Source organism: Scardinius erythrophthalmus (genome assembly GCF_964197995.2).
Source record: "Scardinius erythrophthalmus genome assembly, chromosome: 19".
NCBI classification, from domain to species: Eukaryota; Metazoa; Chordata; class Actinopteri; order Cypriniformes; family Leuciscidae; genus Scardinius; species Scardinius erythrophthalmus.
This window is the reverse complement of record NC_138239.1, coordinates 15,152,609-15,379,608: the sequence shown is the minus strand read 5'-3', so window position 1 is coordinate 15,379,608 and position 227,000 is coordinate 15,152,609. Positions and strand designations below refer to the sequence as shown.

Genomic DNA, 227,000 nt, shown 5'->3' with positions numbered 1-227,000 from the left:
AGTCTATAACACACCTTGATTTAGACACCCACACTAAACACAACTTCTTAACTTCATTTTTTATCATAGACATTATGGGGCCATGCAAATGACTTTATCACAGTTGAGTTGCTCTACACACACTCACTTCACACTCTCACCTCCAGACTTAAAATGTATCTTCTCTTTTAAAGTCACTTTGTCTTGTCATATGTGGGTGGCTGTCTGTCTTTAAACCCCCTCCAGCACGAAAGCGTTAGCAAATAACTCTGTCCTGTTTCATTATGAAAGAATGCATGAACGTTAGCGATTACAGCAGCAATGACAAAAAAAAAAAAAAAAAGTAGGTATAGCTACTCCATTTCGCTCTATTTTTGGCCTTTCCATTTTTCTCCGGAAGTAGGTTTTTCTGGCGATACCTGATTTTTTTTTTTTTTTTTTTTTTTTTTACTTTTGCGATGGAATGAAGGTTCGTTAGAGGGTTGTGGTAAGGCAGGCTTTTCCTAAAACTTCCACAGGTTTAGACTTGCCTTGGTACGCACTCAGAGGTATTTAAACATTGATCCAAAAGACAACAATGACAATGACACCTCAGTCCAAATGTGAGCGCAGCCATGAGGGAGAAATGAAGCATAGCGCGGCTGTGACTCGTTTAATCAGAATGACAGCCATTAGACGATAATAGGGTGTAACCATACCTTCATCATGTGTCATAACATTTGCCTTAGAAAGACTTAATTAAAATGTTCTCATTGCAAGAATGTAAAAAAAAGCCTTATGTCGACAAATAATTAGGTGATGTATACACAAATACAGTGTTGAAACTGAGACTGAGAGCAGCCTGACTGTGATCCATTCGTTGATGGGCAGCACAATGCAGCACTTTACAATCAGTTCACAGTTTATTTTGGTATAGATGAATGCTGCATGCCAAAGCAAATATCTAATGTAACAGCGTCTGCTGAAACAAAATGTGCATAGTGATTGATTCCCCTATTGTGTCATATGGGCCTAAAATGGCCGTCATTACGACTAATGCATGGTATTCTGCTAAAAACTGTGAGGTATAATGGCTTTTCTTATATTTCAAATTGTTAAGGATGTTTTTCATTGTCCGAATACTCATGAATGATACTGTGATACTCTTGCTTGTTTATGACCTGCAGTATTTTGGGTCACAAACCTTAAAATGAAATTATTTATGATGGCTAAATTTGTAATGGTTAAATTTAAACAAATAATATAATCTTCTGCATCATTCATTTGTGCATATAAAATAATATATATGTGTACAGATTAATATTGTATTTGTATAATATATATATATATATATATATATATATATATATATATATATATATATATATATATATATATTGATTGTATTTTTATTATTTTTATTTATTTTATATAAGAAAAATAGATATGTCCTATAGATCTCCATATAGATAAATGGCCAAAAAAAAAAAAAAAATGTAAGAGACTATTCTGCATTTAATTTTTTCAGCATCTCACAAAGGACTGAAAAAACCAGTTTGAACTTCATGCATGGATTTAATCTTTACATCTATAATTACATGTCATATATGTGTAAAAGTGTGTTTGTGTGCATGATTTCTAGCAGGTTCAATTAGACGCATGATTTCACAAATATTGAAATGCAGTTTTTAAAAATAAAGTATAACATGGGATAAACTATATAATGTATTATATAAATTAATATATTAAAATATTATAACTTTTCAAATTATATATAACTATATATATATATATATATATATAATGCAATATGTAACTTATAATTTATATATAGAATATAACTTTTTTCGAAAGTTTTCTTTTTGGGGTAGAATTTAGGTTAGAATAGGCCGTAATTGACGTCTATGGGATGTCCTAATTGTGAATAGCTAAGCAAACGTGTGTCTTTGACGACTTGCGAACTGTCACTTGTCTAGGTCAGTGTTAATGCAATAATGGTTTGTTTGTGCAGACTTGTGCTAACCGTCTTCTCTGTGTGGTGAAGAGATGGACATATAGACAGACACACAGGCGCAGGGGAATAGGAGCTCTCCACGATGAGCCCTGACTTTTCAAAAGCCATCACGTCGGAACAAAAGGCCCCGTTTCATTTTCTTTCTGTTTGTTTGTCTCTTCCTTCATTTTTTCAGCACCTTGTAATCATAGCCTTTGTTAGCATTCGGTTCAGGTTGAACCTGTTGTGTTACTGTGGGCACCTCCTCTGCTTTATGCACGTTTGCCCCTTTCTCTCCTTTACCCCATCCTTTCATTTGCAGGCGTGTTTAACAGTTTAATAGAGCCGTAATGACATAGCATTTGTCTTAGCCGAGTCCCTTCTCTGCTCTTCAGCAGGTGTCTGCTGTTAAAGCTGAGCAGGTGCATTCTGCATTCTTTCACTCCATGACTCAACTTCACTGGTTAATCCACAAATCTTCTCTAGACACTCTCAGAAAAAAAGGTACAAAAGCTGTCGCTGGGACAGTACCCTTCAAAAGGGTACTAATATGTACCATTTAGGTACTAATATGTACACTTTTGGTACCAATATGTACCTTTGAGGGACTTAAATGCACTCTTTAGGTACAAAAGTGTACCTTTTGAAAAGATGCCGCCACAGTGACAGCTTTTGTACCTTTTTTTCTGAGAGTGGATTATAATCTTCTTCCTAACCCATTATTCCTTGGGATTAAATACAATAATATACAGAGGAAGTCATTCATTATGATGTATTAAAAGAAACAGTTAAAAAAAATGCCTAAAGCTTTAGGCGGTCCTAATCTAATTTATAAGAATGAATATAAAGTTTGAGGATTTTGAGAAATAAGAAATATTTAAGATTTTGCACTAGCCTATAGGTCACTGATCAAGTAAGTAAATCTGTTACCTTGATCATGTGAAGTCAAAGTAAAAAGAAGAATACCACATACTAAGATAAAACTAAATTCGCATGATTTCACTCAAATGGTTATGATGACAATTTGAAATAAATTACATATTATAATGATATCTTTTTTATTTATTTATTTATAAATAAATAAAATGACTCCACTGTGTATAAAACTGTATTTACAGGAAATATAAAGGATAGGGCTTATATATAAAGGATCTATTGAAAAATATTTAACATAACATATAACATTTGTCCTCATGGGTTGTTGTCAGCTTGTTAAATTACATAACATGTGTCATCCAAATCAACAAATTCTCTTGTTTGATTTATTTTAAATGTGAAAAAACCCTTTCCTTGTTGACTCAAAATTGCACAAAATGTAAAAATGTTAACATGCAAACACAAACTATTATGGTAATATTTCTACATAATTTTTTTTAAAACAGTTTTTAATTAAAATGCTTCAAATGAAATAGGCAAATTGTTTATTTTTAATTTTATTAACAAAATGAATACATGTACAAAATGTGAACTCACTCTTTGTAGTGTTATTTTAGTATCAATGAGATAATTATTTAAATATTTTGAAATAGCTTAATTTGAAAATATATATATATATTAATTTTAAAGTTTTAGTACTTTTGTTGTGTTTTTGTCATTTGTATTGTGTTTTTTTTTTTTAAAGATCGTTTTTATAAAAATTATCTTTTATCTGTTTTTTTGTTGTTATCAAGTTAAACTGAAAATGAGAAATGTTGCTTGGGCAACTAGCTGAAATAAAATAAAAAAATGGATCATTTTTTTTATTTAAAGTAAATTTATTAACAAAAAGATTATTAATAGTTAATATTATTTGATTAATTATTATTTTATTTCATTAACATTTATTTTAGTGACAGACATTTTTTTGAAGTTTTAGTTCATTTTAATAATAACCCTGCTTTGTACTTAACATTTTACATTGGTTTAATTTGTAGTAGATAATAGTGTTAAAATTATATCATATTTTATTTGACTTGATTTTTTATTTGTCATCTTTACAAGAACATTTAATAACATCTAATGTAAGTAATGTAGTAATCTCAGCTATACAACTTAATTCTGTTTTAATGAGCACATTAATGCAAATAGAGTAGAGAATCTCTTCATCTCACTTTCTCTCTCTCCTGAGTGTCTCTCATTCTCTTCAACAAGACAGGACTTGTAGAGTGAAACTGGGTGAGAGAGATTTTGTGTTGCACACATGAGAGGTGTGTGTGCTTTCTGAAGTTAGAACAAAAGCACTTGCAAATTTTATCTGAGCAGTAGGAAGTGGTGAGGGGATTATTTTTCAGTGTGGGTAGATTTTAAGGACGCCGTGTGTGTGTGTGTGTTTGGAAGAGGGGCACATGTGCGTGTTGCAGAGGTGTGGAAGGGTAACAGGGTGATGGTTTGGACATGTTTCCAAGGTTATTTACAATAAGCATGTGTGCAGCGTTTGCATGCGGGGTCTTGACATGTTTAGTTTCTATTGCTGCTCACAATGTGGTAACGAATCCTGGAAAGCACAGAAACCTCACAATCCCACGGGAACATCTTAACTCATCCAGGGAAAAGTAAAAGAGAGAGAGAGGCAGATGCCTATCACGCAGGGGAACAGTGAACGTCTCTCTGCCTCCCTCTTTTATTGGTGTAATGATGGATTGTTTCGCATTCGGTTTTGCTGCCAGTTCCCAGTGAGAATCCCACAGACCATCACAAGAGCTTAGTGACTGTCAGGATTTCTATTACTCACCACCAGATCTGCTGACAGAAATCAAACACTGACATAGCACAAACTTTACATGAGGCAAGAATCTGACGGAAGAACAGCTTGCGTGTGTGTCTGTGGTCCTGGTATATCCTAAGTTATGGGGACAAAATGCCCCCACAAAGATGGCAATATCCAAAATCCTTGTCCTTTTTTGTACAGTATAAAAATCCGTATGTCTATGGAATGTCTCCATAAATCATGAAAACCCAATGTGTGTGTGTGTGTGTGTGTGTGTGTGTGTGTGTGCTGCTGCTACACTCTGTGACTCTTTAAATCTTTTATTTTTCAAAAGATTTAGTTTCAAGAAATGACAAGATGATGAAGACTGAGTCAGATTTGGACTGATTTATTTCATCTTAATCTGTTAAAAAAATCACATTTCATGGTATAAAGGTTTGTTCATGGCCTTGGCTAATCTAAAAGTGAATTTTGTTGTAATGTATGAGCGTTTATTTTGACATATTTTTAGCATGTCAATTAACAATGAATTTAGAAAATGTTTTCTGTGGCAGTTTGGTGTAATAAAGCTAATTTAATCTAAATTAATGCCATTCTGAAAACTGTTTTGTGAATTGTTCTGTAAAATGCTTGGCATGACGTTGGGAACAATGATTATTATTATTTTATTTTTTTTACTTCAGATTGTACACTTTCATGACAGTTAACTGAAAAATACATCCCCTGATGTTAAACGAATAACTTATAAATGAATTGGATAGCCCAAAATAGAGAAATTCTGTCAGAGTTTAGCATTTCAACATTTAAAAACTAGAAAATAATCCCTAATACAGAGTGTAAGGCTATGATAATATGTTCTCTAAGAATGATTACCTTAAAAAAAAGCAAAGCCCCTTATTTTTTTCTTTATTTAAAATCATCCTAAACATTCCCCTATTGAATAATCACATTATTACAGATTTATTAATACCATTTTCACAATATTAACCAGACTGATAAACTAATTATTTTACATAAAGGTACAAATCCGCTTTTCATTTCATCTTTGTCAGTTCAAGAAACTGCTATTGACACGGTGTGTCACATTTCTGTTCTTCTGTTACAATCCCAAAGGAAATATGAGACAATTGTATCTGTGCAGGTTTTAATACTCCGCATCCTTCAGTTACAACAGTCACAGTGTAGCCTGAGGAGAAACGTGAAGAAGATTGTAGTGTGACTGTAAGAAACTTCCGATTGTGTGATTGTGTGTGTGTGTGTGTGTGTGTGTGTGTGTGTGTGTGTGTGTGTGTGTATGTGGTCCCAAACCCTATACTTTATGAGAACAAAATGTCCCCACAAAGATGGCAATATCCGTAATCCTTGTCCTTGTGGGGGCATTTTTGAACATGTAAAAATAGAGAAAGTTTTCTGTGATAGGTTTAGGGCTAGGGGATAGAATATACAGTTTGTACAGAATAAAAAACATTATTTCTATGGAATAAAACCCCATGAAAACCCAACGTGTGTGTGTGTGTGTGTGTGTGTGAATGAAACTAGGATTACATCTGACTGATAGATATTACAGGCCACACCTCTTTTTTTACCATTACAATATGTGTGTGTGTGTGTGTCCTGATCCCTCATGAATGATGCAGAGTGATCTGAGGTTTTGACCCTATAAGGCATACATTTTCAGCACATCTTGGGCAACATCTGGCAGTTTCATTGGGTCATATTTGAATTTAGACTAAGAGGAACTTTAAATGTGCAATCACAATTGAGCTGAATCTTTCAGATCATAAAATCATTTCTCCTCTCAAACAAATCTCAACTGGCATTTCATGTTGAACATTTTAGATTAAATTGAAGACCTTTTTCACCAAACAAGGAACTTAAGAGCATTTTAAACAATATTTAAATTAAAAATTATTTTCTTTTTTTTTTCTTTCAAAATTACATTACAAATGAGAATAGTGCTACGGTACCAAATTTCCATAGAGTAAATGCGTTTATAAATATAAACATGAAAAGTGTTTTTTTAGATTGTGGTGGATTCTGCTGTTTGGACTACATATATTGTTATTCTACTCATTTAATAGGTAAAACAAGCCATATTAGTTTATATAATGCTAGTGCAGATCAGCGTGTGATGATAGATATGTGATGCATGAACAGTGCACATAATCCTGTTCTCACAGATTTAAACTGATTTCACCCTGTGAATACACTGCAACACCGTTTGCAAACCACAAACTGATGTACATTTGATTTTGATTATACATTTAGCTCAGGTGATGAACAGATCATGTGAAAAATGAAGATGAAATATAATAGAATCATACATAATGTGATATTGATCATGTGACTGTACAGTCAGTCAGATGTTTTTTGGATAATTTTAAGTCATGCTGGAGGACAAGATAATCATATAATGGTATTGGAGAATGTATATAATTACAAGGATGCAAAGTAGAAGCATTGAGCCCCACTTTATATTTTATTTGATCAATAGTAAGCTACTCTAAGGGTTTTGACACATTCCAGATCCAGAGAAATCAGAATACTCAGAACTATTATGTAAATAGTGATGGTTCATGTTCATTCATACATTGATTTAAAGCTGTTTCACTTTAGGATTGAGGAAAATGGAGTGATTGCTATTTTTGTCACACCTTGAGAGAATCACAATAGAAACCATGTAAAGACAGGAGAGTGTGATAGTGACCCTCTCGTGGACTCTTAGGCCCTGTTTACAGCTGGTATTAAGATGCGTTTTGGTGGATCGGATCACAAGTAGACGAGGAAAACACATACCCGTTTACACCTGGCGTATCTTTTGTCCACTTCCGACCACTTCTGTCCTGATTTCTTCGAGGGTCTATGGGCGGGTGCATGTTTTGTTTTTTGTTTTTTTCAAGATCTTTCCATTTAATGGACAAAATAAGTTTGTGCAATTTACATGAACGCACCCGGAGATGACAGAAATGACTATTAAGACTACCTTTAAAAGTTCTTAAAAAGCGCAAAACTTTTTAGACCCCGTTTATACCCGTGTTTAGTGTCGTCCACTTGTGATCCGATCGACCAAAAGACATCTTAATACCAGGTGAAAACAGGGCCTTCGATCCGAGGATACTTCTTATATTAATTTCCCTTCTTTTTCTTTCTCTATCTCCAGCTTTCTCTTACAAATGTCTCAGTGATGGAGCATTTACTCAGGTTTCTGGTTTTTTTTTTTTTTTTTTTTTTGCATGGTTTCTAGGTGTGAAATGATCCCTTTAGAAACGCTTCTCAATCTAAGGGCTCGTTCCCTTTACATTGACACTTCCAGCAGAACACAACGCATCTCAACGTGGCTGTTCACACCTGTTGCTTTAAGTATAGGAATATAGGAATCAGGATGGCAAAGTTTTCACTTAAATCTTTAAAAACACAATTGTGAACAAGATGGAATTTGACATAGGATTCTTGCTATTAGTGAGAAACCGTCAATTAACATACATAACATATGCAATATTTTAATAATAATCTGGTATATACAGTATGTGATATGCACTGTATTTGCATAGTTAGTTTTCAAATGCAAATGGCAAGTTACTACACCATATAGTCACACCTTTTTAAGGTATATGAAAATTGCATGTGTGTCCAGGAACTAACTCGCAGTCATTTACTGTAAACCACAAAAGAGTTATCAGCATTCTTGACTTCTTCCTTACATCTTATAATCTATTTCTTCTGTACATTTTTTTTGGTTCAACTTCGAGATGCCTGAGGGGTCTGATGTGTGTGCGTGTGTGAAACTGTGCGTGTGTGAAGGCAGACCGCAGAGCACGCACCCTGTGTGACACAATGCCAGATACCTTCAGGTCTTAAAACTAAGATTAATAGACAAACATAAATGCAAACATGGCTGCAGTTTATTTATGCATAAAGATAATATGCAAAGACTGAAAATATTGTGCACCTGCTTATTAACCTTAAATTAAAAAAAAAAAAATTGTCTAGTGTATAAAATATACCAAAACTATCATTTATCCAATTAAGACAAATTCAAAAGGTTTCATATAAACCATACGCAAAATAAAAGTGTTAGAGATTTTAAAAGGTGCATATGCAGTCCTTTATCTGTTTGCACCAGTTCCCGCTGAGATGCAGAGGCATATTTGACATCATTCTGACATGCCAGAATTCGCAAATCATGCATTAAGACCTTGTAGTAAATGTTTTGAAGGAAAAAAATATTTCATTTGCAACTTGCATTAGAAATAAATGATCAAGAATGAAGCATGATACACATAATCATAATTGTTTTGGGAAAGTATGGTGTGTAATGAGAGAGTAATTAAATGCACGTAAATAATTAGGACTTCATTATGACTACATTATGACCATGTAAAAAGAATACAGTAGAATATCAAATAAAGCAAAATAAAAAAATAATTTCAATTAATTGAAAAAGGCCATAAAAACCATGCAGCCAAAACCTCCCTCTTTCATTCTATTGGAGATTGAGAGAATGACACAACCTTTAATTTGCATGTTAAAACCATGTTCTTTCACCTGTGCCTTTGGTTTCTGATCCCAAATAAGATGCATTTCACACCTGTAGCTGCAGACTCTCAGTCTTTTATATGAGGTGTTAATGAGTTACCCCCCCCCCCCACCCCCACCCACTCACACCCACTCACACCCACTCACACATGCTGAAGTTTCTCTCCAGCACTGAGAGAGTTAAGGGAGGATACACCTGTCCTATCACACACCTGTCTCAGCCTGGCAGCCAATCAGAGCAAAGAAGGCAACCTGCTATAAATGGAGAGACGATGTGGATACAAATCAAACCACCTCATTTATCAGGATATAAACACATAGACACACATTCAACCAGACGTACAAACACATCTGGGAGAAGAGGCAAGATAACAAGCTAAGGATTTTATCACCATCGTCTGTCAGAGGAGTCATGACCAAGGAGATTGAGTAAGTCATTATTTGTATAAATTATTTCCATTAAATTTTACAAAGGTATTTTTTTCTTTCTTTTGTTTTTGTTTTGTTGGTTGGCTGTGTTGAACACATTCCATTTTTTTTATATAAAAATGAATTGCTATAATTGCTTTGCAAAAATCCTATTTGTTTATTAAGGGTATATATACATATAAATATTATAAAATATATTGTATTTAATATATTATCAGCAACTGTCTAGACATTCTCAAATGAGCTGTTAATGCAGGACTAAAAAATGCATTTAGTTTCATATGATTCATCTGATTTCTTTGTGGGTTGCGCTATAGTTTGCAGTTTCACCGCTCTGAGCTGTCTCTTCCTCTTGAGTAACGTCTTTCTCCTCTTCTCCCACTCTCCCTCTGCTCGAGAGTAAACGGGCCCCCACATGAATGAGCACATGAAGATAATTTCTGCTGAAAATTGACACCAGGACCCAAACACACATTCTCGGTCTCTTACGCTGACAGACAGCCTAGTGTAACTGTCCTAAGGTGCCGAGTGCACAAAAACACATCAGTCTTGTGCTAATGTGTTGCGGGTTGGGGTCTATGTAAACATGCAGGTGCCTAGAATTAGTCGATAGGGGAACTTAACAAGGATTTAAATTCTATGCAGGTTTTTCTTTTTTCCAGTGTTTTTTTTTTTTTTTTTTAAGAAATAAACCAAAAATGCTCATTCATTAAGTGTGAGCACAGGTGCCTAAACAGTTCTGTTTGCATTTTAGCTTATAAAGCAGACCACCTCATTGCTAATCCTAGTAGTTCGGGAAACAAACAAATCTAACTGTTTGAGGAGTTCTTCAAATCCTTGTCTTTTGTTTGTGGTGCTCGTGTTAAGTTAAAATTAACTTCTTTGCTTCTGACCGTTGATCCGTTTCAAGAGTTTTTGCCCTTCAGAGTATATGAGAAGAGAAAGGTAGATGTGTGCCACCATTTTTCTTCACATTTAGCCATTTCTTTTCTTTTTTTGCCTGAAATGATGTGATTGGGGAGGTTTTCCTGAGCATTATATTGGCTTGAAGTCTGAAGGCTTCACTTCAATTTTGTGGTTTTATCACTGAGCATCGTATGTGCACCAGAGGCACATTTTTGTGGCCTTTAAAGCTGTTATTAAATCATTTTGCCATACATCAATTTGCAAAATAACACGTTGCAGTTCTTGGGAATGCTTGATGTTTTATCTGTGCTAATATCTCATTCGACTTTCCCCTAGGGCTCTCATGGTACAGCAGAACGAGAGTTTCAACTACTTGCGCTATTCAGACAATTACATGATGGACTCCTGGCCTTACGAGGACGACATCAGCAAGACTAAACCCAGACTTCAGTCAGATGAAGACCTGGCTATTGACATCTTCTATGATAACTGCAAGGTAATTTTTTTAAATATATATATATATCATTATTCAATTTGTATTATAAACAAAAGTTATATTATAAATATTTTTTTCAGACTTCAAAAGAGCCGATGACGGCATGTACCCGTGGTAGCAGCATGTACAAACCCAGAGAGGAGAGGTAAGTTTGACCATAAAGTTTTATGATTTATGAATCAAAATGCTTACAATACTAAGCATACAGTAAAGAAGTACTGTCAGTTTGTAGTATCAGACAGAAGGCAAGATGAACATATGTCACAACAGTAAGTCATCCAGATTTAAATGTCACATTTTCTCCATCCGGTACTATATTGCTAGGTTGAGTAATTTAGCCAAAGATTATCTGAGGTCAGAGCTGGTTCAGCTGTTAATCCTTTTCTTCAACCCATCCCAAAAACGACTGAGTCACTACACAGCACCCTTTTGTGCTAGTGAAAAATAGCTGCCTATAGAGCTTGTTGTTGGTCTCCCCGATGTCAAACCCAGCCGAGAAACTCAAACAGTGAAAAAAAAATCAGCGTTAGGTAGCAAACAGCTCCCGCCCAGAGTGTTTGGCTTTCCTTTTCATGAAAAGAAAGCTCCATAAACAATGCAGAGATTGAGCAAAGCTTTTATTGACTTTAACACTTTTTTGTCATCATTGTTTAGATAGGTAACAGATGCCCTTGTGGAAATAGCATTAAGGATTGAGTACCATTATAAAAAATTCAATGTGCAACTAGAAGGTTCCTAATATGTATTGGCATTTCTCCCTTAGGACACCGAACAGCTCTTCCCCTGAGCTGGCCACACTGGAGAACGCTCAGATCATGAAAATTCTTTCTGACAATATTCCCTTCAGCCACGTTAAGCAACCATTAGGGAGCACTGAAAGCTACCCAGTCAACATCAACAACATCTTGGAGTCGCTCCTCCCCCCACAGTCACAGAAATCATGGCAATCTCACCCAACCTTTCTCGAGGTCACCCCTGAGGTTTGCAAAGCACATTTAAAATGATTTTTTATTTTAAATTAGTTTATATATTATTTTTATTTAAATAATAATCTTATATATTAACAATAGTATGCATTTTTGTTGTTGTTTCTGAGCCATTACAACAAATACAACAAAAAAAATATGCCATGAATGCCTAAAACAGGTGCTTTGTCAAATATAATTACCATCAATTTATGACACAAGTGTTTGTTTTCTTCAAAAAACAGCCTCTAAGCAACCGCAATGCGTTTGTGGGACAGACAAGCCCTGTATACTCCTACCCCAACTCTTCTCCAGAAAGATACAGGTGAGACAGGCTGCCTGAGCCTTTAAAAATCAGTCAGAGTTTTTTCTTTCTCATTCTTTTGCCTCTATGAAAAATCACTGTGTCATTTGGTTACTTTATACAAGCTATAAAAAGTAATAGATATTAGTACGCTATGTAAAAAACTGAGCAATGCTGTTGCATAGAAATGTTTTAATTTGACTGTTTTTCGCAGGAATGACTTCCAATTCGTTCTTGGCTCCCCACAAGCGTCCCAGCACAAAACTACAGAAATACCCATGGTGTACCTCAACAAGGGGCAGTTTTACCCCATCACGCTGCAGGGAGTGGACAGCACTGCTGGGGTGGCATGCAGCAAAGTAAAAGTAAGTTATACTTTCAAAAACTCACATTGGGAATTTCTAAAATAGCACAGAATTCAGGTCAGAATTCATGCTCAGCATATAACAGATTTTTTCCCTCAAGTAATCTGCTCCAAAGCGAAAGAGTTACAAGATAATTTAGCATCTTTTAAAGTACCGTATTTTGACATTTTGTGGCTCAGTAACCTTGACGTGACACTGCAAAGAAGATTCAGGGCAAGTTTCCTTGACTCGTCCAAATACTAGTCCAAACTCATATGCCTTTGCATACTGTAAGACTATAAACTCAGGTGATGGAGAAGAAGGTGTGACAGATTGGCTCTTTTGTTTAAAGCACACACTGCTATGGTCAGTGACAAAGCAGAGAGAAAGGGGTATTAGTGTGGTGACATCACTTGGTAAACAGCAAAACGCCAAGTATTGTCCTACAGGGAGTCACCACTCTCTAAAAAAACAGTAACAGGTTGTAATAATGCTTTCTTTTCCTTCCTTTATCTCTTTCAGACGGTGATCATGGCTGTGTTTGAGAATGACAAGAGTCCTGAGATGCAGCTAAAGTACTGGAACCACTGGCACGCTCGACAGCCTACCGTCAAACAAAGAGTCATTGATATCGGTGCGTAATATCACTCTACCTAAAGAACACTGCAAAAACAATACTTAATATTTATTGATTTCCAGTCAAAATATCTTTTTGATAGATACATTACATAATATAAGATATAGTTATTTAAAGATTTTTAAAGATATGTTGAAATTACAATATTTTCGTTTACCTCATTGGCGTATCATTTTTATTAATTTTATTTTGAAAAAAAAAACAATACTGATTTACTACTTTAAAGTCAGATGTCATTTAAGGTGGAAGGTTTTGATTGATGTGTTGAATTTAATCCAATATATATTAATACATTCTTCTATATTGACTCTTAGCTGACTACAAGGAAGTTTTCAGTGGAGTGAGTAATTTGGAAGAGGTTGCTTTCAACGCGCTGTCCTTTATCTGGAACACCAATGAAGAAGCAAAGGTGAACACCACACACACACACACACACGCACAGATCCACCTGTCACTTGTTTTTGTGAAGTGATGGGTTGAAAGGAGGATCATTTAGAGGAGTGTCAGAGAGCAGTGGTATCTACGGTATGCAGCCTCCTTAGGCACTTGTCATCATAGGGAATAAAAAAGAAAGAGGGAGGGAAGGAAGCAAGCAGGAAAGAAGAGAAAGAGAAATAGGGCACATTTCAGCATGCCCCTAGGGTAGTGATGGGTGGGACAACGAAACTCACAGCAGGTGGAGCAGAGACAGAAAGAAAGAATACAATCACTGTAACGCACTTTTATTGACTTAATAAAAGCACAACTACAGCAAATGATAAAAGTCATTTTAAGATTTATAGCTTTAGCTAATAATTGGAACAATTGAATACACAATTCTTCTGTCAAATATCATAATTCATTAGTCTAATGTTAGAATGTTTATAGTTGCCAAGCAATATGGCAACAGCCCTTTTTTACAATCAGAATTAAATGTTAATCTGAAAACTCGGACATCGGCACCTGTTCATTAATTTATTCCTTCAGTTTATGATCATCATCATATTATTTAGATGATTGTTTTTGATTGTTTTGCCTCCGGTTCTAACATGTTGGATCTCGCCATGTTGTTCTCCATATGGACACTCCTTTTCTTTTGAAATGAATTGGAATTATTGAACAACCACTCACGCCATATTTGCATATGACACATCTAATGTGTCTTATCCCTGACCCTTCCTTTTGTCAAAGCATAGGGTTTTTTTTGACAGGCCTGTGCATGAACTAAACAATGCATGTTCATTTACTCTGCATTTTTATTTTTCTATATGAACTGTCATGTCGTTGAGTAACAAATCTAGCTTCCTAATTAAACAATGCTTTCTTGAGATTTCATGTATCTGATGTGTTTCACAGGTTCACATTGGCATCAACTCTCTGAGCACTGACTTCTCCTCACAGAAGGGGGTCAAAGGTCTTCCTCTGAATCTTCAGATCGACACGTATGATTTCAGCTCAGGGAACAACCGTCTTATTCACAGAGCTGTTTGTCAGGTCAAGATCTTCTGCGATAAGGTGAGCCAGTGCCCAATTATGTGTTACATTTATTTTTTAGAAAAAAACGTATATAAAAAAAATATAAAATGTTTAACTTTTATGAAATATATTTAGATTTTATTAATATATTTATAAAAATATAATTATATTATTAAATTATAAATATAAGAAGCAAAACCAAAAGAGAATCTTATAACAGTGTGAAAAGATGCACGCATACATTTCAAGGCTTCATGAAAACTAAAACACTTATCAGGGTGTGCATTGGATTTCTGTAGCTTGTTTGGCTCATCTTGGACTGCGTCATAAACTCTAGAACAAAACATTGTCCTGACTCATGACCTACTAAGTTATTTACTCATAAAACGGTCTATGTCTGACCTCGGATCTCTTACTGGCACATTTTCAGTTATGCGATAACTGTTTTCACTGAAGCAGAAAAACAGACAAATTTGTGAATTTTTCGTTTTCACTCTTTCGATGTCACTCACCCTTACTCTATCTGATTCCTATTGATCTCTTTTGTTGAGCTGATCAGATAAATGACAGCACACTGCTCTATCTCCCTCATCTCCTTAAAGCTCGTTTGAGCGTTCCACGGCAGCCATAGTTATTAGCTGATTGGCTGTGTGGGGGAAATGCATGATTGGAAGGTCAGATTTAACACACGTCTGACTGGTTTAGCAGCAAAAGGTGAACAGAGTGCATTTACTGCATTGCTGTGGTTTCTCTAGCTGGATCAAATGCATATCTACTACACAGCTGGCACCTAAACTAGACATGAACTCGGAGTTGTTTATAAGAGGGGTTTCATATATATATATTTCACAATAAATATTATTATGAAGTATGGAAGGAGAGTTAAAAAAAATGTATTGTGAATTATTGGTTTTACAAGCTGTCCTGAAATGCCAGATACATTTTTATTTGCTCAGATTCTAAATGTTTTATTGCTCTTAAATGCTTGCAGGGTGCTGAGAGGAAGATGAGAGACGAGGAGAGGAAGAGAAGCAAGAGGAGGACCAAGAATGTTGCAGACTCCAGCAACAATGGTGAGTGCCGTCAGTCACATAATTACAGCCTGAGACTCTCAGGGAACACCCATTACCACCCTACCAAAATCATAAAGAGAATACAGAGCAAATTTTCCCCATTTGGTGTCCATGTTGTGACTAATGATGTGTAAAAGAGGGCTCACAAGCTTAAATTACCTGCGCGGGCTACTAGCCAAGCAGTGTTTTCCACCAGGGTCTAATTTTCGTTAATTACGCCTTTATGAAACATTTTCATTTATTACTCTGAGAGTTATGTTAAAACGTTTTTTTCTTCTTCTCAGGTTGCAAACAGTCCCTAGTCTCAAGCTCTGTTGGAAAGGACTCTACCTACTTTAAAACTCTAGATGATCATGTCACACAACCTGTTTTATTCATCCCAGAGATGCACTTCAGCACTATGCAGCGCTGTGGCCTGGTACGTCTGTCTTTCACACATATACACACACATGCTCTTCCCTACATCCTAGGATATGCGGCTTACCGCAGCATTGTTGAGTCATGTTCACCAACACCCCGAGGGGTGAGAGTCTGGGAGCGAGAGAGGGAAAAGTGTGGGAAAAAATGTGGTGGGAAAGAAGTGGGCTTGGAAAAGAAAGAGAGAAAGTGATCTCGAGATCAGACATGCTAACTGGTGCGCTCCAGAGTTTACATGACAGCGAGCGAAACTCACCTGAGATGGGGACGGCCATGCTGACTGACACAGGGATTAACCCGTGGGAGCTCAAACACACGCGCACACACACACACACTTCTTCTGAGGGTGTTGAAGAGATGCTTTTCAGCTGTGTTTACACAGGCTAAGAGAGGAGGGATGGAGACTGTTCCGACAGGCCTTTTTCCCACAGTCCATATTTCAAAATCGTCGTTTGGTCTTTTTACATGAAGAAAGAGCCCATATTAGCGTCTTTAGCATATTAGCAAAGGATTAGGAAATCATGAGACCACCCTACATTTTGTTCTGCATTGTCACTGTGATAATATTGTTATCATTATCATCAGCATGCGACATTTTAACAACTTTGATTTTATCTCTTTGTTATTGTCCAGGTGCCCCCTGTTAGCCTGGAAGAAATGGACAAGACATCACGGAAACGTAACAGCAGCTACGCAGATGTCGGCGACCAGAGCAGCTCCCCTCCAAGCAAACAGGCCCGCCGAGACGAGCAACAGAGAGGTACAGTAGACTCAAGATCATTTTAGTAAAGCAGTAACCTGAGAACATAACAAAACAATCTCAGTCTCACTTTGTTTCGCGATAAAAATCACAGTCCCACAGTGTTTTGATAGTAGATTCTTTATTTTTTCTTCAGTTTTACTCTACGTCAGACGAGAGACTGAGGAAGTATTCGATGCCCTCATGTTGAACACGCCAACCCTCAAGGGCCTGAGAGAAGCGGTGAGTTTTTCAACCTCTCTTTCCGTTACACAGTTTAGCGAAGATCTCACTTCGAACCTTGAGAGGAATTGTACCTAAGACATGACTCATTTCTTCCTTCTCAGATTTCAGAAAAGTACGGTATGCAAGAAGACACCATTGGGAAAATCTTCAAGAAGTGCAAAAGAGGGTGAGTGAGATAAAGCTAAACGTCACTGGGCGAAATCGTTTGGGGACTGTTGCAAGCTGTGATGAAGTCACGGATACAGATAGAGGGATGTCGAAACGCTCTTTCATAGAGATGAACGACTGTTAAACCCATTTCTTATAATCTGAGCTCCATCTCAACAAGCTGCCAGGAAGCAAAGTCGACAGACCGGGTTGACAGGAGATCTATAGTGTTCGGAATGTGATGATTGCTGCTCCCCTTTAAAAAGACGGTGAATTAAAAGCAAAAGAAAAGGAGGAAGACAAGATGATTTCAACATAGGTAGTCATCTGACTGCGTTGTATGTTTTTTTGTGGTTTATGAAGCTCAGAGAGAAACAGTAGAGATGAGGGCTCTGATAGGAAGGCGGCGCTGGTGTCTGGTTGTGTAAGAGACAGTACGTGCGAACTACTGAGAGCACCATTTATCTCTTTAGTTGGTGATCACCCATGACACCATGTAGATATTTGCGCTTACCTGTTCACTCATCCATTGAAGAACATGTGTGGGAATAACTCACCTCAGTGCATCATAAAGTATAAGGCGTTAAAATAAAGCATATAATTACATGGCTGTATACTTCACATGCCTGCTGAAGCGTTCAAGGAGCGTTTGACCTAGGTAGGTCAAAGAAACATGTCCAGGACTTTCAAAAAAAGCATTTGTCTTAATCAACCTAGCCTAGAGCTGTGTAACTTGGAGCTTAACTTTCCTCAGGCCGTTAGCTGATGATATGGCTGAGGGATAGAGACAGGTCGAGCAGCATTCTCGGTCGTTCTTTCGCTCCAATCTTCAATCAGACTCCCTCCACCCTCAGGGCTGGGAGAACTGGCACAGCCTCGCTCTTAGTCTGTCATACACCCGAACATCGTATACATGTTGGCCGGTGGAGACGACTGTTGTGCCAAATAATGGATTGCGTAAGTCGTGAGATAAAGATTTGTGTTTTTAAGGATCTAAATCAGGGTCTGCCCTTAGAGAAGGAATGATGAATGCTTTAGAAGATTGAACATGAATACTTGAGGTTTCTTTCAGCAGTCGTTAGGGCACAGTTCATCTGTTCGTCAGTCAGTGTCACTCAACAGCTCAACACAGACATAATGACTAAAATAAATAATGTGCAGTGATGTGCAAATGTTAATGACCGGGTGTCAGAATTATAGCGCTATGGCTTTTGTGCCGAGGAGAAGCAACTTTTGGTCTAAAATATCACTGTAAAAAGGTATCAGTTGACTTAACTTAAAAAAAGTGAGGAAACCTTCATGCGTATTGAAAAAAATGAAAGTTATAAAAATGTTACAAAAATAACATTGTTATGTGAAAAAGTCCTAATCACTTTTTACAGTGATGTAGTTTGTGTGTGTTTGGTTCTAAAAATACACAATGGTACCAACATGTATCTGTTATCACCTATCACTATTATTACAGTATTATAGTTTTTTAACGTATAGGTACATAAAATATGCTGTTTTTACATTTAGATTACTTTGTTGTCATATTGCACTCGCTTATATTTATTCTTTAAAAACACAATGTTAAATGTAATCTTTAGAAAATCTCAAAGTGAATATCCATTTTTCATACTGTGCATTATCATGTCGTGATGCCTAATTTCACTTGTAGCATTTAAAATGCCTCTTTAATTTATTAAAATAGTTTCGAATTTTAATATCGCCAATATATTGGTTATCAGCACAGCATGAAAATTATAGGGCAGAATTTTAACAAGAATTCTAGAACTTATTTTCTCTCTCTTTCTTTCTATCCACAGGATTTTTGTGAACATGGATGACAACATCATCGAGCATTACAGCAACCACTCTGCCTTCCTCATTGAGATCACTGAAATTATGATCAGCCACTTCCAGATCACACTAATGGAGTTATAAATGACACCACCAACTAGACACACCGCACATGGTTCTGCTGACAGCTTCTCTCTGCCCTCTCGATCGAAAAGCAGGACTGTGAGACAGATTCTGCAGTGCCAGAACTGTTGCTATGGAAACAAAAGAGCTCACCTGCCAGTTATATCATGATCAGTTTCAACAGACATATCATTTTTGACCAGTGTAAATATAAGTTACCTCTTTTGTACCTTTTGTATTTTATCTACAACTATTTTATAACATGAGCAATTATGATCAACAAGGTACATTGTAAATATTAATTGTAAATAGACATAATTATCATAATATTGTGTGTTGACATGATTTTTTAAAAAGTTATATGTTATTATTTCAATGATAAACTTGCCTTTTTAATGCTGCCTCTTTGCTGCTTATGATAGGCCTATCATTTCTAGGACAGGATGTGAGGCGTTTGTATCGCTTTATGGTTTGCATGTTTATTAATCTTTCCGCGTGTTACTTAAGCATACTTCCAGTCAGGGTGCTGTAGCTATCAGTCTTAGTTTCACATCTGAAACGCTCCACAAACACACACAAGTGTCTTAGACCTTTAAGTCACACATTTCCCCCCTCAAAGAGCCGTGTATCTGTCAGTATTTAAGATCATCACATTTTGAAAACTGACTCCACACATTTCGAATCTGTGTGGCTGTAACGGTTGTCAGGACAACCGGACATTTTGTCCTCCGACATTTAACAAGTAAGTTCGGACGAACCACTGCAATATCGAACTTGCCCAAACATCAGATTAAATAATGCTGACTTAATTTTGTGGCTTTTGTTTCACAAAACTTACATTTCAAATGCTTTGTATTTCTGTCAAACAATTTTGTTATACTAAAGCTGTGTTTCCTTTTTTACTGCCTTTGCTTTTGTAAGGAAAATAAAATCCAAATCAAAAATCCATAACAAACTCAAGTGTGTTGTCATTTGATTTCCTTGCATAAATCATCAATTCATTAAGTCGCGCAAACTGTGATTGATGGTGAAGTCAGGAATATGAAAAATATTGTGTAAGAACTCAAACTAAAGTTCACAGGTTTCCATAATTTGCACTCAGCCTATTTTACAGTTGTGTCGCAGATAACAATGTTTCCCGCCTTGCTTTTCAGCGGCGGATCGCTGCAACGCGCGGTTCCCATGAAAACAAACACCATAACCTTCTGATTCACGACGCACTAATGACTCATGAATCGTTGCTTTATTATAATTGCCCCAAAGTGCCACAAACTCTGAAGTTGCTGGTTTGAATCGAATCCTGCCACCGAATCCAGCTAATTGCCTTCACATTATTTTTCAACACGGAAGATGTTTTCTGTGAATGTGCGAGACTTCCGATTTATTAGCCGGTATATATCAAATAATATATATAATTAAGAAATAGGCCAACCAGTTTGCAATATTAAGCACAATAACAAGCTGTTTATGCTAAAAATAACTGGAAGCAAATGACACCAGAAATGTTCCTACTTAACCACTTCTGAAGTTGTCATTATGAACTCGGCGCATTTAAGTTCTTGGAACAGGAATCATGGAGGACACCATTATTATTATTACATATTTATTGGAAAATCTTATTAAAAATTATATTTAGCCTAGCGTCCCATTATTAACTAATTAAAATTCGCTGTGCTATCTGTTAACTTGCTGACAATTCAAGAATTTCAGTCAAATACATATTTTCACTGTGTATGAAACATAGTCTACAATACGCTTCAAATTATAAGGCTACTCATATAGCCTACTACAAGGCGATGTAGGCCTAGCTGTTGTGGAAATTAGTAAAGAATTCATAGCAATCCTCTCCCCTCCGCCATGTTTAAAGTTTACTATATGGCCTAGAGTTGGGGTACTCGAACTTGGACTCGGTCAATTTAAAATCATTTAAATCTTTGTGGACTCGGCCGGACTCGACTCGGAATCGGATGTTAAGGACTCGGACTCAAGTCCGACTCTGCCCTCTTTGGACTCGGACTTGGACTCGGACTCGATTGTTAAGGACTTGGACTCAACTCGGACTCTACAAAGGTGGACTCGGTTTCGGACCCAACACTACCATGGTCCGCCCAACTTGAGAACTTGGGTATCAAAATGATCTTTGAGCTTCCCAGTGGTAAATACGACTTGAAGTTGAGAGGGTATTCATGTCAAATATTTTACTAGGAAACTCCTATTTATGTTATTTCAAATAGCAGGTGAAGGTATGACTCACAAATAAGCATGACTCACCAATCTGTAGGCCTAAGTTCTATGCAATGCGTCTTAAGAAGGCAAATATAGTCAATATTCAATGTTTTTATGTAGGGTAAGGTGGGATAATATGTCCACCCAGGACTGTGACAAGACTGCACAAAATCCAAATACATTTAATGATATGGCTATGGCTTATTTTGTGTCTCTGGAAAACAGTGATTTGTAACATTGTATTATGCTGAATATCAAATGTTTTTGTGTCTATTTTTTAATGAGGGAATTGTGGACACAATGTTTTTAGATTTAAGGAGTAAAGTACAAAGGTAAAATTAGACCCTTTTGGGTAAGATGAATTTTTAACAGATATGATAAGACTGAATTTTAAATTAATATTTGTTTTCTATCCATATATCCATTTCTCTTTTTCTTTCATCAGATCATCTGGTTTAGCAGGCAGTCTGCATTTTGCAGTCAGCACACGTCAGACATGCTGTTTTTTTCTGTTCTGTTTTGTGTGTGTGTGTGTGTGTGTGTGTCATCCAAAGAAGGATGGGGGTGTATGGAAAGCCTCATATATAAAACTAGAGAGAATATGAGAGTGAGGGAGAGAGAAATGACAGAAAGCAGAAGGATTCATCTCAGAATTAACAAAAAGAGCAGCTGAATGATCATTCATTCTTCTCCAGAGAGGTAAGTGGATGACATCTCTGCTATGTGTGATTCCAATAGAGAAGCAGATGACCATAACATCTCCGGCAAACGCAAAACAAAAACTTATCTTGCATCTTTGCTTTCTATTTGTATTGTCTGCTGTGAGTAGTTTGCAAAAGCCTCATCCTGTTGATCCTTGTCATGATGGAATGATCTTACAATTTTTTTCTACAGAAAAATCAAAGCTCGAGTACAGTGTCTCTGATCACACTGTTATGTTGTTTTTCCAGATATTCAATAACTAGTGCGGTTTGAAGACAGGCGTCAAAGGTGTCAGGTGCTTTCACAATGTGAGTAGCCTCATTTTGTTGATGTGGCAGATTCTGTTGTTTTTTCATTACCGTATGGGTGCCAGTGCACCATTTTAAATGTTTGTTTCTGGGTTGCCATGCAACAAAGGTGACTGAAACAGGAAATTAATGTGATGATAGATAGTACTGTACTCTAAGCGCATTAAGTGATTGACCAAACTGTTGAAACGTACATCCACACCCCTTCCGCAGACACCTTTGAAGGTGATATTGTCAAGACGTCGGTTAACAACCGATTAGATGATGAAAATACACCGCTCTTGTCAAACAATATTGGGTGTCAACAGGTTCATGTATTAAAAATAACATCAAGTCAATTGCAGGTTCCCTTTTGTCCTTGTCTTCTGTGAATGTGTGTGTGGAACAGATATCAGCACGCTCTCTCAGCTCCCAGATGTCTGGCATGTCTGTAAGCCTGTTTCAAAATGTGTCCAGTTCACAATATCAACATCGATGACAACACAACCACACATTTACGTCAGAAGACACTAGCACCTGTGGCCGTGTACAGAACTGTTTCAGATATACCGTAGGATCGTCCAGGTTACTGTCTCTTAGCAACAGCAGGCCATGCACCTCCACTGTGCTGGTTGCCAGGAGTGACGATGTTTCTTAGAGCTCAAAGGAGAGTCAACGGCTAACAAGATGTGCATATACGCACTCTTTCTCTTTTAGATCTAACAGACGGCAAAACCAGGAGTGTATTTCTGCCAATGGACATCAGATTTAAATAAAAGCATCTTCTAGAATCTGCGAGTAGAATGAGTTTATCTGAAATGTGATTCTTTTCACCAGGTCTTTGCCGGTGGTTTCTTAGCATCGTCCTGAAGAGCTGAACATCTACAAAGACATGATGCAAACTCCAGCGTCCATGCTGATGGGAGTGGTGTTCGCTCCCTTGGGCCTTGTGCTGATGTTCACTGCGGCGATCACCCCGCAGTGGAGGGAGGGTCATGCGCGGCTTGGTGTGGCAGGGCGGGGCGGAGCAACAGAGCTCCTCCTACTCCGCTCAGACGGCCTATGGGAGAGCTGCCTGCAGGTGGTGCACTCGGAGGTCAAAGAGTGCTGGCCCGTGTCGGGGTCCTATCAGCGGGATCCTCGGGTTCGAATGGTCCAGGGGATGGTGCTGTCGTCTCTCTTCCTGTGCGGCGCGGGGATCCTGCTCGCCAGCGTGGGGGTCCGCTGCTGGACTGATATCCCGCTCAGGAGTGTAGCGGCAGCCGGTGGCCTGTTGGTTGCACTGGCAGGCGTGCTCAGTTTGTCTGCGTTAGGAGTGTATACTCGGCATCTTTCGAAGCTGGGGATCGAGGTGGATTCAACCGTATCAGAGACGCAAGGACTCAACATACACAAGCCACCCTGGCTAACGCTACACCCGGCCGGGTCGCTCTACTTTGGCTGGGTGGGAGCTTGGGTACAGGTGCTGGGAGGGGTCGCACTACTTTTTGGGTTCAAAAGCATGAAGTGTTCATTCTGCCATAAGCAGAGACTCAAAGACAGTGTTGAGATGTATGAGGTGAACTGTTAGATGGACCGACCATTTGTGAGAGATGAAGAGACTCTTATGGTGTTCAAACACATTGAGATGGGATGAATAAGGCTATGTTCAGACTGCAGGCAAATGTGGCATTTTTGCTCATATGTGACTCACATCTTTTTTTTCATGACAGTGTGAACAGCACAAACCACATCGAATCTGATTTCTGTCAGGACCACTACCGTCAAATACGACTGACAGTTAGCATAGGATTGGCGGTATGGTTCCGTTCTGGGCGAGAACTCCCATGCGCATCCATGCAGCCTAGCATGGATAAGAGCAGGGAGAGCAGTAATAACCCCCCTTGGGGTAAACAGAACAGAACCAACATGAATGTTTGCAAATATATTTAATTCAAGATTTTAAAGTATTCAAAGTATTCTGATTCAAGGGGAATCAGAATTCCAAATACTGAGTGCACGAGAGGAGGAGCTGGGGATGGAGGAGGGTAATTAGCTCCTGAGAAACGCGATAGCTGCTGATAATACTGAAGGAGCTTATATATGTACACGGTGATAGGCGTCGTATTCCTATAGGTAGACGTGGATCAGCTGAGAGTCAGCTGATGCGAGCTTGACTAACGTGACCTGCCAGAACTAACGCTACACTTGTTCTTTTCAATTCCGATTTGTGCCACTTCCATATGTTGAATTAAATCCAATACAGGTCAGATGTTTTGCAATGCGACCTCACTGAACAGTCAAATTGGAATTCATGCAACTTTTGCATCACTCTAGAGCAGGGGTGACCAAACTTGGTCAAGGAGGGCCACTGTCCAGCAGAGTTTTGCTCCAACTTGCCTCAACACACCTTCCTGGAAGCCTTTAGTTTAGCTAGTAAGACCTTTATTAGCTGGTTCAGGTGTGGTTCATTGGGGTTGGAGCTGAACTCTGCAGGACAGTGACCCTCCTGGAGCAGGACTGGACACTCCTGCTCTAGAACAACATTCGTCTCAATTCTGCACTCAAGGGAGATTTTACCAAACCGAAGTTATCAAGACAGTTGCGAAAGGTAGTCAGTAATGGACATTCATGTGTCAGAACTCATAAGTATTACAGTGACAGCTAATTGTGATACAACCACAAATACAGATGATACAGATTTGTGATACAAGCAAAACACAAATCATAAATGTTTAAAAACTCTAATGCAGGGTTGCCAACTCTCACGCATCTGGCGTGACAGTCACGCATTCAGCCTCAATCTCACGCTCTCACGCTTAACAAAGAAATCTCACGCTAAATTAGACATTCTTCTGTGCTGTATTTTTTTTCACTCGTGTGCACTAAATTTCAGAATTACTATAAACAATTCAGGCTCTTAACTACTGGATGGACCACTATTTATGGCGCAAATTAGTTAAAATCTCCCGGAATCTAGAGCGAGCACGCATGCGAGACAGAAACTGTAGCGCACGCACGGCGTACGGCAGCGTTGAGCATTGTAGCCAATCACTGACATGTCTGTTGAACGCATTGGCCAATCAGAGGCGTTTAAATGAGTCGCTGTCCTGAAGATGTGTTTTGCGCGAGCTCACCGAGTTCTACACTTTCGCAAACCAGTCATTATTATTGCCTATAAACTTAAGATGCAAATAAAAGATTCACTGCAATGTATTTGATATTCTTGATGCTGTTCTGATGCGCTCCATTACGCACCGCTCTGTTTGGTGTTAGGATGACTAAAAGTTCAGCGGTCTAGCTCTTCAATGTCAGAATGATTAAAGAAGTGAACGAATGCCTGGCAAAATGTAAGTGGAAAACATTTAATATTTGACTGTTTTACAATAGAAATGTTCAACTACCGACAGTATCCGGTGACGCGAATTACTCAAATTTTTATTTATTTACGTTACTAAATTTAGCCTTTTTGAATTGAAAATATGCTATACTTTCTTTGATGTTATTTGCAAATAGTTACAATTATTTCACTAATACAATAAGCTTTTTTTTCTTTATTCCCTTAAATCGCTTTTATAATTAATTCCTTTAAATAAAAATACCCCAAAAAAATTGGGTTGGAATACCCCCCCCCCCCCCCCCCCCATTGAAATATATCCCCCCCCCCCCCCCCGTTGGAGAAGTGTCACTCCGAGCTAAACTCAAAAGTTGGCAACCCTGCTAATGTTTTTTCGACTTTGTGGCAGATCACACTAAATAAACGCATTATCACTTACTTTAATGTTCTCTGTGTTTACTTCCCTATGACAGCGTGCTGCGTGACGTCTTTTATCGTTCTTTTGCGCATGCGGGTCAGTTCAGGACCATGATCGGTTCACACTGAAATATGATATTGGTCACATTTAAAACAATGTGAACAACTATACACAAAAATCTGATCTCTTCGGATTTGAGCACTAAGGCTTTCATTGTGAATGTAAGAAATGTGAAACAGTACATGTGATGTTTCTAAAGAGAACCATATTAAAATGTTAAAATCAGTTACCAGAAGGCCCGTTCACACCAAGACCGCTAATTATAAATATAATGATAACTATTAAACTAACATTGTTTATTATAAGCATATAAGTTTTTATCGTTTATCAGTTAGCGTAAAGTAGCCTAGTTCTGAAAGTGATTCCATTGATATATTTCTTCAGTGTCGTTAATTAGAATGACTAACGAACTTTATAGTTATCATTTTTGGTTGAGAGCGAGCCTTCAGGGCCGGTTCACACAATGCGTTTTTGCATTACACTTCACTGTAGCCTAATTGTTTTTCTATGTAAACATACGTTAGACAGACATCTTTGACCATTGCACTGCATTTTGCTGCTTTTTTCAGCGTTTTGCACATGGGCTCCGTGATTTAAAATGCCTTGTCAAGTTTTGTAGACTTCTTTTCCGATCTTCTGCGATATGCCTTGCATTTGTTCCTTAGTTGCTAATACATTAATGATTGCATGCGGCGTCTCTCTGTATTTGTCTCATTTCGAAGGCTGCGCCCTCTGGAGGTCGCATTTGTCAGCCACATATGCCAGTGAGGCTGCCTCATTTTAGAAAATTACATTCACAAGTAAAACAGAAATTATAATAATTTACGCCAGTTTATGTTATTTTTTTAATGGTTACTTTTATGAAATGAAACATCCCCTATGACAGTCGGCAAATGTGACAGAGGGAACAGCCTTCAAAATGACAACTTTTATTTCGTGGCAGACTTTACTGTTCATCATGACAGTACTGTATTGTTCTTTCCAAAGCTGTCCTGAAATGTAAGAAATGTAGGCTACTAGTGTCACAAGGCTGTAGGCAATTTAGGCTTTTCCCACTTGTGCGTGAGACTTGTCGTGTCAATTCGCTAAAGCCTTATGACTGATACACATTTTTGATATTTGGACAAACAGTATTAATCTGTAATATATTGATCGTGTTACTAATTACTAACTGTACTTGTAAATATTTATGTTCTAAAATATGTTATTGACTGTATGTGTAAGGCTACTGATTAAATGTTTCAAAGCATTTTTTCCTCCTCATGTTATGTGAAAAGTCAGACTGCTTGAAATATTTCAGTCATCACATCTGCTCAAACGATCTGTTGGTTTGTCTTTGTCATGCTAACTAATGCTTTTACACTAAACGTCTTGTTTTGACAAATACATAGTCTGACCTGTACATTCCCACATTATCAGATCACGTCAGCAGTTAAAATCAAATATAAAAAAAAAAAACAAAAAAAAAACAGGCCTTGCATATGCAACCTGTGCATATGTTTTAGATTGAAATTAAAAATAAGGCACATTGCAAGGCATATTTAATGCATTAAAAATACTTTTATAATGCATTATATATAAAGGCTTTAAGTAAAGTGTTCCAGAATGAACAAATTAGTTGTTTTTTCTGCCAAAAAAAAAAACATTTAATGAGCATTTAAACCAATTTAAGAGGAACAGATGCAGTGAGATTTGCTCTAAATAAACACAGTAATTGTACACTTTTTATTAACATAAGGCAAATGACAAAGCTCAAATTTCTATTTCTTTTTACATTTTTTATCTCTGTTTATAGATGTATGAAAAAAAATTAAAACAGCAACATGAAATAAATTATTAGAACATTTTGCGATTCCAATTTGTCTACAAGAGCATGACACACAAGTCGTTTAACACTCTTTCCTTTGATCAACTGAAAAAAAAAAAAAAAAAAATCAAGCTATTTGGCCGGTGATATTTTAAAATAAAATAAAAAGACTAAAAGAGAAGCTTCAGATAAAACAACATATATAGACATGCAGCCATTATACACATGCACAGTGTTGTAATGAAAACACTGAAAGACTAAAAGGAACAGGTGGCATATGTTACACCTCGTGACCAAAACACAGGGCGCCACTGTGTGGCAATTCTGGGAAATTGACCAACGCTGGGCATTTAATACAAACGCATTGCGAGGTTGAGGTAATCATTTTTTTTTCCTCAGGAAATATAGTTTTTGAGCCTGCTAAACTTGTTTTCAGGATCTGCAATGTCAGAAATTATCTACAAAATAAAAAGGATAAATTCTTATAAAAGAAATACTTTCTTGTCTATCGTGTCTGAACATACCGAAAACATTCATAAAACATTTTTTGACATATTTAAGCAAACCTTACACACACACCTAAAGTAAAAACAAATCTGCATAACAATAATATAATTAATCTAAAATATATATTTTTTTAAAATTACATACATCAGTATAATCAACATCCTTTAGCAAGTGTCTTAAAGTTAAATTTGTTCTTTTGCTAGCATGTTGTAGTTCATCATACATTCAGTGACAGTTTATAGTGAATGTACAGTAGAAGTACAAAGTAGTACTGAAGTAGCTGAAAAGCTCCAGATAACAGATCTTTCTTCTTGTGAACCGACCATCGCTCTGTGCCGGCTGGCTGCAATTCGGCTCCACACATCTGTCCCAGTGTTGCACTTTTGTTTCTCTATCTATTTGTTTTAATACAGTACAGGAGGAAAGTGGCTGCGTTTGGACATTCTGTACCCGTGTCATATGTAAAAGAAGCTCTCTGTAGGTGTTTCGCCTGTGACTGGTGTGTGCGTTTGCATCAGCACCTGTGCATCTGTAGGAGTGAAGCATTCGTCATCATGTGTCTCTGCATCTACCAACTGTTCTCCGTCGCTCAGGGACAATCCGCTTGCCTCGTCGTTGGCCCTGGACGCTGTGTCTATGCTTGGCGACTCTGCCTGTTTGTACAGTTTCTCAATGTCCTGCAGCAGCTCTTCATTGCACTGCTTCCACTGACGGAACTTCTGCGATGAGAACTCAGAATCCTCTAGGATCTTGTTAATCAGGTGAAGCTCCGCCTCCTTCGCCTAAGAAACACAGGCAGCCAATGACAAAGGTTGAGACCACCGTGTGCCTGACCTCCTCTACCTGGGTAATTATGTAGTAATGCATACTGTCCATCTATTATCGTTGACGTGAGTAGGAAATAATCCTAATAACAGTTCATGTTTGTGTGTGTGTGTGTGTGTGTGTACTTGTACAACTATCTTTGTGAGGACCAGTTTGAGTTTTAGACCATTGGAGTGAGGACAAAGAGAGTAAGTGAGGACATTTTGGCTGGTCCTCACTTTCTGAGACCCCTTTAAAGGCCTGTTTGAGGGTCAAGACTTGGTTTTAGGGATAAGGTTATAATTAGGTTAAGGGTAAGGGTTCGGGTTAGGCACTTAGTTGTGATGGGTAAGGTTAGGGTAAGCGGCTAGAGATTGCATTGTGTCAATGAATGTCCTCATAAAGATAGATGTACAAGAATGTGTGTGTGTGTGTGTGTGTGTGTGTGTGTGTGTGTGTGTGTGTGTGTGTATCATGTCTGACCTTGAGTGTGCTCTGGAGGGCACGGAGTGTGTGTATCTTCTCATTGATAACAGGGTTTTTGTTGCGTTTAATGAAGGATTTACGAAGCTGGTCGTGAGTCGTCGGCTGATTCTGACCAATCAGAGACACTCCTCCTTTCTTCAGGCTATGGAACATTTCATCCATCTCATCTAATTTTCCTGAGACATAGAGAGAATTTGTTTGTTTATCTTGACAAAGTTTCCAAAGATATTAAAAAGCTGATAGGCTGATACAGTTTATGCTGATCCTTTACCTGCGATTTTACTGCCCCCTGCTTGTGAAATGGTTAATGGCTCTGACATCCTGTTCTGCTTACCCTTTGTTCGAGGAAGTGTGTTTGATTGAGTTTGGGTTTTCTGTCACAAAATAAAGAGGAAAATAAATCTGTAAAGCATTTTAATTTCCAAGGAAAAGTATACAGCACACAGTATTGTTCAAGTTTGGATATTGGAAAAATTTACTTATTTCCATTGACAATAACAAGAAATGTTTCCATCTCCGAACCAGTAAATTATTGTAATAAGAAATGTTTTCTGATCCCCAATCATATCAATGATTTCTGAAGGATCATGTGACACTGAAGACTGGAGTCTAAATATATTTAAACAGAAAAGTTATATTAAATTGTAATTGTTTTTACTGTATTTTTGTAAATATCGAATAATTTTTTCCATACAAAAAATAAAATCATGCCGGTTTTGAACAACATGAGGTTGAGTAAATGGAATATTCCTTTAATTGTAGGTTTTATTTTATTCTTATTTGTTTTGTGTATGTATGTGAGGACTGCACGTACATGTCGATGTGTATTCGTGAGTGGGTGTGTCTATGTGTATTCGTGAGTGGGTGTGTCTATGTTTATTCTCACCGTATTGAGTTTCTTCCGATGAGAAAGAGGTGAACGTGATGTTTCCTCCTCAGATTCGGTTTCACTGTAACAGTCTGACAACAGAAACATCATTCATGAATCCAGCACTGACAGAATTTTTTTTATAGAACACAACATAACAGAGAAAGGTTACAAATGCACTTGAAAGACAAGTAAAAAGTTGCAAATACACTTGAGGAATATGGAAACATTTTTTTTTTATAGAAAGAACATTAGAATAAGTTACATAAGGTGATGAATGCATCAAGTTTGGACTTTACAAATTCTATGCCAGAATTAAATCAAAATCCTCAATGACTGTAAATTGAAAATATTGCATAGAAACAGCAAAAGTATTGGCATATATACTATGAAAAATGCGTTAACACATAATTGCCTACCTTCCTCACTGTCTGGCTGACTTTGGACATTTTTCTTGTTTTTCTGAATGGCTGCAATTAGGCAATTAATCCATCTTTTTAGAGAGAGAGAGAGAGAGAGAGAGAGAGAACAAAAGCAGTCAAAAACACTGATTTATCAGTGATAAATTATCACCAATCCACATGTCTCACCATCACCAGTTTCCAATTTGCACTACAAGTGATTTGTATCATGTTGTATTAGGCAATGAACAGTAGGGGGCATAGGTGACATGTCAGAGATCCTGCATGCGTAAAAACAAATGATTATGTGTGTGTGCTGTAGAAAAGAGCAATAATAGGCAGGTAAACATGAGGTGGGAGTGTTTAATAGGTTAAAGGCGTTGGCATTCACATTGTCTCCAGTGCCGCAGACCAAGACTGTTGCTCTCTGTATCTGACTCACTGCTTTACTGCAGCTCCTCAAGTGTTGCTCAAGAGGTCAAAGTCATTAAGAGTCATTTTAGAGTTCAAAGCTTTTCATACTGAAGCTCAGCTCAACCACTGCAACTTGGCAACAGAATATCTGTACAGTCGTGCCCGTAAATAATGGACATAAATGGCATAAATCTCTTCAGATGAGACCAAGTCAGCTGATTGGTCTAATATTATCATCTGGCAAATGAGTGGGGGAATGATACATGATAGTTAACATAACTGCCCAAGGTTCTCTCCAGAACATCATATCATCAGCTCTATTATTAGAGGTATGAAGCACCTGAGTTTGACTGGTCATTGGACAAAACCATGCAGTGTAAAAGAGAGCACCAATCTGTAGTGCTATTACATAAGATGCTCAACCCTGAATTTATGCAGAGGTGCCATGCAGTGGCTGTTGAATTATCTGATCAATGCTATCAACTAAACTAAAAAGTTATTTTCACAAAACATGTTTTTAAAGAACAAATACAAGCCTTTCCAGCTTATTTACTGTATTATATTAAATTATATTAATGGTGAAATTTCTGGTTTCCAAGCAGGTTTCCCAAAAAAATCCTGCTGTCCCCTTCACCCTGTTCAAAATGCAAAATTCTATCTCAAGAAAATTGAAATTTATTAGCGTTATGCTAAGCTAGTAGACTAAGACGTTTGCTTGTTACCCAAATGTTGTACCATTTTTTAGCCTCAGTAATATAAAGTAATATGTGACATGCAATTAAAGGTATTATTTTCATGATTAAGATCAAGTCTGCTAGATTGTGACAGTCAACTGCACACAAGATCAGGTTACACAATTGTGTAAATTGCACTAAGCACAGATTTGTGAGCGTGTTTCATCATAACCTGATCTGCATTTTTTTTTTTTTTAATAAATAAAACACATTGATTTGAGTGTACAAATCAATTCGGCTGTCAGTATATGCAATTTGTTCTGAATTCCCCACAGTGTTTACACTTTTTTTTAAGTCAACCCGTGAATCACTTATTATACTTGGCTATGTGCATTAAACTTTAAAAAATTATTTTCACATCACAGTGTTACACTCCACCTTTAAAAATACAATGTCATTTCATCTAACACATCTATTTAAATTCACAGATCAAAGCGCAGTCATTTGCACATGAAGATACTGCAGGTGCACAGCGAGATCTAATCATTGTGACATTTCGCAACTCAATTATTTTTACAAAATGCTCTCTAAGACCTAACTGTCGTTTAGAGAAAATGCTTGTTTATATGCAGCCAGACTCACTTGCTCATGTCGTTTACATTTTCAGCAGCGAAGAAAAAATTCTGGAATCGCTGGTGGCGCATTTTAAAAACACTAGGAGAAAAGGAGAAAGAGATCAGATGATAATAACCATTAATCTTAGGGCAGAAGCTTTAGCAGCTTAATGAAAACTCATTTGTCATCATGGTGGCAGGTTGTGCTGTACAGTGTGTGGACTGCGGGGGAAGATCTGAGGAATGTAAAGTGTAATTCTGTTATTCACACATCTCCAGCTAACTGCCCTCCTGTGCCAGATACTCTCACTCTCACAGCCAAACACAAACACAGAGTCCGAGGAGCAGGGCGACTTCTGTTTCTTTATGATAGTGTGAACACAAACAATCACGCTTAATGTTGTTCAGTCAATAGATAAGCTTTCTTTAAATTTGATACAGCAGCAAATAATGAGTGGGTAAACCACTGCCAGCATGTTTTGTATAGTGTAGAAGATACTCACAACTTCCTCTTGTGTTCTCCCGCGCTCTCTATATTGTAGCTTCCGATCTTGATTAAGCCCTCCGCCTTCTCCTCCTGCACAAACAAAAGGGTTCAATAATTGTTTTAAGTACATCTAATTTAACTGATTTTGTACAAAATAGAGGAACAAAGATATTAAAATTCTGTCAGATACCGACAAACTGATAACTAGTGTCATTTAGTTATGACACTTAGTGCCATTAAAGGGATAGATAATTCCCCAAAAATGAAAATGAATTTACTCACTCGCATGTCCTTGCAAACCTGTATGCATTTCTTTCTTCTACAGAACAAAAAAGTAGATCTTTTGAAGCATGCTGGTAAACTGTTTTGCTTCCCACTGGTGACTTCCATTGTGTGTGTGTGTGTGTGTGTGTGTGTGTGTGTGTGTGGGGCAGGGAGAATACAATGGAAGTCAATGGGAACCAAAACTGTTTTTTGTTTTTTTATACCAATATTCTTCAAATTATCTTCTTTCATGTTCCATAGAAGAAAGAAGGTCATACAGTTTTAGAATGATATGAGGGGTGAGTAAACGACAGCATTCTCATTTTTCCCTTAAAAAACAAAACTGTTAAAAATAAATTTAAATTTTTTAAATGCAACAAGTTGGCATCACAACATTATAATGTACAGTAGGAAGAATGAATATTCAGATATTTAACACTGTTATTAAAGACTGTTACAACATCCAATATTGTCTAAATTAAAAAAAAAAAACTCTAATATCGTCAAATATTGTAAAGATAAATTGTGCATCCCTTGTAAAGATGAAAACACTTTCAAGGAGAGTTTAGTTTTACAAAAACTTTTTAATATAATATGTTACTTGTGTTTATAAAGTGCTAATCTGTGCATCCACTTATAAGTTTACTTGTAATTCAACCACTTTACAAGTAAACTCGTACTAACCTGTTGGCTGTTATACCAATACAGCGTAGGACCTTTCAGGACGAACCAAAATCTCTGCCATTTCTGAGTCATGAAGACATTTGCTTCTTTTCTTTTCTTCCAGAGCCAACCGTCACAGTCTGGCCGGCCAAGTTCACGACAGGACACCCTCCTGCGGCTCATCGCTGTCCGTGTTCCTTAAGTATACATACGAATCAGGTTAGATTCATTATTTTGCAATAGATGAAATTAGGTGTTCTAGAATTTAGTGAATGAACAAATCCATGCCTGACCTTTAGTAGAGCTCTTCTTGTTCTCCTTTTCTTCCTATGGTTAGAAGAAACTTATCATTACTCTGAGATCACATGGTTCAAAGAACATCAACTTCTGCTGATGTCATCACAGTTGCCGCATTAAAACACTTTCTTGTGAGATGCATCAGCAGATGCTTCTCAATGACTCACGATGCACTCGAGTGTACCATACGCAAGGGCACATGGGTGACAAATCATTATAGTATCTCTCCAAAATGCATCTTGCTCTTTAACAAGGAGAAAGAACAAAGTGTACTGAATTGGATGTCACACCAAATGAATGTATTTTTAGTGTTCTTACTCTTAGTCCTGCCATGTCAGGACAGGAGCTGGTGCTGGCTCGTTTGAGCTCCTGGTCTTGTGGGGACGGACTTCTTACTGCAGATGAACTGACTTCCAAACTGTTTCGACTCGCACGCTGAGAGTCTATAAGTGTGAAGACAGAATTATATTTATCTTATAGAGCTTATAAGCTGCAGATGCAGCTTTAAATGTATAGTCTATAAACTAAGAAACAATTATACGTGCTCAGCAACACAGAACCAATGAAACTATGGCTGTTGTAAAGACTACCTTTAAGTAACATGAATTATAGAGCTGTTTCAACCTAGCTTATGCTGTTTACCGGTAGTTTAGCTGGTAGAGCCGTGCTGTTAACTAGACAAATATAGCTGATGAACAATATTTGGGACAATTTTCTATTTTATATAGAGGTTCTGTATCTGGAACCATTTCTAATAACTATGTTTTTTATTATCTCTGATACCTAAAAAGATTAACTTTTTAGATATCATTTAAAAAGTAAATGATCATGTTAAATCAAAGCTACCGAAAGTTTTCCAGTTGAATATATTTTAAAATGTAATTTATTCCTGTGATGTTAAGCTGAATTTTCAGCATCATCACTCCACTCTTTAGTGTCACATGATCCTTCAGAAATCATTCTAAAATGCTGATTTGGTGCTCAAGAAACATGCAGTCACTTTTGATCAATTTAATGAGTCCTTGCTAAATGATAGTATTTAAAAAAAAATAATGTACAGCAGCCAGACTTTTGATCGACATATTATGATATGATATGATATGTACATATTATGAATTGTGATGTTTGTGAAAATTTGTATTTATTACTTCTGGGTGGACAAAATGTAAAAAATCTGCATACATTATGCATACATAATGGGGGCTGATGTCTTCAGTGTTTTTTGTTCAATCTGCAGTGACTTTTACCTGCCCCTGGCTGGTGGCGTTTTAAGGTGATTGACTGATGTTCACCAGAGCTTTGATCACTAGAGAGCGCTGATTTCTCCCGTTTGAAATGTGTGCCGTCTGATGCTGATCTATGGTACATAGAAGGTCATAAAGAAGGTCATATTGCATATGACAACAACAAAAAAATAAAAAAGTGGCCCTTTGCAATACTATTATACAGATGCAGCTTTAATGCTATGAAAGCTGACCCACACGCACACATACTATAGTTTAGCCATGCTGTACACACACACACACAGAGACCTGAGATAGCGGAGTACTCGTATGTCCTCACTGTAGCTTACAGAAAAGAGTTATGAAACAAGAATTTAGTATATGAAACACACAGGCAGAGGAATGGAGACTTTCACTTCTTATACAATTAACTGAATACATGACATTAACTAACCACACATGTATTATCTTATAGCTGTATATTACTGCTGTATGGAAACACTCATCTCTGGCTGATAACAGAAAACTTCTTAAATTGTAACACTGTAGCATTTTCTGTAAAGCTGCTTTCGAAACAATCCCCCAGTTTCACAGACAAGGCTTAAGTCTAGTCCCAGACTAAAACATAGATTAACATAATATGTCAATGTCATTGTTTTGTCTCAAGATGCACACCAGTGATGTTTCTTTCTAAGGCACGTTTATAAAAACTACTTAAATGTCCTAATTGAACTAAGGCCTAATCCTGGCTTAATCAAAACCCTGTCTGTGAAACCAGGACAATATGTATTGTGAAAAGCGCTTTACAAATAAACTTGAATTGAATTGAATTAAATTGAATACACAGTAAGTTTACTGTAAAATAGAAAAATGATGGAAAACACAGAATCCGTGGTAAGCATCATGGGTTATCTAAGAAAAGCAGACAAAACTATCCTATTACAGTATGTCCTACCACATTGTAAAACCTATAGCTACTATAATTTATTCTCCTCAATGCTTGAACAACAAACATCATATGGGAGACTTGAAATGGTTGTATAGACCCTGAAATCATGCAAATTTAGTATCAGAAACAGCAGCATAGTAATTATAGGAACGTCAGAGGAAATTCAGCATCAGAAACAGCAGCATATATAGTGATAATAGGAGCGTCAGGGGAAATTCAGCATCAGAAACAACAGCATATATAGTGATAGTGATTATAGGAGCGTCAGAGGAAATTCAGCATCAGAAACAGCAGCATATAGTGATTATGGGAGCGTCAGAGGAAATTCAGCATCAGAAACAGCAGCATATAGTGATTATAAGAGCATCAGGGGAAATTCAGCATCAGAAACAGCAGCATAGTGATTATAGGAGCGTCAGAGGAAATTCAGCATCAGAAACAGCAGCATATATTGATTATAGGAGCGTCAGAGGAAGCATCAGAAACAGCAGCATATAGTGATTATAGGAGCGTCAGAGGAAATTCAGCATCAGAAACAGCAGCATATAGTGATTATAGGAGCGTCAGGGGAAATTCAGCATCAGAAACAGCAGCATATAGTGATTATAGGAGTCAGGGGAAATTCAGCATCAGAAACAGCAGCATATAGTGATTATAGGAGCATCAGGGGAAATTCAGCATCAGAAACAGCAGCATATAGTGATTATAAGAGCGTCAGGGGAAATTCAGCATCAGAAACAGCAGCATAGTGATTATAGGAGCGTCAGAGGAAATTCAGCATCAGAAACAGCAGCATATAGTGATTATAGGAGCGTCAGAGGAAGCATCAGAAACAGCAGCATATAGTGATTATAGGAGCCTCAGAGGAAATTCAGCATCAGAAACAGCAGCATATAGTGATTATAGGAGCGTCAGGGGAAATTCAGCATCAGAAACAGCAGCATATAGTGATTATAGGAGCGTCAAGGGAAATTCAGCATCAGAAACAGCAGCATATAGTGATTATAGGAGTCAGGGAAAATTCAGCATCAGAAACAGCAGCATATAGTTATTATAGGAGCGTCAGGGGAAATTCAGCATCAGAAACAGCAGCATATAGTGATTATAGGAGCGTCAGAGGAAATTCAGCATCAGAAACAGCAGCTTATAGTGATTATAGGAGGGTCAGGGGAAATTCAGCATCAGAAACAGCAGCATATAGTGATTATAGGAGCGTCAGAGGAAATTCAGCATCAGAAACAGCAGCATATAGTGATTATAGGAGTCAGGGGAAATTCAGCATCAGAAACAGCAGCATATAGTGATTATAGGAGCGTCAGGGGAAATTCAGCATCAGAAACAGCAGCATATAGTGATTATAGGAGCGTCAGAGGAAATTCAGCATCAGAAACAGCAGCATATAGTGATTATAGGAGCGTCAGGGGAAATTCAGCATCAGAAACAGCAGCATATAGTGATTATAGGAGCGTCAGGGGAAATTCAGCATCAGAAACAGCAGCATATAGTGATTATAGGAGCGTCAGGGGAAATTCAGCATCAGAAACAGCAGCATATAGTGATTATAGGAGCGTCAGAGGAAATTCAGCTGAAAAGGCCAAACTCACCTGAAGGACAGAGAACGGACTGAAGCTGCCACCCTCCCCAAAAGAGAATGTCTGTTTTTCTCTTCCTCTTCTTCCTCTTCCTCTTCCTCCGCTCTCTGAAAGTAAAGAATCGATGAGATTGATGTTTGGAAAAACCCAATGTCACCTCAGAGAGTGACACCTCTCATGTGGCAAGTGTTTTTTTTTTGTGGCGAGACATGAAGATGTGTGACAATGAGGTCATGTGTATGTTCATGTCTTGTGAATGACCATGGTTAGTTTGTGGCATGCATTAGTACATTTATATGTCCATTTCCAGTTAGACTGTGCTAGTGCCTGTGTTTGTGTGTGGGTTTATAAAGCAATACTTTGGGGACAAAATTGTTCCAAGAAATCATTATTATTATTTTAATTCTAAAAATGCAAAAGCTTACTTTTAGCTTTAGGCTTCATAAAAACAATAGATGTCTATGTGTCCTTATTTAAAAGTCTAAGTGTTGGGGTTATTATTGTTAACTAGAACAAAAAGTAAAACCATAAAAAAGTATTACTTGTAATAAAAGAAACATTAACAGAAATATAATAAATTATAAAAAAATAATTGTTGTCAAGGCAACATTTCTATTTTTGTTTAGGCTGAGTACTAAAATAACTAAAACTAAATCTAAAACATAATAAAAAAGAGACATATTTAAGTCTGAGCTCTTTGCACAACCCTGAGGATCAGTCCCTCAGGGTAACCAACAGACCCAATCATTGTAAAAGCCACATGACTGCTACATCACACACTGCTTCAGAAAATTTACTTTTTTAATTTTACTGGAAATACACACATACTAGATCAAACAGCAAGGAGAACAGTCTCTCTCTCTCTCTCTCTCTCTCTCTCTCTCTCTCTCTCTCTCTCTCTCTATATATATATATATATATATATATATATATATATATTATATACAGTATATATATTTATAGAATGTTCAAAAGAACAGCATTTATTTGAAATCAAAATCTTTTGTAACATTAAAAAAGTTTTTAGTCACTTTTCTATCGATTTAATGCATCCTTGCTATAATAAAAGTATTAAATTGTTTTGTTTTTTTATCTTACTGACCCCAACTTTTGATCGGAAGTGTATAATAGTCATCCAACCTGTATGAGTGTGTATATGTGCATGTGTGTGTGTGTGTGTGTGTAATATCAGGAGGGTAGGAAGTCACTGTTGTCATGACGATGCACTCAATAAACAAGTTCAAATTAAAATACGATTGTTTCTTTCATTTGAAAACGTTTATTGTAAATGTGTATGTGTGAGAGAATGTGTATTCATCGCAGTGTCACAAAGAGGAAATGTACTCATCGAACAAACACAACCACGTGTGACGTGTGAACATGTGATGTCAATAAAACTGTTGCAAAGCAACCACTAAAAGAATCAACAGTGTAAAACGCTGGCAGCACCTCATATGAGACTCATGTGTTCATTTCAAGCTTATTATTAACACTGTCAAAACACATTCAGCTTTTTTCTAGACAAACAGCAATACCAAATGAATGGAATACAACCCCCCAAAAAAATGTTTATAAGCCCGATCCAAATCACATTCGTAACTGGTTTGAAATCTGTTTGTTTTTTAAAGTATTTTGTCGTTAAAACTACCTGAATGCCAGTCAGGTTTTTTTATCTCATCATTTCACTTTTTATGTCATAATGTTTTTTTGTTGTTGTTTTTTTTACTACTTTTTATGTCATAATTATGATTTGGTTTCAGTCCTAAAGATTGGATTTGATAACCAAATCAAATATGAGTCCAGTGTGAACAAAGCTGAAACCCTAAAGGATTTAAAAAACTGATTCCAGAGTCATTGAGATAAACTGCCTAATTAGTATTATAAAGTATGTATGTATGATATGTATAGTAAAAGGATGAGCCTTTAGTACCTCAGAATTTGCTCGGCTCTCTTTGCGTTTCAGGAAACCTGGAAGCCTCCTCAAAACCAGATTTACTCCATTTGGATTCTCCTCTAGTTTTTTAACAAGGTTTGTCCTGCTCCAGCCAACCTGGAATTGGATTTATAATTTACATTGTGTTAAATAAATGTATATTTGCATCCAAAATGGAGGTTCTTTTGAATGCTTGATGCGTCACCTTTCTATGAGTTATTTTCAGAAAACTGTGCTAGATTTATTTATTCATTTCGTTTGAAAAAGTTAGAAAAAAAACTGAAAAAAACAGAGTACATTTCTTTTTCAAAACATTTTGCCAAACCTGTTACATTCAAAATGTTTCAGTGTTTAACATCAAGAAGCATCAACGTTTGTCTTTCTTCTAGTGTGCCTATCAGTAATAATAGGGCATTGGGCCACAAAATAACAATAATCCAATTTAGTGGACAAAAGACATCTGCTCAAATCCAGCGGGCAGGTCATCAAATGGACGGACGAGTCTCACTGTGCTAACCCAGGGTTCAGCCCCTCTCATTAAAACCCTGTCAAATTTCCTTCCTTACAGAAGTCTTTATGTAAATAACCTTTTACTATTATTTAGTACAGTTATCATTAGCATTGAACAGTTCCTACTTACTACTATCTGTCCGTTGACCTGAATGACCTCATCTCCCGCTAAAATCTTCTCAGAGATCTCTGTAGGAAACTGTAAGACAGGATTTATGATTATGTACAACAGAAGATGTTCAACTGAGTATATCAGTACCAAAAATTGCAATGGCGTAGAAGGAACCACCCACAAACAGAAGCATCATGCCCATTCAAACTGACAAGTGCCGCTTTTGAAACCAAGTGCATTTAGTATGCAAAATCAACATCTTTAAGGTTGGATAACTAATTATTTTAAATAACAGTGTAGGTTAAAAGGTGAAGAGGTGTAGGTGAGTGAGTGATTAAATGTGCCTCTTTTCTGAATCCAATATATTTAAATGAAACTAAAGGAAATGACATAACTCCCCTCCTCCCCCATTTCTGACCATAAGGCATTTTACTTTGAAGCATAGTTTTCTCTTTTTATATAGGAAAGAAAAATTAGCAAAAAAAATTCAAACTCAAGATTCTCATTTTAAGACACCTTTTAAAATGGCCCACTTTTTTACAAGGAGGAAGTTAAGATTTCGGTCACACTGTTCTGAGAGTCAAGTTTGACTGACATTCTGTATGTGTCGATTAATTTATGGGATCATTGACAGCAGACTGGGTGATTTAAATTTGTATATGCAAGAAAAACACGAATTTTCTACCTAAACAAATGAAATTATACTTCTCCATCTTCCAAAATATAAGAAGCGCTGGGGTACCATCAACCTGTCCTACCTCAGCTGCTGTTCCAGTGACAAAATGATTTCTGGATCCTGTGGTGGTGATCTCAATTCCCTATGTGAAAGAAATAATTTGCATATCAAGCCAAGATAATCTTAGACCTCAGCTAAACTAGAATTCAATGGCTTATATAAAAGAGATGAAAATCCGGGCTGCTAATTGGTGAACCCTGCAGATTCGGCTGTAATATTTAGCCTTCCTGCCATCTAGATCAGCAAGCATTATGGAAAGAAATTCAAAGGGAGAACTGAGGGAGAATGTTCAAACCGGCATTGGTCAATAAATCGACTGCAGTATCAGATGTTAGACAAAGTTCGATCGAAATAGTATTGATTCTGCTGAAAATGTACTGTAAGTACAGAGACCTCCTGCTAAAGAGACAATGAATCAGGGTGGGATCAATAATAATCAATCATGTCCAATTATTATATTCTCTGACTCTTGTTCTTGCAACAATATCGCTCCTGGAAACAGCAGAGGCGGGTCTTTCTTGGCAAGAATCACAAGACAGATATACCTTTGATATTAAAGTATAATGTACTAAACAGTGTAAAAAAAAATGTGTTATTAGATTTCCTCAAATGGTTTGTGGATGACTGCCAATGTAATCATGCATGTTGCATTGCGTGTTTGTGAAGACACGCACAACATAAATGCCCCAAATTAAATTCAAATTTGTCAAACATGACAAAAGACTATGTAAGCCTTTATAACTAATCAAGTTTCTCAGAGTATGGCTGTTCTTAATTGAACTGCATGGGCAAATTTAAACTAATTATACTATGGGTTTAATAGGTTTAAATTTAAATTAAAAACAGGCACCTCACAGAAAAGCTTCTTTTTTTGTGGAGCTGCATAGTGTTGTTAAGGTACAGAAAGGAGGAGCTTTACATGATTAAACAACATATTAGCAACATATTAGCTGAATATAATACAAAGTGCAAGGACTGTCTGGGTAGAAAGAAATGATTTATTAACACTGTTTAATGAAAGAGATAAAACAGACAGAGTGCAGATTCAGAAACTCCATCTGTACCTCTATACTAGGCATGGTTAGTTCTTTAACATTTGCCAAACTAAGGAGTAAATTTAACAGCACCATAGTATCTATTCTAAATAAATACTTTTACTGCTGAAAGCCAGAGAAAAACAGGGAAGCGAACTGGACAACATAGAGGATGAAACAGAGAAAGAATGAATTACTGTAAATAATTTGAGTTATGAATGATAAGATGCATTACCACGTGATCTCCTGGTGAGGCAGGGACCAGTTCAACACTCTCCAGCTGTGCAGTATGGGTAAGAAGAGTAAATGGACTAACGGTCAAAATCTCATCACACACTGCTACAAACTGACGACACTAGACAGAAAGACAGAAAAAGAAAAACACATGTCAGTTTAACTGAAGATGGATCATCTCTTCTAAAGTAATGAATATAGTCGTACATATAATTGGATTTTAGTGAGTTATATTTTCATGTACAATTTACACTAACGTCCAAAAGTTCGGGGTCAGCAATTAATACTTTTATTCAGCAAGGACACATTAAATTGATCAACAGTGACAGACATTTATAATGTTACAAAAGATTTCTATTTCAAATAAATGCTGTTTCATTTAAACCTTTTACAGTATTCAAAGAATCCTAAAATAATATATCATGGCTTCCTTGGTGAGCATAAGAGACTTTCAAAAACATTAAAATACATCACATATTTTTAATATTTAATAAAGTGCTGTAACAAAAATACAAGATGCACATTTGCTCTTTCATTGTACACTTATTACACTAAACTATTTTTGTGAGTGAAAATTACTTTCTGTGGTAAATGAAAGCATATCACAGAATCAGAAGTGTGTCATTTCTGTGCCATGAAAATAGTTATCATGTGTCTGTGTCACATGAGAACTATGATATGCATTACATTTGTAAACAAACAAAAATTTAAAGAATGTTTATTTACAGTAGGGCTGTCAAAATGATTAATCGCATCTAACATAAAAGCTTGTGTTTACAGACACAAACACACACATATATGTATGTGTGTGTGTATATACACTCACCTAAAGGATTATTAGGAACACCATACTAATACTGTGTTTGACCCCCTTTCGCCTTCAGAACTGCCTTAAAGGGATAGTTCACTTTGAAATTAATTTTTGATATGTTTTAGCTTACCTCAAGGGCATCCAAGATGTAGGTGTCTTTGTTTCCGCAGTAGTTTCAATTTTGATATTTTTAGGTCAAACCGTTCTTGTCTGTCAGTCATATAATGCAGGTCGATGGTCACTGTATCAAAACACAAGCACAGAGTCCAAATTAAAACAATTCCCCATCGTCCAAATTAAACAATTCCCCATCGTAAGTACACATTGATGGCCTAAGACACGAAACGAGCGGTTTGTGTGAGAAAATGAACAGTATTTATATCGTTGTTATCTCTTGAAAACAGCACACGTCTAAATGATCTGACGGCGCGAGCGGGTATAGATGTATACACTAGATGTCGCCTTTGCTACTGCAGTTCATTGGAACGAAACCGTAGCCAAGGCAACATCTATGTATACATCTATACCCGCCCGCGCCGTCAGATCATTTGCACGTGTGCTGTGTTACAAGAGGTAAAAACGATACAAATACTGTTCATTTTCTCACACAAACCGCTCGTTTCGTGTCTTAGGCCATCAATGTGTACTTACGATGGGGAATTGTTTAATTTGGACGATGGGGAATTGTTTTAATTTGGACTCTGTGCTTGTGTTTTGATACAGTGACCATCGACCTGCATTATATGACTGACAGACAAGAACGGTTTGACCTAAAAATATCCAAATTGAAACTACTGCGGAAAAAAAGACACCTACATCTTGGATGCCCTTGAGGTAAGCTAAAACATACCAAAATTTATTTTCAAAGTGAACTATCCCTTTAATTCTACGTGCCATTGATTCTAAAGGATTATTAGGAACACCATACTAATACTGTGTTTGACCCCCTTTCGCCTTCAGAACTGCCTTAATTCTAAGTGGCATTGATTCAACAAGGTGCTGAAAGCATTCTTTAGAAATGTTGGCCCACATTGATAGGATAGCATCTTGCAGTTGATGGAGATTTGTGGGATGCACATCCAGGGCACGAAGCTCCCGTTCCACCACATCCCAAAGATGCTCTATTGGGTTGAGATCTGGTGACTGTGGGGGCCATTTTAGTACAGTGAACTCATTGTCATGTTCAAGAAACCAATTTGAAATGATTCGAGCTTTGTGACATGGTGCATTATCCTGCTGGAAGTAGCCATCAGAGGATGGGTACATGGTGGTCATAAAGGGATGGACATGGTCAGAAACAATGCTCAGGTAGGCCGTAGCATTTAAACGATGCCCAATTGGCACTAAGGGGCCTAAAGTGTGCCAAGAAAACATCCCCCACACCATTACACCACCACCACCATGATGGATCCATGTTCTCATTCTGTTTACGCCAAATTCTGACTCTACCATCTGAATGTCTCAACAGAAATCGAGACTCATCAGACCAGGCAACATTTTTCCAGTCTTCAACTGTCCAATTTTGGTGAGCTCGTGCAAATTGTAGCCTCTTTTTCCTATTTGTAGTGGAGATGAGTGGTACCCGGTGGGGTCTTCTGCTGTTGTAGCCCATCCGCCTCAAGGTTGTGCGTGTTGTGGCTTCACAAATGCTTTGCTGCATACCTCGGTTGTAACGAGTGGTTATTTCAGTCAAAGTTGCTCTTCTATCAGCTTGAATCAGTCGGCCCATTCTCCTCTGACCTCTAGCATCAACAAGGCATTTTCGCCCACAGGACTGCCGCATACTGGATGTTTTTCCTTTTTTAACACCATTCTTTGTAAACCCTAGAAATGGTTGTGCGTGAAAATCCCAGTAAATGAGCAGATTGTGAAATACTCAGACCGGCCCGTCTGGCACCAACAACCATGCCACGCTCAAAATTGCTTAAATCACCTTTCTTTCCCATTCTGACATTCAGTTTGGAGTTCAGGAGATTGTCTTGACCAGGACCACACCCCTAAATGCATTGAAGCAACTGCCATGTGATTGGTTGATTAGATAATTGCATTAATGAGAAATTGAACAGGTGTTCCTAATAATCCTTTAGGTGAGTATATATATATATATATATATATATATATATATATATATATATATATATATATATATATATATATATATATATATATATATATATATATATATATATATATATATATATATATATATATATATATATATATATATATATATATATATATATATATATATACACACATACATATATATATATATATATATACATACATATACATATATACATACGCACATATATATATATATACATATATATACACATATACGTGTATATATATATATATATATATATATATATATATATATATATATATATATATATATATACACACACATATATGTATGTGTATATATATATATGTATGTGTGTGTGTGCGCGTGTATATTATTACACATATATTATATAAACAAACTTTGATGTTAGATGTGATTAATCGATTTGACAGCATTAAAATAAAGAAAACCTTCATATTCATAAGGGTCAACAGACATGCGGAAAGTAAGAGTGAAAACAGAAGACCCATGATCTCTTACTATAGAGATGATGTCCTTCTCCTTTTCAAACACAGCGGTTTCCTACAGGGAAGAGAGAGAGAAAATAGAGAACATTTACTAAAAATGCAAGTGCTTCCACCCACCGAGGAGTATGATGCACAATCCAGAGATCTACAAACACTGAGTTCATCTAACCCACTCACTCCTTGGCTGATTCAGCTCGTTCAGCCCTCTCAATGAAACACTTCCTTAAAAAGAGTGACGCTACACACAGTTAACAGCCCTCAGACCATTGAATCCACAAGCTGAAGTAAGAACAAGATTACATACACTCAAACACACTCTCATGCGTAATACCTGGAACATGTAGATCATAGTCTAATTAAAGGATTATGGTGGCCGCTTAGGATCAGTGGCAACCAGACATACTGATGCGCCAAATCTTATGTAACATCCCTAAAGATAAACATTGAATCCCAGACCACTAACAGATTCACTTCAGCCAATATACAACTCACCCAGCCATGAAGTTCAGTACAAATAAAAACAAAACAAATAAGGGCTCATATCCAACCTCAGATCTGTTTGAATTGGCTGAATGTTTTCAGTTAGTCCATCTGAGGCATAAAAGTATGTACTTACTGGACTCAGGTGTGTGAGAGAGAGGATATGACAAGGCACGCAGCTGAATAATTTTGAAGGAAGGGATGCGTGTGTGACAACGATCGCTCACTTCTCGTTATTTTAAACAAGTGTGTCACTTCCCCTCCTGACAGAGTGACATAATGTAAAAAAACAGCAGGTGGAAATACATATTCAGAGAAATAAAAAAAGGTGATTGGATGGATGGATAGATAGATGGATAGATGAATGGATGGATAGATAGATAGATGGATATGTGGATGGATAGAGGGATAGATCCTCTATGAACACATCAGTTTTGAGTAAAACAATGAGATCTGACAGAGTTGGCGTTTTAACAGCACTGGCTGCAGGGATTTCACTTCAAATGAGAGCAATTATCTGCTTTGTTTAAGGTTTTGGATAAGGATACAGTTGTGTTTCCAAGCAGGTTTTATGCAGAAGAGCTTGAAAGTAAGATGTGCCGTTGTCACAGAAACATATGTAAATGTGAAATAAATAGAATGAGGATGTGTAAGGTCAAACAGGACACACATACACACACTGGTCATGTCATTTAGTATAATATCTTCAATATTCACACCCTGCCAAAGAAAACTACCAAAGTGTCTTTTTATAGGTCATTATGGTGCAGTTCAAGCACAGGTCATTATACAGCCGTGCAGAGGAGACCAACGGCCAAGGTCAAGAATTTCATTAAATACTACATTAAATTTCGGTTTGTTTTCAATAAACTCTATCGGATACCCCCAAAATATCTGGCACGTGTCTCATGGGATCATTCTGTGATACCTTTACATCTTTAAAAAAAAAGCTTGATACTGGTTGCCATTTACTGGCATTACTGCCATTTAATGAAGTATATGGAATTAGAACAACACCAGGGTGAGTAAATGATAACTTAATTTTCATTTTAAGGTGAACTACCCCTCTAAAACCTTTTGTATAATCAAGTGCAAGCTCACATTTAGATCTGCCTCCGTTTTTGAGTGCAACTCCCACATTTCAAAATCCAATCAACAACCAATAGGTAGTACCCGCCCTTCATTTTTTTCTTTCCTGATAATACATTACACCTAGATGTACATCACAATATGGAAGACAAGAGCTGTCGCTACTTCTGCTTCTGCATCGCTACTTTAATTGAGATAAGGAGGAGAGATTACATGTCTTCTTGCCCTTGCTTAATTTAATTTCTTTTCTTTTCGCCTTTCTCTAAATTTAATTGTATTGTATTAAGTTATTCATATTTCTTTTTTAATCACTATAGATATTTTGGCTTTTGATATTTTCTGAGCAAATGTAATACTGAAAACTAAATTTGAAAACTCAGAAAAGGAGTGAAAATGAGAGACATCTTTGAGACACACCTGATATTCACTGTCTCCCCAGTAGCTTTCCTTTCCTAGCTCTATTGAGGCTGACACAAAGGAGCTTCATTCAGCTCAAAAGCTTTTACCTTGTTTTCTTCTAGTTCTCAACAAAGCTCCTCATTTCAAATTGATAATGATCATTAACTCTATTTTAACACTGCAGAAAGAGAGAGAGAGAACTTCCTTCAGTGATAAAACACAGGTCAGCTATGGTTTACTGGCGTGACAAATAACTGCATTTGCAGCTGGAAAAAAAATGGAGCAGACCAAAGTATATAAATGCTTCTGTCTCAAGGCAGAGACCAAGAGCTAAATCGAATGCTCTAGTAAGGGGTCACAGTCTCCAGGCCAGCAGACCTGGAGATACTAAAAAAAGCTCTGCCTCACATCCTGCATGGATTCGTTTACACCTCTCCAAGGCATAAACAACACACATGCTTGTTTTCCCATCATGGTGGGAACGTTCTATTGAGCTGATGAGATTCTATGCCCCTATAACCAAAACCTAACTCTTACAGAAACCTTAATACATTTTAACATTGTCAATAAGGCATTTTGGAATGTTTCTTAAGCTTACATTCCATACTGTAATACCTTCTAAAACTCTACAGAAGAGACGACTTCTAAAATTCCATGACACAGACTGTTTATTAAATGAAACAACCATTTCCTCTCAACACAAACCGGCAAATATTATGCTAAATATTTCTGAGGCAACTTCAGACATGTGAATGTTGAGGGAAAAGTGTATTTAGGGTAAAAAAGACAAAACAAGCACACACGGTACCTAACGGACGTGACCTTTTCTTAATCCACTGATGTGTTATTTCAGTACGGTGTGTGTGTGTGTGTGTGTGCGAATCTCCTTTTACACCCTCTGTCTAACTCCCCGCCTCTTATCTCTCTTTTAATTAATCTATCTTTCACTCCTTCACCTCTCCTTCGTTTTAAGTTCATTACTCCTCTCTCTCTTTCTCGATAAAGTCATCAGCTGATTGCTAATTATTCCACTCCCCGGGGAAGCGCTGCCAATACAGACAAACACACCAAAACTTGCACAGATGCAATTATATCTCTGATAAAAAGAGCTTCCCTTCATATCTGGGTTATCCCTGGAGTCACTGAATATTTGTTCATCTGTTCATCAAAAAACACCACTCACCACCAGTGAGCAAGACACAGTCATCCATGTATGACACACACACTAGTATCACCAGAAAGTTTTGCTTGACATGGTGACCTTTGGCTTCAGGTGACGTGGTTTCTATGAAGATCAGAAGCCCACCTGTCCTCTAACACCTGTTCTAACACTCACCTTCTTGGTTTAAATGTCACAAACTTATTAAAATCTAAGTAGAATGAACACTCTATTCCCAGAAACCTTTATCCAACTGTAATTATTAATAGAAACTGGAGTGGTCTGGCCTCAGTCAGATGTGATCTGTTTTGATTTAGGAGTTCATATGGGATTTCATATATACACACAAACCGAGAGCTGTTCTGCATAAGTTGATCCTTATGCAATCAAACATAAATCGGGTCATGTATATTGCATTTTCTACAACTTACATTGCATATATAATGAAATATATGAAAGTATTATTTATGTATGCACTACCGTTCAAACTTTTGAACGGAAGTACCGGTATATCAAATTTGTATTTTCACAGGTGGTGTCAAAACATTTGACACCACTGAATGTGAGAATGATCATGTAAGGATCAGTGACCCAGAACAGCCCTCAGTTTGTACATTAACTCTTCTTTTACTGCTACCTTTCTTACATTCAAAAGTTACTGATTGCTGCACAAAAAGGCATTTGCTCATATAATAAACACAGAATTTGGTTTGTAGCGTAAACAGGAAGTATACAAACAATGCACTTAAATTAGAAACGATACCATCAGCTTTATGAAAACGAACTCAGCGACAAAACATCGCGGGAGAGAAAACAACTACCTAGTGATTTACACTGTGTGTACGTGTGTTTGCTACAGCTGACAGAAAGTAGTTGATAGCATCAAGTGTCAACATACTTAGTGTGCACATTGCACATTGTTTCTCCATACACACACACTTAGCTTCTTTCTCATTTCCACACTTTCCTTCCCCTCTTTAGAAATTCTGTTAGCTTTCAGAGTAGAAGACTGAGTCACATCATCAATGATTCAAACCCTTTTCTGTTATTTTCCTCTGTGATTACACAAACAGCACCGAAAAGTCCTTGAAACTTAAAAGCGAACAAGAAAGCTGCAGGAAACATGGAGCAAATGGTTCAGATGCCTTTCGAATGACAAATCTTGAAATAGATGCTATCTGATTTCCAACGACACTGTGAGTAAGTCAACATGTTTTATCATTAGTATATCTGTGCGTGTGGCTCTGTGTGCACCTAAGTAAACTATAAGACTGTTAAACTTGTGAAACTTTCTAGGTAAAAGTATATGAGATGGATGAATGGCAGAAAATGAGAAAGAAAATAAGCAATCAAAACCTACTGAAGTATAAAATTGTCGATATACAACAAACCTGTTATTCCATGTCCAGATGAAAGATACTCTTCTGGTGGAGTGAATATCATGTGACCTCTTCTTCTGTACGCTCACCACAGGTGAATAACACACGACCAAAAGATCTTTCAGTTCTCATAGTCTGTCTATGAATGCCCCTCCCCCCTCCCTCCCTCCATCTCTCTCTCCCTCCCTCTCTCTCTCTCCAGTGAATACACATAATGAAAAACATATGTTTGTCAGCATTTTTCTGAATATCAGTCATGAAGCAAACAAGCAAAGCAATCATTGGACAACATGTAAAATGCATCTCCAAAAATATTTAGGTTAGCAAGCTGCACAAATAGTACCACAAATAGGCGATATGGACAGACTTAAAAATGACCAGAACCTCTATTTGACTTTAATCACTTCAGACTGATTTTTAAGTCAGTATTGCCTGAGCGCACATTCAGATATTTTCAATTAATAACAATAATAATTAATAATATCTAAATTTCAGTATGTTACTTGCAAAAAGTTATTGAATGCTTTCAGAAGACTTGGAATATAGCACACAAGTCATATGGACCAATTTTATGGCCTTTCCCCCCTCTTTTTTTTTGGAGCTTGACAGCTACCGCCCCACTCACTACCATTGTATGGAAAAAGCAATGTTTCATTGCTTGTGTCAAGAAGGAATGTCATACAGGTTTGTAACAACATTAAGGGGGAGCAACCAATGGCACAATTTTAATTTTCGGGTGAAAACTCCCTTTAAAGCACTGTAATATGATCACACTCACCTTATGCACTGTGGTATCCAGATCTTTACACAAAGTGGTGACTTTCTCATTTGCTGTGTATCCGGTCTGCTGTGCAAACTGATACCTGTAAAGACATACGCATTATGACTGAGAATGAACAAAATATCACAACACTACTCCATGCTCGAACTCATGGTCTAAATACGAACACGGTAAACATCGGATTCTCACCTGCTGAGCATAGATGCAAGTCCATTGGATGCTGTGATCACGTCCACCACCGCCTGCAGTACCTGATGTGGGAGCTTGGTGGCGCTCTGTCCGTCAATGGTATTGACACGCCAGCGCCCCTGTATGCTCATCTGCAGAGTGTGAGCCACTGCACGCAGCTTCTCCGTCAAACTGCGCAGACTGTCACCCCCAACACTGTATGTCTGTGCAGACATGGGAAACATGTTAGGTGCCATTCACATCGTGTTCAGAAAGTGTTTTTTTGCGTTTAAAGTGGAATAAAAAAAAAAAAACAGGGTCTTGAGATCCGTTTTTAAAAGCTGAACTTTTTTAACATCATTCTTATGGTGCGTTTCATTCCAAGTTGGGAAGTTGTAATTATGACGTCAGATGCATTCAAGTTACTTTGTTTGGAGCAAATTTTACTTCAACAATATGATGAATAAAGAATGCGCATCAGGTGTGTTTTTGTTTTTTTTATTCAAATTATGAAGGTGCTGTGTTATATATTCCAGTGGTTTTCAATCCTGGTCCCCAGTCCCCACACTGCTCTGCACATTTTATATGGCAGCGTCCAAATCATATACTCTTTTAAGTAGGTACTCATTTTGACATTGCAAGCACTAAAAAAAGTGTTCTACAGTTGTGGTCAGAATTATTGGCACCCCTGGTAAATATGATCAAAGATGGCTGTAAAAATCAATCTGCATTGTTTATCCTTTTGGTCTTTCATTTAAAAAACTGAAGTAAAATAATTGAAAGTGTGTGTGTGTGTGTGTGTGTGTGTGTGGGTGTGTGTGTGTGTGTGTGGGGGGGGTAATCACATTGTGAAATAAATGTTTATTCTCCAAAAACATGTTGGCCACAATTATTGGCACCCTTTTATTAAATACTTTTTGCAACCTCCTTTTGCCAAGATAACAGCTTTGAGTCTTCTCCTATAATGCCTGATGAGTTTGGAGAACACCTGACAAGAGATCAGAGACCGTTCCTCCATACAGAATCTCTCCAGATCCTTCAGATTCCCAGCTCCATGTTGGTGCTTCTTCTCTTCAGTTCACCCCACTCATTTTCTATTGGGTTCAGGTCAGTGAACTTGGACATCCATTACAGAAGCTTGATTTTGTGTTCAGTGAGACATTTTTGTGTTGATTTTGATGTTTGTTTTGGATCGTTGTCCTGATGGAAGTTTCAACCACTGTCCATTGTAAGATTTCTAGCAGAAGCGGTCATGTTTTGATCTGTTGGTATTTTTCTAGAATCCATGATACCATAACTAGTCTGGAGGCCAGGACCTCAGGCAGAAAAATAGGTCCACAACATTAAAGATCCAGCAGTATATTTAACCGTGGGCACGGGGTACCTTTTATCTCTATTTGCACCAAACCCATCTGGTGGGTTTGTTGCCAAAAATCTCTTTTTTTAGTTTCATCTGACCACAGAACCAAGATCCAGTATTGTCCGACAATTGAATATGCAGGAGTTTGTTTTTGGATGAGAGAGGAGGATTTAGTAGGGGTTGTTCTAATTTTTTTTTATTTTTAGGCTTTCTGACCCCAAGACTCAAATAAACACTGCAATTTTCCATCTGTGATCCTTGGAGATTCTTTGGCCACTCAAACTTTCCTCCTCACCGTGCATTAGGACGATATAGACACACGTCCTCTTCCAGGCAGATTCGTAATATCTGTAGCTGATTGGAACTTTTTAATTATTGCCCTGATGGTGGAAATGTGAATTTTCAAAGTTTTAGCTATTTTCTTACAGCCACTTTCTCTTTTGCGAAGCTCAACAATCTTTTTCTGCACATCAGAACTGGTTTTAGTCATTGTGATGGATGATTAAGGCAATTTGGCCTTTGTGAAACAAGGAATTTATATTCCTGTGAAACAAGACGTTATAGCTAGACAATTTCATCTTCCTAGTCACCCTGGTGTGCTAAAAAAATGTAATATTAATGGGAATATATTTTAGAGATATTTTACTCATAAAAAATTCTAGGGGTTGTTTCATAATGTGATTCCCCCACTTTCAATTATTTTACTTCAATGAAAGGAAAGATTTTTTGCGAGTTTTTTTTAAAGAAAGATCAATGCAGATTTATTTTTACAGCCATCTTTGATCATATTTATCAGGGGTGCCAATAATTCTGACCACAACTGTTTATAGTATGAAAGTAATCTGGACGTCCTACATTTGCCATGTTGTCATTATCATGTGACCTACAACGTCAGTTACGTCGCTTCACTGCCATTCACATATCCTCTCCCATGGGCTGCATCCGAAATTGCATACTTCCCTACTATATAGTAGGTAAAAAAAAAAAACAGTATGACAAAAAAAGTATGTCTGAATTCATATGACTCATAAAACTGTAGGCAAAAAGTACCCAGATGACCTGAAGTGATTCTGAAGTGTGCATACGATGGACATTTTACTATCCCATTAAGCCACGGGAGAGGATTTATGAATCGCACTGCTGCTGAGATTTGAGGTTTGCTAACTTACATCTGGAAAATACAGTTCCTGTTATTCTCCAGCTATTCTCTCTATAGCAAAGCAGGAGCAGTTGAGCCTGACGTTTACTGTTACGACACACGCAGGGAGTCCTGGCACCATCAGGTCCACATTAATCCTCCCAGCAGGCAAAACATTTAAGCACATGGAGCATATCCACTGTCAGCTTCAGTCAGCGAGCTAGCAATAAACACATTTGTGACCCTGGACCACAAAACCAGTCACAAGTCGCACGGGTATATTTGTGGCAATAGCCAACAATACATTATATTGCTCAAAATTATTGATTTTTCTTTCATGCCAAAAATCATTAGGATATTAATCAAAAATCATGTTCCATGAAGATATTTAGTAAATTTCCTACCGTAAATGTATAGGCTAACAAATTTATTTTTGCGAGTGGATGCAGCAGAATCGCGAACATAAATGGACAACTTTAACAGTGATTTTCTCAATGTTTAGAGTTTTTTGCACCCTCAGATTCCAGATTTTCAGTTAGTTGTATCTCGGCCAAATATTGTCCTATCCTAACAAACCATACATCAATGAAAAGCTTATTTAATCAGCTTTGAGATGGTGTATAAATCTAAATTTCTCATTTTTGTGACTGGTTTTGTGGTCCAGGGTCACATTTTTGCTCTGAAAATGAATGTCCTCTGTCAGCTCTGACAAATGAATGTCTAAAGTCAGCAGGGTGAGCAACTCTCACAGATGTAATGAAATTAACAGACAGCGAGAGAGGGGGGGGGGGGTAGAGAGAGAGAGAGAATGAATGAGAGATATTGTATACAGAGCAGTTCAGTCTCAGACTAATGTTATAACTGTTTAAAAAATGATAGTGACTCATTGAAGAGCTACAGCATTCTTCCCCTCCATAACAAAGGCTCTAAATTGGGCAGCGCACGCACGTTAACTAACACATACACTACCAAAAACTCATACAGAAATACTTAAAATCAGATGAAATAACAAAAGGATTATTACAATACAATTACACCCATTCACAAACCTTACACTAAAATCCAAACTTTATCGTCTTTATACTCCATTCACATCCTTTGTTCTAAACAAAGGGCTAATAATAAATAGACTAAATTTAGCACTAAAAGCATTCTGAAGTGTGAATTAAGGTATTATTTAGTCCAGGAGCATTTTTAGATGTTTTCACAAAGATTAATGTGATCCACACACACACACACACACACACACACACACACACACACACACACACACACACACACACACACACACACACACACACACACACACACACACACCCACACACACACACACACACACAATCCTACCAAAGCACAGAGTTTTTCCACAGCCTCTAGTATTAGCTCCTGATGTCCGATTTTATGCACTCCGAGTTTCTCCAGCCTGGAAGAGGAAAGTTGCAGCAGATCTGAGCCAGAGAGCTGCCACTCAGAGAATGAGTACTGCTGCAGAGGAGCATCCAGACCTAACAGACACACAGACATATCACAATTCAAGTCCATCAATAGTTCAAGTTAGAATTGAAGTTCATCACAGTACCAAATGTTACTGGATACAAATGTAATAACAAAAAATATTATATATACTACCAGTACAAAGTCTAGGGTCAGTATGATTTATATATATATATACACATATACATATATATATATATATATATATATATATATATATATATATATATATATATATATATATATATATATATATATGTATGAAGAGTTCAGATGCAAAAGCCTCTAAATGCCATCTGAACTTTTCTTCTAGAATGATAATTTTTATCAAGCTCGTATATATAAATTCAATCATTTCACTTAAATGGCAATGAAGATTACCTATTAATTGTCATTTAAGTGAAATTACTGAACTTAAATATACAAGCTTGATAAAAATGATCATTCTATAAGAAAATTTCAGATGGCACTTAGAGGCTTTTGCATCTGAACTCTTCATATATATATATATATATATATATATATATATATATATATATATATATATATATATATATATATATATTCAGCAAGGATGTATTAAATTGATCAGTGACAGCAAAGACTTTCCATTTCAACTAAATGCTGAAAAGATTTCACAATTTCCACAAAAAAATATTAAGCAGCAAAACTTACAACAAAAACTTTAACATAGATAATAATAATAATAATAATAAACCTTATTTACAAGTAACAAAAACGCATATTAAAATAATTTGTGTAACTGAAAACTGGAGTAATGGCTGGTGAAAAGTTTTTGAATAAAGCTTTGTCATATAAGGAATAAATTACATTTTATAATATATTAAAATAGAAAAGTTATTTTAAATTTGTATTAATATTTCACAATATTACGTTTTTTACTGGGGGGGGGGGGGTTAACAAATAAATGCAGCCTTGGTGAGCAGACTAAGAGACTTCTTTAAAAAAAAAAAAAAAAAAAAACTTAAAAAACAATCTTACCAACACCAAACTTCTGAATGCATCTAAAAATTAAAATCATCTTCTTAAAATATATATAAAGTTAAAAAGAAAATATATAATCGTCACTATTACAATGGAGAAATCCAAATAAAAATATTGAAAGAAAAACGAGTAGTGAGTAGAAAGAGTGTGAGATGCCAACACATTATGAATGAAAGGAAATGGCTACATCATGAGAATCTCAAGTACCTCCCACTGAACAATCCACATATACACATATGAAAACAATTCCATGTAACTGTTGCAATGGAAGGAAATGAGGATGAAGAAGGTGCCCAGGAGGCATGTGGGTCATACACACTAAAGCTGTGCAGCCAGCTGTTGTAGTCATTATAAAACACACACACCTGCTGTGTTTACTTTAGGGAAAAGCACTTTAGAAGTTTCTATTGTTAACTAGCTTGGAATGATCAAGGTGAAGATCCAGCTGAAGTTACTAGATGGATTCTTGTCTGCACATGCTTTACTCCTGTAAACTCATACACATGATGTGTATCACTCAAAACATTCAAGGTTTAAGCTTTTTTCTCTAAGCTGGTGAAACACAAAGATTTTAGGCCCTGAAGGAAATTCCTTTGCGTAAGATTTTTACGCAACTACATCCACAGCCAAAAGATTTTATAACCATATGAGACTATTCTCTAATCTAGATTCATAACACATGTAAAGTATTTTACCATGATTTGTTTTAAAAAAATCTAATGAAATGCCATATAAAATGCAATCTAACCACAGTGAATATAAGGCTTTGTTATCATATTTGGTTTGATATATTTATTCAGCCTTTAGAGATCCCATAGCTCCAAAACAGGATCTAAATGATCAAAAGATACAACCTAATGTCCAACATTTGTCAAACACTTAGACAAACAAACAAGTTAGAGAATGGACTCTATGCTTCTGTTACAGTCTAATAGGTTATAAGGGCTTCAATAGCATCTACACAAACACACAACTAGACAACATTAGTAAAGTGCACATTAGAATACTTGTATTTTACATAGTTTTACTAATATTGTTTCAAACTCAAAAGGCCGATTTGTTTACAACATTTTATTTTAGGAAAAAAGCAAGGAAAATTGATATTATGCATGTGTGAAACAACTGGTGAATTACAAAAATAGGGTGAAGATCTTATTTGAAGATAAGATAGAGATTCAAGAAACCAAGTTAGTGGGTGAAACTGTTGCAAGCATATAGAAGAGATAAGGCCTAGTTAGGAAGTCAAAAGGCCTAGCCTACATCTCAATATGCTGCTGTCAATCACCCGGCCTGTTCAAAAACCCCTTAAATTAAAATCATTATTGTTAATTATGCCCTTCAAACTAAAATGTTTACAGTATTTACAGGCTGTGTTTCATACTTATTATTCAAATTTTGCTGAAAGGCCTATAATAGCCAGTTTAATGCCTGGACTAATTGTGACAACATTTGGCATCATATGTGTTCAATATCTTTTCTTCTGTGCAATACTGGTCAAACCGTTCAGTTGCCAAATACTTTAAGGTATGTGCCTATACTAAAATTGAATTTCAGAAACATTCATTGAAGTATTAGGCTTAGGTTTTCCTAATTCATATTATTAATCCACTGTAAACACAATAACTCAATAGAAATATAAAGCAAAAACGAAATAAAGAGTAAAAGGCCAGCAGTGCATAATCAATGTTATACTTTACACTTCATAGTTGGATTATACATAATGAATACATAATATTTACAACCAACTGCTGCACAAAATAACCATAATGGTTCATTAGTATTACGCAATAGCCTACTACAGTATAGTAGCCAACACTATAATACTAATATAAATATATTTTAAACACACAGCGACACAAACACTATTGTGAAGTATAAAAGAAAGGACATTGTATAGAGTTCGAGTATTAAAGTGAAACCCCAGAACATCAGAACTGAGCGACAGTGATAGAGACATGCGCATATAGAACGATGTGGGCCAGTCTGGACACGCACAGAGAATGACAGCAGCAGATTTTATCGCTTTGCATATTATAATCGACGTATCAGTACTATAGCATAGTGTTTTTGAAGTTTGTTAAATCGCCATTGAATTCACCAGCTGAGTTATCAACAAACTAAAAAGCGCTTCCTCATTCCACCAACACCTTCCGTTCCTTGGGGATTTGTGTCGTTCCTGTTTTATTCGGCCATATCTTTCTGTCGACCTACATGAAACTAACTGTCGGTCTCTAAAAACACAAAGACACAGACATAAACAAAAACACACCCGGTTACCTTTGAGCCACTCGGTGACTCTCTCGGTGCTCCAAGACGCTACGGGCTCCATGATCTTAGGAGCATGAATTCAAATCCCTGAAGTGGATCAGAGCAAAGAAAAGTTCATCCTGGTGTCTGTCTGGTTGGCACACCTTCCTACAGGTAAAGCTGCTCTCTTGGCCAATGGTGTTCTGCGAACACTGCGCCTGTCTCCGTTTGCTGGGCGGGGTTCATGAAACTGTCATAGAGGCTGTTCAATGTCCCGAGAGCAAATCTGTTTTTTCTTTTTTTCTTTTTTTTTTTTTTTGGTTTGCCAAATTGCAGACTCTCTCCTTGCAAACTTGAAAATGTTTTGATCAGCTTTCCGCTAGCATTAGTAAGTAAAACTATTTTAAATCCAATTTCCCCTCTTAAAGGGATAGTTCACCCAAAAATATATTCTAAAGAATGTTGGTAATCAAAAAAAAAAAAAAAACTATGGAAGTCAATGGGGACCAGAAATAAAAATGATGTTTCAAAATATCTTCTTTTGTGTTCAACAGAACAAAGAAACTTATTCAGGTTTAAAACAACATGAGGGTGAGTAAATGATGACAAAATTTTGGGGTGAACTATCCCTTTAAGTTGAAATTTACATGTTATATATTGTTTCTTACAAATGTTTTTTGAAAAATATGTGAACATATCCATCTCTTGCAAATTACAGTTGGCTAGTTATGGTGTGAATGCAGCATAAGCTACTTTTTTGGTTCGGGAGGAACTGTATAAGGGGGCTGCTGTTTGTTTGCGGTGCTCTGTGACTGATGTCTGTCTAACTCTGCATAGCACGAAACGCACTGATGGCTTGTGATGTCTGCGCGAGCAGGGTGGAGGTGTAGGCAGGTAGAACATCGTACCATCGAATGCGATGATTGGACGAACATTTCATGGTCCTACACCTTCCACAGACAATATATAGTCTATACATAAAATACATTTAGACCACTTAACATAGTGATTGCTATCAGGATGTGAAGAGACTTTCAAAAAATGTGTCTGGAATAAATTGCCTTCCCTGCCTTTAAAATAGTTTACCGTTAGGAAATTGTGAAGAAAAACGGAATCCAAGACTTTTGACTGGAAGCTTCATTCACCAAGTAGGTTACAAACGCAAATTGCATTTTAAGGTGGTATCTGCACATTTTTATGTATAAATAAATATATTTTATGTAACTTTTTTTTCTTCAAATATGTCCATAATATCTAAAATACCCCTTCGATCATTATCTAATTAATCCAGTGTACAATCCAGCCTAAGATGGTTAGTGGTTTTAGGTTTTCTCAGTCAGATCTAATTTGATACTTTAAGATGGGGTTTGGGGAGTTTTGGAGACCACCATAAACCAGCAAAAACTAACAAACCATTATGCTGGTTTAAGTGTTTTTTGTTGTTGTTGTTTTTTTTCGTTTTTTTTTTTCATTAGGGCATTGGACTGCACTCTAGCGCCTCCTACTGTCTGTGTGATAGATGCATTGTTTAGGTGATGTGTGTGTGTGAATGCAGAATATATATTTTAAAATAGTTGACTTAATGTACAAACCTGATAAGACGTGTTTCAAAAGCACCATGCAGTCTTGGCTCCATATATAATTAATTTCTCCTATTCAGATCCAGCATGTTGTAAACAGAGTGCATCTCAGTATGCATGTCCAATAAGGCAATAACGCAGAGACGATATATGATTCAGAACATATGGCTATGGAGTAGATGATAGTGCTACATAAAAGAGCAGTCGCTTCAAAAGCAAAGCAAGTGCATGATTTGATTTGCATTCTATTGTAGAGCATAGAGGCGGCCGAGCAGTGAGTGGCCTTATGAAATATATCCTTGAAGCTCTTGAACTCCTGACAATAGTTTTACTGAGTTATAGCGGCATTGTGTCCAGAGAGATGACCTGACCTGGTATACATAATTTAAAATCCTTTGTTCTCGACTCTACTCAAGATTCATGAGCAACACAATATTACAAAGGTCTAAACTTGCATTTTGTTGCAATCTATGCATAGACGTTCATTATTCCAATGCTATGGAAATGGGTGAATAATATACATATTTATTCCAGTGAAATAATTTGGCTGTGTATATATAATGTTTTAATTCAATGTTTATTTTGCATCATATTCATTTGAAATTGACCCTTGACCTAGTTTCAGACTGTGTATTGGTTCTCAAAATCTCAGCAGTATAAATATAACAGAGAGTCCCTGAGGCTTTCGTCCTCCCAATTTAAGCTACAAGAAAATAACCAAATACCGTTCAGTCTTTTGCATGTCTGAACACATCAGGTTCTTCATTTTGACAATGTAAAATGTAAGAGATGAGAATCGCTGTTTTGCCAGCACACTTGCCAAATCTAGATCCAGATAAATCTCAGAACGCCAAGAATTCTACACCACTTTCCCTATAAAACAAACAACAATATGACAATTACAGGCCTTTTCTGGCGTTAATTTGTCAGTGCTGGTTAGTAACTGATTACATGTAATCTGGATTAGTTAATCAGATTAGTTAATCAGATTCCAAAGATTAAGTACTTGTAAAAAAAAAAAAAGATTATATTACATTTTAAAATATTTGTAATCAGACTACAGTTACTTTTTCATTGATCAATTGCATGTTATTCTCCCAATAACAGTAAATTATTCATAATTAATTTATTCTACTTATTTTTTATATTTAAAGTCTACTTTCTATAAGAGTCTACTGCTTATATACGTTCACAAGGTCTTGTAGGTTTGTGGAATGTCAACAATGATAACAAATAATATTAAAATGAAGTTCACGGTTCTCTGTCTGTTAATGTCACATGACATGCATGTAAACAAATACTTTTTACATTTTTTAATAAATGTTTTATTTAGATTTTTTTATTTTAATTTTTATTATTATTATTTATTTTTTAATTTTGATGATTTAATTACTTAGTATCTTTTCATTAAACTCATGCAGTTCCATCACACACCCCAGTCTGTGAAACCCTGACGTATTGTAACGCTTAATGCACTTCATGTTGCTGAAAACAAATAATGGAATATATTTGCTTTCCCCTTTTCATATCAATGTTACAGGATTATCCTATTCAAATCAATGTGATTACCGAGTTAGGTCAAAAGTAATCTAAAAAGTATTCAAAAAGTAGTCCGAATACATTACCTAAAATGCAATCTAGATTACAGTACTAACTACAATTTTTGTCATGCAGTTTGGAATTTGGAAAATGTCTGATTATAATTAACCAGTTTTATTGCGATCCTCTGGAACACTTCCTCGTCGCTCTACTTCTCTTGAGTAAACAACTTTATTGATGCATGCGTTCATTTGGCTGTTGACATCTAACAGGGCATGATCCAATCTGTTTTTTTTTTTGTTTGTTTTTTCAAGTGTTTGCTGGTTATTTTTCTCAAGATGGCTGCTAAGAAAAGACAAATTATGCAACGCAGATGCAAATGAATTCACACCTGGCATACAGACAGAGTGAGGACACTGAAAAACTTCCTGATGGCACAAGAAATGCATATTTGCGCTCACAATCTTACTCTCTAAGAGAAACTGTGCTGTTTCATTTTAATCTACGTTAATGTATTCAAATGGGCTGTAAGGTACTTTGCCAGTTCTAGTTTTGCATAATATTTAAAGGCAGCTGTATTGTGGGTTTTGCATACAAAATTTATTTAATGCACAAGATGGCTCAAAATGTTGGAGGATATTTTTGATTTAGGAAACTCATTACTTTTCCAAACCTACATTCTGCCTCCTAACTAAGGCCTCTCTAGCTGAAATAACATATTCAGAAAGGCATGTTATGTTTGAAGGGTTTTATACTGTGCAGAGTACTGTATGTGCATGGATTGTCCAACTATATTTGCTGAAATGTGCAGCATACAAACCCACCACGCACTGAATACTGAATCCCACAATGCAATGTGCTCAGCTTGACGTTATATTTCCAGAATGAAAAAAGAACTGTAAACTCACCATTACATAATAGCTAGTGAGCGCAGTGTCTCCTAAGAATTCTTCTTCTTATTATTATTTTTTTCAACAGGGGAGCCTGGAACACAAAATGAAACTGACATAACTGAAACATCACCTCATGGGGGTGAGGGAACATTTGGCAACAGCTGGAGTGCTCGCCATCGGATTCTGTTTTTTTAACCATATTTTATTTATTATTTAGCACTAAAATGATTGTATTGTTATTGCTACACTTCTTATGCCAATAAATATTTTTAATTGAAATTGAAATAGAGAAAAACATGCACTCGCGCGCGCGCACACACACACACACACACACACACACACACACACACACACACACACACACACACACACACACACACACACACACGAGGTTCGAAGAATCAAATTGATTTAGTCTCATTTTACATACTAAGCACAATCACCAAAGCCCTTCAAAGCTTCACATCTATCATTTGATCAGTGTGCTGTATTTGTTTGTGCGTTTGCATGCAGCCCTCTGGAACAAATGAACAGAAAGAGTGTTACCATTGTAATTTGGTACGTGGTTGTGTTATCCCATCACAATCAATTCAGATTGAAAGCTCACAAATTGGGTAAAGTATTCTTTCACCATGACACTGTAGATTCAAGCAAGGAGATGCTGACTGAGTAACAATGCACATGCGTGAGATCTTCTAGGAAGGGAGAGGAAGGGGTGCGTTTCTGCAGAATAATTTTTAACTTTTACAGCTGCCTTATTTTCTGGTCAATAACGAGAGAAGTATTAAAAAAGTATTCTCACAACATTTTATAAAGTAAACTAATCTGATTATAGGTCCTTAAAAAAACTAAACAAGGTTCAAATAGCCTACTGTTACAACCCAACCATGTTCATGACTTGTTATTTGATTGGATTTTTTTTTTACAAGATTGGATCCAAAATGCAAAATAGTCACATTTACTGTACACTGTAAAAAGTGAATAGTTGGATCAACTTAAAACAATTACTTCAATTGGTAACACCTAAATAAATTAAGTTTTCTCAACTTAAATTATCACGTTTTTCACGATAATTTAAGTTGAGAAAACTTAATTTATTTAGGTGTTACCAATTGAAGTAATTTTTTTAAGTTGATCCAACTATTCACTTTTTACAGTGTCAGGATTGATAACTTGATAATGCAACAGTAAGGTCATGAGACAACACTATTCTCATAGGCTATATTGTGCAGTATGCAATATACAGGTACTCTCCTGTCAAAACATTCAAAATTATAGATAATAATACATTTTATACTGCCTATATAGTATATTGCCTACTACACCCATTACGGACTAATTTGTCAGTTGGCTACACTTTTCTTATTGCAACTTGAGGAGTGTCTCAGTACACAAGGAATGCTCACAATGGCGATAGCTCATAAATCTGCAGTGTTTGAACCATATGCTGCATATTAGACTATACTGTATGCTGCCTGCTACAACAAACAAGAGACCCACTGCATTGTGAGAAAGACTATGCTAGCTAATGATCTCTATATATTGGGTATTTATGCATATGGAATATTATCAATACTACTAACATAACACACCACATGCAAAATTTCTTTCAAATGAAGCAGCATAAATTAGTGTGTGCATGTTCAACTGGCATTATATGTCATTCAGAACTGTCATTAAGATTTTCCTGCAGTCCAGTGGTTATTCTGCCCACAGCCACTCCATGGCTCCTGCAGTCTGCTGCTTGTTTCACACCCACACACACCTCCTACTGATTGTCCAACACATGCACGCATGGGTGTGTGTGATGTAGTGTGGGTGGGAGGCGGGCGGACATTCCTCTTGAATAGTCTCTGTGTGTGAGAAGATCGGGAGGGAGGCACATTGTCGGTTACTCAAGAAATAACAAAGTGAGCATATAAGCCATATTGTATGTATTTGTGCGTGTATACGGGTGCTGGGTTTTAATTGTGGCATGTCTTAATGTAATGTGCACCTCTGCGATGTAATGTGTTAGTATGAGTCATCTTCCCATGATGCTTGAGCGTGATCCAGACAGGGACTCCCATGGGGTCTTTCAGGGTGAAGTGATTCAGCTCTTCAGCTTGAAATCAGATCACAGCACCAAGCATACACACACTTACCCACGGAGGAAGTGCAGGTTATTCCTAGGCAGGCTTTTTAAGGTCAAATAATTGCTATACATAACAGCAGTGTGTCACGGTCACGTTCTTCAGCCTTCATCTGTGTGTGCACTTCATTCCCCAGAATCCTCCATGGCGCACACCTGCACTCACTCACCCAATCACCAATCATCATCACCTGCACTCCCTCATTAACCACCCTTTATATTCAGCACTCTCCCTTCACTCCTTGTCTGGTCTCGTCGATGTTCACCTTAACATGACCCACAGACTTCCGAACACTTACCTGGATTCCTACCTGTCATTTCATCCTCTCCAATCCGTCCTGCCTGCCATCCTGTTCTGCCTTCAGCCTGACATCATCTGCAAAGAGAAAGAAAGACAAGGACATTACCAACCAGCTAAGCATCCACTGTTATTCTGTGTTTCTGTTACTCACCATCTGTCTGCATCTCCACACTCCCTGAAAATAAACTATTAACCTTACCATCTTGTCTGCATCCTCTGTAAAACCCTGACAGAAGACCAGACCCCACGAAGCATGGAAGTTGCTCACTTCACCCTAACCCCAGCTGATCATCTGATTCATTGTTTTCAAGATGGGTGCTCAATCGAGGAATATGTCGCCGGCTTTCTGGAGCTTTCTGTTGGGGTAAGCTGGACAGATGATGTCCTAAAAACAGTATTTTGGGGCGGACTGGATAACCATCTGTACCAGCAAGCTCCAGCGGAGGCAATCCCAGGCTCATTTGCCCAGTATCTAGATCATGTGTTGTGGTTGAGTGGCTCAAGGTTCACCGTAGGTGAGGTTGAGGACATCGCCACTCAACCACCATCTCCAGCCATCATCATCCGGAATTCAGTCACCAGCACTAGCGGGCCCGCGCTTCGCGCCGGTCCAGCCGAGCCCGCACTTCACGCCAGAGCTGCCGAGACCAAGGCAGTAGGCTTCGTGCCCGCCGCCCCTGAGTCTATGAGCGCCTGCCCGCCAGAGCCAGAGCCAGTCGCCTGCCCGCCAGAGCCAGAGCCAGTCGCCTGCCCGCCAGAGCCAGAGCCAGTCGCCTGCCCGCCAGAGCCAGAGCCAGTCGCCTGCCCGCCAGAGCCAGAGCCAGTCGCCTGCCCGCCAGAGCCAGAGCCAGTCGCCTGCCCGCCAGAGCCAGAGCCAGTCGCCTGCCCGCCAGAGCCAGAGCCAGTCGCCTGCCCGCCAGAGCCAGAGCCAGTCGCCTGCCCGCCAGAGCCAGAGCCAGTCGCCTGCCCGCCAGAGCCAGAGCCAGTCGCCTGCCCGCCAGAGCCAGTCGCCTGCCCGCCAGAGCCAGGGCCAGTCGCCTGCCCGCCAGGGCCAGTCGCCTGCCCGCCAGAGCCTGTGAGCGTCATTCTCCCCGAGCCAGAGCCAGAGTTTTCAAATCCCTCTTCATCGCTGGTTCCGTCCAGCTCAAATCCCTCTTCATCGCTGGTCCCGTCCAGCTCAAAGCCCTCATCGCTGGTCCCGTCCAGCTCAAAGCCCTCATCGCTGGTTCCGTCCAGCTCAAAGCCCTCATCGCTGGTTCCGTCCAGCTCAAAGCCCTCATCGCTGGTTCCGTCCAGCTCAAAGCCCTCATCGCTGGTTCCGTCCAGCTCAAAGCCCTCATCGCTGGTCCCGTCCAGCTCAAAGCCCTCATCATCGCTGGTCCCGTCCAGCTCAAAGCCCTCATCGCTGGTCCCGTCCAGCTCAAAGCCCTCATCGCTGGTCCCGTCCAGCTCAAAGCCCTCATCGCTGGTCCCGTCCAGCTCAAAGCCCTCATCGCTGGTCCCGTCCAGCTCAAAGCCCTCATCGCTGGTCCCGTCCAGCTCAAAGCCCTCATCGCTGGTCCCGTCCAGCACAGAGCCCTCGCCGCTGGTCCCGTCCAGCACAGAGCCCTCTTCGCCGCTGGTCCCGTCCAGCACAGAGCCCTCTTCGCCGCTGGTCCCGTCCAGCACAGAGCCCTCTTCGCCGCTGGTCCCGTCCAGCACAGAGCCCTCTTCGCCGCTGGTCCCGTCCAGCACAGAGCCCTCTTCGCCGCTGGTCCCGTCCAGCACAGAGCCCTCTTCGCCGCTGGTCCCGTCCAGCACAGAGCCCTCTTCGCCGCTGGTCCCGTCCAGCACAGAGCCTTCTTCGCCGCTGGTCCAGTCCAGCACTGAGCCCTCTTCGCCGCTGGTCCTGCCCAGCCCAAAGTCTACACCGCTGGTCCTGCCCAGCACCAAGCCTTCACTGCTGGTCCTGCCCTGCACAGAGCCTTCACTGTTGGTCCCATTCAGCTCAACGCCCTCTTCACAGCTGGTCCTGTCCAGCTCAACGCCCTCCTCACAGCTGGTCCAGTCCAGCTCAATGCCCTCCTCACAGCTGGTCCTGCCCAGCACAGAGCCCTCATCGCTGCCCAGCACAGAGCCCTCATCGCTGCCCAGCACAGAGCCCTCATCGCTGCCCAGCACAGAGCCCTCATCGCTGCCCAGCACAGAGCCCTCATCGCTGCCCAGCACAGAGCCCTCATCGCTGCCCAGCACAGAGCCCTCATCGCTGCCCAGCACAGAGCCCTCATCGCTGCCCAGCACAGAGCCCTCATCGCTGCCCAGCACAGAGCCCTCATCGCTGCCCAGCACAGAGCCCTCATCGCTGCCCAGCACAGAGCCCTCATCGCTGCCCAGCACAGAGCCCTCATCGCTGCCCAGCACAGAGCCCTCATCGCTGCCCAGCACAGAGCCCTCATCGCTGCCCAGCACAGAGCCCTCATCGCTGCCCAGCACAGAGCCCTCATCGCTGCCCAGCACAGAGCCCTCATCGCTGCCCAGCACAGAGCCCTCATCGCTGCCCAGCACAGAGCCCTCATCGCTGCCCAGCACAGAGCCCTCATCGCTGCCCAGCTCACGGCCCTCATCGCTGCCCAGCTCACGGCCCTCATCGCTGCCCAGCTCACGGCCCTCATCGCTGCCCAGCTCACGGCCCTCATCGCTGCCCAGCTCACGGCCCTCATCGCTGCCCAGCTCACGGCCCTCATCGCTGCCCAGCTCACGGCCCTCATCGCTGCCCAGCTCACGGCCCTCATCGCTGCCCAGCTCACAGCCCTCATCGCTGCCCAGCTCACAGCCCTCATCGCTGCCCAGCTCACAGCCCTCATCGCTGCCCAGCTCACAGCCCTCATCGCTGCCCAGCTCACAGCCCTCATCGCTGCCCAGCTCACAGCCCTCATCGCTGCCCAGCTCACAGCCCTCATCGCTGCCCAGCTCACAGCCCTCATCGCTGCCCAGCTCACAGCCCTCTTCGCCGCTGGTTCCGCCCAGCTCACAGCCCTCTTCGCCGCTGGTTTCGTTCAGCTCACAGCCCTCTTCGCCGCTGGTTCCGCCCAGCTCACAGCCCTCTTCGCCGCTGGTCCAGTCCAGCTCAGAGTCCTCTTCGCCGCTGGTCCTGTCCAGTCCAGAGCCGCCTTCATCACTGGTCCTGTCCAGCCCAGAGCCGCTTTCGCCCCCTGCCTCTTCCAGTCCAGTGTTAAAGCCTGATATTTCCCCAAAGGAATTTTGGGGGGGGGGCTATCAGTCTTCTCCGCCATGGCCACCCGAAGGGTCTTCTCCACCATGGCCACCTGAAGGGTCCTCACCGCCGTGGCCACCCGAAGGGTCTTCTCCGCCATGGCCACCCGAAGGGTCTTCTCCGCCATGGCCACCTGAAGGGTCCTCACCGCCGTGGCCACCCGAAGGGTCCTCTCCGCCGTGGCCACCCGAAGGGTCCTCTCCGCCATGGCCACCCGAAGGGTCCTCTCCGCCATGGCCACCCGAAGGGTCCGCACCGCCATGGCCACCCGAAAGGTCCTTACCGCCATGGTCCCCTGCTCAGCCTGTATCACCATGGTCCCCTGATCAGTCTGCTTCACCTTGGTTCCCTGCTCAGTCTGCACCGTCCTGATCACCTCCTCTGTCTGTCCTGCCACCATCCTGGAGTCCGTACTCCTGAACCTGCTCCACCTTCCCGTCACGGACTCCAGGATGCCCACCCTCCCTCCCGTATGCTGCCTTCTTCGGCGCGGGACACGCCTTACGGGAGGGGGGAGTAATGTCACGGTCACGTTCTTCAGCCTTCATCTGTGTGTGCACTTCATTCCCCAGAATCCTCCATGGCGCACACCTGCACTCACTCACCCAATCACCAATCATCATCACCTGCACTCCCTCATTAACCACCCTTTATATTCAGCACTCTCCCTTCACTCCTTGTCTGGTCTCGTCGATGTTCACCTTAACATGACCCACAGACTTCCGAACACTTACCTGGATTCCTACCTGTCATTTCATCCTCTCCAATCCGTCCTGCCTGCCATCCTGTTCTGCCTTCAGCCTGACATCATCTGCAAAGAGAAAGAAAGACAAGGACATTACCAACCAGCTAAGCATCCACTGTTATTCTGTGTTTCTGTTACTCACCATCTGTCTGCATCTCCACACTCCCTGAAAATAAACTATTAACCTTACCATCTTGTCTGCATCCTCTGTAAAACCCTGACACAGTGCAGGATGTAAAATCACTGCACCAAATAGTATCAAAGCTTTTGCTTAAGCATTGAGGACACAAATATATAATGTTAAAAGGGGTCATGAGATGGATTTTTTTCATTATATTATTGTTCCTTGTTTTTAAAATATAAAATATATATAGTTGCTATTACACGTGAGTGGTGTAGGTATTTAAAAATGTAACATTATCCATTTACAGGCAAAGCATCATGAAATCATTTACTTGCGGTTTATATGCTTTTATTCTGCTGTCAGATCCAGTAGAGTTGGCTGCTTCTTGATGTTCCCAACAAACATATAATCACCGGATGTGATCCGGGATCCCTTGTTTCCGATGCTGGGTCAGTACAGAGACACAAACGAGCTGTTTAAACAGGCTGTGTCAACGCAAACATTCGTTCACTCATCTATTTGTCCCGTTGTAGACAGACTCAAGTGCGTGGATTATATCAGAAACTGAACGTGCATCTGTATACTGTATCCAGTGTAGACAGCGTCAGTGATTATAATGGTTTCTATTTGCTTTTGACACAACGCCACGCTCACATCCAGTGCAGGCAAATGTCAGCTGTTAAGCACCTGAATGCCAGTGGGCAAGGGATACGCAGTGATGTATATATATATATATATATATATATATATATATATATATATATATATATATATATATATATATTCGTCGATGTCTAGCTCAGAGGTAGTCATATGCAAAGGTATTTGTCCATGTGACATAACAAATCCCACAATATCTAAACAAGCTGTTTTTGGAGCTTGATTAAAGGGGTCATATAATGCCACTTTTGTAGAAGCTAATATGATTCTTTAGGGTCTAAATTAAAAGTTTGTAATATACTTTAATTAAAAATTCTCATTAGTATTGTAAGAAAACACTCATTTGGTCAAAAACAGCTCTGTTTTCAGCACGCAGTTTAAGTCCATGTGTCTTTAAATGATAATGAGCTTTGCTCACCCCGCCCCTCTGCTCTGTGCGTACACCGTTTGTAACACAATAACACAATAACCATAACAGCTTTGTTCATTATAAACGTGGGATTATGAATTATATTGAGAACGTCGTACATAGAAAACGTGAAGCGTAAAATAATCGTGAAGCGTGCTAGCGATTTGCAAAGATTAATATAAATATTAATATAAATGTTACTAAAACGTTACACTCAGTTCTTCTGGAGGTGCAGCAGGAACACGAATAGTTGGTGCCGATCCTTTTTTCAGGAGCAGCTTCTTAGCAAAACCAGCTTTATAACTTACTGACCCTCGTCTGTAAAGCAGTCCTGTGTGAGAAATGATTCGCGCAAACATGAAAGCATTGACGTTGATCGTGGGGAATATTCCCTTCGAAAACAAAACTCAGCTACTGCGTCTTCAGCGGTTCGGATTTAGGAACATCAATATGACTGCTGTGTTCATTATTACACCCAAGAACAGAACACCACAATCGCTTAGACGCCATTCTGCTCATAGACAGTGCTCCAGCGTATCAACAATGACGTGCGGACTATGATTGACAGCTCGCTCACGAGCAAGGGCGGGTCTGTGTTGAAACGCTGCTGTCAATCAACAATCGTGGGAGGGGCGTCCGACCGTGTGACGTCACACGGTCGAACGGCTTGATTTGAGACAGGGGAAAACATATAAGGAGATTAAAAAAAAAACACTGGATGGATTTTTATCATTTTATGATGGTTGTGTACAGGCACTGCCAACACACATTTCAGTACAATCAACTTGTAAAAGTGCATGTACCATTATATGACCCCTTTAAAAAAATGCTTTGTTTATAATGAAGAGGATGTTTTGAGAGTTGAAACTTGCAAGATGTTTTAATAGTGCAAGGGACCCCAAGGAACGGCTAGGGGGTCCGTGGAAATGTTTAAAGAAAAGAAAAAAAATAGAAAAAAAAATATATTTTTTTTATTAATATAAATAATTAATTAATATTAGATTAAAATAAATAAACTAATAAAAGAATTATAAAAAACAAGATGAGTAATTAATTAAATAAATAAATAAAATAACAGTTTAGAACTATAATGGAGGGAAAAGATGAATATAACTTAATAGAAACTTAATATTTTCTACTTAACTTAGACAGGATTGACAGTTGGATAAGTATTTATTTCTATTTAAAAAGCTGATCTGAATTTCAGATTGCTTTTAGCTTCATAATTGATTTGATACATTTCAGAGCCACAAATGTGATTATTTAAGCGAGTAATAAAACCAACAATCATCTAGACTAGGATTCTGGCTGGCCATGATTTTTTGCAAGGCTTTGCATCAACATCAATTGCACACCAGACCAAATAAGCTATGCTATACTAAAGATCTGGAGTGTGTGATAGCCTATATCACCGGCCTCTAGGTAGCATTATTGAGCACTAATCCACTAATACCATTAGTAATAAAAACCCCACAGAGATATGGAGCTGAAAAACCTTTTTGTTCTTAATGTTCAATTTTCATACAAACTCTCTCACATTTCTTCTTATGATTTTTTTTCAATATGGAAATTTTATATGTTTATATAAATGTTATGTAATGTACAACATTTTGTATAAGTGTATTATAAAAAAATCTGCCTCAGTCTGAATTGATTCAGCTCCTACTGTCTGTATGCGTCTAGTATTTCAGTAATGCTCAGAATTTATTTCAATCTTTCTTTCCTGCACTTCATTCTGTTTTCAAGGTCAAACAGGATTTTCAAAAGACTTGACGTTGTAAAACACAGGTAGTCTATCCGCTTTAGTAAGGAACTTGGAATCCCAATAAAACCAAATAAAAAGTACATCCTGCATTACCAATGTCACAGATTAGCCTGACATAGTCCAACATTATCATTAGTGTATTTGAGTGCCATTAAAAACATTTTGTGCTTTGTGCCAGCATTTGACTCAATGAAACATGGTCCTCTGCCATGCACACTCCATATCCACCCACTACCATCTCATAAAGACAACCATTCATACTCTGTTTTACTCTGGCAACAGATTCACGGCACGCTGACAGATGGTCTGTGGTTGCCAGTGGTAACCACTCTCAGCGAGAAGCAACAGTTGCTCTTCTCTGCTCCCTTTGAGAGAATAAAAAGTCAAGAGGTATTGGCATATCACTGCCTTCCCACAAAATGGGCAAGCCTACAAGACAATTATGGGAAAGGAAATTGTGCCAGGGAAATACTTTGTCACATCGATCTCTACTTTTCTTGATTGTATTTTAGTAAAAAAAACAAAAAAACTCTATACTGATTATTGCCAGTAAAATGCAACTGAATGCACAAACATAGAACATATGTATTGTGTCAGTGTTGGACAGTAGAGGTTGGTACAGCAAAGCTAGGTGGAAGTGCCATTTTTTAAGAAGCAAAACTGTTTTATTGATGGAAAAACACTATATGTTACCATTTCCCAGACATATACACTGTAAAAACTAAAGGAGCCTCAAGTATCCTGTTGGATACTCAAGGAACTTCAAAATGTAATTTTGGTGCCTCAAAGCTCTTTTTCCTATAGTAGGGTTACTGGAGGACCATTGACAATCTTTGAGGTTCTTGCTGGAACTTATGGGATCCTTTAAGCACTTTGTATTTACTTCAGAGGTTCTGGAGTCACCTTTTCATTACCATGAGACCTCGAAGTGCTTTGGGGGAAAATAGAGGAACTTAAATGCGATAAAAGGGTTATTGGAAGATCTTTTAACATTTAAGTGGTTCCTGGAAGATCTCTTATGTTAAAGCCAGCATCTAGAGGAACCCAATGGTTCAGTGAGGCCCGAATTAGATTATTATTCTATTATTATTATTATTATCCTATTATTATTATTATTATTATTATTATTATTATTATTATTATTATAGGCTACTTAAGTTTGATTCAGAATACATACCCTCGTGAAAAAGACGTACTATTAAATGTATTAAAAATGTACTTGAGTGTGTTTTTAGTAGACCTACAATACAAATATAGCCTACTTTAATGCATTTTTATTATTATTATTATTATAGGCAAGTTTGATTCAGTATACATACCCAGGTGAAAAAGATGTACTATTAAATGTATTAAAAATGTACTTGAGTGTGTTTTTAGTAGACCTACAATACAAATATACTTTAATGCATTTTTAATACATTTAACAGTAACTATAGTCTTTTTCACTTGGGTAGCTTACATATATTTAGTATAGGCCTATTTTATTAAGTCATTTAAACCTTAAACAACAACACTAAATAATAATAATATTATATGAAGAAGAAGAAGCAGGAGGAGAAAAGTATTATTCTGTCACGAAACTGCTGCTAGCCTATTCCTCTGCTGTCGTCGCTTCAGTGATGCTCGCGCTGCTCGCGCGCAACAAAGCTCAGCTGATCGTCATCAGGAAAGTAACGGCTCTCCTCATCAAAGCTTCCGCCGTTTATTCGGCTCTCCATTACAAGGTTTGTAAACTCGCCAAATAAATATAAATACAGAGTCTACTCACTATATATTTAAACACACATATATCTAAACTAAATTTATTATACATTACTACGTTTTTACAGTGTTTACCACTCGTTTATTGCACAGTATCTGGTATGAAGGTTTTAGCCGCGATGCTAACTAACGTTACGTTGATCTAATGAACAAATGGAAATGATTGACTTATTGTCTTAGATTGATTTAGTCATTCAATTCAACATATTTTGTACAACTGTGTCTTCAAATTGCTGATATAGCCTAACTAATTTAGAAAATTCTCTGATTCTTGGCGTTTGTTATGAATAACAAAAACAGGTTATAGTTTGCTCTGTTTTTGTTTAGCCTAACTTTACTACAGGTGCCCTCATTCTCTCAAATACCATTTTAAAGCCATTTACTGGTCAATAAATATTATGTTGTGAATAATCAGCTTTGTTCTTTTGTTTCCCCAGAACAACCATTACATTTCTAAAATAATCTGAACATTTCAGTGGCAACATTGAATTACAGTAAGTTACCTGCATCACATGCAAGTACTTTATTACTATGAACTTTCTCTGTGTGAAAGTGTATTGTTTGACTGTGTACTTGTGTTTTTTAATCAGTTACTCTCTGAAAATCTTTTCTCATGATCTCAAATCTCATTCATGTTACTCAGAAAAATAATATCACAGGTTTGATTCACAAAAAATGCTATAGACATTTTAACTCTGAATTATAACTTCAAGTTTAGTCTTTTTCAACAAAAAAATAAATAAATAGGAAAAAGCAATTAGGCTTCAGAAGACTTGCAACACAACCCATAACACATGAGTTGTGAACTCATTGATTATTTTTAGGATCTTTTCTGGGACATTTTTGGAGCTTAACCATTTTTACATAAATTGTTGCATTGAATTGAACTAGACAAGTGTGCATAAGAATGGTTTCATGAATGATTTACACAATTGTTTTCTGCTTGTGTTTCATGCAGTGTCAGCGATCGGTGACTGGGGTTGCATTATGCCTGAGATCTGCTTTTGGGTTCCACAGACAGAAAGTCAAACAGGTTTGGAACGTCACAAGGCTGAGGAAATTATTTAAATTTCACAACTATCACTTTAATAACATTACTAACAGTAAATTTTGTACTTTGCAGGGATCTCGGTAAGCTGAAATACAAGTTTGATCAAGAATAAAAATCCTCCTGTAGACCTGAAAATCATCGAAGTGCCTGGACCATCCACCAGAAAAGAGGAAAAACACGGAAAACGATGCTGTACCTTTTCACTTTTCTAACTCGTTAAGTACCTCACACCAACTTGGTCCCATAGTGACATTTATGACCACAAACGAAATTGCTGATCGTGTGAATTCATATTGAAATGACTGAATTCACCAGTGAACATTCACAGAACAACAGATAATTTTACTGCACCTTAACTCTGTTTCGGGTCGAAGCCTCTACTACTTCCTCTATCTTGTTTCATGAGAATACTCAACAACCATTTATGAATACTGTTGATTCAAGTCACACATTTAAGCTTTTCAAAAGCCATAGTGTACATTACAGTCTCCAGTCTAACGGCATCCCAGACTTAAACATTTTATGATTCAAAATAGCTGAATAACTAACCATCAGAGATTTCAGTATAGAGATAAAGGTTACAGCACAATGAGTGTATATTAGCACTGTTGTTTGTTTTTGGCATCTGATAGAGCTTTTGGACTTGGAAACAGTGATGTCAGACTAACCATCGGACTGAAACACAAATGTTTTAAAGTTAAGTATGATGGACATTTTTAATTAGTTCAAATGTAGTTTTTTTACATTGATTTATTTCGTGGAACATTATGTGTTTCCATGCATTTTGTTGAGATGTCTTTTCTTGTTTATCTATTGTATATACATGGTTGATTATTCATGTTGCTTATGTATTATACTATTTTTTTGTGTAGTCATTAATATTAATCTGTAGTTAGCTTTTTTCCCCATGTGCATGGAAGTGTATGTATAAACATGAATATCAAATATGTAATAAACAATTCTTATTTTGTATTTGGTTCAATTTGTTTATTATAATAGAAGTCAAAGGTAACCATAGTAACAACATGAAATTAAATATTAAAAAAAAAATGAAATTTGGTTCCTGGAGGCACCCAAAGTGGTTCCACACAGTGCCTAATATAAGAGTTCCTCAGGAAACCTGTGTGGTTCCTCAGAGAACTGCCCCTTTTTAAAGGGTGCCTAGAGGATCTACAGACGGTTCCGCCGGTGTGGCGAAGTGAAGAACCCCAAAAGGTTCCTCCAGGCACCTTTTATTTTTACAGTGTATGAAGCAATCAAACTGTCGGCTGTTTTTAGAACCAGCGATATTCAATTCATTATTAGGTCTGTTAAAAAGTACATTCTACATGTGTGTAGTATGAAAGTTTCTGAAGATTGAGAAAGTATGTAGCCCATTACGTATTTGCAGAATGAAAGGCGAGGAAAAAGAGAAGAAGCAGCTTAAGAAGAAGCCCTGAGTCATCTGAAATTTAAACATTTTGTATGCTGTGACCACACAGGAAGGGACTAGGGGAAGTACCTATTTAAATTCTTTTTACTTCTCTTGCAACCATTTAATGATGCACTCAGGATAAAATATACCTTGAAAGGTCTTATTAGGTCATCATGTTCCTTGTAAGGCACACGGAATAAGCTAATGAGCAATTGTGGTTTTAACACCTTTAAGACCTTTACAAGAATATCGCAGATCTTGCATTATCTCATGTATGAGAGATGGAAACATATTTTGATACCAAAGTACATTACGTAATTAATTCTGAAGGAAAATATCCACTCGATCTTACAGAACAGAAGAGACAAAATATCTTACATTTGAAAATGATCAAACATATCAGATATAGTAGAATATATGTAAAAAAGTACATTTTTCACACACATATTTTTTAACCTACGTTAGGGAAGTATGCATATTTGATTTGAATGCAGCCTAACAGTAATCGAAATCCCTTGAACTACCAAACGCACAACTGCATTGGACCATGTATTTTGGAAATTAACTTTGGTATTCATTGAAGTACCATGTAAATACCATTTTACATGAATATGGTATAGCTATACTGTATACTATACCAGGTATTATGATGTGTCAATGTTAATACCATCACTCAGGCTACTTTTTTGAAAGGTTGAAGACAGGCCTGGTTTCACAGGGCTTAGATTAAGCCAGGATTAGAGATTTGATCAGTTAGGACATTTAAGTAGCTTTTGAAAATGTAGGCTACCTTTGAAAAAAACAAACATTGCTGGTGTCCATTTTGAGACAAAACAATGGTACTGACATATTTTTAAGATATGTCAGAGCAAGTTGCTTTCAGTTAAACAGCTCAAACAACCATTTCGTCTAGCTTAAGCTTCGTCTGTGAAACCGGGGGATATTGTCATGTATTTGGGTAAAGTAAAGGCATGGTTTAGAAGATGTATTTTTCTTTGCACCTTTTCAGTAATAACATTTTGTTGTTGGTATTAAAAAAAAAAGTTACATAAGCTTTAAATGTAGCAAAATACGTTTCACTGACCCTGTGTCAAGATATCCATACATCTGAAAGCTTGCAGTATTAGTAAGTGTCCAGAGAGGGGCGTCAGTAGAGGAGTAGTAGGAGAAAGGGGCTGGACGAGAACTGTCTTGATCGGCTGAAGCTCGTGCGCTTTTACACTGTGGATCCCGTTCAGAGCGGAACACACTGACAGCATCGGCTCCTCTTTCTGCGTCTGTGTGCACACCGACAGTCAGTGTCAGCAGACACTTTCCACCGCATTGCAAAAACATATTTAATCTCATTTCTTCGGAGGAGACGCGTTCCATCGCTGCAGACGCACAGCGCATGTCCCTCTAAACCCGAGTCCACCTGTGTGTATGTGTGAGGGGGAGAGATTTCATTTCCAGGAACGGGTCTGTGCAAGTCTTCCTCCTCACAGGACCGCGAGGAGAATCCGTCCAAGTCATATAAGGGAATAACGGCTTTGGTTTTTCGACGGAGTGATTATTATGCGCGTCCTGTGCGGATTGTAAGAGAGGAACTTAGTCGCACGTTTGCTCCAAATCCAAAGAGACCTGTCTGCTCGTTCCAGCAGGGAATACACGGGTTCGGAAGAAATTCCCGTATTTGAGTACTTGGGGAAAGACAGAAGAAGCGCAAAATGCCACTTGCTCAACTGGCAGAACCATGGCCCAAAATGGAGCTGGTGCAGTTGGAGACGGAGGTGAGAGGTGGTGAAATCACAGCACTAAAATTAACTGATTTAATGTGTCCCCAAGGTTCCTCTATCCGTGCCAGAGGTCCACGTGTTTGTGGAGTTCACGAGAATCACTGCAATCGTATAAAAATGTGAAACTTTATAATGAAATATAAAAATAATCACTAAACACTGTTTCAGACAGAGTTCTGCAGGTATTCGCAGACTTGACTCTGTTCTTTTGGAGCGCGAGCATGACGCGACGCGCCGCGCTGAAGTAGCGCTGGTGAGATGTTTTGTAACGCTGAAGGGTCATTCCACGAAAAGGTGTCTAGATCAATGTTTTTAACAATAAAAAGCTGTCACTAACTTTTACTATAACTTATAATAGACATTTTTCAATAGACAATCCATTATTTATGGATGCATGTTTTGGCCTGTCCCTAGCACTGTTTGCAACTTCTGCTTGCTTAATGCATACATATGCATATTTAAAATATAAAGAATATATTAAGAAATTAAAAGCTCTTTTTAGCTTTGACAAAGTTATGCAGCAGCCATGTTATCATCATAACTGTCATTAAAATTACAATTCAATTAAAAACGTAATTCTTTCAAGATTCAAGGACAAGTGTCTCTGTATTTTGTTTATCACTTTACTTTAATATTTTGTTTGATTGGATGATTTTATGTAATCAACCCTTTAACAATGAGTTTGCGCAGTGAACCACATAATATGTACAGAAATATCAACATTAAAGAGATAGTTCACTTAAAAATGAAAATTCTGTCATCATTTACTAACCCTCAAGTTGTTTCAAGTCTTCTGCTGAACACAAAAGAAGATTTTATGAAGAATGTCAGTAACTAAACAGTTGATGGACCCCATTGACTTCCATAGTATTTTTTTTTCCTACCATGGAAGTCAATGGGGTCCACCAACTGTCTGGTTACCGACATTCTTCAAAATATTTTCCTTTATGTTCAGCAGAAGAAAGAAATTCATACAGGTTTAAAACAACTTGAGGGTGTGTAGGCCTAAATGATGACATAATTTTCATTTTTAAGTGCACTATTCCTTTAAATTCTCTTCTAATGACCATCTTGTAGTGTCTTGACCTTGGTCAATAGGCTAGAAATGGATACATTAATTGTCAAGCCTATCAACCCTCTTATTATAACCCCTGGTTTCACAGACAAGGCTTTAGCCAATCCCAGACTAGAATGCATGTTTGAGCTGTTTTAACTGAAAGCAACTTGCACTGACATCAGTGCAATATGTCAGTATGTCAGTGCTATTGTTTTGCCTCAAGATGCACACCTGTAATGTCTTTTTCTATGCCACGTTTATAAAAACTTCTTAAGCTTCTTAATTAAACTAAGGCCTAGTCTTGGCTTAATCTAAACCCTGTCTGTGAAACCGGGCCTATGGGTCATAGCTTTAAAACACGCATGCATTTTATAAAGTTGGTTGGAGGTTATATAATGAAATTGATTAACTCTTAAAGATTTTTTTTTAAATCAGAAAATTATATAAAAATCTTGCTGCCTTTTCAAAATGGAATAGGCTCCAGTTTCATGGAATGACTCTGCAGCTTACCTTTAAACTCTAGCGGAAAAACTTTGGATTTCTTATGTTCATCTCATTCTGTTTCCCTCTGTTTCTTGCTGTGCCATTTGTGTTCTCTGGGGTGTATGTGAAATGTCAAAAATCTAATAAATAATACAGCAGTCTAACATCATTAGAAACACTAGGAAATAGTCATATTTGAATTATCAAGCACTCTTGAAATTGTGTAGCCAGACTGTTTAACTGTGGCGTATGGGACAAAATTGTTGATTTATTTGCATTTATTTTTTTGCTTTAAAGTACATCATAGTGAATCCCAATAACAGTTACATGTTTGTAATAATCCACTGGTGTCTGTAGGATAAGCTGATCTCCTGTTTTGCTTAGCTTTCAAACAGTGAGCTATTTTCATTTCCTTTTTGTTTGCACGTTACATTCAGATACGTTGGTTTGTGGGATCATATCTTTTGATCATAGACCACAGTGTGCTAAAAACCCCTAGTTAATGTCAGAGTTGTACTACAGTAGACTTTCAGGCCTTTGCATTGTACAGCACTGGAATTTGCTCCACCAGCTTTGGCTGGAGACCAGTCTTATAACTACAGGGCAAGCAGAGACAATATAGTCTGCGAAGTGCATGATTAATGAGAATGGAAGGAAGATTTCGTTTCTTATCTTGCTCTCAGACTAATGCTGATTCCTTTTGAGAATAGCAATATGAGACGTGTTATTTAGTCTTTTGTTCCTGTCATTGTAATCTGTGCAATTTAGAGCTTAAATTAACTTTCTTTTTTCCTTGCCTTCTGGTCGCTCACCACTGTAATGGATTCACCAATCAGGCGACAGCCGGTTCGCTGCAGAAACATTCTCAATTCTTCTCAGTACTTTGAATGAAATTCTTTCTGCAGATGAAAAAGAGAGGAGAAATAAATCTAAATTTTTGCAGATTAGAATCTTACAGCGTATCAGCAAGTACCACAAAACATTAAAGTGCTTCCTGATGCAGACTAGACCAAAAAATGCACAGGATGTCAAACCAGTCATTTTCAACCTAATGCTTCATCCTTGACTGTTTTCACTGGCAGTTTTTACATGCTTGCAGTGATTAAAGTCAAAAGCCTCCAAACATGCATTGTGTGGAGATACAAGATGCCGGATAAATGTGCAGGCAGAGTCCAAATGTAACTTTTGCACACCAGCCATGTAAATGTTTTTTGCATTATTTAAAATGAATAAATAAATAAACAGAATCATCAGCAAGTATCAGATTATCATTGTTACAGTTCATTTTAAAGATGGTCTTTCAGTAAAACTTTTGTCTCTTTTTTGAATTCTGTGCTACCTGACTAGAGAAAACTGTCTGCCCCTTTTGTTACATATAATATTCTTTCTCAGTCCTGAAATTCAAACCATTTTCCCATGCCACCCCCAGACAGTAGCTATATATATTTAAGTAGCCTTATTAAATTAATATCATAATCGTGCGACTAGCTGACTAGTGCTTAAATGAAAAATCTTTTGTCGGGGCTGTCCTAATATTTTGTTGAGGTTTTGCTCAGAGCACCTGCTGTTCACGTCTTTGATGGCTGTGTGCTCTCTGGGTTTCAGCAGTGATGTGTGTTTGTAATCATACCTACTGCATAATGATTGATTATTATTTCAAAACCCTGCAGCTATGGAACCTGGAGCCTGTTCAACAAGGACTTCCTCCAAAGTTTGGAGGTTAGATGGTGGAGAACAACGGAAAATATTTGAGGCTGTATACTTCCATTAAAGGACAGGCGTTCTGTGAGCTCCAGGAGTCACGAGTTCTGTTCTCACTCCATCACCGGAAATTTATTCCTGTGAACCCGGTAGCCTCCCAGATTTGCTGGAAGCTGTTTGACGGTATATCACAGTGTATGAGGCCCTATCTGTCCCACAGGGAGGGTTTAGGTTTCACTTGGAAGAGCCAGTTTGACTGTGTTTTACGAGGTTATCTTTGAGCTGAGACGGATCCACAACAAAATTCAAACATTCGTGTTGCTGGATTCACGTACATTGATCAGATGTTCTCTGCTCTAGATGCTCTCACTTTCAGTTCTGAAAGAATATTCTAGTAGAATATGAATTAAATTCAGTCAGATTTCTTCCACTTGCTTTCTTGTTCTTGCATCTTCTTTGTAAAGACCACACACACAACGCTACATGCTTTCAGCATATGTTCCGTCGGGAATATCAGATGTTTAAGTTGTGTGTTTCCGGTCTGGGCTGTCAGTGTGTGCAGCGGTCTGAAACGTGAGAAGGCATAGCAGCGCATGATGGCTGGGAATATGGAGATGATGTGATCCGGAACTTCGAATTTCTTCCTGTCATCTATTTTTTTTTTTTTAAATCCCACTCTTCAAAATCTCACTCTTTGAAAGTATTGAACGTTTATTTTTAATTCATCAGAGAGCTTTAATGATTGATTTGTGATTTCTTTGTCTTCCTTTCCACTTATATCTCTCTGTCTAACTTCTTTTATCCCCATCGCTCCTGCTTTCTCTTTCCTTTCTTTTAACCGGGCCACACGCATTCTGTCAGACCTCCATCTTTGTGCCACATCCATTGTCTTTCAGTCTTGTATAACTGCTTACAATGCAGTCTCGCACGCCTGTCAGGTTTGACACTGAATTAGACACAAATGTTTTGTGTGTCAAATGCCTAAATCATCTGCATGTTGACAATTCTGACTCAATTTATTTATTTACAGTGCTTTATTTTCTTCCTTGTATTTATAATTTTCCTTAATTTTTTGCCTTCCTTTACTTGCCCTATATTACTTGCTTTCTATTTAATTTCTTTCCCCAACTTGGCATATCCAAACAGCATCACCTGATCTGTAGGTTAAAGTTGAGACTACATAATGGTCTATAGTTGCATTTCAATGTCCTTTCTCTAAAAATAATGTGACCTACCGACCCTCTACACACACCCTGGCAATATTATCGCCACTGGCGATTATATTGATTATACTGATTATACTAAACGATCTGTCTGGCGAGTAACCAAAACAATTTACTAGCCAATAACGATGGTGTGCGTACTCCAACCACTAAATTGTGCGTACACCAACTTTATCCGCCAACCAATAAAACGGCTCCTTTGAACGCCCCCACTCCCGCCCCCATTTCTCTCTCGCCGCCACTAAGTTTCAAGTGCACAATTTAGTTTTGCACCTAATGTATCGCGAAAAGAGTAGCAAAAGTCAAGGCACGAAATTTGAAATTGCATTGACATATTTGAGAAGTTGCAAGTGCCCAATTGAGGTTGTACTGCGAATGTGAATGTAAGAATAAATGCAAATATATATTACAAGTTTGTGACTGTCATTTGTATATCTGTGAATGGCATTTTACACATTTTTAACTTCTTGTCTGCAGCTTCAAATTCAGAATACAGGTTTGTGACTATTGTCTGCAAGTGCAAATTTCAACATTCAACTTCAGATTTTTATTTTACAGGTTTTCACATTGGAGCTGTGTGTAAATGTTCACGTACAAGTATGAATATTTATTGTACAAGTTCTCAAATTCACATCTACGTCCTCTCGAGTTTTGCTACTCTTTTACCTTCATAGTCAGTGTTCAGCAAGTGAAAATATATCTATGCTAAACTTCTACTTGGCATCTAACGCACACACTGGCGAGTAAAATATAAGAATTTATTAGCCAATGGCTAATGACAGACATTATTTAGTCGCCCAGAGTAAAATTCACTCGCATGTGTGAGTGATTTTCTAGCATTGTAGAGGGTGGCCTACTCGGGGACTTTAGAAAGATCTAGAAATCTTCAACTCCCACTTTCACCTGTCAGTCACATTTGTGAGGAAGTCAGTCACACGTAAAGACAGGTCTGGCTTTTGATATTGGTTGTTCCTTCAGGGCATGAAGAAATACGATTTGTCTCTTCACTCCAGATGAGTTTTCTTCAGTCTAGGGGTGCTAGAGAGTTGATATTTGACTGGACTAGTATTATACTATAGTGAGAAATCCAGCATTTCTTGTGCAAATACAGGAAGTATGTGATTTATTCAGGCATTTTCTAGTTAGTGGTTCTGTAAGTAACTCCTTCCCTGTCAGTGTTTACTAAAAGTTGCCAGCCAGCATTTTTGATGATATTCACAAAACTTTGTTTTGAATAAATGTTTGATGATCACATCAGCTTACTTCTGGCGACCCAACTGACAAAGGTAAAAAAAAAAAAAAGAGTCTTTAAAATCAAACATTGAAATGCATTAATAGTACCCCAAACCATTAACATGACAGACTGAATAGGAAAATTGCCATTTCTAAAGGTCTCTTGAAAGCCAGTAATTAACCCACAAAACACATTGTGCTCAACAAAAAACATATTTATCCTTTCAAGGGAACTTTTCACTTTTATTCAGTGAATTTCCATGTTAGCATCTGTCTGTTTTGACTAGCTTCTTCCAAGTGGCTGATGAATTTGCAGTAAAATAGTATTAGAGTTTGGTTGGACATTCAATTTTTGATCTCAACAACAAAAGGCATTTCCCTTTCCTTTTTTTTCTTTTTTCTTTTCTTTTTCTTTTTCAACTGTCTGTTCTCTCCTGTCATGCACTTGTTTTATGAATGCCTAGTCACTCGAAATTCAAGCCTTTTAATTCCTTTCACTCTTTCAGACCCTTTTTACTCACTCACTCACTCACTCTCACACACACACACACACACACACACACACACACACACGCGCACGTGTTGTGTTTTCATGTTTTATGGAGACATTCCATAGACATAATGATTTTTATACAACAAATGATTTTAATTCTATCCCCTAAACCTACCCATCACAGAAAACCTTTGGCATTTTTACGTTTTCAAATTTCTTATTATAATATTAAAGCTGTTTTCCTCATGTGGACCAAAAAATGCCCCCACAAGGATTTTGGATATTGCCATCTTTGTGGGGACATTTTGTCCCCATAGCATAGGGTATATCAGAAACACACACACACACACACACACACACACACACACACACACACACACACACACACACACACACACACACACACACACACAAACACTTACTTCCTCTCACCTCTCCGAGGAACAGTTTGGTCCCAATTACTCACATACTATTTCTGTAACAGGGTCACATTATGAGAGAGATGATGTTAATTTTTTGCATACAGCTCTTTTATCACTTCCATTTGCATCGTGTTTTCAGGAAAAGAGTTTCAGGGTCATGTGTGATCAGCGGCCCTGATCAAGAGGCTGTTATGTTGTGTTTTTACTTTAGTGCATTTTACATACACTCAAACTCCTTGCTCTCTGTGTGTGTGTTTTATTGTTTATTATGTTAATAATAGTTTGTATTTCTAGAAAACCAGAAGTCACGCTGAAACTTTATTCCGTTTGTCCTTTTAACCTCATGAGACAATATCCTGAAAGGAAAAAACATAGGCTACTTTAGACATGCTTAGCTGAGATTTTATGTTTCCGTTTCGAGATATGAAAGGTCAGAGAGATGGACAAAAAAGTAAAACAAATTGATAAGTAAATTAGGTACGAATTTCTCTTTCATTCTCTTTGTATTGTATAAAGATTTCAATGAGCTGGATTGAACAAAATGTTGAATGCGTTAAATGTGTGCTTTAATTAAGCACAGCTCATATCATATTCCCTTATCAGTTTCATTAGTACCTGGTGTTCACAGATCACTTTGACACAGTCCGTTAATGATTTACGTAAGCAACATATCAGTTATTATGAACCGAGTTATATAAGCAGACACGTGTTATTTCTGTGCTGCTAGCATAATGAAACAAAATTGCAAAGATAATGGCTGTCTTTAAACTCGTCTTCTATTGTTTGGTAGATAGCCTCAGCCCAGACTCACGTCACGCCATTGGTCAAGGTGCTCAGTGTTTTGATAAGGCCACGTTTTTAAACTTTACTCCTGAGTAAACCTTAAGCACTGATTATTTATATTGTTTTTGCATTTAAGCTCAAGTACTTTAGCATAATCTTTAAAGGGATAGCTCACTCAAAAATGAAAATTCTGTCATCATTTACTCACCCTAAAGTTGTTCCAAGCCTGTATGAATTTCTTTCTTCTGTTGAACACAAAAGAAGATATTTTGAAGAATGTTGGTAACCAAACAGTTGATACGCCCATTGACTTCCACAGTATTTACATTTTTTCGTACTATGGAAGTCAATAGGGACCATCAACTGTTTGGTTACCCATATTCTTCAAAATATATTTTGTGTTCAGTAGAAGAAAGAAATGACATTTGACGGTAAACTGGAGTTTTTCTAAGACGAGTCGCCTTAACGTCCAGAGCACTTGAGTGAATCGATCTGAAGTCAGCATAAATAAACTAATCTCCGACTTTGCATGTGACGACTGCTTGATCTTTGTCTGTTTTTCTCTGAGCAGGCAGAATTGTTTTCTTCCTTCCTCCAATTCTTTTATTTTTTATTTTTGTCTCTTTCATTTCCTTCTCTTCTCGCTCAAGGTTCTGTATTGAATGAAATTGAAAGCAATCGCCTGTGCAAGATGTGATTGTGTTTTTCTGATGGTTCTTGAGAGAATTCAACGTTAGGACTGCAGAAATCAGTTGGCATGCTGGTAATTCTGCCGAAAATGAATAAACATGACACACATTCTCTCTTTGTCTTTACATATATAAATAGTTTGTTTGTGAGGTAGAGACTTGCAGGATTCCATTGTGCTTTAATGAATGAAGAAACTGTTGATGTTTAGTCGAGATCAACTATAGTCAGGTAAATTCTTCTCCTAGGAGGGAAATGAAGGGGATATTCCCACGAGGAAGGCTTGTCTACATGTTTTACAGTATTTGTATGTATTTTACATGTGTTTGGATTCTTAGTGGGTTGTGGTTTGCTCTCATCTCATCTGAATTTTTATTATTGGGCCTCAATGTTGGTCGTCTAACATTAGATACAGTTCCCAGATTTAGACATGTACTCAGTCTTTTTCCTGGTCCTCTGTAAGCCTTTTTACACTGTTCTTAACTCTGGACCTCTTTAAACCCTTGGTTAAAGCCTGTTTTAGTCCTGCCATAAATTGTGCAGTTCAAAATATGCAATGCAAGATTTGTACTGCATGTTGTTTATAATCAGTCAACCAATCTGAATAAATGTAAATGTCCTTTATTAATGTTGTACAGTGAAATTATAGAATTACATCTGAAGATTCAGCTTGTGGGCAGAACAGATGCTCAAGCACATTGACAGAAAGAGAGTGTGTTTGGGAGTCTTTATAAGCAGCCAAGCCTGTATAAATGCCCCGGGAGCCATTGATTATGTCATCTAGACATAACATGCATTTATGATTTTGACATTACAGCTGTGAGCCTTCAAGTACATGCATGCACACATGCGCACACTCGTGTTTTGATAGCTAGTGCTATTATTCTAATATAAGCAAAGTATTAAAAGAAGAGTTAATAAATCTCTTTCTGTTTCTCTTTTAGAATGGACAGAGCACCACTGAGGATGGAGTCACCGCAGATGTTAAGGTAGGACCCAGCTGACCAAGTACACAAATGCAGTTGATCCGGACAGTAATAACACTTATTCTTTTCCTCAAAAACATCTAGAAGAACTTCATGTTCTCCAGCAATTCCAAAATCGGTTTCAGATGCTACTCTTGTTTATCCATCTTTAATTTCTTGGCTTAACAATAGATACTATTTTTTTCTCTGCCAGTCGAGTCGGTAGTTCAGATTTTTACTTGCTCTACCAGCAATATCTTCAGCTGCACTTGTACTTTCTTTTATCATATTTAACATATTTTATGTATGGCATAAAAAAATATAAATAAATAAATAAATTGTCTGTCATTTGAACAGCCACATCTGAGGCACTAAGTGCATTGCATTTCATTTTCATAAACTTAACAGGTTATAAAGTTTATACCTATGTGGAAGCTATTTGGCCAAAATCTCATGGTACAAAAAATGAAGTGCCACTGGCTATGACTTTGACTCTGACAAATGAATCAAATCAGAAAGAGCCTTATTGCCAAGTGTGCTTGCACACACAAGGAATAGACTAGACTAAATGCTAGACCAAAGGCCCCGATATATACTTACGACGAAGTTCTTTTTGTCCACCAAAAGATTGTATGAGAAGTGGGATTCTGTTAGTGAACATCCTTATGTTGGTCATGCTGTGATGATTTGATGAATATGTAAATATGTGCTGTGCACTTTCCTTTCAATAACAAAATAAACACAACAAAAATTACAGTGGTGAGAAAACTTGTAGTCAGTGTCTCTTTCAATTAGAATTACAAAGTTCTACTATAAAGCGACTTTCCAGTGTGTTCATGTTTTTACTTACTAAACAAGAAATGAACCAGAGAAAATGTCCATGTTAAAGAAGGCGGAGCCTCAGAGCACATTTACCTATTACGTCATCGCCACTAATGGTCATTTGAAGGCGTTTATTGGCAAGCTGTTTCGAACTCCAGAAATGAACACCAAACGATTTTTGCTTTGGCCTGGTTTTGTTTGAAATGACGTTACACAAGTTTATTCTTTTATTTCGCTTGAAGTATATTGGGGCCTTAAGACTCTTCTCCGCTTCTCAAATACATAAAACGTTAGCCTTGTATATTATAGTGTTTCTTGACCAAAGAAAACACTGTACTTATTCAAACAACCAGTTCTTTATTTACCCTTGCACTGCAAACAAGCAGAGACAGTCCAAAACGTGAGCAGCACTTCATTCGCTATTGAGGCACGGTGGAGTTAGGAGGTTTTACAGACAGTTTGATGATCCAACGGAGTTACAAGCTTTAGTCACAAGCTTTTTTTAAATGCGTTTCATTGGTTAAATATTTGCAAAATCCACAGACATATGTAAAGCGTAACCAATAGTAATGAGAAAAAAAATTGACATGAAATGAAAAATGAGATTCGAGGTTTCTGCCCGACAGTGACAATTTTTATAAAAATCACTTTTTCACAAATCAATTTGTCTCTTGTTCTGATGAAATGAGGACATTTGTAGGTAAAAATAGATTTGATTTGTGATCTCATGTTTCAGCCAATTGTAGATTGCCATGTTTAAGAGACCTCAGAGCCACTTCTGTCTCACAGGAGAGTCTAGGGTATATTGGCAGCTTTCTGAATCAATCAATGGAACAAGTGCTAAAAGAATTCAGTCTGGAGTTCTGGCTCAGAGACTCAGAGGCCTCTTTGTGTGACTTAAGGGATTGAATTACTCATAGCCTATCTGTTCCAGGGTCCATCTTGACTTTTTGCAGCCTGTCTGTCTTACTGCATGGGAAAAGCCTTTCTCTCTCCCTCATGAATCCCTGCATTTGTTGTGTTTTTATGTGTAACATGAGCCTGATGTGATGGACAGAGAAGACAGTCTGTCTCCTCCTTCAGAATTTGCTTTTCTTCCTCACCTCATAACTGAAGTGAAACCCAGTCAAGGTCCTGTAATGCTTTAGACCCCAGAGACTGCAGCCAGATATTTTTGGGCCTTTAATTTAGCCTGTCCAAAGACAAAATTACCTCACTTGAGCAATTAGTTTTACTAGTCTCTGAGACTTTATCTGCGAATGATAAAATATTAATGTGAATGTTATTATCAATACTATGCATAGCATCTAATTAGTCAAGACTATTGCCAATCAGCTACTGGTTAATTATTGATTATGAGAATAGTCAATCAGCATTTGCTTGAATGTGACTAATTCTTTAAGTGTTTGTATTTCCTGATGTTTCTTGACCATGATTGCATAATCATAATTTATGTTTGTTGGATTATCATGTCTTGGGGATCTTTCCAAAATTTCATATCACGATCTTATAACGAACAATCACGATCTGAATCGCGGACATAAAAGATCACAATCTCTACGATTCGCTGGGAAAAGTTGATCGTGGACGTCTTCCAGATCGATCACGATATAAATTGTCAGATCGCCCACCCTTATTTAGCATAAAATGTATCAAATTTTTGGACCATTAAGATTTTTTTTACTAAGCACTGGTAAATTCTTATTACGTGTCCTGGCATTTGCTTTTGAGTATCTATTTAGTAATTCTCATTATTGTTAGTGGTGATTGGCATTAGATTTTCATGACTGTAATACACTGAATTAAAATATCAGTTTTAATAAAAACTGAAATAAAATATTTATAAATATATAAAAAAAATTACCATGATGTGTTATCACTGTACAAAGTTAACTGCCTGCCACAACTGCAAATGGCTGGTGAACTAAATATAAGGATATTTCTTATTTGCCATTTTTTATTAAAGTATTTAATTAAAATATACATACTTTGTTGTTCCATCATTTATTTGATCATTTTCACATTACAGTAATGATGGTCATGAGAATTTGGGGTTGTCTATAAATATTTTCACAGTTTAATGTTCAAAATATGTCTTATTTCTTCTGATTTAGGGGTGACATTTGACCTGGACATGTTTTCAAATGCTGAAACATATTAACAGAACTAGCGCGGCACATAGCAGACACAGTGATAACAGGCTGAGCCCGTGATTCATGAGGCCATTACTGCTGGCTGATCCACCAGCTCACGATCTGTCACTGGTCCCTTTGATACATGCTGATTGGTTGTTGTTGTGGGAATACTTAACATAAATCACACAAGTTTTTATTTTATTTTATGTCAGCAAGGAGTCGTTGGTGAGGGTCGTTTAACTGGTGATGAACTTAGATGTGATCTATGGTCATCATAAATACAGAGAAGTCAATCTGTTTGGAAGGACATAGTTGGCAAAACAATCCAGCTATGGATTGCAGCTAATCTGAAGCAAAACAAGGCCACACACACACAAAAGCAGACATTTTATGACAGATTTACTGTGAATACTTCAAAACCCCTTTGGCTAATATCACTTCTCACTGTTTTGCTAATTGTGAGTTAAGATGTGTGGATAAATGGATGGATTTCTTTAGTCTCTCTATGCAGATATTTCGAAGCATCCTTTCCATCTTTGTTAAAGGAACATCATGTCTATTAGAATGGTTGATGCGTGGGAACGAGTGTCCCCAGTGCTTTGATATTATTTGGCCTTGTTAAACCTGAGGTGTTAAAATACTTTCTCCTCCTTTCCCAGTTTAAAATGTGTAGACATATATCAAACAATAAAAACGGTTGATCTGTTTGTTTGAGCTTCAAGACCAGCCTGACACGGCAACAGTGGCTCAACCAGTAGTATGTGTTTGGGGACGGGGCTATCTGGAGTGTTTGGGGACACCAGTTTGGAAACATCATTGTGTTTTGAGGATGGTAGTGGTGCAAACATAATGCACTTCTGCCTTTAAATGTTCATTTCTCAATATAAAATTATAAAAAGCAGTTTAATCATTGTAATTTATAATAAATATGTTCAGACAGAGTTTTTCAAGAGGCCCATCTTGACACGGATCTAGACTAGAGCCCTATTTTGTCTTCAGCTGTACGACCCAGGCTTAAGGATCAATATTGTGCATGAACACTGCTAATAATACTCCTCCCCGGAGAGAGCAGGCAGGAATAAATAGCTGCTCGTCCAGGAATCTCTGTCAGCCTGGGTCTTTAGTTGAGCAGAGTCAAGAAGAGTAACATGTCAAGAGACAGTCTTGGGTGATAAGAACAGAGAAATTAATGAGACCTTATCATCTCTATTTCATGTAATTTTTCAACTTCTCACTTTCATCCCACTTTCTTGCCTACTGTAGCTTCTCATCATCTCTTGCTTCCTCTCTTTTTAAATGTCCATCTTTTTGTTCATATTTTCAAACAGTGTCAGAAGTTAAGATGCACATCCTGGCTTATATGGCAGTCATCTTGGACGTTTAAAAATGTTGTTATAGATCCTTATTTTTAATACTTTTTTAATGAGAGAAACATTACTTGAGTGCACCTGTAACTTTTTTTATTTAGTGGCATCGTTTGGCATCAATAGTTTGGCAGAGCAATAGTTTATTTTTTTTTATTTTTTTTTTATGATGATTTTTTCCCTAACAATATAAAAACTGAATCAGTTAACTGAAATCATAGTTTACGTTCAGAACAATAATGACTGTTATGCATAAAATCAAACCAACATCAAATACAAGTAGTTTATATACAATGCACAAGATATAATAAAGTCATAAAAGCTTTTTCTGAAATATTTAAATATTTTCCAATCCATTTATGCAGTTTTTAGGAACTCTACAACACTCATCATAATATATCTCCTAATAATATATTTGTATATAATAACTTGAAACATAAATAATAAATCATTTAAAGCTTAGCTTAGCTTCATACAGAGTCTTTAATGTTATAATTTAATGTGTGTATTATATTTTTTATTTATAAAGTTGTCTTTTTTGTTAGCCCAAGTTCATTTCTGACCCTGGTTTGCCATTTTGTGAAACATACATCAGATATAAAAAACAAATTGGTCTTTTCAAAAAAACTCTTTTCCTTTGAACCAAGTGCACATGGAGCTTGAAATCTTGCATCAGTTTCCAGTGTGAGCCTTGGTATAAATTGTCTGTGGTGACTGTCAGAACAAAGTTAAAGTTAGGCAATTCCTGAAATTACATCTAACAGAATTTGCAATAGTTTTATGAGTTTTACTCAAGCCATTTGATTTAGTAATTTCTATTGCCAAATCTTATTTGTGTAAAAGCAATTTTATTACTCTAAGTATTTCTATTATATAAGTTAGTAATTTTACTAACAGAATGAAAAGCCTTGACCTAAAGTGTAAAATATCTGATCTGAGAATATATAACAAAATGAAACACTACGATAAACAGTTTAAAAGATTGATTCAGGCTGACAAAAAAAATCTGTCCATGTAAACAGATGAGTCATTTCAATAAATTATTTAAGGATATGACACCTGCGTCATTTCCCCAAGCACATGCTGTACATATTGGCTCCATTAAATCGTCATTCTGAAGTAAAGTGGAAGATTATGGTCATCTTCCATTAGTTTGAAAGTGGACAGACAATTAATGGCAATGACTCTGACTGTTGCTGTGTATACAATTGTGATCATTTGAGCAGAAGGTTTATATATAGGATTTTAAAATCAGCTAATCTGACGAATCTTTAACTCATTTCTTGTAATTAGTGAATTATGCTGGGAGTGCTGAATATTTTCCATTATTTGTGCCCTCGCCCTGTAGTCAAAACATGGTCCAACTTCTGTGATCATTTTGTTTAAGGGTGTTTCCTCGTGCCTGGATTAATTTGATCATGTCCTCCCCCGTTTCTCTCTTTTTCTGGCCCAATATAATCAGGCTGATAGCACCAAATATCTAGCATAGTTTTTGGTCAATACCGTCTTATCAGAATAATTTACCAGGATTCGTTTAAAGGGATAGTTCACCCAAAAATGAAAATTCTGTCAGTAATTACTCACCCTCATGTTGTTCCAACCTCGTAAGACCTTCGTTCATCTTCGGAACACAAATAAAGATATTTTTGATTAAATCTGAGCGCTGTTTCACTCCTCCATAGACTTCTAAGGGACTGAAACTTGCTGGCCCAGAAAAGTTATTAAAGAGATCGTTAATATAGTCCAAGTGACTACAGTGGCTTAATCTTAAGTTTATCAAGCGACGAGAAAACTTTTTGCGCTATAAACAAAACAAAAATAACGATTTTATTCCACTATTCATTTCCTTCTCTCTGGGCCTAGAGTGAGTTAACGTAGTGTTTTTGCGCAGCGCGTCACACACATGACCAGCGTCGGCCAATAGTGAGCCTACGTGGTGACGTGCAACACTGACGCGCTGCGCAAAAACACTACGTTAACTCTCTTGAGGCCCAGAGAGAAGGAAATGAATAGTGGAATAAAGTCGTTATTTTCGTTTTTTTTTAGCGCACAAAAAGTATTCTGGTCGCTTGATAAACTTAAGATTAAGCCACTGTAGTCACTTGGACTATATTAACGATCTCTTTAATAACTTTTCTGGGCCAGCAAGTTTCAGTAGAAGTCTATGGAGGAGTGAGACAGCTCTCAGATTTAATCAAAAATATCTTAATTTGTGTTCCGAAGATGAACAAAGGTCTTACGGGGTTGAAACAACATGAGGGTGAGTAATTACTGACAGAATTTTCATTTTTGGGTGAACTATCCCTTTAACAAGGTGCAAAGCAGGGCTTCACAATAAGGACTGCCCAGTGGTCCAGGGCCAGCGTGAATGACTCTCGGGCCAATTGACGGAAATGTCAATTGCCCGATCGGACCAGTGCTGCATCGTCACAAAAGTTTATCATTTGCACGTTTTTAAGGTTTGCCAGTTAAAATATTCAAGCGTAAGAAGACATGAGAGAGAACTCAACACACATCTGAAGCGCGTGCCAAGAAAACCGCTTCTCAGACAGCACCCAAATGCTGAATTGAGTTCTCTTTCTCGTTGTCTTTACCTTTAAAGGGGTGATGAACTGAGAAATCAAATTTTCCTTGAGCTTTTGACATATAAGAGGTCATCATACTATAAGAATATCCTGTAAGTTTCAGAACTGAAAACTACCTGGTTAGTCCAATAAAAGCTTTAATTGACACCAGGCACAGCGAACGACAGGTTTTTCAAAGTGGGGATCTATGATGTCAAAGGGTATCAAACGCCTACTTCAACACTGCCTGTTTAGCCCCTCCCACCGATTCGCGCATTACATGAAACTCATTATAATATGCAAAACTGTTATCCAATCATAGCAGTGGGCGTTTACTTCCAAGTCTTCAATGCGGCACGCCCTTAAAAGCCGAGCGTTTCAGGAGCTAGGCTCAAAACCAGGGTAGAAAATAGCCTATTACTTATTCATTTTGATGTTTTTGAATGTAAAAACCAAGCGAACGTCATAAGTTGACCTCAGACAACAATATACATTTTTTTTAAAAGCCAGTTCATGACCCCTTTAATGGACAAATTAACACAGAATTATGTCAAAATGGCCGTCTTGGCGAGCATGTCTTAAGTGAACGTAAACAGTTACGAAAGAAATCTCACGTGTAACTACATTTGGTCATTAAAGTGACAGCAGCCTAATATTCCTGCATAAATAAATTACTCACTGCTCTTGACTGAAGAATTTATGTAACTATAATAAGGATTAATCTATTTATTATATATACAATTTATAGTGAAGAAGACTATGCAGTGTTATTTTACATTTGATTCCTTTATTCAATTTCTGTACCTTATAGACCTATCTGAAAATCCCGACCAGGTCAGTCTGAAAAATCTGTAGCGTAGAGCCCTGCAAAGTATCTCATTTTTTCTGTTTTCATCTTCACTTCTCCGGTGATGAAAGATAGACCTCTTCTCAGTCATCACTCCGATTTCTGCCAGTGACTTTGGCCAATTTAAGGAGTCATTTACAAAGCCATTGCAGAGATTGGAACAAAATCAAAGGCTTGTGTGAAAATGAAAGCGAGAAATTGGTCCTGGACGAGACAGTTCAGCTCTAGAGAGCAGCAGAAGTACTAAACTATGAGTCAATTCCATATCATGGATGTATCTGGCCTTGTGGTACAGTTCAGTCCTCTTGGCTCCACTTTCTGTGAGTGTATTTGCTGAAGATCCAAGCTGTTCTGTCTTCTGTTCTGTTTCTCTCAGAGCTGAGGTTTCCAAGTGCAGGAACACCCCTCTGGGAGAAGTCGAATCATTTCTTCTGTTTATAATGTGCTGTCAGAACTTCTGCTCATTCTTTAGAGAGCCAGGAGAAAACTAATATAAACTATGATTATAAACTAATTATAACACAGATGTGGTTTGACGCATAAAAGCTGGAAATTGGAATATATCCGAAATATAATTTTGAAAGAACTTTTTTTCAGATCTGTTCCATCATGATGATCAAATTGTTGTAAAATCTCTTTAAGTAATTCGGGAATTAAGTGAGAAATGTCACCTGTTGTCTTTGCTTCGATGTAATGCAAAGTTTACATCTATTCTTTTGTTGACCAGCCTGCAGGGACTTTTAAATTGAGCTGAGAACGTTATGTAATTATTGGAAAACACATTTGCCAATTTGTTTAACTATAGTAAAATATGAGTGTTAATAATAATAATAATAATAATAATAATAATAAAAGATTATGCCAACCTACTTATCAGCCAACAATTTCATTATTTTAATGTGGCTTTTTTCTGTATGATGATGATATCGTTTGTATCAACCTGGCATTTTTAACTTTATACCCTTAAAAAAATATTTAAATTAATTTTAATTAAAAATGTAAAAACAAGCAATTGTTTGTGTAACTGGATTTTTTATTTATTTATTTTTTTGAAAAAAAAGTACATCATTGGTCCACATAGTAATTGTCTATTTAGACTCTTGTTAATTCCTGCTCAAATTCCTACACATATAGCCCTACTTCTGCTATTTCACTGGATTTTAAAATCCCTCGACACATTCATGCGGTTGTTTGCTTCCTCCATAATTGATGTTCAAATGATGTGTTGTCCTGTTTGTTAGAAAATGTTGTTAAATTGATGAATGTTGCCCCTGTTGTGTTTTTGCTGTGTGCCGCTTTGCTGACTATATTGACCTTGTTGTCATGGTGTTTTGTAATCGGCATGGCAACTGCATGAGGTTTTCGATGCATTAAAAAGAGATGGAGAGAGAAACAAGCATGATGAAATATTGTGGTTCATTGTCAGTTGTCAGAGTTAGAGTAAAAGGTTTTTAATGAACGCTTGTTCATAAATACTGACTATTGGCACTAATGAGCAAATGGAGTCTTGCCATAAAAAATGTTGTGAGAGAGAGGTGTTTGTGTTAACGTGAGAGAGGTTGATGGATGTAGAAGCGCTCTGTTGAAATAAACATGCACAATGTGCACCATAATATCAACAATCCTTTACAGTATAATCGTTTTCAAACTCTTACAATATGTTTGCCAGCTAAAGGCAAGAAATCCAATGTCATGCAATGCAGCCTCAGTGAAGTGAAATGTGGCTGTTGACAGACTTGTTCTTGTGTTTGTTGAAAATATATGTGGTGTGGTTTATGTTTTTCTGCCGAACCTCGCCTAAACTCTGTGCCTTTTTGAAGACTCTTTAATATTTGATCGAAGCTCTTTTGCTTACACCGCGGAAGAGACTTTGGGCTCTTAATTACGCACCACTAACTGTCACCTACACTTACTCTAAGCAAATCTTAAGTCACTGTCAATACATTCATTATTTATTTGTCCATGTTTATTTGTGCATAAACTCAAAAGTTTAGTTTTGGTATTACATTTTTGAAAGAAGTCTCCTGCTCACCAATGCTGCATTTATTTGATGATAAATTCAGTAAAAACAGTAATATGGTGAAATATTACAGTTTAAATTATTAATGTGATGGTAAAGCTGAATATTCAGGAGCCATTACTCCAGTCCTCAGTGTCACGTGATCCTTCAGAAATCATTTTAATACGCTCAAGAAACATTTATTATCAATACTAAACAAGTTACTGAATATTTGTGTGGAAACCATGACCAATTTTTTTCAGGTTTTTTTTTTCTTCTTCAGATTTTAATTAAATGGCGTCATGAAAAGTCTTAACTGCGGAGAGGAATATTCTCAATGAATAATGACTTGAATTAAATGTTTTAATGTTGCTTGTTTCATCATTTTTAGAGATTTACACCCACTGTCTAATTTCTTTGTATTCTTTGTATATAAGCAAGTTGGACTTCTGCCAAACAACCCGTTTTGCATTCAACTGAAGAAAGTCATGTGGGTTTGAGACAACATGACTTTGAGGAAATTATGCCAGAATATTAATTTTTGGGGCGAACTATCTCCTAGCGTTGTGAAATTTCTAATGTAGGTGGGATTTAACTTGGGACCTTTTAAATGCAACACTACTGTGTGAAAAGAGGGGAGAAGGGAGGAGGGAGGAGGGAGGAGGGAGGGGGAGGGGGATTTTAGTCTGAAACTGAGTCTGTGTGTGTGTGTGTGTTAGTGTATTCCCAATGGAAAAGGGAGGGTTGGGTAATAATGTCTTTTCCATTGGTGTGAATTTGATTAGTATGCACTCTTATGTTAGATAATGGCCTTTTAGGTTCGATCAGCACAGCTGGGGTGCCTTACCATAGCATGAGTGTGTATGTGTCTGTGTTTAAGTCTTGCACACATTGAGTTAGTGTTAAGGCCCGTACACACCGGGACGAATATCGGCGTGCGTTATTCGCCAGCGTTTTTCAACGCGTTTTTTGTGTTCACACCCAAGCGATTTTCGCTGACGATGAGCCGAGTGAACATGCAAATTTATTCCCTGATATTAGATGGTGCTTAATACCACTCCATAATAGTTCTCCTTTATCATGATTTTTGTAGTCGCTGTCGCATTTGTCATAGTTCTTTGTTCCGACACCAACGAGACCAGCAGCTCTACAATCATCTTGCCTTGCATCTTCCTCGTCTTATTTCTTCCCGGCAGTGTTTAGACCTTCTTATGCTGTCTATGGTTTAGACCAGATGCTACTCGGCGTATATCTTCTTCGCCGTAACGTATGTGTGCTCGGCAAGACCGTTTTGTGTTTGAGCGCCCCCAAGTTGTGTTTTACTGTAACTTCAGAAGCTCCAGACACGTGAGCTAAAGCGCCAATCTCATTAGTCGGATAGTTTTTGACGCGGCGCGTCAAACCAGAAAAACGAACCCGAGGCGTTTTTTAAAAAATTACGCTTTTACGCGTGGCGTTTTTCGCGTAGGTGTGCACACTCACATTGGCGCCCTTTGTTTAGTCACGAGGCGTTAAACGTCGGCGAATATCGCTCGCGAAATTCGTCCCGGTGTGAACAGGCCTTTAGAAGTCTGTGTGTTTTTGAAAACTGTGTGTGTGTTTAAACTAAAGAGAGGTTTTGATATCACTTTCAGCATCTGAGTGAAATCTCTTTGAGGTCATCCTCCCTGAAGAGGAACTCTTGTGCTTGCTCATCAATTTTTCAGCAGTCTCGGCCGCTTTGTGGCGCTCCCCGGCACTGATGTTATCTGATGCCCTTAGCCTGAAGCGTGTTTGAACCCTGGTCTGTGGATGAGAGTGTGTTTCTCGGGATCTGTCTAATTTCTTGCAAATCACAGACTTAAAGGGTTAGTTCTCCCAAAAATGAAAAATCTGCCATTAATTACTCACCCAGTCACCCTCATGTCATTCCAAACCTAAGACCTTCGTTCATCTTCGGAACACAAATGAAGATATTTTTGATGAAATCCTAGAGCTTTCTGAACCAGCCATAGACTGCAACTTTATTACCACTTTCAAGGCCCAGAAAGGTAGTAAAGACATCGTTAAAATAGTCCATGTGACTACTAGTTCAACCTTAATGTTATGAAGCGACAAGAATACTTTTTGTGTGCAAAAAACCCCAAAATAACGACAATTTATTCAACAATTTTTTTCTAAAAATGTTTTTAAAATATAGTGCACTATTAAAAAAGTGTATTTTTTAAATAAAATATTTGATCAGGATCAGGTACAGGTAAACAAACAGGTGACAAAATATAGTATGTAAAATAATTTTGAAAAGCCTTTTTTTCAGGCTTCTAATTGGCCAACATGGCTTTACGGTTAGGGTTATATCAGAGAAAGTCAAATGAGGGGAGAAGTGCCACTCAATAACTCAAATACGCAAATGCAGGCTCTGACAAACACACATAACAGCAAATTATACTTCTGCATAATGTTTCTCTTTTTACTACAAAAATGTGAATTCTGCCGGTATTCAGACTACGGTCTACAATCGCCTACGTAGTTTGTTTGACATTTCTAATCGTAAACACAGCCATGTTGAAGCCTGCAGTGATGTTTTTCATTGATGTTATGGCAGTCCACTCTGCTTATTGTTTTTCGAGAATGTTGCACTCCTGTTTGTCATTGTGCACAAAACTTATAATAAATCATCAGGAATATTGCTGACTTGTGCGCGTCTCAAGCGCCCTCTTTACGTTCGTCCTAAATGCTTGTTAGTTGTTTGTGGATTTGCCTATATTTGGCGTTTAAAATGGAAACGTCTTTAGACATGGAAAATCGATTTTACAATCGATTCAACGAACACTTATGTCTCAAAAATCGAACAGGATTTTTTCACAAAAGTGACACCTACTGCGCATACAGTGAAGTTTTGTTAGTTGTAATGCACATGTAAACAATTATATGAATTGGCCTGCAACATTTAGGCTTAATATAGTCCGATCTTATGGAATCTAAAGTCGGTTTGAATTTATTTCGATTGATGTAAATTATAGTGCATGTAAACACTCTACAAGAAACTTAGGTGAACTGACACATCTTTTGTTTTCTGTTGATACCGTACAAGTAAAGGCACACAAGCACCTGTGGTAACTGCCTCCACTTAAAGTTTAGTGAGTGTATTTGTGAGATTACTCTATGATTTAACAACCCCACATGTTCTGTGGATTGAGATGTCTTTATGGCATATTAGGGGGAAAATCGGTTATTTCTTGAACTAAGGTTAGCCTACTCTATAAACACTCCCCTCAGGTGAAACAAAGTGCAGAGTACGGATTCTACAAACATGTTAGTCTGAGTAGCTAAGAAACAGAAACACACAGGATTTCAAACATCCATATATAATATGATCTGCATGACCGATGTCAGAGGGCTTTGCCAGGAATTTCAGGTTTCACCCCATCTAACACGATGAGCATTTTGTCTGTCCTGACTGAAAGCAAGTATTAAATGTGATGCAACATCACAGCCAAGTATCTTTGAAGGTACTTTCTTCTTAACTTCCTTGGCCCTGTCCACACGAACTCAGGTATTTTTTGGCCGTTCGTCCACGCGCAAACGTAGTATCTGGTCGCTGAAACCAAACTTTTTTGAAAACTCCTGTCAGGGTGAAGATTTTTAGAAACTGGATGTAGTTGTTGTTGTGTAGATAATGAAACTGCAGATTTTGGCTTATGACGTCGGAGTGCGCGCTATTATCTCCTTTGCTTGACGTCAGACTGTGCGCCGTTATCTCCTTTGTTTACATGAGGCGAGTCTGTGCAATGTGGTGGACGTAGCCAAAATATTGCTTAAATAACCATGCTAACAGTGCTTATAATATGTATACAGATAAATGCACAGTTCACCCATTATATTGGTGAACAGAGGTGTCAGAATGCAATACTACAAAGATCACTGCTTATGACAACGTTGTTAGCCTAGTACCAGAACCGATAATAACGTTTTTTTTCAGGCTTCTGATTGGCCAACATGGCTTTACGGTTAGGGTTATATCAGAGAAAGTCTAATGAGGGGAGAAGTGCCACTCAATAAACTTCCGGTTGCAGTTCCACTCTTGTTCCATATGAGGGCGCTCACATGACGAGTGCAGAATGAATGGAGGTCTATGGAGCTATACCGCTCAAAATCCACTTTTCTTAGGATATAATTTTTTGTCTAGTAATTTGAATGTTGTTTTCGAAAGGTGATGCAAAGAAATTACACATTGCTTGGTGTTAGATTTTTTAGAGTCACTTATTTGCTTTAAAAAGTCTTTCAAATGTAAATGACGTCAGAATGCTGAAGTCATTAGCAGAATGCTAGCTTGTTATGGGCAACAACAACTCAACCTGTAAGAAATCGAAAAGAAATAAGTACTCGTTCATTCAACTTTCGATCTATAACCCATGTTGAACTTGCAAAACCTACAATCAAATCTGAGATTTCTCAACGGCAATCGGGTGAGGGAAACAAATTTAGCCGTCTAGCCCCAATGACTCCCATTCATTTTGCGCTCATGGCGAGCGCCCCCAGTGGAACTCTGATTGGAACTACAACCAATAGGACTTAATAGGGCGTTGGAGTGAACAGGCTTTCCGTAGACGGGCTTTGGTTATATCGACACCTGTTGGTTTGGCATGCTCTTGACAGTGCTTCATAGTGTGTTTTTGCGTTTTCATGTGGACGGGCATTTTTTTTTTACTGCACTTGTGTGGACATGATTTTTATTTTATTTTTCTTAAAATGAAGGAGGAAAAACTGTACGTGTGGACTAGGAGGGGGGTTCAAACTGGAGTTCAAGGAGCCCAGGGAGGTATTTGGGGATAAAAAAGTTCTCAGACAACTTAATTTTCACTTTTAACCTAAACGTTAGGTTCTGCATTAAAGGTACAGTAAGCAATTTTTGAAAAATGCAAAATACTCAAGTCTCAAAATCTCAAATACTCAAGAGGACAGGAACATTACAGAGCAATAGACTCTATATATTAGAGTCAAGCTGGTTTGTAAGCAGAGCATTTTATGTATTTGTGGTTTGGATCTGACACGATGTATGTATATGTTGTGTAAGCATGGTGATGTGTAACCATGGTGACAAGGCAGGCAAGCCGGGGTTCAGTAGAGTAAGTTAATGCTCTGTGTGTGTTTGAATGTTCACTGTGAGCACAGGTCACACTTGCTCACTCAGTCTTAGTAATCGCTCTCTTGAAAATGACAAATCGCCTGCCATCCTAACAACAGAGCGTGTGTGTCTGTGTGTGCAAGTGTGTGTGTGTGTTCCTGCTGCAATTATGATCCACTTTGAAAAGACCTCCAAGCAGTCTGTGTTCATATCCTGAGCTGTGACTCCAGGACAGTCTGTGTGTGTACTGTATGTGATCATGCTCTGTTTAACGGAATCTGAGCGTGTATCCTGCTCGGACTTGCCTTTGGGAGGAGATATTTTACATTCCAGCATCATCAGTTGCCTCCAAGGACAGCGAACACACAGGTCTCACTCCAAAAGACAATTTGAGACAAGGAAAGACATGAACAGAACTGTATTTGGTCTTTAATGGGACTTAAAGATGAAAATAAAGGATTTGAACAGTAGAGAGATGTCATCAGGTACAGATTTCCAGCTTTTAGACAGGGCGGTAACCTCTATTAACCAGTCGAGTTTAAGTAGGTTTTTTCATGTTTTATTTCTACCTTCTAATCTATGGACAACTAAAATGTAACTGTGTGTCTAATGTCATCTTTACCCTGACACATCAAATTTACTCAGACCTCTTAATGTTGCACGAGGTGGCATATGAATTTAGATGCTAATTACTGCTATTAATTAACTAGGCTATTATGCAATTATTAATCATTTTTAATGTTTTTGAAAGAAGTGTATGTTCACCAAGGCTGCATTTATATTCAAAAATACAGTGAAAACTATTAGGCCTATATTGTGAAATATTATTTTTAATTTATTCATTTGATTTAAAGCAGAATTTTCAGCGGCCTTTAATCCAGTCTTCAGTGTCACATGATTGTCACATGACTTAGCAAGCTAAGCTTTGAAAGCATAAGATCCCACCCTCCCTTCAGAGCGCTTTCCAAAGCCACGCCTCCTTCAAAACACATGAACACACACACAGCAGAGTGTAGAAATGTTTACTTGAACTTAAAATTGCACCAAGTACACAGGTCTAAAAGGGACTGTAGTTGAGGAAATACCCATCTAGTATATACTTGCACTAGCTTGTTTTCTTGCCTTGTGTGGCTTGGCTCGGTGTCCATTCATATTGTTGCTGATCCAGGACGCCAGAAGTGCTGTGCTGACACCTGCACATGTGAGTCATTTCAGACATGTTTCGGCACAAGAGACTTCTGTGGTCTTACTCAGCATTGCAAACACAGGGAAAATATGACCTGCTCTTTACTCTTATGTATGTTTTTTTCCTGTTCTTTCTCAGTCTGTCAGGTTATTTGAACCATCCGTGTCTCACTCTTTGGAGTTGGTTCTTTTAATAGACTGGCATCTTTTCCCCTCTTGTGCACTGCAGCAAATTGCTGGCACATTTTGCCCATGTCGTCAGCGTGGAGCGAGGATTTCTCCCTTTCTCCCAGCAGGATGACATCATCTTGTGTGACATCACGCCAGTGTGTTCTGTGCTGCGTGAGCTTCAGTTAATGTGTCTGACTGCAGTGCAGAATACTTGAGTGAACTAAGCCGATGCCTGTTCAAACAGATTTCTTACTCTTGCTATCATTAACACTTTTTTTCTCATTTTAGCACATTTTCTTCGTGTTTTTTTTAACAGTTGATATCGAGAGGGAAGGAGTTGGAGACAGATAGCTAGAGGGAAAATGAGCTACATCTAGTTTGTGGCATATTATGTTACAGTAATCTGGTTGTTTATGGTGGTATGTGATTGTGTATGAATGTTTTATGTGTAATGTTAACCTTTTGTTTGTGAACACAAATTTTTTTCTTATATATATATATATATATATATATATATATATATATATATTATTTTTGAAAGAAGTCTCCTATGCTCGCAGAGGCTGCATTTATTTGATCAAAAGTAAAGTAAAAACAGCAATATTGTGAAATATAATATTTCTAATTTCCATTCATATATTTTAAAATGTAGTTTATTCCTGTGATGCAAAGCTGAATTACTCCAATCTTCAGTCACATGATTCTTCAGAAATATTCTAATGTGTTGATTTGCTGATAAGAAACATTTCTTATTATTATCAGTGTTGAAATCAGTGCTTCTTAATATTTTTTGCGGATACCATAATACATTTTTTCCAAGATACTTTGAAGATGAATTTCAAACGAACAGCATTTATTTGTAATCAAGGTGGTTTTTGGTAACAGTGTAAAGTGTTTAAAAAAAACTGTTACTTTTGTTGAATTGGATGTATTCTTGCTGAATAGAAGTATTAATTTTGTTAAAAAAAAAAATTTGTCTGACCCCAAACTTTTGAAGTTTAAATCACTGTAGATAAAACAGCTGTCTACTGAATACATATCAAAGAAACCTTGCAGGTGTCTGCTTTTAATGCTTTGAGTACTCATTCTTTAGACGTTCAACATCACTTGCATGAAGATCACTAACAGGAAACATCTAGTGTTCAATGCTTCATTCACCAGCATCTCATAATAAATTATTTTTCTACATTTGAATAAAAATGGGGGTAATACAATCTCTTTCAAATGTGTGAAGGAGAGAAAAGTGTTTGTGTGTACCTTTTTGCAGTGACTATTGTTCACCATTTGTGGTGATTCACAGTAAAATAAAGAGAATCTTCCAGCTATTGATGTCCACATACAGTAGCAAAAGAAAGTCCACCCCCCTCCCCCACCCTGCGCTCTCTCTCCAGTAGCCTAGTTATATTTTTTCCCTCACACAGCCTCTTGCACTGTTTAAATATTCTCTTTAAGGTTTTTTCTGTGTTGTTAGTTTTACATGACTCAGTGTCACAGCTGTGGATATATATTCTTGATAAAATATTAATTTGTTTATGCTAAGATTTTTTGTATAAATTTGTCTTCAGCTGGACTACTGCTGGGGGAGAAACACTTGCAGCCTCATCAGCTTATGATGGCTCAGCTTGCAGTGGTTTTAAACTAATAGACCTTAAATAGATTTCATGTTGATTATCCATTTAATCTGTCTGATCTACCATAACTGCTGATGGTCTGGTCAAGTTTGCAGGCCAGGGATTGAAACCATCTGGTCATGATCTATGACTCCCGTTAAAAGAGCAGTTTCGCAGCTTCAGCCAGAAATAATGAAGTAAATACTGTATATGTGCTACTGGTTTCAGAGTGAAGCTTGTCATTTACACGTGTATTTTTTAATACAGTATTTCAGGGTCTCCGAATCAAGCCGTTCCAGATGCTGTGTACATACAGTACAGTGCCTTCACTCTGATACCGCAGTGCATTTATTTATTTGCCAGCAACACTTCAAAATAAAAGCCTAATGGGATAGTGTTTGAAAATGAAGATTATGTAAATATTGATGATGATGATCTATCCATTCAGTCGTATCCGAGCCCAACCCTCGCCGACCTTATGGACAAGCATTCTCGATGCCATCCTGTTGAGTACTGCTTCTTTCAACTGTTTGATGTTCATATTGGTATCCATTTTGATGGTGTGGCGTCAGTGAGTTATTTGCCATGCCCTTCTTCTGATTCCACTGACCATTCCCAAAATTACTGACTTCTCTAGTGAGTTTTCACGCATAACATGGCCAGAATAAGTCAGCTGTAGTCTAGTGATTCCAGCTTCTAGTGACATCCCTGGTTGTATTCGATCCAGTACTTCTCTATTTGTTTTCCTGGCTATATCCATGGTGTTTATAACGGTTTCTGCCAGCACCACATTTCGAATGCATACATTTTCCTTCTATCTAGCTTTCTTAATGTCTAACGCAACGTCGTGGGAAATGTAATGGTTCTGACTAATTTGCTTTTGGTAGTTGGAGTGATATCTTTGCTCTTCCAGATATTATTCATATGAACCACTGCAGTATGGCCCAATGAGACCCTGCGTTTGATTTCAGCTGTGGATTTTCCATCTCTGTCAATTTTTGATCCAAGGAAGATGAAATCCTGAACTGGTGCAATTTCTTCGCCATTGATTTAAAATTTAACTTCTCCACTTGCTGTCGAATGATCTCTGTTTTTTTATAGGTACAGCCCCATTTTTTAACTTTCTTGATTTTCAAGATTAAATGTATCAGGTTCTCTTCCCTTTCATCCAGCAAGGTTGTATCGTCCGCAAGTCTCAGATTTTTGGTGGTTCTTTCCCCTATCCTCACACCACGCCCTTGACGATCCTGAACCAATCTGTTTCACCATGAAGTGTGTCCGCACCGTTGCTTCCTGATTGGTGTACAGCAATCTAATTAACTTGATCAGATGAATTGGGCTGCCAAGGTCAAGCAGAGCCACCCAGAGCTTGTCATTTTCAACACAGTCAAAAGCTTTGCTGTAGCCAATAAAACACACATACAGATCTTTCTGGTATTCACGGGTCTTTTAATTGATTCATCTGATATTGGCAAGCACTTTGAAAACTTGCCGTAAGGTATTCTGGTATTTTTAAAATATTTTTAACAGAGTAGTTCACCATTGCTTTCCCCAACCCTCTCCATTTATCCGTGCTTGGTACCGGCATTTAGCTGACGAATCAACTATGGCTGAGTTATTATGTAGATATTACATAACTATTAGCATTGTAATTTTACAGTAAAATAACTTTCATTTTTCTTCTTCATTGAATTTGAGTCCTGAGTAGCGTTGCCACCCGTCCCGGTTTTCAAGGGATTGTTCTCTTTTTTTGAGCGACAGTCCCGGAAAATTTCCCGGGACACAATTTTTTTTGTGAAAATGTAGCTCAACTTATCGCCTATCGCCTAGCAACTGTCTGTGCTGTTACTCGGTTGCACACATACACACACATCCAGGATAAAACAGTGTGAGTTCAGTTGCTGCTATAGCTAGCTTTTTTTTTTACTTTCTATTTACTCAGTTTTGTGAAATGGGGGGAGAGACGGATGAGGAGGATAAAACAACAAAATCGGATGAGCCACCAGTGTCATAGAAAAAAAGATTTACAACACAGACTGGGCGAAAAGAGAAAACTTTTCTGAATGGGTAAGGACTCACCCAAGGAGACCCGTTCTCCGCTACCTGTGTTTTGTGTCCTGCCAAAATTTCAGTTAAATATGGAGGAAAAACAGCGCTGGAAAATCATGCAAAAACAAAGAAGCACCAGAGTTTTGCATTAAGCAAATGCAAAAATTTAGCCAAAAATGACCCCCCCCCCAAAAAAAAAAAAACTAAACAAAAACAAATTTCATCTGAGTGTCCCGGTTTTTCACAAATCAAAGGTGGCAACCCTAGTCCTGAGGCCAGATTTATAAAACATTCTTAAGAATAAAACTTTTCTTAACTTCTATTTACTTCTTATTTTCTAACTTAAGAAATGTTTTTGGAAATATTCTTGACTTTACTTTAAGTGTTTTATAATTATTTCTTCAGATGGACAAAACTTTTGAATTTAAATTCCTAAAAAAAGAATGATGTTAAAAACTATTGTAAATTACTTTTTAGTTAAGGTTAGATTAAGTCAAGATTTAAGTTAGTAGAACCTCCAACGTGTCTTAAATCTTTAAAAGTAAGATGTTTAATGAATTTAGTGGTTTGAATTTATTGGTTGAATCTATTGTTTGATTAGTTATTCTGTTATAATCCCAATTGGCTCATCACATGGCTTTGTTAGCAACTGTCATTGTTTTGTTTTCTACTCTGTAGAAAATAAACATGCAGATTTTTAATGCGAGAGGCTTGTTTTGTTCATTAGGTTGTGCTGTTAGATATTAGATGACTGTTTATATCTCTTTTTGGCTGCAGCGCTCCATGATCAGAAGATTCATGCGGGACAGATGGTGTGTGGAGGCAGAAATAGATTCAGACATCTGTAGGAGTTGAAGCTATATTTTTTTTTCCACAGCTGTCTGGCCCGAAGGTTGAACTTTCTTGTGACCCTGCTGTCATTATTGGACAAAAACAGCAAACCGATCTCTACTCAGAGGCTTAAGGATTCCTGCTGTGCATCTTGAGCTCATAGAGGTTCAGTTCAGTCAACAGAATGCTGTATGGAAATGTTTATTTTTGAGATATTGTTTCGTGGGACACGTTAGGGTCGTTTGATGCTGTTCGTGGTTACTGCGAGTATCCAGGTCATTTTCAATGGGAGAGAGGGCAGAGGTAGAACACTCATGCAGAAAAATCCTACACTGCGTCTGAAATCGAATACTTCCCTACTATATAGTATGCAAAAAACAGTATGCCAAAAGAGTAATATGTCTGAATACATAGTATTTGATAAAAAATGCCTTTTGATTCATTAATTTTGTTCGTTATTTTAGCTATTCCTTATGCAACATTAAATATAACGCTGTGACAATGTGTCTGGTATTACAGGATATACCAATTTACTTGAACTATCAAAATCTTTTTTTTTTAATACATTGAAATTTACTGACATTCACTCAGGTGGCACAATCAAATGCTACATGGAGTTCATCATAAGTGGCCTGTCCATAAAACATATTCTCATTCAGACACACAGATAAAACACCATAAGGGTGTAACCAAACACATGACATACAATAAAATATTGCAATAAACATTAACTAAATAACAGAAAATGTAACGCAAAACCCCCTAATGGACAAATGACAGGTTTTTATTGTAGCATTTTTTTCTGAATATTTCTGTTGTGAAGAAAGTATTGTTGCACTTCACCATGCACTTCTAGTATTTATAGAAAATGGCGTTACAAATGCAAGGTCTCACAAAATGTCCATTTGCGTCAACAACGACCCATGTCAATCCAAACCTGTATGACTTTCTTTCTTCTGTGAAACACAAAACGACTTGAGGCTTGAGTAAATGATGACATTTAATTTTTGGGTGAACTGTTCCTTTAAGATTTCCTCTCAGGCTCTACCGCTCACTGTTTACTTGTCATTTTAAAGTGACAAACACACTGTACTGCGGCAGTGTTTTAAATTACACACAACTCTGTTCCATTTATCATCAGCCTTGGAGAAATTACAGAAGTCAGTCAGGCTTGAAGGTGCCCTTCTGTAGTTCACATCCATCAGTTGTTTAACTGCTCAAGACGCCGCTGCTCCTGGCTGACCTTCAGACACTCATTTCAGGTGTGAGCATGGAGCAGTTTAACTCTACCTGAGCTCTTATACTACTGCCCTTTTCGTGAACAGAACACTGTGCCTCTGCTTTGCGATGTCTTATTCAGCTCCCCTTCCCCTTTCAGTTTTCTACACTCAGATTACCCTGGTCATAGCTGAAGATTTTGAGTGGATTAATCATTACCCTTTATTGCTGCTATCTGTGCTGAGGTGTGTTCCACATGCTGAGAGTGTAATCACACCAGATATTGTTTGAATTATTGGTGATTACTTTAAGGTTGTGCCTAGGTTAACAATGACTTGCTGTGCTAGCTGTGTTGATTCAACTAGAGTCAATAGCAGTGAGTCACAGAATCAACACTGATCTGTCTGTATGCCATCACACACATGCGTAAATCTCATACACTCATAAAAGTTTGAAATGACTTGAGGGTTAAGTAAATGATGACAGAATGTCCATCCTTTTAAGCAGTGTTTCTCAACCTTTTTGATTTTGACTCCAAGGCTTCCGTTATCCACAACAGTATTCGAAGCTCTAGTTTTGCGATTTGAAACCATGGACACTCCTATAGTAGCTTCTGTAAATGAAAAAAAAAAGTACCTCAAATAATTATTACTACAATTAAATTCATTACATTTCATGATTCCAGTGGTTTCAGGGATCCCACTGGGATGGTATAGGGTTACATTTCAAGCTATTTTAAGGCATGAAGAATTTTCTTTTCACAAGAAAAAACGTTTAAATATGTCATTTTGGTGATCAAATATGAGTTTTAAGGGATAAAATGATTGACTACAGGGGGACTTTTTATGTTTAAGATTGGGCTGTCGATTCATTAGATAAGCCGTTTTCCCACAAGAGCAGTTTATTCAGTGAAGCCTCTCCTCCATTGACATCCATTTAAAATAAAAGTCCATGGTCTCCTTCCCTGTGTACCACAGGGTTCATGATTCATGAGCCCTGGTCTTCTTTTATTGTTTAATTGTCCAGCCAGCTGGAGCAGACAGTTATTTGGTGCCCTGAAGAAAAACATGTAACTGTATAAAGGAGGGAGTGACACGTGGTGTAAGGTGTCCTGGGTTGAACAGGCCTCCACAGAACATGCTTTATGAATTAATCAACTGTGCTCTTGCGCTGATAGACATCAATAATCTCAGTGTGTGTGCGTGTTTATCATTTTTTTTCTGGGTTTTGTATGCACATAAAACATGTCACATCTTCAAACATGTGTCCAGAGTCAGTGTGTGACGCAAGTATTAAGGTCATCTGGTTTTTCCTTTTGCGCAGGTGTATGGACACCAGTTACATGTATTCTTACAACCAAGTCTAACCAGCTTTACTAAGTCCAGCTTGTTCTGGTTCTATGTGTTCTGTTGGAAACAGACTGAATGTGTACGTGTGTAATTCATGTAAATTACTATACATCCATATCGTTATATAGAGCCTTCTGATGCTCCCATGGCTCTTGTCTTCAAACCGGTCTTCATCCTGACAGCAGTTTCCATGGTTACTCTGCTTGTCCTCATCTCTACGATGACTCCCATTATTCTCTGACACCCCCCACAACCATAATCTTCCATTCACACCTGACCGTGTGTAACTTATTCACAAATCTCAGACACTAGACTCTACAAATGGGCTTCTGTCATTGCCAGCAGTGGTGCAATACTGATTCACTAATTAAACTGATTGAAACCCTTTGCACCTCCTCTCAATCAAATGAACCATGTCTCAAAGAGAAAATGAAAAATGATTCTGGACTTTGTTGCTTGAAGAAAAATTTCTGTTTTCCCATATTGTCCTTTTCTTTCAGTCTCTGTTCTTCAAGTACTTGAAATGAGTCTAAAGGGTGTGTCACCTTAAATATCTAGATACTAATATTAAAATGTGATGTACATTATACTAGCCATCATTTAGTGCACATTATTCCAATGATTCATATTGAAACTAAAAGATTATTATATTGTATTAAATACGTGAAATATTGGAAGAAATATATAAATACGGTATTGAATTTGTGGTGGGGATTTATATGTATATCTCTTATAGACCCCCTCCCCCCTTTTCGCATAGACATGAAAATCACTATCCAAACTTAAATGGTTGTAATTCATGAATGCTTTGGAACATAGACTTATGGCTGTTCTTGTTTTAAAGAAGACATTTGCTAGAAGTGAAATAAATTATGAAAGTGAAACAGAAAATTTTTGAGTTTATGAAATGTACAATGTAAAAATATAATTATTTTTATAAATATATATTACAAAATATATTTTACTCTAAAACTGCAAGAAAAGTAAAGCCACAAATCTAAAGTTTTTAGGTTTTAGGTTGATGTTTCAAAAAATGAGTTTTCGGTAAAATTTTATTTGGGTGTAGTACCAAACTTTTTCACTAGATGGACAGCCAAGCTTCCTTACTGACCATTTAAGGGCATATGAGACATAGGCCGATTAACCATGTGGGCAATTGGGCAAGGGATGCCCCACGCAAATATTTTTTTCATATTTCAATATTCATTCTCAAACGTATTTCTCGCCCTAGGCCTATATACCCTTTCATCAGAACGGTCTAAATTCACTGAATGTTTTGTTGAAAGTTTATTATTTTCATTATATTATATTATTAATTATTATTTATTATTTTTTTTATTTTTTTTGTGGAAGCGTGATCTACTGCCAGACACTGTGTCCTAATCAGAAGTAGAGAGGAGATTCCTCAATTAGGCTATGATAAATATTTCAATAAATATTTCATTGGTTGATCATTGGTTGACCAATATGATAATTCAATGGCAAATTCAGCCTCCATCCAATCTTGAATATTTGCAACTTCTTTAGGTACACAGTTCATAAAAAGCAAAAACAATATTTGGAGGAAGATAACCTAATTGAGGAATCTCCTCTCTACTTCTGTTAGAAACAGCATATATTTAGCCCCTCCAGACTTGCCATGACTCACTCCAAACTCTCTGAATTTATTTGCATTTTAACAGCCTATTATGTTTCAGTTTCTGTGTCAGACAAGCCTGTTCACTTAAGAGGTTGGCTTCATCCAAGTACTTGGAGTTAAAGGGATGACTTACGGTGTTAATGTTTGCATTGTTACCTTTTTAAGGCTTCTGAAATCAGTGTGCTTGTGTTATCTGTGTTTGGTCTGGTTTTGCATCGTGGTGCTGTGACATTTCTGAGGTAATTCAAAAAATGCTTCTTAAAAAAGAGCTGCTGTAAAAAAAAAAAAAATGTGTTAATGTATGACTCCTACGTATTAAACATGTTGAAACATTTACAAATGATGCTTAAATTACACAGCCTTTTGAAATTAATCGAACAGATCCGCGCTGCCCTCTAGCGGCCAGTAACCGCACTGCAGCATTCGCTCGTTCAATAGAGAGACACGACTAGAACAATGCGTGCCTCTCAGAGACTCTTAAACTATGAAGTGCTCGGCCACTTACCACTGACTCAACCAGACTATTAGAAGCTCATGTTTATTCGCTCAGTTAATGAGTGTGGCATACATATTCATAAACACCTTTCACTTATCAAAGAGGCACAAACAGTCCCACTTCATGTCTGCCAATTATTTTTTTTAAGCCTCTCCGAGCCCTTTTGCCAGATTTATTGGCGTGACCAGTGCGTCTCATTTCCGCTCACACACACCAGCTGCACGCGCGTCTTTTTGTTAGAAATGAGCAGTTCTGTAAATCCAGTGCAACAGGTGGCCAGCCACACAAAGAGACGAGACGAGTCGCGCGCGGCTCTCGAGCAGAGACTCCGCAGCGCTCGCTGCTTAGCAACACTCGGAGCTGTGACTGTTGCATTCAGGTGGTTTTGATTGAAGAGTCGGTTGTCAAGTTTGTCCGGGCGTGTTGTTGGGCAGTGCGGACAGCTTGAGCTTGGGCGTTATTTTGTTTTTGTTTTTTAAACTTGCGGGTGAGTAGGGAAGGTGTATACGTGTGGTGGTTGGGAGGTCACGTTATTCTCAGTTTGCCGGAATATTAATTAGGTTGAGAGCATCTTTTTGTAAATATAAATATAATTTGAACTGCTTATTCATCGAAGAAACCTGAAATAAACTGTTTTCACAATTTCTAAGCAGTACGACCACTTTCAGCTGTGATAAGAAATATTTATATAGCCTATAATATGAGCAGCATATTATCAACATATTATAATGATTTTTGAAGGATCATGTGACTGAAGACTGGAGTAGGCTAATGATGCTTACGTTTAAAGGTCCCGTTCTTCGTGATCCCATGTTTCAAACTTTAGTTAGTGTGTAATGTTGTTGTTAGAGTAGGCCTATAAATAATATCTGTAAAATTATAAAGCTCAAAGTTCAATGCCAAGCGAGATATTTTATTTAACAGAAGTTGACTACATCGAACGGCCTGTTTGGACTAACGTTACGTCCCTCTACTTCCTTCTTTAATGACGTCACTTGAACCGTTTTTGACTAACCTCCGAGGCTCCGCCCACAGGAATGCTCCCTCGACTCTACCGAAATTCGTTTATGTACTTGCGCACTTCTAATAATTTACTGTGTTTACTCAGCTCTTACGGTGATTTTCTGAAGTAAAACTGACGCTTCATCTTTTGTGTGATGTACAATAAACTTTATTAAACTCATCAGTATATGTTTGATCATCATTCAGACAGCAGACTTGTAGGCTATTAATAAATAATGGATACATACAAGCAGATGACAAATACGTTATAATAACCGTAATTAAACTACTAAACTATACCTGTTTCATCTCTATACAGCACTCTGACTCTGTAGGCATTATTGTCCGACTCGAACTGAACACCGTTACTAAGAGTTTCTGATATTATCATCATTCCGAGATGAAATTGTCCTGACAGACTGAGCGTGAGCTCGTGAGGCTCCGCCCCCTGTGCCTTCCAGCAGCAGCTTATTTGCATTTAAAGGGCACACACTAAAACAGCACGTTTTTCTGAGCCCCAAAAAATGACAATTTGAACATGCTGTAAAAAATGATTTGTTGGGTATTTTGAGCTGAAACTTTTCAGACACACTCTGGGGACATCAGAGACTTATTTTACATCTTGTGAAAAGGGGCATAATATGGGACCTTTAATTGGCTAGGTATATATATTAGTAAAATAGAAAACAGTTATTTTAGATTGTAATAATATTTCACAATAGTTTTACTTTCAAAAACATAAAAAAATCTTACTTTGCCTAAACTTTTTAATACTTTAAAAAAAACGTTTTTTAAAACGTTTTAATAATGTCATCATCTGTAGAAAGTAAAAAAAAACTTTTCCATTTTTAGAAAGTCGTTGTCATGTAAACGTACCTTCAGAAATGAAATGAAAACCCTTCAACAATTGGAGATGCTCGAAATTGTACAAGTGGTGTGGACAGTATTGGTCATGGCAAAAGTTGGTGGGGATATGCCCGACTCCTTCCTCAGCTAAAGCCGTCGAGGGTGGAAACATGTCTGTGTCAATACGAAGAAAGGAATTGAGTGAGGTTGACGTGTCTAAATACACATGACCCTTGCGTTTTTTGACATTTCCCCATTTCTCAAGACTCAAGAGGTCTGTGTGTGAGAGCGAGCGAGAGAGAGAGACAGAGAGCTTTGTGACGGACAGCCTCTGTCCTCCGTGACATGGGTCAGGGTGGAGATGTGGAGGCATATTTTTCGCACCAAGCCACGCATGCAACAGGCAAGTGTACTCTTCATTTACCTGAGGGGATTGAGAGATGTAGAGTAGAGAGGTTTGTTTGACATGAGATGAGAGGGACAGGAAACATAATCTCGCCTGCTGTTACCCGCTCCTTTCAGATGTGGTTGGGAGCGTGAGAGGGTCTGTTGTGTTTGTGTTGACTGCAGCTTGAAGTTTTCTTGTTTAAAATTCTACAGGTGTTTTTTTTAACAGGTTTTTTTTTCTTTGTGGGCGCATCCCTCATTTGTAAGCTGTTTCAGTATAACTTTTCTGTGTGACCAAACTTTGGTTTGAAAATTTCTGCAACAGGAAACGTCTGGTTTACGAAGCAAAAAGCTGCAGCCTGAAGCCTCGTGGGTTGTTCAGTGACGCGAGAAATATATTGGGTGTTAAATCCTGTGTGGTTTCTCTTTAATATTAATCGTTTAGTTAAAAAATCTTGTCGAAAACATGAATCTTGTTTAGCACGCACTGGAGAGCTTACAGAGATGGATGTGCTCACTGCTATTGCAAAATAAGATGTTGGTCTAATGACCGCAGCGGAAGTGCTATTTGTGCATCTGTTTTCCCTTTTGCCATTTGTGTTGTGGTACTGGTCATTTTGAAGCAGAGTGAAAGTAAAGTGAAGGATCTAATGCGTTTCAGAGTGCATAGCGCTTAAAGGTGTTAAAGGTCATTGTTGACTATAGAAAAAGATTATTAGAGAAGTTTCTCTCTCTTTCTCTCAACCTCTGCTGAAACAGGAAGTTTCGACTGATACAATTTGTTTCAACACTGAACGACCATATTCAGTTCTGCACTACAGGATTTTTAAGAGGTAGTTAACACAAAAATTCATATTTGGCCATTTATTTAACGTTAAGTTGTTCCAAATCTGTTTTGACTGACTTTTTTCTATTAGGTCCATAAGACTCCCTCTTCATTCTCATTTGCTATATTACTATATGTAAGTCTTCTGAAGTCATATGATAGCTTTATTGGGCTGTTTACACCTGGCCACTTCATGCGTATTCTGTGATCGGATAGCTATCCGATTGTGAAAAGACCAGGTGTAAATGTCCTCCGAAACGCATTCGAGACTGATTTGAATCCGATCGCTCAAACCACATCAGGAGGAGGTCTGGGCCGCATTCCAGACGAAACTGGACAAGTGTAAATGCATCTGGTTGTTGAAACCACAAACGTGTGAGAGCGTGTTATAGGCTATACTGTATGTAATGTTGTAGCCAGATTTGAGGTGCTACTGCAACACGCATCACCGCAGATGAAAAGCTGAGCATCTATTCATTAAGCCAACGTGCAAAATATCGCAAATCAAAGCGAAAGTAAGTCACAGACACTGAACACACAATCATCATAAGTAAAGAAACTAAATGATCTTACCAGGGCTGTTGCCGCTCTCTCCTATTGCGGTCTTTGATTTTGAAATTTTAGCTGATGATCAATAAAATGCAGCTTATATCTGTTGCTTTCGGTGACGTGCACTCCGTTAAATCTGCATATAGCGCTGGAATTGAAGATCGGATTTAAATCCGTTGTGCAAAAACACATTTATGTGACCAGGTGTAAATGGAATCGTTTTGATAAATCAGATAGCTACCCGATCTGAGAAAACTCATGAAGTGGCCAGGTGTAAACAGCCCCCATGTGAGAAACAGGCCGAATTGAAATCTAAACGAATCTTTCTTTTTATTGTGAACTTTTCAATCAATCCATTTCACAAACTGGTCTGAACAATTCATTTGCTAACCTGACTGATCTAGTTCTCGAGTTCAACTCACCGACACTCTTAAACCCACTGGTGCGGAAGGTAAATTTGACAATCTTTCTTTTCGTGTCACAGAAAGCTTTCGTATGACATGGTCCCTTAGGGTCCACTATCAAAACTTTGGTGGAGAGATGTGTCTTGAATGTTTAGCTGGTTCATCAGTGCACAGGAGTGTAAAGAAAAGTTCTGTTCACTTACTGTTCACTTCTTCCTCCCAACACCACACACAGTTCAAGTCACAGATCACCTGGGTAGAGAGAGAGTTTGCTGATATTAGCACGAAGGTAAGATCCCTGATTTTTCTGCTGCCACCTGCTTTCCTCTGAGCTCTACTATCCCTGTCTGTCTGCTGGGATCTAACTGGATTTACAGTGAAGGAAGAGGAGCGCTGGGGCCTGCCACAAACTCTGCGCTGTCCGCCACTCGGTTGTTGTTTCTTCTGATTATAACTTCCTCTTTTATATCAGCCTGAAGTGTTCAGGGTCAGAGGAAGAACCTGCGTGTTTTAAAGCACCACTGTATTTTTAGCTCAGTTGATGGTGAGGGAGGAGAACACTGAGAGGGGAAATCAGCAAAGCATAATGGGACAGGATGAGCATTTAAGTGTCCACCCGACGGAAACAGACATTCCTTTTCTGGCTCTGTGTAGTTTTTTGTGTGTGTTCTTTTTCTCATTTGTTTGTTCTTTTTTTAGGAGTCCAGTATTGTATTTGCAACCTTATTGTATTTGTTGCGGTTTTCATATTATTATTATTATATTTTCTTAGTAGAGACACCAAACTTGGTGGGATGGTCTGAAATCCTTTCCTAATCCTTTCCAAACTTCTCCTATTGGCTGTTCTTCTGATCTTCACCAAACTTTGTACAAAGCAGCTATAGACTATGCTGGCAAAAAGTTTCCATTCGTAGATGCCTTGTAAAGTTAAGAGTGTTTTTGCGTAAAAGACAGTTTGAAATCCGATTCGAGCAGCCAGAGCGTTCAGACTGAGCTGTAAAAATCTGATTGGAATTGCGTTTCAAACCTCCTCCATATGTGGTTTGAATCAGATTTTAAAAAAATCAGATTTCATGTGTTTTTTTGCTGTCCAGACTTTCAAAAACTCATCTGGATAAAATCTGGATATGCTAAAAATCAGATTTTTGCTGCCTTTCTGAATATTGCCAGACAGCATGAGGACACGTGCCAAATGACGGCAAATTCTACCCATAGTGGGTACGACTAACTCGGAACTCTGAAGCTGTACAATCAATTAAGATGAAAATGGGTATGGGTATATTTAATTTATTCCTTTTTCTTTTTTCAATCGTCGGCAGAACGGGCAGAAGCTCTTGTTAGAGAAAAACATATACAGAATAGAGTATCAGGAGAAGGTTTTAACGTAGTCCCAGACAGGTGTTTTTTCTTTTTTAAAATTGTGAATTCTTTTTGTGAATTTATAAAAAAAAAAAAAAAAAATCATTTTTCTTTAATACACGTACACAAAGATAAAATGAAAATGTTAGTTAGGTAAATAATATAACTTCTGAATGATGAAATATAATTGTTAAAAAAATTTAATAATAAAAAGGGTTAAATATTTTCTTTCCTCTATCTATCTTTGGCATTTACCGCTTCTGACACACATTACTTTGTCACATCCTCTCTCTCTCTCTCTCTCTCTCTCTCTCTCTCTCTCTCTCTCTCTCTCTCTCTCTCTCTCTCTCTCTCTCTCTCTCTCTCTCTCTCTCTCTCTCTCTCTCTCTCTCTCTCTCCATCTCTATCTCTCTCCATCTCTATCTCTCTCTCGCTCTGTTTTTTTCTCTCACCAGTTCTGTTTTCAGGTCTCTGTGTCTTCCTCTTCCTGCCTACTTCACTTTAGTTGTTGAGCAGGGCAGAGCACACACCCTCAGTCCCATACACACATTCACACACACACACGGCCAGACCCTGCTCGCTCCCTCTCTGGGAGTTTTGTTGTCTATGGCTGCCCCGACTTCAGGCGGATGGGGGTAACGGTGGAATGCCCTGGCTAGAGGAGGGATGAAGAGATGGAGAAAGAAAAGAGGAAGTTTAAAGTCAGTCAGTTATTGACTCTCTACCTGTTCAAGCGGCAGCACAGTAAGACTTTAGAGAATGCCACTCAGCCTAGAGAGGAGACGAACAGCACCACGAACTCGACTCCGTCTAGTGCAGCTTTAACCGATGAACATACAACATGGATGCCGGTCAGTGTGCACACACAGTATTATAATCACATCGCTTTGTAGAGGAGTTGTGGTTTGTTTTTGTTGTTGTATTTGTTGTTGTTAGGGTGGTTTCTTGTTGAGAGGAAATGTTACTTTTGTTTTGTTGAATTGGGCCACACTGGTTGTCAGATAAACACAAGTTTATGTAATCATACTCTTCTGAAATCAATTGCTTATAATATCATTTAACACAGTTAGAAGTCAAATACTCAGCTGTTAGACAAGCTTCGTGACACTTGGCTGTTCTCACTCTCTCTCTCTCTCTCTCTCTCTCTCTCTCTCTCTCTCTCTCTCTCTCTCTCTCTCTCTCTCTCTCTCTCTCTCTCTCTCTCTCTCTCTCTCTCTCTCTCTCTCTCTCTTTTCATGTTGCAAGTGTCAGCAACACCCTAAAACCTATCAAAGGCAAAATTCCTCATTTGACTCTTTTTTTTTTTTTCTTCTTTTTTACAAATTATTGAGAATAATAACAATAATGTGATAGTACTTCATACCACAAAGAAATGAACAAATGAATCTGACTGAACCAGGACTAGCTCAGGGCCTTGTTGATTCATGTACCTAAACTGAATTCCTAGCATCCACCTGGACTAGCATTTATTACATGCTGTAGACTTACATTTTGTCTGGTTGTCTTCAGATAAATATTAATTTAGCTTAATATTTAGAGATAATGTGTATATAAACCATACAACTGTACATATCAAGCATATCATCTGCTGTATCTGGCACAAGGATAAAGGGACAGGTCACACAAAAATGAAAATTGTCATCATTTACTTGTCCTCATGTTGTTCCAAAACTTTATGACTTACTTTCTTCTGTGGAACAAAAATATGATGTTTTGAAGAATGTTAACCAAACCATTTGGATGACCATTGACTTCCATTGTAACAAAACAATGAGACATTTTGTTAAATATCTTCTTTTGTATTCCACAAAAGAAAGTGTCATACAGGTTTAGAATGACATGATGGTGAGTAAATTATGAATTTTAATATTTGGTTGAACTATTCTTTTAAATGATTTATACATTGATTCCATTCCAGTGATTTTAACAGTGAATTAGTTAGCATTGTGGGTTGTGTACAATCAGCTGTTTTTCTGATATAAGTCTAATTAGGTTTGATGCTACTGTTTGTGTGCTTTTAATTGTACCAGGTTCTCAGAATGCAGTTAAATTTGATTTCATCCATTAACCATTTCCTCTTAAACATGTTCCCCCCTTTCTCTTTCTCTCTTGTCACGGGGGAAATGTGACATACAGCACTCTATTTCCAGCAGAGCCTACATTTCTATCATATACTAACTTTAAGAATAATAAACTGACTACACATTCTGATCTAAGTGTTTTTCTTTGTGGCTTTAAATTGCTTGAGCTTCTCACCTGCATCCCTGCTGCTGAAACGTGCAAAATATGTATTGAATAAAAAGTGGTGTTGATACCTTAATGTTCTTGGATGATAACACAAAAGTTGCAGTTTCAATTCAAAGTATGTACAACTGATCCCTGAAATAAAAATTATATCTACATTTTTAATACACTTTATCTCCTATCGGGGGCGCTTTGTGGAAAGTGGAATCCCCCTCTGAGCCTCACTCAGATCTCATAATGTTGTTTTGGCCACTGGAGATATTTGTCATTAATAATGGTATTGATGAAGTGTTGAAATAGCGTGCATTGCTCTGTGACATATACATGATAATCCACTCAAGCAGTTGCTGTGAAACGATTAAAGCAAATTGCTCATCGTTCAGTGTCCTCCTGCATGGGATATTATGTCCACTTAACCCAGCTTTAAGCTTTAATAATCAAGCTTGTCTTCCTGACCAGTCGGATGGTCTGATATCATGGCCTTGAAATTGCACATTTTACTTCCCTGATATTTCAGTGGTTGATATCCATTTCTGTCTCTTGTGTTGTAGGACGATGGTGACATCAAGGAGATCAACATCACACATGTGGTTAAGGAGGGGGCAGAGAAAGCAGACCCCTCGCAGTTTGAGCTGCTCAAAGTGCTGGGGCAGGGCTCCTTTGGAAAGGTAAAGATACTCTCATATGCACAAACTTCTATACTGCATCTGTTCATATATGTCATGTGTTTTAGCTTTGATGTGTGTTCCTGTTATTTAGCTTATGAGATGCTGCTAAAACATTGATCGTACTTTCCAGAAGCAAAGACAAGTTAATGGTGATTTTGTAAAGATGTTTAGAGGGTTGACCATGGTTTCACTGCTGTAGACCAGAGCATCATATTATTTAATTTAAAAAAAAAGAAACTTAACTTTCATTTTATGAGCCAAGAACGAATAATTTCTCAAAGCGCTCCAATTGATCTGGAAAGATATTCCAACTTGTGGTCATCGTTAGCCAGCTGTACTCGCAAATTCCATCATAACAACAAACATTATGACGTGGATTCGAATAGATCATGCGTTTTAGCAAAATAAGCAATCTAACATGCAGTACAATCTATAGGCCTATTTTTCATTCCATATGTTCAAAATTCATTTTGTCTTTTAGTTTGTCAAGACAAGAGAATGCCATTTTTTAAGACTGCGTATTTACTCTAGTACCCCGAGCCAAACAAAAATAGCGATGTAGCCCTCTGATGCCAATCATGCCATTCTTATTATTTAAAGCAATAATCTGACATTAATTTGATCTCAAACTAATTAACCGTTAAATTGACTAGTTAGGTCATTTCTTCAAAGATGCATCGTACTATGGTAGTAACAAGTTATGTAATTGTAATGGTACTCAAATCTCAATGATAAGACATTTAAGGACCTTTTTGATAATTAAATGTAACAACATCTAGCAATGACTTGTTGAATATGTAAATAATTACATTTACCTAGGTTGATTGTTCATTAAATATCACTTCCTGTCATTCAATTCAAATTCAACTTCCTATGGGAAGTTTTTTAACTCGTGAATTAGAAAAGATAGTTTTTTTGGGTGTTATTAGCAACACTGTTACTAAGTGAAAACATGTTTTTTTGTGTGTGCACAGGTGTTTTTGGTACGGAAGGTAACCCCTCCTGACAGTAACCAACTGTATGCCATGAAGGTCCTGAGAAAGGCTACGCTCAAAGGTACAGCATCAGTGTAAACACACACACCACAAACCACAAAAGCTTCCTTTGCTAACATAAACAATGCTTCACCAAAGCTACTTTCATTTTGCATTATTCTCCCGGGCTCCTAGTTTCTGTGTAACCACAGTTACAAACACCAACCATGCGTTTAATGGTTCTCAGTAGTGACAATTCTTCTTGAATTTACTAGTTTTATATCTACTCTGTCAAACCTATCAGACAGTATTTGCAATATCTGTATACACAATATTTTGGCATATTCCCTCAACTGCAAACTTGAATTCATGCTACTCTGGGTGAGGTTGCAGGTTAACAGTAACTCTTCTGTGGGTACACTCACTTCCTGTTTTTTTTCTGTGTACCCCAATGACAGAAAATCCCACCATACAGTACTCACAAACCAGAAGTTTTAGATTCAGATATCTGTTCACTGAAATCTCGGTTGTGCCCTCTTTCTTTCTCCCAAGTATGAGAATTGGGACGCACCTTATGTTTTCATGAGAGCTGATAACATCACTTCCTACAAACAAATGCTATCTGCTAAACTTCTGCTTCAGACATCCGTTAAGCTGAATCTGCTGATTCATTGGTCACTTAAGAGGTTAAAGTAGAAAATGATTTCATGCTTGGCTTTTATTATCATTCTTGAATATATGATTTGCATAGTTGTAATTTGCTAAGTTGTTTTACTGATGTGTTGGCCAATATTACAATCCATGAAGTAAAACTACTCAATGAAGTTTGACTTCATGTTGGTTGTGGCCAGATATTTCACCTCAAAACCTGTGTAAAATTGTTCTTGTCACAGTGAGAGATCGTGTGAGGACTAAAATGGAGAGAGACATCCTGGCAGACGTCAACCATCCATTTGTCGTTAAACTCCATTATGGTAAATAAGTGTGATGTTTGTTTCACGGTACATTGTAATATTTTGTCATTCCATTTCCACTCCTTTAAAGAAAAAGTTTACCCCAAAATTGTAATTATATCTTTTTTTCAATGTCATTTCATTCCAAATCCATATGACTCAATGGAACACAAAAGGAGAGATTCTGAGGGCTGAACTTGTCCATTGTTTCCCATGTAATTTCAATGAATTTGGACTGCAGAAGCACCATTAAAGAATCCCAAAAGCAGCCCATTCCAAGACTCTAGAAGTCACACTATAGCTTTGTGTGGCGAGCACAACAAAAAATAAATTATTCACTAAAAACCTTGCCATCCACCCTTACTCTCCTTGGCAAGTTTATGAAAGAATTAGTGAAGTCTGATTAAGCTGGATCATTTTACTTAATTCAGTCAAAAATCATACTATGATTACTTACTGACTCAAGAATTTGGTTGCAGTAGTTAACAGCTCACTGAATGAGAAGACAGTTAGTGAATAACAACTTAAAGTTTGGTCTTTTGGATTTTGCATCCTTTTTGAAGCTTTAATGACTTGATGGTGAGTAAATTATGACAAGATTATCATTTTTAGATGAACTGTCCCTTTAAATGTTGCAAAAGGAACTTTGAGTGAAAGTGGAAGTCATTGATACAGATGGTTGTTGAATTGCTGCTCTGTATGTGATTTTGTTTAGCAGGAAATATTAAATGACTTCACTTCAGTGTTCCTGTATGATTCTGATCCCCTAATTCATTTGAAGAGTAACGTTGTTTTTACAGTTCAGAGGTTATTACATTCGTATGGAGTAATTTAACATTGCAATCATGTTATCTATCTGCTTGATGAAGGCTTTATATTGCACAGGAAGCTGTGGGAGGTTATCATTAATGACTAACAGATCAGATAAACTTAAATGTTAATACATTGGTCATAAAGCGCACTCTGTTTGTATATGTGTTCAGCCTTTCAGACAGAGGGTAAACTCTATCTGATTCTGGACTTCCTCAGAGGGGGCGATCTATTCACCAGGCTGTCAAAAGAGGTATATAATACTCAATAACTCAATAGCTCAATAACAATGAGCGCAATATCCTCTCCTTTTACTCCTTTGTATTCACTCAGTCTCTTTGGTCTTCAGGTGATGTTCACAGAAGAAGATGTAAAGTTTTATCTGGCTGAGCTGGCACTGGGTCTAGATCATCTACACGGTCTCGGCATTATCTACAGAGATCTCAAACCTGAGAAGTACTTAATACACACACACACACAGACACATTCAGCGTAAACTCACTGAGGAGATACTTGACCTTAAGGCCGGGACACATCAAGCCGATGGTCGGCCGTCGGACCATTTTTGTTTCAGATGCCCATCGGGTTTTTTGTTAAATCAGTGTCAAACCATCTGTGAGAAAAAGAGCTCTGGCTGTTCAGCTTAGCGAATGAGTCAGTGCATGAGAATAAAAGCGAAAGTGATGAAAGCGAGCAAAAAGTCAAGACGGTACAGACAGAAGGCTGTTGATATAGATATTACTTGCACGCAGATGCAGAATGCACATTCTAGTTGACAGTCGCCTTTAGACAGTCGCCTTTTTGGCCGAGACGCAGCCAACGAGAGGCGACAACAGTCTGCTTTTATCGCAGATAGTTCTTTGACGTCGACTTGTTGTGTCCCTGTCTTAACAAACACATGTACACACCATGAACTCTGTAATCTGTACTGGATTAGACCTCAGTTACTGTTGAGTATGAGTGTGATATTGTTTGGAACGTTTTAACATGATTTTCAACTGACATAACAAATACATTTCTATGTTCTAGCATCCTCCTGGATGAAGAGGGCCATATCAAACTCACAGGTACAATAAAGGCACTGTGGTTTACCAAAGAATAGAGATTGAAACGTTTGATTTAATTGATGTAATTGGTCTTGTTATTTCCCTCAGATTTTGGACTGTGTAAGGAAGCTATCGATAATGAGAAGAAGGCTTACTCCTTCTGCGGGACGGTGGAGTACATGGCTCCAGAGGTGGTTAACCGGCAGGGACACACCCACAGCGCTGACTGGTGGTCATTTGGGGTACTGATGGTACGTCCAGATTCACATAGAAATTGAGAAAATCTGCTTTGATGTCACTTAGATTGTCTGTCTGATTTATTTGGCTTTAACATTTGCTTTCTGCTTCTCTTTCGTACAGTTTGAAATGCTTACCGGGTCACTGCCATTCCAGGGAAAAGACAGAAAAGAAACAATGAATCTCATCCTGAAGTGAGAATCCACTGAGTTTAGGATCTTTTTATAGAAATGAAGCCTAGTCTTAAACTAAATAATATTGTGAAATTGTTATTTTAAATGAAGCATTTAGGATAAATGTGTTATACGTTACGATTGGACTTGTTTTTTGTTCTAGGAAATAGTTCAGTTAATCAGACACTTTCCATTTCACTGGTTTGCTTCATTTGCGACTAGAAAGCTGTTAAAAGAACAGCAATTTATACTGTTAAACAACAATTATGTATTATTGTTGATTTTGCCTACACTAAATTAACTTTTATTCAGCAAGGATGCATTAAATTGATCAAAAGTGGGAGTAAAGACATTTGCAATGTTACAAAAATGTATATTTCAAATAACTTTCTATTTTTCAAATAAAACGGATGCATCACAGATTCCACACAAATATTAAGCAGAAAACAACATCGTGTCAAGATTGATAATAATAAGAAATGTATCTTGAACATCAAATCAGCATATTAGAATGATTTCTGAAGGATTATGTTAGACTAATGGCAAATGAAAATTCAGCTTTGCCATCACAGGAATAAATGATATTTTAAAATGTATTAAAACAGAAAACAGGTACTTTAAATTGTAATCATATTTCACAAAATTACTTAATAGAAAGTCTTATTCACTCCAAACTTGTGAATGGTAGTATATGTGTTGTGAGCATTATTCAGTGTCTGAGTCGTGATCATTGTTTGGTTATCTCTTTAGAGCAAGGCTGGGGATGCCTCAGTTCCTGAGCACTGAAGCTCAGAGTTTACTGAGAGCTCTGTTCAAGAGGAACCCCACTAACAGACTGGGTAATGTATACACAGGCAGATGTTTTATACATTCTTTGTGACCTCTTCAAACAGCATTAATAGCCTGTTAATCTTATGTTAATCTCAAATTAAGTCAATTATATTGATGTATTTCACATTAGATTAAAGTCATTGAAAGGAACATTTTATTTAAATGTGCTATATTTTCATAGTAAGGAGTGTTTTATTTATACTTTAACTGTTACCAGCATCTGGATCAGATGGAGCTGAGGAAATCAAACGCCATTCGTTCTTCATGACAATTGATTGGAATGTAAGATCATACTTCAAATTACTGCAAATCTAAAGAAGTTATCCATTACAGACTCGTCCTCCCCACCAGTAAAAGCTGAATGTAACAAAAAAAACTGTATAATCATTTTCAGAAACTCTTCAGGCGAGAGATAAAACCCCCATTCCAGCCAGCAGTGGCCAGACCTGATGACACCTTTTACTTTGACTCGGAGTTCACTTCTCGTACCCCTAAAGGTGAGAGGTCATATCTATGATCTGTGAACAGTCTCAGTAGGTCTTGTGGTCAGTTTTCTTTTTGGACCATGGCGAGAGTAGTTTGAGCACTCAAACTGGCATTTAAAACAAACCATAGGGGAATTTTAAATGGGTAGTTCATCTTAGGGATAGTTTACTTCTGTAAAAGACAAAAGGAGTAGTTAAGAAGAATGTTCGGCATAAAGTTGCTCTTTTACATAATACATGTGGATGTTGACTAGGGCCTGTCAAACTCCAAAAATGACCAAAAACAAATATCATAACAGTATTAGAAGCTATTCTTCTGAATCTGTACAATAGCTCTGAGTATGGGACTAAATAATTATTCACAAATAGTCCTGCAAGATTTTTATACAGTAAAAAATGTTCTAATTAGACATGCTCCCCATTCACTTACATTTTATGAAAAAGAGCAGAACGAAGATTCTTACACTTGACACATTTGTACTGGATGACAGAAGGATAACTGTTTTCATTTTTGGGTGAACTGTCCTTTTTATAGTTTCCATGGTCTTTTCATGAATAAGCTAGTCATAGAACATATGTCTGTGTTCTCTTTCTGATCTTCAAGCTGAGCTCACTGCCGTAGATTTGGAGCTTTGGGTGGATTTTTCAAATGTCATCAGCAGCTAAAATGGAAAATGAGTGTGGGCTTCAAGGTTTCTCTGTTCTTGTCCTTTCTCAGATTCCCCAGGCGTTCCTCCCAGCGCAGGGGCTCATCAGCTCTTCCGGGGCTTCAGCTTTGTTGCCACAGCAATGCTAGAGGAGGAGGGCAAACAGGAGCCCTCTCAACCCCCTCCACACCCTGTGGTACAGGTAAAACAACTCTTTGTATTTCGCTGTGGTGGTAAATTGGACATTCATCTTTTAGATGCTATATGACAATATTAAAGGGTTAAAAGTTAGGCTTGAGTTAATCCCTGGCATGCTGTCAATTACCACAGAAAATAATAAAAAAATTGTACCAATAAATACTATAACTTTCATGTGATGCTCATAAAGATAACAGAAAAGAGATGTGACATTATATGCAAGGACTGTTTACATCCTATGAGTTATGATTTAGTGAATTTATCTGACCACTAGATCGCAGTATTTCTACTATTTTCCAATTGATTTATGCAAGAGTGAGTAATAGTGTTTAATGGAGATGATAACTGGGTTGCGGGAAGATGTTTTAGGTTGGGGGTGCTGTGTGCAAATCACATTTGAATAAGAAACAATATCGAGTCTATAAAACACGTAAAAACTTGTGAACATGAAGTCATGAAAACAGGAAGCACAACTAATGTATTGGTGAGAACATTCGTTTAAACAGCAAACACACCAGGACATTTTAGACATTTATTTTTGACAATGTTTGACAGCTGTTTACACTGTCATATTAAAAAAGTCTATACGGTGACAGGAAATAAAAATGAACACTAAAAACCAGCCTGCCTTTCACAACACCGAAGGTGGACTTGCCCTCAGGAGTAGAGCAGACAAATTCTTTCTACACACACTGCAACGGTGCGACTTCTGGGAAATTATTTCTAAATTAAGTGCAGTGTAGTAGTTCTGTAAAAAGTAAATGGCTTTATTCCGTTTTAGTGATATCATTCTGTGTTGTCCAGCATTCTCTGTACTGAGTTCAATCTAATAATGAGACTCTGTTGTTAGTGTCTGTGTGTGAAAGAATGTAATTATTGTGTCTTCTTTGTAATTATTAGATTTTACTATCGGTGCAGTTTGTGTGTGTGCGCATGCATTTGTATTGCTGTTCTAATATTCTCTTCTCTGTTGTGTACCTGTCTCCAAGCAGCAGCTTCACGGTAAGAACATCTTGTTCAGTGACGGTTACATGCTGAAAGAGGACATTGGCATGGGATCTTTCTCCGTCTGCAAACGCTGCATACACAAAGCAACCAACACAGAGTATGCAGTGAAGGTTAGAGCCTCACTCCCTTAACTTGTCCTAATATTGTACTCAAGCCATACAAGTATCTTTGAATTATCATTTCTTTCTTTGACATTAGCATTTTTGGTTAGGTTAGATTAGGTAACCTAACCATTTGTGACTTAGTTTTTGAGGATACTGCATTTTACGGTCAATTCCTTTGGTTTTTCCAAATATATTCAGATGCTTTGTGTAAAATAATTGATTAATCTGAAGATCTGTATTTCAGATAATATAAATCCATATTTCGTTTTTTAATGCTTTTTAACTAAATGTCATTTAAAAAGATGGTTACGTTCACTAAAAGGGTTTTTAGATGCATGTTGTCCTCGGGTGACTAATACATAATTTACTGTATAATGTTGATAGGTGATTGATAAAACAAGCACCGACCCATCCGAAGAGATTGAGATCCTGCTCAGATACGGCCAGCACCCCAACATCATCACTCTCAAAGATGTAAGTACAAAAAAATAAAAATCACAATTAACTAGGGGTGTAACGGTACACAAACATGACGGTTCGGTACGTTCCTCGGTATTGAAATCCTGGTTCGGTACAGGTTCGACACAGCAGGGGGGAATAAATTAAACACAAAATTACTTCTAATTTTATTAAACTGTTTTAGTTCGGGACAAATACATGTACCGTTACACCCCTACAATTAACTAATCTGCAGGAATCATCTGCATTATTAAAATTTGATAAATCTACAATACACAGAGCAATTTAATTTAATGAAATAAAACTGCTGTATTGCAGGTCTATGATAACGGGAAGCAGGTGTACCTGGTCACTGAGCTGATGCGAGGAGGTGAGCTGCTGGACAGAATCCTTAAGCAGAAGTTTTTCTCTGAGAGAGAGGCTAGTGCTGTGCTGCACACTATCACAAAGACCGTGGAATACCTGCACTCTCAAGGGGTGAGAAAACATGCATGGACAAACTTAATCACATTTATCTTGTAGCTAAAAACTTGCCACTAACACAGAATCTGTCATTATGATTCATAGCTTGTGACAGAGCCTAGCTTTCCCCGTCCTCTAAGGGTGTTCCCCAAGGCTCTTCCTTTGGCCCTCTTCTGTTCCACTCTTCTCCTCTGTTGTCAACATTTAATAGTTTTTATGTTGATGTCTTGCCCAGAAGAACCACAATAGATAGTGTTCTTAGGACTAATATTATAGTGTAGCTTTTTAAAGCATGCAATATAGCAGCGCATGAAGACTGAGAATGAACAAATTGACTCAAATAAATTCAGTTAAACCACTCTTCCTTAAAATCTTACCCCAGTATAATAGAAATAGGAAATTGGGGACAATTGTAACACTAAATGTCTTTTATCACAGTATTTCATAAAATTATAATATAGATTCCACATAGTTTAAACACATTGCCAACAGCTAAAAGATTTAGTACCATATAAACTGAGTAATATTAAAACAATATTATTACTTTAAATGTGATATTATAATGTAGACTTCTCATAACTACTGTACTATTAATAGTACAGTTACTATTTGGTGCATATAAATGCATTTTGCACCTAAAGATGGCAGGTAGATTTGTAGTTGTCTGCGAGTTATGCAGTAAAATGTAAGTATTTTATCCCCTGTGTTTTCTGGTTTTCCTACAGGTTGTGCACAGAGACCTGAAGCCCAGTAATATTCTGTATGTCGATGAGTCTGGAAATCCAGAATCTCTGCGCATCTGTGATTTCGGCTTTGCCAAGCAGCTAAGGGCAGACAACGGTCTCCTCATGACACCCTGCTATACTGCCAACTTTGTAGCACCTGAGGTGAGTGGTTGTACTTGCAACAGAATGGGGAATGCTGTATAGACCAATAAACAGTAAACTTTACCTGGTTCTTTGAAATTTCTCTCACACACACACACACACACACCTACTCCTAAGGGAATACAGAATCCCCACTGGTCATGCCCCTCAAACTTCATCAGCCAATCACCTCCCTTTACTACTTAAGTCTGCCCAATGTTTTGAACTTCAGTGTTATTGAAAAACATTGAATTGAACAATGTGAGCTTCGGAAGTATTGGTAGCAAACGGCAGTTTGTAATATGTGATTTTAAATGATCTGGGATCAGTGCAATGTCTTTTTAATATTTTTTCTCAATAACTGTTCTGACATTGTTTTGTGTTACAGGTACTGAAGAGGCAAGGCTATGATGAGGGCTGTGACATTTGGAGTCTTGGAGTATTGCTTTACACTATGCTTGCTGGGTAAGAACACACACACATTATCTTTCATTATTAATAAATATTGCACTCTCAATGTCAACACATAACTGAAAACACACCCACAACAATTTTTCCTTTGATTCTGAATTGTTCCAGTTTTACGCCATTTGCCAACGGACCAGAAGACACTCCAGAAGATATTCTGAGTCGGATAGGGAGTGGCCGCTTTACTCTGACGGGAGGCAACTGGGATGCGGTGTCTGATGCTGCCAAAGTAGGCCATGATCCCACCCTCATCAATACAGTCATTTAAACCTCTGTGACAGGATTTTATTTTCTCACACACATGCTTTTCCATGCAGGACTTGGTCTCTAAGATGCTCCATGTGGACCCTCACCAGCGGCTCACAGCCAAGCAGGTCCTGAAGCATCCGTGGATTGTTCAGAGAGACAAACTTCCCAACAGCCAGCTACAACACCAAGATGCCAAGCTTGTCAAGGTACCGCTGCCATGAGGCTCTTACACTTATTACATATAACATAAATGTTGGTCTATTACTTCACCGACTCTCTCCTCACAGGGGGCGATGGCCGCCACATACTCAGCGCTGAAGAGTTCCCAACCACCCCCTGAGCTGAAGCCCATCGAGTCCTCATTCCTGGCGCAGAGACGGGTGAAAAAGCTCCCTTCCACCTCTCTGTAGAGAACGAGGAGAGGAGAAATGGAGAAGTACTCCTGACTGAATGCAGTTGTGGAAAGGATGGATGGATGGATGAAAGAACCACACTGAAGCTCTACAGACTAAAGACGGTCTCTTGAACCTGCCCATGACATCAGCACTGGAGTGAAGCTGTCAAGCATGCTAGGCAAGGCAGGTGATTGGCTGATGAAATTTGAGGGGCGTGGCCAGTGAGGGTTCTGTACTCCATAAGGAGTTAGGGGGTGTGTGTGTTTGTGTGTGTCTGAGATTTCAAAACCGGGAAAAGGATACTGTTATAAAAAAGATGATATCCCCAGTGCATTTGTGTCTTGGTACTGTAATTCCTAAATATCAACACTTGAGTTTTGGATTTTCTTTTTTATTTCTCAGTTTTTGTTTGTTTTGCCTTTTGTTTATTTTTTATCTTTGTAGTTTAATGAATTTTCATGTTGATTTGTCTGTTCTTGGAAGCTTTTCAGCAGTAGTTTTCTTAGTCCGTCTCTTCCTGAAAGCTCAAAGTGGCCATCAGCAGAAAGCGAGATGTTCCAGTATAATATTTCACCCAGATGAATGAGTAAAGGTTAAATGTATCTTCCATAATGATCCGGTGAGCATGTTCACACGACTATCAACCTAAACACAGTGGCGAATGGAAGTGCTTTCTGCATGGATTTGTACAATGCTGTCTTGTTTGTTTCTTGTTTTCCTCAACTCGGCACTTTGCTTGGTGAACCTGTCAGCACTGTTGAAGACTGTTCAGAAAATGTCTCCTTGTGTTTATTAAACAAAGAAAAGAATGAAAAAGTCTGAATGTGAGATGACATCTGAAGCTTGTGGCATGGAAAAATGTTGCTCTTGTTAGACCCGTGCTTTTTTTCTGGTTATTGACTGCTGTCTCCTGTGTTTGATTTTGTTGTTGATGTTGTTGCTTAAAGAGAAGTTATTTTATAAAGGCACGTTGAGCACAAAATGTATAAATTTGACAGCTGAGAAAACGATTTAACGATTGTGTATTTTTTTTTATCTTGTCTGTCCTATTCCTTGTTCTCTGTGCGTTCAGAAGCAGAGCGTGGTGGAACTATCTACTGTATTGTGCTCAGGCTGTTACTAGCGATGCCTTGCAAATTCCTCAAACTTCGCTCAAGTATTGCACCCTTTACCAATCAAACGTCTTTTCAGTTTTAAGACGTGCTTGCAGTATTGTTTTGCATTGATTCCGAATTTTTGAATTAAGAATTATAAAAATCACATAAAGAATCAGAAAAGGATCTAGTTCCGATTATTCGTTTTACCAGGGATAGTTCACTCCAAAATGAAAATTGGAACATTTACTCACCCTCATGTCTTTCCAAACATGTATGACCTTCTATATTCCACAAAAGAAGAATAGGGACCGGGAATCCACTTTCACCCTATGGAAAAGAAAAGCATGGGCATTCTGCTATAAACATAAAGTGATACCGGTGTGGAATGATACGAGGCTGAATAAAGGCTGACAGAATATTCATTATTGGGTGAATTATTCCTTTAAATCTTTAAAAAGTAAGTGGAACAGAATCTGGAATTGTACCCAAATTGCTTAAAAAACATAGAGGTTGTCTCTCTAAGTGTGCATTCTGTTTCTCCCAAACTTTATTTGCTCTTTGTGTGGTATTTGGGGTTATTCTTGCTTAATCTTTAAAAAAAAAATCAATTGTGATTTATTTGTCTTTACTTGAAGAAAAAAAAAAAAACGCTTAATTTAATGGGAGTCACAGCATTCGGTCGTATGGGGTGGATGGGCTGGGTGCTGTTTGTGGTAAAGGGGGTTCAATTATCACCCTTTGCTTTTACAGTTAAGGGCCTGAATTCTAAAACCTTCATCCTGATGCCTTTCTATTAAAATAAAATAAAAAATAAAAAACCGACTTGCCCTGTCTCTCTTTCCCATCTTTCTTTTTTGTCCTGACTTTTTACTTTTTCAGTGACTTAATCATTGGGACCATGTGCGGTCTCCACCTCATTGTATTTGTCAGTCTTGGCATATTATATATTTTTAATCTGCTCGTTGGATTAATGTAGTACAAGTGAAAGAACATGAAAGCTTTGTAAATCAGAATTTAGGCCATGAAAAGTGGGATTATTTGAGTCTAAATCCACAATGGATGAGTGAATGAATGGCACAGCTCTTGTCACATACAGTATCTCTGTCTGTTCACCTGTCTGTCTGTTTTAATACTGTCCTCGTTCTCTCTCTCTCTCCAACATATTTCTCTCCTCTCCATCTGTTTTCCCTTTTCTCCCCAGTAATCTCTCAAGTCCCTCAAATACACAGACATTATTTGGACAAAATTGAAGGATCTGTGAACCCCTGGAGGAAAGGTATCTATATATATTCCACCTATTTTTGCCTGCTTAAATGTATAGGAGGTTAGTGTCTTGTATATTCATCAATAAATCCAAAACTCCTACCGAGTGATGGCTTTTTTTTAAGGTAAAATTTGCAATCCTGTTACCCATTTTTTTTTTTACCCAGATTCATTTAATTTTGAATACATTGATTCAGGTGGTTTATGTGATGGTTTATGCCTGTTTAGTCTTGTCCCAGATTTTAGTTACAAAAATTACAAATCTCATTTAAAATGAATAAAGTTAAACTAAAATGTTTCATTTACTTGACTTACATGATTTCTATTCCAAGAAAATTTCGTAAAGCAAGACAAGCTTATTCTTTCCAGACCTAAAGCATCATTTTCAATACACGTTCATGCTTTCTCTCTCTTTGTCCTCTCATTGTATGTAATCACTAAAGTAACATCTGTAGCACTTCTCTGAACATTACTGATGGAATGCTTGAAATAAATCCATTATTAATCCAACATTGAGAGCCCCCGTCCCTCCCTCTCCTACCGGTAACTGCTCTAATCTCAGATGGATGGGGCTTTTAAAAAGTTATTTAAAGCACTGCTGAGTGATTCTCACTTTGTACTGTCCCAGCTTATTTTTCACTGGCCAGACCACAAAAGAGGGCTCATCATGTCACTAGCTTATTTATCACAGCTTTTATCCATTCTGCAGACTAGCACATTTTTACAGTATCTCCTGCTCAGATAAAACTAATATCTTTCAGTGATTTTCTCTTGTATTTGAAACAAAGAAGTATGCAAATAAGTTCAAATGCACAATGTCAGTTATTGCTCCTTATAAATCCTTACTTGAATTTTTGAATTATTAATTTACAGTGGTTTTTGAAGCATGTTATTGAGCCGGAGATGTTGGATTTTCCCATTTCCTCTAGTGTCCTTGAGATATGAGCCACCACTGCAGTCTCTTCCCAGCATCACCGTAATGATTTGGGCTGGTTTCACATTAAGCTTGGTTAGAATGATGTGGTGTCAGATTGAGGGTGGTCTGAGGAAATGGATAGAGTTTTTCTGATGAACAGTCTACAAACGTTCGCCTGCCTCTATTTGGTCCGATAGGGATGCGTGATAATCAGGTGTTAATATAGTATTAAGCATCTTTCACACATCAAAATACAGAAACATAACATGGCTATTTACACTGGCTTGGTTCTTAGATAAACTTTTGTCTTTTTGAGACAAATGGCTTAAGTAGAAAATCATGTCATCAGTGTATGTGGCTAGGAATTGCAATTCCACACATGATTTTTATACACTCCAAAAAGTGTTCTGAATATTCCTTTAACATGGCATAACATTTTGTGAGAAGTCCACTGACCTTGTATGCTTTCATTCACATGTAATTTTCATAAAAGATGAATTATGTAAAAAAGAAAATTAAACAAGTATATACATTTTTGGCCTGTAAAATGTCATACTAATGCATGTGCATCAGTAAGTGCACAGGCAACATGTCTCATTTCCTTTGGCATTTGTTTTGATGTTATTCTGCACCATGTATATGTTTAATCAATGCACTTGATTGGACACATACAGTATATGGTTAGATTAAAAGGTGGATAACTTTAATCAATATTACATATTGGAAAAGCTTTTTCCTTTCAGTGATTCTGAGATGCAACTCTGTTAAAGAGTTCCTGCCTAAAAGGGAAAGGAAAGACATAAACAACACAGTGAACCTGTATTTCCACAGTTTGTTTGATTTTATAATGAAGTTACTTTTTTAAAGCACATTAAAGTTTTAGTTCACCCAAAAATGAATATTCTGTCATTAAGGACCCTTTTATCGTTCCAAACCGTAAGACTTTAGTTCATCTTCGGAACACAAATGAAGATATGTTTTATGAAATCTGAGAGATTTCTGTCCCTCCATAGACAGTCTACGCTACTACCACGTTGACGCTTTAAAAGTTCATAAAGAAATTGTAAAACTAATCCATATGAATTGAGCGGTTTAGTTCAAATTTTCTGAAGAAACACGAACGCTTTATGAACAGATTCAATTTAGGCTTTAGCAGAAAATTGTCCCGCTATCTGAAAATATAACTGAAATAGCATGCCTATATCTGACAACTCGGGTCTACACTACACAGTAAAAAAAAAAAAAGAAAGAAAAAAAAATTCAGTTTAGCAGAAAACTTTTCATCAGTTTTCTGCTTTTCTGCTCGTTAGTCATTTTGACTGCTATTCAAAACAGACATATGGAAAGCCGGAAGCGGATGGCGTGATAGATGAACTTGTTGCAGTTTTCATGCGAAATGTTCACGATTTTTCATCTTGGCTTCCACAACAAAAAGGGAAAACAAAAGAAAACAGGCTACGTTACGTTACCAAAAGGAGGAGAGCAAACATCGGTGAAGCTTTTCAATTTTTTTGAACACAGATGCCGAGCTTGCTTTGCTTCTGCTTGACAGTTAGGATACCATGGTTACGCCAAAGCGATGTGGTTGTAGAAATGAATAAATATGGCGGAATCTCTAGGGTAGCTCTAGTGAAGAGAAAAACATTAGCCCCTTTCACATTGCAATCCCGGTAAATTACCGTAAAATTACCAAAACGACTTTTCCAGTAAATAGCCTATAATCCTACACAAATCTGCTGTTTACAGAAGCAACTTTGTTCCGTCTTTTTACCGGTAAGATAGGCTACCATTCGATCAGTATCAAACTAACGTTACCGGTTGACTCTGTGATGTCAATCATCTGAAATTAATTTGATTATTAGTTTTCAAAATTTGAAACATATTTTGATAAGTTTAGCATGCTGTATTTAATGTCTTATATCTCTTGTATATCTCATCTTACCCTAATTAAAAAGAGTCTAATTTTATCTTTTTACTTTAAAATAAAAATGAGGCCTATAACTTTTACTCGACACATCCCAAAACAATTATGTGTCCACAAATTCCTCATTAACAAATAGACACAAACAACTTTGATATACATAATACAAACAATGACATATATCACTATTTTACAGAGACACAAAATTATGTTTCGGCTGACTAAATCTCACAAATGTTGATACAGATGAAATGGCCAAATCAAAAATATCATAGGCATTCATCAGAAGTGCTGAGATGAGATTTTGTGCCATTTATGGTCAAGAGAAAAAAAATTAAGGTAGGGGGGTCATCTTGCCCCAGGCCTGGGGCATCTTCCCCCATGTTACCCAACTAGGTTACCTACTGAAGTTTATATAGGCTACGCAACTGCAGAGCCGCAACGCTGATAAATGGAAAAGTAGGCAGGGTCTCGAGCGGATTCAGCGGAGCCTACCGTAAACAGCTCAGACAGAGCCTTATGTTTGGCACAAAGCAAACGTTCTATCAGAACATTCTGACTTCGAGCTTATGCTGCGTTCATGCCATGTACAGTAGTAACCATAATTATGAGATGGCAACCCGTGACATTCTACCTGGAGCTTTTCACATCCTTTGACTCGGATTTATGCATTTCTATGTCAACATTATCAACGCTGTCAACAGCAGTCAGGTGGCACAACTAGAGCTCTGTAAGTTGTTTACATTCATTATTATTGTAATGTTATGAGTTTTGAGACATGAGGTAATTTAACACCACCTCTCGTCTCGTGATGCTTTGCAGACTCAGTTGTGTGTGTCCATGTGTTTTGAAGGAGGAGTGGCTTTGGAGACTGCTGTGAAGGGAGGGTGGGATCTTATGCTTATCAAAGTTAGCTTGCTATTGCTAGCCTCTCCGAAATTGCCTACTCTACCTTTAAGATGGCATCACATTTTTTAAAATAAATATATACATTTCTGTACCCTAACCCTGTACCCCCTTAAAAAATCAGCAAGGTTTATCATGTTAAAAAGATTTAAAAATGTATATTATTAAAAAGTAATGTGATTTAAATGTACGTGATCACTCCTAGTTTAAAACAAAATCTAAACATCATACTGATTCTTAATGGGAAATGTCAAAGTCATAAGTCTATTATTTAAACTAAAGTAATGAAGTATTTAAACTGAGCAGTATTGTATACATTTTTTAAATAACATTTCCTCTCTGTTTTAGTTTCACCGTAGTAAAGGTAAATAAATCTCTTGAGTGTTTTGCATGCAAAACAACCTCAGTATCAACATGATATTTTTAATCCTAACTGGAGCAGGTGTTTTAGCATTAGCTCGAGCACGTGAGATCTTGTGAATTACTTCCCTCATAAATAACACATTTATTGTGTATTATTTGAAATACATAAAACTCATGGTTCATGAGTGCCAAAATCTGTTGCTTGGCAACAGCAGCTCATGGAATGTTGCATTTGCAAAGGATCTTGCATTTCTGGCTTTTTATGACCTCAGCAGGGGAGGAAAAGTGTGACAGAGATGCAGAAAGATATAGGCCTATTCAAAGAGAACAAGAGAGGGAAATGTGTATGAGTGTGTGTGGGGCAGGCAGTCAATTCTGCTTTCCTGCAAACTATCTGATGGATCAGGCTGTGTTGCTACAGGCAACACACAGAGGGAGGGAACAGGGTATGATTAAGCAGTGATGGTAAAAAAAACAAAAACACTTTGGCTTTTTTTTTGTTCATTGCCTGAGCTGACATAGACATCTGTAGGGACGTCACGACAGAGAGTGAAAAAGAGAGGATGCTGAGTGGGCAGGAATACAGAGGGCGAGCATCCAATCAGCTGCGGCAAAGTCAGCGTGTCTTTGTCCAATAGAGTGTGACGAGGCTCCTCCAGTGTGAGCTAACAGCGCTGGTGGCTGGTGTCTTATTAATGAATGGAGCGTCTCACTGGCAGCAAAACGGTGCTTGAGCTCTCTCTCCCTCGACGGAGAAGGCAGCACAAACAGAATAGTAAGAGCACTTCGCACCTCGACAGAAAACAACTGCAGCAGCCGTGCGCAAATATGAACAAGCACCAGCATGAGGATGAGAACTCTGACAGTGACGCGGAGCAGGATTCTTCTCTACCTTCTGGGATGGATGTCCACTCCTCTTCTTCCTCATCCAACCTCCTCCTGCCCTCATCTTCTCAGCGGAGATCCATCTCCATGGGGGACTTTCGGAGAGTCCCTGCTGGACAGACAGGCTCCGAGCCCCCCTCTGCAAGTGCCACGGCACCCTCGTCCAAGCTGGTTACCCCCAGCTCGAGTATGGAGTTCGAGGCAGCTCGTCGACGCCTCCTGGAGGTGGAGGAGCGCCAGCGTGTCATCAGAGAGATGGAGAGACGACTGGAGGAGCTGAGGGAGGTGTTCGTGCGCTCCGAGCAGGAGGCGGTGGAACACGGGGAGCTGGTGGCGCGCATCACTGCTGCCGCCCAGCAGGGCGAACTATACGTGGCGGAAAACGGACAGCGGCTGAAAAAAGGATTGCGGTTTAAACGGCACAAACCCACCATTGTCTTTTCCTCCATGCTGGGGCTGAGAACGTGCCTCCCTTGGCCTGTCAAACTCAAATAGCGAAACAGCCGCTGCTTACTTGCAAGATGGCCCTTCACTGCTGTCACACAACACAACTCAATCGCTATCTTCAGATCCAAGGATATCCAAGGCTCATTGTCTACTCGCTGTTAGTCAGGAAATGCTGAAACTTCTGCTCTGTCTGTATATATTGTTAACTGGGATCTTAGGTGGTGCTTCATTTGAGCCTATCGAAATGGCGCTGGCCTCATATATGCTGCTTGAACCACCCAAGACGCTGGGGATTTGCTTTAATGTGTGTGAACTTTGCTGATGTTTAGAGCTTTGTGCATGCGTTACACTTCATGTCGCTTGGTGTGCGTGAGAATGTCAGAGAGGAGACACACATTCATCCAGAAGAACTCACTTCATCCGAAAAGAAAAGCATTCTTCCATCTGCAGTAAGGTGAAACAGAGCGTTTAGGCTAAAGGCCTGTTCACACCAAGAACAATACCTACAACAGTAACTACATGTCCACACCAATGGATGTTAAAGGTGCAGTAAGCAATTTCTGAGAAGTGCTGTAGAAAGTGGACCAAGAAACTTGCAGCCAATCAGCAGTAAGGGGTGTATACACTCATTAGGGGGGAGGTGCCTGTGTTGCATAACGTGTTCAGGGATTTGGGGGTGAAGCTATCAAGATAGGGGTGCATCCTTTTGGGTAAGCGTGTGTTTGTTTTGGTGATTTCAAATATCAGCGTTTCACAGAAATCGCTTACTGGCACTTTAACATTCTGTTTATAAGCGCGTATTGCATTTGTCTAACGCTCTGTTGTCAGCAGAATTCACTTTAAATGTTCAAGCTCTTTTAAGTCAGGTGGAATCTGATTAGCTGACAATGTTTTCGAGGAAAACAATTAGGCCTATTAACTGGAAAAAATCACTCTTAAAGTGATTCCAATTAGATTGTTCCTGCGTGATGTTATCATTTTACCTGTGGTGTGGACTTCATTGTTTCCATAGAATTAGAATGATAATTTATTAAAACTTTAGAGTTATTTTTTATCATCCTTGGCGTGAACAGTCCTTAAAGTCCCAAGGGACGGATGAATTGTACGATTTGTGCACAGATGCTGGGGACATGCGCTTTGGTCCTCTAGTGTTTTCGTCTTGTACGTCTAGGGTGCCCATTGGGCTTGTGTGGATGGAGAAGAGGAGCAGCGATTTCTCTCTCTCTTCTCTGTCAGCATTGCATCTGTGGCCTCTCTGGTCCCTTTGTCGCCTAGCAACCAGGACCTGACTTTAATTTCCTTCCGAATGTATTTGACATCAACAGATCATCCAAAACTACAGCTCATGAATGACTGGCATGAGGACATTTTGAGATTTTTGCTGTGTGATTACATTCGCTGCAGATCGCTAGTTCATTTGAGCATACACTACAAAGAATGTGTTCAAATATGTGAGCAGAAAGATTATGGCTGTGTCCGAAATCAGTGACCTCACAGGCAGTGTTTTTTTTATAATGGGACATGCCAAGGGTTTCAGACTGGCTTCTAAAGCATCACGTCATGTGAAATGATCTAGAACAAATTCTTGTGAACTTTTGAGAGATAACCAAACAAATATTTAATGACTACAAATGCTTATTCCTTGCCAGAAAACGCATACGTTATGAATGTACCTTCATACATTATTAACCACTCCATCAGAGACCATTTTCAGTCTTTCCACCAATCCCCGAACCAAACGCGTAGAACAGTGGAATATCATAGGAAGCGAAGACCTTCAAAAACCAACCAGATGAAGGCATCTTATTAGATAGACAGGATGTTATGCTAACATTGGATTCAGATTTGATTTGATGCCTTCCTACCTCCGTATGCTGCGTGCAAATGCTGCTTTTTTCAGGTTTCAGACAGCCAATATCACTCATTTAATAATGAATACAATCTAAAAGCAGTTTCACATGTAGGTTGCTATAATCTCTTTGGTTAGTTATTTGGTGCAGCTGCCCTCATGGAAACTTCCTGTCTCCTTTGCGTTTCATCTCTCTCTCTCTCTCTCTCTCTCTCTCTCTCTCGGAGCAAATGGCTCTTGCTCAGCCTTGTTTGAGTGGAGTGCGTTCAGGGACTTCAGCAAAACACAGGAGACTGCTATTCTTGGCTTGAACCAGTTAAGGCTGGAAGATTCTGGGCTATATAGAGAGAAAAATGATGTGATGCTGGCTAACCTTGTAGGTCTTTAGCGAGTGGAATAACCTTTCTTTCGGCAGAGAGATTTATGCTATACTGCAGGGTAAGCCAGCGGGACTGTACATCACCACTGAGAATGTAGTCTGCACCTGGCATCTTGCCTCATTGTTTAAGCAGACACTCGCTCTACTCGCTGCATTATATCAGGAAAAAAACATGGAATTATTGCATCTTAATATATCATTATATCCTTATTTTTAATAATAATAATAATTAAATAAACATAACAGAAAAGTTATTATTAATCGTGTTCATTAAATATAGTCACAATATTTTACATTAAATTTACTCTGTATTATGAGATTCTGTTCTGCCAAAATCTAAAAGTAAGATTTTAAGCATTTATTTACTCTCATGTAACATTAATTATTCAATTGAAAAGCTGTGATTACAATCATTACATACACATAGAATGTCTTTTAACAGGGTCCCTTTGCAATACACTCTTGTCTTCTATAAATACTGCATGCATGGTGCTTTTTGTCTCTCTGCGTGACCCCTACGCATCTGTGTGTGATGCAGTTCGATTTAGCCTACGTCATTTGACGGGGCAGGATGCCTGCAGTCAGACCTTCAGTTTTCTTTATTCAGTTATATCGATCAGGCGTGAAGCAAACACATTAGAGTTGACTGAATCTCAGTTCAAGGGCTACTTACACTTCTTTAAGGAGAGAACATCTGGGTGTCCTTAATGGTTGCGCTGATCTCCCTCATTTTAGGAGGGAATTGATTTAGGCAGCTGTAGATTATACTAGATTTAGGACACGCGGTTGGCTGCTGTGGATTATGAACATGCATGTAATGTTCTTCAGCGACATATCAACTGCTAACCAAACTAAGTTGTTGTGATGAAAGCCTCTGTTGTGAGGACATGTTATTAGCGATCACTCTTGGAAATATGTTATGAACCCATCTTAATTCTTAAAGTTCTCCTACAAACATTTACCATGGTAACCAGTGTTACTACTTTAAAACCGCAAAAAAAAATTATGGAATCCGTTTTTGAACAGTGTAGTAAGGTTTCAAAAGCTGATATTTTTCATTTATTACAAGGATCTCTGGTATGATTGATTATGATTGGTCAAATGCGGCATTCAGCGGTCTGATATTTCCTTATTTCGAATTTAAAGAGTTTAAGAGTTATAAGCCATAAACAATACCAGCTTATTGAGGTAAATCACAATTTTACAAACTTTAATTTGAAGCAAAAAAAGTATTTGAAATTTTGACAAAAACACAATCGAACAAAACCGTGTAGGCCTACTTAAAGACTTAAAATCCCATAAAGCATTGCGAATTCAATCATTAAATTAAAACCGATGAAGAAATATAAATGATTGACGGTTTTGGCTATTTTATATAGAGAAACAATACATTAGGCTATATGGATCTTAAGCACACAAATTAAGTAGTTTGAAAACATTGGGAAACTGACCATACGTCATTCCAACCCGATCTCATGGAAAAACTTAAGTAGCCTATTTAACGAAGTGGCGATTTGTATGAATTCGTACGATTTGATTTGTACAAAAACGTACGATTTTTAAACGAATCTCATTATGAAGGACCACCCCTAATCTCGCCCCTAAACCTACTGTCACTGGGGTTCAAACAGATCAGGATAAACTTGATAGTGCAGTCAACAATATGTAATATATGAAGGTGTGCCATGCTAGAGCCATATCGTAATTACCATAATGATAATAACCATAATATTCTCGTAGCTCACAGTAGGTCTGTCTGATTGTTCATAATCAATTCCCTTATGAAGAAAATGAATGGGATTTAACTTCCTTAAATCATCTGTTGCACTCTATAATATAACTCTAAATATAACCACTGTCAGATACCCTGGTAAATATTTGTAAGGGTTTCTAGTTTGTAGAAATCCAGCAATGCTACCAGATGACCGGTTGAATGGTTTCTCACGGGTATTCGTGAGTTGTAGGCTGTATGTTCTCAAAATCTATATAGAGTTAAACATTCATCAAATGCCTTATCTAGTTGACTGTACATATTAATTTAATTTCCGCTGTGTGGTTAAAGGACACCTCAGCCGAAGTCTCTCTCACATGCTGATTTTTGCACTGCACCTTTTATGAGTTTTGCTATGACAGATGTTAAAAGAAAAGCTTTCCCAAAGATCTTGACCCACTTGCAGAATGAATGTAAAGTCTGTCCTTGTGTCCATGTCTACGGTTATGATGCCATCCTTATAGGCTTTCATCAGGTAACACTAATCTTTGTAAAAAAAAAAAAAAAAAAAACAGTTTTGTTGAATATCCAGCTTTTGTTGTCAAATCTACTGTACTTATTTAGATAAGCCGATTCATTATTTCTTCTCTCAGCTGTAAAATAACTTAAAGCTAATGTAATCTTAATGCTCACAGGCGGCCTTTGCAATTCAGAGACCCGTTTCAAAGAAACAGTTGGAGGCCCCCCAGTCCCATGAGGAAAAAAAGTTAAAAAATTACTTCATTATCTCATATTTCACACTGAGTAGTCTACTTATAAACGCATTCTATCTACGCATTCTATCTTTTTAACCAGGGTCCGGTTGCACAAACTGCTAAGACTAATCTTACAAGTTAGTCATCCAATTTGTAACTTTTACATTTTTAAGTCAGTTACATAAAAACATAGATTGGAATAATTTGATACTGAAAAGTAAGACTGATTACGCTTAACCAACTGCTAGTTGGTCTTACTAGTTCTCAACGACACAGTCTGAACTCAATGGCTATGTTTATGCAACTGGCCCCAGAATCGCGCAAAATAGCGTTCAATCTTCGTAACTCACAGCCCCTCAGCGAGCACCTTGGTGGACTGCAGGTTTGATTTTATCAGCTGCAGGTGCGCAATATAAATATCGAAAAATTAAATTAAATGTGAAATCTGGTCCACGAGGGGTAATTAGTAACAAAAATGAAACTAAAACCGTCAATAGGTGGCAGCAAATCATTGTCTTACCAAATGAGTCATGGAATCGTTCAGTCAAACAATTCATTCAAAATGGCGGATTCATTCAGAGACAAAGCGACAAAAGTGACTGAATGCGTCCGAAATCGTATCTTCTCTTGAGTAGGAACATTTTGAATAAGTAGCTAATTACTTCATGGCCACAAAAAAAACGTATGTTCTATATAACATGAATGTAATTCTACATTCGCCATGTTGTATTTAGTATGTGACCTACCAGCGTCAGTTACAACGCTTTACTGACATTCATAAATCCTCTCCCGTGGCCTCATGGGATAGTAAAGTGTTCATCGTATGCAACACTTTTTCGAGTTGCGAGGTCAGTTTCAAGTGAAACATAGCAAAGGCCGTTACTATTTACAGTAGCTTTTATGTTTAGTCACAGTTTAAGTGAAGCTTTTCTGGTAAAAGTAGGGTTCACAAATGTAACCTTTGACTGTATTCTTTTGAACACTTTTGAACATTATAAGAATGTTTCACGCTTTGAATTTATGTATTTAATGTGCTTTGCAAAGTTCTATTGCAATCTTTTTAAGATAGCCTATTCTGTAATTACTGTTATTTACTGTTTTATTTCACAGAACAAGTTCCAACATTTCTAAAACCCTTGTCTCTTGTCTAACAGGATAGCCTACTTCTATTGTCACTGTATGCTCATTGGATTTTTGCTGAAAATTTGCTGATTTTTGAAGAAAAAATGAATGGAAATGGAAACTATTCCACATGCTTCTGTACATTTGTTGATAATACATTGAATATTAAAAGATGTTTTTGCTGACTGTTTTAATGAGTCCATTTGCCTATGAAAATGCTGATCTTATGCCATTTTATGCCTGTGTCTATTTTAAAATGCTCAGTCTCTCAGCAGAATTTGATAGGACAACAGTACAGGAAGAAACACTTGATCCAACACAGCTTGGAATGATTTCTGCTGAAATCAGTGCCAACAGCCTCATTTCTTTCCATGAGCCATCTGGCAATCTGACATAGACATATATATGTCTAAAGGTCCAATACTTATTTGGATTAAGATCGATTTTAAATCGATTGCCTCTGTGTAAAAAGCACTTATGATTGTCATGAAATTAGAGGCTTACTGACCCATTAAAAAAACACATTGAGGTTTCATACAGTTTGTCTTTCTCAGTGTGACCAGATTCAGAATCTAAACCCCACACTTCAGATATCTGCAATAATAATTTATAATTTAAAAGTATTCTTATTGTTTTTAAGTAAAATATCTCTAAAACAAGGTCAGTTCAGTTTTCAGTTAAAAAAATTGCATAAGAGATTCTAGAACTTGTATGTTTTATCTGAACATACATTAAGATTAAAGCTCTGAAAAGCAAAAGAGCATCCATTTGTACCTAATTTGCAGTTTATAAAAAGATTAGTAAAGCACTCATATTGTTGCATAACATCAGGCCTTGCATAATGTTTTTAACATCTAATGCCAAAAGCTATGACTTTATAATAGCCCTGATCCAATGGCTGGGTTTAGTTGAATAAAAAGCTTACCCTTGTGATTGTATATACACATACTGAGTGGGGTTGTGCTTTCAGAGATTATAAAATCATGTACCCTAGCCTATCAGTAAAAAAAAAAAAAAAAAAAGGCAAAAAAATCTGCTTTTAGAATATTACTGAATGAATTTTAAGTTAGGTTAAAATTAAAGGTCCCGTATTATGCCCCTTTTCACAAGATGTAAAATAAGTCTCTGATGTCCCCAGAGTGTGTAGGCTATGTGAAGTTTTAGCTCAAAATACCCAACAAATCATTTTTTACAGCATGTTTAAATTGTCATTTTTTGGGGCTCAGAAAAACGCGCTGTTTTAGTGTGTGCCCTTTAAATGCAAATAAGCTGCTGCTGGACGGCACAGGGGGCGGAGCTTCATGAGCTCGAGCTCAGTCTCTCAGGACAATTTCTCGGAATGATGATAAACTACAGGTATAGTTTAGTAGTTTAATTACGGTTATAACGTATTTGTTATCTGCTTGTATGTATCCATTATTAATAGCCTACAAGTCTGCTGTTTCGGACCAGGTCCGAATGATGATCAAACATATACTGATGAGTTTAATAAAGTTTATTGTACATAACACAAAAGATGAAGCGTCAGTTTTACTTCAGAAAATCACCGTAAGAGCTGAGTAAACACAGTAAGTTATAAGAAGTGCGCAAGTAAAAATACGAATTTCGGTAGAGTTGAGGGAGCATTTTCTTTAAAAACAAAATAATTCCACCTCGTCTTCAGCGGCTGCCTCAGATTTCGGGAGTAAATAGAGAGAGCTATGTGGATTAATACAGCCAGCCACACAACACCTACGACGCTTGGGAGACATTATCGTCAGTGCAGCAGCTGTGAACTCGATCAGGGCGGGTCTATGTTGAAATAACGGCAGTGTCTGTCAACACTCGTGGGCGGGGCCTGTGCTTAGTGACGTCACTAAAACAGCATTCTGAAAACAGGTCGTTGGGAGACACTGCTTATGATTTATGGGGATTAATAAAAAAGGAGTGAGTGGATTTTTATCACTATTGGCTGGTTGTGTACACACTGCCAACACACATTTATGTCCAAACAGCATGCAAAAGTGAATTTTGCATAATAGGGGACCTTTAATGTAAATAACAAGCTATATTTTAGTCCTGTAACTGGTCACCACAGTTTGTTTTCCACCATATTTCAAAAAAATATTTTTTTTATTTTAAATAGATTTGTAGTGTGACAAAATATTTTTTAAGGTACAAATAATTATTGAGGTCATACAACCTGCACATGTAATAATGAGCAAAATCATGTTGGCATGTGCTTTCTTAAAGTGAATATATTGTGGAAAGAACAATCCAAATGAATGTAGACCAGAGCAAAGGGCAGATGTGCACAATCTAGATAGGAGCACTAGTCAATAAATGTGATTGAAGGACTGAGAATAGAAATCTTGTGGGATTGAACATCTGCTTCAGGCTGACCTGAAAACTTTCTGCATCACTCCGCACTGACCAGTGACGTAACACCTGTCAATTATGCAACAGTTTAGTCAGATGCTACCTAATGATTTTCAATCTGTAAAGAAGTTGAGTGCTGGCAACAATCCATTAGGCCCATCCAAGATGGACAGCTGACTGTTGAAAAAGTAGAAGGTACTAATATGGATCTACATGCACACACTTAATGTGTCTGCATAATCCTTTTGCAAAAAGATGCCACATTCTTAATCCAGGATTTTTTTTAAAAACGCAGAGGAGTAAGTCTCCATGTGTTTGATGATTATAGAGGGCTTATAAATTCTAGAAAAAGGATATGCCAATGTACTGTATTATATTCTGTAATAAAACACTTCATTCCTATAAACCAACAACAGTCATATCAAAGGTTTTGCAATCCATTGTATGTTTAATGAAAACACGCGTTTACAGTTTGCAAACATTTAATTGTCATTTTCGATCCTTGAAACAGATGCTAAACAACATCTCAGAGAAAAATCTCATTTGTCCTGAAAAGACTGGACGTGACATTTATCAATAAAATACAGTTACAGTGATACAATAACGGTTGAGTTAAACAAGTGTAATTTACACAGCGTTACCTTTTGCTTTCCTAAAACACAAAGTGAGCTGAACCGTTTTGGACCTCCAACATACGTGCGTTCATCTCTGCCTGAAAAATGCTTCACAGAAGTCAATGAGATGGCAGAAGGGAAAACATCTGTTGTGTGCTCTCAGCTTATCAAACATTTATACAGTCTGCCGGTTCGAGACACGTCCCAAATCTGCCATAAACCACCTCGGTATGGAGGGAGATCCCATTAAAATAATAATAACAATAATAATGCTGTTCGATAACAATACAAACACAGAAAAGACATTAAATGTGGGTGACAAGTACAGCTTTTTTTCCTGTTTTGTATAGACAAAGCTAACAGAGCTTGATTTTTGAAAATTAGCATAAAATATGGAAACTCGAAAAGCACAAGGATGATATACAATACACATTTCATGCGTGCTGGGATTGAAAAATAACATTTGTTGTCGTTTAACACTCAGATAACATCCTGATCTTCTATCTGAGGATTCTAAAGGTTTTCAACTGATGTTACCATTTGCTTTATCTCCCAGTGCAGGGCTGGATGTCCGGGAATCAGCAGCAATAGGAGACGTCGGTGCAGAGGAGACAGATGAAACCAAATACATCATCCTTTAACTCGCTGTCTGGTGGACCTGGTGTCTGGGCAAAACTAATGGCATGTCATGACGCCTGATGGTATATATTTATATCCAGAGAGCACCAACCACAGGATGAGCTTCAGCAAATGAGTCCAGTGCCTCCGAGTCTGGGCGACAATCTCTTAGAGACCTCAAACGCCAAGAACACGTTCAATGCCTCAATATCAATTAGAACAAGTGTTGTCGTTAGTTTAAACAACTAAAGCCAAGAGGAGTTTCAAAAGCTGGATGGCTTTCATCCCTTTTCTGCCATTCATTCATGAGTCATGACGTACCTACCAAACCTTCAGTCCAGATAAACAGCTCAGATATGTTATGAGCAGCACTGAAATGATCAGTGGATCATCTTACAGCACTCCACACTAACGCTGTTCTCCAGTCTTTCATCTTCTAAGTGCATTTCAGGCCTCCACAGTCTCTAGGTCTAGCGCTTCTTAAGATAAAAGCAACAGTCTAGACTAGTTCCACATGGCGTGTGAGTGTTCATGGAGGTTCACCTCATTCTCCTAATTTATGTACATAGTTGACTGGAAAGGAGCCACTTCTAGAAGGTTCTCCCTCTATGTGGCCCACCTGGGAGGAAAAGAGTGCAAGATGTTGAGGTCTCGACATCAGTTTGAACCATTTATGGAAAATATATTCAGTTACTGTAAAGCCTGTTAAAAGCAAGCCAGGTAAACACATGGTGTGTGTGTGTCAGTGTGAGAGAGTATGTATACTTACCCACCAGTGTGGGTCATCAGTTGCTGTCACTATGATGATCTCGTTCTTAAAAAAAGCCAGCTGATTAGCACCAACTGATCTGCAGTCAACCAACGCTCTGACCTTCTTGGGTCTCTCCCTTAATGAGATCTAACACACAGAGAAAATCTCAGCATCATACACTTTCTGACTTTGAAAAGGGTTACACAGAAAAACCGGGCATCATATACTACCTGACTTTCAAACTTTACAAAACACAACCATCTCATACAGAAACATACACCTCGTTGCTAGAAGATGCATGACAAAAGACTGGATGGAATCATAGTCTCAAGCTAAAAGAAAAATGGAGTCTGCGCGCTATGCAATTTTCAGTGAAATCAATCAACTCGGGGTGGGGAATCTGGGCAAAAGTCGTGTGGTGTATTCCAGCTTTTACATATACAAATTCATGTTCACAAATGAAGGAATAACAAACAAATACAAGTAAATATAATGTGTAAACATTAAGAAGAAAAATCATTTCTCATTGCTTGACATTTTACCATGGCATTTTTGCGTGAGCGAGGTGGCGGCAGTATGACTGGCACGCTGTTGTTAGCATTAGCATTAGCTGGTGGAGGTGTATGGTTGGGAGCTCCGCCCACTGGACTGCAGTAGAGTTCCTCCTGACTGCCAGCACACCCTGGAGATGGAGCCGAACTCTTCCCTTGACTCCCGCTGCTCGTGCGGCGATACGAGGTCGTCTTCTCTGAGCTGCAGATAAACATTTGAATTATATTTGACAGATAAACAAATACAGATTTTGGATGGATGCTACACTGAATTTAGTAGATGTTCACATGGAAATCATATAAATTCTCCCTGTCATTATATTTCATTAACATTTGATATGACATAATTAATAAAAAAAATTCCAGCAACTACTAACTAGTGTTTAAGATGTAATACAATAATGAGGAAACTTCTGGCCGTGTAAGATAAATGTAGTATAGGATTACAGTTGCTGCGTCCGAAATCGAATACTTCCTTACTATATATTATGCAAAAAACAGTACGCCAAAAGAGTAGTATGTCCAAACTGGTAGGTCACGCGAAAGTAACAACATGGAGGATGTAGTACGTCCAAATTTCATTCATACTACCTGTATTCATTCTATATAGAGCGTACTTTTTTAACAGTCGCATAGTAAATTCAAATTAATATGTAATACATACTTAGACAATATGCGATTTCGGACACAGCGAGTGACTAACCTGACGGGTCCTCTCTGACACTGTGGTGAAGTGGAGTAATTTTTGCCCTCTGCCCCAGAGGAAGATCCCTCCCAGAACACCGTCTGTCTCGCTCCTTTTGACGGTCCAATGGTGTGAGAGCGTGCTGATGTCAGTCCAGAGGACTCGGTCACAGGGGACGGGGTGCTGATTCTCTGAAAGCAGCCAGTGGGGTGGGAACTCTGGCGGTAGGGGGCGTGAGTCTCTGGAATGGAAACCGAGATCTGAGGATCTGAACGACCTGTGGGGACACAATTTATCTTTGACCTTGCTGTGGTTGTCTGGAATAAACTTGCAGGGTTTCTACACATTTCTCATATGCAAAGGAGGCACAATTCAGCTTCTCAGAGAACATCAAATTCCAAAATTCCAGACTTCAGGTTTCAAAAGTCAATTAAAGATAAACACTATCTCACCTCTCTGTATTGCTTTAGCTGGCAGGGGAGGTGGCATGGAGCCACCAGTGGGGGCGCTGTTGTTGGGTGGATTTTCATATAGGAAGTCAATGTTCTCATAGGTCCGGGCTGGACTGCTTTTATTTAAACTCCATGCAGACGAGCAGTGCCCATTGCTGCCAGTAGGAGGCAGCGGAGACCGTGAGCCCTTAGGATGGGGACTCACCTAAACAAAGTTAATGAACATTATTATAAAACACAACGAAGACATCTACTTTAATTTATTATCATCTACTGATTCACTTAATTTTTTTTTTTCATATTGCTGAACCTGAACATGGCTTTTTCATTCAGATTCTGTACATTTTAAAACCAAGAAATATTATGACTTCAATTATTTTATTATTAAATTTGAAAAATGCAAAATAGAAACATTTTCACTAGTTTTTGCAAATTGCTCAGATACCACTGTACAAATTATAGTGAAAAATGCATATTGTATGAAATAGTTAATGTCATTACAGACCCTTTCGTCCAGATCATCTTCACTGTCATACATGTCCTGTGGTGTCTCCCATGGGTACTCAACATGGATCTGAGAGTTAAACTTCCCATTGTGGGCCAATTCCAGCTAAACATACACACAGAGAAAATGTAAGAAATTCCAGAAACTCACTTTTGACAGGACTAATATTTCACACTAGTGTCCTATTAGAGAGAGCAAATCCAAAAATTCAAATACAGCTCTCTATTTATTGTCAGTTTCCTGAACCTGGTTCTTCATTTGCCAACATTGTATTCGCTTTATGTGATGATACTATTATCTGCAGGGAAGGTGAGGGGAAGTTCCTTATGAAAACATTGTCATATGAGACTTCAGGATATTAAACAGGATAAAAATCAACCTAGAGGTAATATCTCTACAAACACATGCTCACATACACAAACACAAAGCAATTCAGCTGTTTTTGTGCAATATATGATACTCACCAGTTCGATACACTGCATGTGCTGCAGTCTCTTGGCGATGTCAAGAGCCGTCTCACCCGCCGAGTTCACTACAGGACATTCAGAACAATGGAAGGGTCCAATCAAATGTCTGTTGGTATCAACCTTTCTATCTGTCTGTTTATCTATCCATCCACCTCCCCAATCCATCTATCCATCATGTTTATAGTTGAGTTTGTGTGTATGTATTATTGTATACCTGTGTGCAAAGCAGCCTTTGCTTTGAGCAGAAGTTTCAAACACTCAGTTTTGTTATATAATGTACAGTAATGAAGAGCTGTGTTTCCTTCTGCAGTCTTCTTTTCCAGACAGCCACTGAGAAACACACACACACACACACACACACACACACACACACAGAGTGGTCAGCTGATGGAAATCCTACTGGGTGCTGACAGATCTGTGACACTAGCAGATTTCTCTCACCAGTTCTGAGCTAGAAAATCCACCAGAGCCAGAGAAGTCTTCTCAGAGATGCGCACAGCTAAGTGAAGACCGGTCTCCTTCAAGTCCTGTGAGACACAGAAGAGAACAAGATAAAGTTACTGGCTGCTGTCAAGCGGCCACCATCTCGGCGAAATGTGCTGTTGGATGAGGAGCGATGGAGAAGATTAATGAATTAGACGGTGAGTTAGTGTACAACAATTTTCGAATTGTGAGTACGTATGTGTGCTGAATTAAAACGCTGGTTATTCAGTCACTGAATCATTCAAGTAAAATTCGCCAAACAAAACACACAAAACAAACTCAAACACAAGTACAGCAGTCATTACACAGCTTGTGTTCACTTCCTGAGTGGGCCGAGGAGAGGGGAAATCTGATTAGAGACGGAAAAGGGAGATGAAATACAGAATTACACAGAGAGAAAGAGAGAGAGTGAATGATGTGTGATTAATGACATCTAACCACACAGATGTCTTGTTTCTGTTTATACAGTTCAACTGATTAAGAAATGAACATCTATTTAACTTAATCACAGGGAGTCTCATATGACAGATGGACTTTTTTGAAAGCTCAAAACATCTTAAGAGCATGTTTCTAAACCTGATGATTTTGTTATCACTGTGGATGCGGTGTATGTGTGTGTATGCTGGGATTGAGTGGTCTCACCTGTCCGTCAGGTGTGGCCACTGGTTTAGACAGGTCCTCTCCCTCTGCATAGAGCTGCAGCAGTGATGTGAGGTCTTTGCTCCTCACAGTGTCATACACATGGTACACTTCAGAGTGTTCTTTTGGGAGGACGTATCGGCGCTCTGCGTACTTCGCTACAATGTACTCCTTCCTCGCTGTCCTGAGATGCACAAACAAAAGCAAAATATGTTTAAGACAAGGCTGAGCTACTGGTAAAGTGACAATGTTTTTGTATGAATATTATGAAGGGTTACACTTTATTTCGATAGTCCACTTTAGACATTCTACTAACTATAAGTAACTTTTCAACTACATGTCAACTAACTCTCATTAGAGTATTAGTAGGCTGTAATAGACAGTCAATAGACTGGTAGGTTAAGTTTAGATGTTAGGATTCGGGTTAGGAGAATAAATTGACTTGTAGTTGCCAAGTAACTTATAGTCAGTAGAATGTCTGTTAGGGGACCAACAAAAAAGAGTGTTAGCAAATATTAAGCAGACAGTCTACTAATACTCTAATGACAGGTAGTTGACATGTAGTTGCAAAGTTACTTATAGTTAGTAGAATGTCTAAAGTGGACTATCGAAATAAAGTGTTACCTTATGAAGCAATATATCTGAACTGCACACTAGGACTCACATGTCACTTTTTGGGAGGGGCTTGATTGCATCATTAGGTAGGTTGACTTCCATGATGTCATTAAACTTGGCATTTCCAATACTCACTGCCAACTGTGAACCAAAGCACAACTAATAAACAGATGTTTGCAGCAAACATACAAAACTAACAAACAGAAATTTGAACATTGCATTCATGCATCCAGCTTGATGTTTGGTAGTTTGCATTATCTGTAATCTAAGTAATTACCTAATAAATAACACTCATGCCATGTGTGCAGAAGCACTTGCATTATTTTGCTTTACTGTCAAAGGTAAAAAGTTCATACTGTACAAATGCGCAGATGAGAACGAGTCACTTGTGAGTAACTGCTGACTCAGTCCCAGAGGATTATGGGTAAAAATGTGATTTTTAGCACAAAAAAAACAACAACAGTAAAAGTGCAGCTAGTAAGTCAATAATGGACTCAGAGAAAACTGAGCTGAATTATCTCTTTCAAATTTATGAAGTTGTATATATATAAATGTGTATATAGATATATGTACGTGTGTGTGTGTGTGTGTGTGTGTGTGTGTGTGTGTGTGTGTGTGTGTGTTTACCAGGAGCTCAGAGGTGCTCAGCACGTCGAGAGTGAGAGACTGAATTCGTGAGTGATGTACTCCGAGCTCCCGATGGATTCCTGAACACTCGATACAGGTCAGGATGCCCAGGTTAGTGGAGAGCCAGGTGGGATCTAAACAGCACATTACACTTTATTCAAAACATTTCTTTGTCGATCTTTAACAAGAGCTCAATCTTTTTCAAGAGCTCTTCATAATGATGATGCAGTCATTCTGATGAAAAAAATTATGCATTGCTTAAATAATTAATTCATCTAATAAATAAATAAAATAAGACATACATATGCAAACATAAATACGGCTTAAATCTCTCTCTCTCTCTCTCTCTCTCTCTGATTTAGAACATAACACATAGGATTTCTATATTTGTAACACTGTAAGTGGCCATACATCTCATGTTTAAATATGTGAGGCACAGGGCAGTGGAATTTAAAAACACAAGGTATAGATTAGAACATATTTTAACTTGAGTGCAACCATGCCCGTCTAGCATGTTTACATAGAAAAACAATGGAAATGCTGCGCAATGGAATGCAAAAACTCGTTTGGTGTGAATGGCCACAATCAAGCCGTATATAAATGCATTAGGATCCTCTAGTCGAGACCTGGGGCTCCGCAGTCGCAGCAGGCCTCATTGCCGGGCAGGTTTCTCAGGCCTGAGATGACAGCTCGGACGAGTTCCTGCAGACCGCTGTCCTGAAACTGGAGCTGATCTCCACCTAGAGCCGTGTTCAAGGCCTCCTCCTTACTGTTCTGCAGCACGGACACCCATCTGGAGGAAGTCAAGTCACCTTTATTTATATAGTGCTTTATACAATACAGCTTATTTCAAAGCAGCTTTACAGTGATAACAGGAAGACCGAAAGAGAGGTTACAAAAAATATATTCAGATGTCTGCCTAACAAATAGTGACCTTTCAGATACATCCGTCGTGTCTTTAACATATCATTGTCTTTATCTTTCTCTTTCCTTTTTTATTCTATCTCTCATCTTGAGGAGCAGGTTTTCATCCAGCATGTCTGTACATGCTGCTCTGCAGTATGCGGTATAGATTTCTCTGTGCTAGGGTTAAGTGTATGTGTGTCTGCACTTACATCATGCATTCTTTCTCGTCTTCAGCCTGGAAATGGTATGTACGATTGTCTGTAAGGAAAATTAAAGAGAAGAGATAAGAGAGATAAATAGAGTTTATGCATTAGGTGGGCCTCTGACGCAGTAAGGACAACTATTTCCTTACCTTACTATTTTCCTAAAACTATTTCCTTATCTACAGGAAATAAACAGAAAAAACGGTCAGGACTAGCCACTCAATGCACCTGCTTTTCATGATCTACACACACCTACACACCTAATTCTCAAAATTTTATTTACATACTTCTGAACACCTACATGCATGAAACGCCTCGTCTGGTTTAACAAACTATATTTCACATCAGATTTCCGTGAATGCATCACTTCCTGGTCAGTTAAGCCATCAGCACTGAATTATTTCCAGCCATGCATGTTCAATTCATCCCTGGCTAGTCCTTGGATATCTTCAGAACAGCATACTACTCTTATTATTCCTACAGTATATAGAGTGTCAATACTGTACATATTAAGCAAACACATTTATCAAAATGTGCAGTATAAAACACACCACAATACAATGTGCTTTCCAGTGAAGTGAATAAAGCAGATGTAATTGTATCTGCAATTAAGGCAGAGGATTTTTGCAAAAAAAAAAGTGCAAAAAGTGAAAGATGATATTTACACTAAGTGAAAATAGCTGTAATTTCTTTGCAGTGTAATAAATAGTAGTTAGATGCTATTTAGCCTATTTACTCTTTGCCAGCAAGGCGGGCTATTTGCACTCAGAAGTGTTGGGGAAAGTTACTTTTAAAAACTAACTGCATTAGTAACTTTTTATGGAAAGTAACTCGTACATTTTTCATACCTGGGCTGGGCTTACTTGTTTGTTTGTCAAAAAAAAATTGCGATATCCGATAAAGTCGTGTGAGAGCAACGTAGCATACTACTGCTTAAAATGTATCATGGAACAATGCCTACTGCTTCACTTACTCCCTTTAGTGTATACACTGTATACTGCACAATAGTTATTAAATAGTAAGCTCATTTTCCATACCCTAGTTTTACAGTCCTTACCATACTATAGCTGAGAGGAAAAGGGTCAAAGGTCAGAGATCAACTTACGTGTAACTAAATCAAACGTTCTTTTTTCCTCAGGGTTGGGTCGCACCTGACATGTCAGGAGGTTGAGCTTTGCGGGTGGTCTATTGATCTGAGAAAGAAAGAGGAGTTATAACATGCTCGAAAGGCATTCTCATTACATAGTGCATACTGTATGTGGTCACTCACTAAATCAAATGCAAACAAATCTCACTTGCAATTATGGTGTGTGCAGGATTAATGCTAGAGATGCGAGTTTATGGTTGCTAAATCACTGAAGCTGGAAGCACACACACAGACAAAAGTTTTGGTTTTTGACAATGTGGATGATTCCAGATGAAACTCCTTTATGTGTTTTGGCCTGTAGTTTGTGGTTCTGAAAGGAATACATGAGCGATGACTCTCTCTCATACAGCATGGGAAAATTTGATTGCATGTCCTGAATCTCAAATAATCGTTCTAGAGACTCTTGTAACAGAGAGTGTTTTATAACTAATGTTGGTGTACTATTTGTGTTAATGAAACAATAATCACATAAGAAAGAGTACTGTTGCCATTTAGAAAGATTCAGCTATATGATTTTATAGAGAGGGTTTGTAAACAAAAAGTTAGAGTACTTTGTAATGCCCCGCAGCCAATCAGATTCAAAGACTGATATATTATAAAAAGAAGTATGTGTAACTGGAAGGTGTTGAGCTGTGCGTTTGTCTCTCTTAAATCTCACCGTGCTGTGAGAAATGGTGAGGCAGCCATATTTAACCCCACACTTCCTCTTTTGCCAAACCTTTCTGATCCTGAAAGACAACGATCATGAAAACCTCTGACAATCCACATTTAACATTCATCAACATTACCTTCATACCACAGGTTTATTACAAAGAAACATTAAAAATATGCTTTGAAATAACAATGGGGTGATTGGGGTCAACAGAAAATGTATTAATGTGAATTTTCAATATTTTATACCAATATAAAAGCAAATTACTTTTAACAATTTTTTTTCCCTCACACAGACGAAGTCATCTAATTTGGGGGTCCATGGCATAGAAAAAAATTTAAAATGTATAGAGTAGATTACCATAAAAATCATGAAAGCAGAAATAACTAGTAGCAAATTAATTATATTGGCTCAGCAGCCCACTAGTAAAATTACAATCAATAATTAAATGACAACAAAAATGGTGATGATGTTTACTCTCACACTGATCAAAACCTAAGTATTCTGGGTGGATGTGGGCATGTGTGTGTCGTGAGCTGTAGTTTTAAAAGAGTGTAAGTACGACTGTAGAGCAGCAAGAAACTAAACCACATTTAATAGACAACATCTGTGTGAGAGGAACACTGAGACAAACACACACACACACACAGCTGTGGGCCTGAAGTCAAAAAGCTCAAACTGATGCTTTATGCTACTAACTATCTGTGCTCCATGACTCTCTCAGGATATTATAAGTCATTCCTTCATTTATTTTGCCCTCAGCTTAAAAATAGGAGCATATATATCATTACACACACTGAAAGCTGTGTGGAGACTGTTTCCTGAGGAACATACACTCAACCCCATGTGACTAAATGCAAACAGGAGCTGAATACTACATCATGTCTGGAAAACCTTGAATAAGTTCAGGTAATAAAAATAAATAGTTTCGACTGTTGTTGCTTTTGGGGAGGGTTTGTGACCTTCTTAATTTTGGGAAGTAGACAGTAACATTCAACGCACCCATCGCTCTTCTTAAGAAGGAATCCAGATTTCTCTGTGCCATATTTCTTATTGCCTTGAGGCTGGTGGATGCTATATCCATGGCCAGAGTTCTTCCTATTTAGAAAATCCTGGAATGACACAGAACAACGTAATTATCATCATCATCATCATCATCATCATCATCAACAACATCAACAACATCATCATCAACTTGCTGAAACATAGTCTTTAAAACAAGAAGTGGTGAATTCAGGGAGTTTATTTTGGAAGTTACCTCTTTGCCGTCCACCTGTAGTTGTGTTCTAAGTGAGTCGCGCAATTGAGAGAGCTGCTTTACTTCTTCGTCCTGCTCATGTCGAACCTGTGAACCAATAACAGAAAAGTGACATGCAATGTAACCAGTCTTGGTATTGGTTAACATAAGTTATACACATAAACAAAAACACATTTGATGACGGAGAAGTTATAGATGACACAGACTACAGGCTTACACTGGAATATATCCCTCCACCATTTTGTAATGAAGTCCAGGACCAAACCAACACAGCCAGAAATCTTGCATTGCTTAAAGCCTGTTGAAATTATGGCTTTGGCCCCCAGAACAAATTTCCAGCAATTTCTTCTACCAATTTCCATTAAATACTTTTTTCCTTTTTTATTCCTCTCGGAAAGCTGGCTTGTGGTCGTTTCATTTTTGAGTTTCACTTCCTTTCATGTGCTTAATGCTGATTTGTTATGATCAAAGGAGGACAAGTTGAAACGGGAGAAATGTCACTTCACCAAACCAGATCGGTTATAAAACACGATCATCTCAACATCATTTCCACATGCCCCATCCTGCCTTCTCCTCATAGTAACAACAAAACGACAAACTTTAATACAGGAAATATAATTTAATGAACACTATTATTGTTGCGTGATATTCACTCTAGACCGGATCATATCTCTTTACAACCATGACCAGACAAGACTTGCAGAACAGGGTCCATGATGCAACTGGGAAACATCAACTGATAAATTACTGAATATGATGTTTGTTTTAAAACAGATTTTGGTTTATTCTTAAGGGAGATTAAAATGAGACAAATCTAAAGAGTCTGGATGCAATTATTATAATAGCTGGTCTTCAAAACTTTGTGACTTTCCTTGCCATCTACTGCCTGCATAGGCAGCTGGTTTCTAAGGGAGTATCCAAACTGTCATGAAACCGCACTTTTCAGAACTGTTTGTTTCATACTTCTGTGTAGTGAAAAGTGACTCATGAAAGCAACATAGCTTGCTAAGTTAGTGCTATAGTCTAATTAGCATAAAATGGTAACACTTTAATTTAAGGTGACGTAGTTACGAGTTAGTACATGTACTTACTATAGTAATAACAGTAAATTGTGCATAATTAAAAGTAACTAACCCTAAACCAAACCCTAATCGTAACTTGAGTAAGTGCAATGTAACTACGTCACCTTAAAATAAAATGTAACCCAAAAAATACATAGCATACATAATGTAAAGAGAAAATAATCAACTTTTAACGTTTTTATCAAAAAATGTTAGTTCTCATCCAAATGCATTATGGGATTGTTTCTCTGCAGAAGATACATGCAATGACAGTTTTTAAAGAAGAAAAATGTTGCTTACTTTTTGAAACAGTCTATGATGTATGAAAATACTGTTGAGATGGGCTGCTAACTAGATTTTTTAACAAAGCTAATGTGTTTGCACTAACAAAAATTCGTAGAAAAAGTTGAAAAATTCATGAAATGTAACAAAGAAACTTTCAAACTCATTGTACATGCCAGACTAGACATGTAAAATCAAATGATAAAGTGATAATCTTCCTTGAAAGGAATTTAAAGATTCTTATTTTATGCTACGACTATATGAGTCATGGGTCATGACTAACATGAGAAGTGAGATCTGTTTAAAAACATGGGAGGCAGGTGTGTATGTGTCTGAGCAAATGATCTGGCTTTCTGCATCATCCAAAAAAACAAACAAGATAAGCCATTTTATCTACTCATCGCCACTCTAAATCTAAGAGGAAAACAAAACAAACAGCCTAGTTAGAGCTGCTCTTCATGATCCAAAGTCAAAATTTATGAAATTTACTAACATTTTAAAATACATTGAGATATTCCTGAAACACACACTGTAAATATTTAGGTGTGGGAATCTGAATCTGTCAGATAATGGGTTTGACAAGTCTATTACCGTATGTACGGAGGCTGCTAACTTCTCCACAAATGGACCAAGATTCTCTGCAGCCTTCAGTCCATCCTGGAAAAAACTGAGAACACACAACAGCAGTGTTTAGCCATCTCAAATGTCAATGACATCAATACACACACCCACAAAGCCACAGCAATTCAATCCTTACAGAGTACTGTTCAGTGAGGAGCAGGATTAAATCTTCACAGTACAGTTATTCATATTAGTCTGTGATTCATATACTGAACCCAGTATTACAAGGGGCCTTAAGACATGGTTAAGCGTAGTGTAAAATGCCTAGTTTTGTACTAAAGCCAATTTAGGTTAAATTTGCATCTGAAAAGGAAGCGGGTGCTTCTGTAGGATGTGAATTAGTTTCAGACGTACTTAATTTGGGCTTGAAAGTACTTGATCAGGCTCTGCAGCAGATCTGGACCCTGACGAACTTTCAGCTCCTGAATCTTCAGTAAATACTGTCAAACAGAGAAAGAGAGAAAAAAAGTGGATTTAAAGTCATTTGTCAGCAGTCAAAGGTTAGTCCCACTCGTGTCCCAACGTTGTGACTCAATTAGAGTTAATGCTTCAGACTATGATTCAATCCAGTCATAAATTTTTAAACATTTGATATTTTGAGCCGGTTTTAGAACACACATTGTAGAGGTGGAAAAGGAAATCTATTCAAATAGATGAATTTTACTCTTTGCATATAGATTAATGACGGTCACAGGGTCAGTCAGTTTTGGAAGAAACAACGCATGTTTCCATTATAAAAAGAGAGCAAAGTGGAGACATCTGGAACTCTGAGGCTGGGAAAGGGACACTGAAAATCCCCCTCTCTTTTATTATTCCTCCACTTCACTCCTTTCCTTATTCTTTCTATTACCACAGCTGGGTTCAAACGGCGTAGCCCAAATTCCCCGCTAACTGCCACGCACATAGTATATGGAACTAGGACATGTTGCCACCGAGACATGTGGAGTTAGGTCATCAATAACCACAGATACACACACATGAACACAATGTGGTCTCAAAAAGGACTGCCTCTCAAAAAAACACCCCAAAGCTTCTTGGTTTTAGGTGACTTCAGACACCGCCACACACTTACAAAATTTGCAAAGTATGTGTTTAACACAACTGAGAGGTTAACAAGCTGAGTTAACCCAGGAATGACCTGCTAAGGCACGTTCATACAGCTGTACTAACCGCACTTATTCTCCCTGAGACGCGCACACAATGTGGTCTTGGTCAGGTTCATTTTGCACACGTTTCATAGTCTGTTAACTGGCTGCCCTCCAACAGCCTCATATACCTCACACATCTGTAGCTGGAAGTTCCTTCTTTCTCTTTCCATGTCCTCCACTGTGTCTGTCGATTCCAACCGGATCAGCCCATACTGTTTCTGTTTCTCCCTCTTTTCTCTCTCCATCTTCCCCCTGAAAAGCCAAAATGAAAAATGGAAAAATAATATAATGAAACTCAAGTTTAGCAGGTGGACTTGTCTTTCAAACAAAACCAAGTGGTGGTCTTGTACTAAATGTTATAGGAAGTTGTGTACGAGGAGAAAAATCGGACTCTGAAACTCACATTTTAGCATCATAATCCTTCCAGCTTTTCTCCATCTGCTTTTTCAGCTCCTGAAAGAGAAAAAAGATAAAGTGGAAGGCAGTGTTAATACATACACATATACATATACACATATATATACACATATATATACATATACATATACATATACATATACACATACATACATACATACATACATACATACATACATACATACAGTGCTATGCATAAGTTTAGACACCCATGCTAAAGTTGACTAAAAAGAGGAATAAAAAAAAATCATCTTTTGGAAATTGAACTTAAAACTTAAAATAAAGTTCCCTTGGCCTTTGGAATTAAAATAGCCCCACATCACACATAGCCTTCACCATACCTAGAGATTGGCATGGAGTATTTTCCATAAGATCATCTCTCAATGCAAATCAAACTAGCTATTAGGCTAACTGAAATAAAACCATGCCAAACTCTAGGTATGGTGAAGGCTATGTGATGATTTTGGGCTATTTTAATTCCAGAGGCCAAGGGAACTTTATCAGGATGCATAGTATCCTGGATCCATGAAGTAACTGGCCTTTAAAAATAAAAATCTGCTTGCCTCTATGGGAATTTAACATAGGGGTGTCCAAACTTATGCACCCTGTATTTTAAGGAAGAATATTTATTTATTTACGATACATTATTCATTCACAAAGAAAATTTGTGTCCTTAAAGGTTGGATTTTTCCTAATTTTTTAAATTAAGGCATTAAGTTCAATTTCCAAAAGATGATTTTTTATTCCTCTTTTTAGTCAACTTTAGCATGGGTGTCTAAAGTTATGCATAGCACTACATACATACATACATACATACATACATACATACACACACACACACACACACACACACACACACACACACACACACACACACACACACACACACACACACACACACACACACACACACACACACACACACACACACACACACACACACACACACACACACACACACACACACACACACACACACACACACACATATATATATATGAAGAGTTCAGATGCAAAAGCCTCTAAATGCCATCTGAAATTTTCTTCTAGAATGATCATTTTTATGAAGCTCATATATTTAAGTTCATTAATTTCAATAAAATTACCTATGAATTGTCATTTAAGTGAAATTACTGAACTTAAATATACAAGCTTTATAAAAATGATCATTCTAGAAGAAAATTTCAGATGGCATTTAGAGGCTTTTGCATCTGAACTCTTCATATATACACACACACACCACACACAAACACCCAGTGCTTTTGGATATATAATCACACACATGATAACGTTTACTTTGTGTCGCACTTAAAACTTCATGCAATACCAAAGGCCACTCCACCTCATTGTGGAAAATTAATATTGTGAAAGCCATAATGTGAGGGTGTGTATCACAACTTGATCTCAGAGCCCTGTGGTACATCTCCACTCATCATACAGGTTAAACGCATAAAGAAAGGTGTGGTGCAGCAACTGCGTATCTGACATTAGAAAACACAATACCCCAAACAAGCCACATGACAAAGATAGCTACAACACTTAATCCAATGAACAAAACAACATTACACATTATTGTGGTCTCTTCAAAGGAATGAATCTATCTTCCTGATATTTATCAGCTGTTTAATTGATTTCCAAGCTGGGGTATAAGGTGAGGTTTTTGACACATTTAGTCCAGTATGATGTTGCTGTGTGACACAGGTGTCTGTTTCACTCACCAGCCTGCTGTCTCTCAGCTCTGTCTTCAACACATTCTCCAGAGGGAAGGAAATTATGTTGTTTAGGTTTTGCACCTACAGAACACACAGAAAGAACGCATAAAATCAAGCAGTCACACACTCAAGAGCAATCAGGTTTGCAGAAACAATGGAACAGAGACAGAAACCAAAAAGAAACTTCTTTTTCTTGAAAGTCGATCAGAATGTAGTTCAAATGTTAATGTAAACTCTGACTCCCTTCTCAACAGTGAGTGCTCACATTTTTACCTGGCAAGACATAACCCTCCCTATAAAGTTCAGTCCGGAGGTACAAATGCTCGCAAACCAAAAAATGCAAAAGTTAAACCTCTGTTTGGGATTTCTCCTTGGCCAAGCACATTAAAGTGCTGAGCAAGTATAAATCTTCCTTAGGAAAGAATGTGTGAGAAAACCCACACCAGGACGAGAGAAGAATCAGAACGATTCATTTCAAAACAAGGACAGCCTTTTTGGACATATGAAACATTTTGCACATGTACTTTCAAATACGGTGACCGGGAGGGGACATGTTCGGTTCACTTAGTTTTGTCGTGGCCACAACATATAAACTCGTGGGAACGTGATAATTACATTATTACATATTTACACAACGGTATATTCATAATTAATTGATACTCCATTCCATTATACTTCTTTTTACTCTTCCTCTTCCTTTAAAAAAAAAGAAGAAATTATTAATTTTAATTTTACATTTTTATGATCTACATTACATTACCAACTAAATTTTCATCATGTAATTTGTAATCAGTAACGGACTACAATTTGCAAGTAATCTACCAGGATGGAGCATTACATCGGCCACACACTTTTACACTCAACATTAAAGATTAAAGACATATTATGCAACATACATGAATATAAATAAAAAAAAAACGTAACCTCATTATGGTGCTGGATATGGATTTATAACCTTGCAAAATGGATGTTATACATATAAATCTTCATGGGCTTCACTCTGAAGGAAAGTTATGACCCCCACAAAAGGGCGCTAAATCAAATGGAGTTTATTTTCTTAGCAGAGTTTCTGTTGTATTTTTTAAGCTGAGGTTCCTGTCTCTGGTGATCGTTTGATTGACAGCTCAGTGGTCAGACGCTGTCCACTCATGCTCTCAGGTCTGGTATAAATTACCATCACCATGGAAACTATCAGTGGGAGGGATCCGGGCTCTGTGGTTTGAGAGGCCCTTGCCTGCAGCTGTTGAACCCCTGCTGACACACACACACACACACACACACGCGCGCGCACAAACTAAAAACTACCTCTCCCAGTCCCCTGTGTACTTTGTACAGCTGGAAGTCTGTTTCTTATTCAGAAATATATCGAGATGACAAGCCGCACAGACACACACAAGGTGCTTTTTGAATAATAATACTGGCAAGTCAGACAGTACTTAAATATTTTCCACTCAAATAAGGTGGAAACTCTTCTTGTTGGCCTTGAATTATACAGGTGATTTCCCATCTACGCTTCACTGAACTTTATGCTGCAACTGGAAGATGTTCCTTAAATAACTAAATTTGTGGTCAACCAATGTGGTTGTCAATGACCAATGTGGTTTTCAATGACCAATATTGATATTTAGAGAGCAGGATGGGTGATGTTTGGGTGTGGGAATGTTTAGGCACCTCATAATCCGATCCGAGAATCAGTTTTAAAACCTTTCTTGATCTACATTTATTTCGTATTGTTTTGAGTTTACCAGCTTCAAATAAAACATTTATTTGTGCATTTTTATTAAATTACTTGTATAAGTACTTATTCAAATAATTCCAAATTACTATTAAACCAAAGAAAATTATTAACTAACTACAGTAAATATTGCTTCAAAACATACAAGCAAATAAAAAGTAATAAAGGGGAACAAATAAACATTACAAGCAATAAACTAAAAGGGATTTCAGTATCAGAGTGTTTTGAGTGTCTGAAAGTTTTATATATATATATATATATATATATATATATATATATATATATATATATATATATATATACATGTATGCAGTATAACTGTTTTCTTTGCTGTACAGTACTGGCCTTTAAGAAAATTGGGATCAAAAAATATTCTTCAGTATTGTCTCCCTTTTATTGTGTTTTTGTAGTTTTAACTCAAGATGGCATCCAGCTCACCAGGTTCTTGAAGAGTGCAGTGATCTCTCGCGTGAACACAGCCAGGTTCAGGAAGCCTGTGGAGATCTCATTATTATCCTGCGTCAGGTGACTGTTCCCTAGATTCTCCAGAACCTCTATGTACTGCTCTTTACTCTCCACATGACCTGGGAACACAATATCACACAATCAGCAAGTCGATCATGTCACTGACCTTTCTACAGATAACAGATTCATTAGAAGTCAATACGAAACTGCGTTTGCAGCCCACTTCTTTTCCGTAGTGTGACATTTCCATGTGAAACAGGATATTGAATAAAAAACAAATGTAGGGTGGGACTTGATTTTATCCATCAGGAATTGACTGGTGGACACTACCATTCAAAATCTGAGGTCAATATGATTTTTTTTTATGTTTTTGAAAGTCTCTAATTCTCACCAAGGCTGCATTTATTTGAACAAAAATACAGTAAAACCATTAATATTTTGAAATGTTATACTTTAAAGTATAACAGTATATCATATGTCACTGTCACTTTGTATCAATTTAATGCAAGCACAAACACTAATTTTGATGCTACAACTTACAACAAAGTAATTTTTCATAGTGAATTTTTAACCTTTATCAATGTTCTGAAACCGTGTGACCTTAAAAACCTCACCGCATGATCAAATGAATAGAGGAAAACAGGATTTTGAGATACAGAGCAGTGAAAATGATACCAGCTGAAGCACAGTGAGTTCCTGGCAAGAATACTAAAAACACCACAGGCTCCGACTGCACTACAGATCAAGGAGCTCTCAGCTCTACTGCTATTAAATAAACAGGTACACTTAGACAAGAGCCAAAGCAAAGCCAAACCATCTTCACTTATGATGATCACAAGTATATGTGGGAACACATGCTGTGCTTTCCACATACTGCGCTATAGCTAAACACATTTTCCTGAATTGAAATCCTCTGTTGTTGCTGGAACAACATCCTACTTGTGTACGTCACATTGTTTCTGTACGATAATGGAGCCATTTTTTTACTTTATTTAAATCCTACAGGAGAGGTTTGAGCAATGGCTTTGCAGTTAGTGCACATGCTCCAGACATGATGGTTTGATGCTAAAGTGGGAGATGCAGGTTCAATCAGGCCTGCGTTGTATCCTGATTCAATTTCATCTGAATAATTTCCTTTCTACTGTAAAAAGGACACCACAAAAAACAAACAGGACAAATTAGCATGCCAGCATATTGATTTTTACGTCAGGAAATCAGACTCTGTAAATAGTCTGGGAATGTAATATAATTTCCTTAATAAATAGACTAGCATGATCTGGTTTTGGGTTGGAATAAAAATGTTTTTCAAGACTAGACAGGAGAAGAAAAAAACGGAATTTAACAGCACTTTCCGAAAAATGACAAAAACCAAGGGGATTTTTTTTCTGAAGTTAGTTAATCGAGTGTCTAGCTGACACTTCCTCTTCTGTGGACTTCAATCAGCAGTGTTTTTCCAGTGAATCAGTCTGGCCCAACAATACCGCACTTTACTCGCAGCCGCCAACACTTAAAGGAAATACCTTCCCTGATCTGGAAACAGTTTTATTCTCTCCAGACAGGCATCTGTGAGCACTTTTTGTGAACACAATTTTAATTTGTATTGTTTATTCATTCATTTCTTGTATAAGACCATGATCTGTTCTAGAAACGGTGGGTGAAGCCCAAATTAACCTTGACACAGATCCTGTTCCAGGGGTTTTAAAATTGTCCCTTAGATCAACACTTTAAAGCGCCTGCCACATCTGTGTTAGTGTGAGCGTGTTTTAATCAACATTTAGTCCACGGCCAACGGCTCTGTTTTCAACTGTGACACTGTTAGGTTACAGATAGACGCACATATAGACTAAATATACAGCTCTCTAAATTACCTGCAGAGAGTCTCCTGTCATTCCTGCAGTGAAATCATTCATAAAAATCACTCAGTTTGGGGGATTTCTGGAGAAATGCATAACTTAGGAAAACAAACTAAATGAACTCAAAAATGAATAAAATAAATAGAAATGGCGACAAATCAAATTTAGTTTTGGATACATGGTATATTTTAAAATCAAAACCTTTACAACCCACCTGAATTAAACATGAAAATTTCACACAATAGCAATAACACTGCAATGCTGGTAAATTTTACGCCATTAACATTTTTAAATTATACTGTTTAGTGCAATAATGTTGGCAACTCTAAAATACTGAACCTAAAGAAGAAGAAAAAACGGTTACTTGAAAACAAAAAAACAAAAACAAAATTGAAACACTGACTACGTTTACAAGCTGTCAAATATTCGGGTTAAGGTCACTATTTGGGTTTCTGAAACATTCGGAATAACCCGTTTACATGCGTGAGTAGAGAGAGTTACTCCTGTATACATGGAATTTGCAATATCCCGATGTAAACGGCGACGCACAGTTAGCGTCTTGACGTACGGACAACCTTAAGACGCAATATGCGTCATTTCCGATTCTTCTTCCTGTATCCAAAGACAACAACAACAGCAGCAGCACGCGGATAATGAATAGTTCGGGGCAGATAGCGATCGCCTTTGTTTACGCTTTCCTCCTCGCTCCAAAAGTGTGGTGCTGTGCCTCGCCATGTTTACCTCTACTTCTGGTTTATTTCCGGTATACTGCACGCGGGTTTTTGTATGCGCCGTATCTACTCAAAAGACCAAGATTCCTTGCGAATAGGCCTATGTCACACTTCCTGCTTCCGGAACGCGGAGTAGGGATTCAGAACTTCCGGTCAACAGTATTTCTCCATAAGGATTTAGATTATCAGCCATAATGTCTAAACCATCCGAGGTAGACTGACCAGGAGCTATGAGGTTGTGAAACGAAGGTTTTTGCTCCTGTAGAAGCTATAAGTTCGTATGAAATCAACCTTGTTTTAAGAAAAACCTGTTTTATCCGCGATCTTATGAAAAAAAACTACACTACCCACAATTCTAAGCGTAGCAGCAACGTCTGCTGATTGGTCCAACTCGCTGTTACCATAGAAACGTTTACCTTACTGGCGAACGGCCCGCCGCTGTTGTTGTAGTGTACCGGGTTGCTCTGCGTCAGGACGTAGACAGCCATAACTCAGCTTTCACGCTTTTCCACTTGAGAGTTTTCATTTACCATCCGAACCACATCGTCATATGTGACTTCAGGCAGGTTGCGGAGAGATATGTTCCAGCGGTATCTATCGGACTCCGCCATTGTAAAGAGCTAACCGGAAGAGCCGTATCCCTACTAAAAGACGTACTTCCGGTCTTCAATTTTTCCGTGATATAGGCCTATAGAACATGCGCAGAACACAAATCAATGTTCCTTTTGATGGGGATATGCCGATACGCGTTTACATGACCAAATATTCGGGTTAGAAAAGGGGTACCCCAGGTATCATATCCGGGTTTTTAAAAACCGGGATATGAGCATATTCGGGTTTTTGCCGGTGTTTAGCCTACATGGCCGTGCGCGACCGGGTTATTGCTAATATATGAACGGGTTATTGGCTGCATGTAAACGTAGTCAATGATAGAGTGAAAACTACTGAAAACTTAACCAAATCAAAAAGACAAATTAAAACCAAAATAGGAACATTTTATCACACTAAATAAAATGTATAACAATGACTTTAATAATAACAAGGAAATTCAAATTAAAACTTTGTTTAAAAGGTTTATCCAAATCTCTCCCTGAAATATAAACAACAATAACAGTGACCTTAGTAACATCACTAATAAAACAGATGTTTTCTGCCCAAAAATCAAACACTGGTTTCTAACCAGGATTAGTAAAGAGTAAAACCTGCTTGATACAGATCAATGCACTAACTCTGAATCACTGATATGAAAACAGCGTTCACAACTTCTTACACACAAACAACTTTATCCTGGCACAGCGAGAGGGATGAGGTGAATCATCAGGTTCAAGTTAGGACTCACTCCAAAACTAGTAAGTTTAGTTACACCACAAAAACACAGGGCCAGGAAATTGAGGCCCCTCAATAGCAATGTTACCGGAATGAGACATCTGACTTCAGTTAAAAGAAAGAGAGAGAGAGTGAAAGAGACCATGAGGGGGGAGATGATTAAACATGTGGGGTCTCCTTTGCGTTTAACTGAACTGTGACTCACAGAATTGAGAAATGGGGCACGCACCCTCAGAAATAAGAAGCAGGAAGATCTGAGACATGCTTCCCAGAAACCATGATCATTCCAGTCAGGACTTTTTTGTAAGCGCCACACAACATTATAAATTGCGCACTGGCCAGGTTTGTGGAGCAATTTCTTATTTAAGAGTATTTAAGAGAGAAGGAGCAGATTCAAACACAGATATTCCCCTGTTATTTCAGTGTATGGTAAAGACACTGGTCAAATCATGTGATATAGTTTCAGCATACATGCAGACAAACTGCTTACAGAGGGGTAATCAGTAGCCACATGCGTCATGCTGCAGGATGGACAGAATAAGGCACCGAAACTGTATGTTTAACACAGCGTAGGGTCATAGGAGACTATAAGAGTAGTTCTACTCTATTACTCTATATAAGAGTAATAAGTGTTCTAAGGTTAAACAGTGAAGCTTCAGTGGCTGTTATTTTCTACACTCTGACTCAGTGTAAAAAAACCAGGAAATCTGCTCTTTTTATAGATATTAGTAGTTTTGAAGTCAATGCAAGTCTGGGTCCCAACTACTGTCATCTTTAATTTGTGTGACAGAGAGAGTGAGAGAGAGACTAAGAATGACCTCACTGTATTTTTTAGGGAAATGTGTTTAATTTTTTTTCACAAATTCTGCAATACTTCAACATCTGACGTAATTTAATTAAGCATGTTTATGCCATCATGAGCTGACGGTGATGTAACTGTCTGGGAGGCTTAAATACTGAGTGATAGTGAACCAGACTTCCTAAAGATCTCTAAAAATACATATTTTTGCTTATGTACTAGACCAGTGGTTATCTAGGTGGCCTCAGCAAACTTCTAAAGGCTCCTCAAGATGACTAAAATAAGACAAACAAGCATTAAAATGATTTCATAATTTTAAGTGTGACTTCTAGACCTGGAAAAGTCATGTAAATTAATAAAATCGGGCAGAAATTGTGTGTACAAACATTATCCTTAATCTTTGTCCAGTAAATTATGAACAATAAAATAAATTCATCGGATAAAAAAAGAATGGGATCCCTGAAGAACATCCAGCTCTTAAAACTTCTGGAATGACAGAAACTAGGAGTTTTGGCCCTTCACATATTGTTGTGGACAATGGGGGCCTTGGAGTCAAAAGGGTAAAGAATCACTGTACTAGACAAAACAATTAAACAAACTAACAAAAGAAACGGCAAGAATATAAGACTGCACTCACTGAGTCCAGAGTTGTGGATGGCCTTCACAATTTTCTTCATCCTCTGTAGAGACATCTGGTCCTGCTCTAGAGACTGGCGTAAGACAACAGAGAAATGAGAATAGACATTAGAATAGAAATTCATCTCTGGCCTCAACACCAACTACACTCTTCAAATTAATCATTGACAAAAACACAAACATGTTTATCTTGTTGCGGGGCAACACTTGACTTTTCTTACAGGAAAAACATCAGAATAGTTGTCAAGCAGTCTTTCTATCACGTGTCACGCTGCTGTGATGTCAAAACCGTGAGCTGTGAAGCACAGGTGAATTAAGCCTTACGAAATACAACAACATCTCCTAATGACTCAGAGCAGACACTATTTACAGTAAAGAATTAGTGCAAGAGGCAGAAAGAGACACACCTCCGTGGGAATTTAGTTCACTGAGTTTAAATATCAGTGGTTTATTGAGTGATTTGGTCTATTAGGATCACAGTTGTTTTACCTCTTTGGTCAGAAAGAGTCTGTCCCCAATGTGAACCTAAAACTTGAATGTGTATATCATAGGGCTTGTTTACACCTGGTCACTTCATGTGTTTATACTGATGGGATAACTATCTGATTTGTTAAAACGGTTCCATTTACACTTGGCCACATAAATGTGTCTCCGCAAAACGGATATAAATCAGATCTCCCGCAATAGGAGAGAGTGTGGCAACAGCACTGGTAAGATTATTTAGTCACACTACTTTTACATTAGAATATGATGATTCATATCTGGCTATAACATGTCATATAGCCTCTAACATGCTTTCACACATTTATTTTCTTACATTTTGGGAGGAGAACAATATTTGTTTTCAACAACCAGATGCATTTACACTTGTCCACTTTCGTTTGGAATGAGTCTCAAACATCCTGAAGTGGTTTGAGTGATTTTTTTAAAAGTGCTTCGGAGGGCATTAACACCTGGTCATTTCGCGATCCGATCAGAGAAAACGCATGAAGTGACCAGGTGTAACCCCATAATGAAGGAGTTTTAAACCATCTTGAGTTTACATACTGACGTCTGCTGCTGTCTGTAAGAGCTTGTTTAGTCTGATCAGTGCTTAATAAATCAGTGTCAAGACAAAGCATTCTTTGGTTCTGTTCTGTTTTATTTCTGCCTGTAGTTTTTTGGGCAACATCCCAGACTTATGGGATGCAGTGATGTTTAACAGAATCTCACACGCTAAACACCAGATAGGTTAACGTTTAGACAACAGACAGACATATGACACACACGTGACTTCTTGTTTACATTATTTAGTATCCGGATATTTCCTCAATCTACATTTTTTTTCTTGTTTGTGCATGCCCAGATTCCAGAGAAACACATTATGTCCTGCTATATGCAATGTTTACTTCCTTGTGTTATTTTCCCCAGTTTACTCGTGAATTAGTCCTAGTCCTAGTATGAGGAAAACCCTGAGCAGTGCTTCTTTTTTCCCCTTTTTTCGACAAAACTATTTATCAAGTGTTCTTTAAACAACACTGATGAAACAGAGGGAGGACAAAACACTTCATCAAAAGGACACTTCCCACATACACATCTAGTGCCATCCAAAAAAAAAAAGGTATGCATTTTAAGTACGTAGTAAACACATTTGAAAGTGCCCTATTGAGCGTGTTTGTGGTCATCTCAGGATAACAGTTTTCTCAAAAAGTTTCATCACCACTATATCTAGACTTCAAAAGTTATGTGTGGGTTTGGAGAGGACTTAAACCACAGGATGGATGTCAAATGAACAGTAGAGGACTTGTTTTTACATATTGTTTCATGAAACTACAATAATTAGCTTTGATTTACCATCCGAACAAACTGATTCACTAAAACGATTCATTGGTTTCTTTAAGGCCCAGTGAAGCATATGACTTTTTTACATATTTAGTGAAACGCTGTTGTACATCACAATTTTTGACTTGGTTACACAATTTAGCAAATTCAGTTTAATCCTATAACTCCAATCATGCTCCTAACTGTTTTTGTGCCAGATAAATACCAATAAATTAAAATTAAATCATCTGATTGTAATGTTTTTAAAAAGTTATTGCCTCCTTAGATAACTTCAGAGTACTAGTATACTGTTCTTTAGTGGCTTGTAGTGTTTTAAAAAGAGACGCTCGATCATAATCTAGTCTTTTCCGCCAATTCTTATGAATAATGGTATTATGAACATCAGTACAAACAAATCTTCCATATGTTTGCATTAATGGAACAATAAATACTGACATCATAATTAGGAACCTTATGAGCGCCATGAGGCAGCAGAATGGCAACATTAGGGCACTTTGTAAGGTTCACAGCCCCTTAAAAACAATGCCCTAGCTTAGGGGTGTCTAAACTTGGTCCTGGAGGGCCACTCTCCTGCAGAGTTTAGCTCCAACTTGCTTCAACACACGCCTGGAAGTTTCTAGTATGCCTAGTAAGACCTTGATTAGCTGGTTCAGGTGTGGTTCATTGGGGTTGGAGCTGAACTCAGCAGGACAGTGACCCTCCTGAGTCCTGAAGCAGGATTGGACAGCCCTGCCCTATAGCCAAATAAACTCTAAAGCACCAGTCACTGTAGCCCCAGTAAACTGATGACACTAGATATGTGACCCTGTTAGGATCATACTACGCTCAAAGGGAGTGAGGACAGCCATAAATACATCCATATCTGCACACACACACATATAAATACAAACATAAACATAAACAAACTAAGTGTTATGTTTTAATTCGAGTATCAAGTATAAATTCAATTTAATTCCAGGGGTTTCATTCTATCTGTGGCCTCCTCCTCCAGATCACTCAACATGTTGCCAGCCTTAGCCAGAGTTTCAGCAAATGGAAACATAAACAAACTTAGTCTCTCAAACCCAAACAAGCCTTCAAACGCTGACCTTCCTAAAAACACACTCAGTTACACAAACATATGTTGCACCTGGGCATTAAACACCACTTTGAAGCTTTAGAAAAGACTGTAACACACTCACAACTTGATATATTTGCACAAGTAACCTGGACATACATGTCATATCCGCGCCATCAGGAACTGAGGACTGAATTTATAATCCTGAAAAAAAAATACTACCACACATCTCTGACTCATTTCTGATGAAGTTACTTCCAGTCTTCTCTTACTGTGCTAATCATAAAGAATTGAACAAAGGATATTTCCACAAATACCAAGTTTCCAAGTGCTGCTTAAAGGGATAGTTCACTACAAATGTTCATCATTTACTTCTAAAACTACAGTTTACTCATCCTCATGTCATTCCAAACTCAATTGGTTAAAGGGGTGGTATAATGCCCTTTTCACAAGATGAAAAATGTCTTTGATGTCCCCAGAGTGTGTATGTGAAGTTTTAGCTCAAAATGCCCCATAGATATTTTTATATAGCATGTTAAAAGTGTACATTTTTGAGGGTGAGCAAAAACGCACCGTTTTGTGTCTGTCCCTTTAAATGCAAATGAGCTGCTGCTCCCAGCACAGAGGGCGGAGCTTCAACAGCTTGCACTCACACAGACATGCACTGAAAATTTCAAAAACTTTTAGCCTTTTATGTTCAAACCAGAGTCAGACAATGATGGAGGAACTCAAGAAGAGGTGACAACATGTAGAATGCAACAGGACGTTTCTGAATGGTTAGTTGATGAATTTATGTAGCTTCTTGTCTTAAATATACATCCATGACTTTTAATATGTTGGCTTTATTCACTATTTATCTTTGTCTTTCTTCATAAAAAATATTACCAAAATCAAAATTTGAGCTGGGGAAGTTTCTGAAATTTCCTTGATTTGACACGGAATTACCCTATATTATTAACAATGTATAGCCTATACATATAGTTTTAAATAATCCTCTGGCCCATTGGAAGTATTTTGAGGCCCCCTAGTGGGTCCTGGCCCCCTGATTGAGAACCACTACTGTAGAGAACTGCAGTTCCTGAAACCATTTCCCATGAAAAAGGCGGAAATAATGAAAGGCTTCCACTGTCCCGACATGCCCAGTGATATTACTTGCTGGCAGTTTCTCTTTTCTCTATTAATTTCCACACAAATGCCTGTAGATGAGCTGGCAGCTAAAGACCCACATTAGGTTTATAAGACCTGTACTGACTCTGTTATCAATCCTACTTCTCTTTAATTATCTATATTAACACTATTCCTCAATGAAATGATGCAGTTGTTAAGAACTGTGGGGTTATTCTTGTGTTTGTGCCCATGTAATTTCAGTCTCACTGCAACAAGTCCTATAAAAGCGCCCTGAGCAAGTTGAAAACAGTCTGTTTTCCTTGTTGTGACTCCTATGCTATCCCGTCTCATAACCACAACACGAGCCCATGAATGTGCAATGAGGCACTCGAACCACTAGTGTTTATAAAAAGATTCACTAGCAACAGGTTGCTAAAAGGCAAAAGGTCAGTTCTGTTGTTCACACTGAAGAGACAAGTTGCCTAGTTCACATTACTTATAGCCTACTAGCCATTATGTTTATGGACATGGACCACTAACCTTGACAACCAGATGTGTAAAATCACATTTAGTCTTTCCCCTGATTGTCCTCAGACAAATTATTGTTATGGATTCAAAAGGTCGCCCTGACTGAAAACAATTTAATAATTAAAAGATGGACCATTTTATTGTCCTGCGAAGTAACTGCAGACTGCTAACAAAACTTTCATAAAGTTCGGCTAAATTCTAAATAATACCATCTTTCTCATATTAGAAGATCTTGAAATCTGTACAAGTAAAATGTTTCCTGTGTCAAGAGATTTTCACGTAGATTGAAGGACAGGGATTCACTCAGGTGTTGTCCTCCTCCACCTGCACACAGGTAAACACCCTTACCTCTTCGAGTGTGGCCACGGTGCTCCGACAGTCGCTCATTTTAGACTGAAATCCAGAGCTTCCCGGGGACGATAGGTCCTCTTTCGCCAAAGAAACGAAATCCGAGATACTTATCTTCTCCGGCATGTTTTTAACTGAACCAACCGAGGAACTTAAAATCCCAGCAAACGTAGTGAAAACAAACACCTCAAGATCAAGCAAAGTGCATCTCCATTAAATCCTTTAAATCCACAAGTAAGCGTGATTGCCAAAGCAGGGGAAATAAACGTTTCATATCTGCAACCAAGCGCGAAACCGTGGATCTTCTCTGTACTCCGCCGTGTGAGAGAGTCGGTAAAGTTTCACTGCGCCCTCGGTCGGTCTACTTTTTCCCTCTTGGTGCCGCGCGAGCGTTCAATAGCGCGTGCCGCGTCCAGATTGTGAGTGAGAGGGGAGGGAGTCATTCCATCATCACGTGGGAATGTTTTTATTCACTGACGAAATGAATAGAGCGCGCAGAGAAAGAATGGTTTTTAGATTCATTTGTGGCTGGTAGAATGAAACAACATACATCAATGAATGTAAAGTTTTTGGACACTTAATTGCATGTTAATTACAATTAAATTCAAATGTATTATAGTTTAAATTTATATTAAATGCAACAAGGCTACTTGAACTTAAGAGTACTAATTGACCCACTTAAGTAAGAGGTAAGTACATCCATATGATGAAAATTTGTCTTTGAAATATGGTTAGTGTTCTTAATAGGCTACATTATCTTCAAGTAGAGTAAGAAAAAAAAGGCTATTTAAGATTTGACACAATGAGTCCACAGTCAAGTGCACTTCTTTTTCATAGGACTTCCTAACTTTTCAGGTGACAGGTTTTTGGTAAATTACATAACTCTGGACGTGTTTTAATTGCTTTCCTGTATGTTTTTGTCTTTTGCTTCTTTTTGTAATCTGGTTGTATATAAAGTTGTTTAGTGCATTGTGCACCTCAATCAGCAGACCTTAAATGGCGTGGCGCCATTGAAAGGGATTGTGCGTGCACTTTCCCTCTTATTCAGGTGACAATGCAGATAAGCCATTTCCTTATACTCACTACGTGTGCATGAATGAACACGCTTCATCTGTTTCAGTCTAAAGTTTAAATGAAACCCACCCCTGAAACAAAATCAAAAGCTTGCTTCACTAACACAATTGGCACCCTTTCCAATCATTTGCAGCCTGAACAGATTGAATAGTGTATCTTTGTTGCTCCAGAGCAGCAGTGCTTTGTGCTTATGTTCCATGGTGTCCTGAATAACAATCATTGTTTATAAGACAGATATTGAGAAATGTTTCATCCACCTTTACTGCAGGTAGCATGGAGGCTTATTGGTTCTTCCCTTAGCCTTTGAAAAGCTGTACACCCCATCAGCCTCTAACAATACAGTATACTATTACATTTGATGTAATGTGCTGGTCAGGTATCATCTCTGACTTTATCCCCTTAGGAATGTACAAGAATTTCATAGTGCATAATGCATTTTGTTCCTCATAGTTGCAAATAAAAGCATGTAAAGACACCCCAGACCGTTTAAAGAGTCATGAGGCCTGTTACATCAGACTCTGTCTGCATGAAAATAGCATTTGCTTTTTTGTTTTCTGATTTTTCCTTAAGGATTTAGTCAAAATTGAAAGTAAACCTGATTAATCAATTAAGTTAAAAGTATCCATGTCTCTATCTAAAATGGAGTCATTTTTTACAATGAACAAGGGTTTATACTGTGAGGGAGATACAGGTACTGGCTAACTTGGTTCAGACAGTAAACATGACATTAATCATTCAAAAAACCCAAATGAACGAAGTTAACATGGTTTAGAAACCTTAATTTCTGCAAAGTACAGTACACCCCATTCTCCCAAGCGCAAAGCGTTCCCTCACTCACACACAGTGTTTTCTTTATTCTGTATAGCTTCATGAGTTATTGTTGATGTAATGGTGGTTTTCCAAACAATGCTCTCTTTCTCCCCCTGGCCATGGACCCTCTTTGTGAAAGGGTCTGAGCAGAGATGTTGCATTTAACTGGGTGGACGTCACTCTGGGGGAGAGGAAGGAAAGTGGGTGAAAGAGAGAAAGGAAGTATGAGACAAAGTTTGACAAAGCAATTTATGAAAACTTTCTCAGTAGCTTCATTAGGCGAGGTCTAGTCTGCCCTCTGGACCACCCTTTCTATTTATCCCTTTTTCTTCCTCCTCTTCTCCACCTCACTACCAATAAAAATTGCTGTGGCCACGATGTGTGGCATGTTTACTGGCCTTTGTCTGTCCACCATTGTTATGTTTCTTCAACATCGGCCAATCGCATGTGTCTGGGGGCTGGATCTAGCTGTGAGGCGTGTTCCAGGAAAGGTTACAGCTCAGACCAGAAGGATTCCCAGCAGACAGCAGCCCCTCCCGTCCACACTGCCAAGATCTGTTGACTCTAGAACAGGAGAAGGATCATTTATCCTGTCTTGTCAGCCCAGGGAGGCCACGTTTACATTAAAACACTGCAAAAGAGAGAAGATAGCAAATATATCTTAGAGGGAAGATAGCAGGATTATACACATAACTAGAGTAGGACTAAAGCTAGCATGCTAACAGTTCAAACAAAAATGGGATGAAGACATAAAAACAACTATAACACTCCCTACACAGAACTACCACCCAAACTAGTCATAAAATGACACAGATCCTCCCTTAAAGTCTTATTTCATCACAGTGTGTTTATAAACCAGTTTAGTAGCAATTCTTGTATTTAATGACAGACTGGTGTTACAGACGGTTACTGTTTTACTTCAAGGATATAAATGTGTTTTCTGTGAGGGTGTGACAGTCTGTCTGGGGAAATTCAAAATCCTCCTCTGGAAACCTTCCTGTGTGATGCTTGCTTTTTAATTAAGGTTGTACTGACTTGACATGAAATTTATTATTATAATTACATAGGTCTGCCCTATAAACAAATATTCACCTAGCAGATCGTTTTGAAAAAGCTTTCGCTGAATATTTAAGGGAAATGTCCTTCCTCATGTTTTGAACCACAATATTACAATGTCTTTGAGAAGAGGAGCCATATTTGAGATTATAACTGTACATATTTTAACAGTAAATTAGATTTAAACATTTGATTTCAGTGATATAATCAGTCACTAGTTTATGGTTGGATAAGCTAAAATATTAGATTACACTTTGTTTTTTTTAGGCCAAATGAAAAGAGGTCAATATCTAGGTAAAAAGTGAGCACAAAAATCAATTGTGTTAATATAAAATCTCTGTGTGTGGTCTCCCATGATGCAGCTAAAGTGAATTAGAAAAGCAGAAGCAGGTCAGAATGTGCCTGAATGAAACTGACAAGAGATTTGGCTCTCATTGCCTCATAACACATATTACATGGCTTCAAACTAATATGTGCTTAAGCAACAGGCTGTGACACATGAAAACTCCCAAATGTGACAATAAAATAAACATTTTCCTCAAGTATGCTCACCAAGGCTGCATTTATTTTATCAAAAAATAAAGCAAAACAGTAATATTGTTAAATAGTATTACAAAAGTATTCAAACTGTTTTCCATTTTAAAATGCAATATATTCCTGTGATGGTAAAGCTGAATTTTCACACGATCCTTCAGTAATGATTCTAATATGCAGATTTTTCAGGATTATTTCGCATACAGTATATAGAGTTAAAACATCAAAAAACATTTTCTTGCTGAATAAAAAGTATTAATTTTTTTAATAAATTGTATATTAATCACACTGACCCTAAACTTTTGAACGGTAGTATATATTCTAAAAACTATTTACTAACCAGAACCAAGGATTTTAAAACTAACCATGTTTCCTGATGGCACTGATTACTCCGTAACCACGTGATATTTTCAAACTTGGAATGAAGAATTTCTGCTGCCATTTATCATATTTATCTGTCTGTTTTGTGTCAGTCTGGATGTTTGTCATTTTTCACCGACTCATCTTTATGGCAGTTCCTCTCTGTGCAGGTGAACCCTGCAGCTCACTGACTTGTGAAAAATGCAGTCCCAACTAAAATAGTGTTACTGCACCTGCATACATCCATGTGGACATTTGTTTGCACATAACAAGAGCAAAACTCTAACTTTTAACGGAAAATGCTTGCATACATAAAATACCACTTTGAGCTTTAAACCAGAGCTTTATTAATTTAAACACACACAATATCAAATATTAAGTGCTGCCTGTTAAACAGACGGTCTTTACAAAAATGACACATCCTGAGACAATTACCATTTTCCTTCAAATACAAAACCTATAAATACAAAATTATTATTCTGTACAATTTAAAAACATAATGCTTATTTAAAAACATCCCAAACAATGAGAAAAACCCACTATAAACTACAATCAAATGCACAAAACTGCAAACTTTAAGTACACACTTCAACACACTCATGCATATACAGACGCACATTTTTCAAGTTTGTTAGGACAGGACAGTTGCATGAAGCAAAACCCAGATAAAACTTTTATACACACTTCAAAAGGCATGTACAAGTTAATCAAATATCAAATCTGATTAACGACTTCTCTTAAACCCACTCCAACCCCTTGACAAATGCAGAATCAACCAATCAGTTTTCTAGAATGCAGAGTTTTTGTTTGCTGCAGAAGAATTGTTTCACTGCAGAACTGGGTGTGGTTATCTAGTTGTAAAAAAAAAAAAGAAAAAAAAAAAAAAATCAAGCTTTTCCATATGGTTTTCCCAACTCAAATGTGCTTTGCATTTAAGATGGGTGTTTTCAATAAGTGCATTTCTACACTCACCAGATTGAAAGTTCAATTCTGCTATGTCTCTGCAGCTATAAAACCTACCATTCAGGTGTGGCAAGAGTTCCAACTCCAAAAGGAAAATAAATCCTGGAAACAAAGTTCACTTTGTATTCCCAGCAGTTCAGTGTTCAAACAGTATCAAAGGTTTCTGCCAGATCCCATTAAAAGTCCCTAAACTACACAGAGAGTGGAGAAGTGAACCCTGAGAACTCCATTACCATTCATTTCAGGAAAAACTGATTCTACAGGCATCAAACAGACTAGAAAAAGCACCAGTTTATCACTTTGAATTAATCATTTGGAAATCAGCTGCCAAATCTGGACATTCCCTGAGGTTTTAATACACAGACGTGTCAGGGGTACAATCTTGTTTCTTGAAGCATTATGTAGTACTACATAATCATTATTCAGTGCCATAGGAAAGCCCACAGTTACAAGATCAAGGTATTACCACACTGTGTCAGAAACTAAAAAGATGGAGGTAGAATGAACAGACAAGCACCCATTTCTTAAAATCTGAGCACTTGTTTCTTAACTGAAATGATTTGAATGACTGAGTTTTTCAGATCTCTGGTTCAGTGGAGTCTGATTATGAAGCAGATGCCCTCCATACAAGCTCTCAAATCTTCAGTCTATAACAATTTAATTCACTAGTCTACATATCTGCAGAAGCACCTTTGTTTGCAGACAGATGAAAAAAATGGTCACACAGCCCTCTACTGGCAATGTCTGACAGTACTACAATAATTAAAGCTCTAGAAAAGCTTTAAAATGACCTGAGTTTCATACATCTCATTCAAGAATTACTAATAAAAAGTAAGTACTAGCTCATACCTAGACAAGGCAAATACATAGGCCTGATTCTTTTTGGGTCAATATTTAAGGAACGATGACCAAAAACAAATGCTAATAGGCAAACACTTAACTTATAAAATTGAAATAATTAAACCACAAGACAAATTAATTTTTGTTTTCTCAAAAACTAAACTAAAATACCCTACTGCAGGTATAATATGGCTGACAGAAATAAAAAAAAAATATGGCTTCATAGTGTACTAAACCTAACACATGAATCTCCTCTAGAGGGTGCTTGTTGACAATATTGTCTGATTCTAATAACTACAGTATTAAAATATTAAAACACTGCCTCATCCCAAATTTACTGTCTTTATCAGAAACAGAACCAATTAAGCCAATTCAGTAGTGCATTTTATACGAACTTCAATCTGTCATACTGTGAAGGAGTGTTTTAAAACTTCATAGGATCTGAATCTGAATTAAACTAATTACAATTGAACATGCATGCCATCAGTTGATTTGTTACACTGGATGCCTCATGTTTTGAGCAAATCTCCCAGATCATACGTGTCAAAAAAGTCAGATACGCCTTCTCCATCCTCCAGACCCCAGAGGTAGTCGTCGTGGCTGAGCTGAGGAGAGAAGCTAACAAAAGGCCCAGAGGTGTCGGATGTGAAGGCTAACCCAGGCAGCTGGTCTTCGGTGATTTGCAGAAGGCTGGGAGGAAGATCCAGAATCCCCTCCACATCGAGCAGGGACGTGCTTTCGCTTGTGCCTGTCATTGACTGCTGAGGCTTTGACGGCAAACCTGAACAAAGAAACAGACTCCATTCAGCCTGTGTTTTGATAGCTAGGATTATCAAAAAGCTAGATGCCATGGGTTTAGATATACAGCTCTTTATTCATAGAAACTCTTGTTCAACTAGATCTTATTCAACTGAAACATTTAAAATGTAAACTGTTGTTATTGGCTCCAAAATACTTTAACACTTTTTGCTTTGCTTTGAAAGAGATAAGTAGTAATAAGTTCCTGGTAATTGTCTCACCTTCGACTGACTGGGGTTTGGCAGGTGGGAAGACGGAGGGTGTGGCGGCACAGGGGGATTGTGGGTAATCTTTTCTGGGTGTGGCATTCTTGATGGGACTAGCGTCCTCCAAACATTCTTCAGGACACAAGTACACCTCAATTGGGCCGTTCTTGCTCTTCAAGTAAATCTGCAGAGAGCCCTAATGAAGAAAAAAAAAAAAAGATGACATTTTCCTGTAGGCAGTATTAACAAAGTTTTAAACATCTAGTGGGTCATAAATGATCAAAATTCTTGGTTACGAAATTTAAAATCTAACTGTAAGACTTTAATACAATTCATTTAATATTACAATTAAATGATTCTGTTTGGGTTAGAACTAAAATCACATTGGCAGATAAATGAAAATAAAAAATAAAAATCCAACTAATAAAACTTTACTCGCTGAAAAAAAAAAAAAAAAAGCATTTGTTGGTTTGGATGCTTGTGTCCAACCAGGATTCATAACTAGCTTGACCAACAGCAACCAGCATAAACAAGCTCAGAACAGAACTGGAACTCAAGCTGCAACTTTGCAACCACGTTAGGTTTGGATTAACGTGTGTATGCAGAGTAGTCCAGTCATTTAAGCCAAAATGGGGGTCAACCTTGAACAAATTGCAACAGAAGCAAACTCAACTGATTTTGTATCCTCAATATGTCCTGAGTAAGGAAAAAAAAGTCCCGAAGAATCCCATTAGGGGAAAGTTTCGAAAAAGACCCAAATATAGCCTATTCATAAGCCTATGCATTTTTTTTCTCACGTGAATAGGGTAAAAATTTTAAACTTTAGATATCACCATGAAAATTACTGAGTTGATTACTTACATCAAGACAAACAAAAAATGTATTACAAGTTTTTTTAAATTGTTTGTTAACATGGACAAACGGTGCGTAATCTAATTACGTATATGCTAATTTGCATAAATACCACAACAGATCTAAACATTGGGTATAGCCAGGTGAAAATGTCTTGTTGAATCTTGTTGACATATAACAGTAAAATACTTAATATTAAGGTCTGAATGGAACCCATTTAGGCTACCCATGAGCATTAATACATAGAGGCAGGAAGAAGTACTTTAAAACAGCCTTTATTAATTACTATTGCAGAGATTGGGTTTGGGGCTGGGTCCGTGGGACTTCTGGGGGTTCTGGGGGTTCACTTTTTATTTTGCCTACCTTTTGTCTTCTGCATTCTCCTTAACATTGTCTCCTGTTCTTCCCTAAGAATCGTCCCCCAGAAACAGTCCCACGGACCCAGACCCAAACCCAATCTCTTAAACATTAATAAAGGCTGGTTTCTAAAGTACATATTCCTGCCTCTGTATTAATGCTCATGGGTAGCCTAAATGGGTTCCATTCAGACCTTAATATTAAGTATTTTACTGTTATGTGTCAACAAGATTCAACAAGACATTTTCACCTGGCTATACCCAATGTTTAGATCTGTTGTGGGATTTATGCAAATTAGCACATACGTAATTAGATTATGCACCGTTTGTCCATGTTAACAAACCATTTAAAAAAACTTGTAATACATTTTTTGTTTGTCTTGATGTAAGTAATCAACTCAATAATTTTCATGGCGATATCTAAAGGTTAAAATTTTTACCCTATTCACGTGAGGAAAAAAAAATGCATAGGCTTATGAATAGGCTATATTTGGGTCTTTTCGAAACTTTCCCCTAATGGGATTCTTCGGGACTTTTTTTTTCCTTACTCGGGACATATTGAGAATACAAAATCAGTTGAGTTTGCTTCTGTTGCAATTTGTTCAACCTTTTTTCATAAAATGACTGGACTAGAGCGGGTGTTGTGCTTTCACACTGGCAGCATTTGTCACGCTGAACCGCGGCTTGTGTACTGCAAATACAAGTGAGTATCGTCCATTCTGTCGTTTTTAGGTTCTCCGACCAGTCTGTCACTGGTTTTGATATATGATGGGCATCATACTCTGCTGTGATGCAGCAGTGTTCCTCTCCTACTGTCCCACACACACACACATAACATGCTGTATACATGTAGTTTACATGATAATTATATGTAGTAATCTTAAAGATATACCTCTAACAGGCCTTTGAAGTTTGGGCAAAAACTCCTGGCAATGATGTGTTTTTGTGCATTTTATTTATTTTTTCATAGCGCTGAATGTCATATTGTGATTGTGGAACATGGAACACCTCACTTATATGATTTATAGTGAAATTTGTTCTTTTTCGTGTTCAATTTTTCAGCATTAGTGGCGCAGCAAAAATAGACTCAGCGGCGAAACGACTGTGGCACTACCGCATTGTGAATGCTCCGTTAACATGTGCCCCAAAAAAATATGCGCTGCTTACATGTCCAGTGTGAAACGGGCCTAAGACGAATACTGACCTCAGATGCTTCCGGAACTTCCAGTTTGGTTTCAGATGGAGCCTTCACAGCTATAACAGTTTGATCTTTCAAGCTGGTTATGGTACGAATGTCCTGATAGGTCACATATCCTAATGTGAGCTTGAGTTAAGGACAAACTGCTTTGGCATCTAATACAGCTTTTAAAATGACTGACAGTTCAGTCATGAAGACTTAATTGCATTTCAAATGAACTGAGCTATAAAGACTCACAATAGAGAGAAAAGAAGAGGATATCTAAGCCACGTAAGTGTTTGGCTGCATGGATGCATGCTGTTTGAACAGCATGTATGAGCAAGCACACAAACGTGAAGGAGGCAAACCACTCCTCAGTTCTTCAGAAAACAAACACACACACAATGAAAGGATATCTTTGGTTGTCCTTGTTCTCTGTCAGTTCTCGTAGCCGCGTTGAGCTGGACTGAATGAGGTCGTCCAGAGCTTTCTCCTGCCTGTCCAGCTCAGAAAGCTCTTTCTTGAGAGCACTGGTCTTCTCTGAATTGCAGGACGAGCCCTCAAACACACCACTGACCCTAAAGCACACGACATACAGAGAACATGCTGTTTGAAACTGAAGAATGAGCATTTTTCTATTTTAATGTTTTAAAAGGTAATTTATTCCTGTGATAGCAAAGCTGAATTTTCAGCAGTGTTCACAATGTCCTTCAGAAATCAGACTTCAGAAATCAAGTTGTCAAACAGGAAATGGGGACCATTTAGAATGGAATACATTTCATGTCATGCATTTAATCAGTCAAATCTTGAGCATTTCTCACTCTGATTTACAGAACATTCAATTTAACACACTCACATCCACTGGATGTTGTTTTTGGATTTCTTGCGGATGAGCTGCACTCCCTCCAGAACATTTGTGATGTCGTAGATGCGTCTCTTCTGAACCTCTAAAACCTCTGTGGCCCAGTTCAGATCCAGAACCCCGTCAGCCGATTCGCTCAGCAAGCCCACAAATTTCTTAGTCAGCAGACCGAGGGAAGTGTCATAACGGGTACGTTCCCCTGGAGACTTGGGAGCTAGAGAGAGATGGAGAGAAAGAGATACAAAAGAGCCATTCTTTTAGTTTGTAGTTATAGTTTGAGTATTACCAGCTGCAGTTCCTACTAGAAAAGCAAGAGATGCTTAAACAGGTGTGTTTACTTTTCAAACCATTATGATGAGAGGCCCTAAAATAGGTAGAAACTTCCGGCTCCTTAATCAACATATGGAAACAGTGGTCTTGGAATCAACAAAGGTCCATTTGTCCTAACAGTGCTTAGTTGCAGATCATTATGTTGTACTCACTTTTGGGGCTTGGCGCCCTCGCACACGCAGAGTTTCCCTTCCCTTTTGGTGTGCGGAATTCTGGGAGATAAAGTGGCTCTTCCAGATCTAGTCTCCTCTTGGCCTGAGACAGACAGAAAGACAACAAGAGAATGTTCATTATAAAACCTCCTGTAGAAGAAGCAGTTTCACCAAATCATCTGAACATAGCGCCTAGTTTAGCATTGTGTCCTTGGGTTCTATGAAGGTGAAATTACATTTGCTAAACTAAACGTTTTTTAAATTCTCAGGAAGGAGTGTGTTGAAAAGAACTCAAGAACAATTACTCCTATTTTTCCACTTTATATCCGACCCATCAAAAAAAAAAAAAAAAAAAAGTTATTGTCCTCTCTTCCTTGAGAGGGTCACCTCAGTGACTACTAATGCAATTCACACAAAGTAAGCTTTTGAACATAGCACACATGTAACTGGCAAAGTTGCAATGCAATGAAAGTAAAGACAGATTTCTTTCTTACGTATTGTGCCATACATCCGAAGAAAACGGATTATCGAAAAATCAATGTTAGGGTGGGGACTTGGTTCAATCCATTGGTTGTTGATTAGATGGAGGCAGACCGGAATGAGAGCTTTTAGTCGATTATAAGACTGGAACAAGTCAGAATGCATGCGTTTATACTAAAAATAGGAAGTGATCATGTTTTTAATAACTTTTGAGTGTGGCATTGATCAGGTTGCAAAGTGTCTTGGACTATTACCTCCATTTATGATTGAATCACCCCAAAAAGGATCTCAATCACATTTAAACAGGGTCTAACATACATAACTACATTAACTAAGAACCTGATATTGTAAACCTCTGGTTGGTGCGATGGGTTTTAATTTATCTTTGAGCCTGACACGACCATCTGTATCAATTCAAACCTTTTACCATTAAAACCTTTAAGGAGGGAATTACCTAACATTTACACATTTCTGAAATCTTTAGCATTCCACACCAGGCAGATGGGCTTGTTTCAGCAACCGAACTCCACAAAGAACTGGTTTAAAGAAGCCAACTGACATGGAAATCTGCACCCACACATTCGTGTTTGATTTCCAATGTCATTCTGGGCTGCAGTTCACTCAAGACAGAGTACTTCTGTAATAGACACTGAGCACGTGCTGAGAACAGTTCACTTATCCTGTGTGCACGAGCATCTGCTAAAATGTTTGCACTGCCCTGACCTGAACAACATCTACACCTGTCACTGACATCTGGAGCTGCCGAGCAGGTGGTCGGGGGAGAGGAGGAGCGCAATCTTTCAGTTTTTTCGGTTTCCACCTTCCATTCTTTCTCTCTTTTTTTTGTAATGACATATATATATATATATATAGCAGAAATTATAAAAAATATATGGTGTGTATGTTATATGTTATAGTGTTACGGCTATCAGTGATGCGCGGGTCAATGTATAAACAAACCGCACCCGACCGACGTTTTCAACTAACCCGCCCGCAACTCGGACCGCAAAAAAAACTCGGACCACTGAGGTTCGGGTTTGTTCCGATCAGAGCTCGTGAGCGGAGAGCGCATTTCTGAATATTCCGGTCGCTCGCCCAGCCCAGATGGCCTGCTGGTTCGAAAATATGTGGAATAAGGGCTACCTCCGACTAATTTTTTTTCTTGTCGACTAGTTGTTCATTTAAGCCATTCGTGGACAAATCGCCTCTTTATATTAAATTAATTACTTAAATAGGCTAGCCTACAGGAATAAGCGTAATGACCGCACGCTTATAGCTTGCCACAAAGAACCGGTTAAAGTAATGATTATGAATGTGTCTAAATTAGCAAGGAGACATTTAATTGTTTAGTAATAAACTGGTGTTTTCTGTGTCGCTGCAAAGATAAAGTTGACAATGCGGAGATTGCGGACTTGCCATGAACGCCAGAGAGAAATGCACATTTCATATGGATTAGCCTACATAATCAGAGAGTATAGCCTATTTATTTTGGTTTGAATATTTTCGTTTAAAAGTAGACATTTCAAGCTTTCTGTAATATATAGCCTATATTTATCAAATCTGTGAGGTACAAGTTGAGTTTCGGCGCCCTCCAGTTCACATGCAGTGATCGCTTACCGGCGCCTTATTTTGCCTGCTATATATTTGCTTCTTATTTAATAAATACGGGCAATTGATTGATAAAACATTGATCAAAATTAAGATACAATTTATACAAAACGAAAATCTTTTAAAAAGAGTTTTCTATAAAACAAAACTTAATGAAGTCGTCAAAATCATGTTTTACCAAAAACAGCGCCGTTGAGGGCGCCAGGGCCTCTGCCTCTCAGCGCCTCTGCCTCGCGAGTGGATGATAGCCCTGAAGACGCCTAGCAATGATATACCTTTAGTGGTACAGTAGTATACCTTTAGTTAAGTTATCGCAGCGCGCTAAGAGACAATGTTATCGGAAAATGCAGCCCAGGTATATGCATAATGGAGATTCCAAAGCTCTCTTCTTTGGTCAGAACCATGGAGAGCGATCGCGGATTTACTTTTACAATGCAACACAATATTTAAAGAGCATCAAGCTATTAAAATCTATATTATGTATACGCAGAGATAATATAACAGTAGGCTAGGCTATATTAGTCAATATTTTTTATTAGGTTAAGCAGTGATTGCATAACGTTTTTTTATTTTATTTTTATTTAACGTTTTTAATTTAAGGCCCACCCACAATTGGTCTGGCTTATCCAAAACTGGATAATTTTATCCGTGCCTCGTTGGTCGTGCCAGTTTTGTGGTTATCAAATGTGTAAATAGCATCGCAAGAAGTACACATGACAAAACCAGCACTTTGGTCATCATCTTTCATTATTTCGGCAAATGTCTCCCACACTTTGCTCTTTCTATTTGTGTATTTGCGGAGCTTCCACTCCCCAGTCTTCACCTTTTCTCTTGCCGCCTCCATCTCTACCTGCAGACTGAGCTCGTGCGTCATCTTCGCGCCAGTTATTCAGCCAATAAAGTGTAAATTAAATTTAAAACGTATTCATAGAAATTTGTGTCTAGAACTATATCAATTACAAAGGTTTAATTGGCATCTTTATTTCAAACGACCCGACCGACCGCGACCCGAATATCATTAAAATATTTTTGGATGACTCGTAACCGCAGGCACCCGCTCATTTCGGATCAACCCGCGCATCACTGACGGCTATCAAACTTAAATTCTAATATTCGTCGAATTTAAAATAAATAAAAATCGACATTTGAATGCAAAAAAGGTGCATTCGAAGTTTAGGAGTGCGTCAGGCAGCCTTATCAGTGGCGAACGAGATGCCGCTGCTTATCCATTGTTTTCTATGTAAATGAGTACTAGATGGACATATTTGACCGTTGCACTCTCGCCTCCCAACAGAGGGCCACATGTTTAGTAAAGCTATGTAAAATAAGTTCAACTTTAAAAAAAAACATGTCAAGACTTTTTTTTTTCACTGCATTTCATGTTTTTAGACGCAAAAAAAGTACTCTGCTTTTTTTAACTATGCAGGCATACATGATACTGTTTTGTTCAATTGTTTATGCAATTTATGAAATATTTGATTTATAAATGTTAGTTTAAACATTATGCACTTTTTTGTCGTCAGTCAGGTTATTTCTTTGCTTTGAATAAACTATTTAATATGGTGCATTCATATTTTGTTCATTACGCCCTCTTGTGGCCTCCGGAGACAAACCAAAAGCCAAAATTTAATAATACTTTTTGAAAACCAAAATTTAATAATACTTTTTGACAGCCCTAATTATAGCTGAATCTGTGAACATGAAAATATGTAGCTGCATTTTTTTGCATATTTTAAGAATGTTGAAATCATTATTTGTCAGTACATGTCTCAACTAAGAGTTGTTCTGGAGTCACCACTTGAAGTTTAAAGAAGAGGCTTTTGGGTAAGACTTTGAGGAGCATTTTTGAGTTACATGTCTTCAAATCAAATCTGTGTTAAAGTGCGCTGTCACCATGCTTGGCTCATGATGAACACCCACCCACCTGGGTGTGAGAGGGGGACCTTTGTGTGGTTCTGTTTCTCAGAACAGCAGCATCTCATGTCTGTAAGAGTTTGTGGTTGGTTCTGCCTATTTCCTGTGTCAGTGGGAAATGAGAAGTGAGAAATGCTGGCTCAGAGCGGATGGGGTGGAAGCCAAATCATTCATTTATAAAGCACTGATCTAGGAGCAGCCTTAATGTACCTACTGAAAAACAAACATCAACCACTACTAGCTAATAAACTGATTTATATCAGATACTGCTGGGACCGCTCCAGGCTCAGGAGTTTCCTAAAGATATGCAAATCCACTGAGTAAGCCAACATCACACACAGCAGTGGATATACAGGATAGTGCATGTGTGTGTGTGTGTGTTTGTATGTGTGTGTGGTATGCACACAGAATTTGTATAGAAATAGTGTTTTTCATTACAGCTATTGCTATCAGACACTTCAAATATAAAAATGTTATCAGTTATCGGTATTAAGTCATAAAAACAATATTGGTTGATCACTCTTTATACCCTACTCATTATTGCTAAACTGAGTTAAATAACTTAAGACAAATCTGCACCATTTCTCTTCTCACTCACTGGCTGGAGGTGAGAAATTAAGAGTCCTAAACAGAGTTATTAAGTAACTTTCCAACTAATCTGAGGGGGGGGGGGTTTAACAAACACAATCTGCCTGAATAGAACAGGTTACCGTACGCCTACAGACACACGTGAGAAAAATGACCTACAAACTGTGCCACTCCCAAACACACACTATAGTCAAACTGTAAGAACGATAAAAGTCATCCTGTATCAGTGACGTGTTTCGAGGTGTCAAAACAAAAGGGAGACACAGGTAAAGGCTAAAGGGGAAGTCCAGATGAAAAGGGCGTAAGGGGATGATACTTTGAAATGCAAAACTTGGCCAGATGGGTCTATGCAGTGCGATCTAAGTTACACAATTTAAACAGCTTGAAGCCCATCATCCACCTTGTTGATGCAACACCTGGTTACTAGAGGCCCCACAGGGGGAAATATGTAAATTAAGAGAATGAAATGAGGTAAAATGACCTGAGGGACTCTGGGAAGCGGTGGGGGTGGAAGAGAGGGAGGGCGTCACAAGGATCTCAGGAAACAAAGCCAAATCATGTGTTCTTCAACATGGTGATCACAAACCAGTGGTTGATCACTTGATCTCGGACACGTGAGATTTGAAGTGAACCAGAGACCTAGTGACCTCCATAACCTTTTCAATCCTCAAAGTTTGGCTCTATTGTACAGTTCTCCAGTGTTTATTTTCATTCTTTGGAGCTTGCCGAAATAACCCTTACATTATTAACCGCAGCATGTAGTCTGCAACTATTCTTGTGCTTGTGCATTTGATAAATGTCGACTTGTTAACACATTAACCTAACCTATGATAACAAAATATGATCTGGAAAAACAAAGCTATTAAATATCCTGAACTGCCAGTCGTTACTGATGTTAACATAAACAAACAAGATGATAATTATTGAAATATCCTGTTTTACCTTTTTACATGCAAATCAATAAGATGGTAATGATAGGCGATGGGGGGAAACAAAAATAATTGGATGTACAAGAATAAATAAAAAAACAGGTCATTTCCTGGTGGTGACATCATGTATTCTGTATATTATACAGGAACTTGCTTCGGTCTTAAAGTGACAGCAGACTATAAATACTTGCTATCCATCACTAATGTTAATCAAACAACAAAGCTTTAACAAAGATTAATCTATATTTAATTTATACAGTGAACACTATAGTATTATTTTATATTTAGGCCTAATTATAACATCTCTGAACCTAAATAATTCAGTTAAACATTACTTTATTTGTAACTTTGATGTATTGTGTTTTATACATACACTTGTATTTGTTCTTATTTTTTACTAACTGTTCACTTATCTTTAATAATGTTTGAACTTTATTAGTTAGGCTAGTAGTTTCTGCTGCGGTATCAAAGTACTTAAAGTGTGCTTTAAGTAATAAATGGAAAGCAAAGTTACACCCCCTCCCCCAAATATTAATTCATTTTTTCTTGCTATGGGTATATGTCGAACGTCGCATGACCAACCCTGGTCTCATCGAATACGCTTGTCAGAGAAAGTGTTTACAGTACAGCAGTATGAACTGACGTTGATATCTATGGACTTTTGAGGCAATCAGCAAACCTAAATAGATCACTTTATTACTGGCGTTTTATTCTATTTAAATATCTAAACGTTAGTGTGAATAAGAAAACTGAAAGAAACTTTTAGATATCAATCTGCATATGCGAGAGACATTGGTTTTGCTCATCTTTGCTCGCTCCTTTTAAATTATCTCGAGTAAAACAGCTAATTTTGTCACGAAGCACATACAAAAGACCTGAACAGGAAGCAATGCGATCTGTTTTACAGAATACAGAAGTTAAGTTGCACATAACCCCTATATGAACCGAAGTTCCGAACCATGAGTTTTGTGATCCGTCGAACCACCACTACTGAATGTGGACGCCATCAGCGTTCTCACAGGTTTCGAGTTTAAAGTCTGTGTAGAGTTTCCTGTTAAAACGGTGTCGTGTTAGCGGCCCCTAAGTTAATAACTAATGATGGTTGCGACGGAAGTGAATCAATCATATTAACTTTAGCTGGAAAATAACTTTATTCAAGAACTGCTATAAAGCCAAAACAATCTCTGTTACTTTAAACTATCATAGTATCTCTGTAAAGCCGCTTTGGAACAATCTACATTGTTAAAAGCGCTATATAAATGAAGATGACTTGACTTGACTGAACATACAGATTGTGCAGCTGACTAAACGTCTTTCTGAGACAGAAATAACTTTCAGTAGACAAAAACTCAGAGTTGCGAGTTGTGAAAATGATGTGATCTAGGATCTTTATACAGTGCATTCCACTGTAAAGACTGTACATCTATTCCTCACAGCCTCGTTTTCATCTGCATTAAATTCAATACAGCGTCTAACCTGACCTGAAAGGTCTATAATGGCTTATGTGTCTTAAGTGTTTTACACAGGAACTGGCTTACTTCCACATTGAAAAATAAGGTGGATAAACATCCTTTAACTAAATGATTATGAAGACAAACTAATTTTTGTTGTTCTTTGGAATAAAATGCAACATTGATAACTAATTTACAATAAGACCACAAATGTGTATTTGGAGAGGATAAGTCAATTATATTTGGATGGGTAAATTATAACTTAATGTTGACCAAGTCATTTTAAAGAAACGAGGTACTATAAGTCTCTGCAAAAATTCATTAAATGTAATTCACAATTTTAGTTTTAGTAAAGTCTCAAAGGTCTAAGGACAGTACTGGGAGCTTCAGGTGTGTCGTTTATGTCAAACTGAAAAAGGGGCAGAGAACAAGAGTGAAACTTTACAGCAAGAGTTATAACTGTTGCACATTGGTGTGAAAAACTGAGCCAGGGAAACTGGAAGTAGTTAACGATGCCATATGGAGCTTCACTAGACACTTTTTGTTTCCAGAAAAGACATTAAAGAAGTTGGAATGATAAAATGGAAACAGAAAAATAATGGAATCAGGGAAAGCACTAGAACAAGGCCTGATTTGTTAACATAAGATGACGTTATGGTTAAGAAACCATTTTAAGTTGATCAACTGATTAATTCAAACCCAGAGAAGCAGTCTGAGACAGGCTTATTATAATAGAATGCCAGAGTTTATGAGTTATGTATATCAGTCCTCCAATACAGACGCCCAGTCTGTTATCAGCCCTAACCCATGTTTTGCAGCGTGAGTCTGAGATCATCCCTTTCGTTTATCAGCTGGAAGCAGCAAGCAACACAGAGAGAAGTTCGACACAGGCAGTTCCTGGAGCAAATACTCTGACCTTTTTGACCTTTTCAACAGGTTAGGCTTCTGTGAGGACGAATGGTGAGACAGGTGTACGACGGCACAGGGGGGAAAAAAAACTGAGTGATAATTACAAATGCAGCTACATAATAAAAGCAGTAGAATTCAAGAGTTTATACATACAAATACAGGAATAACCAGTTTGCGGATCAGTCTAATGAACCTGGGTCATTTAAACATTTGGCTTTATGGGAGCATTCATGTTTATTAATTATGTTTTATACTAGTTTGCTAAATATAAAAGGTTCTGTATTGAAATGAGTTTAGCTTTGAGGACCCTTCCCCTGCTTTACTATTAGGCATGAACCATATAATGGACAACTTGCACAACTACTTCCATGTTCTAGTTAGTACATATCAGGAGTTTCCGCTTAGAGCGTTCAGCGCACCTACATACATGAGAATGCAGATTATCACTGTTTTATGGCTGCCAATTGATTAAAACAATGAATAATGATATATGTATTAATTATCTTGAGCCTGCTGTAATGTTCCTTCCTATAAATATATTTTCTTTCCAACTGTGCATTCTGAATAATAAAAAGGCTAAATATATGTATCCACTAAGCTGCAGCAGTCCTATATGCACGTCTTCTCTTTAACAGTTTTTTTCCTCTTTCTGACATTTCATACCTGTTGGGTTTACATTTTTAAATGAAATTGACTATTGAAAGGATTGCTTGTGTGCGCAGGTGTTTATTCCAGTCTTTTAAAATAGTTGAATGAATGAATGCTCACAAGGTGCCTGTTACGATGTTAAATAGGCTAGGCTATTTAATCAATAACGTACACAGCATAGAGGAGAATGACGGATTGACATTGAAAAATGACTGAGAATGATTAAAATATTTAATCCAAATAAATAAATGTTCGTGATTCATACTTATGTTATTCATTTATTCTCATACACTTCAGCATATCGGTCACTAGTTTAGACGAACACTGACACGCTGTGGTGAAAGAATGGCGTATTTTTAACACCCGCTGCTTTCTCAGATCGGCCTGGGTTGGATTAAAACTTCATGTTCGGATAAGTTTGGAAAATTCTGCACACAGTAAACATCAGAATATACCTTCTCCTGTCAATAAAAATTGGCAATTTTTTTATCTTATTGCGGACACTCATTTTAGGTGGCGTTTGTTTCTATTTCCAAACGAAAGTGCGTCACGAAGCTCAGTGCAAGTGGTCCATATAATGTCCAGTCCAGAAGCTGTAAAGCACCCTTCCCCCATCAATCTACCACCTCCCCCCTGAAATAGCCCTTTTATGGCAAGCCACTTAAACAATTACTCCTTAAACTAATTAAACTGTCTAATTTGATGTAACTAGTACTTAGTACTTATTTTTATTTACTAGTAAGTAATACAATAGGAAATAGCCATTTCCTTAAATTTCAGTAGTAGCTATTCATTCAATACTGGTGCTAGTATTTTCCTACAACTAGCAATTTTCCCAGTAATGTCAAGGTAACTATGTGCTTTCCACAGTCAACAAATTGCACATTTTTGTCATTGGTGATTTGTGTTTCAGTACAAACAATTACCTTGTGCATTCTGGTTGTTGAAGGTTCAGATCTCAGTTTCACTACTGATTAAGTACCAGTACTGATACTTTAGCTGCTAGCTGCTAGCTACTAGTATTTATTCCAGTTTTCATAGTTCTAATTGTTCAGACACTACTTATCTGTTAAACAGTAGAGAGTATTCGCAATGTTGATATTTGAACCACAGATCTCTACAGAATTCAATGACATAAATTAGCAATTTTCTTTAAAAGGAACCAGAGAATATAGGCCTTGTCAGGGTAGATGCTATATTGAATTGTACACATTTGAAAACAGGGTTGAGAGTGACTGATTTCACGACCTATATCGAAAGTAATTTTCAAAACTCAACTTTATAGTTTTGTCAACTGAATTTTTGTAAAGATATTTCATCAGCTAAACAAATGGCAAGTTGTTAAACAGTACAGAGTCCCTTGAACTCACTGTACTTCAATTCCTCCTCGTATTCATTCCTGTCAAAAACTGAATATTTCACTAGTAGACTAAGGTTTATATTGTGACTAATAGCAAAACAATAAGTACTTAATTTTTATGTAAAAATAAAAGAACGACTAGTTTAAGAATCAAATTGCTTGCCACACTCTTACCTTAAGGTCCTATCCTAATGTCATGACTGAAATATGCATAAGTTGTGGTCATGTTCTCAAATTACTGGCCTGCTTTATTCATTCATGAGGAAATGACAGATTTTCAGTACATCAGAGATGATGGAACAAATAAAACTCCCTGCCGAGGCCAGACACGGGAAGTTTTATATGTTGTAGAACGTAAATTTCACACTGTGACTGTAGCCGCGTTTTAGTAAATGACATATGATTGTACAAGGACATGAAACAGGAAGCATTGCATGCGCATTCATAACGTAATAGCAAGAATTGGAGTGTCGGTGTAAAGAGGCTTACCGGCAGCCGCCCGGAAGAGACCCGCGCCGGCTTGGGTTCGGGCCCGTGGGGGGTCGCGTACAAACAGTTGGCTCTCTGCTCCGCAGCTGCTGTGTTCCCGATCTGAGTGAAGTATCCAGCCGGTACCAGATTCGTCGGTGGGCTTGCAAGTCCCGGGTTGAAAAAATCCGTCCTCACCGCGGAGAACATTTTCTTCTGCGGGCACGAGAGTCCAGAGACTGCACCTCTCCCAGAAGCAGGAGAAATCCCTCTGGGTATCCGCATCATTTTGCGCACGAAAACCCGCGAAAGTGACGCAAAAGAAACTCTTTTATTAGGCAAATCGCGTGTAGAGCTTACCGAAGAACAAGTCAACCGTCAAAATGAATATGTATATCTTTAAAGACCGCAAATGCTACAGACTATATGCACTTCAGTATAATAAATCCTGTTAAAGTTGTAAATAAATTATGCGTGAAAAATAAAAAAATATATAAACATCCGACATACACAAAACTCTCTCCCTTAGGGTCCTTTGTTGTAGTGGAGCGAGAGAGACTATTATGTCTTAATATACTGAAAATAGCTTAAGTTAAACATATAAACGTACCCAGGTCATTCAATTTTATAAATCTACCTTTAAAAGGTAAACAAAGCTTAGAAAATGTTCCTTTCGTAGTTGCTGCGTAAAGCCGGCGGTGGTGGGAAACGTTCCTGTGTGTCTGTGTAATCCCTCTCCGGCAGAGAAGCTTTGCTTTGACATCAGCTCAACAGAGGAGTGCTATTTTAGCGCCAAATTACGTCCCGCGAAATTTGGATCTCCCGCGGTTGGAGACGCTCAGCGATTGGCTGCTGGCACGCCTCACTCGTTCGGATTCTGAATATATTTACATGTAACAGTTGGTGCCTAGCGTTCTTCCTCTTAAAGAGACAGCGCCTTTTTAATTTCTTTTGTCAACAAGGGCTTTAGTCTGCAGACATTACAACAACAGCGTTATAAAACGTATCCTAGTCATTTTTAGATTTAGCATATATATAATTCATATAAATACATTTCATAATATACAAAAAAAAAAACGGACATTTGATCACAAATGAACTCGTATCACTTGAAATACACACTTGTTCTATGAAAAATAGCACATAAAACAATCATCAAAGCATTTACACACATAATAAAGTTGAAAGATGACTTTACAGCATGCACATTGTGTTTCCATGGTTTCCAAATGAATCATCCTCATAGATTAATCTTAAATGTCAATGTTTTTTTAACAGCAAAATGGAAAATAGTTGACTCTGGTGTGGCCTGACTCTGTGAAAGGAGACTTAAGGGGGAAATAAGAGCTTTAAAGCCCTAAACAACCCCACAGAAAAGAACCTTTACACTTGAAAGGATCTTATCATCTGGCACAAAGAGTGAACCCCCACCATGCTTCAGATGATTGTTGAGACTCTCCCACCCAGCCATTTGCCCAATGATGGCCTTACAGTGTTTAGGAGAGGCAAATAACCTTTGGCAATAGAGCAATCATTCACAGCTTTTAAAACAAGAACAAAATAAACATGACATACTAAACCAACATATAATAACAGCACACACAACAAGAGATAATGGTGATTGTGATCGTATGATTCGATATTAATAATATGGTTTGATATAGGCTATAGAAATATATATATTTTAAAATGTTATTAGAAAGACCACTACGATGAAAGTGTTCCATTTCACATGTGGAAATAAAAATAAAAGTTTAGTAATAGCCTATATCAACATAATATGAAATATTTTAAAGGTACGCTGTAACTTTTGGCCCCCTGGTGGTTAAAAAAAACGGCATGAATTTTGTGGAAGAACACTGTTTTGGTTGTGCTTCGTGACTCTGTGGATGAATATGACCCTTAACAATAGAAAATGTTTTACAATGAGCCAACAAAAATGGCATCAAAAGAATATATTTTGAAGAACATTTGATGGGCCCCATTGACTTGAAAAAAAAAAAAAGAATATGGTTACCCATATTCTTCAAAATATCTTCTTTTGTGTTCAGCAGAAAAACGATATTCATACAGGTTTGGAACAACTTTAGGGTGAGTAAATGATGACAGAATTTTCACTTTTGGGTGAACTAGTCCTTTAAGAAATGTCAGAAACAGTCCTGATCTCACATATGTGTTTTTTCATGGAAAAAAATAGAGAAAATCTCTGAAAGCTCTGAACACTGCTCTAAAACTTAATGAATTGTAACCTAAATACATTGAAATCTAGAGTTTAAAAAATATTTCCACAGAGCATTTATTGTGGTAGCCTATAATACTTGTGCATTATTTATTGTGGCCTTTGTAACTTTATAGGTAACAGCCAGAATTGTTCAGACTGAGAATTTATTTCAGTTAATTCATTTATTTGTATTATTTGACATAAATTAATGACATGGGTCAACTTGTTTTGTGATTCAGAATAAAATGCTTTAGAAAGGCCTCACATAATCAAATTCGAAGGGATTTAAAAAAAAAATGCAGATGCTGTATTATCAAACCAACTTAAATGGGATGGCATATATTCTTTACTTTAACAAATGTTTCAAAAGTTTCCTCTAAGGATACAAGCCAAGTAAAAAGGTTTGACGTCAGATGCCAGTGGATTATTTACTAAACTAATGTTTCAAACTAATAAACTGTAAGATACGTCAATAATGTGAGTTCTTGTTAGTCAAAAGTAAAGGATTATATTCGTTCATATGTTCGCAAAACTTCGCATTAAGCATGTGACACAGCACTCAATGAACACAAGAATGTGTTTAGAAGGTTCGTGTCGTTTGCTCTAGTGCGTCCTCTTCTGGAGAGACATGGACATATCAGTCAAGATATCAGTAATAACCCCTTGTAATTTTTTTTTTTAACTTGCTAACATAACAAATTGCTAAATGGCCATTTAGCAGATCCGGGTCTACTCTACAGAGGTTTTGGGGCAATAAAAACACAGAATAGGTAGGCTAAACTCATCTAATCAGTAGTCTGTGAGCCTCATAGAGCTATTCAGCTTTCAGGAAATATGTAAAAAAAGAAAATAAAAAAGACTGAAAGTCGTAAAGGTTATGATGGTCACACGTTTCATAAACCAATTTATAAAAGTTGTGTTAATTTGTGAAAATTATCATGATGAACAAAACGTGTGAGATCATAAACCTAGGCAAAGTAATTCAAAAGCCAATGAATAGGATAACCGATAATAGGGTGATGCTAACTTCCGGGTTGGAGTACAAAATACGTCATCACTGCAGCACTCCACAAAATATAAGAACCATAAACTTCTGAAAGGAGAGACAAATTTCTGATTTAGGGTCACATTATACTTATTTGAACAAAAGAAAACACACAGTTGAACGATAGAATACAGCATTACAGAAATGCAGTAAGCAGGGTTTAGTTTATCAATGCCTTATTAGCAGCTTTTGCTGACAGAATAATGAAGCGTCACTTTTTTTTTACTAAACATACGAAGTTAATTGTCACAAAGGCTCAGTTTGGAGTCAAAAGTTGCTCTAGCAGCGTTTTGTATTTTGTTTTCAAGTTAAAAACTGTCAAAAATACTATTATCATATATTACACACATTCGCAGATGGGTATAATGACGGTCAAATTTAGATTTAATACGGCAGTTTACCCCAAATAGTGTGACTGTGACCCCTGTGATTAGGGCGTGGTCCACATGAAATGTGCTTTAAAAGGGAGTAACAGGTGAAATTACCTCAGTGCAACAACCTGCCAATATCTCACCAATATAGTTATATTTCATTCATTTGCTGACCTACTATTAATTTACATACAAGCCACATGATGGCGCCAGTTCATTGTTTGCGGTGCCAACAACGGATATGTATGTGATTATAACTTTGAACACTGTGTGTCGCTATAGGAACTATTATGGTTGAAAATGTCCTACAGATCGCCTCACGTTACTCAACCCACAAATCTTAAGTGTGGAGACTGTCAGCCCCTCAAGACCATAATCACTCTTCCTTGGAGTCCAGATGAAATTAAAAATGAATAGTGCTTATCAAAGTTTGACAACAGGCCACTTTTGCACTGAACTCTAGTTTTCTGTGGGCAAAGGTCTTTTTAAAAGAGACTACAGACACCTCAAGAGGACAGTTGTGCTAAATTTAAATACAAGTGACTCACATTTCAAAATTGTTGTGTAGGCCTGTAACAGATAATATGCTAAACACAAAAAAAGTCCACGATGACTCTATCTGGAAAGATTTTTGGCAGATGCACTGTACTTCTACTTTTTTTTATCCACTATTATTTACTTTCTCTTGCATGTGACTGTATGTACTTTTTCTTTCTCTTTAGCTTTTTTCATCAGAAGTATTTAAAGTGACTGTGTTATAATTTCATATCAATAATATATAAACCATAAACAGCTGGGGAGATGGAGTGGAGGGAATCACTTTAACTCTTGTTTAAAAAAAAAAAAGAAAACATTGTATTTTCAGTATATTTCTACGAGATAGGCTATACCTGAAGCTTTAAAGACAGCAAAAAAGTCGGCATTGAGTTATTTAAGAAAAAATACAGAACAACATATTTGCTCACTTTCATAATATGATTTATTTTTGTGTAAAAAGTGAGTACAAAGCAAAAAACAACAACTCTTAAATGAGTTTATGAAACTCATTGATCTGACAGTCTGTAGAAATAGACAATCCCCACAAACATATACAATCCACTCTATATTATAGAGTTCAAATTCTAATCCACGTCTGTATTCCCACTGCCCAAGGCCCTTCCCACCCTATAAAACAAAAACTCCCGTCAAGCATAATATGTACATCATCCCAGTGATCGAGAAGCTCACTGAGACCAAACTGTGACCATGCTGAAATGTGGAAAAGTTTTCAAGAAAAAAGAAGGGGGGGGGGGGGGGGGTATATCCAAGAATGGCTGGGAAGGAAGGGTGTGTGAAGAGATATTAGTTGGTCCAAATAGTCAGGAATGTAGCCAGTACAAAATATACAATGCTTGATTGTTGCCACAAAAAACAGGAATGATTAAGGAAAAAAATTGGAGGGCTTTTCTTTTTTTGTGATCTTCAAAACTCCTCGGCTTTGGTTTGTTCAAGTGTCCAGTGACCAAAGAATAGACAGCTTGAGAGGGGCGCAGATTGCTTTCCCACACTCTGAATAGAGCCTCACTCCTTCACCCGGCTCACCCCTTCACTCTCTTTTCTTCCATAAGTGGAGGAGAAAAGTTTCTATCCCGCACCTGCAGCATAGATGAGAGGGAGAAAAGTTAACTCAGAGCTCTCACACACACACACAGACACACAGACACACACACACACACACACACACACACACACACACACACACACACACACACACACACACACACAGACTGTGGATTCAGGCGGACTGCAGACAGTCTGGCGCCAAAGGGAAAACTTTGGTTTGCTAGAGCTGATAGGGGAATCCAAGCTTGTTTGCTCACTGGCACGATGACCAAAAGAAATTAGGACACCTGACACTGATAGTTGTCTTACAAAATATATTGTCCTTTATAACATTTACAAAAAACATGAGTTTTAACTTATCAATTAACCGACTCTTAACGATTGACTTCCTCTTTAAAATAAAGGTTCCATTTAAAACCAAAAAGGATTTTCCAGTTGAATACCATAGGAGATACTGTTTAGGTTTTAGGCTTTTTATTCTTGTTATTTTGGAAAACCATCAATGAACTTGAGCTTTGAAGAACTCAGAACTACGATGCTGGTCTGAAGAACCTATAATGAAACATTAAGATCTTGTTCAATCTCCAAAGAGTCATTTTGTTGTTCAAAAGGTTTTTGATTTTTCAATAGGTCCTTCAGATCAAGAACGGTTCTAGATTGAATTTTCATTTATTTTTGTTTCCAGTGGAGTGTGGATTACAACCTAACATCATCTGATTCATTTATTAAGTGAAATGATTTAGAATAAAGAAACAAGCGTACCATTGACACTCTGTCCTAATGGCACATAGCTCCATCCTCTTTGGAGAAATTACGGGTCATCTCTGAGTTCTATAGGGGGAAAATACAAGCAAAGTTTATATTTATTCAAATGCACTTTGTACCGGTTAACATAGCTAAGGCATAATAATGGATAGACAATAAATAATGTCGCGCGCACCTTCATTGACATGAACATGTCAGGCGTGTTTTGTGTGTCCGTCTCGTTTTCCAGTGCTATCTGTAAGTCGAAGATGTAATCTATAACATGCTGAAGAATCTCCACCTGGCTCACGGACTTGTTCTGAGGGATGCTGGGCACCAGCTCCTTGAGTTTAGAGTAACAGTCATTCATGTCGGACAGCTCCTCAGTGGGACTCTTGCAACGGTTGATCGCGAGACTCTGCTCCGAGATACAGCACACCGCTTCATAACAGCTTCTGACTGAGCGAACGGGACTGATCGCCTTCATTCTGGATCTGACGTCTGACTTGCTGGTAGAATCCAACTGTAGAGATGTCTGAAGAAGTTCTTCGTCTGGACAGTGAGATGAACTAGCTCTCCAGTTTGTTATTTATCCAATGGTTGACTCCTTTCACGTCTCGCGCTCATTGAACGATGGCAGCACGAGCGGCCAGGCGGCCGCATTTAAAGCACTGCTTCTTGTAGCACCGCCCCCTCCAGAGATAAACAAACCCTCATGCGCCGCTCAGCCAATAGTAAAGGCGTATGAATGTAAAGACTCCGCCCTATGTAAATTGATAACTTGTCATTGGAAGCGTTGGCATGTCAATCAGCAAAATGGTGGAATGAGGAAGAACTGTCAGAATACCAAAGAAATAGGCTATATATTTTCAGTGATGGATTTGAGTTAAGATTTCGGGTCAGTGAACCTAAACGGAGCTGGAGCAGCTGGTACAGTAGATTAAATATGAACTTATTTTTGAGTTCACATATATTTTTTTCCCATAACCTAAAGGCTAGCCTACGTTATTATTATTAGGCTGTTAGCCGATTATTATTCTGCTTATGTGTAAGCTACTGATTCTTTGTAGGTTATGCAAACAGTACTTTGAAATTGAATTTACTTTCAGAATTCAATTTCGTTATATAAATGATAAGAACGTGAATTATGTGCAAATAACCGGCTATAGGCTACTTATTACTTAGCTTATATTTATAGGCTTGTGGAGAGGAAAAAATAGGATGAAAATACTATTATCTTATGACCATTCTGTCAGGCATGATATGGAGAAAATCCATAAATCTCTCTGCTACTCCCGTGACCTGCATGCAGACAAACTGGCGTCGGCAATTAATTCCCATAGGAGACACATGCAATGAGATTAAATATCAATACAAGACACAGTTTAAGGTCCACGCACAACAAAGAAGATAAAAAGATAAAAACTTTAAATGTAGGCTAAGTCAAATCAAACGGGTCCTACCAAAGTCAAAACCTAGCTACAGAAACGAGTTCATTGCACTCTCCCCCACTAAGTAATCGAGTTTGAAAAGTTGATATCGCCCTCGATTATCATGCCAAGAGTGGTAAATATAGCCTAGATCTTGCTCAATAAAACATCTCCTAATATTCTCACGATCACAGAATATTAATAACCAACTCAGGAAACTCTGAAACACACCAATGTGCGCGCGGTTTTAGTGCATTCTAAAAGTGTTACTCGTTATCTATAAATAGATCATAACTATAGCTGTCTCCCATTACTCTTGTTTATATGAAAAGGAAGCTTCGCAAGCTACAATCAAACTATAGCCTGACTCTCGTTCCAGTTTTAACCCAGCGCATTTTTAGTTTACATCAAGATGTGTCCCCTTTTTTCTCACAGTGCTGTTTTTGTGAAGGAATGCGCTGGCGGGCCAGCTGTGTGTCCTGTGCCGCTCCAGCTGTGTTGATCTAACGCGCGAGTCCCAGACAGCCTGGCGCCGGGCTCCCGACGTCATCCATTCACGCGCACCAGCGCGCACCCCATCTGCAAAAGACTAGTCTCGGCCGACGAGCCGCTCTCATTGGTCAGTCCAGCTGTCAATCAAGTTATAAAAACCCGCCCCAAACACTCGCACAAGACTTGCCCGCACAATTTATTTGCGCACACCTGGACTTACATTCAGCGAAGAGTTTGTACGGTGTGCAAAGCTCTTCAGTCTGGCTAGATTAGTTAAACTAATACAAAAAGCAGCTCTGTTTTCTCTGACTGAAATGGTATAATAGTTTTTAAATAAAACATTTTTTTGCTTGAATGGTAGCTACATATTTTGTCATGTTCAAACCAGTTTTAAATGTGAGTAGGCTATATCTTAGTCAAGTGAGACACCATATTTCATTTTTTATAAATGAAAAAAAGGCTTTGAGGAACAGATAGAGCTTCAGTCGTTTAGGTTTTAGCCTAATGTAGGCTAAGTAAGGTCCAATATCAGGTCTAAGGTTGCACTACTTAAATGATTGACAGCAAAGCCAACAACATTACAACATGAAAACATGATCGTGAAAAATTGAGTATGGTGATAAATCGTCGGTCTATTAGTGGTGACTGACCTATTCACACCTTTTATTATAATATGCATGCAACCGGATGGATGCGCTTCTTTGCAGGTTGTGTTATATTTTGCACAGAAGAGGCCCTTATATTTGATGTTGGCCTTGTTGCACGAATGCAACAAATTCAGCCTTTTCCTTTCTTGAGGCCTCTGCAGGTAGGGTTCAACAAATAGCAATAAAGACTGAAAAGAAGAAAAAAAAAGACGTGGGTGTGAGAGCAAGAAGTGGAAGTATGACCCCAGCCCCCCAAACATTTTTTTTAAACAAGCTTGAAAACAGGCCATCATCATATCTGCTGATACTGAGCAACTCCCAGATGTTTGATTGGGAGAAGCCACTGTTTTGTCCTGAGCATTATGTAGTGCGATAATATAGCCTACAGTATGTCTCTGCCTATCACAATATGAAGGACAAGGACAGTGAGTGAACTGCCTTGGGTTTAACATTTTACTGCCTTATTTGTTGATTACAGGCGTATTGTTTTACCCATTTGCATTTCTTTTTTTATTTGACTTATTTTGCACTGCTTTGGCAATACAAATATGCAGTTATGTCATGCCAATAACGCGCATTAAACTGGAATGAATATGCCCCTTATTATGCCCTAATCACGTGATGCACCACATACCTCGTGCACTGACCTGACGTGCCGTTTGATAACTTATCATCACAGTCAGCGGCATTTAGACCAAAATGAAAACTACATTAAGCACTTGTACTGAATGATTCAACAGGACTCATGAGGACGTATTTCATTCTCATTCTGTTTAGTTATGCGTGACTGCGGTGTCTGTGGATCAGGTCCGGTACAATCGGGTCTGTTTTTCAGCGCATGGGAGAATGTGGCGACTGGCGTCAGTGAGTCTGCCCTGCTCCGCGTCCCCGCCCTCTGCTCGCCCCCGCGCCTCTGTGCAGCTGGACGCACACAATCAAGCCATCAACAATCGCCGTGCATAATTAGCGCGACCCTCCACCCTCATCACTCCCAAAGAAAATCTTTCAAGGCGTTTTTTCCCTCTTCGTCGACAAAGCCTCTCTATTTGTCCAATGGCAATAAGGGAAGACGAAAACCGCGAGAATTCTCCACAGAGAAAAAGAGTGGCGACTTCTTTTGCGTGATACCCTGGCCTTTATCGAGTGTATAAAACTGCAGAAGGAATGACATAGGCTATTTAAACAGAACTCCGTCATTGTTGTTACAAAAAAATAAAATTAAGAACAGATTTTGCATGATGTTGTCAAAAACGGAAAAGTTCATCTGGTTAATTTTTTTAATAGAGTTTTTATTTGAGCAATTTCTTATAATATAGCAATAAATTATTACATTTTTATCTATCTATCTATCTATCTATCTATCTATCTATCTATCTATCTATCTATCTATCTATCTATCTATCTATCTATCTATCTATCTATCTATCTATCTATCTATCTATCTATCTATCTATCTATCTATCTATCTATCTATCTATCTATCTATCTCTATCTAAGCGCAGGACCATGATCACCTGATCAGTCTGTAACGTTTTGATCTCTTGAAGGGAGAAAGAATAGTCTCATAGACAATGGACAGTGTTTAAGCCACAAACCCAGTGAAAGAGTACCAGAGTGCTTACAAAATATATAACTATGTTTAATTCCAAGGTTAAGTAGGGCTACACAGTAGGCACTTATCCTGGGGTTAAACGCATGAGTATCACACAGCATATGCACTGACTACAAAAACAGATTGAGACAGGAGTTGGATGTAGATGACAGGAACAAGGGGAAAAAGAGAAGGGATGAAAGAAGGATAAAAGAGGGCAAGACAACGAGACAAAACTCTGGGAGATAAACCGAGGCCAAAAGCCCTCTTGTCCTTTGCAGACAGTTTTACCGTGAGTATCTGCATGTAAATTAGATACACACGTTTCTTTCTGAGTCGATGCTTTGGCATCACAGAGAGTTTTTTGGGTCTGAACCTCAAATTATGTATGCACACACATATATGTACACATTCGCACGTTCATTTGAGATCCATGAACAGATGATGTGAAAGAGTCATTGAGAAACAAACAGCTGATTTCTTGACACATGGTCTCCCTCCTTTTGCTGTTCCAATCCAGGTCACTGCCTCTCCTTCCTCAAGATGCTACACACACACACACACACACACACACACACACACACACACACACACACACACACACACTTACACACGTAGGCACACGCACACACACACACAACTGACCTGATTTCAAGACCCATCGTGGATAGTCAACTAATCAGACATAACCTCTCATCCTCTGAGATGTCAAGAAAGTGGAGATTGTTGCTATAGAGGGCTTTGATTTGTGAAAAAGATCAGTGATGAGGGTGCATATAATATATTTAAAACATGTTTAAAGGAGTTTATCACAAAAAAACTGATCCACTGTCATGTCATTCCAACTCATGCTTTTATTTTTTCATTGGAATTCAAATTAACTTATAATTTTTCAGAATGTCAAACCTATATCTGAATATGCATACATTCGATTGGCTTTAATAGCAGAAGGGGGAATTTTTAAAAATGGTTTGAAAGAAGTTTTAAGCTCACCAAGGCTGCATTTATTTGAATTTGCATTTATTTGTATGTAATATTGTGAAATATTATTACAATTTGTAATTGTTTTCTATTTTAATATATTTTAAAATGTAATTTCTTCCTGTGATGTTAAGCTGAATTTTCAGCATCATTACTCCAGTCGTCACATGATCCTTCAGAAATCATTCTAATATGCTGATTTGGTGCTTATACAATCAAGCCCAGTGTATACATTAATTAATGATGTAAAGGGATAGTTCACCCAAAAAGAAAAATTTTGTCATCATTTACTCACGCTCAAGTTGTTCCAAACCTGCAAGAGTTTCTTTCTTCTGTTTACTAAAAAGAAGATATTTTGAAGAAAGTTGGTAACCAGAGAGTTGACTTCCATATAAATACTATGGAAGTCAATGGCTACCGTCAACCGTGGTTACCAATGTTCTGCAAAATATCTTCTTTTGTGTTCAACAGAATTTAAATATTTGGGTAAAAAAATTTTTTTTTGCTTCAATAGTCCATTGGAACAACCCTTCAATAACACTGACCTTAATATATATACACTCAACTAAAGGATTATTAGGAACACCTGTTCAATTTCTCATTAATGCAATTATCTAATCAACCAATCACATGGCAGTTGCTTCAATGCATTTAGGGGTGTGGTCCTGGTCAAGACAATCTCCTGAACTCCAAACTGAATGTCAGAATGGGAAAGAAAGGTGATTTAAGCAATTTTGAGCGTGGCATGGTTGTTGGTGCCAGAGGGGCCGGTCTGAGTATTTCACAATCTGCTCAGTTACTGGGATTTTCACTCACAACCATTTCTAGGGTTTACAAAGAATGGTGTGAAAAGGGAAAAACATCCAGTATGCGGCAGTCCTGTGGGTGAAAATGCCTTGTTGATGCTAGAGGTCAGAGGAGAATGGGCCGACTGATTCAAGCTGATAGAAGAGCAACTTTGACTGAAATAACCACTTGTTACAACCGAGGTATGCAAAGCATTTATGAAACAACAACACGCACAATCTTGAGGCGGATGGGCTACAACAGCAGAAGACCCCACCGGGTACCACTCATCTCCACTACAAATAGGAAAAAGAGGCTACAATTTGCATGAGCTCACCAAAATTGGACAGTTGAAGACTGGAAAAATGTTGCCTGGTCTGATGAGTCTCGATTTCTGTTGAGACATTCAGATGGTAGAGTCAGAATTTGGCGTAAACAGAATGAGAACATGGATCCATCATGCCTTGTTACCACTGTGCAGGCTGGTGGTGGTGGTGTAATGGTGTGGGGGATGTTTTCTTGGCACACTTTAGGCCCCTTAGTGCCAACTGGGCATCGTTTAAATGCCACGGCCTACCTGAGCATTGTTTCTGACCATGTCCATCCCTTTATGACCACCATGTACCCATCCTCTGATGGCTACTTCCAGCAGGATAATGCACCATGTCACAAAGCTCGAATCATTTCAAACTGGTTTCTTGAACATGACAATGAGTTCACTGTACTAAAATGGCCCCCACAGTCACCAGATCTCAACCCAATAGAGCATCTTTGGGATGTGGTGGAACGGGAGCTTCGTGCCCTGGATGTGCATCCCACAAATCTCCATCAACTGCAAGATGCTATCCTATCAATATGGGCCAACATTTCTAAAGAATGCTTTCAGCACCTTGTTGAATCAATGTCACGTAGAATTAAGGCAGTTCTGAAGGCGAAAGGGGTTCAAACACAGTATTAGTATGGTGTTCCTAATAATCCTTTAGGTGAGTGTATATATATATATATATAATTATATATATATATATATATATATATATATATATATATATATATATATATATATATATTATATATATATATATATATATATATATATATATATATATAGCAAATATGCTAATTTTATCCTTCAAACCACTGATTAAACTCTTTAGATAAAAGAACAGAAGATAAATGATATAATTATTCAAGGTCACTGCATTAATTAGTTAATAATTGTGAGACAACAACAGTAAAGCTCAAGAGGTCATCAGCACTTGATGTGGCTGTGTGTTATAGCTAATGTCAGGGTGACCGAACAAGATTATGGGGGTTGTGGTAAAGCTAAGCTTACGTCGATTCAGCATTCCCTGTCTGAAGTGGAGGTGGTGGTGGGGGGGTGCTTAAGATAGAGAGCTGATGACCTTTGACTCGCGAAGAGGCCATATAGAGAGAAGCACAGAGTAATTAAGATAAGATTCACAGTGAGAAACGACTCCAGTAAACAAACTCTCCCGCAATGTCTCAGTGTGAAACACTTCAAATAAACAAACAATCATTTGCATCATGAGTTTTAGATCGCCCGATTATGGGTGTTTTGGGATGTGATAATGTGTAAATGCGATCATGTGTTTGGGTGTGTGGATTTAGTTTGTGTGATAAAGAGGCATGTTTAATTGCAGGATTGTGTGTGTGTTGTTTGTTCTGTAATAGGTGTTAAATAACCACAGAGATGCTCACCTGTGTCAACGGATTGAGTTAATTATCAGCTTTCAGACGTCTACCAGGTCTGACCATCAGCAATGATTGAGAGAGACAGAGCAGGCAAATGCTGTAATCATGCAGAATTTACATGTGAACATTCAAATATCTGTTGTAAAAAATGTGTAAAATTAGCTTTCTACTGCATTGTGGGGGATTCTTACAGTCATCTGTCATATAAGTGACCAATTTAGAAGGCTCTAGCAACTCAACTCAACAAAAATAGCTCAATTAGCACAGTTGATTTCAATTGATGTCGCTAAGCTAACAGATAATCTTATAAGCATAAAAATATATAGTACACACAGATATTGGTTAAAATGATTAATTTTAATTACACTGAATCTATCAAAATGATAGATACCTTTCCGTACTTAAAGTTTATGTGTAAGATTATAATTCATACTTGTCTTACTTTAAGGCGAGCATTCAATTTTAGTGCAAAAACAAAGTTGTAATGCTGTGTATACCAACAAATAAAAATTGAGTTTATGGCACTTCTCATAATTTCTATGGTATTTACAACTCTGACAGCATGTCAAGGATATCATGTGATTGGTATCTGCCCATTCTGGAAATGCATTTTAGTCATAAGAAGGTATTTTATGCAGAACAGCCTTTGTGTTATAAGACTTTATATACGATGCCTTAATGTTGCCTCTGAGGCTACATAGATTTTAGAACAGAATAAATGTTTAATTGAATTCTGGGGCCTGTAAACATTCTGAAGTCTTAAAGGTGACCAGACCCGAAATAAACTAAAAAACACAGGACAGATAAATGAAATATGTGTAAATTACATCCTAGGCTCATTGGAAAAAATGTGCCTCTACATCTTTTCAAAACTCCAAAAATGTACCTGTGCGTACAGATGAAATGACCATGAAATGACAGTGGCAGTAAAACTTTTCTAAACAAATTGTGATTATAGGTTCAGATTATGAATTTATAAAGACGTATTTTTGCATGGTTCAAGAAAAACACTTTTACCACAGTGCATGATTTGTAAACTAATATATTTTGACCTTTAGGCCTACATCACATAACCAGCTCCATATGAAAGGCTTTTCTGGAACGCTTGGATACTAGTCCCGTGAAATACTTTTAAAAGAGGTCATCGACTTGTAGAAGCAAGCTAAAATTACATGGTTGCTTCAGCAAATGCATTTTCTCAGACTTTATAACACTATCAGTTAGTGTAACACTATTTGTACGTTCTTTACAAACACAATAGAGCTTATCGCTACTCATTAGAGACTACATTCCTGAACTTTCACAATATATAGGCCTACATACAACACCCAATGTGAACCCCCCCCCCCCAAAAAGCAAGGCCAGATTCACATTCATAAAACTGAACCTACTTTTAGTGCCACTCACGGAACATTTCACTGACGCTGAAGTCATGACGTGAAAAGCAACGTATTTTTGCGGAAATGTCGCCACAGGCACATTTTTCCCGCCAAAAAACGGTGGCTGTTGTAGAGACGTGATTAAACAGTTGAATACAGCTAACCGTTAAAGGGCTCTTCAAAATACAACATTTGAGAACGGTCAATTATTTCAGACATTTATGGAGTTTTACACCTGCATATGAAGCAATGAGTGTGTGAGAATGGCCGTTTGCTGCATACTCCATACTTCAGCAGTGCCTGTCCAGCCTCAGGAGTTGGTTAGATGTGAGGGTTTCCGCAATCTCATCTGTGGTCTTTGGGAAGGTGGGTGGTAGACGAAAGATTGTTTAAGGTTAAAGACAGAGAGTAAGACACCCACTTTCACCCCATAAAACACCATCTTATGATTTGTGATTCTTATGCCTCGCTGCAGCTTCTGTATTACCGTAACCTCTAAATGACATCTAACTAACATCTGGAAGAGGTTATCCGTCACCTGGCCCAGGCTTTGTGCAGCAATTTGAGCTGAAGTCATGAGCGGTGCAAGATGTTGTCTCGGAGTCGGGTGCATTGCTCTCGATGGAACCATAGAGAAGCGACAGGGGACCTTAATGCGGCATGTACGCACAATGGCCCAGATATGGTATTTTGTATGTTGTGGTGTTATTGTGTCTCTGTCTCTTATAATGGCCCATAATAAGCACAGAAGCACAGCTGGCGTGTTTTGGAGATGGCACTTCCTGAGGGAGTGTTCCGCCGAGAAATAATAACGGCTTTGATTGGACGGTGGGGAGAGAGTGGCAGTTCCTGCTCTTTTGTTCCATTGTACAGGAGATGGAATGGGAAGAGTGTGAGTGAGTGTGTTGGGAGATTATACACAGCTGTTGGAGATGTCATATTAAAGACACACTTCACACACACACATGCATATTTTTCTACCATTCCTCAGCAAGACAACACCCCCAAACAGTCAAACATTATCACTCATTATCAATCAGACAATATAAGTACGAAAGACAAACACACAGGTCAGGTGTGGGTGTATAATTTTGCATAACTCCAGATGAAGAAGATGCGTTATCATTTATATGTGATCTCTATCAGCCTGTTAATGGCTATGATTACGAAATACATAATTCTAGGAACCGTAAAAGCAGATATAAACATCACAAGACGCCAGAAAAAAGCAAAACTGCAAGAAGCGTTAATGAATGCAGGCTTGAATGGCTTTTAAATAGCACTCTAGCATATTTTACAATCAAACAAATAAATAACACCTTTATTTTTAGGTGACAGCAGCATGTTCTCACTCTCCGTCACACACACAGGCAAACGTATACACTTTTTTTTTTTCTGTTTGAGTGAATTTTCCATTAGAGTCTGCAAAGATCACAGGTTGGGTTGTTTCCTGCCACTGCAAGAGCGCAACCACAGCAGCTAACCAGTATCTGCTCTCACTGCAGCACCCAGGGCATTAATAACACACTCATCCGCACTCACACACACTTCTTTTAACCTCAGCTGCAAGTTCTGTCTCTCTAAGATTTTCCATCTTTGCTTTACAGACGACTGCATTACCCAAAAGTCACACCACACACGCACACTTGCACGCATGCAGGCATATATGTTCCTATACAGGCTTTGTATAAAGTTCTTTGAATCTTCTTTGAACAACTCATAAAGTGTAATTATGTACATAAATGTAAAGTTGAGACAAAAGCATGATGCCCATTCAAAGTAAATTAATTTACCTCCTCCTAACATTGTTTTTCACTTCACTTTTTATCTATGTACAATACAAATTAAACTAAAGGAAATATATAAAATCTTAGATTTTAGACATTTGAGCGTAACGGATTAACAAAAAAGAAAAAAATTTAGGGTGACGACTTAGGCATACGTCACCAGAGAGGTGTCAGTTGTTTTGTTTTGACATTTTGATTAAACATTATTAGGTCGAAACATTTTTAATAAATGAAACATATGCACAGATGAATTGTTATATTGTTATACAACACAATAAGATAGCCTATATAACATGCATTTAAAAAAATAAATCATTGAATTTAAATAAACAGAAAATTAATGGAACACAGCACACGCACAAAAAATAAATAAATCAAATAATCAAGTCAAGTCAAGTCAACTTTATTTATATAGCGCTTTTCACAAAACAGATTGTATCAAAGCAGCTTCACAGTATTAAATAAAATAGTACATCAGTGTTTGTTTCTAGTTTAAAATGTCCATGTTTGGTAATGCTCATCAATAGTATTGTTGATTGATTAATTAAATTAAGTATCCCCAACTGAGCAAGCCAAAGGCAACAGTGGCAAGGAACCGAAAAACTCCATCCGGTGACCTAATGGTGAAAAAAAAACCTTGGGAAAACCCAGGCTCAGTCGGGGGCCAGTTCTCCTCTGGCGTTTATGAACTAGAGACCGGATTTAACTGTAAGATTAAAAATATTATATGAATGCCTGGCTGAAGAGATGCGTCTTTAATCTAGTTTTAAACTGGGAGAGCGAGTCTGAGCAACGAACAGTATCAGGAAGGCTATTCCAGAGTTTTGGAGCTAAATGTGAAAATGATCTCCCTCCCTTGGTTGATCTGGATATCCTAGGTATGACCAAAAGCCTCGAATTTAGTGATCTTAAAGAGCGCAATGGATTATAGGGCGATAGAAGATCCGTTAAATAAACTGGAGCTAAGCCGTTTAGGGCTTTATAAGTCAGTAGCAATACCTTGTAATTAATACGGAACTTTATAGGTAAACTTCTTTCAGTAGTTAATACGGAACTTTATAGGTAAACTTCTTTCAGTAGTTTAGTGGGTATAGGATCTAATAAACATGTTGTTGTTTTAGAGGAAGTGATAAGTTTATTTAACTTTGTTCTATAGTTGTAAAGCACTGTAATTGCTTTAGAACTATCAAGGATGTCCTTTTCATCCTTTTCAATCAAGGATGTCCTTTTCATACAAAGAAAATGCATAGTGATCACTGGCTGCCAAGTTTAATTTTTTTTATTTTTTTTTTACGACATTGCACCAAGTGAGGCCCTGAATTATCACTGCTGCCCCATTGTGCTTGTTCTTGGTAATATGAGTGAACAGCATTTGTTGTAGTAGTACTTCCCAAGATGTGTAAGTGAGAGATAAAAATGAGACTTATAGTGTTAGTTTGACTAAACTGTGAACTACAGCTGTGGCCGTAGGGGTGTCTTATGCTCGCAGTTGTCTATATCGTAGTCTCCTTTTTCCGTTATCTATCTGTTTCTCAAAACATGTGCGGTGCGGGCACATGTGTGTGCTTTTTATATAAGACAATGTTTAGACTTGAGGTCTAAACTAGAAAGTAGAAGTGAGACTAGAAATGAGGTCAAAATGAGATGCTAAGTGTACATGCTATAAGGTATCGACCGGTATAGTTTGTTCCTTTGCAATGACTCAAAGAAAGGTCAAAATTTGTCGTGTTAGGCAAACAGTAACTTCTAAATACCACAAAGATCATCATAATCCCGCAGACCTTCCTTCCTCCATGTCTCACTTCATCTGCTCCCACTGAGGAGATCAGATGATGAATTGGAGACATTTGGTCGTTGTGATCGCCTGCCGTGAAATTGGCCCTTGGGCATGGATGATCGGAAGTCGCAAACGGCAGTTGGTGAGCTGTGAGGTGTTGGATTTCCACGTTTCTTACTGATAAGGAAGGAGTGGGAGGGGAAACCGGACCCAGTCATGAGAACTCAAAAAGTGTCTGTCGCACTGTAAAAGAAAATTCCATGAAATGTACAGTAAAAAGCTGTGGCTGCCAGAAATTTACAGTAGATTGCAGTAGCAACATTTTAGGTTTACAGATTTAACTTAAATTTACCTGATTTAATGGTAATAAACCAATCTAATATCATAGAATAAAAGATCATCACAAGCAGGTTTTCCACAAGCTGAGAAGGTAAATATTAATATATATATTCATTTTAACAACAGGATGTTGCAGCAGAAACAAGCAGAACACCTTTAAGTTTAATAAAAGTTATATCGGATGGATGGACGGACGGACGGACAGACAGACAAATAGATAGATACCTAGATAGTCTATAAAAAAAATGCATCAATACATTTTTAAAACAAACAAACAAATAAATAATAGGCTTCAGGACTGTGCCGACGGTGGTGGATATAGCTTTTGGGTAAAAACCTAAACTGAGTTAAAGTTGTCCTTCACTGAACTAAGCTCAAATTTGAACTAATGTTCTCCTGAAATGTCAATATATCTTAAACAGTCCTTGTGTCCGGGAACTCTCCCTCCCTCTCTCCTCCCGTCAGGTCGTTCATTAGGTCAAGATGAGACCTTATCTTGTTTGTCTGACATGCTACACTGCTTTTTTTGGACGACAAATGAATTAGTGTTTCTGTTAAAAATTGGTAAATCTACTTAAAGCAAACAGCAGGTAAAGCTCGCAAATCTGGTTGTCAGTAACTTACGAAAGTCACTGCCTATAGCAATAAAAGCACTTGACTGACTCTCTCCACTACATAAATGAAAGATTATTTTACACATAGGGCAGTCCCAGGCTAATAGACCAAAGTCCAATTACACAAATGCTAGTTTTGTCTATGTTGATTTCAGTTACGTTAATAGAACATTTGTTTAAAGTTATCTTGTCTTTAAGAAAGTCCTTAAAATGTTAGCACAAAAATTTGATTTATACATCATCATGCATGGAATGTTTTTTTTTCTGAAACATAGTTGGACGTTGTCTAACATTTTTAAACGTCACTACTTGTTTCAGAACGTTCAGAGAAGTAAAGTTCCCTTAATATTTTCTTTGATGGTCACACAACCAAAACAAACCTTTTTTTTTTTTTAAATGTACTTTTGAACAATCAGAAAACATTGAGAAACAACATTTTCATATCTTAATGGGAACGTTATAGCAACATGCCCTTAGAACACATTTTTGTTAGCTGGGTCATAGTCGATCAACTTAATGTAATAAAACCAGTTTAAGTTTAATTTAATAAAATTCAGACAAGAGCCAATTATATATAATGCTATCTTTCCATGCCATTTTACATAGTTTTGCTGTTATATAATTCGTTTACTGTTTAAATTTAGCTGAAAAGCTAAGTAAGCCTATAATAATGGCATCTTCCCATTATGACAACACGCAATGAATCTTTTTGTTGTTGTAGACAAGATAAAAAAAATAAAAAAAAATTAAAAAAATACAACTTAACAGCTTCTCCCATATTTCTACATTTGCAAAATTCTAAAATGCATTCATAAATTATATCCCAATTCATATTTGATGAATACAGTTGCAGAGAGTGATAAAGTGATACAAAAGTCGATTAGCTAAATCACTGTTTACCACTTGAGAGACATTGCGAGCTAACACAAATGTGTCTTGACTGGAAGCATAGCTATTTCCCCATAGTTTACACAGTGGTCTTAATCTTTAACTGGTGGTTCTGTTTTTGTGTAAGCTCATTTTACATGCTAGGTCCGTCACAGGTTTCAGAATATCCTGAGGCCACAGTCGTGTTGTATGTGTGACCTCTTTACCCTACTGGTCAAACCCAACCTCTCACCTTTAACCTGCCATGTGACCTGCTCCTGATGGATTTTTGTAGCTGCTCCTCTGAACTGTGAAATATAAACTAAACAGAAGAGAGGCGACAGGACAACACCATCCTGACACTGCAGTCTGTGAGAGCTATTTGATATGCTATAACTCTACAAGTCACTTCCACTTGGAAACTTGGAGATTGGTGTGTTTGCAATTTTCGACAAATGATTAATCACTTGGGCTTTCTTATTTAACTGATTGTCCATTTGCAAGATAGATTAGTAAAATGGGCTTCTCATTTTCTACAAACCATTTAAATAAACTCAGCCTTTGTTTTTTGAAGCAACCAACCAAGAAATCCCTCAGAATATCTTACTACTGATTGGTTTACACATACATACCACACAAGAAATCATGTTCTCTGCTCTCCACAGCATTCCAAAGAGCTTTTCCAAGATCCAAAGTGCCCCCTACAGGATACTAGTGGATTTCTATTTGCAGTCCAATACATGCAGAAGCTGTCAAACATACACAGATTTCATATTATTCATGTAAACAGATGTATCAACAACCACTTCCGAACATTGCATATTCTTCTTAGGCACATACAGGCTTTATTCATAATTCTAGTGAAACAAAAACATGTCATACACATTACGTTTGAAGATATATGATTAAAGGCACTTCATAAATAATAATTATGTAGGAAAAGCAAAAATAAAAAATTGTGAAAGAGAATCAGACTATCCTTAAAAGCTCAAGGCACTTATTGGGAGATATTCTGAGTCAAGGACACTGAACAGATGCTGAGCGTCTCAGTCAAGGTTGTTGCACTCCTACAGTTTCTCTCCATGCCAACAACAAATCATTTTCCCTGTATGTGCTGCCTATAGCTTCTAACATGGATCTTAAAACAAGAAACCGTTTAAATACCCACCTAGCACACTTGGGAAATGCCTGTAGAGATGTGCACAGCTCAACAAATTCTCTGGTGATGAAATAACGTATTTTCTGTCCTAAAGAGGAACCAAATGGGGGATGTAGCCTTGAGGGAACACTAAATAATACCATCATAATCTCGTTTTGTCTGTCTTTGAAACCAAGGATCTCTATTACACCTGGAGAAAGCTATCAGTTAGCATTCCCATTTATCTAAAAATAGATACACAGCCTTCAATCGCAACTATCCTAAGCTGTGGCATTAAATGCAGCAAACTGGGAAAAACACGAGACCACGATTTTAATAGACCTTCACAAACTAATTATAGAAAATAAAAAATACTTTTTTTGTCAAAATACACGCCAGTACTTGAAAGGCCGTCAATGGAGAAAGATGCTTTTTGCTTTCAGAGCATGTAGTTACTGCATCTACCAGCAGGGGCAAACTGGATCATGCTAACCAGGTAAACTTTGACCCCTTGGAAGAAACTACTAACGAAATAACAAGTTTGCTGTTTTATTGTGTTAACCAAGGTCAAGAGCAACAAAGCAAGTTTGCTGGATGTAAAATTTTTTTTTTTTTTTCATTTTCAAGATGGTGAAATAGATTCTTCAGGTTTATTTTACGATTAACTCAGGCCTTGGCAACTGATATCGAATTGAGCAGATGCACATATGAAACACACACACAGTTTGTGACAGTGCAGGACCTCATTCCCCTCCTCCTGCTCCCCCCTAGTAGGAGACCCACAGCTGCGCAAGCCAGGTGCTATCTATTCCAACACACTCACACACACACACACTCACACACTTCCACCCGCCAACGAACCCAGCAGGAAATGTCTAATACCAGTTTTAGAATGATGCCACTATATGCCAGCAGGAGAGGGTGCTGCACTCACTCACGTTCCCTTGTGGGTACCAGCGCCTGGAGACCTTCAGTGGAAGGTCTGATATGAACATCTTGAACACAGAAATGTTGATGTAATTTGCAGTAAAGATGCACTAAATATTTAAAAGTGGGGGTGACCCATATTGATCAATCACTGATCGTCTATGCTGGTTGTGGCCCTAATGTTCAGGGAATTTTTTACTTTTCATTTTTTTCTGGGGTGTTAAATCTCATACTATTCCGGCTGACCATTTGTATTAAATTAATGAGCTCATATTTTACCTGACACACTATGGACATATATGGTGATGTTCACATTTAGAACAGTTATATTTTAAGTAGTAAGCAGTTTAACCAGTGAACTTTGTCATTTTTACATGCCAGATTTTAACATATAAACGCACATCTAAACAGTGTCTTTCACTTTCACAAACAGATATCACATTTGGTTACATGTCAGGGTCTATATCTTTTAGCGTCATACCAAAAAAAAGTAAGGCCTTTACCTATGATTACATGTTAGCATCATATGGCTTAAGATTGCAACTTTCTCCACAATAGGCCTATTTTCTTAAACTAAACTCTAAATGTGATGGGGTTATTTTATGATAAGGTATGTGGAACTGTGTGTTATTTTAATATAATTATTATTGTAAATTAGTTTTTAATATGTTCAAATTTTTGCCTTGGCAACTAGGTAAAATGATTTTTTATTCTTTTTTTTATTTATTTATTTCAAGTAATGAAACTTGTTTCATGCTTTTAGTAATAGTTAACTATAATAACTCATGTGAAATAGGTATTTTTATGTAAAGTGTCAACCTCTTTCATCTTTAACAGCTCATCTACCTCCTGTTCTCTCTCCCACAGGTGAGACCCAGGCCAGAGAGTACACCAAAAAAGTACATCAGCTATTTCTGTCTGTGGCTTACCACACTATTGACGCTGTACCGCTCATACTTACTCACTCATCACGTAGGAGTTAAGAAAGCAGACATAAGCATGCACAAACACACAACAGCAACACATAGGAAAGGTTTGACGTTCATAACTGAACCGCAAGCAAAAAACTTTGCTGATGTGTGCTGGTGTCATATCTGCTCAAGACTTTTCAAGCTAAGGTTACAGGTGTAGGCTACAACACGAGTCAATCGGACATGATGGATCACATGGTCGGAAGAGTCGTTGCCCAGGAAATTATGTTTCGTCGGAATGGAAACTTTAGTGCGGCCCACCACAACAGAGACACCCTGCGAGTATGTGTAAACAGCATGATGCCTTCTCAAAACCTCACATTGAGTGCGGTCACACACTCACCTCTAAGTTTTCCATCCACAAGATGTCAGACCAGTATTTTGTCACCGGATGTTTTTCAAGGTCAGGGCTTGAAAAAAAATTATTCCTTGCCTCTGATCTGTCTCTCTTTCCATCATCTCGCTGTGCACCTGCAGACCTGGAGCCTGTCCAGCAGAGCCGTGTGGCCTTCTGGGTACTGCAATTAGCGATTGTGGTTTTAATGTTGCCTTTTTTCGATTTTAGTCAGCTTTAGGGTTTGATGAATGTATTAAGAGGCTTCATTCATAATGATCTGGTATTGTGATTGATGTAGTTTCTACTTTTAAAAAATGGTTAAAATATATGAGATAATGTTTAAAGGTGAACCCAGAATCAGGGTTTTATGACTGCCATGTTAACCGGTGCACCAGCCTGAATTTGAAGTAGCATAATAGCATCTTAATACGTATATAGTGACACCTAGTGGTATGGATGTATATGTAAGTCCTTACACAGTGTCATCGCAATACTCTATTTAAAGTCAGCTATGATTCATTTATTTGGTGAGCAAAAGTGTCATTAGTCATGTGATCTCAACATTGTGGCCTACATGAGATGGCACGATCAATGTAAAATATAACAGCTTTTATTAAGCTACTAAATGTCTTTATTTCATATAAATGTAAATTATTAACAACATATTTTAGAAAGAAATTTCTCAATAATATTATTATTCTTTGTAAAAGTAAATAATTACTGAATGCACCTTTAAATTCCTATACTGTAAGAAAATTGTTCTGATGACATGAACACAATTTCTTTTTAGTAAAATGGCCTTTAAGGGACAAACACTTACTCCGCTTTCACAGACAAGGCTTAAGACCCAGACTAAAATGCATGTTTGAGCTGTTTTAACTGAAAGCAACTTGGACTAGTATATCTTAAAATGTCAGTGCCATTGTTTTGTCTCAAGATGCACATCAGTAATGTTTTCTTTCAAGGCAATTTATAAAAGATACTTAAATGCCCTAATTGAACTAAGGCCTAATCCTGGCTTAGACTAAGGCCTGTCTGTGAAACCGTGCCTTAGACTTTTGTTAAAGACTAAATTTAAAAATGTACACTTACTAGCTCTTTGTTGAACACACACACGCGCACTCAAGCAGGGAGAGTGGGTGTCTGGGAGCAGCTGCATGGGAGAGATGTCGAATGTGGTTTCCTCCCAAAGAACCGATCCTCCCTGCCTCTTATCAGTCAAACAGAGAGGTGATCATTCTGTAAAAGTAACCAGGTTAGTAACATTCATCAGTGAGATCTCTGCCTGAGAAATAAACACAGCTGAGCTTCCATAGGAGAGCTCCTAAAGAAATAGAGAGAGAGAGAGAGAGAGAGAGAGAGAGAGAGAGAGAGAGAGAGAGAGAGAGAGAGAGAGAGAGAGAGAGAGAGAGAGAGAGAGAGAGAGAGAGAGAGAGAGAGAGAGAGAGAGAGAGAGAGAGAGAGAGAGAGAGAGAGAGAGAGAGAGAGAGAGAGAGATCATTTATCATTATATATCACATTATCCTCCAGTTTCACAGACAAGGTTTAAGCCCAGACTAAAATGCATGTTTGAGCTGTTTCAGCTGAAAGCAACTTGCACTGACATATCTTAAAATATGTAAGTGCCATTGTTTTGTCTCAAGATACACACCAGTTATTTTTTTGTTTTTCTAAGGCATGTTTATGAAAGCTACTTAAATGTCCTAATTGAACTAAGGCTTAATCTAAGCCCTGTGTGTGAAACCGGGCCTATATATTATATCAGCAAAAACACGAGAACCAGACAAGTCCTCTGCACAGACCTTTTGGCCAGCTTCAACTCCTCCTACCTTCAAATTCTGGTGTGATGTATCCAATCTTCAAGCAGGAGGACTGGATGAAATGTTCTGAAAGATAAATCCACAATCTGACTTGTGATGCAGTTAAACCATGTAAATAAGCACCATGTTCGTTCATCTGATTTCTCCCAAGTATTTTTATTTTCTCCATTTCTGTCACCTGATTGAGTTTGGGCTCCTTGCCACTGTCGCCTCTGGCTTGCTTGGGGACACTTAAAATTCAGCAAATTATTGATTTTACTGCACTGACATAATTGGATGAGAACTGAACTGAGCTGGACGATGACATCACCTTGACATAATTTTACGTGAAATATAATTAACATTCAGTTCAGATATATATATATATATATATATATATATATATATATATATATATATATATATATATATATATATATATATATATATATATCTTTCATTCAAACCATATATGACTGCTGTTGTAATAGAAATTGCAACGGTTGTGTAAGGGTCATGGCTGGGTTTTCCCTGCAAGCATCAGATGACACAATAAGGAAGGTCCCTCATCAGGCTCATTCATTTCCAAATACTCATCATTCACAAATTTCTACGCATCCCCAGCAAATGTTGGTTTTTAAATATTTTGACTAATCTGATAATGCTTTGAGCATGCCTTCTGACTTAAAAGAGTGTAGAACTGGTAGCTTGTTTATCATATTTTACTATGTAAAATATGTTATAAATAAATAAATTCCCAGCAAATAATAGCAGAAAAAACTCCACATATTCCATTGCCTAGTTCTTCAGTGACCTATCAAGTGTATTACAGATGAAACCATAGATGCTTGCGATTCTTTGCATGTAATTGCTAGTGTGTGTGTGTGTATGTTTTAATTGAGTACATACAGAATGAAGATGAGGCACTTAAAAATAAGCCTCTAATGTTTAATCTTAATTTTTATAGTTTTAACATTTCAAGTTGTATAAATTAACATTATTAATGTACAATAAATGAACATGAATTAACAACAAACTAAAGTCTATTTGTAAACTAACATTATAAGTACTGTAAAATTTAGTTAGTTTATGATAAAGGCATAATGTTAACAAATTGAACCTTTTGGTAAAGTGTTAACAATGACTGATTGTCTCTGTCAGAAATGAAATTGCTATTATTGTAGTGTGTGAGAACTAGATATAGAGATTAAGTCAGTATGTGACACTGTTGCATGATTGTGGGTTTAATGAAAATAATCATTTGGGGACTAATATTTGGAAAAACAATGATTCATGGATAAAGATTAGCATTTAGGGATGGGTTAATCTAAAGTAATTATAGTTAGGTTTACGTAAAAAAAACCCTACATGCTCATTAACTCTGTGTGTGTTTGTGAGTGTGTGTGTGTGTGTGTGTGCATAGAGGTGGCACGGTGCAGAGCAAAAGCAAATGGAAATGAGTCACTGCGGGGCAAAGCAAGATGCTGTTTTGGAGAAATACACTTTCTGCACCCGTCCTCAACCTGTCCTTCGCACAGAAACCCACACACCCATACATGTACACTTACAGATACAAACACATTTGTCTGTCCCACGCAGTTGAAAGCTACAGTGATGTTCGCCCACGCAGTATTGCATTCTGCGCTCTGCGGCCTGCTGCAGTGAGTGTGTGTGCAGTGAAAGAGCCCTGTTTAACCGCAGTAAAAACAACATCACTTCTTTGTGCTGATATTAACATCTTGATACCTTTTACAGGGCTAGAGCAGATCGCACAACAACAGGATGCCCAGGTTTGAGATCTGCTGAAAAACAATCTGCTTTTCAGCTCGAACACAACACAAAAACGACACCTATACAGATCGGCACATACCTGAACATTCACAGGGTTTCATATAAGCCCCACCCACAGGAAAGACAAATCACTAATGAGATCTATCGCAAGTGTTTTTCCTAGTAACAATGAGATAGGCAGAGCAAATTACTTACATTTCTTGCTTTTTCTCCTGAGAAGACGACATCAATCTCACATTTGTCTCTTCTGGAAATTAGAAAAGATCAATAAGAAACTCAATTAGGATCACAAGTTAAAATATGTTCAAAATAAGGTTAATAAAGATGTATTGAACAACAGCAGGGTGGTGCTATTCAGAACAAGAATGGCTTTTATTTTAATGTAAGAAAGCAGAATTACAATGAATTGAAATTAATATAACTGTAATTTCTAACTAAAGTCTGACAAGACAAACCTTGACAACAGCTTTGAAGGTTTAGGCCTATAGGGCTTTCACCATATTGATAAATGAACTTCCTCTTCCTGTCCAGTTCAACTTCCTGTCAGGTGTGGCCAATTGAATTCAAATGGGGTTATGCGCAACAAACTTCTGTATTTTGTAAAAAAAGAAAAAGAAAAAAGGGTCACTTCACTTCTGATACAGGTCTATTAAATGTGCTTTGTTAAATATTGAGCCATTTTACTCAAGATACCTTCAAAGGAGCGAGCACAGATGAGCATAAACAATGTCCATCGCATATGCAGATTGATTCCTAAAAAGTTTTCCTTAAAAGTACATATTGTACTGCCGATAACGTTAAGACTTTCTCTGACAAGCGGATGCAATGAGATCTGTTTTCCTGTTTGTTTGTTCATGTGACGTTCAGCTTAAAGCCTATTCACACTCGCGAATTGAAAGGGAGCCACTCATGAAAGAAATACAATAGGCCTACACTTCTATTAAAGGGACATTTTCATTTTGGAAGAAACATCTAAGACAAAGTTCATACTCAAGTGAAAGTGAATGAGCGTTTTAACTTCTGATTGAACATCTTTCTCTGGAAGGATCTGACAGTTTGAACATGTAGGCTTTACATGAATCAGTCATCAGAACAGTGGATGGGGTTTCTGCCAAAGGATATTACACCATCACTGAATAAACATGTTGAATTCATTTTTGTTTTCAGTTTTCAGCAATAAAACTTTCAGTGGTTCTCAACCTTTTTGACTCCAAGGCCCCCCCATTGTCCACAAAAATATTCAAAGGCCCCAATACTTTTCCAAGTATTTAAAAAAATGTCCTCACAATTTATACCTGATAAAAATTGTAATTTTATCAGGTATTTTATTTTACATGACAAGATACATTATTAAGATTTGATTAATTTACATGACTTTTCCAAGTCTAGAACTCACACTTTATAATAATTCTTTAAAGAAAAAACATGATGAAGAGGTGACTTATTTTAGCTCATTTAATTCTTGTTTTTCTGTATTTTAAAGTCATCTTGAAGCCCTCTGGTTGAGAATCATGGGTCTAAGCAGTTAAAAAATTCTCTTGTGAAAAAAAAAAGAGCGTTACTGCAACTCAGGAAAGAAGATAAAGGTTAAACTCTGCTCCTTTCAGAAGTCAGCTGAAAAGTCCAGAACTGAGTTTGATCTAAGATCTGAAGAGTTTGCTGATGTTCTAATGAGATTAAGTTTGTCGACGTGAACCAGAAAACACTGATATCTATCACTCTCACATTTCTTCTTCCTGTTTCCTCATCAGTTGATGGGTTGATAGCAGTGGACGAAGCGTTTCATTGACCCAAATGAGCTACAAAAAGCTTTCTATGTGCTTGCATGTGGCCTTTCTCAGGATACCCAGGGGTCTGATGGGGATGTGAACTATAGACTCAAAGGTGCGTCTGTGCGTAAGCGAGCGGGCGTCTGTGCGTGAGGGTCAAAGTAGGCTATAATTGTGTGTTCGCAGCTGTATGCGAGTGTGTGAGAAACGGCCACAGCTGAGAAACCTTCTAATGGAGCAATCACGCCTGGTCGCGAGAGCGCGTATGTGTGTGTGTTGAGGGCACACTGCTGTCTCTGTGCTGCCCAGTAAGCTTCACTGTTCTCCGGGCAGCACATCTGCGAGATGTGGGCGGTGTGGAGCACCGGTGTCTCTCCCTCTCTCACATTCTCTCTGCCTTTATTTTTTTTCTTCTGTTCTACACATCTTCCCTTATAGGGATTTCTGACCTTTGCCCCTGTAGTAACAGCACCACCCACCCTCTCTCTCTCACACACACACACACACACACACACACACACACACACACACACACACACACACACACTCACTCTCTAGGGGTGGGAGGGGAATATCAAAGTGTGTCATCGTGTCCGGTCGCAAAACACACGTGCATGTGACTGGCTGGTGGCCTCATCACTGAGTGACTCTCCACTGCACCTGTGTGTGTGAGAGAGAGACCCAAGACAGGAAACACAGAAATAACTGCCGAGTGTCTTCATCCTGTGCTGAAGTGTGTGTGTAAGTGAGAGGGAGGAGTCAGACACTTGCACCTGGACAGTTTGGCTCTGTCACACTCACTGCCTTCATACTGTTGCACAAAGTCACCAATATGATCAGAGACAGAGGGAGGAATAATACAGACACAGAGAAGAGAAACAGTAGCTGATCTTTTGTAAGCAAGGTCCAAAATTAACCT

At 37.9% G+C, this 227,000-nt stretch overlaps 8 protein-coding genes and 1 long non-coding RNA gene across 24 annotated transcripts; 5 read left to right on the top strand and 4 right to left on the bottom strand.

The window, feature by feature from the left end:
- The first annotated feature begins 9,487 nt into the window (after nucleotides 1-9,487).
- Nucleotides 9,488-20,131, top strand: grhl3 (grainyhead-like transcription factor 3). The gene is made up of 15 exons (XM_081394224.1): nucleotides 9,488-9,602; nucleotides 10,845-11,004; nucleotides 11,085-11,149; nucleotides 11,768-11,984; nucleotides 12,215-12,294; nucleotides 12,488-12,638; nucleotides 13,140-13,251; nucleotides 13,569-13,663; nucleotides 14,590-14,748; nucleotides 15,701-15,782; nucleotides 16,067-16,200; nucleotides 16,833-16,959; nucleotides 17,096-17,181; nucleotides 17,286-17,350; nucleotides 19,140-20,131. Exons 1-15 carry the CDS (start codon nucleotides 9,586-9,588, stop codon nucleotides 19,255-19,257), a joined length of 1,668 nt encoding a protein of 555 aa, XP_081250350.1. The 5' UTR covers nucleotides 9,488-9,585; the 3' UTR covers nucleotides 19,258-20,131.
- Nucleotides 20,132-23,343: 3,212 nt separating this feature from the next.
- Nucleotides 23,344-24,021, top strand: cldn23l (claudin 23-like; the record flags this gene model as incomplete). Its single annotated transcript, XM_081347274.1, has 1 exon — nucleotides 23,344-24,021. The coding sequence occupies one exon, from the start codon at nucleotides 23,344-23,346 to the stop codon at nucleotides 24,019-24,021; it is 678 nt and encodes a 225-aa protein (XP_081203400.1).
- Nucleotides 24,022-27,956: 3,935 nt separating this feature from the next.
- Nucleotides 27,957-59,208, bottom strand: cnksr1 (connector enhancer of kinase suppressor of Ras 1). 6 transcript variants are annotated; one of them, XM_081394167.1, is made up of 22 exons: nucleotides 58,993-59,188; nucleotides 55,564-55,721; nucleotides 51,740-51,942; nucleotides 51,548-51,632; nucleotides 46,277-46,318; nucleotides 42,856-42,975; nucleotides 41,609-41,668; nucleotides 40,869-40,937; nucleotides 40,226-40,345; nucleotides 38,308-38,402; nucleotides 36,064-36,093; nucleotides 35,779-35,888; nucleotides 34,850-34,974; nucleotides 34,528-34,561; nucleotides 34,256-34,431; nucleotides 33,324-33,397; nucleotides 32,849-32,920; nucleotides 31,137-31,210; nucleotides 30,736-30,809; nucleotides 30,121-30,223; nucleotides 29,847-30,025; nucleotides 28,882-29,341 (listed from the first exon to the last, which is right to left on the bottom strand). In XM_081394167.1, the coding sequence occupies exons 1-22, from the start codon at nucleotides 59,042-59,044 to the stop codon at nucleotides 29,015-29,017; spliced, it is 2,382 nt and encodes a 793-aa protein (XP_081250293.1). In that variant the 5' UTR covers nucleotides 59,045-59,188; the 3' UTR covers nucleotides 28,882-29,014. The 6 variants fall into 6 exon arrangements, with proteins under 6 accessions (XP_081250294.1, XP_081250296.1, XP_081250298.1 ...); XM_081394168.1 differs by lacking the exon at nucleotides 36,064-36,093 and having other exon boundaries at nucleotides 27,957-29,341; XM_081394169.1 differs by lacking the exon at nucleotides 41,609-41,668 and having other exon boundaries at nucleotides 58,993-59,162.
- A 14,817-nt stretch (nucleotides 59,209-74,025) lies between these two features.
- On the top strand, nucleotides 74,026-76,075 carry LOC308707669. Its single transcript, XR_014032199.1, has 4 exons — nucleotides 74,026-74,086; nucleotides 74,561-74,617; nucleotides 75,082-75,156; nucleotides 75,247-76,075. It is a non-coding gene; the product is annotated as an uncharacterized lncRNA (long non-coding RNA).
- A 1,665-nt stretch (nucleotides 76,076-77,740) lies between these two features.
- rps6ka1 (ribosomal protein S6 kinase a, polypeptide 1) lies at nucleotides 77,741-134,314 on the top strand. Of its 10 annotated transcripts, none has more exons than XR_014028837.1 (23): nucleotides 77,741-78,357; nucleotides 87,390-87,434; nucleotides 120,965-121,081; nucleotides 122,056-122,137; nucleotides 122,949-123,029; nucleotides 123,992-124,071; nucleotides 124,168-124,274; nucleotides 124,848-124,885; nucleotides 124,973-125,115; nucleotides 125,225-125,295; nucleotides 126,025-126,113; nucleotides 126,323-126,387; nucleotides 126,500-126,602; nucleotides 127,309-127,439; nucleotides 128,428-128,553; nucleotides 128,932-129,021; nucleotides 129,325-129,483; nucleotides 130,194-130,355; nucleotides 130,723-130,799; nucleotides 130,914-131,031; nucleotides 131,120-131,257; nucleotides 131,339-131,629; nucleotides 133,745-134,314. XR_014028837.1 is itself a non-coding variant. In XM_081347338.1 (23 exons), exons 1-23 carry the CDS (start codon nucleotides 78,295-78,297, stop codon nucleotides 131,459-131,461), a joined length of 2,262 nt encoding a protein of 753 aa, XP_081203464.1. In that variant the 5' UTR covers nucleotides 77,741-78,294; the 3' UTR covers nucleotides 131,462-133,376. The 10 variants fall into 10 exon arrangements, 8 of the variants coding, with proteins under 8 accessions (XP_081203464.1, XP_081203466.1, XP_081203465.1 ...); XM_081347338.1 differs by lacking the exon at nucleotides 133,745-134,314 and adding an exon at nucleotides 117,046-117,099 and having other exon boundaries at nucleotides 131,339-133,376; XM_081347340.1 differs by lacking the exon at nucleotides 133,745-134,314 and having other exon boundaries at nucleotides 131,339-133,376.
- A 4,426-nt stretch (nucleotides 134,315-138,740) lies between these two features.
- LOC308707715 (TMF-regulated nuclear protein 1-like) lies at nucleotides 138,741-140,506 on the top strand (the record flags this gene model as incomplete). Its single annotated transcript, XM_081394331.1, has 1 exon — nucleotides 138,741-140,506. The coding sequence occupies one exon, from the start codon at nucleotides 138,741-138,743 to the stop codon at nucleotides 139,290-139,292; it is 552 nt and encodes a 183-aa protein (XP_081250457.1). The 3' UTR covers nucleotides 139,293-140,506.
- A 7,335-nt stretch (nucleotides 140,507-147,841) lies between these two features.
- Nucleotides 147,842-176,600, bottom strand: asap3 (ArfGAP with SH3 domain, ankyrin repeat and PH domain 3). 2 transcript variants are annotated; one of them, XM_081347333.1, is made up of 26 exons: nucleotides 176,239-176,600; nucleotides 171,379-171,451; nucleotides 166,006-166,151; nucleotides 163,839-163,913; nucleotides 162,107-162,156; nucleotides 161,832-161,955; nucleotides 160,910-160,995; nucleotides 160,526-160,601; nucleotides 158,592-158,678; nucleotides 158,336-158,445; nucleotides 157,340-157,409; nucleotides 156,640-156,727; nucleotides 155,541-155,589; nucleotides 155,052-155,218; nucleotides 154,426-154,559; nucleotides 153,848-153,939; nucleotides 153,187-153,367; nucleotides 152,503-152,588; nucleotides 152,276-152,391; nucleotides 152,059-152,126; nucleotides 151,595-151,699; nucleotides 151,090-151,294; nucleotides 150,656-150,914; nucleotides 149,944-150,154; nucleotides 149,420-149,548; nucleotides 147,842-149,269 (listed from the first exon to the last, which is right to left on the bottom strand). In XM_081347333.1, the coding sequence occupies exons 1-26, from the start codon at nucleotides 176,362-176,364 to the stop codon at nucleotides 149,195-149,197; spliced, it is 2,988 nt and encodes a 995-aa protein (XP_081203459.1). In that variant the 5' UTR covers nucleotides 176,365-176,600; the 3' UTR covers nucleotides 147,842-149,194. The 2 variants fall into 2 exon arrangements, with proteins under 2 accessions (XP_081203459.1, XP_081203460.1); XM_081347334.1 differs by having other exon boundaries at nucleotides 150,656-150,878; nucleotides 176,239-176,590.
- Nucleotides 176,601-180,398: 3,798 nt separating this feature from the next.
- On the bottom strand, nucleotides 180,399-197,732 carry e2f2 (E2F transcription factor 2). Its single transcript, XM_081347270.1, has 7 exons — nucleotides 196,985-197,732; nucleotides 186,609-186,711; nucleotides 186,121-186,340; nucleotides 185,681-185,842; nucleotides 185,292-185,406; nucleotides 182,895-183,075; nucleotides 180,399-182,656 (listed from the first exon to the last, which is right to left on the bottom strand). Exons 1-7 carry the CDS (start codon nucleotides 197,249-197,251, stop codon nucleotides 182,385-182,387), a joined length of 1,320 nt encoding a protein of 439 aa, XP_081203396.1. The 5' UTR covers nucleotides 197,252-197,732; the 3' UTR covers nucleotides 180,399-182,384.
- A 3,827-nt stretch (nucleotides 197,733-201,559) lies between these two features.
- On the bottom strand, nucleotides 201,560-204,934 carry id3 (inhibitor of DNA binding 3). The gene is made up of 3 exons (XM_081394221.1): nucleotides 203,143-204,934; nucleotides 202,965-203,033; nucleotides 201,560-202,234 (listed from the first exon to the last, which is right to left on the bottom strand). The coding sequence occupies exons 1-2, from the start codon at nucleotides 203,431-203,433 to the stop codon at nucleotides 202,980-202,982; spliced, it is 345 nt and encodes a 114-aa protein (XP_081250347.1). The 5' UTR covers nucleotides 203,434-204,934; the 3' UTR covers nucleotides 201,560-202,234; nucleotides 202,965-202,979.
- Nucleotides 204,935-227,000: the final 22,066 nt, after the last annotated feature.

What these genes read in the sequence shown, in the direction of transcription:
- rps6ka1 (XM_081347335.1), top strand. Translation starts at nt 118,844, where the DNA reads ATGGAGAAAGAAAAGAGGAAGTTTAAAGTCAGTCAGTTATTGACTCTC. An exon ending in TCACCAGGCTGTCAAAAGAG is followed by an intron (nt 124,072 to 124,167) that starts GTATATAATACT and finishes TTTGGTCTTCAG; the next exon opens with GTGATGTTCACAGAAGAAGA. An exon ending in ACAATGAATCTCATCCTGAA is followed by an intron (nt 125,296 to 126,024) that starts GTGAGAATCCAC and finishes TTATCTCTTTAG; the next exon opens with AGCAAGGCTGGGGATGCCTC.
- grhl3 (XM_081394224.1), top strand. An exon ending in TCTTCTATGATAACTGCAAG is followed by an intron (nt 11,005 to 11,084) that starts GTAATTTTTTTA and finishes TATTTTTTTCAG; the next exon opens with ACTTCAAAAGAGCCGATGAC. An exon ending in ACAAAGAGTCATTGATATCG is followed by an intron (nt 13,252 to 13,568) that starts GTGCGTAATATC and finishes ATTGACTCTTAG; the next exon opens with CTGACTACAAGGAAGTTTTC.
- asap3 (XM_081347333.1), bottom strand. Translation starts at nt 176,364, where the DNA reads ATGCCGGAGAAGATAAGTATCTCGGATTTCGTTTCTTTGGCGAAAGAG. An exon ending in TACTTTCAAGCCCAAATTAA is followed by an intron (nt 160,602 to 160,909) that starts GTACGTCTGAAA and finishes GTGTGTTCTCAG; the next exon opens with TTTTTTCCAGGATGGACTGA. An exon ending in CTGCGACTGCGGAGCCCCAG is followed by an intron (nt 154,560 to 155,051) that starts GTCTCGACTAGA and finishes TGTGCTGTTTAG; the next exon opens with ATCCCACCTGGCTCTCCACT.
- id3 (XM_081394221.1), bottom strand. Translation starts at nt 203,433, where the DNA reads ATGAAGGCGATCAGTCCCGTTCGCTCAGTCAGAAGCTGTTATGAAGCG. An exon ending in ACATGTTCATGTCAATGAAG is followed by an intron (nt 203,034 to 203,142) that starts GTGCGCGCGACA and finishes TTCCCCCTATAG; the next exon opens with AACTCAGAGATGACCCGTAA.
- e2f2 (XM_081347270.1), bottom strand. Translation starts at nt 197,251, where the DNA reads ATGATGCGGATACCCAGAGGGATTTCTCCTGCTTCTGGGAGAGGTGCA. An exon ending in GAGAACAAGGACAACCAAAG is followed by an intron (nt 185,407 to 185,680) that starts ATATCCTTTCAT and finishes ACTCAAGCTCAC; the next exon opens with ATTAGGATATGTGACCTATC. An exon ending in AAGTTCCGGAAGCATCTGAG is followed by an intron (nt 183,076 to 185,291) that starts GTCAGTATTCGT and finishes TTTCTTCATTAG; the next exon opens with GGCTCTCTGCAGATTTACTT.
- cnksr1 (XM_081394167.1), bottom strand. Translation starts at nt 59,044, where the DNA reads ATGGAGCCCGTAGCGTCTTGGAGCACCGAGAGAGTCACCGAGTGGCTC. An exon ending in AGAAGGACATCATCTCTATA is followed by an intron (nt 42,976 to 46,276) that starts GTAAGAGATCAT and finishes CTTTCTGTCTAG; the next exon opens with TGTCGTCAGTTTGTAGCAGT. An exon ending in TCACTGGAACAGCAGCTGAG is followed by an intron (nt 40,938 to 41,608) that starts GTAGGACAGGTT and finishes CCTGTCTTACAG; the next exon opens with TTTCCTACAGAGATCTCTGA.